This window comes from Lonchura striata, chromosome 8 (assembly GCF_046129695.1).
Source record: "Lonchura striata isolate bLonStr1 chromosome 8, bLonStr1.mat, whole genome shotgun sequence".
Classification (NCBI taxonomy): domain Eukaryota; kingdom Metazoa; phylum Chordata; class Aves; order Passeriformes; family Estrildidae; genus Lonchura; species Lonchura striata.
Genome location: NC_134610.1, coordinates 19,885,662 through 20,107,935, shown reverse-complemented (window position 1 = coordinate 20,107,935; position 222,274 = coordinate 19,885,662). Strand labels below are relative to the sequence as shown.

Here is a 222,274-nt window from a genome sequence, read left to right as displayed (position 1 = left end):
CGTCCCGGCCTTTCCCTGAGCATGGTGCGAGACTCGAATGAGCCGGGCGGGGTTCGTGTGAATTGTAGCTTAGCAACACCCCCTGTCCCCCGCTCCGCCGTGCTGAGGGTCTGATGTGACCCGCTGGCTCAGTCCGTGGTTCCCGCGGCTCGCCCCGCTCCTCCCCGCCAGAGGGTGGCAGAGGCACGGGTACCGCTGAAGGGGAACACCTGGATGCCTGTGACTTACCCTTAGATTACGATTTTATACCAGACATCCCTTTGCTAAAACCAGAAACATTAAGATAACGAGCTTTTCATACCCCTGACAACCCCATGTCTGCGTTACTCTATCCCACACCCTGAATATGCTTAGCCAACATTTTATGGTTGTGACCACGGTGCTGTATTTCAGCATGTCACGGTAGCTATGCAGATGCCTAAATCAAACCCTTCTCAAAAAGATGCCACATAAGGGGCTGGGAGGAATCCGCAATAAGAAGAGAGGAGGGGAAACAGTCTGATGGAGCCAGAGAATTTCATCTTATGCAGTAGATGCTAGGCAGTGCAATGAGCATCAGGGCTGTGTCCTTTCTGAAGGACTCGAGGCAAAAGCAAAAACTTACAAGCCCGTTTGGTAAAGGAAACCATCCGACAGACAGTATTAAGTAGCCAAGACAACTGCTTTGTCAAGCACACTTGCTCTCTAGGAACTGGACATATAACAAAAACACCGACAGCACAAAGGCCAGTTTTTAAACATAGCTTTACAGATATTAATGGCCCTAGCTAACATGACCTTTTCTCGTATCTAGACTATCATTTTAAAGCTGGTTTCAACCAATTGAGCAAGACAATTGCTCAGTGCAGAGTGGAAGTAATAATAATATAACTGTAACTAATAGTCTTTATAATGTAAACAAACGTTCAAAGGAAGTAATGGCAGGACTGCAATACAAAAAGTCAACGAACGACCACACAAAGAACCCCTAAGCCATCAGTCACTTTGAGGCACGACCCGGCTGGGTGTATTCCCGACACACAAATTTTTCCTTTCCTTCTGGCTTTCCAGAAGCGCGTGTGTCCGGAGTAAACAGACATGGTTTAACATAGATATTTACATCCTCGTAGAATCTGAGACCCGCACTTTCCAGCACCTCGAGGAGCCCGGCGCTCCCGGCTCTCCGCTCAGCACCTCGGACAGCGGCCGCTCCGGCCCGGCCGCGCAGCCCCGGCAGGGTGAGCGGCGCGCTCGGGGGCGCGGGCTGCAGCCTCGCACGGCCCGGGCGGTGTGCGGAGCGCTCGCTGCCTCCCGGCCGTGCAGGAGCACGCCGAGAGCGAGCCCCACGGGCCCGGCCCCGCTCCCCGCCTCTCGGCCCCTCTGGGTGGCGCTGCCTCTCAAGCCCAGACGCTCCGCAAAGCCCTGCGCAGACGCCCGGCCGCGGCTGCGGCTGCTCCGAGCCCGCGCTCACCACGGTCTATTCGTCCTGGCCCCGGCGGCGGCAAGGGAAAAGCAGCAAACCCTGGGGCTCCGCGCGTCCCTCCCTCGCTCATCTACAGCGTGGCTGTACAGCACGCCTGGAAACGCTTGCTAATTTTCATTTGCAACGGACCTGCTTGAAAAACCGACCTAAACCCGAACTACTCCAGCTCAGCGACTTCATTCAGAACTCGCCACAACCATTGAAATCTTTGAAACATCCTTGCCAGGTGTACACGCCCAGGCTCGGGCACTCAGAGATGTGCCGCTTTCACCGAGAGAGTTCAAAGTCTTCCCCTCCAGCTGTGCTCCTCCAGCAATCTGCTCTTTTCTCCTTGCACGTGACTGTCCCTTCCCTGAGTCTACTGCTCCAGTGCACTCTAGGCACAGGTTAGAGAGAATATCTTCGTAGCTGGGGATCCAGAAGACTTTGGCTTTGCTTTGAATCCAGATGTTTACTGATGATGTGAAACACGCAGAAAAAACCATTGATGCGTGGTATCAGCAAGACAGTAGGATGAAGATATGTAATTCCCTTAGCTGAAGCCTGTAAGCAGCACATCAACTAGAACTCACTTTAAATAGCCAGGCCTGGGGTATTTCTTGAATTCACCTCCATCCACAAACGGCACATGCTAAAATATGAATCCTGAATACCCTGAGTGTGCAAAGGAATGAACGTGATGCAATAAATATATTTAGCAACAAAGACTACTCAATAATTATATAGTTTTTATAGATGTGGACATATAAACAATGACTGTCAAGCAGGAAAAAAAACCCCACTATTTGTATTGCAACCTGTAGATTTGAATAGTCACTGTGTTTGGAGCTGCATACAATATTTTAAGAGAGATGAGCACCTCCTGCCTACACGGTAAGGAGGTCACAATATAGATAGATGACAATGGAGAGGCAAATAGAGAAAAATCCCAGTGCCCTAACGCTTCTTATTTCTTCATATTCTGAACTATAGTCATGTTATATATGCATTTATCTGCAGGCAGAAAACAAATTTGACTTCTGGTGATTATTATTATTATTGTGGGGGGTTCCCTCCATGAATTCTCTGTGTTGCCTTTTAATTGCCATTTTGTGTGGATTACGAATATTTTAGCAGGCTGGGATTAGGCAAATTCTTTCTTTGAAACTGTATACAACAGTAAGTACAGAGAACATCTGTGGTGTTTCTGGACCTGAGGGTTTGTATTTTTGTCTTTGCAGCCTGTGAGGTTTTCTTTTTCTTTTTAGTAATACAGCTATAATTTTTAATCCAGTACATTATTACAAATTATATTTATTGCATTCAGTATCTCTTTCTTTTCCTACAATTCCTGGTATACAAAAATGTCTACCTTACCTGTATCTTACATAAAATGGAATCATTTAAATAATAAATTTCATTAACTCTTGACATAGAAAAATTGGAAAATTGTTCAAAATTAAGTTTTTCAAAACTTTTGTGGCTATCATCTTTGGTACTTAAAAATACAGATAATAAATTCCTGTATATCTGTAATGAAAAAAAATGAACATGCCAAGAGAAAAAATAACAAATTAGTGCTCCGATTATTTGGATTACTTGGCCCTGTCCAGAAAATTCTACAAATGGAAATTTGGTGAAGACTGTGGATTTATACTCCTATGCTACAGATAACTTTTGCTGTTCTCTATAACTTGACAAAAACTAATAGAAGATGAATGATGTGTTTGCTTTGGGTTTATGAACAGTCAGTACTGATGTACCCAACTGGCCCATATTTAAGGATCATGTACATCACTCGAATTTCAAAGACAGCTCAATATGAACTGCCAGACAGAACATTCAGCACTGCTGTGATGAAGGGCATTTAGAAAAGTCTAATCTGAAGCACATTGTTTTACATACTTTGTGGCTTCTTGTTTCAGGATGTCCCCTTCCTGATCCATGCTGGCATGTCTTGTTGTCCATTTTGATCTGCTTCATCTGAAAAACATCCCAAAGAACAACCCACATCCTGAAACAATAGCAGTGGAAAATCCCAACTCCCAATACCCCCAAGCAAACATAGAAAGAAAGAGAGTTCCCTTACTTCCAAGCTGTAACAAAATAAAACCTTTTTTATCTAGATGGATCAAACAAATTACTTAAGTTAGGTAACTGTGATTGCAACTTGAAAGAGTAACACAAGTGATAGTACACCAGTAAGTGTACACTCTCTACCAGTTTTAGGAGGTTGCAATTTACCCTGTGTCTGAAAGGAAATTTATTTCCCACCTCCCCCAGTAACCCTGTAGAGCCCAAACAGCTAATGCCTGGATATTTTTCCCCTTATGATATTATAATTGATACATATCACTGAATTATATATTTTATCCCAGAGGAGGGCATTAGTTTACAATGAGAACATTCAGCAGTTTCAGGAATGCTGCTGCAGAAGATTGGAGAGTCAAACTGCACAATCTCAGAACAAATTTGGAGAGCTGGATTCTGGGATTTTTTAACACACGATTGTTTAAATTAAGCATATTTCACAAATAATCCTCAAGAAACAAAAAGCATGGGCTTTTCTGTTAGTTTAAAAAAAACACTTCTCAGTTAATAACTGAGTTTCAGGTATTGGCTTTGCAAGTCTCAAAAGTTTTTGGGATCATTAGAGTTGTGATTTTAGCTAGGATTTTTTGTTTTGGTTGGTTGTTTTGGGTTTTTGTTTCTTTTGGTTTTGGTTTTTGTTTATTTAGTTTTATTTTTTCCCCCTTTCCCCTCCTCTTTCCTCTGTGGTGGATAAGTCAGGTTTTGTCCTGGATAAGTCAGTTAGTTTGCCCTGGATAGCCATCAGTACTGGTGAAATAGCAGATTTCCCGCAGCACTGCATTTGAAACCCTTCCTTCCTCTGGTTTCTTTTTAGCTACAACATTACAGAAACAGAAATAAAAATAGTTTCCAAAATGGAAGGTTAAGTGCACCTGATTGAAATACAGAATTTAAACAAAGCACCAATACTTACATTTTTTAACACAGGGCAATCAAAGCACAGAAACACAAACAGAATGGTAGGAACAGCTACAAAGATGGATAACAGGCACACTGCACTCTGAAAAGTAGAGTGATATTTGCTTGTCTACCAAGACATGTTGGTCCACCAGAAAAAAACAGATGGACAGGTAAGAAAAAAAATCCTTTCTCTCTGTTAGACTGAGTAGTTAATCTTCCCTATTTCAAATGGATTTCACTAGCATTTTTACAACTAACAGATTCCTATTTGGAGGTAATAGAAATGTGCATGAACTTTAAGCAAAGCAATCATTAGTTACACGGGCTTCTCTATTCAGTACAAGTATGGAAGATTATGAAAATATTGAGGGGCATTTTTAAGGACAAAACCACTTCTCCCAGATTAAGAGATAGGTAATTCAAATTGGAGACATCTCCCAGACAGAAAAATCAGATTAGAGTTTTTACAGACACATATTCCAATCTATTTATGCAATAAAATCTTGTCTCCTTTGGCCTTTCAAAACTTCTGTGCAAGCACACACTTACCTAATGCTCTTGACTCCTGTTAATGGTATTCTGATAGTTGCACTTGAAGAATACAACCACAGGAAAAAACAGAGCTGCTGTCATCTGGAACAACATTAACTCAGCACTAGAACAAGAAACAGAACTTAGCCACGTTGAATGTTGTTGAGTAGCGATGGGATTAAATTATTTTAAGTTACAGAAGGTGAAAAAGAAGGCTTATTATTAAGAAGTAGTGTCTTTTTATAACTAGGATTGCTAAAGTGAGACTTCATTGGTCTCAAAGTAAAAACCTTTCACACTACTGGTGATCCATGAATAGCACACTGTGGTAGAACGTATCTATAAACAACATGAACAGAAAGAGAGATAATAATTGTTTAAATTCTTTCTCTCCAAGTTTCCCAGGCCTGAAGCCTGGGAGAATCCTTTGTTCTCTCTTTGGCTGAACTGAGAGCCTCCACAATGCTATCTTTAACAGTTTAGCCATAACAAAATTTTAAAAGCGAATACACAGGAGATAAAGTACAGCACTGCTCTGAGCAGTGAATCAAGTATAACTTCTCTCTTCGTAATCTTAAAGGATACTTAATATTTGCTAGGGTTTAAAGGAACTGTCTGGGAAGGGATTCAGGAGAGTACAACGGGTCATGCTCTGGTTTCCAACCGCTCTGTTCTCCCCAGGACAGGTAGCAAGGCTACTTGCATTCCTCTGCAGCTAGAGAGAGAGCACCAACGACAGAACACCAGCCTGGGACTAGTCGTGCCACACAGAAAACTTTACAAATGTTCCACTGGCTTCCTCCTTCAGAGAAAATTCTGTTACAGAGGCTTTAGGGATCTGAAGAACTGCAAGAATGAACAACACATTGCTTTTCTAGAATGTTAAAGAGCCCAGAATTTCCTTTTCCAGAATCTAAGATGTTAGACATAGAATATGGCTTGTGTATTGGTGTAAATTAGCCCTAAATGTCATCAGATATTAACATAACCACTGCTTTCTACAGGCTGTAGAAAATGCTGCAACAGACTTCAGCTGCAGTAAGCAGAACTGCATTCTGGTTACTGGTTTTTAAAATGTTGAAAAAAACCACTTAGTGAGTGAATAAACTCTTCCTAAAATACAGCAGGGGATCCAGGTAGATGAAGGATAACTTCTGAGAAATTTAAGAAATTCTTGTTCAAGTAAATGCATTACAGATTCATCTGCTATTTTAAAATGTTTTTTTGTCAACAGTCAGTTTAAAAATGCATATTTTAAACAACCAGCCAGCCAGCCAGCTAACAAACTGAGCTCAAAAGATGCAAAATCCTTTCAAAAACCATTCGACACCGAACAATCATCCTTAATTTTCACTTTGCATTAATTCTCTACAGAAGAACAAGAACACACTGGTAATGACAGGGACTCCAGGAATGACCTGAGATGCCACTGGGATACCGAGATATTGTACCTTGGACCAAGATAAAGTACTGGAGACCTGCAAAGGCACTTCTGCAACATAGGAAGATCTCTTCAAGTAATTCATCTCCAAACCTGTGATTTCATGCTCCTTATGATGCTGGGGTTAAACAAAGAAACAGACCCCTGTTAAGAGGCACAAGTTTTTGATCAGCACTCTCTGTCATGTTTATCCTATTATTCCTGCATCAGGAATTACTGAAAGGAAAATAACACAACACAGAGATATTGCTTTGGCTAAAGGCAGGAAGAAACCCATGGAAATTCTTTTTATGAGCACACCTATCTAAGCATAAGAAGATTAACCTATTATTTCTCCAAGACTTATAAATTTCATTAAATATCATTTAGACACATAATTGATAAACAGAGATTTTTCTTACGCTAAGGTAAAAGAAAGATACACAACTTAAAATGATAGCATTAAATGGTTACTATACAGCTCTAAATACTAATACCAGGCCCTAGAATTTCTGCAGTGAAAAGCAATACTAAATTTTAATGTACTCATGTGTTAAATGAAATATGTTTGTTGTATATTTTCTTCTGCCTACCCCAGAACAGCACGTTAGCTGTGTTTGGTTTTCATTACTTAACTTTATTGAATGTGGTTACACTCAGTCCAATTCTCCACCCCCATATAACTGCAGGTTTTGTACAGTAAAATTATTAATATATTTTTAAAAAACCCTGTAAATAAAGTAGGAATTGGGTACAAGCCTTATCTGCAGTAGCATGCCTCAAAGTACTTTTCCACCACCTTAAAACCAGAGAGTAGCACTATCTATCAAGTTAGATGCATACCTTTTCACAGAGATCCCAGCCAATATATATCCAAACTTCTAAAAAGATTTTAACTCATCTATTTCTTTCTGCATTGTAACATGGTTCACTTAGTCCTCACCATGTGGACACCAACTGATTTGAGGCAATACATATGGCAGGCATCCCACATAGATGTCTGCATTAAAAATGGAAAAGATATTAGTATAAAATGTAAACCATCTTGAGTTTATATATATGATCTATTATTGAGATACTCTACTAAAGGGGAATTTGACTCTTAAGAGCATATCAGAATAATTTTCAAGTTTTAATGCCAGACCAGAAAAATAAGCATATTTATAAAGTAAGAAGAATGACTCCCAGCCCATATTTTTTTTCCTGTCATTAGTAAAAGAATTCATATGAATTCACTTAGTTTTTCAGAAAATTGTTTTCTGTTAGGAAAAAAATGCAAATTCAAAACCAAACAATAGGAGATGAATGCTGTGGACACTAAAATGATATCAGTAATTCAGGAATCACAACTGCAAAGAGGTTGATAATTTTTACTCCTTTCAATTTAATTCCACTTCTCTCTGGAAAGTAGCTGGTAACTTATTGCTTATCCATATCTAGAAAACAATCCTTTTGTCCTTTCTAAAGCCTAGCTGTGTCCAGAGAAACAAATAAATATCTGTGGTAAATTTGCCCAAAGAATCTGTATTATAATCTCTTATGCAGATCAAGCTCCTCAGGAGTGTAAATTCAAACCTTCCCAGTTGATTATAAATATTTCATACCACAGTGGCAGCTACTACTGTAGTTCATACCATTTCAGTCTATAAGTTTCATAAATGTTAACAATAAATTAATATTAAATTGGTACAAGTCACAATCTTATCAGTTATGTAGATTTTCTGATCAATTTTAGTATTGGCACTTATTCAACAGTGCTGCTTGGTTTTTCTCCAAATCTAGACAAGAGACTCTCATTGAAGCTATGTATTTTTATAAAGATGTCAGGCAAGGCTTTTCAGCTAAAATACTCTTAAGAGCCATATAATTAATGTCAAGGCTACAAAAATCACAAGAATTTTCAGCAAGCAGTGTTTTTAAGACAACATTTCTGCCACTCAAAACTACAACATTGTTTTGCAGATTACAGAGTTTTATACAATCATGCTGTTTTTCCCTTGTTCAAGTAATACAAAGGAATAGATGAAGTCCAATACTCCTAAAATACTGTTTTGCTCAACTTATGATCTGTGTCACAGTTTCCATTTAACTTGTTGGTCCAACAGAAAAACACTTTATCAATTACTTCTGCATACATCAAGTTTCCATGTGTCATCAAGTTAGAAAACATGGTAATTTTTACAGTTATATGTTTGAAAATACTGCAGGGACTACAAAAATTCTAAGATCTGTTATTAATTTTACTAAAGAATACTGAAATGTCTAATAATAATTATGAGTGTACTTCAAAAGTGTATGTTGAAGATTGTTGGAGAATCAAAATCATCATTCAAATACCACTATCTCCACATTAATTTTCTTCATCATTACTATTTGAACAGCTAGGGTTTTATTGTTTTGTTATTTCTGCTTTAATCACTTGTTTCTGCATCATCGTCACTCTCCCCACTGACGAATTTCTGTGCTTCTTCTGCCATAAAAACACACACAGCTCAACAAAGATCTAAAATTAGCACAGCTGGTCACAAGAAAATAATTTCTTTATGGGGAAACATTGGGCCATCAAGCCACCTTGCTGCTCCTGTTTCCTGTAGCTACACAGTGGCAAGAGAATGGAACCCTGCCCCACGTATCTTTATCCTAAACTGATCCAGGAAGCCTTGATCACAAATGAGCAGTGCTAGCTAAAGTCAATATGCGAGAGAAAAAAATACACATCTAAACCAGGTTTGGAAGTATTCAAAGATGGATTAAGGTGATATCTGCAATCCTTTCCTTCTCATTACCTCTTTCTCATATAACAGAATTCAAAGGTACTTCTTGAGGTTAATATCCTTCAGACTAACATTCATTTCATAGTAAATGTGGCTTATATTTTGGCACAGTTCAGTCACAGGTAACGTCTCAGAGGACCCTCAGAATGACTTCTGTGAATAAGGGGAAGTTTAAAATTGCTTTCCTTTACTGACTTTTACATATTCTCTGCTGAAAATTTCCTGCTAGAAGAGTTTTCTTCAGCATTTGTCTTCTGCTTCAGTGCAGGGTGAGCTTAATCACAGTGAGGTTTTTATTGATGCATTAGTTTATATTATACTGAGACAGTTGATGTGAACTCACATGGGCTACTTGCTCTGAATTTAGAAGACTTTCTAAATTTGTTGGATTTCTGACCTTTTCCTTTCTCTCTTAATGTACTGTAAAATTAATACATGCAACTGAACATCAACAAGTGAAGAATGTCTAATCTGACATTTTATAGGCCAAGGCAGAATATTTAAGACATAGAAACCCCAGACATAATAGAAGTATTTTATCAATCACTAGCTTTTAAAATACCAAGTCAGGTTCCTGTTAGTACAATAATTCTCATTGCGAAAGGCAAGACTGTATAAAAAATATTGTAGTTGAGATTCTCAAACTTACCTACCACCTTTTCTTCAACAAGTGGAAAAAACTGCTTGGACTTAGTATTTTCTGGTTCATAAATCAGAACTGCAGGCTGACAACATAATACACTACAAACATGTATGATGACAAAATAAACAGAAAAAAAAAACCAAACAGAGATAAATCTGCCTCTTATGGTTCATAAAAATGTAAATCATGTAAACCAATGAAAAACTTTACAAGTACACAGATCAGAAATGGATGTTCATAGCCTGAAGAATATCATGCTCTTGGGTAATATCATAATTTTGAGTAAGTGATTGCAATGCAATGCAAAAAAGGCATCAATAATTTTAGGATTAGGATAGAAAGCTGACAAATTACTTTAAAGAGCAGTAAGATGATAAAGATCTTAAATAAAGTTTGTACTTATGATATAATGACCATATAAATCAAGAAAAACAGACATAGAAAATTCAGACACCAGGTTAAACCTGAGAGAATTTCCACAATAGCAAAATATGAAAATCTTGTATTATTTTGTATACCACTTGCACATATGCACTATGAAGTGAGCAAAACCAGTATCAAAAATCTCACAGAGAGGGATAATTTTGAAGGTGAAAAGTGGCCTAATTACATCCTTCAAGATTCTGTTAGACAATGGTTGTGCAATTGTATTTTTTCACAAGCTAACACTAATTTTGTTAGTTTTGTTATAGCAAAGTGACAGTATTTTGGGTTTTGCCATCCTACCTCCTCTTATCCATCTTTCTTCTCTAGTGCATTTTCTACAAAAACCAGCTGCAGTAGTTGAAATGAAGGCTCCCTTCCCTATCCTAATAAACAATGCATGCAGGAGCTTGTGTGACCAGATAATGATCAGGGAGCCAGTAGAAATCAGCTGAAATCACTTGGAGGTAACAACAGCAACAGAGATCAAAGAATAAAATACCAAAGCCAACCATTAAATTAATTGACAGCAATCAGGCAGGCAAAAGAGAAACTATTATAACTCTGATAAGCATGTATTTAGGGCCTCCAAATTTGTGCTGCTTCACAAACATAGCAAAACATATAAATATATTTCACATCAGGACTTGTCACTGGGAAATCATAGGAATAACTGACACAATGTAAAATGGACATTTCTCACTATAAACGAAAATCATGTGCAAATCTAGGTCTGTGAATGAAAAGCTGTCTAAACAACCTGGTCTAGTGAAAGGTGTTCCCTACCAATGGCAGACAGATTGAAACCGGATGATCTTTAAGGTCCCTCCAAACTACGACTATCCTAGATTCTATTGTATTATTCCACATTTCATACACCTCTTTTCAAAATTACCAGAATCTGAGTCAGCATTTGCTATGCATACAAGTGCAGAAATTCTGGAAATTAGGTCTCAGTACACTGCCTATATTGAAATTTCCCTTACACTGTGACTCCCCAGGAGGAGCAGACCCTTACAATGAAGGAGCATTCTGATGCAGTGAAGTAACAGGACATATACATATATGACTTCAAGATCAGAAGAATAAAAAAAACCACAGAGTACCTGGTTTATACTTGACATGCCCATAGATTTCTCTTAACCTTATAAGAATTTTAGCTCCAGTGCTTAAGTTTTTCAAGTTGCAAAGGAAATACAATTCAGAAGTCCACACTGATATACTTTCTGTTGTTGCTGGGGCACAGAATGGTCTCTGGAGAAACACTTTCACAAATGTTTTTTCAACTACTGGTTCTAATTGTAATGAATTTTAACATTCTACACAAAACAAAGGCATGTAATATTTATTTATCTATACATTCACCTATAGTTAAAACAGAAATATAAAAACAGATTTAAGGACAAGTCACAGAACATGAAGATGTTGAGTTCCCATAATGTAGCTTACCCAATAATATGTTTTATTTGATCTAAATTAAAATGCTGCCAAGTGAACCACAGGTTAAACAGTTCATCCATGCATTTCCAGTCTTTCAAAATTAATTGGGTGACAAATTGTTGTATTATTGAGCACTAATTGCTTAAAAAAAGCATGTAATAGATCAGCTGCAAAACTGAAGTCATATTACCATGGTAGTGCTTAAGCTGCCACTTCTGAAAAGCAAATTCAAAACAGTTATTTCACATTTTGGCTCATCTGACAGAATTTTGTTCCTCAAATCGAATGTTTCTTTGACTTGAAGCTTATGGTGAATTTTTTTAAAGTTTCACTTAAAATGTACACTATCAAATTTTTCAACATCATGCTTTGTTCAGTTTCCATTATTAAGTAATGCATATTTTACAGCAAATAGTATTATAAAAGTTAAAAATTGTTAAATAATTTATCTTTTGGCCCCTAAACGCATAATTTTTCATCTTGTTTGTTTGGTTCCAAAATAGACAGTAACTTTAAAAAGCATTAATTTTATATTCATGGTATTACTTAAATTCTGAGGTAGTGAAAATTTTCACCAGTTTCAACACAAATTCACGTAAGGATAGCCTGAAATTTTGGAATTACTCAGTTAAGTGCACAAATATGCAAAGCAATGGAATGCAAAATATCATACAATAACCTATTGCTACAAAGAAGGTGTATATTATATTCTGGCCCAAGCTGATGCTTACCTTGTTGGTCTCTGTCCTTTTTAAACAACTGTCTCTAGTAGAAAATGAAACAACAAAACAAAACAAAAGACCAACCATGTCTTTTTCTTTACAGCAGACCATCAGAATTTGCCTGAACAGACACTGAACAAATAGCACATCCTTTTTTATTTATAGAAGTCTTGGGACAGTACATTTTTTACTTCAGTTACTGAAACAATTTATTCATACTGACTTCAACAAAGAAAAAAAATCCAACAAACAAAAAGAAAGGAAATCAGTGAGGACTTGAACAAGGTTTCCTTTCCTACAAATTCTTGAGGTGAGTTGCTTTGCTGGGGTCTCCATCACTATTATAAGTCATCTATCCAGCAAAACACTCATATACAGCTCATGATCTACCTGATCATGTAAACACCCACAGTTTGTTCTTACATCCTATTGAGATCACTAAAACATACAGGTGTGCTTAAATGAATTTTTCTGGGGATTCTTCAGCAAGCAAACCCCATGAATGCAACAATTATGCTCTTTAGCATTTAAGATTTTCTAGAATTTGTGATTATAATTTTTGATGACCTTGCTTTTCCACTGTTACTAAACCCTCACCACTACAGGTTGTTTTTGTAGTCCTAGCAGATCATCACAACAAAGCAACATGGAACAAACATGCAGAGATTTTTAAAATGTGTCTTATGTCTACTCTTCATCATTAGAGAAGCAAAAAATAAAGCTTCTATTTTTAATAGCCAGACATCTTACTCTAGAGCAATTTTAAACTCTTATTTGGTATGTCTTATTAAAATAACATTTAAGATTTACCAGTTATTTCACCCCTTGCATAAAATAGGCACCTTGGCCCCACCCCTTGGATAACAGGAGTTAAAAAACTTACCTGGGAGCCAATAGCCAGGATAGAGCCCCTCCTGATTCACTGAACTAGTGCTGGCATTCAAGGAGAGCAAGCTGGAACAAGATAGCTCAAGAAACTCAAGAGTGAAGCTGTAAGCCATGCAGCCCCTTTTCCTCTGTCTAGCAGATGTCAAACCATGATTAAGAAGGGTTATTTGACATTATATGACTGTACAATAGTGAAGTTCTTCAGCATGAGGAGCAACAACAGTATCTAGAATTGTATATCCAGAAAGGAGTGTGAATTCCAAGAGATGTATTGCACTTTCAAAAGTACCTAACCTAAAAATGCTCTGCAGTAGCTACAAAAACTTACATTTTTTCCTCAACTGTAGCTACAGCATGACCTCCATAACTACATAAAATCAAAATTTGAATGTAGAAGTTGGAATAAAAAAGCTTACATTTTGACACATCACAAAAATTATGCCCAGTGCAGTAAGTACCATACTTAACCTACTTTGCCCTTCAGAATGTGCACTATTTATTATAATTCTAACTTAGTCTACTGGGTGGATTGCTCCTTTTTTTATCCACTAGGCGCGATCAAATCAGTGCAATAGAAGAACTGCTGATGCATGAAATGATAGGTCAATGTAACCTTGCCATGGAGTAATATCCCTGCAAATCACTGTAAACAAATAAAACAATTCATTTTTATTTGCTGTAGGTATTAGGCAAGGCATAAATTATCAAAATCTAATGCAGGAATATTTTAACTGCAAATATAATAAATTCCTCCATATTACTATACAAAACCCTCATTTAAATACCACCTTAACACACAACATGGGGGAAAAGCTTTTACAAATAAATTGTAGTTTCAGTCAGACTACCATCTACCACTGGACTTTCCCAAATCAATATAACCAATGGCCTTTGAACAATGAAAGCTTTCTAAAAGCTTTTGTCATCAGGTGGCTTTCTTTTCTTGCCTTGTCAGTTACAGATGTCTTTGGAGTATGTTCATCTAAACAACTGGCACAGTACATTTAACATAATTTTTACATATATATGTTCTCTTATTTGCTATTTTTATTTCTCATTTTAATTAGTTTATAAAAATAAAGTTAGAATTGCATTCTTGGAATTTTGATGTACTTAAAAATAAATTTGTCTATGGGATGATTCATGATCATATAAGAAAATACTTTGGAAGGCAAGTGTAAAGATGGTAAAGAACTACCACCCCAGTGGTCACATGCTAAGACATCATCCTATATAACATACTGGAAACATTAATGCATTATATTATTCTTAACAGCATAAGATGTTCTATATGAACCTCTGCTGTGCAGTGCTATTAATAAAAAATTAACCTTTTAGAATAAACTGCCTATATGTCTGTGTAAGCATTTATAGAGACTATGGTTGGTAAGTACAACTCACAGAAGATTACAAGGCAGGTGTTGTAATTCTCAGAGTACATGCTCATAATGGTTTTATGTAGCAACAGTAAAATGTGATGTAAACAAAATTAAAATGGTACTGGCTACTCCAATCTTGAATGGTTTGTTATATGTGACTACTGTATAGAGAACAAATTACATATACTACTTAGAATTTAATGTGTACTGAACTTTTAAGGTGGGTGGGTTTTATTTTCTTTCCTAAAACATCCTCAGGAAAAAGTGTTCAACTTTACAAACAAGCATGGAGAAACTATTTTAAATGTTAGGGACTAGTGAATGGGAAAAAATAGACATGGTCTAACATAAATAAATAGTGCAAAGTCATTCAAAAGTCTGAAATGCAATATTTGTAGTTATACATTTAACATGAGAAAGAGGTGTTGGAATGAGGTCTTGAAAAATTTTCATTTTTTATTTGGGACATGAGTGGGAACACGTGTGTTATCATGATAGATATCTCAAGTAGAATACTCTTGTCAGAGCAATTTTCCAGCAAGTGGATATGTCAGCTCATTATAAACCCCACATACTACACTACAATGTCATTATGAATTTTAAGCAGGGTCTGCCTGGCCACACAAAAGACTAGATACAAATATTAATGATATTTCTTTAAAAACTGATTAAAAAGTCAAAATAAAATCATTAGGTAGTAAAATGTGTTACTAATGCTACCATAGCAAACATACTTTCCAACATTTTAATAACAGACTTAGAAACTAGAAACCCTTACTAAAAGTACTGCCACATTATTTGTAGTGATAGATACTTCATAAGAAAATACAACTGGAATTATCTATTCTGGCACTCCAAACCCCTGAAAAATAAAATTAAACATAAATAAATAATTTAAAAACAAGTTTCACAAGCATATCCACATAAAATCTAGTAGAGATCTGAAGGTTCCTATAAACAGAATCAGCTGTTTATCCTTTAATCTTAGGCTGAAAGGGTCTGTGACACAGTAGTCATATGTCAAATAACCCCTAGGAACATTAAACAAAAAGATCTGCAACTTTTCTGGTTAGTCTTAAGGATACATTCATTTTTCCTATAGCATACAAATGAGAAGTTCAGAAGCTCAATAACAAAAAGCAGAATTCCTGAACACACAGTAGTTGCTCATCCTTGAAAGTAACAGACCAACATCTCCCTGCTCTCCTTGCCAGTACTGGCATTTATAAATGTTTTCCCCTTGCTGCTCTCTCACTTTGAAGCAGCTAAAGCAAGCTGTATTTTGTTGCTGGGTTTTGGTCTCCCCTCACAGAAGGCACACAGCTGTCAGGAAGACACTAGGTTTTATGTTTGAATTCCACTGCAGGGCCAGACCCTGCTCCCTTAAAAGTCAGAGAAAGTTATTCCTTTAAGTTAATGAGGAGCAGAAAGAGGTCTTGAGTAGCAAGTTTCTTCAGTATTGTGTGTATTTATAGAAACATATAAAGGTTTGGATTGAAAGGGACATTAAAGATTATCTAGTTCCAAACCCTCTGCCATTAGCAGAGACATTTTTCCCCTAGACCAGGTAATTCAAAGCCTTGAACACTTCCAGCGATGGTGCAGCCACAACTTCTCTGCGCAAACAGTTCCACTGCTTCACCACCCTCACAGTAAAGAATTTATTCCTAATATCTGATCTAAACCTACTCTCTTTTAGTTTGAACATATTACCTCTAGTCCCATCCCTCCTTGGCCTTGCAGAAGTTCCTCTCCATCTCTCTATAGGCCTCCTTGGGTACTGGAAGGTGCTCCAGGCAGAACAGCTCCAACTCTCTCAGCCCTTCCTCATAGGAGAGGTGCTCCAGCCCTCTGATCATCCTTGTGGCCCCAAAGGTTCACTTCATTCTCATGTTGGAGGCCCACAGCTGGACATGGTGCTCCAGGTGGGGAGCAGAGGGGATTTCAGCGGGGTGAAATACCAGGCAGGAAACAATGCTGCTGCCCGAGGAAATGGCTGAACTTCAGATACCTCATCAACACTCCGGGTGTGATCCTACTCACTCTTCTGACAACAGAGAGAAGAGGCCACTGAAATAACCATGGCATTGCTGCTCAGGTGACTAGCAGGTTTCTTAGTGCAACTCTGCCGATACTTAAGGGCTGCCCCAAGAGCTGGCAGCACCACCACACAGCTGCTGCTGCTTCAACCCTCACCTTATTCTCACCTGCTTTTACTTTTTGTAACTTGGGCACTGATGAGACTCAGTGTTCCCTCCTGCTCCTCCAGGCAGTTTATTTTACAGTCAGCTCATACTAGCTAGATCTGGTTAAAAGATACTTTGCATGGGCTAATTCAAGAGTAGGAACAAAACAGATGAAGGAAAGAAAAAAAGAAGACCAGTAATTATTTGACCTCACCTAAGGAGCACAGAGTCCAAATATTTGACCATGCCTCTTGCAACAAATATATACCTCCTGAAGCATTCAGGAAACGTGACAGATCTTGTATATTGGATTGAGAATCTATATATCAGACAATAACAATGTGTTACTAAATTTATCCTGGAAAAATAAATTATCAGAAGGCTATCACCTTTCAGATGTTACCGTCTTAAATAATTTCATGTTTTTGTATGATGTAATAAAGGGAAAAAATAGAAGTCAAGACTGCTTGTCTAATCATGTCTTATATTTTAAATTAAATCAGCTTTCATACTATACAGGCATATAACAAAAAAAACCCAAAGCCAGAAAACCTTATATTTCAACCCGCTCCTTTAACTCCAAAGTCGTCCGCTAATGAGTGTAAAGCTTCTCTGGAATTCACATAACCTGCTTCAGAGACATTTCATAGCCCAGGGACAGGCTGTGGGGACAGAGCTCTGTGTGGTAATGCTGTTGCAAATCTGACCCTTAGAAAAAATTAACTATAACAATGCCAAAGCTTATCCCACCGCAGTGAAAGATGAACAAGCCATGTTACAGAAATAAAGGCCAGGAGTCTTGAGGGCCACGAGAATTTAAAAGAAAATAAAAGAAAAATCAAATTAAAGCAAACCTATCAAGCCACTATACCAAAAACGTTAGGTATCAACAACTGGACCTATAACTCTGTGAAATCATTTCCAAGTTGCCGCAAAAAAGTCTGAAATATGTCCAGCGTTCCTGTGGGATTTATTTCCTCAAGTCCCCGCAGCTACCACGGGCGGCAGAGCAGAACGGCGCCCGTGCAGCGGGGCGAGCCCGCCGCTCATCGCCAGGCGCACCGCCGGCCTGGCCCCGGGCGCGGCGGCCGCGCCGGCAGCGACAGCCGCGGCAGCCGCCCCGCGGGGCGCAGCGAGCCGGGCCCGGCGCTGCCCGGCCGCGGGGTCCCGCCGTGCTCCGGGCGGGAAGGGCCGGCCTGCGAGCCGCTGCAGGGCGGTGCCTGTGCGCTGGGAACGGCCTGGAAAACGGGATTCTGTGCCTTTCTCAGTTTTAAGGGGCATTCAAGCAACATTGAAACGGTTATAATGTCATCATAGCTGCTCAAACAACTCTCAAAGGATGTTGAGACTCACAAAGTGTAAAGCCAGTCATAATGGAATGAGACAAATGTGTGATGGATCGGCCAGTCTGTGACCATTGAACACAACAAACAAAATGCGATTCCACCTCAGGAAGTTTCTGAAGCACTGTTCCCCAGAAGCTGAGAGGCTGTGCCAAGGGAAGTATCTGGTTTATATATGCCTCGTTTTTAATTCATTTTCCATAGCATCTGTTACCGGAAAACAGTCTCCTAGGTTAAACAGACCTTTGGTCTGGCTCATGGTAGCTGTGCATCTCCCTTATGTTTACCATTTCCCCTAAGAAAATCATTTCAAGCAACTCCACTCCCGTTTGCTAAGGGAAGCTGCATGTAGCAGGGGCTCATCCTGCATTCAGGGACTCGATTATGTGGGTCACACCAGGGGCATGTGCAGCTCTGCAGTTTCCTTATGGCCTTAAACACATGCTCCCCCAAAGGCACCAAAATGATTTTAAACAGATGTAGGTGGAATATTGTTAGGTCTTCCCTGAGAGCATTACAGAGGAGTGGGAAAAATACTCTGATCCCAGAAATATGAATCAGAGCCCCTCTGTCAAAAGTTAGGAAAAAGCTGAGATTTGGTGGAGAGGTACTAATAAGAGCCTAATTACTCATGCCTGAGAGCTGAAGGTGGGAAGATGTGATCTTAACCACACTCGTCTGTTGTCACAAAAACTTAGGGGCTTTAGCTGTGTAACCTATCACTGGGCAGGTCTTCAGGGCTGATTCAATCATTTAGTGAACTTTTTTGACTGAAGTGTTGCTTATTGCAGTCTAGTTCAAAGTGAATTTCTAATGACTTATTTTAAATGAAAATAAGCTTGGTAAAAGTCAAAATGCAAAAAAGTGTGACTTTACATGCACAAATGTTAGAATTTATTTGTAGAATTCACATTGTAAAAAAAATCCTTGGTAATAATCATCATTAATATAGCTCTAAATGCATCTCACACTAAGAGGCATTAGTGATGTATTCAGATAATTTTGCTAGGATTAATAGAGGATTGGCTTTCTGGTCAGCAAATAAAAAGATGTTGCAGCTTTCTAAGAACAAGTACCCCTTTGTGTCAGCCAAACTGCTGAAGAAAAATATTTTCCTTTTAAAAATTCTTATTCTGAGACTGGATTGTAACCCATGTATAAGAAGCCTCTATACATGGAAAAGGAGAAGAGAAAGTCAAGTGAGCCATAGTTTGTCTCTGACTGATGTAAGACTTCATGGCTTAACTGAAGAGAAGAACATCTCCTGCAGGCAAGAACTCAGATGAGACTATTTTATGCTTTTGATTTACCTTTTTGAATAAATGATGACAGAGAAAAGTGGTTATCACTACAAAAAATGCTGTGGAATCAGCAGCAAATCAAGATATTTGGCTGCTTTGATTGAGGTTATCACATGGCATTGAGATGGTAGGAACTCGGTCATTTCTGCAGCAAGTTTCATGCAAGAATGTGCTTACTGTTTTTGAGATCAAGAGCAAAATAGGACATATTAATGATGGTATATTACATATTTAATTTTAAAGGGGTGAGGCGCACCTGTAATTGGAGGTAATTTTAGTTGAATCATTGGATCTTAGGTTCTGTTTTAAAAAAGGTGCTTTGTTGTATACTGTGTTTTTCTTTTACACCTTTTAAATAGGAAAGAATGTTTTCTGAACTGGCAGAGGCTCTGCTGTGATCTGTAGTCTAGCCTTGGGAGCAGGGTAAGGATGGTGGCACCCAAAGAAGGACTTGTGCAGAGACAAACAAGTCCTTACCCAGAGGCCATGGGCAATTGCAGCCGTTCCCATGAAGGGTAAAGCTCCTGTTGTCAAAGGACCCAGCCAGCTCAGGGCAAACCATCATGCCCCAGTGCATCACACCTGCTCAGGTGGCCCATGCCCCTGTAGGGCACATCAACAGTGAAGCTGTTTCTGGACCTTGTGCAGAGAAAGTAAATTCCATGGGTTCACACTCTATGCTGTCTTGCAGCTCTGTACAAGAACCATGGGGAATCCAAACCTACATCATCATTCTAATTGTTTTTACCATCATCTAAGTTTTTAATCTTTGATAGTGTGTGTATCTTAATTAGGAGCTGGTTCTCAAGTGTATTGAAAAGCAACCAAACAAACCAAATAATTGTGTAATTCTAATAGATCATTCTGGGTATTGGAAGCATCTAATTGCTGTAGCTAATTAAAATCGGCTTGAACTTTTCCTTCTCCTTGTCCTTTGTTGAACATACTCACTAAGTGTCAGAGGTTCTAGCAACTAGATCAGAATCTAGATCTCAGTATTATATCTGACACTTGACACTTACTTTAAATTAAGTCTAGGATGAACGAATGCATATAATAAAAAGACAAAGGAGATTCTAATGTACTTAGGCAATTTATAAGGAATTAGTTTAATGTAACATACTATTCTGCTTTACTGGCTGTTTAATATTTGATATTTCTTAGCAGATTAAAACTGTGGTTCTAATGAGAAAAATAATTGAATGATAAATCTAGAAGGTAATTCCCACATTTTAGTCTCAGTGATTACAGTACTTTGCAATCATTTTATTTAGCTTAGGAAACTTTCATCTTCATGCGTAGTGAGGCAGAAATATTTCAAGTTTTGTGGACAGGGGAGAGAGCAAACTCCACAAATGCAATGTAACAGCTGCACAGTGGAACACCCTGCAGAAAACTTTGGAGTTGTACCACAAACTCTCCTGAGTTGTATAAGGGAACTGAGGAAAGTGAAGCTGTTAGAGGCTTCTAAAAAATTCTTGGGTCTTATGCTTCCTCTTTCCATCTAGGATGTGAGGGGAACCCAAACTCCTTACTAGCATTGAGAGTTGTGAGGGCAAGCAAAGGTTTGTTTTCTCCCTCACCCTCCTCTTTGAAAGAAGCACAATGATCTTCAGATCCATGAAGGTCTTCTTCCCCCTCTTATGAGAAAAAACTTTAAACAAGCCCTTCCCTCTTATGAGAAAAAACTCATTTCCTTGTAGATTGCCAGAATATGCTAAATATATTTAGTGTTTCTGTTTGTATAGTCATGATCCCACTGGGGTAGCAGAGTTACAATTCCAGTGTTCATATGCAGTTTTAAAATGTTACAGAGAACATGCTTCCCCTAAAAAGATTGCTCATCTCCAACCTAAGTATTAGGTTTGCTCTCTCTAACTTATGTATTCAACCACCACACACAGCTTTGATTACAGTATTTTGCAAGTAGCTTCTCAGTGTCATTATACAATTTATTTAAGTATTTTATTAAGAAGTTCAGCCATAGCCTTAGGCCTCATGTAGGCACATAAGAAGATTTGGTAAATATTTTGGAAAATATACAAGTGTAATCTTTGCCAGCTTAAAACTCATTCAGTTCTTTCAGAGCAAATTAATAGTAAGAAGTCAGTGGAGCCACACTGATGAAGGGTCAGGTAATGCTGTGAGGAATGGGCTTCCTATATTAGGCTACTAAGGTGCACAAGCGATGTTTTAGAACATGTAAAGCAAGCAGATGTCAAGTGTTTGGCTGTTTGCAGAATTAAACAAGAGCAAAGCACTACCACTATTCCTGCTCAGAAGAAAAGCTAATTATTTAGATGTGAGGGGAAGAAATGAAGCTGTTTTCACACTCCTTTGGGATTAATATATGATAGCTGAGACCACCTGACATTCTCAGGCTGTGTTATCTTTCCTGTCTAATCTTTAATGAGTGAATAGTGTGCATTTTCCTTTCTCTTCTTCACATGTGGATTCTAGACCTGTGGAGAAATACGGGTGAATGTGGCAGTGTGACTGACATCTCCTTTCCATACAGATGAGAGATCTGCATGTGGAGATCACAGGCACACCATCTGATCCTGAAAAAAAGCATGTGGGATATGACCCTAAGTGAAGATATGGGCTTTGGCTAATAAAACTTCTTTTAACCTGCTTTATAATTAGAGCCTGTTTTGGAAGTGTGCTCTGTTATGTCTGGTTCCTATTAAAAAGGAAAATGAAAAATGTTTTCAAGTAGTACACAGGGTAATACTGGAATACTGTTTAAACAGCCAGTACTGTTATAAGAACAGGAACTTACAGATAATAGGAATATATTGTTTTTGCAGACACTACCTTTTAAAAATGCAAAAACATAGATACACATGATTGTTTTTGATAAAGCTATTGACTTTGGTATTTGCAAATTGACACATTTAAGCTGTGAAAAATATCAGTTTATGGCATTTGAATATTATTTTTCATTTTTAATATGAGTATCCTAAAAAAAAGTGGGTTTATTTTTCATTTTCCCCCTTGTGGTTCATCATTCCTCTATACTAAATGTTATGGTGACATAATATATTCAGTCATGGTAAGGGCCTATAATTGAGAGACAACATAAAATTAAAAATGTAAAAAAAATTCCACTTTATGATGGCACAGGTTGAGAGGTTGAAATTAGGATGTTGTCTAAAGTGAGTTACTTGCTCATTACTGGCATTAATGGCCACGACTGATACTCCAGAGAATGCAGATTGAGATGAACTGCCTTAGTACAAGGCTTCTTTAAAAGTGCCTTGGCAACTATGTGCACAGAGATATAAATTCACCCTATTTATGAACTTCTGAGAGGTCTGCTAAATTCACTGAATATCACTGAACAGTGGAAGGTATATTTCTTCTAAGAGCTTCAAGACAGGAGCACTGTAGAATCTGAATTTATACAGACACTGTACAAGGCCTCTGCACCTTTAAAGAGTGCACTTAAATCGTTCAGTGAATAGCAACTCAGTTTGTACCTCAGTACAAACTTGCCATTCTTCAGGTCTTGGCCACTAAGTTCAGTACATTGCAGCACAGAATGCACCCCACAGGCACCTGAAGAGGAGATGGAGACCTACTACGTATCTACATGGCCCTGCATGCCCTTGAGTGGATGTCCATAACCTTTCCCAGGAGCGTGCAGGCTTTGCACACTGCCCCAGGCCAGCTCCTGCTGACATGGCTACGCAATGATGTAATCACCAGGCCTGAGTCAGGGACACGATGGGATTTTGTGTGTCCTTAAGTAAATGTGTAACATAAAAGATATTAAGAGATGATGAGAAGAAATACAGCAGTGATGTCCAACAGGGTAAAAACCAAATCTCACTATCTATAATCTCCTACTGACCTGTCAGAGTCAGAAGGTCAAAAATACATGCTTGTTTTCTTTGATTTTCATTATCCATACTGAAACACCTACATGACTTCAAATCATTTTGGAGTAAATATTAACAAGGAATAAAACCCATAAAGTTATTTAAAAGACCCTTTGGATTACATGCACTTCTATTTCTTCAATCAGCCTAGGGCCTTGGATCCTTCTTCTCTATGTGGCATACCAACACTTACCTGACAAGGGTGAGCCGTGCTGGGTGCTGCACATTTCCAGGTCCTCAGTAGCTTGGACAATATTTAAATACAAAGTTATTGAAGATACCTGCTAGGCAATCTCTTTGAAGGAAAGTTCAGTAGTCTTGAAGATTTAGGGATCCTCTTTGATAAAAAGTTGTTTTTAAAAGTTTGGCAGGAAAATCTAATAGGTCTTTGAGCTGATGCTATCGTGTTAGAGTGGCAGACCCCACATCTTTACCACAGAATTCACAAGAATCTCATAAAAATTGTGAATAATTCCAAAAACTGTAACAGAGGAAAAACAAAGTTCTATGGAAACTATCAAATCTGACAACAAGCTGGACATTATACTTCTGTTTCTTACTGCTCAGTATGAGAATAGGCTGACAAGATCCACGAAATGTTACAAGACTCATTTAAAAGGGTTCAGTAATCGTGCGACTACTTGCACAGACACAAACTTGACCCATTTATGAACTTCTGAGTGGTGTCCTGAGTCATTGAATATCACCAAACAGTAAAATTCATCTTTCATCTAAGAGTTTCAAGACAGCAGCATATTATATTCCCTATTTCTTCAGTATTCAGCACTATTACTAGCTATGTGAATTTACCAAGTGAGTAGTTAAATTGTAGTTACTTTAAAATGCAATCTAACAAAATCTGCAAAGAATTGAAGATTAAGTATTTCTTTCAAAAATTACACCCTTAATTTAATATGGAAGGAAGAATTACACTATGATTGTTTTAGAAAGTACATCTCCCAATATAGTTTAAAAAAACTTTCTATTTTTCTATAATAGTAGTTGAGGAGGTAGGAAACATAATTTTATAAATTTATTAGATTATTGCAATGAAAATCTGGTCAGTCAGGATCAAAAGGGCAATCCTGCAACCTCCTCCCAGGTGAAAGTCTTATTCTATTTGACCTTTAACTAAAATTAATTTGATTAACAACATATTAAAAAAACCCAAACTATCTGAAAAACAATGTTGATTAGTTGTGAATTTTTTTTAATGTTCTCTGGTTAAAGACCAAATCTCAACCTTCTTTACTATATCCCATTTTTTTGTTGATGCTAATTTATTTGAATTAAATACCAGATGAATTGGTTTATACGATATGTCTATTATAGCTATGACATTTAAGTTTTAAAATTAGGAAATGAATTGACCTTGAGCAGCATATGTACTCAAAATTTATAATTAAGAAGAATATTAATAAATTAATTTTATAAAATGAACAGCTGTTCTAGTTGATTGGAAACAGCTAAAAGTATAAAATGTGTTTTGTGAATGCAAAATTAAAAGTTAATTTTATTATGGAGTGCAATTTGGCAACTAGAAATAAATTCTTGAGATGTAAGCAATATATTTTTGTAATGCTCTACCTATACATCAGAAAGGTCACATGTATATTTAAATACCATATTACTAAAAAAGTTTAATTATTTCAATTGAAAAGCTATCATATGATTTAGCTATTTACAGATGAGTATCAAACAGCTATGATGCATGTATACTTCCTTTTCCGAATGAACTATTTAAAAGCTTTACAAAGAAATAGTTTTATTAAATATTTTTTATATTATAAACTGTTAATTTCACTTACCTAAGTAAGTCTCCTAAGTCCCTAATTTTCTAACTTTTTTTTTTTTTGTGTGTGTGTGTGTTTTTATGCGATTCTTAGAGATTAAGGTTTTCATTAGCATTTGATGCTATGGGTTTTCACTTAAATACATCTCTCACTCATGACAGGCTTTTAACTAATATTGACTATGTATTTTAAGCTGTGCACTTTCGAGCTTTAATGCAGTCATTACACATATATACAAGGTGCATAGGCTGCAACACAACACCAATGTGGTGGGTTTTTTGTTTTGTTTTGTTTGTTTGTTTGTTTGCTGTTTTGGTTTTTGTTAGTTTGGTTTTGTGAATCAGATACCGCCACCCCTTTGAAATGGTACTGACATTGCTGGGCTACTGTATTTTGCTTCAAACCCAAATTATTTGCAGGCTCATACTTCAGTGAGTGGCAAAACTTCTAGTATTTCAGTACAAGCTGAGTTTTGTGGAAGCAATAAGAACCCAAAATAGTCTGCTAGACCACACAACAAAGATGCTTGGCAAATTCAGCATGTCTTCAAACTGGAGAAAAATCTTTCCATAAGGGTCCAGCTTAGAAATCACCACATCTGCCATTATCAGGCCACTTTCTGCTAGTTACATCTGCTCTAAGATGAAGGGGTCTCTTGCTCTTAGGCTAAACTTGCCCCAGAAATCATCCAAGGCATTGCTTCAGCTCACACTAACACTTCCTCTTGGCACTCACTCAGCAAGAAAGGCCATCGCCATGTGGGAATTATTCTATCCTGTAAGAGACCTCTCCTACTCTGGCATACTGTTGTTTTTCCTGTACTGCTACCAACAAAAGCACTTTCCACTACTCTCCATTTTAAGTAGTTTTGATCCACACACAGAATTGAAAGACTATTTAGTGAAACAAACCCTCTTTTAAAGCAATCTGAAATTCTCTAACTCTACATTCTTAATGTAACTTAATAGCAAAGAAAGGAACCAGATTGCCACTCACTGTGTGCCATGAAACCTTTTAAAAAGTAAGAAATACTTGCACAAACACATTTCAAAATTACAGAAACACTGTATTTCCTGAAGAAATATTTCAGTCCTACATCAGCAGTAAACGGGATGCACTTTTGTCTCAAAGATTTTTTACTAAGGACTTCTGGATCAGGTCCATTGTTTATTTCTTGCCTTGCTGTCACTCCATCTGGAACACTAAAGACATCTTCTACTTAATATCCCTCAACCACACACTTTTGACACCTGAATTTTGGCAAAGGAATGATAACTAATGAAGCTAAACATATTCCTCTCAATGTTTTCTAAAACATGACAGTTTATAGAAGATTGTTCAGTAGAAAAGAAGACAGCCACTTGGTTATTAATTCTGTAAGTTGACCCTAAGAATATGGTGTGGGAAATTAATTCAGAATAATAAACATTAAAATATTGTTAACAACACGTACCATGGTAACTGTCCATTAATTTCTCATTACTTCAGATTCAAGAGTATCTGAAGTAATCTTGGTGGTATTTGACATACATACAAACACATTTGTTTTACATGTCCTGTCATTACAAATGTTTATCAAGTTGTGTTTTTTCTTGATTCAGAAGTCTATGGCAAAGTGTATCTCTACCAACATAGTTGTGCCAAAGCTTGCTTGAAAACTACCACCAGAGGATCTCACCTGAAGCTGAACAGTTCCAGATTAGTCCTGGTGAAGTTTTGAAGGCACTTTTTATTTCACTGTCTCATTAGGTAATCAGAAAATAAAGCTGATGTTGCAAAAATATAAGGAGCAAATAAAGAGTATTGTCAATGTTAGAATGCAAAATTAAGCAAATCACTCATCAGGATGCTCAGTTTGTTTGGCAACATAGATTCCAATTAAAAAAATAAATAGGGATCTCGCTGCAGTAAGAGAAGTTATTATTTTAAAAGAAATATGCCTATACTTATGTAATGCCCAGTGAGAGATAAGGAACCTTAAAGGCTGTCACTATCTACGAGGTACTTCTAAACAGTTTTGTGCCAAGTGTCTTCCCCTTTGCAGGACACTGACTGCCATTTTGTTGTACTGGCAGTGTAACATGCATCTCAACCCCTAAATTCTGCAGTTCTACAGGAAGTTAACATTCGGGAGGCATGTTTTAGCTCTATTGTGCCACAGAGAGCCGAGGCTGGGAGTGGCTGTTTGGGACTGGCCCTGTGGCCTGGACCTCTCTGAGAAGAGGCACCACTAACACTGACTGCCCACTTCTGCACCAATGTATATCCTAGTCTGTAGAACTTGACCTGTATGTTCATTCCCAGCACTGGCATTGGCAGCATGCATTTCTCTATTTTCTCTCCTTCATGTGTAGGAAACAAAATATTGAAAATAACTTTAAAAACCTAAACCCGAACCCAACCCACCAACCAATGCCAACAGGCACCCCCGTCCGAAGCAGCTGCCGGGATTTTAAAGGTGTTTACCATGAGCGGCTCTCAGGTCCCCGCGCACTGAGCCCCGCTCGCCGCCGCCATGGAGCCGGAGCCGGCCCGCCGCCTCAGCGAGAAATGGCGGGAAGGCGGCGGCCGCGCGCCGGGGAAGGATCAAACGAGAGCGACGCGGCGGGACCGTCCCTGCTGACCCCGGTGTGAACGTGTTTATTTCACGCTGCGGTCGCGGGTCGCTTTACAGAAACATCTCATGCTAGACGCCGCGCGGGGTCGAAGAACGGAGGGGAACACGTGTATTCAAACTTAACTATTAAATAACCTGTACACAAAACTCCAGTCTGTTACCCTGAAAGCACGAGGGCCGAGCCCCAGCACGGCCACACCGACGCTGCCACCTCATCCCCAGGCGTCTCTAAGCCTCGACCCCCGCGGCCGGACTGGGCCGGCCCCGCTCGTGCCCCAGCGCCCGGGTCTCCTCCTCGGCCGCGCTCCAGGCCGGGCCGGGCGCCTGTCTCTTAGCGGCCCTGGGGCCCCATGAGCGTCCAGTCCCGGGCCTGAGGGTCCGCGGAGGCAGCCCCCGGCCGGGGTACTGCTCGCCGTGCCCGGCCAGAGTCCGAGCGCCGGCCGCCCTCTCCCTGCAGCTGCCGCCCTGCCCCGGCGGAGAAACGCCCCCCGCCTGGGTCCAGCCGCGGCTCGGCTCGGCCCGCAGAGACAGCAGCCGCCGGCTGTCCCGGCGGTCACAGGTCGCGGCTGTCCTCCCGCTTGACGCCGTCCGCCACAGCCTTCAGCTTCTTGTTCTGATGGGTCTTGACGTGCTTGGCCAGGTGGTCGCTGCGCATGAAGCGCTTCCCGCACTCGGGGCAGACGAAGCGCTTCTCGCCCGTGTGAGTCCGCAGGTGCCGCTGCAGCTCGTCGGAGCGGGTGAAGCTCTTCCCGCAGAAGAGCCAGTTGCAGACGAAGGGCCGCTCGCCCGTGTGCCAGCGCAGGTGCGCCTTCAGGTGCGAGGTCTTGCCGTACACCTTGCCGCAGCCGGGGATGTGGCAGATGTGCTGCTTTTTCTTGCCCGGCTCCGTCTCAGGGGCGCTGCCCGCGGCCGACTGGCAGTTGGGGCAGCGGCAGCGGCGGCACCTCCTGGCCGTGGCCGCCAGGGGAGACTTGGTCTGCAGCAGGGCGGCGATCTGCGTCTGGTACTGAGCGAAGTCCGAGTGCCCCAGCACTAGGCTCCGCGGCAGCGCCGCCGCTGCGGGGAAGCGGTGGCCGCAGCCGCCCGGGGCGCTGGCCTGCTGGATGCTCCACCAGGGGATGTCCTCGGGCGGCGGGTTGGGCGACAGTTGCCGGCAGGGCTGGGCGGGCGGAAGCAGGTTGGAGTACCCGGGCGGCAGGGCGGCCTGGGCGGCGTAGGGGACGTAGGCGGGCGGGCAGCTGGACGGCAGGGCGGCCATGGAGGAGGGCAGCATCTTGACAGGGGAGAACTCGTAGGGATAGGAGGGGTCCGCCGGGGGGGTGAGGGGCAGTTCGTGAGAACCTCCGAAGGAGGGTTGCAGGTGGTTCTTCTGAGGGGTCAACCCCAAGCTGGGATGCGGCGGCGGCAGCCCTCCTGGGGAGTGCGCTGGCATCTCGCCGCTCCACGGATGGAAGATCCTAGAGGGGGATCCCAGCGTCGGGTCGTAGGAGACCGGCAGGAAATCCGAGGGCGCCGCGCCCGGCTGCCCGATCCGGCTACAAGTAGCGGCGAGAAGAGCCAGGGGCGAGTGCTTGGCCAAGTCTGGGGAGGCGCTGGGGGTGCGGTCCTGCGCAGGAACGGGAGGGAGGGGAGGAGGGAAGGAGGGAAGAGAGCGCGTTACTCGCCGCCCGCAGATACCGGCCTGCGAGAAACTTCCCGCACCACTGCCCGTGCGCGGCTGGGGCCGGCCCGCCGCTCCCCGCACAGCTGGTAAACTTTCCGAAAACAATGCGCACCCAGAGGGCAGGACGTGCCCGGCCCTCCCGCCCCGCCCAGACACCGGTTCCGCCTGCGGTCAGTGCCGCCGGCCCTGCCGCCGTCCTGGGCCGGGGAAGCAGCCGCTGTGGGCAGGGAGCCCCCGCGCCCTCCACACCTCTTGCCACGGAGCACTGCCTGGGATGAGTAACGGGCTGCTGGCGGGAGAGGGAAGTTACAAGCCCGAGAAGCCCGAGCCCGGCCTCCTACCACCGCGGGGGTCCCCACCTACCTCTCCGGGTCGCCCGCCGGGGAAAGCCCCGGGAGGGAAGCGGCTGACGCCAGCGGCCCCCGCGCAACGCGGGTCACAACCGGTGCAGTTCGAGCAACACCGGGTGCGAGTACTGACCTGAAGGAAAGCTTGGAGGGAGTCGTTCCGGAGGACAGCCACCGCGGCCATAGCTACTGCGCCCGGGGCGAAGGGAAGGCGCCGGGGCACTGCCGAGGCATGAGGACACCGAGGGGAAGACGAGAAGCTGCCCAGTTTCCTTCTCTCTCCCCCTCTCTCTCCCTTTCCTTCTGATCTCTTCGCCTCCGTGCGCGTCCCACCCCCCCGCGCTGCGCGATCTCCGCGGACTGTCTGACTGCGCCAGGATCACCTCCAAGAATTTGATAAGGACTTTGCCGGGCCGCCAACCAGTCAGAGGGAAGATTTATGGCTTTGAAGTTTGCCGCTACCCAATCATCAAAGAATAGCGGCTCTTTCAGAAGCGAAAGCAAATCCTTTGAATCCACAAAGCTCCTATGGTGTGTTTGTTGGTCTGGATAAAAGAACTGATTATTAGGGGGGATGGGAAGGGAGGAGATAAAGGCGGGACAATTAATGAAGTAATCACTATGTGGGAAATGTATATACACAAATAATTGGATTTTCTTGATCAAAGGACCCCTTACCGCCTAGAGACCCTCGCGTTGGATGTGCAAGACACTGGATCCCCCCTCCTTTTTTTTTTTTTTTTTTCAATTAAATTTGTGGCAGAGCCCTAAAGTGACAACGCGTCTTTGTTATCGCTCGAGGAATCTGCCTCCGGATTCCTCTGATAGTGTTTAAAGACTGAAGGTAACATAACACAGCGAGTTCACCTGGTCGGGGCTAGTCGATCCCAGCCGTAAAACTTCCCTGGAGTAATTGTCGGTGGTTCCTTCCCGCTCCCTCCCTCCGCCCGCCCTTCCCCCGAGGCTGAGGGGTATGCCCTCGATATGACTCGGCAAATAACCGCGCATTTTCTCCTCTGGTAGCTGGATTTGTTTCACTTCGCTCAGCCGGCATTGCCCCCTTGTTACCGGGAGCCCCCGCCTGGCGCGGGGCCAGGCCAGGCGCCCAGCCGGGCCCGGGGAGGAGCGGTAGGCTGCCACGAGCAGCAAGCGTTCTCTCAGACAGACACACCGACAAACCGGGCAGCCGGGAAACAGAGAGGAAAAGTTTCCTCTTCCCTGGCGGGAGCCGGCTGTAAGAGATATAATTTCTTTAAATTAAGACCGGAGTCTCTCTTGGCGGGCCTGCCGAGCCAGCCTGTCTTGCGCTGGCGGGGAGCGGACATCGCAGTGGCTCCTCGGGAGCACGAACGCTGCTACCGCGTCTCTGCTTCCCCTGCTCTCACCTCCTGCCCCAAAGACAAAGTCGGCCCCAAGCGCTTTGTTACTTCATCCCGCACTTTTCGGCCTCTGCCTATACATCTCTATACGCATGTGTATATGAAGGATCTAACCTGCCTTGCGTTCGACCATGTGTGAGGCTATTGACCCTCTAACCAGCGCCAGGCACATCTGGGTCACAGCTTGCCGTCCCCGTCGGCTGCTGAGCTCAGTGGGCTGCAGAGCTGGCGGGCCCCCTCACATGTGCCGCCCAGCAAGGGGCAGGCGGGGCCCCGCGCCTCTCCGCGGGCCCGCTCAGCTCCGCGCTCCGCCGGGGGCCCTGGAAACGCGCTCCTCTCCTCCCCGCTTCCCCATCTGCTCCGAGGCCATCGCAAACGCCGGCCTGTTTGGCCAGGTACCAAACCAGGACGTTCATCTCCGTCTTGAGGAGGTGGGGGCAGATGCCGGCTGGCTCTGGTCCTCCGGAGCTGTTTGCACAGGTAACTCGATCCTCCCCGCAGTCGCTGGGTTCAATTGTATTCGCACCGCCACTGAAGTCCCTTTAAACGCCAGCACACAGAGATCTTTATCTGCCTTTCCTGTGGAAACAATCACTGTCCGCTCAAAGACTTTCAAGAGTTGTAGGGCTTGAATTAGATCGGTTTCTTTGAAGGGATTAAAGTGCCAAGTCCTCTCCCACGGCTCCATATTGAGTCCTGGGGAGAAATAAAAGCTCTATCCATGTAACACTACGCAGCAGTCGTATCAAGCTCTTCCCGTGTGCCAGGTAACTGCTTACCAGGCTGGCCACAGGAAGACATGAGTCCCGCACCCAGCACTTTTACCACGCACTGATGCATCGAGGCAAGGTTCGCCGCTGCTGCAGAACCCCGCGGCCCGGCAGCAGCTCCCGCCAGGGTGTGAGGTTGCGGGCGATAGAGCTCCCCATCCGCCTGCACGGGTGCGGGGCTCACGGGGTTCGGCACCTCCATCCACCAGACACGAACCCCTCCCAGTACCGCCGATGAGCGATCCGCCGGGGGCTGCGCCACGTCAACACGGGACGTGGCGGCTACCGGGGAACCGCAGCGAGCCCCGGCCGACAGCGCGGCTGGGAGGACACGCACACAGGCATTGCCCCGCGCACCCCCGCCCGCAGCCGTCGGGTGCCCCCGCTCACTGCCAAGCTCCAGCCGCGCCACTACAGCCGCATCGGGGCGGGAGCGCACTTGTTGTCCCCTCGAGTCTAAGCTGTAGCTGGGGCAGCCTGAGCAGAGGGAGAACCCCACGTGGGGAGCCCGACCCGCACGTCTGCTTCCCGGAAGAGCAATAACTCACTAGACAAACGAAACGGCGTTGTCCCTAAACCTCTGTATCTTCAAACTTATGTCAAGTCCAGACATATGAGAGATACCCTATTTAACCCCTACCTCGATTTTTAAAAATTCGTTTTACCTAGTAATTACCAGATGAATACTCAGAACAATGTTTCTAAAGGAAATGAGAGGGGATAGGTAGATCAGGAGACACTGATACCCCAAGGTTCCCTCCATTCTCTAAAGCACGCCATTTCCCCAGGTATCTCGACGAATCAAAATGTTTTGTCAAGTTGCAAAAGAGTTAGTGGAAAACTGGGTAAATTTCTATACAGCTGCCACACTACAAATGATATAAATCTGCATCCAAGAAAGTACATTACCTAAAAATCGAGAATAAATTCTCATTTCTGGAAGAAACCAACGGGCTGAAAAATGAAACGTTGCAGTCATAATTTTCTGTACAAATAATTAGTGTTCAAACTCGGAGCATTTCAGTCTCCTGAAATGTATTCTTAATGAAGTGATGTTCAGAGCTGTCATTAAAAATGCAGGGCTGGAAGATCAAAGTACAATATTTATTTTAGAAATTTGTTTCAGTTATCAGGAGATACAGGTATCAAGGCCGAGTGTCAATTCAGTTACACAAAGCACGATTTCCCTGAGAAATGGGCTGCCGCTACGTTCTAGCGTAAAGCAAAGAGACACCAGCGATGAGTCGCAGCGCGGGAGGAGGCGCGGCGCCGGGGGGTTGGGAGCTGCTCCCGGTGGCGCAGCCGGGCCAGGGGCCACTCGGACAGTGGCGCTGGAAACAGCCCTGCGTGGAGGTTTGGCCCGCAGACCAAGGGGCCGGTCCCGACCGGCGGGGCTGTAGGGGCCGGAGCAGCTCTCGGGCCCACCAGGGAGGCAGCGGCAGCGCCGTCGACGCCGTGGGGAGCACGGCGGCCCGGAATGCAAAGAGCCAGAGCCTGAATTGCTCTAGCCGCGGGGATGAGGCGCAAGGGGCTCCCAGAGCCCCGCTGCCTCCATGGGACCCTGCCTGCTACGGCAACGCCCCCGGGGCCAGAGGGGCTCAGGCGGCACTGGGCTGGATGGCTACTGTCGATTTAAACACGGTAGATGTAAATCACCAGTCACCATCACTGCTTCTTAGATACGAGTCTTAAAAATCAGGATTTTTCAGATTCAGGTATCCCGGAGTGGCAGGGCTCTGTGGACCTTGGTTTGAATGCAGGTAGCATCCCTGGAGTAACAGCTGATTGCTTGCCAGTGGTACTCTCCATGGTTTCTGCTGTGCCTCTGACTTCAGGACCCCAAGTACCTCATCCTGGAGCCTACCCCAAAGCCTGTCCCAGTGACACCTCACACATGGCCATCAGCCAGTTCGGCCGTGGCCAGTTCCTCTTATGACATTCACAGTCCCTCCAAAGTAATTTGCAGTCACCTGCCATGACCCCCCCCCAGTCCCTCCTGTGGTCACTCTGGTTCCTCATCTCTTCCAGCACAGTCATGAACAACCCTGGAAGCCTGGATGGGCTCTGGCCACCTGCCTGTCCACAGCTTGGGGTTCCTGGGTTGCTTTTCATGAAATAGGAATTGTGACAAAGAATCAAAGACAGTATAATTTTAAAGTGAACAGCTGCATTAACATTCATCCAAGCCTCCTAGTCAAGCTGTCCATAAGAGGTGGCAAAATTTAAACCTGAAAAAGCTTTAATAAGCTTGCTCCAGAAGGCAGTGTCTTCACACCACCCCTCATTTTTTTTTCTGGTTTAAAGACGTACTAACAGACACCGCCCATCCACAACAGCAAGAAGTTTCACCAGAAGGTAAATTACCCTAGGTATACAGCTTCAAGCATCTGTGGATACACTGCCAACAGTTCTGAGTTATATGCCATTAATACTATTTTTATTTACTTCAGCATATTCACATTTTTGCAGTACACAAGATGACTGGCATAAGAAGAGGAATAACCAGTTCACACAGTGTAATTTGGACATCAGTAGATGAAAATAAAAAACATTAAAAACTGCTATAGTATCTCTTGATTCTTTTCTGTGCTTGAAGGAAAACCACAAAATCCTAGACAAGATTGGCACATGTTAAGGCATATTTAGCATTAAAGGCTTGCCTCAACATTTCCCACTGTGTGGATTTGACAAAGATTAATAGAGGATTTCCCAAACTTTTGAAAGCTGAGCTGCCCTTTATGAGAAGTAGAACAAATTTTATGCCTCACAAACCTGTTGTCAAAATTTTAAATATCGTCATGTATTCATCTTCTGCTCCATCCTTGGCTGGTCCTTTGTGACTCTTCCTCCTGTCTTGGGGAACACTGGTGAACATTTTTGGATCTACTTACTTCCCTTGCTTCCATATTTAAAAAAAAAAAACAGTCTCTTAATAATAACAATATTGAAAGTGTTATTCTTGGCTCTACTTGGAATGCGTGGGACACTTAGTTCAAGATGATAATTTCAAATTCTCTGGAAATGCTTTCTGCCTCTGGCATACATGGCTGCATTTTTGTCACAGCTCTAACAGCTAGAAATGGACTTCTACAAAATAGAAAGCAAGCTAAGACTCTGGTGAGCAGCTGAAAATGATCTGCTGTGTGCATCCTGCTTTTTCTCTCCTTTGGGGAAACACTAGGTAAAAAAAGCCTCTGTATTTTTGATGGGATGCATTTGTTTGGGGAAGACTGGATGGGAACTTGTAATTTTATGACTACAGATACATATAGCTGTTATTTTTTTACATTGCAATTAGTATAGAATGAAAAGATAATTAAATTGTTATTTGCTTCCTCAACTACAGAAAGTATATTATCTAAAAATTTGGTCTCATGATAAGTAATTTTAGTTACTTAGTATATTTATTGACAAATTAAACAGCTGTCTGTGTCTATACTGTGTTAGAACTGGAAACAGCACTAAGTTTATCCAGAAAGATCATTGTTTAATATACACATAAATACTGGATGATCACATGGTTGCCACATTGCTATTGATTTGGCTGAGTGGATTAATCCAACACTGTAAAAATACACCTGTTATTTAATGAACTCAGCATTATTTAACAGCATTATTTAAATGCTGTAATTTTAGAACGTTTTGGTAGAGAACAGTAAGTATGTTCTAATGGCAGTATTTTTCAATATTTCAAGAAGCACTTTTGAAATAACCCACTCTTCAAGGACTACTGAACAAGAATGTATAAAAGTGTCCATAATCTTTATCATAAAAGGCAAGTGCTTCAACAACTCCACTTTAGCTGAGGGAAAAAAATAGAGATATGAAGAAAAAGCCTAATAGTTGCATTGTGAGGGTCAAAACAGGGACACAAGATATGGTATATGACTGGCATTAAAGGTGTCTCCAGAAAGAGATACTGTCCTCACACTATGGGAGAGATTCTGAAGACCCTCTCTGTATAACGCCTTCAAGGTAGGTTTTTCCACTTGTACATAGATACTAGTGAAAGGCAGCCTATAAAATATGACATAGGTGAGTAACCCCCAACAGGGGGAGAGTTTTTGAACAGGACCTAGAAAAACTAGATTTCTAAATTGAGGTGTTTGTTTTTTTAAAATGCCAATCTTCTTGATTGCCACCAGAAGTTCAGGATCCTGTGAAAGATTGGGGAAAACTTAAAATTACAATTCTGAAATGACTTATCTCTCCCTACCTGAACACTGCTCTCATAGACTGGCAGAAAAGTGTTTTCAGGAAAGCAGTGTACAGTGTGTTTCTGTGTCATTTCAGAAACTGATGCCTTAAGTGGTACAGAATAATACATAGTTAAATGCATAAATTACATGAACTACCCACATATAAATTTCTCTCCCTCCAATTCTCAAAATTAAAATACCATCAATAAAATTATTTAAAGTGTATTTCAAATACACAATATTTTTTATTATGCTTTCCATCTTCACATAGCTATAAAAAGGTGAAGTCATTCTAACTACACTTATATGCCCCTACAGCCCTGCTGGTCGGGACCGGCCCCTTGGTCTGCGGGCCAAAGCTCCATGCAGGGCTGTGTTTTCAGCACCACTGTCTGAGTCAGCTAACCCCCCTTCTTTGCAAGGGGAACGACCCTTGCCATACACAACTGCTCCAGGCTTGAAAAGAGAAGCTCCTTGCCTCAGATCAGCACATAGATTATGAGGCTGCTCCTCACCAAACGCTTAAACAACTCACCCCAGCTCAGCTGAAACCTCAGGAGTACTGGCTGAGGCATGTACCTTCTGCTGGCTGGCTAGCCATGCCAATCAAAGCAAACAACTCTAATCTGGGATAAATCACATTTCACTTCAGTCTCCAATCAGCTCCTATTGCTCAGGGACAAACAACTTGACCAGCTGTTTGAGAACCCAGGACAAGATGAGGAGAAAGGATAGTCACCTCAAAGATGAGTGTGTCAGCATAGCCATGACTCATGAACCAGTCTAATGAACAGTAGAATTTTTCTCACACTTCTGGACTCTGAGACAGTGGGAGAGAAAAGATAAGATCTTCAAATGGTTACTTTTTTTGGCTTTTCTCCCTCAGTAAATCTCACATTCCTATTTTCTTATTACATGAGGAAAACTCTCATATTCTACTAGCATTGAGCTGAGAGAATCACGTATTACATATGAAAGAAAGAAGAGTACATGGCAAAACACAGATACTGCAACAAAGTGGAAGTGTATTAGTCTAAATTACTTAATTCTTATGCCTGGAAATAAGAATGAGACTACAATGCTGCAGTGCTGTCACTCCAATGCCCAAATGATACAGAAATCTGCAACTGAAAACCACTGACTGCTTCTTAGGAGGTCGCACTAAACCACAAAGAACTATTTTCCAAATTTTTTGTCTTAAAAAGAAGCTTGGAGAAAAATCCAAATGCCAAGTCATGCAATTTAATCTGTAATCAGACTAACTTTATAAAATGCTGCCAGTCTTATCAATGCACAAGAGTATGGGGCGGAAAAATAATGTTCTGTCAAGATTCTTACAGAAGGCAGTGGAGTAGATGCCCAAAAAAACTGAATTGGGCTCATGATTTACTACTTTTTTCTACTTCCATTGCTACACATGCTAAGTGTACTTGGCACACTGAATGATTCAAAAAGAAGCTGCTCTGTAGTGCCAATGATTCTCTTTAATGAGATACAGTTATCAGTTGATTTATGAATTTCTGCTGCCTGTTCTCATTAAGGGTAAGATAATTTGCATTCTAGAAGTAACACTGTTTACAAGAGAACACAGTAATCAAAATCCCTCTAAATCAAGTTTTAGAAACATACACAGTAAGGCTAGAGGTAGTTCTAGTAATGTGCATAACTTTGTCCATTAAACTCTATTGCAAAGACTCAAGAGAAGGTGTTGCATCTCCAGTTTTATCTAGCTTTCCAAATTAGTATAGCATTCATCTCAGGAATTTAATATGGGAAGGGACAAAATGAACTTTCTGCTTGAGCCCTCTGATACCCTAGTGACCTCCTCCTCCTGGGAGATCTATGCTGTTAATTTAGATACCATATGCCTCACTGGTCATCAGTTCAACTGCTGCTCTCTGTGTTGCAGCTTTCACAGGATCTTGATCACACTGCCTATAAAACTAATAATTTCCTCTACCTACTGTTGCCTACCAGTCAGACAAACTCCAGCTGATCAGTATTTTCTTATAAATACTTAGAAATAGCACAATCTAGTCCACTTTGTTCTTTCTTTTGGTATATGCTTGTCCACTATTATTTAGACACTATTTGCAGTGCTCCAAAGTAAAACATCAACAACTGGAAGACAGCAGAGGAGGAATGCAGGAAAAACAGAACTACAACTACACAGACTCTGAACTAACACTGGTCAGATGTCTGAATGTAAGCCAGCATTTTGGGAGGGGTCAGAAGCAAAAGCCTAACTGTCTAGGTGGAGAGAAAAGGGAAAAGGTAACCTCCAAGCAGACAGCACATCAGTGCTGAGACTGACTACAGAAGCTAAGAATGAGCATGGAATTACACATGTTAATGCTGGCGACACTGATTATGAGAATACCAAGATGAATGGAGCAGCTCAGCCTGAGCAATTGATTGAAGCTGTTTTCATCTCTGTGGGGTGTTCTTCAACACTTCGCTCTATGCAGCCATATACAGCTACCTCTGACACTCAACTCATACATACATTCAACCTAGATAAGATGTGGAAACTTCATCTCCCCTTCCTTGCTCTCTCCTGCCACCAGCCAGAAAAGCAACTACACTGTTTCTTCTTTTTGTAAACTGTCAACTTGCCAAGTTTACCAGTGACAAGGTAAGGATATACCAGCCAGGTGTGAGAGGAATATTGAGGATATTTTTCTGAGTAACAGGAGTGCAGCTGCCGAGCTGGGTGGAAACATAGAAATAGGATCAACAAGCAAAATCTTTTGACAGTCCTGAGAAAGAAGGTGGTCAAACTGCAGTGAGTGTACTGGGAGGAGCTTTAGTCACTTTGAGCACATCATCTTTAAAGCAGTTATCTTCACAACTCCTCTATAAAGATGTACCATGTTATTATATCTCTTTTATCAGAGGCAACACAGGGGATCACATACCTTGTTCTATGTCATATATTAACCCTACTGAAGAGCAGGGAGTTGGACTGATGAGCAGAGGCACACAACTTGGAACCAAATAATACGAAGCTGCAACTTATTTTCCTTGCAAAATCTAAACTCTTTTCTACAGCACTCCCATCCCCCTGATTTTACATCAGTCTCTTCTGACACTTGTACACTCTTAGCAACTTTTGAATTATGAGCAGCTGTTGATCTTTCAGACAGAGTGAAACCCACATAACCTTGAACATGCAGAGGGGCAACAATAAGACTGTGGAGGTAATGAAGAGACAAACATACAGCCTATGCAAATAAAGCTGTGTGAGCCAACACACCCATGGACACCCATATTTCTGCTCTTCCTGGTGAACAGTGATGACAGCATATAAGTAAAAAACCAGAGCCCAATATATTTGCTTTACAAAGACAAAATACACATTAGGTGGGCCATACTTACCAACCAGGTGTGCTTCTATAACTATAACGCTGAACATACTGAGCAGAAATTACTAGATACTTACTTACTTTTACAGCCCATCCTTTCTCTGCTTTAGCAAACTCTTCACTACAGGATTCTATCCAAGACACAAGTTTCACTTACAATCATCAAAACAACCACTCTCAGTGACGATGACCTCCCCTGCAGACAGATCAGCAAGCTTTGCTCCTGAAACAGCTTTGGGAATTAAGTAACGCTATTATCTATATTTTCTTGATCTCACATGTGGGAGCAGTTAGAAGAGATAATTTTTGTCCACCTCAAGTAGACCCTCTTTCTATGCCAATTTTCTTTTCCCCTCAGTAAGTGTTCCACCAACTTTTTCCAGTGAATCCTTGTACTATTGTATATGATCAAACATAGTGAATCTGATGCTCTGCAATGAGACACAAACATACAACTTTATTGCTGGATCTGCTAAGTTTTGGGACACTGTTTTTTCCCTTACCAGCAACTCATTGATCCGTGTTTGGCTGGTTCCCTGTAGCAGTCTTACAGGCATTATTTATGAGGTAACCAGCTTGTTCACATAATGGAAGTCTGGAGAGTACAAAACAGGAATAGAAGTTTAGGCTATTTTTTACTCTTGACTATTCAGAAGAATTTAGAGGATATGGACAATTATCTATGTCTACCCCTTGTTCAGCACCCTTCCTTGATGTCCAAAATTCAATCCAGGTTTTGTTGTTGTCCTTTACTAATATACACTGCTATACAAAGAGCTAATGAAGATCATAGGATACTGAGAAAAGTTTGTGTTCCTGCCTCTCAAGAGTGCATGCAAGCTACTGGTAAACATAAACTACTGATTAATTATTTTGTCAAAACCAAAACCAGTGTGATTTTAATGAAAGTACCCAGGTTTAGTCTGGCTGAGCAGACAGATTATGTATTTAATTGTAAAAGGGCTGTAAATATCTGACATCTTTACATACGGAGAAAACAATAGTATCTATATTTAGATATTTGAGAGAAGCAAGGGTTTTTACAAGATTGAGCTGGAAAAATCAAAGTGATATATTTTGATCATTGGGTATTTTTCTGATCTCTCTTGCTCTGCTTAATTTGAAGGTGAAAAATATATGTTAGAAATATCCATCTCTGTGCAATTTGTCTAAAGGAGCAAATAATTTCTTGCAATATAATGAACCCCAGTAAAAGGAGAAAACTGTTATTTTTAGACTACATTCTTCTCATGATGAAGAAAAGAAAGAAAACAATCTCCTCAGCTGAAAGATTACCACTATTTTTGCTTCAATATGCTTACAAAAATGATGGATAAATCAAAGAAAAGATATTTCCATCCCACCATCTAGTAGCATATTTATAGAGAGACACCTGGAGAAACATTTGCTGATAATATGTACTATACGTCACTTATGATTTTTATCACCTGCTTGGTAGTCTATCTTTCTGAAGTCAAAACTACTAAATTTCTAGCATACTGAGCAACTACTATTTAAAAAAATTAATAATTCCAGATTTTTTTTTCTTATGCTGACATTTTCTGCAACTTTATGACAGAAAATAATTTTTCCAAAGCTTACAGTAAAAGATAAGATAATGATTATAAAATAATCCTTTAAAAACTTGATACTGATGAAGTACTGCATGCCTAGGAAAAAAATGTTTTACTTTGAACCATCAAAAATGGAAGATTTTTTTTTCCTGATCTTTGAAAGAGGAACCAGGTCTCAAGATACAGATTGCAGTATTACAGCAACTTCCCATTGTAGAAAAGGCAGGAATTTTATACCTGGATAATTTATTTTTACTTTTCTAATTTGAATTACTAGTCCATTTGTAATTATGTTCTAAACAAACCAATTTGCAGTTGCAGTAACTATACCACTTGCCTTCTTAAGAAGCTTCTAAAGCATCTTAAAGTGGTTTTCTATTATAGGTATTACATACATTTTAAGACACTCTGCAACATGATTTAATGCTTTATTACAGCATATGATGAGAAAAATCTTCAAAATTTACTAAAGGTTGCCTTTACCATGAAACCTAATGATTCATGTATTTTTTCTTCTTGTCTCATGTAGCTTCCTCTCGTCTAAGTCTCTCTCATAGAAGTTTTTCTATTCCATTGTTCCCAAGTCCATTAATTCCCTTATGAAAGACCATTAATACATCTCTCCTCATGCCCATCCTTTGAAAGTCCTCTTCCAAGTGTCACCCAGAAATTGGATACAACAAAGATTAACACTGTAGGAAGCCACAAGGTGAAACAAGCAAGCTTTGCTCTCTCAGAAACAACAAATCATGTGCTCTCCATTTGGTTCCATGCAGCAGTTGGAAGAAGCATGAAGCTGGCACATTATCACTGCACTGTGGCAGAGACAATGAAGAATCCTGCTCTACTTCTTTTAACACAAAGGAAGAGAGAAAGAAAAACCATGACCATGTTTACTGCATGTTGTGATTGAGCAGAAATGGCAACAGAAATTTCAGCAGGAAATACTGAAATTTCCCAAGATAATACTTTACAGTTCTCAGAGTATTGTCCATAGCTCAAAAATACCTTAAAAGAAAGAAAAGTAGCCTTTAATGCAGTTGAATCAATACCTGTCATAAACACTGTATTTCCTTTGAAAGTTTGTATCACTTCTAGCCTGTCAGCAACATTTTCAAGTACTATGTGGATGGACTTCTCTTATAATCAAAGGAAGGAAATACTTAGATTCTCAGAACTACCATGTGCAAATTAAAAAAAAAAAAATAAAAAGTAAACTATAAACAGAACAGTAACTGGAATTTCTTTCTGCAAGCACTATACTGAGTTACTAATGAATTTCTAATAGAGAAAACTCTTTCAAACTGCTTATACCTAGTGATTTAACCTTCTTCAAACATACTGTTGCACAGGGAGTCCAGAATATTGCCCTTTTTACCTCCTATTTTCTCCACAATTTGCAGATATACTCTAAAAAACCATTAGGAATTTCCAGCTTAAGTGTAAAACTGTGCAGATCTAGGTTCAACAAAGGTAGCCATCTCTAACAATCTCAGCAAACACAACACAGCTGACAGCTGAATGTTACCAAAAGGGCCTCAGAAACAGGGCTTAACAATTTTAAGATCACAAGTTCTCCACCAACACTTGAGCCACAGAAGAATGCTCATTAGCTGTTATAAAATTGGTAGAGTTTTGTGTTTCAGTGGAGAGCCTGAAAGGTATATAAAAGCAGATGCACACCAACACATCAGAAGTAGTATAAATTCTTGAATTTAAATAATCTGCACTCTTTTCTTCCTGTTGATAATATGAAATCATGCTTTTGGTTAAAAGCATTTTTTGCTCTATGTTTAATCATGTTCATATTGCTTTCTGTTTAGCCCCCACTAGTCGCTTTACATAGCATTCAGAATGATTTTATATTGCGAAGAAAAAAACCATTCTGTAGCTAGCCAGAGTTGTTTTGTCCCACTCTTGTTTTCTTTAATCTTTTGTTTGGTGCACGAAAAGATGCTAACATTTTTGTACTATCTTAACTGTAGTGATCTGGGAGCAAAGCAAATGAGATTTGGTAGATATGTTTCTGTTGTCATTATTAAACCTCATATGCTTTGCTATGTAGGCAACATGTTTTATTTCTCTTAACCTGAAAGAGGTTTCTGTCTTATTGTTGCAATTTATTAAGGGCAAACAATCTAGGGCTTATAATAGGCCTGTAGGCAGAACAAAGCCCTTGTCAAATGGAAGGGTTGGCTGCTCAGCTGGGTAGCATGTAAATGTGCAAAAAGAACTGTTCTGTTCAAAGACACTAGATATGCTTTTTAAATAAAACATCTCATATAATTGAGAGTTGCCATTTAAGTGTTGTGTTGGAAATGTTAATTTAAAAATATTAATTTAATTTAATAAATACAGTTGCACTAATTTTTTTTTTTGTAAACTCTCAAATAAAATCCCACATATCACTAAGACTTTTATTAGAGGCTCAAAATATATGTTCCTCAAACAGCAGTTTATTGTCATTTTGTAACACTGTGTTATGCAAGTTCAGTAACTACTGTACTCACCTAGGCAGTGTAAACCTAGTCTTATCCAAAAGGTATTTTTCATTTTTAATATAGCAAATCACCCTGCCTGTTTCTTTAACATAGTATAATGTTTCAAAAAGTAAGGCAGTTTCTCATTCTACAGTTCATTTAAAATTTCTCATTATGTGCCTCTTTGCAAGAGCTGAAATTAATATGACAGATAAAGATAATAACATAATAGGCATTTTTTAAATGCACTGGTTCACTTGGGCACAAGCAGTTTTTTTTTTCTTTCTCTTCTGTTGAAATGTATAATCAGGACAGTATCATCAATTAGATTTTTCACTTTAACTTTCCATAATGTTTCCAGACTTCTCTATTTGGCAAAGACAGTTGGGACAGATTTCTTTATTTTTTCCTCTGGCCTAAAACTCAAAACCCCCCACTTTCCAAACTGTTACCACCGAAGAGTTTATTAAATGGCTGAAAAAGACAGCTGGTCCCACCATCTGTTAAAAATTTTCAGGGGCCAAATGAAACAGGTTACACCTTTAGCCATGCCAAGTCTTCCAATACCCCCTCCCTCTCACAGCCTGTGGAGGGCTAATCTGAATTTCACGCTCTGATTTTGCTATTGCTAATGTCTGAGCTTCTTATGTGTGCTTCTTGTAGTTGCTTATATTAGTTCTCTAGCAGTATCAAAAGCTCCCCTCTCCTTTCAACCTAGCTCATTTGCAATCAACGGAATCCTGGGTCTGCGGTCTCCTTTACAATAAGATACTGTACCTTGAAGGAAATCCACAGAGAACCTAATATCTTACTTTTTTGGAGCAACAGAGAAAACCAGGAGTACATTTCTGTTGTTTTGCAGCCACTTTTCTATAAATGCTAATGGAAGTAATTCAGATGTGCCAACAAAGACAGAATCTGCAACACACTGCAGGTGTGAGGGGGCTGAAACAAAAGGGATGCTAACCCTAATGGTATTTCTTGTCATTAACAATTCTTTGATGTTCATACTCGAGGCTCTCTTTTATCTTGCAGTTTTTCAGCCATCTTTGTTAACATGCAGTGCAACTAAACCTTTTTTTCCTTAACCTTTAAAGACATCTGCAAAATGTTTATGCTAAGTTAGTTTCCACAGCATCTATCTTTAACACACATTGAAGTAAAATGAGATAAAGCTTGCAAGGTTATTACTAAAACATCAGTAAGTTCCTATCATTAAGTGAAAGGAACAGATCAATAAAAAGAAGCTCTTAATGTTACTTTAATAAGGATGAGTTTCTTGTAACAGGACTGGGGATTAACTTCAGTGTAACAGAAGCAGTGTTTATAATATAGCAGCTATGTTGATAAGAACCAGTTTGTTTTACTTATACTCATTAAAAAGAATTAAAAATATCTGTAAGTTCCCATATGAAAGAAGCATATCACAATATAATATATTTAAAGACATTCTGATTTTCCAGAAGGGATTTCTCTACCACTAAGTGGGCAGTGGCATTCAGTCAAGGATCTGTAGGTGGAGATTCTCCACATCCATCTGTCTTTCCATGACTTACAGATGGAAAAACACTGTTGTCTTTTAAAATGTTCAACTCAGTAGGATGACAGTAAAATGAAATGAACAATCAAAGCACACAAGATGCCAATCTGAGCTAATGCACAGCACTACTAGCAAACCCAGCATTTTGCTCTCATCCCATCGGTCATGTCCTGTTAGATCACATCCTATTTTATCATGGTCTGTTGCATTATTGTTGTAGCATGCTGGAATGTTAAATGAGCAACCTAATCAATCAATATCAATTTCTAATTGGAACACAGCTCTAAATCTGTACTAAGTTGAAGATGCCAGAGATTGCAACACAAGATAACAAAACTTAACAGTTTTATGAAGCCTCACATTTTGTTTTTCTTTCAAAACTTCATTTCTAACAGGTCAATTTAATCAAATGAATCAAGTCTGTGTCTGCATTAAGTACAGCACTTACCTTTGAATTTGGATGTAAACTTCCATCAAACTAATCCTACAGAACAAAAACGGAGTGCTCATTCCAGGGATAGTAGAAATTACAAAACTAAAAATTTCTGTTTGAAAGACTTTGCAATCTCAGTAAGAGCCATTTTGTCACAGAATTATTTACATAATCTCTCCAGTTGTGCAACTGTGTTAATTTATTGCTTATAACAGGGAGCAGCAGCAAAACCAAAAATCACTAAATAAATAATGTGGAACAATTTTGTGGGATTACCTCCTGTCCATTCCTTTCCCTTTGCTAGGGGCCCCAGTGTGGTTTCTCCACATCACCATTTCTCAGCTGTACTGTGATGCTGTACTCCAGAACCCAGCTTTCTGGGGGTCATTTCCACCAGAACCTCAAGATTCTGTTACCCCTGTCCTGGCCTCAACCATCTCCACCAGTGCATTAGACAGTGTGGGACCCCCAGTTCTACTGTTCCAGTTTTAGACAGATCTTTGTCAGAGACTTGCCATGATCAGTAGCACAATGATTTTTGGAAACACTTGTGACAGGCCAGCCTGCCTCCCAGCACTGAACTCCAGTCCACCCAATGGATGACATCCACTCTTTATTGTGGCGTTATTACTTCAGTCAGAGATTGGATGAGATTTTCACTGGTAATGGGTTAGAAATTGAGGCTTGGATATTTTGCAGAAAAAAGCACACATGTTGATCTACCTACTTGCCATCTCCATTTGCCAAGTATATTATAAAATCCTAGTTAAATTATTGAAAAAATAGTATCTCTCTGCAATTTAAGTAAAAAATAAGCCTGCAAAACAAAAGAAAGGGACTTACCTATTACTGGTCTGATCAATAATATGTAATCTGGTTTCTGAAAACATTACTCCAAGATATGCTTTTCACTTACCTGTTTCTGTGTCCTTTAGCATCACAGCATAAGTACTACAATTAACAGTTCCATCATTACAAAATGTATGTATTTACTGTTCTGGCTGACCTTGGATTTATAGACATAATAAAATAATATCCAATAACTCTTGGCAAAACTATTAAGATGAGTTAGGCATCAGCCTGTGTATTTAAAGACACAGGCTCTACTACTATGAATCATCAACGTTCTCCTTTATTTGTTCCAATGTTCATGGCAAAGGAGACACAAAGCCTCTCACTGAGTTCTGTAATCTTTAGCTCTGACCCAGAGGGCTGTTCCCTAGCCTTTGGTTTTCATAGCATCCTGTGCTACTTTTGTCAGTTTGGGAGAACTGCTCTGTTGTCAAGCAGAAACGTTTCTGTTAAGAATACATTCTGCTACAACTCCTCCTAGGGTGAGTACTGTTAAAGACAAGGTGTGTTATCTAAACGTATTTCTAGTGTTAACAACAAAACTGACATTACTTCTCACATTTTGTTGTCAGAGTTAAAAGCAGGGTGGTTAAGTTTAGTATGGGCCATGTCTCACACATATATTGGTACTAAAACCATTTACCCATTTCTCATAGGAGGATATTTTTGTACCATATGGCTTGATTTTCAATTGTATGCACTATATTTAGCTGGTTAACCTGAAGACATTTAAAAATGCCAGTTTGGCTGTCTCTCCAAATTATCTTTCTGTTTTGAGGCAATAAAAAATGAATGAGAAATAAGAGTATGGTAGACTTGAGTTATTTATCTCATTGTTAACTATTTTACAACAAAAAAGCAATTTTCCTTTATAATTGCAAATTTTGGAACAGAAGGGTATAAACATTCAATTACAATTTTTTTTAAAGGTGAAATTTTAACAGTGGGACTTAAATCCCATTTTCACATCAATTTTTTGTTTGGTGTAAAACAGATAGTAGCACCCAATTTCACATAATTTATAGCCACATTTTATAAGCTTCTAAGTAACAACAAGTCCTTGGATAGTCTGACAGGGGCCACTTAAAAGACCTTCAACGGACAAAAGACCTTTCCACAACTCTTACAGTGTATGGGTGAGGGAGGTCATGTTGAGGGCAAATTTAAGATGGTTGCAATTTACTCCTATTCTAAGGTCCCTTTATGTTACTAAAGTGATGTAAATGTTTAAGTCAGAAGCACATTTAAAATTACCAAATGAAAGGGGCTAATCTCCAAAAGCTCCCTGCCCGATTTTTTTTTTTTTTTTGGCAGAGAGACAAGTTTTTAAGCTGCCATAACTGAAAGGCTGAAATTGTCCTTAGCAAGAGCCAGTTTCTAGTGCCATTAAGATCTACAGAAGAAATCTACTGAAATCCCTTGTTGAGCTTCATCCTTTTCTCTTCCATCTGCTGAAAACTGTTTAATATATTACACACTGTCTAAGAAATTTTCTTCTTCCTAACAGGATTTAAACACTTTACTTTTATAAATTATTAAGAACAGGATATGTTATGAACTATTAAGCAAAATACATTACTATTTTAAGAAAATATACATGAAAGGAAATAAATCAGAACAATGCTTCAATGTTGCGAAAGCCAAATGAGAAAATCTAAGCAATTCTTGTTGATATACTTCCACTGACCAGGATTATCACACTGACATACCTCCTGTTTCAAACACAAATCAATCAACTCAAACACACACTTCTGTTAATATGATAACAGAGGTTCAACTCTTTGGTCAGTCTTAGTGTGACTGCCTGGCTCTACAGCAAGGCTTTTCATAATCAAAAGGTATACCTTGTGCTCTAAAATCAGGATGAGAGAAGACCACCTCAAAGGATCATCTGCTGAGGATGAAGTGCAAACAAATAAGGAAAGGGAGTAAGTTATAAAAGAATAAAATCCACAGACTTACTTCATGCACAGTGTTTAGCTAAGAAGCAACAAGAATGAAAACATACTACTCAATAGTAACTTTTAGGTAGCAAATTCAGTATTAAACTATTAGTGACATTAATATGAAAAAGTACAGCAGATATAGATAGTGACATTGTATGCAACAAAGAAAATACTGTATTCTACCCTTTCCATGCAATTAAAGACTTCTTAAAATCTCTTTGAAGTCCATTTCTGATGGCTGTGATTGATATGAGCTTAACAACTGGAAGAGAAGAAAGGAAGAAACCTAAGGGATGTGCTTGGAGAGTTTTTGCATTTTGCCTGTACTTTATTCTTTAATGTTCTGAAGCTGCTCTTGTTAACTAGAGTCCCCATTCAGCAAAGCACTTAATCACATGCCAAAATTTCATTTATTTCAATGGAACTTCGGCTTTGGATCAAGTGCTTCACTGAATTATATATAATTTTTCACTTTCCCTTACTTCTTTATGAACTTAATTACTCAGAGTAATGTATTACTCTGTGTAAGGTAAACTGTTGGTTTTAGGCAGGTGACACAATATCTGGAAACATCACTGTAATTTAATTAAAATAATTGATAAACTCTTAACTATGCACAATGACGTGAATTGCAGTAATCATAAAGTTTCATTTTCCTTAATAGTTTTCAAAAAGGAAGGACAGAATGAGAAGGCATCAATATTGCTACAACTCTGTGATCAATGCCAATGGAAGAGTAGAACATGTAATTTGACTGTTTAAAAAGAATCTTATTTTCCATTCAGATGTTACAAATTAACTGAAAACTTACTAATTGCATAGGAAAAGTTACATAATTTTGATGAATTATCATAACATACTCATTCTTGTTACATTTTGACAAAATGTAAAGAAACTGATCTGTACACATGCATTCATATTAGTTGCTATTTTTATTTGTGCTGCATTTTTAAATGTCATTAATTCATCTGTAGCTATTCACCAATTATTTGTTGTTCAAGGAGTTCCTAAATTTCAAAAGCTCTTAAGTGCCTTTAAAATGTACCTACCTAGTTGCACGTCAGAGGAGAATAAGGAGTGAACTGAAAGACTTCAGTGTCTGTCAGGATTATAACTTCCAGCTTCAACCTTCTCTTGTATTTTGGGTGAAGTATGACTGAAGAATTATTCTTCCTGGAATCCTTTGCTCATCCTCATCTGTCCTGCCTAACTTAATTTCTCTGCTTGTTAGGAGAAACAAAACTTTTGCGGAACTATCTATTTCATTACCTTTTTTTCTTTTGAACCCTGTTCTAGCTTAGGGATATTGTGACTGATTCGGGTCTCATTTCTCATGCTACCTTTCCTTGTCCTGTAGTCAAAAAGACAATGCCAGTGAATATTGATACTAAGAAATTATATAGCTTAAGGAAAAGGTGGAAGGTGCATCTTCAATAGGAAGATCTATTAGCATAGATCAGGGTAAACTCATTGGAACAGAGATAAAAACAAGGATCATAACTAGGTCTGTAAAATACACGGTCAGATTTAATCAGTATACTTTGTCAAAAAAGAAAAAAAAGAGTAGTTTGGAGCAAATGTGTAAGGCAGTAAATGTGAACATTTTTTTTCTAAAAGTGACAGGAGCTTGTCTGGAAAAGAAAAAAAGAATGGTCACAGGTCAAAATGGTATTTCTGCACCAGAAATAAAAGAGTAAGGTGAAATAGTCAGCTCCTGCCATGGAAACAGTAACTGTCAAAGAATCTCAGTATTCCGTAGAAAGTCACATACTGTTATCAGTAAGGATTTTCAAATAAAGTGAAAAGCAAGTAGAAGAATTTGCAGGTGACTTTTCCCGCCTTGCTACATACAAGAGGGCTGTGGAAATGTAGGAGTCATCAGAGCCCAGACATATAGCTTAAGGAATAAATTAAATATTTGCATGGATAACAAGAATAACTAGTCATAAAGATGGTTTCAGTCACAAGGACTAGATGAAGCATTGTGCAAAACATTAGCCTTAAAATGGTTTTACTTCTTATATTTGAAATAATTCCTTGAGTTAGACTTACAGTAAACACATACTCCAGAAGAAAACTATTTGCAAGGTAGACTGAGACACAATTATATTTTAAATTATTTTACTCTGTACATTTTTCTAGTGCTAAAAGCCATACACAGCAGAGAAAGTTATAAAGGACAATGTTTAATATCAGTCTAATACAAAACATTTTCACTATAACCTCAAATTAAAATTTTTAGTACAGTGTTCTTTTAATCTAGTTCTGTTCCTTAATCTTACTTTTCACACAGCTCTACTAGCAGTTGTGCCAGCACAACAGAAGGGATGGCACAGGGTGGGAACAGCAGCCAGGGGAGGGGAAGGCAGGAAAGAAGGGGTCAGAATTGGATAAACTAACCTTGCTGCTAAAGAAACGCGTCCATTACCAACATCAACACATACAGGTAGTGTTGCTCCCCTTTACTGCAATTGTTTACAGAAATACAGCTAAATGAGACAGTGTACAGCTGCAAACCCAGGACTAAATCAGTGAACTAAAGCAACTAGCTAACATGGTATTTTTAATATATTATATGAACACACATAAACAAAGTTAACTGGAAGAGCTTATCAGCAGGAAAATACTCTTACCAGTATTAGTCAATAGAATGAGTGAGGTTCAGCTTTGAGCAAAAGACACATCTCTTGTAGGAGGAGATGAAGAGCTGAGAAAACTGTCATCTTCAGGGGTAGATTCAACAGCTGACAATGATTCATAATACTCATCCTCTCCATCCAGTACCTTGATTTGGCTTGAAAATAAACAAACAACACTCCTTGAGTTAAACACTGTCAGTATCTCCAGAAATAGAAACTACTCTGTGGATGTAAAAATGAAAATCCCTACTCTAAGAATGGAAAAAAAAAAAAAAAAGATGGGACGATTTGAGAAAGATACAGCTTTTATACATATTCCAACTGCTATTACATTTTATATTCTGAATGGTTCTAAGGATCTGGGAAATGCAATATCATCTTTCAGTTTGGGAGTATAGAATGATAGAACAACTACTTACACCAAATGGGCATTTAATTTGAGCAATGTGGTTTTTTTGTCTGTGTATGTTCCACAAGTAGGGTATGATTTTGGTATCGTATTTCAGATGATGGTTTGCTATGAATATGAGCCAAAGACTACATAATCCAATTTTGGGAAAAGCCCTATTGACAGCAAGGGGCTTTCATTTGTCTGTGATGTATGATGAGCACTGCAGCTTGATGCTAGTGTTTTTATTCCCAGAATACAAAGTTTTTTAAACTAGGGGAGAGAAAAGAAACCAAATCTTGCACAGTTTTGCAAAAAGTTGGACTTTAGCTTGACTCAAAGACCTCTTGGTCATAAAGTTACATTCAGATGTTTAATAAAAACTGGAGGAAAAAATACAGAAGGCTCTGGTAAATTTTTGGACTAAATGTGTCTGTAAGCACCCATCAGTTCTCTCTGATGCATGTGATCAGGCAAGGAATATGCTGGCAATTGCATAGGAGCCAGCCTAGCTCATTCTACCTATACCAGGAGGTAACTGCTCATGTAGCAATGGGAACTGACTCAGTTCAACAGGGAAGGAGCAGTTCCCTTCTGTGCAGAGTGGCCTCTCTGTCAGCTCCTCACATGTGCTCCCCCAGGAAGAAAAGAGGCCCACTGTGAGTGTGCTGCTGTGGGGCTGGCAGGGCTTCTGGCACTGTTCTAGGTCACAGGCCTTCAGTCCTAACACCCTTCATCTGGCACCTTTCACTAGTGTGAAATACGCTTCAAAATATGAACAATGCTATTCTTTTGGTAGTAATAGCATACAGAAAGAGCTGGGGAGCATATTTTGTAAGAATCAGTTCTAGTGTCTGCAGACAGCACTACATGCAAGTTTTACATTTCCTACTGCAGAAAATGTCCAGTGTCAATGCACAGAAATATGTTAATTGTTTATTTTTAGAAACCTCTCTAGAAAGTTTTGCATATTCTGTAATATCACAAAGGACTTCTTCTGTTTACAGTTGCTTAGAACTAAGAAGATAGATATTTACCCAAGTTTTCTTGGCTTCCTCTTGCTCCCTTGATATTCTAGAGTTCCCTGTGGAGAGGGCCAAGAACATACAGTCAAAGCAAAGCAGCAAGTCGTTAATTTTTAATTCAAAGTGATTTTGTGTTGAATGCAAGCAGATGCTGATAATATCAGAAGTCACAGCATAATTTTTTTGATCAAAGGGCTCAAGTGAGCCTGATGAAGCATGCATCTTGCTCGTCTTTGATAAACCACATCAATTATTCACCGTGAAGGCAGACATCCTGACATGAAAGCAACAGATAAAGAGCATAAGCACATGTTCAAGACGAGAGCAGAAGAACGTGGGGGTGGGGCTGGAGGGGCTGAAACAGGTATTAATAACAGAATTATTAACTGGAAACAAAGCCAGTAAAACAGCTTTATTGCCACTTTGAACTCACATTTAACTGGTTATAGTACATGTTATCCTCAGGGCTATTCAGCATTTTGGGCTGCTGACATCGTCGACGAGGTGTTCTCAGCTTCTGTTCAAGACAGTTTTCTGAACCTACAGTAAGATAACACAATTTAGTTTTAAGCTGTGCCAGGTGCTGTGAACGTCTTAGCACATTTTAGTCTGTAAACAGTCTTTTCTTCTGTCCTATTTGGTCCTGGATTTATTAGCAAGTCTGTTCTATTCAAAGTAAGCAGACAGAAACTTGGGAATCTGTTTTCTCTTTTGAAACTTAGCTCAAATGCAAGTTTTTATGCAGAAACTTAATTTTCACTTTTGAACATTTTTTATTCTTCTGTGTATCTTGATCACACAGTTCCTTATTCCTTTCACACTTTTCCTTAATATTGTCTGTTATCTAAGCAGGAAATGAGGTATATTGTGACTAGCTAGGAACGTATCATTCAGCAGCAACAAAATAGTTTTTCTACAGTAGACAGTAATAAAGTCTCTTGACTGATGTGACTGTCTATTATCATCATTTTCTTTATATAAAAAGGCTACCTTCTTGACATGGCTCTCCGTTTAATCAGATTAAATGAATCAGTTCGGAATTACACTTTCTTCATATAATTTGTGATGTGCTGTAAAGTAACAGTTGCTTAAAGTCATCTGGAAAGCAGAATTTAAAGATGAAGGAAGTATTTCAGAAGGGTTTCTGAAAAGAACTATCAGCTTGCTAAGTTTTGAGTTTTTTTTGTTTTGGTTTTTTTTTTTTTTTTTTTGGTTTTTTTTTGGGGGGGGGGAGGCCGTGTGTGGTTTGGTTGTTTGGGTTTTTTATGGGTTTTTTTTAGTATTATGGAGAAGAGACATTATGGTGTGCTATATTCTATTTACCAGGTATTCTCCATGGTACATACTTTGGATTACAAGGTAACTATTTTCATAAAGCTGGTAAGTTACTACAAGATGCTGTAGGAGTAAGGAAAGGTGATTTACTTTTCAGATAATTGTCCCAATGCCTTTGACTTTTCTCATATCTCCCTGTTAAAATTATTTTAGAGACAGGATGAATAAAGACAGGGTTTGGCAGCACTGAAGCAAAAATATACATCTTATACATTTGCATTCCATACTGCACAAGGAACTTGCTCCTATACAAAAGAACAGCACAAAGATCTAGTAGCATGAGTTCCTTTAAACACTTCAAAACCGAAGTTAATATGGCTTTTGCAGATGCAGGGCTCTAATCTGACAAATCAATTGACAAGATCTGGCCTTAAGGAGCAGGTAACATTACAGAGGAGGTTTATTATGCACTCAGGCTTATAGTTTGTACCTGCAGTCTGAATGAGGTAGAGGAGATGTTTGAACTTTGGCCTTTTCAGCCAAAAGACTGTTCTGAGAGATTTTTTCTCTTTCACTTTCTTCCTCTCAACAATAAAATTTTAAAAATATGATTTTCCTCTCAGTGTGCAACTGCAGTGTCTGCATGGGAGAGGAGCACTTGTTCCATTCCATCATAACACCTGGGGGGGGATGGTGGGTTAAATGACCACCAGGGAACTGACTGCAGAGCTGGGTCTAAAATTCAAACCCAGTTTTATAGAGAAAGGTTGTATTTATCCAGTAATAAAAAAACCTTTTAAAATAATACACTTAAGCTGCTTGCTAATTTAATATCTAATGCTTCAATACTTTATACTTTCAAGTTAAGTAAACCTTTTTATTTCTGCTAAAGAGATTGTGATGGCTGAGCCAGAACCTTTGCTACTTGCCGATATTGTATACAAACAGACAAGGCAGAAGCTGTACCAGAAAATACTTCTGAGGAAATTGGGCGCCTAAATAATATCTGGTTTTTTGAAAGGTTTTTTTACTATGATTCAGATAGGATATAAATGCAATTTTGTTCTCTCTGAAGTCTGAAAATGTTGCAGAAACCTGTCATAACTACATTCTAGCCTCTCTGCTCTGAAAGTTTGACTCAAATTGATCTTAGAGCTTCCTCCCTCAGGACAGCAGGGTCTTCAGTTTTTGTATGCAATATTTTCAGTCACAAGGCCAGCTGAGTTTTTTCTTACAGCAATGTAGTTTTTGAATACCTCTGTATAATTTTTTTAGCCTAGAAAGAGGCTGGTATGAAGTCAGGTACTCACTGCTCTGCATAATTTCACATACCTCTCTGCAGCTTGTCAGAAGTAAAAACACAGCACACAAATATTTAGAAATTTTTAGACAGTACAATAATGCGATAGGGTAGGATGTTTTTCCGTTCCCCTAAGTGCACTTGAGGCCTTCACACGTTTTCTTTTTCAAAACACACATATACATAAGCTGTTTTTAAAATGTATTTCATTCATTAGGATTCTGAGTCACTAATATTTTTGCTCTACCTTTTTATCCTGACACTTAATTATTTCTGTGTATCCTATGGGTGGTCTACAGCTTGTGTTCTCCAAAGGAAATACCCTTTCAGTGGTCCCATTTGTCTTAGTTGCACACTACATGAACAGTACAAAATCTGGTAACATTTATCATGAACTACCATATCTGGAGAAAATAGTATTAACATGTGCTCAACACTCAGCAGCTGAATAGGCATTTTAAATTCTGTTCTAAAATACTTTGCTTTGATGACAAACTTGAAGCCACCAATAAGAAAAAAGTAACTTGTAAATTAATAGCAATAGTAGCAGCACCACTATAATTAACAAGGTATTGTCTATACTGCACAGAAATTGTGCCAAGTCCCTCTGGCATGTCCAGGCTCCTTAGTTTCCTACAGATTTAGAAACCAGATGAGAGAGTAAGCACATGCACTTTCTTCAGGTTGTCCTTTAGCACCACTTTTTAAAAAAGAGATCAGACCCCCTTTTGTCTGGAAGAAAACCTTTTATTGAAACTCTGAGCACGGAAATTCCTTAGGTTACAATTTCTTATTTGATAAATCACTTACTGCAGTGCAGGAATAACAGAGAGTAGGCAAAATACTTTCTGCCAAGTACACTACGTCAGCTGATCTAAGTGTAGGGTAGCTGAGGTTCTGAGCATCCTCGCCTCACTTGAGCTCAGAGAGGCTGGCACATGGGTGAGCAGGCCCATGTGGATGCTTCCCTAAACACACCACAAAGCTGATGTAGCTTACAGTGATGGGAAATAGAAACTGGCTATTGGGTCAATCTATTGGAGTAGAAAGTATTTATAAGTAAAGAAACTGATGGTGTTACTGTTTAGACTTTCATTACCACTGTTGGTCATCCTTTTTATTTCTTTGATACATAAGAGCCCAAGCCAAAAAAACAAAAAAAAAAGACTTGCAGAGCTCAGACAGATTAAAAAGATATATTTTTTCAAGTAAATGTGAAGTCAAACATTTGAGATGAATTTTTATGAACTGGGAATTACATAGCTGGAAAGCAGTGTCTCCAGGAGAGACTTGGGAACTACAGATACTCAGCTGAATATGAAATAGACTGGTTGTAAAGAAGGGAAGACTACTCAACAGAAACAGAAAAAACAGTTTTATTGTTGTGTATGGAATTATTTTAATATGGATGCAATAAGGGGCAGAATGTTTTGAGAATAGGAACAATTTGATCTCTGAAAAATCTGCCATATGTCAAGAAGTATAAGAAGATTGTTCTACTTCATTATTTTCAAAAGAAGGTGAAGAGGTGATCTGAAGCAAGTGTAAGGGTTTTTCACATTCAAAACCAAAAGTCTAGATTAACTAATGGTTAGAAGTAGAAGAAAATTTTAGACCAGAAATACAGCACAGACTGAAAGAAATCAATTGGGAGGAAAAAATATTTAGCAGTATGATGGAAATGCAGGTTGAAACTAGACACTTTTAGAAAAGGCATGTTTTGACTTAAGCAAAAACTATTGAAGATGTGATAGAGAGCACATCTATTTTAACAATAATTCATTTCGCTAATGTGATTTTTATCAGAAGTCTCAGTCTGCAGAAGATCTATATTGATCTTTTAAATTCTGGGATTAGTTTCTGAATTTTCACATGATTCTTCTTTGCTTTCGTATGGCTGAAATGGAAATACTTTTCTTCAGTTAGCCATTATATCCATTATACTGATATTTTAAAGTGCTATCTCTTGGCTTGGAGATAATTAGCACATTTCTTTTATCGTATTTAGAAGATTTTTCTGTTTAAAAATCCATCCTTTCCATAAGTGTGCAAAGGACTCTTTCAGAAATGCAGTAACTGCCAAGCAGTAAGATTTAACAAAAGACTTCAACCTGCTCTTTAGCACTGACACATGGACTTTTGCATCTCGGATTTGGGTCCTGACCAATACTTTTAAAACAGTAATGCCAAAAATGTATTTTTCTAATGACTTCCCATGTGGCAGATGACTCCACTTGATACTCAGTAAAGATCTCATCTTAGATGTCTTCATGGTCCTGATTTTCTTAGTATTGAAAGCATGAGCACCAGGCAGCCATGTCAGAGGAACACAATCATCAGATTTTGCTTGCTGAAATGAAGTTAGGGTCTCTGTAAACTCTTAATGACTAAACTCTTGCTTCAAAAACCTCTTGATGCAGACAATCTTGCCAAACATTGCTAATTTTTCCTATATGGATAATTCTGCACAGAAATTAACTGCATTTGGAACTCGTAAAATAAACTTATGTGAATCAGATTGTTTTAAGGGTAGTGCAGCACACCTGGGGCTCTAAACACTGGTTGACATCTTACTTTTTTTTGCAAGGAATGCATACAAGAGTTCTTTGCCAATGTGTCAGTGCTCCAAAGAGGCTGTGTTGCCAATTCCCTTTCTGAAGGGACTTCATCCACCACAACACATATTGAAGAGTGGAGCTGAGCACACTCATTTTCCATCTGAAGCCATTTACCCAAGCAAGTTTGGGAGGGGTTAGTCTTCTTGTCTGCTCTAGGTGAACACAAACCTGGTATCACAGGAAGGGTAGTTTTTTCCTAATTTCTCAAACAAGGAGATTTAGAGTATGAAAAGGGGCAGTTTGTCAAAGTTAAGGTAATGGGGCCATTTAAAGAATCATATATATTATTAACAGAGTAAGCAAATAAAGTAGAGAAATCAGTATGACAAGAAAAATAGTAAGCATGTAGCTGATTTCCAATCTATAATATCAGATGAAACATGAAAGTGCAACCCTTAATTATAAGCAAATATTAGCACAGACTCATGGGATCTCATCATAACATCTCAAGGTCTACATTCATGAAAATTTAAGCAATGTTTAAAATCATGTTAATTTGTTCTTTGTTTGTTTCTTTTCCTGCCAGTCTAATTTATTCCAAAAGACTTTGGTTCTCAAGCCTGGATATATTGATCATGCCTATGTAAAGCATTGTTATAGCCTGGGGAGAAGACTTTTGTGGAAAAAACTTGTCTTTGTTCTCCTTTGATAATTTATATGTATTTTGATGTTTTCAAGTTTCCAGTTTTGAATCATTTTTCAGGACAGCAAGTTCACTTTCCCTCTTGAAGTCTTAGGCAGATGCACAAATGACCTCACAGACAACGATAATATAAATCCTCCTCCTGGACTGGATGCAAATGGATAATTATGTGCATCATGTTGACTTCAAGGAACAGCTACATTTTCCTGTGTGCCATGCCAGTCTGTTCAAGGAGAGGACTCAAGGGGCTAATGATTCTGGTCCCACTCATATCAGTGTTAAATGGGATTGACTGAACATCACTTACACAGTAAAAACTACTGCAAATTAACTAAACTTCATGATTTTCATTATTTCAGCTTTATTTTTAAAAAGAGTGATTTACAAAGGGCACACAATGCTATTTGGCTATGAGTGCGCATACAAATGTATTTTCCTTCCTTTTCTATCTCCATGATTCTCCACCATTTGCACAAATTTTTATCATACCTTAAGAGCAAAACAGGAATAAAATGGGAGTAAAATGAAAACTGTGCCTGGGAAGCAGAGTGAATACTCCAGCAGTTAGTCCCCACCGAGCTCCTGCTGCGTTTGCCTGCTATACTCAATCCTGTTAGTGCAGAACTATCCTGCATATCTCTCTATTAAGCTGCAGTTAGTGTGACTTTAGTATGAGCACACATTAAAAGACACCTGGCCCACATCACAGGGTATTTGTACATTGCCTGTTAATGCTACCAACTATAAAATTATCAGAAACAAGGACAGGATAACAGGTCTAATAGGCTTCACTAAACACATACTGAAATCTGTAGTTTCACTTGGAAATAATGAACTTACCCTGTCTGTGCAACATACTATAAACTCAATTATATTATGGTAGTTCTGCAAAAATGCTGGAGACTGATAGAAAATAAACACATGGTCTCTCCAAGATTTTAATCTCAGTACAGGCAAAACCACACCAAGAGACAACAACAGAGTGAGAACAAAGAGCAAGACTCCTTGGTGACTTGAGTAATAAGGTATGTCTTCATTATGTTAGTTTCCCTTCTGAAGTTAGTAAGAGGGAAAAGAGAAAACTATAGGAAAGAGGAAAAAGACAAAAAAAAAAAAAAAAGATTAAGTAAGGTACTCAGAAACTGAGGAAAAGAAGAAAAGGGAATAAAAACCATTAAAGTGCAGCAGTAGAACCTATGTTCTGGCATCAGAAGATTAATCTAATAATATCAGGAGCCTGGAGTCATATTGACATAATACTAATTAACAACTGTAATTCTCTCCAGAGTATTTCATACTTACCCACCAGCTTCAGATGTCCGCAAATGTTCAATAAGGCCATCTATTCTGTTGATATAATGACATCAAGTATGATGGGAACCATTCCTGCCACCAAATTCCCTTGGTCCCTTCCTGTACTTAAGAGTGTCCAGGAATATTTATAGGAGCTGGCACTTTTCATGCTGCTAGTGACAAGCAAGCATGGAAAGAACAATAAATCAGATGTGCTTTGAGGAGTTACAAGATCTCAGCCCTTGCTAACTCACAAAATACCTTAGTGAATCTTCACCTAAGTGTTGCTAATGAAAAGTATGCTACCTACTTTTAAAAATATTTATATTAATGCTTATATTAATATTATATAATATTATAATTATAAATTATAATATTTATATTAATGCTTAGAAAGAATTATTAATCCTTAGCAACTCCAGTGTACTTAAAACTCTTACCTGGATTCATTATATAAGAATAATAGATTAGACTTAATAATTTTCAGTGTGAAGTGCTTGGTAGTCTACAGATCAAATGTAGTTATCCAGTTCACTGAACACACAGAATCTAAAGGAGTAAAAAACCCTATAGAAAGATATAAAACAAAACAAAACCAAGCTCCACTATCACCTTGGATCCCCCACATAATTGTGGTGAACTAGAATTCTGTTTATCCAGATGGAGTGTGCTCACAGTGCCAAGAGCCATAGACTGCTAGGGAAATTAGTGTAGCCCCTTTGATGTCATGTGCATCCCAGAATCTGTAACAACTGCTGAATCTGTGAGCATATCCTTTTGTTTATAACCCTAAACAGAACCATTTGAAGACACACACTGAAAGAACTTGTAACAGAAGCAATGCATTTTCTCCCACCCAGTGATTCATTACGTACAGCTTCATTTTGGATACTGCAGTTATGTGCAAAGCCATATGCTTCAGATTATAAAGCACACTAAGCAAATCAGAAGTTTTTCAAGATGGTATGTAAAGGCTGATTTTGCATCTGTTTGTTGCCAATGACCCAGATGACACTGTAATTAGAACAACAAATATTTTATGTGAAATCAATCATTTAGCTGTCTCTGAACCCTGAGACAATGGCTTTTAGATACACTTTGTTGGGAAACAAGATCCATAAATAGTCAGAATCTTGGCTTTTGCTTGTTTTTTTCTTTCCAGCACAGTTCTGATCCTTCTGTATTTGTCAGTTCTTTCAGTTTCTATTGTGAGTGATTTGACTGTAGAGGAAAAAAGGCAGAGCTTAAACAAAGCATACCAAGAACTGAACTACAGTGACTAACACAGGTAAGATTCAAACCTGTCAGCAAACAGCATGCTTCTACAAGTATAGTCCTGAAGATGTCTTCCTATGTGTTGAATATAAAGAAACCCTTATAAGCCCTGCGCATAATAACATCTAATAGCAGGTTCCAGTAGGTTCCTCCAGCGTAGCAAATAGTCAAAGTCAAAGAGGACTTTTTTACACAAATACAGGGTAAAAAAAATCATGCCAAACCATCTCAATGGCAGAAACTACTTCTGGACAATGCAGAAAACTTAACTGATTGTTATTTTTCTTTCCTTCCTCAAGCTTGACGCAAGGTGGTTGTGGAAGTTTTTGGTTAATTAATAAAATCATGGCCTAGGTTGGAAGGAACATTAAAGATCATCTGGTTTCAACCCCCCTGATATGGGTAAGGACATCTTCCAAGTTGCTCAGAGCTCCATCCAGCCTGGCCTTGAACACTTCCACAGATGAGGCATCTACAAATTCTCTGGGCAACCTATTCCAGTGTCTCACCAGCCTCAAAATAAAGAATTTCTTCCTAATATCTAATCTAAACCTATTCTCTTTCAGTTTGAAGCCATTCCCTTTGTCCTGACACTACATTTCCTTGTGAAAAGTTCCTCTCCATTTTTCTTGTGAGCCCTCTTTTTAGATACTGAAGACTGCAATTAGGTAATTCCAAAGCCACCTTTTCTCCAGGCTGAACAACCCTAATTGTCTCATCTTTTCTTCATTGGAGTGGTGCTCCATCCTTATAGTCAACTTGATGGCCCTCCTCTGAACTTGGACCAACATACTGATGCCTTTCCTGTGCTCATAAATCCAGAGCTGGATGCAGCATTCCAGGTGGGGTCTCACAAGAGCAGAGTAGAGGTGCAGAATCACCTCCCATGATCTGCTGGCCATGCTGCTGAGGATGCATCCCACAATACAGCTGGCTGGTGATCTTTTCAGAAGAGATGGTTACTGATGAAAACCAGGTCATTCTGGGTGTGCTGGAATTACTACATATCATAGCCTATTTCCTAGTTCTAGAAGACCTGGCTAATACAATAGCCACCAGGTGATAAAAAATACATCTCTTACATTATCATGTGAGCTACGTGATCTCTCTCTCTATTTGAACAGCGTTGTATGATCACTACAAGTTAATGAAGAACTTCACAGCAGAAAAGCCTACCAAGAGCAATTAAATATAAAGAGATCACTTCCTGATCAAGACATCCCTGAGCCACAAACTGTGTTGGGCTGGAGAGTGTTCTGGGCAACTATCTCTATTTGCCCTACTTTTATACTATACCCTAGGCTTTTCCTCTTGGTTACTGTGAGAAAGAGAAAATTAGGATAAATAGACTTGGATGGGACTGGAAATGTTCTTTTTTATGTGTAGGTGGGTTTTTCTGTTTGTTGATTTTGTGTGTGTGTGTGCATAAGGTTGCTAATATTCAAATGACCAGGAAAGAGATCAACTTAAAACAAATACATTCAAGCAGATCAAATCCCTAAGAGGCACCTGAAATGGAGGCTAAGGTAACTTCTCACAAGGAAAATATCAGATTCTTCACTGTAAAGGTATTTCAAGATCAACTTCAACTGTTTATGGCAGGAAAGTTGTATTTCATTTGCCCCTTTGCTAGCAGTGCACCAGATCAGAGTTTCTGGAAGCTGAAGCTGAAATTCTATGCAAAGATGAAGACAAAGGAAAGCCAGTAGTTCTTTAGTTTACTGCACATGCCCCATTTTCACTTCTCTATGAGTTTTTATCTGAGGTACTAGTCCTAAAGTAGAGACACCTACCCTAGGGACATCTACACAGGCATCGTGCACTCAGAGGTTTGCCACAATGCAAGCTTGTCTCTTCAGCATCGTGCTATGGTTGGGACTCAGACTGTTGATATAGTTTATTTATTTAGTGAAGTTAAAGAAAATAGAACTAGAAAAACTCTCATGTGAATGTTTTGTCCTTCCAGGTCTTCCAAAGTAAAACCATACACCATGTCAGAGGTATGAGAAACTGCTCAGAAACAAAAAGCTTTCCAAAAAATTCTCACAAACACAACATAAACAATGAAGCAACTCATTATACTTCTGCACAAGTAGATGGCAGCTATTTCTTCAAAGAAGAATTAGGATGATGATTTAGTCAATATGATTAAATAAATAGCCTTGGCAACTTTAAAATACAAATCCTAAATAACATGACAGTATCGTAAATTTTAGAGACAGTCTCCAAAACACATTTGGAGCTACTAATACACAAGGTTTCAAACTGCAGATTATGGATCTTAAGAGCTGCATCTCACGTGCTAATATGCTTCAGAAAACTCACTGGGCACTTGGCACTGGTTCATCTTTTGGATGCTAAGTAAAGGAAAGCATATGGGGAAAAAGATGAAACAAACATGAAAAGTAAACAGTGAGATTAACTTCCAAAAACAGTCAAAGCATTCAGTGCATTAAAGAAGAGCAACAAATCACAAATACCTTCTTAGTACTACTTCTGTACAGAGCCAACTACTCAATTTGCCAAAAATGCATCGTACAATTGTGAGGAGTTAGTCTGTGCGATCAAAAGTAGGGCAAGAGGCAATCTGTAAGTTCATACTCTATTAAGATGTGGTTCATAATGGTCTGTGTTTCAGAGTTGCTGTTGTAGCATATAGCCTGGATACATTTAAAGGTAATCCCTCACCTTCTTCCAAACTGTAATAATAGCATTTTTTTATCCCATGCCCTCAGAGATTAAGCCACTTGATTGACTTTGAATTCCGGACACACAGGAAATTTGTATTAATTTAGCATAATGATGAGGCGCAATAAAGGCTCTGTGGAACCACAACAGCACAGTCTCTAAGGTTTTGTTCGTTACAGAAACACAATTTGCATATCTAAAGGCTTGAAACCATGGGTCCATATTGATACAACTAGTATCTCAAATTTGAGTGTAGCAGATTCAGCATATATTTCAAAGAATAAATGGTACAAGCCCAAGATAAAACTCTCAGTAGATTTCTTCATTAAGAAAGAAGGTCTTTTTCTGAATTCAAGGTAGTTGGCAGCAGTAACTTTTAAAGGAGGTATGAAAGCAAACTTGACTGAAGCATGTAAAAATACGATAAGTTAGATATTTGCTTCTCTGGTGTTGCTACAGTACATTGGTGTGGCATTTGTAAATGTTGGAAGTAAAGGAGGTATCTTGACTAGACAAAGGAAACTAATGCTGCTGACCTAAGTTCTACAGCAATCAATTTCTTTAAGGGGTTGTTATGTGCTACTGAGACCCTCAATTAGTGACAGTTCAGAAGTGATCTACATATCAAACTCAGCCCACTAAATTCTGAAGGAATATTTTGAAAGAAAAACTGAAGAAGCATAAACAAACTTCTCAGTCAATGACAGATTTTGAAAAATAAGCAGGATTAGAAAAAAACCTTCAGGCTTTAAAGATGTCTGTTAACCCGTGAAAGGGCATTTAGGTTTGTTTTTTGTACTACTTCCAAATCCAAATCAAAACCTTTTATTGACAACTCACACTATGAATCTAGTGGAATAATGCTAGACACATATAAAAATAAAGGCTCATAATTTTCAGTGTTGCAGTCCCTTATCTTTCATCCTGAAGTAGTGGATGGGAGTGTCCAGTACTACCAAAGTAAATTCAGAAAATGTAGAAGAGATCTTTAAAGCAAAGTGAGGGAGGTCTGCAAAGAATTCCAACCCTGGGATCTCAGTAATAATATAGTAAATTTTAGCAACACTACCTGTAGTATGAGTTTGAGGAGTGCAAAGCACACAGAATATGTATAATTTTCATCCAGTCTTTCCTAAATGCTTCTAAAGAAAATTTTGGTGAAGATTTCAGCTCATGGGGGCAGAAGAAGATGTACACATATGCGTACATATACAAATAAAGTAAGTTGACCTGCTGGTATTATAGTGACTTGCTTATGTGACAGTATGTTGTTTTGTTCTAAAAACACTGTCCTTGACAGGGCACAGTTCACTGTATTATAGTCCCATCTGAACACAATCTTTGTACTTGAGTGTACTTTATAAAAATGCTAAATGCTATGGAATTAGTTAGATTCTTTATTTCGCTCATAAATAAATGAGCGAATGTGACTAATTCAAGTGACTTTGATGACATTTTATTCCTCAGAACGTGATGAACTCTTTTAGAAAAATAAGCATCGATTTCAAGGTTCAAACTGAGGCACTGGAAAAGGCTGATATTTAAACCATTACAGCTTACCCCTTCTAGAAAAGGCTTCTCTATGGTGTGTTACTGCAGGTATGAAGAATTTCATGTCACTCCAGAAAATACAGGTTAAGTGATTTCTGGAATTTTTTTGTGGAGTTGATTTTGATATGTTTTGATATTACTACAGATATATGATTTTTTCTCAACCCCTTTCTTACAAGTTTATACTAGATTCTTGGCTGCTATTGAATATTCCTATATTTCTATATTCCTATAGAGCAGCTTGTGATATAACATCAAAATCTGTTTGTGTCCTGATTCTATACTTGGGTCTGTGGGTATTGCAGAGTATGCAAAGTTGTGAATTAACACTTTATTAATTACTGTGCACTAATTCCTTGTGTGAATGACCTACAAAGGACCATACAGAATTACAACATGAACAAACCGGTGCATTGCAAGTGTACCTATTGCCACAGAATGCCACTTCTGATTTCTCTCTTTTGGATAGCCAGGAAGTATGGCCATATTAACATACTCTCTTCCATAACATATCCTACTTCTCAGTAGGACTAATTAGCTTAGGCACGGCACTGCACTCATCCAGCTATTCTGCCTCCGGGTCTGATTCACATCTAGCTGGAACAGCTTTGTGAAACACGGGTATGTGTTGAGTTGCTATATCATAAATTTATATTAGGCTTACACTTTACTAACTTTCCCATGGAGACAAAACCCAAAAATCAGCTTTACCCTTGCGAACACAGTCATCAGAGTCTCCTACATCAGTAATACCATAAAAATAATTAAAATATCCTGGCCCCAGCAGGATGGGTCATACTGAAAACAGTAACATGGGTGCACTCCTTCACTACTAGAACTAGTTCCTCTGAAGTCAGCCCCAACATTAGCCATATGAATACAAGGGGAAAATTGGAACATATCAGAAAAGTACCTTGATATTAACTCGGCTTAGAGAAATAAGATTAAAACAAAAATGTGCAACAGAATTTTAAGTCCAGTCTTTAGAAAGGACCGGCTTAATCCCATTATTAAAGAACACCATGAAGTAAAAGGCTATAGGAACAGAGAAATATACATTTCTCTTCACTCATAGAAGATACAGTAAATTTTTAAAGTTCATCACTCAGTCTATCTACACAATACTCAAATTAACTCATGAAGCAGTCATAAATCAGACATAACTGAGAACCATATACTTTCTACCAACCCACAATAATATGTAAGAGTACTTAAGGCTAACCTTTGATGAAAAATTCTTATGCTAGGTTCTTCAATAAAACAAATGTAAGAATAACTTCTGCTTTCATGGAGAGTATGAATCAATGTGTAACTGCTCATCATTGTCTAAATTAAATGAATATGAGACTGTTGGCTGGACAAAAGCAAATTGAAGATAATCAACAAAATTTACATTTTCAAATAATGTACAAACCACATAAATTATTTCAAAGAGACACACAAAACTATTCAGTTTTGATAGAAATTTAAATTATAACATAGAAAAAAGGAAAGAAACATGACTTGTGGACACTAAGTTACAATTTACTGTTTGCTTTCACAAGGTACAGCAGCAGAAAATTATCTCCCTCTTGTCACACATTTCATTTTTGATTAGGTCATTTTGCATTATTAGTAACTTCAAAATGCAGACACAAAAATAAGAGGTCCCAAAGATATTTTTTTCTTCTCTGAAGATGGAAATTAATAGAAGAACACTATCTATAACATCACATATGGGAAAACAAGGTTTTTGGTTTTTACTGCAAACTCATTCATGCTAGCAGTCTATATGAAGTCAATGTGTTATCCCACTGCATAATGATGGATCATGTGAGGTCTTATGAGATGGCACCAATATTCTTTAAAATATGTTATTTTTAGTGATTTATCCCTTTTTCTTACCCTCAACCAATAACACGTTTTCCCAAAACAAATTACTGTTCTCCCACCATTTTTTTTAGTATTGTTCACAATATTATTTATAAAGAACCATAAATCCTTATTTTTATTTGTAAAATGCATAGGATTAGGACTTGATCTGGGAAGTTTGTGCATAGATACAAAATATATTAGGTACCTGTTTTGGCATATGAAGTCTTAGATTTACAAATTTTGTGTATTTATTTTTCAGAAAGTTACGAGGTTTCAACATAAACCTTTGCTGAGTAGGATGTGGGCAGACTGGCTACAGAGCTGCTGTGTGGCCTGTCAGGAGGAGGTGCCTGTACCATCTGACAGTGTCAGCAAAGGGCCAATGTCTTCATTACACTTGTCCTCTCTCCTCCAAGGCTGCAGACAGCCAGGACTAGGATAACCGTTTGAACACACACAGAATGTGAGGGATGAATTTCCCAGTAATCTCTGCTGAAGTATTAAATTCTGATGTCTAATGATGACATTCTAAACATTATCATTACTTATTTCACTGCAGCTCAACGCACAGAGAGGAAGAGAGAGTAATTGCTACTATGAAGAGCTCCACGATATATTGCTTGTCTTTTACAAGAAACAACAGCAGCTTGTGTCACTGTTCAAGAAAGACTTGAGTGTCCAGACACTAACTGGGAACTTGGGCTCACCAAAAGAAGGCTGAGCTCATCAGAGTTCAGTGAAACACCAAGGTAAGAGAGGGTCCAAGGAGATCATGGAACTGAGGGAGCACAGATGATTACCTTTTCTAGTTTTGTTTCTGGAATGAAAATAGTCAGAAGCAAATGTTTCATGTCCTATCATGTATCACACCACTAAAGAGGCAACAAAATTTGTCCTTCATGTAGAAACAAAAGGACAAAATAAAAAATCTTGCCTGCAATTGGGTTTTTCTTATAATTTTAAAGAATTTATGGCAAACCTGTGAGTAAGAGGTACTCTGCTGCTGCCAAAGTGTAACTACGATGGCACCCAAACATAATTCTAACATCTAATAAAAATAGAACTTTGGCAATTTAACTTAGAACATCAGAAGAATATGCTTATTGCCCACACTCAATGAGGGGAAAAAAGTCAATCATGTCACAAAAATTGACTATATTTTGGATTCTGGTTTTGGTTTTTTTTTTTTTAATGGTATCAAAAGATGTCATTTGAAGATGAGAAACTGTTGATCTAGCACACAAAGTCAATAAAATGATCTCACTACACTTCCCAGTGTGCCTAAGGAGTTTTATCTTTAAAACTAGCCTAGAACGTAGTTGTCTAAGTTCCAAATGGCATTTAATGGATGAAAATGCCTAAAGATTTCTGAAAGGTGTTCCTAGATTTTGGCCACTAGCATTCTGCAGCAAGATAATTTAAATCTTCTTTCAATTCTGAGAACTCAAGATCACAGTCCTCCTTACTTCTAAAGAGGAGGAACTTTCACCTATGTGGAAGGAAAGGGAAGCATCCCAATAAAAACCATAAAGCACAGCCATTGATGGGCCCTATTCAGGAAGTGCCACGACCGACAACTGTAGAGTGTTTAAACTGAGTTAGAAGTTAATGAGGCTTGTTTTTTATCAATTCGTTCCCTCACTAATACTGGAATTTTAGGGCAACAGAAACTTTTTTTTTTTTTTGTGAATTCAGGTCAACTAACAGTTTCAGCTGAAATAACATGAAAAAACTTCAGAGATGTTGAAAGAATTCATTCTGGCATCTCAAAAAACAAAACATTTTGATTTTGTCACAAGGGGACTCCCTTCCCAAAACAGAGGAGGTAGTGCTGCCACCCCTGATACCCAAAAACTCAGTGATTAAGCCATGTTCTTAGATTGTGAAAGATGTAACTTCAAGCACCTCTTTTAAGTGATTTGGTACAGGGACCTGAACCCAAACATCTTGGTTCTCAGGAGAGCAGTCTTACTGCTGGGTTAGAAAATATTCTTAGGTAGGTTTCTCTCAGCCTCATTTGTTGAAAGTGCCCTATTTTACATAAAGTAGTTAAATATTCAGTCAAACAGAGATTGAAAGCCAGGTGCTGGCCTCCTTTTTCTCTGACTGCTCAAATTACCAAGATCTCAAGTCATTCACATGCTCTCTGTTTCTGTGGCCTACTTACTATTTAATATACATTCCACTGAATGGAGAAAGTGGAGGAGAAAATACTTCCTTCTCTGAACTTCTGTATTGGCCTTGGGCATAGCCCAGACCAGTGAGAATATGGGTTGGTGAAAGTTTTGAGCCCTACCTTTGGAAGGATAGTAGTATGGAAGGTAAGAAATGATCACTTCATAACACATAGAGTAGATAAAAAATAAAGTAGTGTAATGACAAGAAATAGTATTACTTAAAGGAGAAAGAAGTGAGACATCTGCATCTATTTGTATCCAATGTTTATCCCTATTGGCACAATTAATAAAAGCTGTGCATAAATCACATAAAGTTCATTAAATCCACTGGCTCAGGCTGCTGACTAATTGGTAAATACACACTCAATAAAAATGTAAAATGTATGCCAACTCCACATTGTAAAGCTGTTTTCTAGTTAAGAAGTCTCTGCTTCTCTGCGGCTTTTTCAACAGAGCTTGCTTTTCACAGTTCTTGATCTTAGGGAAACAATAATGCCCAGAACAGTGCCAAAAGGCCTTAGAACAGGAAAACAAAAAGCAACTCTATCAAGTTTACAGAGACCAAGAAGTTTACGATCCCCTGCCTAGGGCAATTTTCTAATTCACCCAAGAATTTAAGGTCTGCTGATGCCTGCTCTGTACAATTCAGCAGACTACTTAAGGCACTTCAACTCTTTTATGAATGTGGCCTTCAGCACTTGCTTCTGCAATGTTGCCCTCATGTAGTCCCACATGAAGCTATCACTGCCCAGCAAAACTTTACCTCTTTTAAATTGAGCAATTCTGATAAATTAAAGGTCTGAGAACTATGTAGGCCTGCGCAGACAGGCAACTGAACACTACCAGAATTAGACACAAACAAAAACAAATTATAAAAAACATGACAAGTATGAAAGTGCCTGAGGCTGGAGAAGGTCACAGAAACCATCTCTACTCATTTGGACAGGATGAAGAATTTGTGCACTACAGAGCATTCTCCTTTTCAGAAGAGGTCAGCACCCAGCCAGTCACAGATTTTTATAGATAGGGAGCTCAGCAAAAGGTTTTAGTATTTACAATACCTGTGCAAAAATCCATGGGAAGCCTTAAATGAAGGGTCTTTTGCTACCATCACTGAAGACTCTGTGGACAGCCTTCCTGACATCAAACCCAGATATAGAGAAGCTTTGGGAGCTAGCCCAGTGCTTTGACTAGGGCTGACCTCAAGTTTTCTGTATTTACATTTTTTCCAAAACACGATTTAGAACAGATGTCACTGGACACCAGAGCTCTTCTCCAAGGCTGGAGTAGAAAATAACAGGAAAAGAGGGAGATAAAGACCAGCTCAATTTACATTACATGAGAAAACTGATCTGCATGGCAAAGAGAGGGCAGAATCCACATATCTCCAATTTTAGTTTAATTAGACTCACAATCAAACATCACTGTTGGTTTCTCTCTATTAAGGGTAAAGCAAAAGGCTTAGTTTGATTTTGAACAACCTTATAAACAAGTGGAATAGTTTGGTTTAGGACCATCTCTGTATTCTCTATTTCTGCCATTGACTTTGGCAGTGCCTGAACAACATACTAAAAGCACTTGCCTCAAACCACACTTATGGAGTGCATGTCTGAGACAAAGGATGAAATAATGTTGAAAAACAGTATTATGAAACTGATACAGATTTAATAGTGGCTAAATAAAATAAATGGGAATATGAAACCCCCTTCTCTAGACAATGTGTGGTGAAATAATCTGTTTGCAATGGAGGGAAAAGCTCAAAAAGAAACATTTGGAAACAATACAAATGACATATGGTCCCATATGTTGAATCTATAATGCTTCCTAATTCCTACAGGGTAAAATTCACCCTTCTCCTGAACAAATTCCAAGTAATTGAGATTTGCTTGAGAGGAATGTAGGAAGGATTAGAATCTTCCCTCCATACACAGACAAGAGAAGACTATGAAGCAGCTTCACTGCAGTTGCCATTTTACCCATGGCTTGAAGCAGCACCAATAATGTTTTTTGATCCTTTTCTAGGTAATTATAATTGCTGATCCATAGGCTCATCCTCATCTCTTCTCCTTGGTTGAGTCTGTTCAGGGTATGCTTTCTCTGTAGGGTGCTCCATGGTAAAGCAGGCATGTGTTCAGCTTTCTGAATCATACTAGGACAGCAGTACAGCTGGAGTTGCTTTACAAGTTTTATATATAACAAGCTGCATGTTGGTGCTGATAAGGCATCCTCGGGGCAATTATGCTCTGAGCAGTTTTTGGTGATGCCTTTACAGCCCTTAGGTTTTTGAGATACAGGATTTCCACTCATAATGCCTGGTCCTATGCTGTTCACCACTCCCTGGATGAGGGAGTGAACAAGGAAAAAGCCTGCAAAATATGGCAACAGGTTTTATACTCTTAGCAAATAGATTTTGCAAGTGTGCTGAACACAACTGGTTAAACATCTATCCAGCAATGAAAGCATCTCATGTCCAAATGCTCTGAATTAAACTGTGATACAATAATTATTATTGGAATTTTGTCATATGTTGAGTGGCTGCACTACTCAGGATTGAGTAGGTAACTGCCTAGGTGAACAAATTACTGGAGATAGTTAAGCAGTCACAGTTGTGTTGACTCCTCACAGCTCTGGAAAACCAGGCTGCCTAGAGCTAAGGTATTCACTTGCAGTTTTCATATATGGGTGTAACTTCACACTGCAATACCTCTGTTTGCACATGAAAGGAAAACTTTTTTCACAACCCTTTTTCTTACAATAAGAATCTTTGGGTTGTTCTAAACTTCAGATGCTTCAAAAATGGAATATATTGCTATTTGCCTGGTCATTAAAGTGAAGCTCAATGTCCCTTTTAAAGGTCATTTGTTTATTAAATTGATTAATTTTTGCCATCTCTAGTCTGCTTCAGGTGCTAGTAATTAGTTGTATTAATTGATCTATTTTGTTTGTATACAAATAGTCTTGAAATTATATGTTATTAAATGCTATGCATTAGTATTCTTGTTCACACTCCTTTAAAATGTGTGTTCAATACCATGCCATCCTCAGCCTGCTAGGAAAATACATCTTTGCCTTTTGTTTTTGTGTTTAATCCAATTTTGGTGGTAGTAACAGGAATTACCTGCAAACATTGGAGGGAGTAACACTGCAGCAATTGGCATTTCCACTGAAAAATGACCTATGATATGATGCCTAGCTTTTTCAGTTCAGCTGAAGACCATCAACAGAGAGGGATATTCAAAAGGTATATTCATGACTGGTATCAGAGAAAGATAAAAAAATTGTAACAGATATGAAATGAGATCAATCAAGTCACTAAAAAACTTCATTTAGCTGATATCCTGCTGTGAAACAAGAATAAAGGCAGGAAAGCCATTGTCCCTGATTCGGTTGGTTGAGGGAACTGGGCAATATGCTGAAATCAAACCAAAATTTTTCATTTAATTTTCCTTTAACTATGATTAAATAAAGCACAGGCTTATTATTTACTGCATTCATCACAGATACCTTTGTTCTTCACTTCATAAGTCAAAGCTTGCTTTAAGAGAAGTTTCTAGGGAATCATAGCATGGTTAGGGCTGGAAGTGACCTTGAAGATTGAATTCCAACCCCTCTGCCATGGGCAGGGACATCTGCTACATGAGGCTGCAAAAAGTGCCATCCAACCTAGCCTTGATCAGTTCCAGAGATGGAACATCCACAGCTTCTCTGGGCGTGCTGATGTTCTTAAGCATTACATCCTTCACAAACCTATAAACCTAAACATACAGAGGCATCTTGTAATGCCTAGGCACAAGATGAGAAGGTTGAAGAAATTGCAGACTGCTTCTCTGAGCTGCTCTGTAAACTGGCAGCATGTGACACCTAGGAAAGACATCTTCCAGCATCAGACACCAGCTACAATATCTTGTCCACGTCGCAGGATAGCACCTAAACCTCAAGAACACTTCAACTCAATATTCAAAATCTCTTTTATGCTCAGAGATTAATGAAAAGCATCTCAGACTATGGTTTGCACACATTGACTTCTACAAATGATCAGTAATACTGGTATCACACACATAACTACCAGTTAGGAGTCACAGTCTTCGGAAGCCTTTTTTCTCAAAGGCAGCAAAATCCACATGTGTCTGTACTGAGAACCAGAAAAGGTGCAAAAATGGCCAATAAAATGACAGTGTGTCCTGCAAAAGATCTGGCTGAGTACAGAAAAAATGGCTGTGTCACACTTTGAATGAGTTTCTGTTTTTGAGTATTATCTGAGTTGACTGAGATGCTGCTTTGTTACCTTAGTGACACAGCTGCCCAGCTCAATAGTGCTGTCCCAATGACACTGATCCACAGCAAATACTAGAGCCTAGCATTCAGACCTGTTACACAACCCAGGCTTGCAGAAGGAATTTCTACTACACAGAGGTGCTGGAGCTGTTGGAGACTGCCCTTGTCTTGCAACTACATTGAAAACCACAGCCCGTAGGCAACACAGACACCATCCTAAAGAAGTAGTGCGTGCTCTAGCTTTAGCATATTTTCAATCCAGCTCTACTCATTTGGGCTCATCTCCAAGTAGAAGTCCATGAGAATATACATATATTTTTTTTTTTCTGGAATACAGTTATAAAGCTATCATAAATACAGAAGAGGATATGATGAGGATAAGGACTTCTGATTTCTGAGTTGCCCCCTGAAAGAAGCAGAGATCTTTTAAATCCATAGGCAGGGATTAGGAAGTACTTTGTTTCTCCAGCTGGAGGGTGGCTAAGAATTATCCAGATAAAAACTACAAAAGACAAGGAAGGATGTAAAGAAAGCTTTTAGGTTCAGAACCACAATAAACGCTAAGAATAAACTGCCCAGTAAATTTCTAGAGGTCACTAAGCCAACCTTAATGCAGATCCAAGATGAGTTTTATTATCTGATAGATACACAGCCAGCAGTACATTCTAAATATATCCACAGGTACTACACTATAGGAATGAAAAATCTCCCCTCTTAGGGAAATCATCTTGTCTTAAAGGGAAAAGATGATTACCCAATCATCATTTTCTCTTCCCCAGCTCTCAAAAGAGCAATGAAGGCATGGCCACTAGAAACCATTTCAAAGTCTAAACCACAACGGGGCTGAGGAGGGAATGGTATGGGGAGGGAAGAATATACCTATCTGTATATTTATTTCCAAAACTACTCATTGTGCCACTTGCTTACTTCTCTTTGGTTCTTGTCTCTGCTTGTAAAACTGGTTGCCTGTTTATTTGGTGTCTACAACACCTTTGTCAGAATGTGAATTGGCATCAGCAATGTGTCAGCCTGTGCCAGTGACAAGTGATGCTGGTCAGTCTCCCCCCACTGTAATGTTTACATTATTATTTTTTTTTATGTGAACTTGACACTATCTGCATTAACCCATCACCAATACTCATAAAGTAATCTCTCTTCTTTAATATTTGGAAATACTTAAAGAGTTTCAGGAAAGTATTTTCATGGAATATTTGATATAAAAAATGCTCCAAGGTAGATATATTTTTTTTGGTTAATATTTCAAAATTGCTTCAGGACTGAATGAACCATGTAATAATATACTTCTGTATTTTAATTTTCCAGCTGGAAAATGAAAATGTATTCAATATTAAAAAGGTACTTTAGAAAATACACATAAACAGTGTAAAAACAGTACCTGGGCAATTCTGCAGGAAAGTGAGCAGAAGAAAACCCACACCTGGGATACAAGGCCCTGTAGCCACTCAGCAGTCCACAAAACAACTTCAGTGAGCTTAACCACATCCTTCCTTCCCAGGGAGACCATGACTCAGAAGGCACAGAGCCAATGCACTCTTGCCAGATATTTGAAATTCTGAATGAGAAAAAAAAAGCATTAACTCACCCAGGACAAAACTCAGCTTCTTCTAGAAGGACCCAGGCTGGTACCTTTGTGAAATCCTCCTTAGACTGACTGCAAAGAAGGGGCACAGTGTGCAATTACTGCATCTACCTAATATTTCCTGGAAAAGGACAAGAAGCACATGGGTCTATAGCCCCACTTATCATCTGTCGGATTGGCAAAATTGGCTTTATATACATGCAGCTGGGAATGCTTTACAGCACACTCCTTCACATCCTTTCTCTAGTTGACTGCATTTTTCTTTCTACTTCAAACTGCCTCTTGGATTAAGAGGACAGTTCTTGGACAACTTTGCTCCATGCATACATGGAACAACTGGTACATGCTTGATGTGTGGCTGTACCATTTTCTTTAGTATGGTGTAGCACTTTCAAAGTGGATGGAAGGTTGCAGAAGAATTGGGATTTGTTGATCTGCTGACAAAACAACTTTGCCCTGACCACTGTGATCTCGCTGAAGGGAACACAGCAGCAATACTGGAGGCTTATGGAATCTGCAGAGTGTCTTACTGCCTTCTACAGTAGAATCACTGCCACCTCTAAGCAGAAAAAAGCCCACTGATCAGAGCCCATTTTCTCAAATGAAATGTGGAGGGCAAGATTTGCTATATAGTGATATGTAACTACTTGCTGTAGTTATATAGAAACACATAGGAACCACAGACCTAGAGGAAAGAATTAAGAGTTTGAGTAATACACAAGAGTAAGCAAGATTCAACGTTTCTCCACTCTGACAGGCTCAGCTGTGTCTCAGACAGCTTTGGTGTACATGTATTCTTCAAGGCACAAATAAAATAAAATCATTCCAATTATTCTCAGGTCTTTTTCAGCCTGCTACAGCAAATGATAAAATTTATTGTTTCACTTACAAGACTCTGCAGTACCAGCAAAACTTGTTATAACCTCTCCCTGTTTATTTTTCTCATATTTCAAAGGAAATTTTTCGCTACAAGCTAACTCTTCTGTTAAGAGTATACCCTATTTATAACAAAGACTTAATAGAGAACTGAAGGTCTACAGTCTTAGAACTAATGAAGCTCTAAATGTATCTCCATGATACATACCTGTCTAGCTATGGATGATTTGTCTGTGTGGAGTGTTAGGTTGGCATTGCACTAAAGCTTCTAACTATAGTGCAACCAGTAACAGTTTTTCTGAGTACTTGCTACTTTGCCAGGAGCACACATCCCAAGCTATTTCCACCTATAAATTCCATAACAGTGAAAGACAGAAGTTTAGTCTAGCACAAAGACATAGAAAACTGATGGCTCATCTTGACCACTCTTGTCTGAGGTTTTCTTCGAAGAAGATGACATTTTCTTCATCAACTGCTACAATCTGCACATAAGACTTGATCAAAATCCAGCAGGGCTCTCATGAATTAGCTACTTTAGAGCCTAGACATGTAAGCTTATGCATTAGAAAACACTGGTATTTCAGCTTCTTGGATAATGAAAGGGAATTTCCATATTAAAAGCTGGTAGTAAAGCTGATGGCAGTTTTCAGTTTTAGAACCAAATGAGATACTTCGAAAGAAAGGGATACCCCAGTGACACTGTGAAGTACTATGCAAACAGAATTTGGCTCAGCATATGAGATCAGTCTCAGTTAGAATCAGGGCTTGAAAAAAATTCTTAATTTTTTTAAGAATCAGATCTTAACTTTGCATTGACTTCTTTTTCATCTGCATGCAAGATTTTAAAAATAGGACTGGTGTTTCCTTTAATTAGTATTTGATACAGTATTAATATTCCTATTTATCTTTTACATGCCATATGGATTAAATTCTCATTACTTTTGATCTTAATACTTTTAAAATATGTAAATCAGCAGACAGACACTCTCTTTAAAGCAGTGTTTGCACACCACATCTATTATTGCCTTGGGCAAAAGGAAAATATCTGCGTTACTGAAATTCCAGAATTGTGAGGAAATCTTGAAAAATCAGATATTAAACTGATCAATCTGGATGAATTATATAATGACCACATAAACTGCAGTTGTTTAGATTCAGCTGTACCTAAAATTGACATTAAAAGTGACAAAAGACAATTAAAGAACATGTACTTAAAAGAGATCAATGAATTTTATTTCTGTAAGGAGAAGAATGTTTTCACAGGTTGAGCTAATTCCAGATGCACTGCCTTAGAAGAATGCTATAGTGTTTTAAAAAAACTCACCTTTAATGTAAGACATTAAAAACACAGTGATTTATTTTCAGGTTTACAGAAGATACTGTTATCTTAATTAATCTATTGTTTTTCCGACACCATAACACACTGCTGATGAATAGACTTGCATTTGTATGTATTTCCATTTGTCTGAACGTTATGGTTAAGCAGAAAGGAGAAACTTATGGGACTTATCAATACAGAAAAAGGGCAAACAGGATACATGAGACTGGCTGCTGTTCACACTGTAAGTAATCTCCAGTGATATGGGAAGCATTTGGATTTAGAGTTGAATGAATATATGTATTAGTCTGAAAACAAAAGTCTAGCCGATCATTTTACATTTGTTCTTCCTATAATATATAATATTTTTAGCTAGCCCTGTCAAATTTCTCTGTCTACATTATACTGCTGAAGTGTATGCTGAGAGTTTTCAGAATAAATTAAGCAAATGTAGTTGTGGAAACCAGACCATACTCAGTACTGCCATGCTCTGAGAGGTGGAGGGAGGATGCTGCAACCACACTGCCTGCCACAGAGCATGTGTACAGTGCCTGTGTAAGGTATCCATTCCCTACCTTTCAGCCCTTAAAAGTCTGTGTCTATTGAGAAATACCACATGGACATTGGTTGGAAAAAAAAAAAATGCTCCTCAGTACCAGAAAAATCAGAAAAGGCATTTTGGGGAAATTGGGCACAGCAGGGTCCATTTAGTTCCTCTTATTTTTATCTTTTTCTGATCTCATCCAAAATCCACTGGGACCTTCTCCAATTGTCTTGACTGAGCGCTAAGTACAGGCCAGAAACCTGACAGCCTAATGTATTTAGCACTTTACTTCTATTTTGGTTATTTTAGGAATCTACAGGACAAAATATTGGTGCTTATTCAAATGCATCTAAGAGCACACATCACTCCTCCTTAAATTGAATCATGAGGCCATGCTTGGCAGGGTTCATTCCAAATGAAAACCTGAGCCTGAGCTCTTTAATTCTACGGTACAACGGTTGTGTATAAACCATGACTTCCCTGGGTGCACACCAAGCAGAAGGTCCATAGCAATAAAGGCACTGAAAGTTTAAAGAAAAAAAAAATTGACCCTTCCTCTGAACAAGTCTAGTTTAAGTTATAGTCTATACTAGCAAATGCTACTAATGCATTTATTTCTTGACATCATCTGGACTGGCAAAAGTCCTCAGCCAGAAATATGGGGTTTTTTTGGACCAGAACAACTCAATCCATTTGGCAAACTGCTTTAAGAACTTTGCTATGATGCATCTCTTTCCAGAAAGGAAATTTGTTGTCATACATCTGCAGTACAGTTACAGTTTCAAAGTCTTCTAACTGCAGATACAGCCTAACTTGCTAGTTCAATGCAGACTTCTTTTTTCAAAGGCCATCTTGCAAAAGACTACACTAAAAATACAACATTTTCCACATAAATCTGTAGGCCATAGTCAAACACGTATACCAAGAACAAGACACATCAGAGTTCTTAAATTTGCAGAAGTCTGATAAGCACCACAAATATTATTTTGAAAATTTCTATGCAACTAAATTAAAATGTTTTCCCACAGTTACTTGCAAAGGCATAATTAGTAAGGTCTTAGTAATTGAAGCAGCAACTGTATATCCCCAACTGTGTTTAGAGTAACTAGGTAACAGAATGTCTTAGAAGTAATTTAAATTTCCCCTTTAAGTGCCTTAATGACACTGTAGGGGACAATGCAGCACTAAGTTATTACAGTTTAAATGCTTTATGTACTTAAATTACAATTACTGTTCATTACTGTTCCACAGCATAGATATATATTTGTCTTAAACAAGAAACTTATCAAATAGGAAAGTCTGTCCACAGCCATGCTATATTGTCTATACTGTTCAACCCATTTGCTTTTCAAGTTGTACTATAAACATCTAATTCTAAGCAGTTACTTAGAACTCAGATTTCAATCTTTTTCTTTTTAATTTGAGTGGTCTTACTTAGGCAATAATTGTTACAATACTAAACAAGATGTGTGGACATTCATGCCACACCTGGAAGTACTGGGACCTTTGTGATGAACCTCTGCTTCTGACTGCTGCATTTGTTATATGCAGAACAAGGAGATGTTGCACAGAAGCCTGTGAAATTCTATGTTAATAAATCAAGGATCTCTTGGCTACTGAACTCACAGCTCTGTTCTCTAGTTAGTTCACAAGTATTTCATATCAAAGGGATGCAAATGTGAAGGTTTAGAAATAAAGGAGTAGCTCTTTCAAATTTGAAGCTAAATAAAAAGTCTGACAAGCGATACCATTTACAATCTGTATCACTTTCACCCAGTCTCCTCTCTTGAAACTCAAGCACAACACTACACATGGGACTCCACTTTCACCTCTGCTTCAGGTAGCAGACTTACTTTGCTCAATGATATAGCATCTACAGAAACTGCATTACAGTATTTCATGGAAGTGACCCAATTAAAATAAATTCAAACAGCTATTACAAGCAAAACCTTCCTCACCTTCCTTTTTTTTTCATCACTAGAATGTGGAAACCTTCTGCCTCCTTCACTGCAATCCCATGATGCATGACACATTCACATAAATATAACCTTGGAATTCCACTGAAAACAACTTCATCCTAAAGTCAACCACTTCCTCATCTCCTTTGTGAAATTATATACCCACATTGAAGCACCAAGGGCACAGTGATAGAATATAAACTACTTTCATGGGCCATACAAGAGAGAGGATAGCTCTCAAAAGTGCTCACCTTCCTAACCTATCACAGGCCACACATTGACATGAGAAGAAGCCACAAGCAGGATATCATGTTAACCACATCTATTATTTTAAAACAGCCGAATTGTTTTAGATTAACGATGATTTCTTTTCCTGTGCCCTAGTGAAAATGAATTCTTGTTTCAGTTCTAGATCACTCCTGGCAAGTCAGCTGGAAATATGCAGAACACAATGTACACCACACTCTAGCACACTGCTGCCTTCCTGCTCTGAGCTTTGTCATCAGCTTACATGAAAACAAGCATAGGACCATCCCTCTAAAACTTGTTTTGTTCAGTACGTTTTTGTTTCACATGATCCTTCAGGGGAAAAAATATGGTCAAAAATCCAGCCACAATTCAAAATGTTTATATAAAACACACTTTGAGCTCAAATCTGTGGGAGTAATATTTTTAAATGCTTGTGTTTTTTGTTTCTGATTTGCTGTTCTTACTCAATGTTCCAGTATTGGTATGAACAAAGCCAGACAAAACCCCAAGCATTAGTTTAACAAATGCAATCCAGATACAATGGGCTAGATGCACAGACCAGCCACGTTTGTTCATGGTGTAGCATGAAGATGGCACGATGATGCTGAGCATAATAGGCCAAATTTGCCCTGAGGCCTCTTCAGAGAAGAACAACCCTAGCACAGAGGGCCTGCTCACTGCATGGCCCCTTTTTTTGTTCCTACTTGTCCCAGGATAGGAATCATTCTAAGGCAGGGCAGCACAAACCTGAACAAAACACACCAGGATAAAGGGCTGCAGTTTCTGAAAAATAATCTTTCTCCCATATCCTCTAGTCTTTCCCATTTTCAGATGTTGAACTGGAGCAACCTCTGCAGATAGGAGGACATCTTCCTCTGCTGTACCTTTTCAGAGGTTATGAGAGACATTTGTCCTGCATCAACCCAGCACTTGCAATTTTCCAGTTGACTCGCAAAGGACATGGTAAACACAACTCTTACTCCTTTACAGTTAAATTCAGCTGTCTTACAGAGCATATGTATTTCATGAGTTTGGCTTTTTTCTGACTACAGTAAAGCAACTACAAATCTAAAACCAGACAATGGCGCTCTTATTCCTGGAATTTCTTATTTGCAGAATTTGACAATATTGAGGGAATATGTATGTCATCTGCCACTAATTTTATTTCATTTTTTAACAGAGCGTAAAGAAAGAACATAAGAACACAAATAAAGGTGTTGTTTTTTTTTTTTTTTTTCCAGTAAGTCTTTTTTTTTTTGCATTATTACTTCACTAGCTAAAGGCTTTACCCAGAGATTAATCTGGGACACACTCATTCAGCAACAAGGAATAAAAGATCTTGATAACCCACTGGTAAAGGCTGACCTTAAATATTGATCCTAAATTGTCAACTCAAATAATAAATGTGCTTCTGGTTCTCAGAAACAATTACCAATAGAAGTGAAAGCTGTTACATTTAAATAATTATGTCCAGAAAGCAAGGTACATCCACATCCTCTGCTGTGGATGATCCTGCATAATCACAAGACATCAGGAAGCTACCACAAGAAGCTCTAGAAGAGTGTGAACTTGTTTTAAAGCTCATGTCAACATTCCATTATATTTGGAAAGATAGATAAGATGCAGAAAGCCATAGAATCATAGAAAGCTTGGTCTGGAAGGATTTTTAAAATCATCTAGTTATAATCTTTGGCCATGTGCAGGGATGTCACCCATCAGACCAGATTGCTCAGGGCTCTGTGCAACCTGACCTTGAACACTTCCAGGCATAGGACACCAAAAACTTCTCTGGGCAGACTATTCAGTGTCTCACCACAATCTGAGTAAAGAACTTTCTAACTTCTAATCTAAATCTATCCTCTTTTAGTTAAAATGGTTCCCCCTTCTCTTACTGCTATCTGCCCATGCAAAAAGTTGCTCTCCCTCTTTTTCCCAAGCTCCCTTAAAGTACTGGTAGGCTGCAATGAGGCTTCCCTGAAGCCTCTTTTCAGGATGAATAACCCCAGCTCTCCCAGACTGCCTTAGTAGAAGAGGTGTTCCTGCCCTCTCACCATCTTTATGGCCACCTATGGACTCCAGCATGTCCATGACTTTCCTGTGCTGAGGACCCCAGAGCTGAACACAGCACTCTGGGTGGGGCCTCATGAGAGCGGAGTAGAAGAAAAAAATCCCCTTCCTTGACCTGCTGGTCACTCTTCTTTTGATGGAGCCATGCCTTCTGGGCTGCAAGTACACACTGTTGGCTGATGTTCAGCTATTCATCCATGAGAACCCTCAAGTCCTTCTCATAGGTTAAGAGTCATAAAGTCATAGGTTTAATCATAGGTCATGAAGTCACAGATTAATGAATTTAGGCCTGACACTAAACATCATTAAATTAAAAAATATAAAACTTTTGCTTAGGTCCAACACTGAATATGGAGATGGGCACAAGCAGAGGAATTAAAAATAACATTATGAAATAAACCTGAAACTGTCTTCAGTCCTTGTCTGCAAAGACAAAAACATCATGGTCATACAGTTGCAATGGATGTGATAGTGCAATACAGAATGTAAGACTGTAAACCCTAGAAATCCAGCAGGGGTAATCTCAATTCCTCCTGTCTCAGTTAACTTCTGGAATCCAGTTTTAAGGCAGAATTAATTGTGTAACTCACTGTACTATCTGGAGAACTGTATTCTACCTTGTCTCTTCTCCTGATCAGATGATAGATATTTACATCCTTTGTTACCTTTTTTTTTGTTTGGTTGGTTTGGTTAGCTTCCAAAACAGAAAATAAAAAGGGTCACTGAAGAAAAGGTTGTTCTTACAAAAAGGAAGATTTACCTTATTTCATCTGGTCTCTTTATTTTTATTTTATTTTATTTCTTTATGTTCCTAAGCATAACAAAAAACGATGTTGCTAATGATATAAAGCACTGCGAACTGTGATGCAATAATATGGGCAGTACATCAAAAGGAAATTGTTGGTAAGTGTTGCCATTCAAAAAGATGTTGCGTTTTAAAACAGAACGAACTGTAATTCTCCTTTCAAATGCTCTAAACTAGAATTACACTTTTCTCTGAAAAACTAGATAGGAGTAAAAAAATGCCATGGAAAACAGCAGGACACTTACCAAGGCTACCAAGCCTTCTGTTCTTACTGAAATTGAACGGTATATTTTTCATTTTTCATACCATTTGCTTCTTTCTCTATTGTGCTTGTCTGCACAGGTTTTCTTCTTTGATGGCATATTCCCTCTTCACTCCACTTCTGGCTTGGTTTTAATTCTATGATGTCTGTCCATGTCTGTCACACATTTTCCCTACATGTGAAGTTCTGCATGGTTTAATCCACCATGGTCAGCATTTTCTGCCTTACTGTTATAATCACTTTCAAAAAAAAGATTAGATTGGTTCCTCTTTTTTTCTCTCTTTTTTTTTTCTCCTAGCAAGTCACACCACAAGTGACTACAATTCCACAAACAAGTTACAGAATTTAAGGAGAAAATTGGCAGATGCTTTCTGCCTTTGCATATTTATTCTGTGGGTGGGACAAGAAGAAAGAGTTCTGTGAATTAACAGTGATTTTCTTCAATTTGTGGCAATGATTAGTTTGTGTGGCATGCTACTACCATGTAGGCAATCTGATTTTGAAAGCGCTAGGTTGTAAGTTGCTTATGATGATGAAAGACAATAATGAAAATCCTACTTAATTTGCAATGCCCTGAGACATGTCTGCCTATGGCTATCTGATGACTATGTTCTTCCCAGGGAATGTTTTAAAGTAGACTACAGATTACAAATAAGAGTACCTATATATAGTCATGCAAAATTTAATTTTTCTAAAGCAGTTAAGCTCCTTTGGATATGAAGCTGAGGAATTTACCCTTCTTTCCCCCTAAATCAATGATCAAAAGACACAAAGTGTGAGCCTGGATATGCAGTCAGAAAACTGATATATACTATAAACTTGAATTTACAGCTGTTCTGAATACCATTGCAAGGGGAAATCCTTGTGAGGAGATTAAGAACTTCCAATTTATCAGTTTCTTATGAATGAAATATTAATTGGAAGCACATGGACAACAAAGAGATGAAAGAAATTTATATCACTTAGTCTCAAAGTCTGATGAGCAAAATATGAGGGATTAGACCAAAGTGGAATCTTGTTCCTGTGCCCTTTTGGGACATTAGACGAGACAGTATGCAGACCTGAATTCTCCTGTCTTGGAAAACAAATCAACAGGTCAAAGATTTTTGTTACACAAATACCCCTATAAGCAATTTTTAACTATACCAACTAGTTGTTCTTAGTTTTTGAAACTCTACCTATGCTGCTGCTAAAATTAGCTCTTGTTTTTTTTTTTAGAGTTGCAGAAAACTTACTTGTTGCTTTGTTTTTTTCTTTTCTTTCCAAATAAGCCCTTTAAAACTGACAAGTTTGCTGTTATTCATTTGATAGTCATGCTCTTTATCGTGACTAAGAATATGCAGTAAAAAACAGCATTAAAAGAATGTAGAAAAAACGATTGCACCAGTTTGCTGCCGGGCATTTTGGTGTTTGCAAATCCCAGAACTGCAAAAAGAGGCTGGAACAATGTATTATTTTGACTGTGATTTTTGTGTGTTTGCAGGCGGCAACATTAACACATTGGTGAGACAAAGTCCCAAGAACAGCACTGCACTCACAAAGCCACAGACAAAGAATCGAAGACGCTCTTCCTGGGACAAAAAGTACCTGCAACTGAAGGTAAAGAGCTGGCACAACTTTCCAATTTTTTAGTACTAGGCAATCACACTCATAATTTATATTTGATTCCCAATAAAGTGTAAGACAATCAGATGAAGAAGGACCTATTAAAGCTGATTAAATCTTCATGGGTATTCTTATTGCTATTCAGCTTGTTAGTCATGTCTGAATTCTCCCTGTCAGACTTAGCCTGGTAGGGCAGACCAACCTGACAAGCAAGAGGCAATACTTAGTAATTACATAGTTGTGCTTCTTGCCTTCTCACTTTGTTCATTGCCTATGTTTTCATATATACAAGGCAGGACTAACCTTAAGGACAAAGAAAAGGTACTGAGGTATTTTTAGGAAAGTAAATATTAGAATTCATAAAACCCTTGTTTTATACATGTTGTGTTACGATTCAGATATGCTTGTTGCCTGCCTGACCACACAGATGAAAGCAGCTCCTGATTTTCCCAGTGGTATTAGTAACAATACTTCCTGTGATTTTGCTACTCTGACCTTCCCTTGGGGGAAAGGTGTTATAAGCCAGGAAGGTGTGGGTGTAGCACTATTTTTCTGCTGTACTGCCAACTCTTGAGCACAACAACTTTTTCCTGTAATTATCTCCATAAGCAAGGAAGATCCTCAAGAAAGATTATCCTTGCCTGGGGTCAGAAAAGAGCTCTGGAAGCTCACAATTACTGCAACGAGCTAGTATTGGCTATCACTTTACTCTGCCTAATCATTAGAATCATCTGAGGTTATCCATGAGATAGCTGAAATACAAAATACTTCTAGTGAGTAGAGAGAAGTAATGATGGACAGCCAAGTAATAGAATCATTGTCATGAGCAGAGCTAATGAGTAAGTCATGTGAGGCATTTTTTTTTCCACCCAAATGCCTCAGAACCAGTTAATGATTTAGTGAACGGAATACCTATTTATCAAACTGTATCTATGAGTAACTTGTAGTATCTATATCTTCACATATGTGGTTGCAAACATTTTGTCCTCGGTATCTATCCTTTACTTGTCAGAGATATTTCAGTTTGTTTTTTTTTTAATTTGCATTGATTAACCATGCATTTTACATGCCATGGTTTGGGTTTCTGCTGAGCTGTATATGATTTTCAGCAGCTAACCACAATCTACTAGAATAATAACTCAAATTTAGAACAGAGGAAAAAAAAATCCAAACCCTTATAAAATACATTAGAATTTAATTCATTATGGTACTTTTTGAACTATCTCACACACTTCATGTAACATTCTCCAACATCACATTAATTATGTTACTGTTTTACTAGCATGTTATCTCTTCACAGTATCTATGAAGAACAACAAAAATTATCTGTGAAAGCATGCAATATCTTCTAGAAAGATGTGAAATTCAGCTATTACTACTCAGTGTGGGGAATTCAATAGAGTGAATTCAGATTTTTAAATACCAGCAAACACTGAGAAATTGTTTGGCAACATACAGCTAGCAGATTAAATCATAGCTCTATAAAACCAAACTATTAACAGTCTTAGACTTTTTCTTACAAAATACCCAGAAATAAAGAAATTATCTAAAATTTTCTGATGTGAGAAAAAGTTTAAAAATTCTGCAAATTGGGAATAAAAACCATCATGAAAATATTATTATACTTATTTTCACTGCATTTTACACTAAAAAAGTTTACTTAAAAAAATGGTGTGGCTTTTTTTAGAAACAGAAGAATAATGAATTAGGAGCAACACTATATGCCAGAGTACATCAGTCATCTGAGATATGCTGCTGATTTAGACCACTAGTAACTGTGACAAAGTAACAAAAATAAGACTGATAGGGAATACTTAAAAGAATTTTCAAACAATAACAACAGGACAGTGAAGTGCTGCATGACAAAAAACAACTACTCATAAAGATACAACCAAAAGAAGTGTTCAAACAAATCTGTATGTTGTGAATAGAAAATGAAGACAAAGAGCAGGGAAACAGCAGCTTAGATCAGGATATTACAGGTTAAGAGGAGAAATTGAACCCCTATTAAAACCTACAGGGTTTTGGCACAGCATTATCATATACTTATTTAATTCCATTAAATTTCTTGGATTTCTTACTATATTTTTTGATATTTCAATGGGAGAGTTCTGCAATCCATTTTTATCACAATGCAGTCATTACAAGCTGAATTTTCAACTTGTTTTATATAGAACAAGTACTGAGTTGTCTCTGGAGAACTCTATTGCAATTTATCTCTGCAGTTTACTTGCATCTTATTTTATCTCTCACCTCTGATACTAATCAGTCATGGCTGCAGGTCAAATCTTTTCGCATTGGAAGCAATCACAATAACGAATCCAGAAGTAAACCAGCCTATAATGAAATTCACTGCCTAGGGCTAAACATAGAGCTAACATGTGTTTAACAAATCAAAGCTTGTATTTATCACTTGCCACTGTTTGTGTCTTTGCCTGTTGGAGGGGAAAAAAACAATTAAGAAGCTGTGCAGTAAAGAAAGATTTATGAACAGCCAATTTCTATTCAGATTTGTTGGTCTGATACTTTGGCAAAATTCAGGCTGCATATCATGCCATTACAGAGTAGCAAAAGATTTAACAGAAGCCATTGATGAGTGAATCAGTTCAGAATGCAAACAGCATCACTGCAAGTCTCAGCTGAAAAATTTACACAAGGCCAAGAAAAGTGCAACTGATGTTATGTATGTTTACAGTTATATTTTCTAAATTCACACTAATTTATATGGTTAAGAACTGAAATCCTGAAAATGAGTTACTGTTTCTCAGCCTAATGGCTAATGAAGCTGAAAGGCTCCAGAAATTCCAGAAAGTGAAAATTCAGGATTTCCACTGGGTGGGAGGTGATGATTCTTCCTGGGGGCTCCTGCAGGGTCCCACCATGTGTATTGCAATGCACAGTACCAGCCTCACCAGAAGTGTCCATCTACATAACCATGCAGCCTCGCAAACCTAGAAAGGTGAATATCCTTTCCTATAATGATAGAAACACAATCACAGAATCAACTAGGTTGGAAAAGACCTCTGAGATTGAGTCCAGCCTATGCCTGAACACCACCTTGTCAATAGACCATAGCACTGAGTGCCACGTTCAGTCTCTGGGGACAGTAACTCCACCACTTCTCTGGGCAGTCCATTCCAATGTTTAATCACTCTTGCTCTGAAGAAATTCTTCTTAATGTCCAACATAAACCTTTGCTGGCACAGCTTAAAACTATGACCTCTTATCCTGTTGCTGGTTTCCTGGGAGAAGAGGCTGACTTCCACCTGGCTACACCCTCCTTCCAGTGAGTTGTAGAGACTGATAAGGTCTCCCTGAGCCTCCTCTTCTCCAAGCTAAACACCCCCAGCTCTCTCAGCTGCTCCTCACAGGACTCGCTCTCCACACCCTTCACCAGCTTCACTGCCCCTCTCTGGACCTGCTCCAGCGCCTCAATGTCCTTTCTGAACTGAGGGGCCCAGAACTGGACACGGCACTCGAGGTGTGGCCTCACCAGTGCTGAGTACAGGGGGACAGCCATTGTCCTGGCCTTGTTGGCCACACTATTCCTGATACAGGCCGGGATGCCCCTGGCTTTCCTGGCCACCTGGGCACACACTGGTTCTTGTTCAGCTGCTGTCTACCATCACCCCCAAGCCCTTTCCCACTGGCCACTTTCCAGCACTCTGTCCCCAGCCTGTAGCACTGCATGGGGCTGTTGTGGCCAGTTTGTAGGACCCAGCAGTTGGTCATGTTGAACTTCATGCTCATCGAGCCAGCCTGTCCAGGTCCTTCTGCAGGGCCTTCCTGCCCTCCAGCAGATTGACACTCTGACCAAACTTGGTGTTGTCTGCAAATCTGCTCATGGTAGACTCCATCTCCTCTTCTAGATCACCAGTAAAGATATTAAACAGGACTGGATCCAACACTTATCCCTGGGGGACACCACTAGTGACCAGACACAAAGTGGGTGCAGCACCAGTCTCCATCACTCTCTTAACAATAATTACTGCTTTGAGACATGGCCTTACTACCTGCTTATTTTCTTAAGAGAGATCGTAAAAAGTATTTTCTTATGCGGAATTTTACTTATACATTTGCAAGATAAAATGAATTATCTGGAAACATGATTTCCATTTACTAAGCCCAAAGCATTTATCCCAGGTGTGATGAGATCAGTAATCCAGTGACATTCTTTTAGGAAAAAATAAGAAGAAGCCACTTTTTATCCTGCACATGCCCAGTCAGATTTTGGTTCAAAAACCACAGAACACTAGTAGAATATTTTCACTGGAAATTCATTATACAACATACCACATCAGCAACTTCTCTGTTGGAGCCTTCAGCTGCAACATGGCTAATAGTAATTTGTCTGTTACAGTGTGGTATGTTGTAGGAGAATACTACGGAGATCTCACGGGCCTCACACAGAGCTACAGCATAGTCAACACAATCTGATCATAATATATAACACTAATGTGGCCTTCTTAGAGTTCCTTGTAATGCTTAAACTGTCCTGGGATCATGCTATTTTATTTGCAAAACAATGACCAACTCAAACCTGACCCACTCAGAAAAATCACCTGGAACAAAACCAAATATTTTGCCCCAAACTCCCCTAAATCCCAGATATGAAGAAAAATTTTCATGTATTTTTTTTTTATAACCAAGAGACACGATTCTGCTCACTGTTATGATTTTACTGACTACAGTCAAGTTTTTCACTATTTGTATTCCCTCAGTGTAAGATTAGTCTCAGTGGAGAGCTTAAAAATGATGAAATGAAACTCCTGCTTAAACAACCAAAAGTAATTCTAGATAGATTACAAATTTTTTCCTTTAAATTCCTGAATGATAGGATTCTGAAAGGAATGGCATTATGTGTCAATATCATCCCATCTGCCAGTCACAAGTAGTTGAAAGTCCATGCAGTATTTCACACTACATCATGTAGCAGTGGCTTTTACTTAGGAAGGAAGTTTTGTTACAATGAAATCAAACAGGAAGCTGAGTTACACAAACAGCTGAACGGCTTGAATTCATCTCTCTCTACTTGCACAAAGTCAAGTGGCATCTTTCATTACAAGGCACACAGATCTTGATACCACATTTTGTGTGAGATACTGCCTGTTCTTTACTATACCTACTGCATTGGGATATTGCATTTCTGTGAATCCAAGGATAAAAACTGCCCCTCCAAGTAACTGCTGATTATTGCTTTGCCATAGCCGTTAACTTTTTTCAAAAAATGTAAAAATAGGAATAAATGAGACCAGAGTTAAAACTCTACTACATTTATCTACCATGTAGTGTAACATGCTTCTCTACATTTAAGCACCTTTCCCTTGAAAGTACAAGACATTGAATCAAGACTTTAGATTGAGGCAGTTTAAAAGTATTTTCAATAATAAAGTCTGCCACAAAGAACACTGTACTCTGAAGCAAAGATCAAACATCCAAGCCACTATTCTTTTTGGCTTGGGTATTTTAACAGGATCATGCTTCTTAGCATTAAAGTTGGAACACTTACTTAAAACTGGAGTTAAATCTCAACTTCTAATGAAGTCATCATTATTTTACATTTCTTGTTTAGGGTGATGAACCTGTAATTATCATCTGTGTGATGACAACCACAGAGTAACATTTTGAAAAGAATGTCTCCCATGCCCACAATGCCCCTACTAAAACTTGTCCACAGTGAGCAAGGTGGGCAGCAGCCTTCCTCCTCATCAAGCAGTAACTTGATATATTTAATTATATGCTTGTCCTCCATCACTGCAAAACCCAGTGACTTCATACATTTCTCCAAAGCCAGCAAAGCTACATTCACCAAATCCCATTTTATGATTGGTTTACCAGAAAGGAAGAGAAAAAATTATCAAAATAAAAAAAAATACTTATTGCAAGAAAAACATTAAAAATGGGTCACTGACTAATGGGACTCCAGCTTGAAACATGCCAAGCCCTAATTTCCACTAGTTTTGAAAATAGAAAACGTTAAAGAATCTAAAATCAAAGACTTTAATGAAATGGACTATTCAATGCCTCTGACTGTGGATGTAGACAACACTGAAGACTATACTTCCAGATCTCACAGAATCCTGGCAAATTTCTCTACTTTTCACAAAGTTTCAGCATTGCAATGTGGGTTGCAAGGTATAAACTGAACATATCCATAAGTCGCATTGTTCTCCCACAAGCGAATGTCCACGGCCAGAGACTATTTGTGTATTTTCTCACTTGTTCAAAATATTGTGCTAAGCATAAAAAATTACATCATTGTTTGGTCAATGCAGAGCTTTGATATTAGCTTTCCTTTTGCAAATATATTTCCTTTGCATCTCAGAAAATCTGTCACATTTACCTTTGAAGCAAAGTTACATTGGTCAATTCCCTATGAAGCACTCTTCATTAATATTTTCAAACATTCTCACTATCTATCTCATCCATGGGAATACCACTACTTGGCCTCTGGAGATTATATTATTTTGATTCCTTCAGTACTATATTGTGACTAGAATAATTAACTTCTGGCTTAATTGTTACTAATGACTGGACTCTCTGCCCTAGCATGGTGTCACAGCAGAAACACTGGAGGGAATTCTCAGCACTGTTACTGGTCTTGCCCCAGTGCTCTGGCAGAGCGCAGGGGAATGTCTTCCACTCTGCGCAGTGTAAAACCAGCCCCTGTGACTCTATAGAACCACAGCACATGCATGCACTTGCTGTGCTTGCGGTTTGGCCATACTGCTCCATCTTTCTATGAACTAGTGAGAAGGCTTTTGATGTGAAAAAGAGGTTTTTGTCTCTGTATTAAATACAGAATATAGATAGTCTTGGCATGATTTTTGTGGAAATTTCCTTCTCTATTCTTCCTTTGTCAATCTGTTATTAAGAACAGGCAGCCTGTGCTATTAGACAGCCAGACAACAAGATATGGGAGAATAGACTGCCAAATTAATACAAAAACACGCAAACTCATATCAACCACTTTGTCCTTTTGTGTTCTGCCCCTCTTGACTGAACTAAACCCTCACCTACTAAGACCTCAAGACAAATGAGCAGCCTGTCCTTCCTTTTGTGCTTAAGAATGCACACAGACTTCCTGCTTAAGCAAACACCAACACTGCTTCATAACTGGTCATGGACCAGTGCAGAAATCTGTCACATTCCCTTCCCCATTGCCCTTTGTATTTCAGGTCCAAGCATCACCAAGCTGGCAGACTAGTGTTGTCTGTAATGTAACTTCCAGAGAATTAAAAATCAGTCTCTAACATTGCAGAAAAATGTTTCACTATGAAAAATAACAGTCTCTGCATTGTTTGGACTACCTAGCGGGCAGCTTTTTAGTGTGAATAGCAGCTTATGTAGTATCACCCGAAATTGTAAAGCTCATACATTTTTATATGTGCTTTCTTGTTCCAAAGAGACATTTCCTATTTCACTTGGTTTTCACAGTAGGTGTAAAAATACTACCTGCTTAAAAGTGTACTTCATACATTAGGGCTGAATACAGACTGAGCACCAGGTGAAAGCATCTGCATCTCTGTATGCAAGCTGCGCTTTTAAAAGCACTCAAAGAGGTTACTATTCTTCACCAGGTTTACTTCCCTAATAGTTACTCACTGAAGTGTGATTTATATGATCATCTATCTGAATATTTTCATGCTTAACTAGCAAATTCCTTACTTATCTGTATTTGCATGCTTATTCATTTAAATATAGATGTCTCTTCAATAGTTAGGATCAATGTTGCATTTATCTCCTCTTCAAATTTTGTTCTTTTATCATTTCATATTTTTGAAGACACTCCAAACTACCAGGTAATGGTTCTGAATTGTGTTTGCTAAGGGTGTAATTCTGCCAGTTTTACTCTTATTGTTTTACCTCAGATACAAGATCTTTGATTTCAAGGAGACCAGTTGCAAGATAACAACATACAATATGCAGTGAGAGTAAAGATGATGGATTTGGGCCCTGACTGCTTCCCCCAAGAGGATTTGCTGCAATGAAGATATTTCTGTTTGACAGGTTTATTGTTTAACATGCAATAATTTAAGATAGCAATGCAAACTTCCCCTGCAGTTCCACACTACGGATTCAAAACCCATATGGACTGAAATGCATGAAGAGGGAAGAATGGATTTCTCAATCTGCTCTGTTTATATACTATTCTCTTTTTAGCATGGAAAGCACGTTATGCCAGTTTAAAAGAGGAAAAACATTCAATTAACAGAACAAAGTCCCTATAAATACCTATCTTCTTACCCTTACATTGTAAATTGTTTTACCGAACTCTGTAAAATTTAAACATATAAACTGCAGGATTAGGGCTTAATTATTCAGATAAATATTTGTAGATTTACAAGATGAAAGGTGTCCCATTAAATAAATAAATAGTAATGTTAATTAATAGCACAACATTATAAACAACTAATTTTCAGTATTAATCTGGAAATTAATTTCCTATCATATACATTTTGGCTCTGATTACAGATATCATATTATCAACCTACTTAATCTTAAACTGTGAAAGTTATTCTTACAGTCTAGTAATAAAGTCTGCATTCATGGATTTGCAAAGATAAGATCATTATAAAACTCATGATAAGAGAAAAGTATTCCGATAGGTAATGATTTCCTGGAATATCCAAAGATAAAACAGGTAAAATTCAAAAAATGTCAAAATGTTTTATTTTAAGTTTTTAAACTCTTGCTGAACATGGCAAAAGTAACATAACAGCAAATAAAAGAAAAAAATTGCACTGCATAAATTGTAGAATTATTGCAATGTTCCCATGTTGCTGATTGAAACTTTGTGTATGTGAACAAACTAGGTGTCTTTCATTCTGCCCAACGTGGGAGATTTCATTACCGTCTTAGACTTCTGAGGTTGGAAGGCAAAGAAAAGCTGAAGCTCTTGAAGGTAGATTTGATTTCATTAAAAGGGTATTTTGAGATTAGCAATGACATTTTTAACAGAAGGTGTATTTTAAAAATCATTTTACTTTTGCCTCTGTAATGCAGATACTTAAGGACTCTTTCATATTTCCAGAGTGAAAATGTAGAAGTGTAGAAGTGTAGAAGAAAGTTTTTCTGTTATGTTTCCTGCCTTTCAAAGGATTGTTAAATGATCTCATCAATATATAAAGCAAATTACATGTTGGCAACATATAGCTTATAAGCAGTATATAAAATATCTCTGCTACTTTATTATTTCTTACCTCCTTTTTTACAGGATGTTAAGAGACTTGAGAACTGATGGTCTGCAACTGTCTGGGATTGGCTAATTGATTGTGAATCATTAGTTTCAAATGAATGTTTTAGAATAAATGGAGAAGCAGAAATCTCATCCAAATTATTCTGGAATAAAGAATGCTGGTTTAGGCACAAAGAAATGTATTGATTTCACTTGCTTATGGTAACTTACAGCTGTGATCTCATAGAGAGCAACTTGCTATTTTTGAAGGCTCTCTGCAACATCTAATGCTAGATTTAAGTAACACAAGATTCTTGTGGCTTTCAGCAACACTGACTTAGCACCCATGTCACAAACATTTGTTTACTTTTTTCCATTTAACTTATTTATCCCTTTTCCTCACGCAGTTAAATCATAGCATGCACTGTATGCTGATTTGCTCTCATAGTTAATTTGTATCTTTAGAAAAAGCTATAGGAAGGTATTAATCTGCTTAACATTTCTAAGTACATCATCCAAGGGATTTTGTTTTTTTAATCTTACATATGCTCAGCAGAGTTACTGGCAAAAACTGTACATTTTCTCCATTTCATCCTTTCAACATCAAATGGTAAGCAGCAAAAATTGGATCAGACTTCAAAGACTATGCTGTGCTCCAAGTCACAGAGCGACTCCTCCATTTCACATATTGAATTCGAGCAGGATATCAAAGTGCTACCAAAGAACCTCAGGTCCTTACTAAAAAAGAGTCTCTAACATCTGTAGAAAGTGAAGTGCACAGACAAATCACCTCAGGGAGCAGCTAGCATTTATTCTCAGCAGCAAATTTCCAGCTTTTTGATTCTCTTATTCACTGTACCTCCCTGTCTCTCTACAGAACTAAAGTTCTTAGCAAGCAGGCTTTTGTCTCAAAGACTTCAAAACATCACTAACGGTTTCATGTTCCGATGGTTATGCCAAGCAGACATGAACACATTGCAGAACTGTAGACTCAGGAATTTGAAGTTATAAGGGGATGTTGTTTTAGAATATAAACTTAGTACTACCTTTTTAGTTTGTTTGTCAAGAAAATCAGGCACCATGGGAGAAGACTGGTTACTGGTTTGTTGCCTAAAAGCAAAGAAAAAGAAAAAAATTAGTTTAAATACTGTAATTTCTTCACTCTTACAAAAGGTTTACTGGCATACACACTTTTTTTGTTGATTTTCCCTTTTCTCCCTTCCCCAATTTCTAAATATGCACATACAACCAATTCAGAAAAAAAACCAGAGCAGTCCCATTTCTAAGAAAGTGCACACTGTTAAAACACAGCAACAGGTTATGAGCAATGAATTTGTCATTAAAAATGTGTGTGTCTGTGCAGATGTGTAAAATTATTTTATGAGAATTAAACAAAATTGAAGTAATGTATTAATTTGCTAAGATTTTACATTAAATATTTTTTCCCAGGGCTATGAACAGCTATTTTCAGAGAATTCAAACTTAGACACTCAAAATTTGATGGATGAGGAAGAAGTGAAACACATGTGAGTTAAGGACAGAGCAAGAAGTAAGATGTCTTACATTCTTTGTCTATATCTGTTACTATTTTACCATCACATTATGTCACAATAAAAATATTAAAGGTCAACTCCTACTTCATTAATGCTGATTGAAGTAACATAAAAACCTTCTGCTGGCCATGATCCTTGTTGTCAGGCCTTTGAAGTCAATGGATTTCTTCAACAGTAAAGTCCACTCAGACAGAACTTGTTTCAGAATCTTCAGCTATGCAATACCAAAAAAGATGCTACCAATTTCATTTAGTGGATCAAAAAAAATGAGGTTAATAGAAATTATTTGGTGTGCTCATGGTCCTCAAACTGGGATTAAAACAAAGAATTTTTCATTGTTAAAAGAATGAAGTTCATGAACATGGTAAATGTTCATATTTTCTGTAATGTTTCAATTTCATGAGGGAACTTTGGACTTGCATGTCAGGTAAGGGGAATTTAAGTCCCCCTTTATTCTTTGACATAAAGAAAGAGAAGAAAAACATTATTCCTAAAATGTGAATTGAATTTAGACTTGTGTTTTCCTTGGAGGAAATGAAGGGATCCATTTTAGAAATGCATTATCATTTAGTACTGGCACACTTCTTAAAGTGGAAAGTATAACATACGTCTAGGACTGTATTTTACACTGCATTTATGCATACACTATATTATCTGTAAAGTTTTTTATTACTATATATCTTGTATATATATTATTTAGATAATAATTTATTTAGTGGCACTGGTTAGACAACCTGCCACTTTCCCCTAAAATTTCCTCAAGCATTTGTTGAGATTATGCACTCCCCTTTTCCCCAGTATTTCTGAAAATAAGTCAAATACAAGGTAAAAATGATGAATAATTCTCAAATATCACTGTGGTGGATGTCAAAATCAAAAATTTCTGTCAGATCAGTATGTTGCAAATGGCCTACAATGCCAAAACCAGACTGAATCATCATATAAATTTAAATATTCAGATTCTGTAGTGGTTTGGATCTGGATCTAAATAAGCAGCATAAAAATAATCTCTGTCTTCTTCTAAAAAAATACACAACTGTCCCACAGCTAGAACCTTATATAATTGTTTAAAGCACAAAGGTAAAAATCAGCAACTCCCCTTCTGTACAAATTAAGCTAGCAAAAATCAGCCTCTGGAATTTGGAAGCCCCTAAACCCCAACTCTCTGTCAGGATGCCAGTGATGCTTTGTTTCTGATTAAAACAATCCTAATTTGGGTTGTATTTGCCACAAGGGAGCCCAACCTTCCACAGAATTACTGCTGCTACCAGAAGTATGCACTTGATTACTAGCTGCTACTCCTGAGCTTTTCATTGCACTTTTCTTCCCTTGTCCTGACAAGATGGGGAATGGCAGAGCAGCTTGGTGGACACCTGGCAGCCAGGCAAGGTCAACCCACCACAAAATCACACTGGCAGGGAATACTTCTGAAAACATGATATCAGCTGCAGATCTGGGTTCATGGGCCTGGTTTCAGTCAGGAACTCACCAATTTGCTGCTGACTGTTTAGCTACTGAGCTATATAATATGCCTCATTCTTCACATACAGACTGTCTATAAATCACTCCATTAGCAAGAAACATTGGAAAAAGAAGAAATATTGATTCTTAAGGTCTGTCTGCACATCTGTATAGTGTATAGACTCACTATCCTTTGCACTGAAAGCAGTTGAACCATAGCAACATAAATCTAGTAATGGAGATTAACTTATGTTGGAGAAAATATATCTAGTTTTGGAGTTACTCTGTCCATTATGAGTAATGGCACTTTAACTTTCATTATTTAAATGAGACACTACTAGTTATTCTACTAGAAATAATACCGTTCATTTTGCAAAAGCAGTATTTTATTGAATTGAACTAATTCAATCCTTCCAGTATGGGTAGATGAAATTTTCCAAAGGGATGAGAAGAAGGGAAAAAACACTAAAAAATTGTGCCCAAATTCTCATTTACACATTTAAAAATCCTTAGTAACTAAACTTAGGAACAGTAAAGTAATTAAAAGCTCGAGTGACATCAGAATCAGGCCTGTCGATTCTACTGCACACCACAAGGATTGCAGATTTCCTATCTCCATCACAAGCAATAATCTCAATATTTGTTATGATTAAAAATAGGAAAGTGAAGCTATTAAAGGAAACCAGAATGTCTTTATACCAGTTTTTCTTGTGGAAAGAAATGAAAATTCATATTCAAAAGATGCCTTATACAAGAAATTGCAATGTGATCTTGACAGAAACTGAAATCACCCAAGGAGGAAGTATGGGAAGGGTGTAATGGAATAAATCACCAAGACCCAGTGGCATTCTTCTGAAGATCCTGAAAAAAAATAGGTTTAAAATGTAGAGATGCAACCCTTTCAATCAAGAATAGAAACACATCAACATAGTGATTATTTTTCTTTTCCTTTTAATCAAAAGAATTCTTGGAATGTTTTGTTGTTGACTGACAGAGTGAGCCTCACTTTAGTGAGAAGAAGCCTGCAGATCAAGTAAAGAAACCACAGAAGAAGACAGAAGATCTTTTATATGAAACAGGAGACTTAACATCAAACCAGTTCCTAAATTAATTTGTGTTCATGTGACTGAAATAATGTTTAATCTCTCAGTGATACACAGAATACTGTGGTTATGTGCTAATCCACCAGTGCCCATGCAGGTAAATCCACATTGCTTGCTATTTCAATGGGCCTCCAGCTGTAGCAAACCGTTGAGAAATGAACCCCACTCATTTTTCAGGCACAGTGACAATGCTATTGCAAATAAAGCAGACACATGGAGAATTCCTCTAGATCAATTTCTATACTTACTCCCTGGTGGCACTACGATGCTATAAAAGCTGGCTTGCAATGCCAAACCCATTGGCACAGAAATATTACAGTTCAAGAAATCACTGTGTGTTTACAAAACATTAAAATTTTTTGACAAATCATAAGTCACCCCCCATTTTCAGAGAAAAATCAGCTACACCTATTTTTTTTTTCCATATATTTGCTTAACCTGATTTTAAAGACCTGCAGTGATGAAGCTGTCACAACTCTCCAAGGTAATCTACACAGGGTTTAACTCAACTTACCATTAGAAAGCTTTTCTTGACGTCTAACCTAACATTCTTGTGTTGCAATGCAAGCCCATTATTTCTCTCTTGATTCTCAACAGAATCAAGAGTTTTGTTTTCACATCAGCCTTTCATGACTGGAGAAATGATACCATATGAGCCTTAGTTTTTCATCTTTCTTAGACACCATCCTTTACCATGGTTTATAGAGAAATGTGATAATTTTTGCTGCCTATGGACTTTTCTTCAAGGGCAGTCTCTAATATACTACCTTAACCAAATCTTGACAGTGATGAGAAAATGTAATGATGCACATGTGAGTTGATGCATCCTCACTGCTAATGTACACTCCCAGTGTAAACTTTGGAGCACTATTGACTTTCATATTGCAGTTCATTACATTTCATGTAACTGTTTCTAATTTCAATCCTACCTTCTCAAGCCCTTGTACTACCACTTAATACTTACACAAATTTAGTAATCAGATTCTGCTTAATCAGTCAAGTCATTAGAGAGCAGAAATAGACTCATTTCTAGAACTTTGACTTTTACATGCATACTTCCTGTAGAAAATAAAAATGCGGATAATTATTCTTTGTCTATAATTTTTTAAACATGTAAATTAGTGTGCCTGCGTAGCTTTGTACAGACTCTCTTATATAATCTTGATTCTGTAAGGCTTGTGTGAATGTCATTACTGAAAATAAGGGTTTTGAAAACCTAAGCTGACCAAAGCCTGGACATAATACAAAACAGGTAACAAGAGAAAGATACAGGGAAAAAAAAATCAAATTAACTCAGTTCAGGAGTATGAACTGGTGTCGATGTCCGGTATCCTCTACTCTTAACACACAGAGCTCCAAAAGAAACCAAGGAGCAAGGGATACTCACTGACACACAATTATAGTCACAGACCCAACTGATGTGTAACAAAGTCACTATGTGAAAACAATGCCTTTTTCTATACAACACAGTATGATGATCACATACATGTAACTATCTTATACTGTGATGTTTAGCAGTCATTGAGCTATAGTACAGTGAGCTAGAGGAAAGTAATTAACCATACAGTAAGTGTTTTCCTGGGGAAGTATAAAATCAGTATTACTTAACACAATTTTCATTTGGGAAGGAAATGGAAAAGATGATGATGGTGGAACATGCAGGTTACAGATACTTTGATGAGATTCTAAAGGGATTTAAAGATATTTAAGAATGACAGCTCTGACTGAACAAGAAGATGAACAAGGTAGCATAGATTAAGGTCCTTAGTCATTGAACTGTAGATTAGCTTGCTAAGAAAGAATATTTATGAAAAATATATTCACTAGAGATCTGTCAATCTAAAAAGTTCAAATCACATGATGTTTTAGAAAATTACTTCTCACTTCTCCATATATTATTCCTAATTAGCTCAAAAGATCCCTAATACTAACCTGAAATTTTAGCTAGGCAATTGCAAAATGCAGCATTTTTGATTTCTGCAATGATCAATTGCAAAATGGAGGCAGACGTTAAGTAAGGTCGGTGTCCGTGCTCTCCTTGTGAAAGAGGAAACCCCATCACATTCCTCCTTCCTCTGCTGTCTATTCAGCTCTGTACAGAATGGTAAATCTGCAATTCAGCTGTTGTAAAAATGGCTCAGAAAGGTTTCCACTTTCCTCATTTGAACCATGTTTTATTTGTCTTGATCATGTTTGACTTTAAAATAACTGCCCCTTTTAAGGCTTGATTGTGGTTCAGTTCCTTGATGCCACATAGGTCTGCAGCTTCCTCTCAGTGGCTGATGATATCAAAAAAAGGCTTGGCAAGTGTTTCATACATGCATGGTTTTTGGGGAATAATTAAAACTTTGTGTCAGCTTCCCAGGTGCACAATTATTCTCAGGATCCTGTTTCAGCAGGAGTCACAGACACTTCCACAGCTTTGTGGAACTGAATGGAAAAATATTTTTTCAATGAGACAAAGCCCTGCTAATATTTACATTATCTATTTTTACTCCAATCAGAGTATATTTGCCAACTCTCAATTAATCCTTAGTACCTGTGACATCAGCTTTGCATTTGATAACCAAGTCGAGCATATAAATGCATGAAACATTTTAACATGTAATGCTAAATGAACAAATGTGTGCATTTAATTAGAAAGCCATGTCATTTATCAGCTTCATTGTGCTTATGTCCTGCATTCACTGACTGAGGAGCATGAACTAGGTGTAGAGATTCAATTTCTTCTATGGAATTAATTTTTATTAAGTGCTCATTTCTTCTGAACACTTTGAAATTCATGACTTAGTAAAACTGAGTGCTTTATGTATAACACTATAACTCAGCTTTTACACAGATCTTTAAAAGAGCAGCAGGTTGCCATACATTTAACTGCAAAGTTATACTCCTCTGCATACAACAAGAAATGAAAAGTTCATTTCTCATTTTTCAGAACTACCAGTTAAGGGAAAAAATGAAAAGGAAATAAAAATAAACCAAATTAATATAAATTAAAGAAAATGAAGAGAAAATAGAACTTTATTTTCTTTATTTTTGTTTCACAGTACGTGAAGCCACACTGAGGCTGCCTTCTCTAGGATCAGATTACCACCTACTATGTTAGGCATCTGCACCTTTCTGTTTCCTACAAGCCTCCTGTATGACTGAACAGCCATGTGCTTAAAACAACAGCCCAGTTACAACTACATGAAAAAGTGACGCTTGATTTATGGCAACTAAGTTACTGGATTTAGTCCCAGGATTCTGAAACCACTGGAACCTGAGGCCATTGCTAAGAAATGCATGGGATTAGGCAAATATTGTGCAGTTTTTGTTTGGGATAAATTAAGAACTGCCAGCAGTAATGGCAGTTTCCCAACTCCAGGCAAAAGATGAATTTATTTATCTATCTGACTGTAAACTGCAACCAGGACTGGGTGCAAGACCTGAATTGCCAATGTATTTTACACAGACATCGTCAAGTCAGATATCTAAATGCATTTAGACACTGATTTCAATGTAAATTTGGTGGCTAAATGTCTTTAAAGGCATTTGTGCTACAACACAAGAGCCTAAATTCACCTCAACAGTAAACAAACCATAAAATCTCTGTGAGTCTCAAAAGATGTACAATTAAGCCAAGTTGTACCAAATCTAAATAAATTTGTTTGGTGAGTAACAAAGAGTTCCAGAGATATTTTAATGCAAAAAATAGAAGAGAACCATTCCTATACATGAAATAAGTGAATAAAAAAATTAAAGAGGCTCTGTGCCTCCAAACATGAAAGCCTATGAAAAAGCCTATTTACATTGTAAATAATTATAATTCTGGATGCCAAAGAAAACTGACAGTAGACATCTTATTAGCTCTTGCTTTCAACCATTAGTGCAGACTGGAGAACAAATGAACAGGTGATCATCAACAGTCCTAAAGAGATCACAAGACACACACACCTTAAAGATTTAAAGAAACAGAAGGTGCTGCCTGCACATGAAGGGAATCATAAATTAGAATCTCAATCCCCAGTGAGCAGTCAAACAACCCCAAAACAGAGCTACGATGGTAAAATGCAATGGCTTGTTCTTCACCCTGAAAATCATTACAAAAACTATTTATTTATTTATTTAGTCCTTGTCCAATGGTCTGAATCTTTTTCTTGCTGAAATAGAATACTTGATTCAAGGGAAAGATGGTGGAGCACCAATAACCTGCAAGAATGCAAGTGGTTACAGCTGAACAAAGTTCTAGGGCACATACCAGAATTAGTAAGGAAGTTACCAAAACTCACTGCTATGAGCATACATGGAAAAAGAAATAACTGTTAACTTCTCCAGAATGGCTTCAGTAGGAGCGATCTTGTAACTCTCAGTCACTGAAACTAATGAAAGGGATTAGTCCTGGAAATGCAGCCACCCATCCTAGAACAATGTTGGTGAGTCAAATATAACAGATCCCTTTTGCCTTTCATACCTAAGGAAGTGTCACAGGAAGACCTGTCTGGAGTGAATCCATTACTTAAAGTGGTAAAATACTCTTCTCTTCAAGAAAGAGAGCACCATCATGGTTTACAGCATTCCTAAGCTTTTTGTCAGTGACAGAAAGTGTCCATCTGCTCTTGACAGCTCTTTTCCCTGTCTCATTGCTGGTCTGCATGGAGGTTTTTAGGCACAAAAGGGTAACGTTCTACTCTTGAACATTTAATAACATGCACTGCAGTGAATGCTGAAATGCTGATCACCTGCAATCTAGAGTATTCTGGGTACTTAGAAAAAGTGCACAAAAAAAGGAGAGCAACCCATAGCAAATGAAACATTTCCATCAATTGGGAGATCACTGAGATGACTAAGCTGGAGAACTTGCTAACCTACAGTAGGTGGTCAGAATATGGCAGATTTTTCTAAAAACTGGCTGAATCATGATGACAAATCTGCTCCTTTCAGACCTTATTGTGTGAGGAAGTAATTTTGTTAAGAATAGATACCAAAAAAAGGATTCAACTTACCAGTCTTCTTCACAGCCAAAATCAGAAGTAGAGCAGCTGCTTGTAAGCTGATGATCTGCTACACACTCCATGCTGGTTTTCAATTTTGTGTAGTTTTTACGAACAATATATCCTCTAAAAGCTAAAAAACATAGTTTTGAATCAGAAATATTCTGGAGAAGCTGAAACTGGCTCTGCAGCACAGACCTGAATGTTCCGAGCTTTTACTGAATTAGTGTACAAGAACAGTTAGCACTCCACAAGAGTGACTCCAATGTTTGCAAAGTTACCAACACCTGGAAATTCTACGGGGCCTTACACTCTCACTGTTGACCACTTGGCACAGTGCAGGCAAGGAAAACAGGCCTCAAACAGAGAATGTGTCGAATTTAAAAATTAATTAAACTCAGAATGTATTAAAATAAAATCACACCCAAAACAACTTCTTTAATCACAACTTCCCTTTGAGGCAGTCATAATTTAACAGAATCAGAAGCTTTACTTTCTTTTATTGTGGGACAGTGGGGTACAGAGCCAGGGACAGATATATTCAGTTAGTCTTTTCCTATTTTTTAAATTAACTGTAACCATGATAAAACATTTAAAATACCTCTCATAAAATCAGGGGAAAATGTATAGACATTAGAATTTATACAATTTCTAAAAAAAACAAACAAAAAAAACCAACCAGAAAAAAATCATAGTGGAATGATATGGTAAATAAAATGAAAATTAATAACATTTTGAGACTATCTACATCCTTTATTTCCACAGATTGTCTCTTGGTTTGGGTACCTGAATACTATAACTATTTCTATATTTTTGTCTTGAATTTTTTACACCTGTGAGCAGTAACAAATCTCCAGCACAAACCACAGATAGCGATGCATACTGCACTTAGGACAAAGAACTAAAGAGGCTGCAATATACACTTGAACTCAAAAAAATTAAAATTTTCTTTTGTAGGGTTTATTTCAAGCATTATTTTAAGTACAAATACTGAAGGGGAGAAAGGACTGAATAATGAAAAAGTAAATACAGTACCAGTGCCATTGTTTCAGTATACAACAAGAAGTTGCTGAATAAGGCTGAGGGTTGTGAGAGAAAGGAGCTGTGTCCATCTTAGTCCAGCAGGACTGCAGTTCTAACAGTGAGATGGTAAGTAAAAGAATAGTGAACTGAGCTGAGGAAATACGATTTTTAAAAAAATATTTCCTGTCTAGGAAAAGCTTTTACACACACTAAATGCATGCAAACCAGAGTAATTCTGAAAATAAAATACCCAAAGGAGAAGAGCAGCCCTCCCATTGGGGTCCAGGATTACATATTACAGGCACAGATAGACACAGAAATAAGGTCTAAGGCAACCTCATGTAGGATCAGGATCAGCATTGTAGATCACTGAAGGAAATTGGGAGGCAGGACAAATACTGAACAAATTGAGGAACAGAGAAATTGATTAGAAGATTAACAAGGTTTTTCTGAATCTCACATTTCTGATTTTTATGAAAGCACTGAGGTTTCTGGGATAAGAAGCAACAAAAATTGCCTTTTAATGAGAGGTTATGAAAATAAACAGTCATTCACTTTACAGAAGGCATGACAGAAGTTTGGCCTGCTGAGGTGTTGAACCAAATACAGAGCTTAGGTATCCTGAGGCTTGAGGAATTTTCCACCCTTAATAATCAGACTAGGAAAGTCTGCCTATCTGATAGAGATGAGGCAAGCTCTCACTTGTCCCATATGAACAGGCTTCCAATCTTTAACTATCCCCTACTGACCAGACAAGAATCCTACTCTGCTATCAGCAGCAGAGACAGCTGGCCAGCAGGCACCTCTCTGCAGCTGAAACATGCTGCATGTCAATCAGTCAATGAACTACTATAAGGAAGCACTGAAATAAATGAACTGATAAGATAAATTTCAGTTTTATCTTTAGTAGTTTTTCAGTTTTTAATACTTCTTTGCATGTGTGTCTATAAAATCAACCCTGATATTTGCTGTGATTTTATATTTAAATATTGTTTTTCTTTTATCACAGACTCTTACTAATGTCAGGATAACCATTTGGGTCTTTGCCCCATCCACTGTAAAAATCTGCTATAGCTGACTTAAACATAGTTTTTGCCCTATCTTCTGTTTTCATAGGTATTTTAAAAATCAATTCCTCTTCAACATAACCTTCCCACAAGATGGTTTCTAACTTTCTTCCAATTACCTTGAATCTGAAAGGTAAATAGCTGTATTTTTCCTACTTTTGACTCCTGGAACAGCAGAAGTACAGGGTAAACAAACTTCTTTGAGTCTCATAAGCTTCATCAAGCACTAGTAGGACTGCATCTTTTCAATATTTATTAACAGGCTCTCTAATGTTTCAAAAGAAATACATATGCAGAGAATTCTACTGGGGGAGTCTAAGAGGCTGGGAAGCTGCTCCATCACAGCAATTTGCATTACTGACTGGTGCTGGTTTTGACACTAAGCACTTGGCTCAAAGAGTGTGAAATTAGCAGACTCATGTTGCTACTGCTCCATGAACAATCACTGCATCATTGAAGAAGAATGATTACCAGCTGTCACCTCATTTTCACCTTATTCAGTCTATATTCCAAACTTTCCAGCAACAGTAGCTTTAATCCTGATCTTTACATAGCCAAAGATTACAGGATCTGACAAGCAACATAGGAACTGAACTTAATTTTAACACTTCTATTAGTAACTTGGTGTTAAATGCTTTATGTGCCACAAATTAGGATATGAATTTTTACTTATTGTACTGATCATTTCTCACACAAAGAGAGTTTTCTGTCAGTTTCAGCACCTAGCAAACCAAGAATCTATTTACCTCAGGGAGTCTGAAATTTGATATCTTGCAGTTACAAACTTTTAAGGTCTTAAGGTCTAAATACCAAGGCAAAATTCACTACACACACACTATTGCATAATTCCAGATAGTGAAAGTCCAGGCATTTGCCTTCTGATTCCCATAGGAAATATATAATTACAGAGCAAATTGTGAAGCACAGTATAAAAAGATCAAAGCTAAACAATCACAGGTCTATGAGAGAACTATAAAGAAAGGAGATGAAGTAGTTTTAAAACAGTAGAAGGATTAATTCTAGTCATTGAAAAATCATGTGAAACAGACTTTTTCTACACAGACACATTTTTATTCTGTCATATCACCTAAAATAGCAAGTAACAGCAACTCAGAAGTGAAAGTTCATGCTTGCTAAAGAGAAGGTAGTTGATTTCCTAGGAACAGCACATCACTTTCTTAATTTGTCTAGCTAAAAGAGCATTCAGAAACTTAACTAACAGCATCTGAGAGAAATTAGAGCCCATGAATGTGATTATTCATTCCATGCCAAATTAATTTTAATGAGCAGTAGAAGGCATAGAGTCACATCTTTTATTGGGTGCCATGAATACTTCCCTCTTTCACCTCTCTAGATGGATATTGAGTGATGCATGTTTAATAGAAAAAAAACCTCCTAAGTTCTCCAGCAGAAGTATTATGAGAAGGAAGTTATGAATTCTCATGTAGAAGCAGTAACTATCAGCAACAAACACTGACTATTAGCAAGACTCACTAAGGCTGTCATCAGGTCTGGTGTCACTGATGCACATCAACACCTGGACATAGAATTCACAGAATCACAGAACGTGCTGAGTTGGAAGTGACCAACAAGGATCATCAAGTCCAACTCCTGGCCCTGCACAGGACCCTTCTCGAGAGTCACACCATGTGCCTGAGAGCATTGTCCAAACGCTTCTTGAACCGTGTCAGGCTTGGTGCTGTGACCACCATGCATCACAGTCTCTGATCTTGCGACTTGGTCAAATAAAAAAGTGAAGATGATTATGGCAGTATCAGCAAGGAAAATGAAGAGATTTTATTGTATATTGTCCCTTCTTGATTTTAGCATGAAATCCAGTAAGAATAGCCTCCATTTTTTCTCCTCAAAATCAGAAGAAACATTGAACATTGACATAGCTTAGCTCAGAGAGGGGGATGGAATATAAACCCCCATAGTTTAAAATTATAGGACCTTCTCAGTTTTCTAAAATGGCCTTTAATGGTTACTAGAGACATACTAAACATGAAGCATAACTGGATGCCATAAGCAAGTACAGGACACAAAGAGATGGAAGAGTAAAGTTAACCAAAGCTGTGCAGCCTGTACAAACTAGTGTTTACCATGACTGTGAAATTAAGATAATATGATAAATCAGTTCAGCTGCCATTAGGAGAAACATGTCTTCAGCGTTTTTTACACTGACAATGTAGTTAAAAGAAAGAAAACTACTGATTACAAAAAAGAAAAACAGATCTGCTATTTAGAGGTCATTTTCAAGAAAATTTTAAAACATTTTTAGATATATTTATGAAGTGCTTAGAAGTTTTTGGAACATTTTACTCATGTAATTCTTAGAGCTATACAATGGTATTAGCTGAGTGCATGTACACACACAGCAATACAAATAGATGAATAAATACAGGAATAAATATGCAAAAATATTTCCTTGTCTTCTACTGAAACTAACACTATATTTTTGCTGCTGAAAGTCCCACAGGCAATGTCTTTATTAAAATCTTACATTTATTATAAAGGTAAACCAGTAAATTGCAATTGTCTCTGTCCTTCTTTTTTATTAAAAAGGAATAAATTTTGTCAGAAGTACATGTTAGAGAGATGTAAGCAACACTGCAATATAAACAATCTGCAGAAGTTACAGAAGGAAAGCAGTTTACAAGGGGATACTTCCTTCTGAACATCCATCATTTCTTACTTAAGAAAAGGAGGCGAAATCTAGAGTTCTTGATAAAGAATTTTCTAATAGAGTATGACATATGGTGAGTGTGCGAGCACGTGTTGGAGGAGGAGATGGTGGCTCAGTGGATTAGTCATTTGCTCACCTCTGGAAGCATAGTTTAACTCAGTCTTGACCAGAGCTGCACAGTATATTCCAGATGGCTAAAGTGGACCTAATTAAAATGAATTCAGTGATGTCACCTCAGATCTAAATGAATTGCATACACCACTCATTTGGCATTTTGGCAATGTCAGTTCACAAATAAAATAACCAGACTAAAATCCTCCCTTAAGTCTTTGGGACAAGTCACACTGCATGGAAATACATGCTATCATAACTAGAAAACATACTTTCATAATTGTATTATCTGTTGCTTTAAATTCTAATTATTCTAAAATAAACATTTAATGAGACTTGCATGTGAGGTAAATCAATGAAGCAACATTTCAATCAGATGATTCAGTGGATATACACTGATTTAAACCAGCTGTGAATATGGCAAAATAATTTTAAAAAAATCTTTGATAATATATTTTTCCCTCTCATATAGATGTGAATTGAAACATTGCAAATTACAATTACAAAGAAATATTCAGAAATACAAAGTATTGTCAACTCAAACACTTAACACAAAATCATTCTTTACCATTTGTTTCTAAGTTAAAAAGTAGCATTTTCTAATCTTCAGTTTGAGAAAGTGTGACTGGAAGTATGAGGAAAGACCTTGTTATTCCTGTGTACCATTTTAGCCATTAGTCTATTAACATCTGTATATTCTGAGAACCTGAGATGCAAATATGCTGAAGTAGGGTAGCTTTTTCTTCCCCATTTAATTTAAATTCACTAATATTTTGTCTCCTAGTGAGGGTTTTCCCCATCTGAAAGAATGACTATTTTCTTGTAATATAATACACTTATTATAATAATTTTATCCTCATGTATATTGTGAGGTTTGTTTTTTTTCTAAGTTTGTTTTTTCTTCCAACATTTCTTCAATGGATAGTGAACTGCTGGGCCCACAGAGATCTCCAGACCACCAGCTCATGTATTTGAAAGGCATCTGTTTATTTTTAAAATGCAAATGCAGCCTACCTCAAAGACTGACTCGCAAAAAATGAACAATCTGAACAAGTCAAGAGGTTTCCAATCAGGAGCTGTGTTCCTCCTTTTTATCAGTCTATGATCACTTGCTGTCAAAACCACTTAAACAATATCCTGGAACCTGAATGAAGTCCCCCCACAATTAAAATGAGCAGGATAATCCTGCAAGAATTATTCAGGCAAATCATTTTTCACACAGTTTAAAGTAATGATAAGGTCATTTACAAAAGAAATCAGCGCCTTTGAAATGCTGACTTGTAGACAGAGGACTGCCTGGAGGAGGGCCATAGATAACAGTGAAGACTGGCCTCCTAACACTACCCTTGCAGTCTTTGGAACTGATTCTGATGAGGAGAAGGCCCAATAAGGTTAATACCCCTACTTTGATCTCTGTCAAAGCGTACCAGCAAGAATTAATTTACATTTCAGATGAAAAAGGTTGACAGCATGAAAAGGCATCTTGTTTCTGGTATGTGAATGTGCTGTAATAGATCGGGAATTCTGAAAGGAAGTTCTGAGGAAGCTAAAGGGATAAGCTGAGCGGCTGCTTTTATTGGGAAAGAGATGAAAGGAAAACAAATTTCAATATGCGCTGTTCTGTAGAAACATGTAAGCCAAATGCTTCCTAAATTCCAAGGCCTGCATGAGTGGGGCAGGGGGGAGGGAAAGGAGAGGGAAGTACATATAGTTTAATTATATGGTTTTGCTAATGTGGATGACGAATGCAAACAATTTATCTCAGTGCCTGAAATGGCTCTTAAAAAAAAACTGCAAAGGTGACTGTACTCCATTTTACTAGAAAGCTGCCTTGAACTACACCCACACTGTAAGATGTGCAGAGAAGGGAGAGATTTCGAGTACCTTTTGTCTCCATGTCACTAGGCACTTGGACTGTGTAATGTTATGTAAACAATGCAAAAACTGTCAGTGTATTTTAAAACCTGGAAGATGGCCATGATTAGCAAGCATAAGCTTTGATTTGAAACACAGAATAATTAGCATATTGAGAAGAGAAGACACAAGAAATAATTTCAAATAAGAAGTCCTAAATATAGGTTTCCAAAGGCAGACATAAAAGTGTTGAGGATTATTATTATTATTATTGTTGTTGTTGTTGTTGCTACTGCTATTATTATTCCCATTCTACTAGAGTACCAAAGACAGGAGGAGAAGCCAGCCTAATTATACACAAAGGTTCACTGTCACTCTTAACCCTGTAGTCCTTAATGTTTATTCACCGAGGCTGATCACTGAAACAGTCAAGTGCCAGGTTACAAAAAAAACCACTGTGTGTGTTGAAGAGAAGAGTACTAACAACATTTCTCCAGTATTAGGTCCAGAGGGTTCAACTGTCCCAGTTCACTCCCACTGCCTTTGCTCTGCCATGTTTCACACAGTATTTAAAAGATGGCAGGAAGCAACAGAGCTCTGAATCTCTCCCATGTGTGCTAACAGCAGACCACCTCAGTATCTTCCTCTAAAGAGGTAGAAAACTGTCTGATAAAACTTAAGGCAGAATGTCCCCTGCAATCTCCAAGTAATAATGGTACACACAAGCTTCCTATTGTACCTGAGGTAACTCTCATCTTAAGGAGCTGGTAATAGTGAGATAGTCATGGGTTAACAATTTCACTTTCCTTTCTTCAACAAAAGACCGCTGTAATCAAAGTCCAGGTATGTATATACTTGCAAAGGTAGCCAATACTCCAGGAAATAGTGGCGGGGGTTGGGGGGATACTTTAAGATCTACTCTCTGTGCTATCATGAAAACACTGAAAATGACAACATAAAGGAGAGGAAGAATGAGAGAGAGGAGTACTTGTGCAAGCCTTCAGTGCTTTTTGCTAACAGGAAAAAATTTCTTCCATTTAATAGAATATACTGCATTTAACCCTAGAGCTTCATGATTTTACATAACAGTACATAAGCAAAGCTACAAATTATTGTTTGATCCTAATGATATTATTTTCCTTTTGGTAACTAGAATGGTATTCTGTTTTCTCCTGAAAGTCTCAGCAACACTTAATTTCAGAGTAGCAAACTAGACTACACCAAAATGAATTAATTTACTGGAAATGGTTTAAGAACAAGTAAAAGAATATTACAACAAATATTCTTCATATTGATTTCAGACTGTAAGATACAGAACAAGAGGTGATAAAGCTTAAGGAATTGTAACACAGGAAACTGGTAGAAGTGGTATCTTGGTTTATCTGTAAACACATTAGCTACAGTTGTTTTTTATCAGTCACAATCTTTGAACCTGCAGTTGGACATGGAAGGTGTACTGCACTGCATCATATGGAGGCTGCTTCATATTGGCAGCATCTGAAAACACCATTGAGTTCACAGCATACACAACGCTGCTTCTTAGATTTCTGTGCCATATGGTACTCTGCTCTTTACTAGAGACCTACACAGCCCTATGGGCCTGTTCCTCCAATAATCTCTTTAAAGTTTATTCAAATTCATATTGATATGGCTGCAAAGGAGTCTGGCAGATTGTCAAAAGATTGGTCAAAGCTGGCAAACCCAGCAAGCAGTCAAAACAAAAACATGGCAATCTGCCAAGATCAGTGGTCCAAACAAAGACAGAGAAATGCACGTCTAGTGTCTTCTATCCACACTTTTAGCCAAGAACTAACCTAACAGCTTTTAATTATTATATTTTGCTTCCAGATAAATCCTTATAAAAGGTCCAAAGTCCATGATACCTGTCACTGACATCATTTGACACTGAAGCAAAAATAATCAGAAGTAATATTTTTGACAGCTTTTATTTGGACTTCACTTTATTTTTGGCTATAGACACTGATACATGCAAAATCACCCACAGAAAAATAGGTGTTAGCAATTGAAATACTGTTTTAATTACCTGCCTGAATATGTATAGCAGCATCAGTTCTTCTGTTCCTTATTTCCTTGTACTTCCTGCGAGCTTCATATCCTCTCCAGGCTAAAAATAAAAAAACATGTGCTGGAAATTACATTTATTTAAGGAATTGCTACAGAGTCTACAGGGTCAGAGATGTGCTGCAACTTTCATTTCTCCTGCCATAACTACTTCAGCCCCCACCCCCAATAGCTCTTCCCCACCCACTCACATGTTGAACTCTGCGTTCATGACTGCAGTATTCACATCCTCACAACTTCAAACACCACTTCACTCATTCAAATTTTAATTGCATGTGCTCACTGATATCCTAGCCCCCAAAAAAGGGTGTGTCATCATTCCTGCTCACACAGTTCCCCAAATCACTACAAGGAAACCTGCTAAATTACTGATGATCAGCCTCTCAGGCCCATTTTTTGTTGTATGTCTTCAATTCTGGTACACAGGCAGGAACATGTGCTACTGCATTTCAATTATGCGCTGCATATTATTATAGACATACCTAACAATATTTTTATTTTGTGCACAGGCATCACATTCAAAAGATTAAAATATTTAAATAAAGACATTCCTAAATGTTGACACTTTAGAAGTAAATCAGTAATATCTTCATCAATGAGCTGACGAGAAAACACATCCAGTCATTTAGATTTCATAGTAAACCATAATTAATAAATTAACAATGTACATGCAACTTAACTGATTGAAATACAAAGACACTTAGTAAAACAGGGAATATGATAGTTTACCTGACTGTATTGTAATAGCACTATTTTCTCTTTTATCTTTTACTTTCTTGTACCTCCTTGCTCCGAGCCATCCCTTGATATAGGCTTGCATGACCACCACCCTCCCTATAACTTCTCGCAGGAACAAATTTAACTGCTCTATATGGTAATACTTAAGGAATACCTGTAGTGGAACAACAACAAATCAAAACAACAAAAAAAAATCACTATTACAATCAGTATTATAACCTGTTCCATTTTGCCTTCTCATTAGTCCTCCAGCAGGCCTATTGAAGGGTGTAAATTGCTGAGAAAACTAGAAAAAATACTGATTGTACATAGCATCGCAATCTTTTGAATCAATTATTTGCTCTTGTGTACTTGTGGAACTTCTTTATTCCACTGATAATAACCACCCCACTGCTAACCATAAGATTAACTTAGTTGCTTAGAGCATGGTGCTAGTAACACCAAGGTTGGGGTTCAATCCTTGTATGGGCCATTCACTTAGGAGCTGAACTTGATGATCCTTGTGGTCCCTTCCAACTCAGAATATTCTGTGATCCTGTGAAAAGAAATCCCATATTTATCCCCTTTAAAAAGTAGATTGGACAGTAATATTTTTACAGATATGAACAATTTTGAAAAAATGACCTTTCTTGTCAGTGGAAACACAAATCTTGGGTTGAATTTGGTTTTAGACATAGTATTGTCTAAAAGCATTCTCCCTAAGGAGGCAAGTCCTATGGGTGCTTACATACATTTTATCTGGATCTTGGGCAAGAAAATTCTCACAGTTTTTCCTTTGTTTAATGTAAAACAACTCAAAGTGCTGTATAACATCCTTTTAAAAGAAGCCATTCACTCCATTTTAAACCATCAACAAAGGATTTTGACAGAGCCAGGAGGAGCTTACCTGAAACTCCATGAATGGATAATGGTACCAGCCAGGCTCATATGATGGGTCAAATTGTGACATTCAAATTGCAACAGCTGTGTCATTATTAAGAAAAATGGGAAACTTCAGGAAGTCATTACAACAGCAGGCACTGACAGAGGTACTGTTTGTATCAAGGCAGCCATGTGCTGAATGCACTTTGGGGAGGTACCCAATGTACCCCTCCTCTTGCAGCGCTAACTAAGCTGGCTTGGAAGGGCACTTCCATAACCTGGGAAGCTAAGTGGAGCAAATTATTTCCTTTTTTGTTCATTCATGCAGTACTTTCTGAACCACTATTAGACGTGATTTATAAAAGTATACTATCCGTGAGAAAATGTTAGCACCCTATACCTTGGTTTTCCCAAGAATCCAGTTGTCAAGTTTAGATTTCTCCAAAATGGCAAGACAGTTTTCTCTGCTACCAAGGGGAGTCTCATGTGCCTTGAATGCAAGGTAGTAATACCTGCAAAATAGTAAAGAAATAATTGAATTGACAACCAATATATACTTCCACTGTTTTTTGCTAGCTCCAAACTTTATCTGTAGAATTAATAGGCCAAATTCTTCATTATACTCATACATACTTCATGACAACTGTGTCTTCACAAATCATGACATAGCTGTCATAAATAGATATTTGAACATATAAATTATCAGGATAAACAATTAATTGGAATTATTATGATCAATTTTATGAGTCTGGAGCAGATCCATACTAAACAATATTGTCTTTTCTTTTTTTTCCTATGTTCCTTTGCAAAGAGTAGCTCCTAACAGTTATGCTAAATAACATATAGCTAATGAAAAAGGGATACAAACATGTTTGAAATTATTTAAGAACCAGTCCCTTCCTACCTATAAGCCATTTTGCATTTAGGAAGACTGGTTTTATAATATTTAAGTAAACCTACTAGCAGACAATTACGTTAACTAACAGCTAGAACATGTGCCAGTTAGTTTACAAATTTAAGGTTATTTTAGCACAAGTACACTTGTGCCACCTCAGCTCTCACTTATTAGCTGCCATGTGTTGTCTTGGTATTAAGTTATATTTCTAAAGGCGCTACTCTATTTACATTAGGATTGAGAGGAACTAGCAGGTTGAGCAAACCATTCTACTAATTATTAGCATGGGGAAGAGCCACCAGATGTTCTTTAAAACATGAACCGAAGAATGTGATCAGTGAATCTCAAAGACAGATTCCTCTGTAGCCACACAGAGTCAAGAAAATATCCCACCTTATACTGAAGAAAATATGGAGAAGCAATTAGAAAATTGAGAATTTTGCAACACTTTCTTTTAATTTTTTTAAGTCAGAAGAGTATGCTTTTCAATTATTAGTTCCAGTTAATCTCTATATATTAGCTCCAGTTGTCACAAGAAAGAAAAAACCCACTAAAACAGTCAGTTAAGATCAAACAGGAACAAAATGACATCTGAAGTGAGAAGTACTGGAATATGTTCTGGACCAGACACATAGATATTCACCAACTGGAGACACTGCTAACCTAACTCTGCATATTGATAGCAGATTATGCATTAGTGAGTTCCTTTTAATGTAGTGACTTTCTCAACAACATGACATTGCAAATTCTTTAGCCAAGTCTTTCAAAATATCAACCCATGACTATTAGTAGGTTTGGAGAGATATGGTGTATTCAAAAGAAGAAAGTACATTTCCTCCACCTTATTACTGAAGTTAATGATGCCAATTTTTACAAAACAAAAAAAGTTAATGATGCCAGTACTGAGTTGCACTAATAAAACTCAGATTTAAAATATATGTATCACAAATATTTTTTGATGTCACACAATTTCAACAGATAGCTGACAAATAGATGGGGGCAGTTATATTCATACTAAATTGCTGTTTGCTTCAAAAGCCAGTTCAGATAGCCTTGTGAGTTACACATGAGAGGGAGGGAGGGAGGGAAGGAAGGCAGGCAGGAAGGAAGGAAGGAAGGAAGGCAGGAAGGGAGGGACACTGGTTGTTCATGTATCTTTTAAGAAATGTTATTGATGGGAATTGTAAAACCATGGAATAATTTTTAGATAGCACTGATGCAATAAAATATTCAAGGGAAATCTCATAATTCTCATCTTACCATTGGCATTCCATTTACTGAAAAGTTGACTTATTTGTGACAAATATCTGAATAACAAGTATTTTGAACTGTGTTATTTACCTGCCTGACCACAACATTTTGTTAATGACAAATTTCATTATCTGTCAAAGATAGTACCCTCTCCAATTGCTCTTTCATGATCTAGAATGTAGTTCTTTTGGTGCTCCAAAAAAACCCATAAATAAAACAATGATTATTGTTCTTATCAAATCCTATTTTAAAAAATGTTTTTATAAATTTAAACATATCTATAGTCTAAGAAAACAAGCTATTCAGAATGACAAGAACTTTACAAATCATGGGAGTAACTATGTGGGAATAACTACAGTTTCTGTATGTAAACATATTGTCACCCAATATTTATTAAAAACTTTCTCTAAATGTGATTTTCCAAACATTTTGATTGATCTAACTACGGCACAGAAGACACCTTATACCTGGTTAAATATATTTACTGTGGCTTTCCAGTTATGTCACAGAATCACTGAATTGTGAGTTGGAAGACACCCACAAGGATGATGAAGTCCAACTCTTGGCCTTGCACAGAACATCCACAAGAATCACACCATGTGCCCCAAAGCATTGGTAAATGCTTCTTGTATTGTCTGGATTGGTGCTGTGACCATTTCCAGAGGGAGCCTATTCCAGTGTCCAGCCACCCTCTGGTGAAGAAACTTTTCCTGATACCTAACCTAAGCCTCCCCTGGCACAACTTCAGGCCATTCCCCCATGAAAAGTAAGGTAGAAATGACTGTACTCATCAGAAACAAAGACTACCAATATGAGACTGGCTATTTATTTTAAAATATTTCTCCTCCAGAACTCCTTTTGTAGTGTGCATTCTGCACCATATAAGGTCTCTAAATCTGTGTTCCAAAGCTCAAATCCATGTGTTTTGTGAGTGCTTTTAAGTAAACACTTTGGTTTAGTACCTGTTTTCATGACTGAATCACATAACTACAGACATCCAAGTAGTTTGACATGATGTGCTCTGGATAATTGTATGGCAGAAGAGCATGTGCCACACAGGGTCATCTGTTTGTTTTATCTAATTAAAAATCTTTGTACAGCAATGGGCCCTATGGAAAATTTTGGAGGAAGGTAAAATGTTTCACCTTTATGTATCTGGCAAAAACATGCAAATATTGTATATAGTGAAATGGCAGAGAATACACCTGAAAAAAAGCTTTGGGATATATACAACTGTTCTTTTTGATTTACTGGTCTAATTTCATCTCTGTCATACTTACATAAATCTACTGGGCAGAGATCACAGAGTGACCTCTACTTGCAACTATCACCAAGCAACCAGAAACTTATTTTCTGAAAAGTAGGGCTAGAAATCAACTTTGCTTTCAGATGAGATGAAAATTTCACAACTCTACCTTTTAATTTCCATATTTGCACTCGTTATTTCAGCACAAAATATAGTAGCCAGGAATATTTCAGTGTTTTACATTAAACCAATACTTTTACTGTAATTTTAAAATATGTATTTTATGATTCTTCATGTGCTATTTCATAAACATACACATATTTGTGTAAAAATATATCCTTTTCCTGGGTTATACATTCTGCTTGAAAATTTCCTACACCTGGCACACACTCATCTACATGTTTCCTAAAAGTACTTGACTAATCGCAATTTCAGTAGCAGTCAGACTAAGTAAGAGGGAAGTAACTTCCCCTCAGAAGAACTGATTTCTCAAACCTGATGAAACTCTGGAATTCTGCATTTCTTAACTAATAGTTTTTACTATGCAACACATACTATTCTTCATGGATGAGAATACTATTTCAGAAAAAACTAACATTAAAATGTAATTAACTGTACTTGCTAGTCATTAGAAATAAACCAACATTTTTTAAAATTTGAATTTAACCTCAGAATGTAAAGTAAGGTAAAATGCTAAAGATACCCAAGTATGCTAAGATATGGAAAATTTCAGAAAGATGCTATGCATTAACTATCTGATTAGGGACCAGGCATTTTAGTGTTGGTGGTTTAAGATTAAATAAACTGACTGTAAATAAATGGTTCCATTTCCCACCCCTCCCTAAAGTCTAAACTGTGGAACTGTTCCATAAAATGCATTTAAACAGCACCATTAACTACTATACCAGTGTCTCTTATTGAAGTTCCCTTCACATTCCAGACTTAAAGGCAGCATCAATTCTACATAATTAACTCAAAACAGTAATGACTAACCTTTTTTCTTAAAACAAGTCTTGCTACTAAAATGTAATGGCCTGAGGTGGATAATGGATAATTATATGTGAAAAGCATGAGGTGCAAAACCCCTTTCTAGTCAGATCACAAGCAACAGCAGAAAGATTTTCAACATCACAAGATTATTTGTTCCATCTCAGCTCTGGAACTGGAAATTTAAAAAAAAATTAGATTTTATTTTTTTTAGAACTACAAGATCTGCAAAATTACTTCCAATTTTTTTTTTTTTACTTGTATTGGTTGTATTTCATCTCTTTCTGAAACTTTCAAATCTGAATTCACAAAAATAATTACATTTGACTCCATATTAAGAGTATAAATAAAAACCATAAATAAAAACAATACAACATCTAAGATACTACTGAAATTTAGTAACAGATATCTAGCACTTATGCTGTAAATCACCTGAGAAATACAGAATCATAGAAATACTCTAAGAAAAGTATAATTTGGTGCAATGTGGATATACTATTCATAAGCAGCCAGCAGACTTTCTGCTCCTAATGTTTTCATATAATCTCCATCCTGCAACCACTTACCAGTGTTTTGTGAATGGGAAACATCTAGAAAGTATATATGGAAGTTACAGTAGTTCACCATATTTAAAGTGTATGGGAACATTCTATAGATCTGGTGAAATCTTAAAGCCACTGAAACAAATAAACATTTCCATAGATAATAGTAAAATCAAGATACCAGGCAAAGTTAAAATTTTGTTTACAGACACCACTTATGAATTTTGATATAATGCAGGTTTACTGTTAAAAGTAGGCTTGTATTAAAAATGCATCATTTTAAAAGAAAACACTTTTTCTCTGCAGCAAGTCTATTGACTTCTAATTTGATTCAGTGCTTCCCTGATTTTGCATAATAAGCAAGTGTATCAAATTTTTGGTGTTAGAAGAAAGCACTTACTGAGGTTATATGCTTTACAGGATTTGTAATGTTTGACCAGTTTTAATTCCTAGCTCTACTCCATGCAAAATGTGACTTATTAAGGCCAATGAGACTTTATGTGGTCATGAGAAATGTAACACTGGTGGTTTAGAAACTATGTATACCATGTGTACTAACAGTGACCTTATACAAATTTGTCCTGAGAGATTGAAAAAGCAGAACCATCCTCACTGGGATCACTGTTGCAGTAATAGCACTGGTATTGCCATGATTGAACGAGCAGAGTAACATCATCTGACTACTGTGGAATAGGTAATGCTTATAGTAAAAGTTTACCCTGCATCTTAATGCAGTACAAAAACTTTAATGTCTAACGTAAACAGGCAGGAAAGAAAAAAGACAATCCTTACATGAAACTTGTGCAAGTTCTCAACACATTCCTATGAGCTGACGAAGCAATACAAGCATGACAGCATTTAGCACCACTGGCTACCGAGTCCCTTATCTTTCAACCCACTGCACAGAATATGCAATATAAAAGGAGGATCCAGCTGGAGAATATGTGATGAGGACATACCTGCACACCAGATCATGACATGTGAAGCTCCAGGGGCACTCAGCAAGGAGTGTTCCTTCCAGTGGGACCTTAAGTGCAGGCCCCCATGAGAAAGCACAACTCCCTTAAACTGCTACGCAGTGCACGGTCATCACATGACCCCACATTTCAGGCACACCTGGTTGACTGATCAACTTAATAACCTGTACCTAAAATCTGAGATTCCAGCCTGCAAGATGGGCCATGTTGCTTCACAGCAAATGTAAGACAGATGCATGATGTCATGGGGTGCAAGACAGGGCCAAGGGAGACAAAGTGTCTAAGACTTGACAGGAATACAGTGTTTACAGGGACTGCAGATTACATTTTTCCAACTTTAAGTAAAAGAATATGTATATTTATATACATAAAACAGATGGTAATATACTTGGCTGAAGAAACGTTGTGTGAATGAGTTACAATTAAGCCCTCTTCTCACCATCTGTTTTTTAACCCAATAAATTACATCCAGGATTGCAAATAATCTGCTCTACATGAAAACAGAAGACAGTAAAGAGTAACATTAGTGGAGCTTTATCTTTTGTTTACCTCCCTGATAAACTCTGAATGGGTCTGTTCCCTGCCTTTGATTGTTTTGTCCGCATATTTCCTGCTAAGAGTTTACAAAACAGCATTATTCAACAGGCAGATAAGAAGCACACCTATTTGTTTAATAACATCAAGGGAGAAAAAATGCTGGCTCATCCATTTTGTTGTTCAGTTGCTCAAAAGGATCAAAATACCAATTAACTTGCTGGCTTAAAAAAATCTTTGATATCCTTATATTTACTGACATTTTGAAACTCTTCTTCATACTTGCCTAATGTCTTTTTGATTATGAACAAAGAAGTGACAATCTGTTTAGCATTTGACCTGTTTTCTCAAACATTTTTATGTATTCAACTACTTAGTTCCTAAAAACACTTGACTAGTCATAGATGTATGTTGAGGAAAAATGTTTCTTGTTCCACTGATAACTTTATAAAGTATCATTTGATTTTATTTGCATGAGCAAAAGAGAATAGAATTTCTTTTAAAATAAAGTATGAGCTGAACAAAGGAGCAGGAACATCTCCTCTCCTGCCCTTGCTTATATTCTGAATTCAGAAGTCTTTTTTGCTGTTGTGGAAATTGCTAAATCCACTCCCCTCTCCTTCCCTTTCTGTGTTGACTTTCTTTCCTTAACAAATTACATCAAGTTGGACTAAAAACTTGGGGAGTAATTGACAAGATGTTAACCACAACTTGCTCTTATCTGCAGAAATGGAAAGCTACAGTCAATGCTGGTTTTATTACCTTTCATTTTCAAGGTTGTTCACAAATTCAGTGCATTTTTGAATGAAAAGGATCTCCTGATAAGAAAAGGCTTAATTTCCTCTCAATTTACACTAATTCCTCTGGAGTTAATCTTAGTTCACTTACATGTAAATTGAATAAAAGTTGAGGTTAATAATTCTGCTTTCAGCCGCTTCAGGATGCTGCAAAGATACATTAATGATTACAAAAATTAATCTGTTCAATGTGCTCTAGAATGGTGTGACCTTACTAAAATTAGTAAGGTCACAAAAGACCAAGTGACATCAGCTGCTCCACATATGGCTCCCCTTCAAGGCCCTTCACCATCTTTGTTGTACTTGGATGCTTCTTTATAGTTTTAATGCTTCTGTATGGTTTTATTGTGGTGGCCAAAACTGCATGTAATATCCAAGGTGAGGCTGTTCCAGAGTGGAACAGAGCAGAGGGGACAATCCCTCCCTTGCCTGCCTGGCCATGCTGTGCCTGTGCCCCCAGGACATGCTTGGCCCTCCTGGCTGCCAGGACACTGCTGACTCACGTCCAACTCACCAATGACCAGGTGACCAGGACCCCCAGGTCCCTCTCTGTGGCACTGCTCTCCAGCACCTCATTCCCCAGTCTGTCTATACATCCAGGGCTGCCCAATCCCAGGTGCAGAACATGGCACTTTCCCTTGCTGAACTTTATATGGTTGGTGTTGTCCAGCCCTCTAATTTGTTGAGGTCTCTCTGCAGTCCCTTCCTGACTTCAAGGAGTCAACAGCTCCTCCCAGTTTTGTATCATCTGTGAACTTGCTTAGCATCACTTCCAGCCTGCATCCAAGCCATTTATGAGGACACTGAGGAGCACATGGCTGAGGATGGAATCCTATGGGACCCCATGAGTGACTGGACACGAGTCTGATGTCACCCCATTCACTACAACCCTTTTGTGCCCAAACTGTGAGTCAGGTGCTCCCCCATTACAATAATTTATCCAGCTATGTGCTGGGCATTTTGTCCTGAAGAATCTTGTGAGAGACAGCATCAACAGCTTTACTGAAATCCAAGAAGATGACATCAACTGGCTTCCCTGGGTCAGCTAGGTGGGTTACTTTGCCATAAAAGGAAATCAGGTTTGATAAGCAAGACTTTTCTCTCATGAAGCTGAGCTAGCTATGACCAGTGACTGCCTTGTCTTTCAGGTGTTTTTCAATACCTCCCAGAATAATTTTCTCCCTGACTTTATCAGGCACTGAAGTAAGACTAATGACTTGCTTTCAGTAGATTCATTAATTCCATATTGTCTGGATAAGCAACCTCCACTTAAAAAAATATCATACCATGGTTGATCAAGCCATTCACTACTTGTTCCTACTGTTGCCTAAATGGTTAATGGTAGTGCTTCTGCTCATTGTTGAATTGCCAGCCCTACACACTGAAAACCAGTAAATACTATATAAACACACATTCAAAATGTAGAGGAAACCATAATTATCATGAAGCTATATTGCCATCATAAAGATAATAGCATTTCCTGAATAAAATTTATAACTTTTTGAGATTGAGAATATGTATTAAAGCCAGTAAGAGCAGCCATGAGAAGGGTTAGGGTGAGCAGAGATCTGATTATAAGTCACGATATCTCTAAGATAAATTACTCTGCAAAGCTAAATCGGAAACTTTTATATCTGTTCATTCTTAAACGTGCACATTCTTCATATGATGGCTGAAGGTTACTAACCTTCCAAAATCCTTGAATTATCAGAGCAGGATGCATAATTTCCACTTGTTGCCTCTACAGAGAGAACCATGGGGATAGGCTTGCTGTGTTGCAATGTTCACTGTGGGTTTCACGCTGTTTCCCGTTAGAGATCAGATATCTCTTGAAGTCTTTATTTCTCAAAGTCCCTGTCCTCATTAGATATTCAGACCACACATCTACGAACAACATTTGTACAACTTTCTGTACTTAAACATAGAATATACCTTACTGAATAGAATATTAGAAAAACAGCCCTATTATACAAGTCTTACCTTTTTACAAACTCCTCAAAGAGGATGCGATGAGAATATCCTTTTTGACGTATTTTGACAGTCTCCAGAATTCCAGTGTATCGTAGCTGCAGCAGAACTCTCTCATGAGAAAACATCAGTGCTTCTCGATCATCGTTAGGTTTAATGCAGCGGATGAAGTGAGGCTGTCCAACAACCATTTTGGATAAAAGATCCATGAGGGAATACTAGAGAGGAAAATAAAGAAGATACACATACTTGACTAAAAACTGCAATGGAATGACATAAGCAGGAGATTAATATTTGTAAATAGTTTGTAATGCTTGATTATATATATATATGTAATGTTAATCTCCATTGCCTTTTTATTAACTTTTAAGATTTCAGCTGAACATGGAACCTATTAAAAATTTTTAGTTGTAAAAAAAATTGAAATATTCTGAATCTGATTTCTTCCTTCTTACACCTTTCTCTTCTCCTTATATGACATTTCCATCGTTGAAGAATGTTCATTAAAAAAAGAAAGTTGAACACTGTCCTAACTATAATTCTACTGTAGACACATTTGATTGACCAACAGAAATGCAAGCTTTACCATGAAACAATCACTGAAATTCACAACAAATGAATTTTTGAACCCAGGAAAGGGTTGCAAGAAGTCATGCATTCAGTGCTCCGTCTACAGAGAAAACTAGATGTATCTTTAACATTTCAGACACATCTCTTTTACATTATTTTTTCAGAATCACTGAGAATATAAAGTGCACAGTCTCCCTAGAAACCTATTCAACTGTTATATTATCATGAGTACTCATAAAGTTCTTAGCATCTAACATAAATCTTGCCACTGAAATGTAGGTCCATTGCTTCTTTTCCTATCCACCCTAGATACACAAAGCAATTCACTCCGTTTCATTTTAAACTAAAATATGTTTGATCAGAGCATATATATTTTTTTCCATTGACTCCTCTGAATACTGATACTCCTGCTGTATACTCACCTCATTAAGGTGTTGTACAACAGGTATGTGTTGTCAACTATGTTCAATCTCATATAACCGTACATGTCTCAAAATCACATACAATTCCAAGCTGATTGTTGTCGCCCTGCTGCAGGTTGCACGTGTATTACAGTCTACTTTCACACTCACTTCCCCATTATACTTTTTCTTTTTACAGTTCCTATAGAGCTGGAATTTGTGTGGTTCTGTGCAAGAGCACTCTAAGTGCACACCTGTATGACAAGTTGGAATGTCAGTGTCCTTGCACTCCCCACACTGGGGCAACATCTCAGTATACAACAGCTTCCTCTATTCCCTTCCTTACACTATTCTACAAAACTAATTAATCAGGTATTCCTACGCAGCTTGAAGCTTTGACTCACATTGGTTTGCACAACTCTGTGAACGTCCCTATTCTGCATGGCACAAATTCAGCCCAAGAGCCAACTGCTGAAAACTTTTCCATTTTGCAATAATTGCAAGAAAAAAACAGTAACCAAGAGTCTTGGACTTGCACTTTCTTGACTCCTAAGCTTCCAGTTCCAATATTTTAGATCAAAATGTGCATTACCTCAGACAGAATTACTGCTGATAAAATGGCAACCTGTATGATTTACAACAGCACTTCCAAAAGATGTATTGTTTTTTACTTATTAGCATAAATGAAAAATCTTAATCTTTAAAGGTACGTATGCCTCAGCTTGTGCAAAAATATGAAGACTTTAGTGATAGCATCTATTTGCACAAAATTGGTGTTCTCTTTATAATGAGACCTGCTCTAGACCTCTAGAATTCTAGACAGAAAATAGTCTAAGCTCTAGATTCTGTTATCAATGTACTCAGTGAAATAACAAAAATACAAGTATGACAAAACAAAGAAAAAAGAAAAAAAAATTATGAATCAACAGAGGCTTTGTAACAGAATAAAAAAGTTCTCTGATATTGCTCTTTGATCTTACTAATCCACAAATATTTTACATATATCTATCAGTCTTATCAAAATGCTTGTTTTCATTTTAATTTTTGTACCCTAAAATAGGAAGCCATAGTTTGCCGCTTCATGTTAGTTGTTTCCTCAGGATGCCGCATAACCTCCATTGTGTCAACCTGGAAGACAAAACTCTGATGGTTAGGACTGTTTCAGAAACACTGCAGACCCACCCCACCTTGCCTACGAAAGCTGGGTTCAGTTTTTGTTATAGTCATTCCTTCAGGTGTGAGTACTTCAGAATACTTTATCAGAGATCGCAAGGCCAGCTTCTAACAGATGCAGGACACACACTGATTTTGGAGAGGTCTCTAAGCATTTTGAATTTTTTTTCATTGTGTAAGAGCATTATAAATTTATGATAGTATAGTACTCAGCCAGTGAAACAGCTGTCAAGTTGCAATACTTTAGGAACTGATTTCTAAAAAGTATTCCTTTTATTGCCACAACAATGAACTCCAACAGGACTTGTATCTGTAAGAAGAGTTATCATATTTGTAATAGCCAGGAAGTAAATTGAACTGTGTCATTTTGCTCATGTATGGATATATACTGTAGGATAATGAGTGGTAAACAAAGGGTAGTCTCAGAATATGTAAGTCTGTTCCCTTCTCCTACTATGGTTACTATTAATTACTTTATATTGCCATTTTGATGCCAAGAATCTCAGCAATCTTATCCTGCTGAACTGCCACAGCATACCACTTTTTCAGCATTGCAGAAGGGTTATTTTTAGAGGATATACATGGACAATGAACATACTGCTCCTTATAGATTTTAGTTATATTGTTAGTACAGATGTTCTTATAAAAATGAAACCAGAATTTCTGAATGAGTCTAACTGTGGTTATCCATGACAAGCAGATTGTGTTGCTATATTACAGGTCAACAAAATTAAAGAAAATTAACCAGCATCCTGTTTGCATGGAGCATTAACAGCATTTTAGCATTCACTTACTTTGTGGCAGTTTACCATCTGCTCTGACCAGGTGGCATTTGTATAAACCAGATAATGCTGTTGTCAGCACCTGTGCTACACTTCCCAGACTTTGCTCCATACAATCATTTCTAACACTGACTTAAGAATACTCTTCTAGACACTAAAATAATTGCTGAAAGATTACAGTTCTCAATAAAGTAACTGAGACTCTTACCTTCAGGAGGTATTTAGGAGACTGCATGCAAAATAGAAAGGAAATGAAGCGCTAAGTAATAATAGATAAATGGATTTTGTGTTGAGGAAGAAATCAAAAGAAATTTAGTGAGGTCAAGATTCAGAACACAGATGGCACAAATGAAGACAAAGTTCAATAGGGTTGACCATAAAAATTTCAATATATTTATGTAATCTGTGATGTTCTGACCCAGAGTGGCATACATGCACTGGTATACATTAAAAGTAAGAATAAAAAAAGAGAGATGCAGTTTGTAAACAGAACACTCTGAAATATATTGCAGGAAAAATGCCTTATCTGCACAGGTAACATCAAACATCTTAAGAGGTTATGTGATAAAGTAAATACCAATGAACTAATCAAAACAGCAGGCATGCCCGTGGGGAAGGATATGGGAATGTTTCAAGATTATCTTGGAAAGTTTCTGAGGATTGTTATCTAAATTTCTAGTAAATGCCAGATAGAAGACAAAAGTTGTAACAGTGAGCACTGACAGTAAGTTCAGAATAACTGGTAATATTTAATGTTAAAAGACACACAATTTAATTATAAATAAGATCAAATAAAGAACAAGAGCAAATAGTTTGAACACTGATCTATGCCCAAATGTCAGTGAATATGGGGGTCTAAATAGGATTCTTCTCTGTCTAGAAAAGCAGAGACTTGGTGATATTGTTGATTGACCACTCACAGCCTCATATATTCATATCTCATATATCTGCTGATCAATAAAGGTCAGTATCATCTCCTTTTCACAGGTGCTTATTTTCACCAAAACGGTAGAATCTTACTATCTTGGAACTGCCACTCTGTCAAATATGGTCTACCAACAAGCTGCTGGGCTCAAAAGAGTTTTGTTTTGGTTTGAGGTTTTTTTGGGGCAGCAAAGGGAATGAATGCACAGAAAGACAGATGGTCAGAAACACTCACAAAGGAGATGTAAAACAATTTTTCTCAGAAAATTAGGCTGAAAGCAGTATTGTTAGATTTCTCTTCCTATGAATGAAGTTGTAAATTCAGATCTGTGCAGTATGTAAAAACTAGAATCCATTTCCAAATCTTTTTGACAAGGAACATTTGAAGTTTTCTTTATAAAAAATCTCATAGACCCTGAAGCTGAAGGGATTTTATTATAATACTTTTAAAGAAGTTTTGTCTCTCATTAATGTACAACACTGCTTGTCTATGAAGTCACACAATTTTATGGTAGGGCAACAACATCACGTACAACAGACAATAGGCTTTCTCACAACTGGCTTGCTACAAAGTGACAGAACATAAAAAGAATGTCATGATATAAGAATGTCATGGCACCTCATATTTTACATCACCAACTTCTCTTTTCAAACAAAAATGAAGATATTTCAACTATTAAATCACATTTTTACATGACAGCCATAGCAACCTACAATATGAATTCATATAATTACAACTGTAATGGAAAACAGCCTGACCTACAGAAGTCAACCTGTTTCATCACTAAAAAGATTCCTTCAAATAGTTTTGAAACAATATTAAAATAATGATTTATGACATCATGTCACCTTATGAAGTCACTCGAAATTATGACTTTTCACATATTGACCACACCTGCTGCTAGCATGGTAGAAAAATCCTATAAAACCAAAGTTAAGCAAAAATCTCTCTTAAATTAAGTAATGATAAAAAAACTTCCAAATTCCAAACAAAATTATTACATTTGGATTTCCTAAACTGAATTTTAAAATAATAATTTAAAATATGTTTCCTGAAGTTGTTTATATTAGGTATTTTACAAAATTCTAATAAAGTTTTTTAATCTAAAAAGTATTTAAATTAACATTTTCTGAATAGTGTTGCCCTTCTGCATGTCTTTTCTTTTAGCTCCTTTTAAAAATTTTGAAGAATGAGTAAAGCTCACTTAAACAGTACTTCTTTAACAGACTGTGTTTAATAAAGCTCTAGAAGTGAACTGCTCTATTTCAATCCTGCTGTATTAATAAAATGCGTGCTTAGAAAGCTTGTGCTGAATATAGCTGGATGTAGAAGACAATGTGTATGCAACACAAGAAAATTGGAAAGGCCACCCTTCATCAAAGTATTTACACCAGACGGGAAATAATAGTCTGAAATCCACATCTGTATTTGCAGGTACATATAGACATCTGGATGACATAAATCACCATACTGATGTTTGAGCATGAGCTCCAAATACTAGAAGATAACAAGAAGAAATAGAAACCCCAAAACATAACATTTTGTAGACTTTTGAACCGTTGCTGTTACCACTCTTGTTTTAGAAACGTATTACTGTTTGCCTTGAAAAAAAACCAAACCCCTATACCTTAACTAAGCTAACTATAACAAGTACCACTTAGGAAGCAGGGGTGTACATACCATCAGCTTCAAGGACAACATGTTTCCGTACAAATTAAGTGTAATCAGTTATAATCCTACTAATTGCCATAAAATTATCCCATCTTTTTGCAGTTATACCACATACTTTCATTGCAAAATTCAGCAGCATTTAAATTCTACAGTTTTTTTACAGAATAGTGGTTTTGCTGAGTAATTTTTTTTCCGGTTATCTACCAGTCACAAACATCTCCTGGTTTTTCACTTCCAAGTTGAATAAAAAAATAAATGGATTTTTAAAATTATTTTGCCTTTCATACTATTAAATACATAGTCAAATTTTACCTAATAAGACCTCTTTCTAGGTCAAAATTGTCTGAGGAAAACCTTGACCCCTTTGAAATAAAGAGGACTATTGATACTGATGCAACAGATTCCACTCCAAAGGTTTAAAGATTAATCAATAGTAAATTGATTCTTCATTGAATTCTACAACAGGTTCATCACTAAAACTGGAAGCCATGCTCCAAGACAAGGTACATGTTACTGGTAGTAAAGGCAGACTCTTATCTGGTAAGAACCTCACTCTATACCCACACCAGCTAAGTATTGTGTACATACCCTCACTGCAGTATTTTATAAACAACTGCCTGTCCTCAAAGGGAACACTACTGACCTTGATACGCCCAGCACTGAGCTGTGGAGGCAGAGACCGAGATGCTGCTGTCACTCTGGCTCTTGCTTGTGCCAAATTACCTGTTCAAAAAGAAAGAAATTCATACTGCAAAAACTATTCAAGAAGCTTAGAAGGGAAATTTTTTTACTGTGTAAAATCACTTTGTACAATAAAATACTAAAAATAGCAGACACCACCACACTTCTTCCACACCCCTCTCATTACCAGTTGTGCCTGCAGAACATTCAGCACAGGCATGACAGAGTGCAGTGTTGATTTAGAGGGGAGGAAAAAGTCAGTGATAAGGTGGTATGTCACTGACCTTAGCTACTGAGCTGATGAAAACAACGACAGCACAAAGGCATACAGCTCAATCACTAGTAATCAATTTCTCTGTGACTCATTGAGATTTCAAAGAGCAAAAAGACTACAGAATCAATCTTGTTTCTATGAAATCACATGGATCCTCAAGTGTTAAGACAGTATTTTAAACTCACAAACTAACGAGAGAGATGAGAAAATGTTAAGACAGCACCATTTTTTGACCTTCTGACATATAATTCTCAATCTCACTATAACTCCGGGTTTTTAAAGACAGACTCAATTTCCCTGGCAAAAATACATCATGGTGTCAAGCAAAAGACTAGTGCCTTTTTAAAAATATAAGATATGACATGTCCTAAACTTTTTCTTCTGTACTTGTAGAAAGCCAAAGTCATCACAAAAGAGCTTTTCAAAATAAAGCCTAGGAGAAGAGAGAGGAAGTGATATCGGACTTGCATATGCAAGACACTCTGTATATTTCAAAGTTTTAGCAAGTCTAGCACAAGATGTCCAAATGTTTTCTCTGGCTATATCTTCAGAGGCTAAACTGTGATTAATAGCATTGAAAGAACCCTTTGAAGCAGGATTGGTGACATCAAAGCCCTAATCCATGGGTGGCAGGATTTTTATAATGAGTGGGAAGCATTTTAACACATTTCAAAGGATTTACAGCATGAATAAACAATAGGCCTCTGCAGATGTACCACACACCTTTCAGAACCAGAACACATAAATAAGTGTCTATTTTAATTTAAATGTAAATAAAGTGTTAACACTTCTTTCAGATGCTAAATGACTTGTTTGCATCAACTACAGTGTTTAGCTGTTAGCTTTACAGAAAGGCAGTAACTCTAAACAGTCTTCAGAGTTTTCCTAAACTGTGCATTACATAACTAGTAAGGAGGCACGATGGGAAAAACGAAAATCAAGAACACCAAATCGCCTGTAAAGAAACCCAAATGATGGTAATAATTCCTTAAGAGAGAAGAGCAAATCCAGTGTCCACTGTAACACTGAAAGGAACTTTTGCTCTTACTTTCCTCTGAATAAGAAAAATACCAAACCCCCAAAAATAATCTGGAGGCCAGCACTCAAACACAGCACTCTTCATTCCAACATTCTGAATTCATTTAAAGAAGCATTTATCTTCTAAGCTGCTGGCACTGGTATTGACCTAATACTGCAAACCTGGCATGTTATTTCCAGATCTAACATCATATGTTCCCTGACAGTTTAAATCATGGTCAGAACACAAGGTATGTCCACTATATTGGAAGGGGCTTTAGGCTATTATACTGTGCATGTTATATTATATTGTGTATGAGAACCACAACTGTTTGGGAAATCTTGAATATCGATGCACATGCATGGTACATACTGTAAATACATGTATCTCTCAGAAGTTAAAATGAGGACTTCAATGAACAAGTAGATGGTGAAATAATTTTTCTCCCAGTTGCAATTTTGCTACTTTTGTATGTTAGAAATTACTCTTTTGGGACTTTTTTGGCTAAAATAGCTTGGAAAGTTTGTTTTTGGCAAAGTTTCAGATTAGCAAGTCTAAAGCTTAAAAGCCTTACACTGAAGAACTGATAACACATGATAAAAGAGGAGAGCTGGGAGAAGAAAGGACTTTGAATCAGACTGTTTAAAATTACTAAAATTTTGTTTCATTTTGTAACAACTTAAAAAACTCTAATAATGAAATAAAATTTAGAATGGTTCTACAGCTACTCAAGGTTCACCACACTCACTGCTGGCATTAGATTTCTAGGGTTTATAATTAATAACCCTGAGTTCTGCCTTAGTTCCTCATGCAAAACTAAAACTAAACATTTCTGATCTGGTAAGCCAAGCAAATAAATAAACCTTTTAATTAATCACAATAAAAAATAACGAACAAAAACCAACAAAACAAAACAAAACCCCAAGGAAAAAAAAAAAAACCCAAAGTGTTCAGTGTCCACCTAAAAAAAGAAACGCTTTACCTATCATGCCTTTGTTCAGTAGTTACTTCCTTCTAGGAATGGATTCTTACCAGTGCTTATTTCATGTGTCAAGTGAATTTCTATGCAATTACTTGTAGCATTACATTGGATCCATGGAAAAAATATTACTAGGATTTTCTTTTTCAGCTGAAACACAAAATGATACTTCAATAAAAATTTCTGAATTACTTATCTCGTGTAGCTCATGCTCAGGAAAAATAACTACCAATCTTTAACATATCTAACCCATTAAAACTAATGAACAGAATTAATGTGGTTTGAAAATTAGTCTACATAATAAGAAATGTTTCACCCAGGGTGTTCACAGTCAGTAAAATTTGGTACCCATCCCTGCATTTGATTTTCATTTACAAAGTAATGTATACCTTAACACATCAAAAATAATTAAATGTTAATCCACTTTGTGGAAAGCATCCATATTTAAAGAACAAATATTTATAGATAATAACATGGGTAGCTCAAACTGTCGTGGGTTCCTTGAAAGGTTAAACTGGTGAAAGGGTGAAAGATTGCACTGTGCTTTTTAGAAATCCAGCTTCACACCAATTATATAGTCAAAACTTTAGACAAAATACAAATTACATCCCTGCAGACCAAATGCTACCTACATTAAATCCAAGTAATATAAAATCCTCTCAAAATTGTCTTATGTTTTGGGGATTTTGGTTTGGTTTTTTGTTTTTTGGTGGTTTGTTTTTGTTTTGTTTTGTTGGGTTTTTTTTTTTTGGTTTTTTTTTTTTGGTCTGTTTGTTTTGGGTTTTTTTTGAAGGAGGGGAAAGAAAGTTAATGGTTAAAGTTAGGATTAATCTTTTAAGCATGTCCATGTTTAATTTTACTCACATGCACTTCAGTTCAATAGGACTGCTCATCTGAACAATTAAGGCTCCTACCTATGCACCTGGCTCAGAGACTAAGGTCTCTGGGATTCATTGTAACAATGGAGGAGTCAGTCAGACCTAATGTTTCTCTTTTTTTCATCAGTTCAATAAAGTTAAGAATTAAGTTAAAGCATTCTCTTTAATGATTTAAGAAGTTTTAGACATTAAAGTTTGTGAAATGGTCTTAAGAGTTTTCAAGAGAAAAAGAAGTAGCAGCACAAAATCTATGTGCTCCCTGGCTAAGCTCAGTGCCAATGCTCAGAAAACCTCCCTTTGTCTTGAAGCCATTTAGAAGATCTCACATCTCTGCAAAAATTTTCTTCACTGATGCCTCATTTCAGCTAGGTGAGAAAGACCATATTATCAAAGAACAGCATCTCTTCTATTGTGCAAAATCAAGCAGGAGCAGTTTGAAAGTCTTTACATCACACACAAAAAAGAAATGTGTTTTTTTTTTCTTTTTCAAGTTGAACTTTGCAAGTGGTCTCCAGATCTCAAAAAGGACTAGTCAGCATTTCTGACTGCTCATTTGCATTCTTGGTAGTTACTCACTGCGCGATCTGGCTGAATTAATGATTTGTCCGGCTGGTGACTTTATGTACTAATTAGGAAAAGTACACACTCTGGCTGGATGTTCTGATGTTACCTATGGTTTGTGCTTCATTTATTCTTAGGTGATGGGTTCTGTAAGCAGTACCAAGCAAATATTAGCAATATCAGCACTGTATTTATAATCTCATTTTGGTTATGCCTGCAATAGATCACTCCTCCCAAAGTAAGAGCATGCCAGGTAAGAAATATGTTAAGCTTTGAAACAATGTTCGGTTTGTGAAGTGCAAATGACTTACCAAGAAAAAGCCTAATGAAAATGTCACCTTACTGTACATGTTGTACCAGGGATATTACCATTATATAGAGGGCCAGAAAAAGCTCTTTCCTTACTCTCATATATTATATTTTAATAATTTCTTTCATGCTTCTAGTTCAGATAGAGAGGGGTTACTACAAACACTATTTAGATACAGTATAATATGGTCAGAAATGCTACAATGCATTCATATTTCATTGATGTTACTTCTAATCACAGCTAAGCACTCACACTTCAGAAGAGGTACAGGGCCAGACAATGTCTTTGACATACACAGACTCTTCTCTGTCTTTCCTTCCAGTACATTTTATCTGGCCAAAGGAAGTCGACTGCTTATCTCCATAATGCATTTTTATCTTCTGCTACTGTAAGACTAAGCTTTTAGCTCAACTACAAATGAATACATGTACTTTTTTTATTGGGTACTAATTTGAATCTGTCTATCAAAACTCTGTTCTTTTGAGTCATTGAGAGTCATTGAAGTAATTTAAGCTAATCTTGTGCAATAAAAAAGCTAAGAATCCAATTTTCTCATATACTACACATTTTACACAAGAATGTATTTATAAAAATACTGTCTTGTAGAGCACAACTACCAATACATATAGATCTCAACTACTTCTTCTTCTCAAAAGACAATTACTTTACTTTCTATTAAAAATAAACCAAATAAATAGTGTTTCCAAAATCAGATACATATTACCAAACAGAATCTAATCAACATAAAAGCTTAGTAATAGTGAAGCCACCTGGGAATAATCTAATTGTGAATATTTGCTTCAGGAGAAAAAATATGAATGCTTTTGGTGCAGATTATTTGAAATGAAAAATCTATAATGAACTGAGGAATTCTGATACTGATTCTCAATTAGATGAAGGATTTCTTTAGTCTTTTTAGCATGAAGTAGACACCAATCATATTTACAGATAACTAAAAACTTTACATTGCTAGACTGGGATTGGAGAACCTGAGTATAAGCTCAGTGCTGTTATGCTTTCTGTTGCATACGTTGCAGGCACTTCACTGGTCACTTCCCGATTACGAAGGAACACACTGGCAAATACACAGCACCATGTCTAGAGCAACAAAGAAAACTTTGCTTGTAAACATCAACACTGCCATGTTATTGTTTTAATTTTAGTAAGCTTCTTGTAGAATGGAAGGGAACAGAGACACTGACAGCAGCTGAGACAAAATGAAAGTCAAACTGCCTACTGTATTCCGTACATATCTACATACATAGTATCTACACATAATATAGATCTGTGGCGTATGATGTCAGTAAGAAAGGTCTTAACTTTTATCCTTACCTACTAAAGAAGAACAAATTATGGTACTAATTAAACTAGTTCATAGTGCTGCCCAAGGTATTTTTCTAACATAACCTTGAGTACTAACTGCTGCTTTAAGCAACATGCCAAATTTTCAAGCTAAACTGAACCAAATGTTTATTCATCTACTAGACTAGGAGTATGTTCACAGAAATACAGACCTTTCTGAATTATCATGGACACAGTATGTGGTCATAGGACATTACAAGCAAACCTTACGTGATTCTCATAGTCCTAGGACATAACCAAACTTACAGACAGTAGGCAAAACACATATGGTATAGCCTGACAACATGATAAAGTTCCTGGGCACAGGTCAAGGGATGATCATGTGATTCTAGAAAACAGAGTGGCAGAGCAGGGACTAGACTGCTATCTGGCCACAGCCAGGAGGGCATAGGTTGGGCATCTCTGTCCAGACACAGGACTAAGGATAGGAGTGGCACACTAAGTACAGTGAGTGCTAACTATATGAAGCTGCACCTAGACAAAAATAGAAAACACTTTAAAAATTTGGAAAAAGTTCTTGTATAAACAATACTGAGATTTTCTACTGCTTCATGTTCACCATTTTCTTTAGTTAGGTCTGTAACCTGGCTAGCTGGAGACCCAAACCAACAGGTTGGCTGAAAAGAGGCTGGGCACAGCCTGATCCAGTCAGCCTTCCAGCTGCTGCATTACGGAACCAATGGGCTCTGCTTTTTATGATTTATATGTTGTCAGAAGACATGGGCCATTTCTTTCAGACATGGTCCTTAGCAATTTCCTTACATATCTCTTGTAGTGTACAGTTTGATGCTATTGTATGTAATCAGCTCAGTACAACAAACCTTGAATTCTCTGGGGAACAGCAGACAGGACAGAACACTGCTGTTGTCAGGACAGTACCTCTCCATCAATACAAGGTTTTCTGCTGCTCCAGCACATTGCCCAGTTATCTGTACCACATCTCTGAGATTAGAAAAAAAAAACTACAGAAGTGAATTTTCTGTGAAACTTTATTGTTGAGGAATTCTTCACTGATTTTAAGCATTGGTCAAAATAACCTTGTCCTACTTACATCTACTCAGGCTGGACAAGTTTATTTTTTCTTCCAGAGGTATGTGGAAGAATAATTCTAAAACCATATACAGGCTGGAAATAGTTACCCTATGCTCTGATTCAGCTCTAGTCTCACTCACTGTTTTATGTAGTTGATATATTTTCTCTTGCACATTATGCAAGAAATTTCCCCCTCAAATCATATATGCTTTTCTGGATAAAGTATGATTATAAAGAACATGATAGTTATCTCATTGTTCTATCTATAAAGCTTCATAGTGCTCAGTTTAACTTGAGGCCAAAGTACAAAGTAAGTTTCTACAACAACAATAAATAAACAGGAAATCCGGGAGAAGTCAAGAACTGTGATTTCTAGCCCTTTGCTTGTATATCCAGAGTATGTTAATTCTCCATACAATGTTTAAAACTTTTAAAGTATATATTCAATCACTCAGGACCTGCTGCTGAATCTGCTCCATACATACAGTCTGGTCAAAATCCTACTAAATCCAGTGAAGATTCCCAGTGAATTCAGTGACAAAAATTCAGGTGTAATGATGCAATGGAAAACAAATGGAAAAAAATTATGGAACATTTTCTCTGACCTCACTATCACTATCACTATCCTCAGTCATCAAGATCCTAAGTCTAGACAGGCTAAAAAACTGTGTCAAAGCTTCAAGGCAAGAACTGTGTTTTTAAAAGTGTTAATTTAAAATGAAACAAGGTTACATAACTTTTATAAAAGTCCCAGACCTTCCCATTTCTGAAATCTAGGCATTATTGATGCTGACAGCTAATTTAATCAAGTCTCAAAGACTTCTCAACTGAACCACTGCTCCCCTAGATGTCAGCACTTCTGTGTATTATCACAGTTGAAACAAAATCAGTTACTTCTGTGGTAAAGCAAAACATTAATTATATTTGTATCTCCACTCTTAATGAAATAAATACTCATTCATACAAATATTCACAAACACATTTTCTTTGTCACACACTGTGACCTCCATCCAGGCAGCTCAATCAACTACTCCTGCATCAAGACAAGTCAGGTTGGAATATGGAAGACAAAGTCAAATAATAATAGATAATGCTGGTTCAGTAAAGTTCTGGCCTTTACAGCTTGCTGTAAGGTGAAGGAATAAAGAAAAATGATAAAACTACAAAACCATAGTAAGACTGCATGAAATACTCTGAAATTAATATACAAGCTCTAGCATAGAGATTTATTTTCCACCCACTACATTCATCCTTTAGATATATTAATCCCTTAATGCAATTATTTTGAAGGAGTGGGAAATATAAGCACACTCTTTGTTAAGGACACACTAAAAAACATCATGCAAATTCATATGAGTAAGATTATCTGAATATTCAAGAAATGTATCTGCTCTGAAAACTCACTAGGAAATTTAAAAATAATGCTCTTCTAGGATTTGATCTTCAGAGCTACTGAATGCTTCCAATGACATACTGAGCATCTGTGACACAGTCTGACCTTACAGCACACAGTGCCTATCGAAACTGTCAAGTAAACTACTCATTTAAACAATGGTATAATGTTCTCTGAATATTTCCCTATTTAAATTCTTTATATGGTGAACAGTGAAATCCTACAGTCTACTAATTAATATTAAAAACAAAAACATCTTTTATGTGATGTATTTTTTGTTTCCTCAATATCAATAGATTTTGAATTTAATTAGTATACAATGCGATGCTAAGATTAACTACTATACACTACTGGGAAATCATGTTCATTATACAATTGAGAAGTTAGGCCAGAAACATGAAAATTGGGTAAGGTATCTCTTCTGAGAAAAAGGTAAAGAAAAACTATTCTCAAGATTTGTTTTAGAGAGGTTAATCTATTATAAATTGAATCAGTAAATTAATTAAGATCTATTCTAAAATGTGTCCAAAAAAATCTATGCCCTCTTGCTCATTTTCAGTACAATATAATCTGTGAAGTCTCAGATTAAAAAGCAGCATAATTCTGTTTGGGTAACACCCTTTACCATATATTATTGTGGTAAATCTAATTTGACAATTCTCAGCTGTTGCGCTTACTGCCATGTGCAATTCCAGAGATTCACTGACACTATTTATAGGGAGTTATTCTCAACTGTAAATAATTGTTATGCTTTATATAATGCTTTAGCAGGACTGAGACCTTAACTTTGATCTGATAGATGGCCCTGTTTCTAGATGAGTTCCATTTTTATGGCTTTTTCAGAGCATGTTTTGGATCCTATTGCTAACAAGTTTTATGAATATCTGTACTGCATTTGTCCTATGATGCAAAACCTTAGGACATGAAGAAAAATAAACATTGAGCTGTAAAATGTTCAAGTGCACAACTCTAAAAAGTAATTCATCACTTTACCTCCCAAAATCAGTTAAGCTACCATTAATTGAGTTCACTGATATCCCACATCTGCAACCCAGTAAAGTTCATGACTGTTATGCTGCACAGCTGTGCTTTAAAACCTCTCTTTGCATACAACTCACTGGCAGCAGAGCAAAAACTATTTTTGCGTTTTTAACATAAAGACCAGTTAGAAGTATGAAAGCCTCCATGTCCTGAGTGAAATACACAGCTTCTATTAACTTTACCAAAATTCTTACAAAACATAAATTCTGATTAATTTTTAAGTAGAGATACTGTAATTACAATGACTTTGTTTCCAATTCATTTGACTTAAGAGTGCCTGATCTCATAAAAGTACCATTGTAAGATTTTATTGTGGAATAAATAAGTAAAATTAAAATGTATTTGAGCCTTTGGTTCTATTGTGAGGTATGGAATTAAGAGGAAAAAATACACTAAACCCAAATGGAAGCATGCGGCATTTCAGTGAATGACACACACCAAATGAAGAGACCTACATCTATTTGTTGCTAGAGGAAGGGCCTGTGCTCAATAGGAGTGCACAGTGACAAACATGACAGCTCAGACCTACTAGGTTCTACTGAAAACAGTTGCAAAGCACCTCTGATTTCAACTTGCCAAGATTACACTCCATGTATCTCTTTCCTTCAGTTTCTGACTCATCATGGGGAATCACATGCTATCACAGTTACACACAAGTTAAAGATAGTACTCAGTTACACACAAGTTGCACACAAGTTAAAGACAATGTTCTTGTCACCAAGAAGTGGTGAAAAGCAGTTCTCTAAAGCGATTTTGCAAAAGGCCATAGTTCTCTTGTTCTTTAGTGTGCATCAAGCTAACCTAAAACATTTTTTTCACATTCTCTCTTAGTACATGGTCCATTAGTTGTTTATTTTTGTTTGGTTTAGTAAACAAATATACACTATTTATAATTATTTTTTATCAAATGTTTGTAATCAAGATTAGAGACTCAAAGGCAGAAAGAACACAGACTAAAAAAATCAATATTGAGGAGGGGAAATGACCTTTAGACAGGTGAATTATAAACAGCTCATGTCTGGAAAAAAATTCTACTTTGGCCAAAAATATTACCTTGTTAGAACATGACTAGCCAAACCCTTCATCCTAGCTGTGAAAACTCTCATCCCAAATCTCTTCAATGAAGAATTATATTTATGCTTAAATATACAGACACCACATACAAGGAGTGTTTTTAAGCAATGATATATTGATACTCCATTACCCTAATCTGTGAGTAATACCGAATGCTATTAAAATTATTAGATATGATGTTACTGTAGTATGTCTTCTCTGGCTTGTATTTTTTCTGTTGCTTATATTTCTTCTCTGTAGCCAAGCAAAACCCCTATTGATCCTCAGAGCGAGGACAAGGATGTTTTGCAGTATCTCTACTCTTCTGGTGGGAAGGTTGGAGGATTTGCCTTTTCTCTCCCTGCAGAAGATAACTTGGTCAAAGTTCTAAATCTGTGAGTCATGGCAAGGACAAAAGTCTGCAGAGATTGTTTCAAAAGTTGAAGATCTTGTTATGATGCAGCTTTTCTAAGAAGATAAAAACCTTGCAGACTCAAAAACCCCCAGGGGTGCTTTGCCCAAGTAATACAACAGTACCACCCCTTATTAGTGATTCTGCAAAAATTATCGAGTATTAGGACAGTGAGCAAAATGGTCTGACTCCTCAATGGTGAATGTACCAAGGCTGTCCTTAATTTTTCCAACAAAAATCCTCTATTCAGGACTCTATTTTCTACTTCATGTGATTCCTCTTCTCTCTAATACTTTAGCAGCAACAGTTATAATCTAAACCCAGAGACAATCAGAAACATATTCTATCTAAATGGGAAAGTGCATATTCATCTACAGTAGTGGCAGCACAAGAAGCTGTGTCTATAGAAAAACGTGACATGGAAGCACGTGGGAGAACTATTAGGTTAAATCAGAATACATTCATTCAATTTTGAAGTATAAAGGCCCTAGAAAGTGCAGATTTCAAAACACACTAAACATTACTAGATTTCCACTGAAAGATTACAAAACAAGCTGTATATGCTACAAAATTAGTTCTAGAATGTTTAAATTCCAATGTCTCATATGACAGTGTCTCATATGTCTCATAGCTGCATACTCTATTAATGATAAATTACTATTACAGATGCATTTTTAATGTCCTGCTGTTAATTTCTGGCCCTTTAAACTGCACAGACTGCTACCGTGAAATAGAAGCATTTGTTGAGAGGGGATAAGTGTACTTGATAAATTACAAGGATTAATATGTTCTTAAATTAGTAAAAGAATGTAGCTATTTAGTATATATTTTCTTTATGCTGCTCAGTTTTTGACAGGGGAAGATATGACAGTTATATAAATATACTTCAAACAGAGGATCATGTCAGGGTGGGAAAGGCATCTTTTTGTTCTTATTGGTATTTAAAGAACTACATTTTCAGTCCTAGTCAGACCCACGATTCCAGTCTCGCATTCCCTCACGCCTCTGGGATAGCACCACCCAGTGGATGCGACACGTATGGGAGACCGCTGTTTGGCAAAACCCACCTACACTGCACATTCCAGAGATAGCTGCCAGTAGATGTGAGAATGTGCTGCCACTCATCTTCAAACAGAACACCACACATACTGTCAGAAAGGCCATTTCAAGCCAGGGTTAAAAGAGAAAGACAGAATATGGCTTCCATGTAAATTACTAACTTTTGCATTAGTCAGTAATTGACCAAAAGTTGTACCAATATTATGAAACTTAATCTGTATTTTTTCTGCTTTTCTTTAGGAATGAAGCACATGTTGAGTGGAGGGAAGAGGGCTGAGAAACAGGGACAGAGTACAATGGGACACATACACGTTCACTATTCTTCTGTTTACAAATGCATCTTTGTAGAAAGTTAAAAGAATAGCATTATCTTTCTTCACTGAGCAGACAAAGTAGCATTGCCAGCAATGCCTTCTGCTCTCAGCCAGACCTTTCATTTATCTTGCAAGCTGCCAAAACTAAACCTGGCAACAATCTGATTTTAGAACACAGAGGCCCCAACACAAGATGTGAATGTCAATTATATCAGACAGCTGGAAAAAAAGAGCAAAATCACAAAGGCTTTTTAAAAATAAAAATTACATAAGAGCTTTAAGCTGTTCTTATAACATCATGCACATGCACTATGATTTTTTCATCAGGATGTCCTGTACCAACTTGACAAATACCGAAAACACTTAACTTGCTGTGTGCTCTTCACAGAAAGGAAAATGGAGGGAGAAAGCATTCAGTTAATGTGAATAGGAAACAAGAATGTAAGAGACCTAAAAAAATTAGGTGAAATACACCAGCATGGTAACTGTACATTAACTGCAATGAGCAGTATCTCGTACTGAACCTTCTATGCATCTCAGGCAAAATACTCAAGATGAGTGCTGCTGCTACTGAAAATAACTCTATAAAGCCAGAAAAAGATGAATTTGTATGAAGGCATTAGCATTCTGATTTAAAAATAGCAATAAAATAAAAAGTATATTTGCAATAATTTGGACTGGTAACAGGACAAAGAACCCAAATGGTTTCATTCTGACAATAGCTCTAAGGTATAAAGCAGCTTGTCAAGAGGGGTGTGGAGGCACATTTGACCATGTGTGCGCTTTCTTTCTTGCTTTGCTTGATCAGAATCTCTTTTATCAATTTAACACAGACTCAAATGTAGAGTAGTTATAGACAGAAAGATCCTTTGCTCCCCACTTGGGCACAAACCAATCCTCCATCATAAACTATACTCTTTTCCATCTAAACTCCTTACAGCTAAAAGGAGAAGCAGATTCCACACTGGATCCCCACTTCTCAGGGACCTCTCAAAGTATAATTTGAGGCGAGGTAGTCGAAAGCCTTTCAATTACAGGAAAAATTACTCTGTAACAGAAATCTATCCTCTGTAGTATATAAACAAAACAGATATTATGATATCAATTTTACATGTATAAAAACAGCTCAATGTAATTTTTCCCCCATATGTTCTTTTTCTATACAGAAATGTCAAGAGAGGTTATATGCATCACCAGATGCTACAAATGGGTTACTGACAAGAAATTCAAGGCAGAGAGCTGCTGCACAGGCATAGAGTTGCACCTACAGCCAATATACAAAAAACCTATGCTGCATTATCTAATGCATCTACCAAGTATTTCTACCTAAACATACAACCTCATCTCCATATGTTAGCTCACAATAATTTTGCAATCTAGTACAATCCATTGTATTTAGATTTAGTATTACATATTTTTCCCACCCATTATGAAAGCGACGCTTTAAAAGTATCGAGAGAAGTATTCATTTGCTGGCTTGTTTGCATGGATACTGTAGAACTATCATTTGCATATGGTACTGGCATTCTGGCACCTATCTATGGAGTAATCAAACTTCATCTTGCTGTTTTATTTAGATACAGATCTGGCACTTTCATGTAAGTCAAAGTCTACAAGCTTTATATCAACAGAATCACTTCTAGCCTGTTAGTATATGGCTTTTGCAATTTTTAGGATACTATGTATTATATCAGTGCTTCTAAATAGTAGGATATTGCCTCCAAAACACCTTGATCTATATCACATGATTTATGAACTGTAAGTCATGGTACACAAGAATCTACCAACTGAGTACTGATCTTAATAAAGGACTAAGAACTAGAAACTCCCATATTTTTATCCTGCTCTGAGAATGAGCTCTTGCCTTACACATCTGATAATCCCCCTTTCTCTGGAGTCAGGGAAGAATCTTGCTGCACAAGATTCATGACAATAAATGAAATCTTAAAATCAGAGAAAAAACACTCTGGAAAGGAGATACGATAAAATTATTGAAAAAAAATGTCCAGAATCAAGTAAGAGTTTGAGAGGAACAGGCCGCTGAAGAAGTTGCAATGTTAGCAAAGCTGTGCAGAACATACCTGTTTTTGTTAATGGGCTAGAGAACAGCTGCTGAAGAAGCTTGTTCTCTGAAGTTCGTAAGACCACCACTATGTCAGCAGGAAGAGTGTCTCTGTTCTTCTCAAGGAATGCAGAGGCATCATATAATACCTAGTGTGGGAAAACAGAATCAGAAATTTTGACAAAAAGGGTTACTCAACGCCACAACATTCTTTAGAACATGAACACTCAGGATGACCAAGTACACAGCCAGCTTGGTCTGAAAAGCAAATGAATTACCTGCAAAGGTCTTAAAAGTGAACTAGAGCAGTGTGTTCAGAATGAAAACTGGCTATATAAATGCTATTGCATATCAAATTGGGTTAAATGGCTTAAATCCTGTTGTGCTATGCTTGGCCATGCCATTGCATGATGCAATACAACAAAGATACTTCATTAAAGCTTCAGTTGATCATTTACTTGTGATGTAAGAAATGGTTCTCAGGTGGTCACTTTCTGCATCAAACCTGTGATCTATAAGTAGACCTGATGGAGGAACAGTAGTAAGTTGGACACACTGTAGGTAATCAGCTTCTCATGGCACTGAAAATTGTATTAGGACAACAAAACATTCCTCTATTTCAATTATTTTAACCATTTCCAATAGAAATTAATGCCTGGATATTTGTATTAATATAAGAATTGGTTAATTTTTCATGTTGTTTAATTGCAATGATTTCCAGAGCTGTTTTATTATCACTAGCAATATTCCACTCTAGTCCAATTTCCCTGGAGTCCATTAATCATTAATTTACACAGAAATTGAATGTTCTCTGGCAATAGAAAACTGGCCAGTATTGTTTTTTGTACCATGTGGGTACAAAAAATTAACTAAAACTATGTGAATTTTAATAATTATTCTTAACAATACAGCCTGACCGAAGTTACTAGAATACATCTTAAAATTCTGGAGTTTTATAATGATCCAGAGGTGAGACTTAATTGCTAACTATATAAAACATGGCTATTTTGATTTTGTCTGTGAACAAATATTAGGTCCTGAGCAAGCAAAGCACATGTTATGGTGAAAACTGGACTGTTACTCCCCATATAAAATAATACGTGAATGTGAATCTCTGAGAACAAAAGGTACAAAGTTCAAGAAATCACCTCTACTAGCAAGTCCCAGTCTTTCCAATGCACTCTATAGGATTTCAAGTTCTGTTACACATACTGGTTTTCATTGCTTTTCATGCATATACTTTGCATGACACTCTGCAAGACAGTCACACAGCACTAGTGTGGCATTCACATGCTGTTACTAAGCACACAGCCTGCCCTGGCTCCATAGAGTCCCTCCTTTCAGTTGACTGTAGTACTGGCATTTCTGAGGCCAGGTTTCTTGCAGAAAAAAGATGCTTACTGTCTACAGAATCTGTGTAAGAATCCCAAGGATAGGCTCTGAAATGGACTGCTACACATGAAAGTTCCACTGTAGAGTCTGTGCTTGCATAAACTTTATCATTTTTTCTATTAAAATGAGGGGAAAAAACCATAAAACAGAAACTCTGGATAAAAACAAGTGATGACCATACCACTATTACTTGAACTAAGTAAAAATCACATGACCTTACCTTTCCAGCATAGTGCTGAATTCCAAATGACAGTTCCACTCCTTTTGGTCTCCAAAAGTATTTACATCGTAAGTTATCTTCAAACTTATCTAGACATTGAGAAAAGATGTTGATTTAAGTGACGGAATGATTAGCTACAATCTTCATCCTAATTAGCTTGCTAAATTGCTGCTCAAGAAGTCAGAACTGCTATAAATTCATATTATCAGATTGCCCAGAAATACCAAGCTGTCACATCTGAATGGAACAGTTCATTTTAAACTAGCCCAATAAGACTGTCTTTAAAAATCACTGTTTGTGGATGCCTTTGTACATGGAAAAATATTAAGTAGGAAGACCTAATGAGAAGATGTGGTGATTTCTCATATTTTGCAATGAATTTAATTATGTATATGCAGGGTTTGGGAAGAGTTTATTTTTATACATATATGCATTCAAAACTGTGCATATATCACAGTCACTTAAATGCCTGCTATTTGTATTTTCTCTGTCTTCCTTTCTGCATTCATTTAGTTTTATGCATCAGGTTTTAAGGACGTGTTTATGTGCTCAATCTGGAACTGTACCTTTGGACTTCTACAGAAAAACAGAAGCTTCTCTATAAAATCTCTTCTAAGGAGACCTTCTGTTTCCTGTGATTACCCCTAAAGAGCTGACAGAAGAAGGAACACAGGTTTCTAAGAAAAATGTCTTTTATGCCCTGTGATATTGTGTAGGCTCTTTAATATTTTGTAATGAAATTGGTGCTGTCTGTCCAACACTAAGGGCCCAGGTAGCAATTCCTGCTGAGCCAAGGAAACAACCCTGGAAAGAAGCAGGATCCAAAGGAACCCATGTTAGTAAGAACTAGTGTTTACACTGTGAAACTTGCTTTAGTATAACAGCAATTTATCTGAACAAGCAACTAGAGACCTGAGACCAGAATCAATTGAGAACATTCTCTATCATGCAGTGTATGTCAGAAAATATTATCAAAATATTTTTTCTAGTGTTAGAATACATTAATATTTTTGTTAGGTTTTTCATTCTATTACCACTTAGTCTATTACCACTTAATCAATTGAGCTTATTTAAAGCAAAAACAACTAAGTTTGGAATTTCTAGAGGCTGGGATGGAGTTGCCACTTTGCTGTCTGCCTGAGGGATCCTGCTGTGCTGTGTACGGATCAGCAGAAAGGCCGATCAGCACTGGACAAAGGGAAGTACCGCTGGAAGCAGAAGTTCAGTATTCACTCTTAACTGATTTACACAACCCTATATAGAGAGGCAGACAACTTTAGCACACAAAGAAGAAGTGCTGGAGGTCCACCCTGGAGCGTGCCCGCCTGTGCCGTTGCAGCGGCCGCTCCGAGTTCCCGCCGCAGCCGCCTCCCCGCCCAGCCCGCCGCCATCGCCCGTGAGGGAGACGCGGCCGAGCCCGCGCCACAGCGCCCCCTGCCGGGCCGGGGCAGGCAGCGCCCCTGCCGGCCGTGCCCGGAACTGCACCGAAGGGAAGCGCCCGCGGCCCCTGGGCCGGGCCGGGCCGGGCTGGGCTGGGCCGGGCCGGGTTCGCTTTGCTTTGGTGCTGCTGCCATTGCTGTTGGTTGCTTGTCTTGTTAAATACATCTACATGTGTATATATATTAATAAAGAACTATTACTCCTTTCCCCATATCTTTGCCTGAAAGCCCCTTTTAATTTCAAAGTTATAATAATAATTCAAAGAGTAAGAGGTCATATTTTCTATTCCAAAGGAGGTCCCTGCCTTCCTTGGCAGACACCTGTGTCTCAAACCAAGACAAGGAGCAGAATGAAACCACAGTACTCATTCTGTCTGTGACCTGAATTCTAGTTTCAGCTCAGCCTAGTCTGTACATGTGTTGTGCAATTTAACTGGAAATTGATGTTTCTCTTGAACAGTTTGGGTCTCTGCAGCACATTCCATTGAAGGAAATTGAACTCTGTTTCATATCACAGGGGAAAATGCAGCTCTAGTAAATAAACCACAACAAAACAGCTTTAAACATGGCATGTGCTGCATATTTAAAACTGGCACCAAAATTTGTCAAAATATATGTAAAATATGCATGAAGAAAAGGAAATACTCAGCCAGATTGCACACCAGAAATAGCACACGCTTCCTATTTCTTATGAGATAATCTGGAGTCAAGTAATATTTTCTAATTGAATAAGCATAGGCCTAGGAGCCTGGGAGGTCTAAATTTTACTTTCAACACTAACATACATGGACAAGACACAGGATATTTCCTTGTAACATGGAGAAAACAATAAACTCTTGCCACCTGATACTTATGACAACTTTTCCAATTTGAAAAGGATAGAAAACATGTAAACAGAGAAAAATGATGAAACACAATGAAAAATATACTTAGATTATCAAATGAAATGACAGAGCCTCAGGATAACTAGGGTGGGAAAATTCAAGTAAAGGTGACACTGCACTTATATTTGTCATTTCCCAGATCTTTCCCAGAGTTTTACTTGCACATACCAACTAAAGTTAGGTCTGTTGCCTGAGGAAATCGACTTTCTTCATCTAGCAGAGACAGGAGACCCATGGGTTTCTGAAGGAACATATCTAGAAGTGGACGGTTGTCCTCATACTCCACTGTAGTGGCATCAATTCCCTCACTCTGGTATTCCATCTACAAAAGTCACCAGCACAGTTTTAATACCAAAACAGTAAAAGCAACAGCATCATCAGGGCATTTATGGTGTACAGCAATGCTCTATAGGTCTCAACCACATTATTTATAAAATGTCAACAGAACTATGTTATTATCTCACATTTAAATCACATACTCATTTTTTAAAGTACTCCTGAATATTATTATAATGTAGGACACCTGATTCAGCTAGACCTCAACAGAGTTGAATTTACCTGCTCCAGTGCAAAGATATGCTGATTGAAATAAAACTGGATCTGTTCATTAGCAATATTTATGCACAGTTGTTCAAAAGAATTTCTTGCGAAGTTCTCAAATCCAAATATATCTAGTATTCCAACATTCATCCCACTTTCAGCACTGCTGCATGTGAAGATACAAACAAAATTCATTATGGGCAACACCAAGTTAAAATAAAAATAAACTTGCTAACTAATATTGCATAACTGATTCACTCTGCTGCAAAAATAAAGGAAGAAAAGTGTATCTGAACCTAAGACAACTTGTGCATTTGTTCAGCATTGCTAAGAGTTCTGTTTTCCACTTGCTTCTTGCAAATATCCATGAAGAAGGCAGGAAAATCATAGGTATAGAGTAGCAGACACTTAGCAGCCATATTGAAACAGGGGGTTTCAGTAGGCAGATCCCAAATAAAATCTACTGTCTGCTCCTCCAGGCAGCAGGTGTCAAGGTTTAATGGTACATTTTTGCTACACTCATTCAGAAGGGTAATTACCAAATCTGCTGCTACAAGCTACACTGTTAAAAGTCCATGTGCTAACTCAAGCACACTCAGTCACTGCCAGAACTGCATGTGAAATGGATGAGAATATGTCTATATGACATAGTGAAGTAGCAAGCAGAGATCTCAGATCAGAGGCACTTTCATATCACCTGAGAGGTTCCCCTGTTTCTAAAATGTCTACAGCTTCTTCAAATGATCAAACCAGCCAGATCAGTGCCTGGCAATGAAATTGTAAGGGTGCGCAATATAATGTTTCTGTAATAATAAAAAATAAAAGAATACTCACATCTGAAATAGCACAACAATAATCTGAAACTTGATTACTTCCTTACAAAAGCAGGGGGACTGTAAGGACTATATACCAATTTTTTTCAGTGTACTTCAATTATTTATCAGACTCTTGTACGATTTTCACGTTCACTACATAGGAAGCACCTTTCAAAAAAATTGTACAGCACTTCAACCACCCAATTTCCATTGACTTCAGTAGCTAAATTCTATTCAGCTCTTTGAAAATGATGGGCTTAATGTCCTGGAAACAGGATTCAGTATCACAGCATGAAAGGCATTTTCATGCCTTAGCCAAAATAAACACAGCACTTTTTCTGCAAAATCAGAAATATACAAATGGATTAACCCATCAGACGTATGCACAGTAAGTACACATGATTCAGTGATGTGTGACTTGCCATATATTTTTATCTGGCTGAAGCAGTGTATTAATACGATTCACGATCCAGCTGAAGAGCCGGCCATAAAGTGCTTTTGACATGGCATCCCGCACGTCCGCTGCTTTGTCCACGGTGTTCGTCCGGATAATTGTCTCACCCCGTGTTACAACACAATGGGAGGTTAGGGCTTCTTGAAGTTCTTCTGACCCAATGCTTAGTAGTGCAGCAGCTAAAAGACAGTGGAAAAAGACACAGAATTGTGATTATGCAGTTGAAATCACCAGCATTGACCAACTGCTACCATGAGCTAGAGCCTATCACGAATAGAGTCAAATTGCATATACAGAACTGACAATGTTAAAAAGTATATACCATTATCTAAGGCTTCTGGGTTAGGAACCTCACTTTTATCTGTTTGGTGCTGTGAAGAAATAGCAGCAAACTCAATATTTCCAGTATTTAAGATTCCAGTCAGTATTCTGTACACCGAATACACTTCCTATAAAAGATGACAAGAAGCATTTTTAAGGAATTCAGTTAGATACACACATCATATTTAGGCTATGAAAGAAAAACATGGGCACTGGAATGGATATTAAAGCTTGTAGCTTTCTCTGAGACCAAGTTCTACAAGTTCAAGTAAGCTTCTATTTACACAAGAAATAGTGTGACAGAATTGCTGGAGTACTAACTGGGACTTCAGTCTGGTCTTGCCTTCTGAGTGGGGGGTTATGCTTTCACAGTTCACTTCTGTCATAGCAGAGATTTTGTGGCTCACAAAATTTTGTACATCCACAAAATCAAAGGGCAGTACTGGAGGTGGTTTTCCTAAATAAGGTCAATAATGGTTTAGCAACTGAATCTCTTACCTCATCAGTAAATCCTATAATTCTAAAACAATGCTGAATTGCTTCAAATTGTCTTCCATAGGAATCTTTAGTAACAATATCATGCATTACTCTTCCAGTTTCATTATCAATATATCTAAACAGAGTGGGAGAAAGAAGGCATCACACTACCACATATGTCAATACAAGCTTCAGTGACTTAAATGCAAGCACCACAGTAACTGGAAAGAACATTTATCTCAATAACTTTCAATTATATAGTTTGATGCTAATTCATAACAAGCTTTTGTTTCTGTTGCATTAACATCTGCATTATTTTTTGTTAATATCAAATAATGTTACCAACATTTCACACACATCCCTTCACCCAGTACAAATCAGATGCACTGAAAGTACAACATAAATTAAAAACCTCGAAACCATATTCTGGGTTGTTCCTGAACCTGAAGCATTATGGTAAGAAATCATAAGGAGGGTTGTCTGCATTTGAAAGTATGACGAAATATCTAATGAGCTTGGTTTGTCCTCCTTCTGTTCTAATAGTTCAACTTCTCAAACAAATGCAAATAATTTAATGCCTTAGTGTCCATAGTCTTCCCACCTTGGGAGGATTAAAAAAGATCCTTAAGGAATGGAGAAGGATTAAGACAGATTTGAAGGCATCATATTGAAAGCAAGTGCTGATCAATGGCTAATTACAATGAGCAGTTAAAACAAGTAAGCAATAGTTACCTAGGAGGCTTTTTATCAGGAAGTCTATATTCAGAAAGTTTCTTCTGATGATAAAGACCAGCATAAATATAATAAAATATATGGAAATTTTTTTCTCCCCTGAAAAAAAAAGTATCCTTTTAAAGCAACTGTGTTTATCCTTGTGGCATCTTGTACAATGAATATAAAAGTAGTTCTCATAATGAGCTCACTGAAGCAAGGTAGCAAATATCCCACTTGTTTTAGTAGCATAGGATTAGCAGCTGTGAAACACAGAAAACCCAGTGAACACAACATTTCCCCAAAGAATTAAGTGGCTCTGGCTTCTACTCCAAAAGAACAGGACTATTCTTATTGTCATAGCACTGGTACTGGTATTTTAGCAGAAGACAGAAAAATATCTAAACCACAGAATTTTTGATAATTAAATCAAATCAAACAACTACATAAATGCTATAGAACAGACAATTAATATACCTACACAGCCTGTTTTATGACCCTTGATTTTTCAAGTAGATATTCAGAAATCTTTGCCCCCATTACAGCTCCTGTAGGTGTAAACATCATTTCCAGATATTTTCCAAAGCGACTTGAGTTGTCATTGATGGCAGTGCAGGCATTTCCAAATGCTTCAACCAGAGGATTCACCTGAAGAATTTTCTCACGCAAAGCACGGTTATTGGCCTTGACAGAAGAGATACAAATCAGAAGGATAATTAAAAGAATATAATGCTTACCCCCAGTCAAATTTTTGCTCCAGAAGAATTGTATGGAATAAGGTACTGTGCTGACCTTTCTATTTATACAATAAGAGGTCCAACAAACTGATATAATCTCCCACAGGTAGCAAAATACAGATTCTTCTTTCTCTGCAATTGTTCCACCTTTGACTTGTTTTATAATTAGTTAAGAATACCAAAACCACAGTGGACTAAAGATGCCTACTTAGGGTTAAGCTGACATGGTTAATTTTCCAATTATTTTGTGTTAATATCATTACTCATAACATTTAAATGTGTAAAAGCTTCTAAGATTAGAACCACAGTAATATTTTTCTTTCTTTATTGTATAAATAATGTTATATGTGATAAACACTGTACATACCTACAGGTACTGAACACATAATTTAGCACCTTCTCTTTAAAAAACTATTGACTGGCTTGGTGTGACTCACACTCTTGCATCTTAAGTCAATACTCTCACATGCATGATTACTATGTCCCTAAATCAAGTATGAAAATTCACATGAACAGCTTTAAGTATTAAAGATTAAATAAAGTGAACACTGGGGTAAGGTTGGGAGGATTTCTTAATAATTTTATGTAATTGGCTAGGAAATACCTTTCCCAAGAAGGTCAAATGTTGGACGATCAGATGGGCACTTTCTGTTTTTCCAGCACCACTTTCCCCACTGATGATAATGCACTGAACACACAAAAAAAATATTTAAGTGCATAGCTAACCATATGGTTGTTTTCTGCTATTACTACTCCTACCCATTATTTCATGTTTAGTACCAAAATTATAGAATACTTTAAGGGTCAACTCCCTTTTGAAAGGAGAGATCAGCAAAGGCTCACTGCAGTAATTTATTCCCTATATTACTAAAATGCATCTTGCAATGCCTGATCCCAAGGTGCATGTGTGAAGCAGTGACTGAATTTTGAAGAGCTAGAACACATAAACAAGTGACCATGTCTGAGCTCACTGCATTGACTTCATATGAATTAACCTGAATCACAGGGTATAGCTGTTTTTGACACACTGACCAAAAGATTGTTTTGAAAAACAATCTTAAATAATAGGTCCTGTATAGAGAGGCTATTCTGTAGGTGATGCTGATATTCAAGCCAGAACAGCAAACAAGCATATAAGCATTTCAGAAAAAGTGCATCTGATCACTGGGTGATTCTGAGAGGACATATCCACCTCCTTCCTGTGTCAGCAGTCCTTAACTCATAGTATTTTATAGGCTCTTCAAAAAGCTTCCAGACTCAAGACACTACTTAGAATGGTCTAAATAATTTTCCTTCTCTCTGCTGTTATGCTTTATGGGCAAAGTGGAAGTTGAAAACCAGTTCTCACCTGAACACTGAAGAATGCATCATAGAAAGTTTGAATTCTAACAGCATTTATTATTTACCCTTTTTTCCCCATGTATTCTACAGACCACCAGTACAAACATTATTCTACTTAAGGCACATTATCAACTCTCATATAATTAAAATATCAACATTGAGTACTTGCATAGATTCACAGGTTTTTATGCAAACATCCAAAAACTATTGGCATAATACTGTGAATACACAAGATTCTTGTCTGGGAAAAGATACAAGGTCCTAAAATACTTGATGCAATGCCCCTTCATATAGAACTGAGCTTTGCAAAAAGGTTTGAAAGATGCAGCAGTTATCTGGTGGTACCTTGTGGTGCCTGACAGCAGGTACAGGGACCAGCTCTATGTAATGTATGCAATATGACATTTGCAGCTCATTTATTTACTTCCTGACAGTTATTTTTGCTCCAGGAAATAGTATTACAGCAGTTACACTACCCAACTGTCCTAGGGTGACCAATATTTTTCCTCAGATAACAAATTCTCACATAAGTTACTCTAACATGAGTACTTGTCTTTTTTAGTGCCTCCGTCAGAGAACATGTAAGTCACTAAATAAGTATTAAACATCTCCCAGACCAGTGTACTTTCACATAATCAGTAAAACTCCTGTTTTCTTCCTCTTCAATATCCCTTTCATTTGTCTTATTTTTTGGCATTTTCTGATTTCAGGCTTTTTATTATTTTATTCTGGTTTTGTGACTTTAAGAGAATGCTTTCTGTTAATTATTATGTGATGTGTAAGGTAAAATCAGGAGGATTTTATGAACAAAAATAATTATCAGCCTTCAATATTCATGTACACACAGTACATCAAATTAGAAAGAGTATGAAGTTATAATCTTAAGAATGTAGTAAAATCTTCTACAACATGGTATTTTGTTTTCATTAAAATCACTGCTGTATAATTGGATTTGTGTCCTTACTACATTTATAATAGAACCATACTTGCTTTATTTTACTAAAAATTTTGCTAATGGTTCTTATTTTTTGTGACTTAGCATCTTTTTGCAATAGAAAAGTAGTTCAAACTCTGTTAATCTGCAATGGCATTGAGAACCCTCTATTTAACACAAGTATAAATTATTGAGATACCTAAGACAGACCTAGATTCAGAATATGCAGCAATACTTTGCTGCTGGAGTCAACAGCCAGGACATCATAGGTGTCCAGGAAACTATATTGGTCAGGTACCTCCATCATCTTATTTGACTTTTCAGTCCCTTTCATATCACTATGTCCTCCTTAGAACTCCCAAATCTGACCAGATCTCTAATCTGGTTTTGCTGATTTAGGAATAAAAGGCTTAAAGAAAAAATTTCCCAAAATACAGTATAACAGAACATTATTCACAGCCCTGTAGCACAGTGGCAGTATGATTAATACAAAAGCTAAACCAAAAGGAACAGATCCTTACCTGATCCTTGCTGAATGTAACCATGCTTTGGTAGGCAGCATCTGCAGAGGCAAATATGTGGGGGGGATTTGATGAACGCTTCACACCATGGTAAAGCTTGGAGAACTAAATTCAAAGAAATATACAGAATACTTAAAATACACAACTTAGCTACGTAATTAAGAACTGAGAAGAAGACAGTAACTATCATCTGTTCAACAGAAAAGTTGCCTGTTATACCACAGAACTTCCACTGAATCACCTGGAATGGGAGTGGTAATTCTTGGCACGGCTTAGTTTGCAGAACACAAATTACAACACCGAGAACGCACTCTGATGTTTTCCACACAAGACAATGAAGAGAACTGTATCACAAGGAAGAGAATTTCAAACACAAGCCTTCAATCAAGGAAACAACCAGTTCATACAAAAGAAACTTACAGTCATTCTGAATTCTGGCCCCCTATCTGAAGCCCTGATTTTGGCATCCATGAAGACTAAATTGTTTCTAGCTCCACCTCTCCTCCCATTTGTAAGAAATTAAACTGGCCTTTATGCTTACAGTATTTGATTAATTCGGTTCTTTTAAGGCAGAGCTGATGGCCCAGGACATATAATAAGTCTCAGTCAGAGCAACTCTTTGGCAAGCAAAAACCTCAGCATGAGAAGGTTCATATAACCATCATCTGTTTCCAAGAAGAAAGCCCTAAATGCTAGACAAGAGGCACAGCTGTGCCCAGGGTAATCTCTGTTCCTCCTTTGGAATTGTGCCTCCAAGAAGTGAATAAAATAAAATGAACCCAAATTTAACAAACAAAACAAAACAAAACAAAATTTTAGCTGTACTGTTCTGGAAAAAGAAAAGGCTGAGGTTTACTTTGTGCTCCCAACTTCCAGCATCACTTAAGTATTTTAGCTGGTGGTGTTAATCTAAAATGTAAATCAACTTCCATCTTCAGTTTGGAATCTCTCTTACCTGGGGAGAATAAATGCTGAGATTCTGGAAGGGGTTCAAGGCTATTAAAATGTCTCCAACGTAAGTATAAATCTGTAAGTCAGCATAACGTTTTTGCAGCTGATGGATAATTGTTTCCTGAGAAGATTACAGAAAGTTTGATAGTTATACAGTATTTTCCATTTAGGAAGATTTTTGTAAATATACTGAGAACATTGTTGAAGAAATACTTATTGTAAGTGTTTCTAATTATATTTTAAATGCCAACCCCACAAAATAAAATATTTTCCAAATTCTTTCTAATGTCATAAAACTAAGTTAAATGGCCACTCCTACACTCCTAATTGCAAATTAGAATATTTTCTTATATCAGCCTGAGAAGTAAATTGTCTGAAGAGAAAATGGTGGTAACATGTTATTGCTGCACTTCACAGTACATGTCCATTTAAATTTTTTCATTTGGCCATGAAACAAGGATAATCATTTTTCAAGGATTAAATTTTAAGTAGTGGTAAAAGATTGTTTAAACAGCACACTAGCTCAATTTAGTATTATGTATTTTTCTTGCTGGTGTGTAATTAAAGGCTTATCAACACAAAAATGTATAGATACTCTAAAATAGGTGATACAGTGAAATATGAAATTGATAGTTTTATCATTTTTTAGTCAGACGCAGTAGATAATACATTATCCTATTTAAATAGATTATTTTAGAAAAAAAATCACTTAAATCTACATCTTTATGACTAAACTTTGTATTTTAGGAAACTCACAAAAACAATTTAAACTAGCATCACTCATAATTAAGTTTTTCCACATAATAGTATTCACTGCTACTACTTTTATGCAACTATATAAATTAACAAAGTGAGTGCAGCAGATCAGTCATATGAGAACTCTTTTGCCTTGGAGGAACAAAAGATTGCAAGAAGGAAATATTCTCATTCTGCTAAGAGATACCTAAAAAGCAGAAACAGGCAAGAACGTGAAGAACAGTTGTCAGAAGCTGCTACTCAGACAATACAGTACCTCATTGAGAACTTCTAGATTTACCAGATCGTCATCTAGAGAGGACTTGTCAGCTCTGTCCACTTGGTAAGGTCTTCTAGTATGTATTCGTTCATGCCTGGAAGTTGTTAGTAGAGCACCAGTGTTATGCAAGTGTATTAGAGACAGCAAACACTAAGATGCAAAGGGAAGTCATGGGGGAATGTTTTTCTCATGTAGAAACACAGACATGCTCTCTGAAATGAGGAATTTTGCTTGTGGTATCCTTTTATAAAAGCAATAGATCAGCTTGCTGTCCGGTGTACTACTTGTTTTCTCTTTCACAATATATAACCCTATCTATTTATCAATGTTCAGCAAAAATTTACTACTTACAGACTTACTACTCCTCACTCACACTCAGTAAACTAAAAATTCCTCCTCTTTTCCCCTCCCTCCTTGCTCTAAGTTAATAAACTACCACTCAGTTTAATTAAATGCTACCCCCACATGCTCAGCCACAGTACTGTCATCTAAAGAAGATACAAGAAGTAGGAAGTAGGATAAAATCCTACTGTTACCTCGGTGTATGCCAAAGTGCCTCCTCAGATGACCCTAGATGTGGCCCAAAACAACATTTTTGAACCACAGCTGCCATCAGACTCTAAATTGTATGGGGATGTTCAGTCGGCTTGTCTCCAGAGATTTAAGCCACACAACATGCAGCAGAGACAAACTGTCACATAACCCCTTTATAATCAGATTATACTGGAGGAATCTTTGAAAATGTGGTATATATGTTTTTAAACAACACATCACATTGAAATGGGAACAAATTAAGAGGCTGTAACATGTCTTCCACAGAGGGTGTGAAATATGAATGCTGTAAGCACAACTAGGCTTTTCTTTACAACAAACATAATCAAAGCATAGTAGAAGGACACCCACCGAGATACAGTCTGCATCCTGCTGAGTAACATTTAGCATTGATCCTCAATGACAGTCCTTGACAGTCTGTTTTTGCATTGGTTGCCATGTAGAAAGTAAGAGCCACATAATCAAGCATCCCAAGACAAGGCTAAATACTATACCAAGCAGTAACAGAACAGCACTGTAACTTGGCAGGAAACCCTTGCTTATCTATAATGTTCAAGGTTAATATGAAGATGTAGCAGTTTCTTTAATCATATCTTATATGCTCTTGGAATCCTTTTTGAGGCATTTGCATTTTTCCTCTTTATGTAGACTTCTATATTTCAAGCTAATCAGATTTCATTGAGTAAAGAGAATGTTTTCATATCCAAGAACTATTACATCATCAGAAGAATTATTGCAAGGAAAGCCTCTAATAAAAAGGAAGGAGAAGAGTGTTAGCCATGAATACAGCTTCCCCGATAATCATGAATCACATTAAATGATAATTTTTCTTTGTCTATTTTTATTCATTTTCTTCATTTCCTTTTGGTTCCTCAATGAGTCCTAGAAAACACTAATGGTTTATTTGAATTGTAACTAAATAAAACCATGCAAACTGTTGTGTCAGCTAGGAAATAAAAGAGTGGAAAGACAGCAGGTTTTACTGACAGTCCCACTACATTTCCACAGACAATAGCTTGATGCTGTATGTATGAAGCAATGAAAGGAGGACACAAGAAGATAAACAAGAAGCTATGAAAGCAAAATTGTTATAGTGGGTATTACTTCCTGTGGGCAGCATGGTGACCATTTGAATTTGTTGAAAATTCCACTCAATTAAATCTCCCGTTTTCTGGTATTTGATTAGGTATTGGGTTGTGGGTTTGTTTTGGGTTGTTTTTGTTGTTGTTGTTGGGTTTTTTTTTGTTGTTTTTTTTTTTTTTTTTTTTTAGTCAGCATATGCAAAAACATTACACTTTACTGACAAGCCAGATCCTCAAAGGAGTAAGAATGCATGATGTACTTCTACGGTTTTTAAGTGTTGTTTCCCTTTCAAACCAGAATTCAAGCTCTTATTTTACTGTATAGAAAAATACTGTTGTAAATAATGTAAATACTTTAGAGATAGGAGCACCCTTCAGTCTACAAATAAAGGAAATATTTTAACAGTTGCTTTATTTCATGAAGCTGTAACTAACAAAACAATGGCTAGACATTTTAGCTAACATAACTCATCTGTGATGCTTTTTCTTCCTGGAGCAAAACATCATAGTCATAATACTAAATTGCAACAAACTACAAGTAGGGACACATCTATCAGAGGTGCAAGGAGGAGGGGGAAGAGGGCACATTCAAACCTAAGCATGTCTAATTGAAGAATGGCTTTGTAAACTAATCTGTTATCTGATTGTGTATTAAACGCCTGCTGTTTGTTCACCTTAAATGAATCATTTTTTTAATTGGAAAGGGTCCCTTTTAAGCATATGTAAATAAATAAGGAAACTGGTCTTAGTTAAAGTAAGTAAAACATATATACCTTTGTGCAAATATTTTCCAGCACTTAACTCCTTTTCCTAAGTACATGATTAAGAGGATATTAGGAGCATAACATCACATTAGCTTCAAATCTCCTGCTGGCCTCATCAGTTTTCTACTGACCCTATGTCCTCCAGTGCATCGACAGAGTAGGAAGGAAAAATACAGGCAGTAACCTTTAATTATTTCCACAATTTTACATTAGACATACAATCTGCTTTTAAAACATATATTACAAATTCTTAAAAAGCAGAAGGAAACACTCTTAATTGGAGAAATAACTGTCAGTATATTTTCTGCATAAACAGTAGAATTGTCAGCCATTTCTTTCAATTCCCCTTCCTTTCTGGCAACATATAAAAAGTTCAAACTCTAAGCAAAAGGGAAATCAAAGATGTTATGTTATTGTCCCTAAGTTTCCAGTAATTTTCAGAAACAATCCCTGCAAGATGCAGTCTCTTCACAAAACAAAACAACTGCCATAAAGAGAGCAAATGGCCAGTCACTCAAGGTACCTAACTTTCTTATAGCATCACAGGTTGGTTTGGGTCAGAAGAGACCTGAAGAGCACCATTAGACTGATTCCAGAAATCTAGTGATGAGCACTGCCTGTTCTATGCTCTGAAGCACCCCCCTGTTACCATTTTACAGGCAGGAATAGCTGGAAGGGGCAGTTTTCTTGGATTTTGTAGGAGGAGCAAAAGGCAAGAAGCATTTCTCCCTTGAGAGAACCATTTCATGAAAAGACAGGAAGCATTCATTTGTTCTAGTGGTGGTAAAGGTACAGTTTGAAAGAAAGTAACCAGTTATAGTGATAGGAGTGCACTGTAAATAGCTATACACTCCTATATCCTGCTATCAAGGGATGGGGAAAGAAAAGCTAGATGGACCACACTGCCGTCTAGATCAAAAAGTCATTTTGCTGGCAGGTCCAACCTAAGCAACAAAGCAACACAGACCAAGAATTTTTGCCTTCATTGGGAAGCTTCTTTTCTAACCTATCTCTCCTCCACCCCTAACATCTTTAGAGCCTTCTAAGTGGCCTTTACTTTGGCCTCTTGGCGCAGTTAAGCATTTATCTTTGCAGTTTGTTTGTTTCTAGGATTCACAAAGGTACAATGGTTTCTGTATTTGGTCTTTAGATTATTGCCAATTTTAAAATTAATTCCTGAGATCGACAAGAAAAATACTCAACACAATGAGAAAGAAAAAAGGGGAAAGTGTGGTACTGCCACACAGAGATACACAGCCTATTTCCCATGCATTGCAAAGATTAATTTTGCTCCTTTACATCAAATTTCAGCGTGAAGTAATTTGTTGAAGCAAGGTCATAATAGAGACACCGACACAGCCTTAATTAGAATATAAATGCTACAGATATATAGATATATTTTACAATCTCCAGTAAAAAAACATGCACAATATTCAGAACAGGCTCACTTTTGGGGGCCACAGGAGCTTTAAGTTTTAAAAAATTATATTAAGAGGGAGAAAAAGGAGTTTTAAACTCATTTGCCTAATATTCATAAAGAAGAAGGCTGAAGAATTGCCTTAAATTACATTGTGTATAGCATCGGAGAACTATTTCTGGTTCTGTTTCTGTTATTATTTCTGAGTCCAAAGAAAATTAATGGCTGGATGCAATCAAGTTCCTTGCTGTTAATTGCTTTCAAATCTAAATGTGAGCTGGCAGAGAAGCTTGATATCTGGTAATAAGAATTACTTCCTTGGATGGACTGCTGCTGTAATCCAGCTGGTTCATGAGAAGGGGGAAGCTGCCAAGACATGGTACTGTCATTCTATCGGATGAGTTAGCCTGAATATTCCTGCCCTTCTCAAACTATTAAATGCTCTTTTTTTTTTTTTTTAATATTTTCTATTTTTTTCCCCAGGCTTCTTCAAGTTTGATTCTTACTGATGTGCAGATTTGCTTTTTATCCTTCAAAATGTAAGGTTTCACAAGTGTCTGTTCCCCATTACAGAAACAAACTTCTAAATAGTGACCAGCAGTAGCACACTGACCCAGCATCATCCAAGCCCGCAAAGTTCAGTAATCTGAACTCCTTATTAATAGTCTACCTTAAACTTGCTTAAAATCATATTCATGCAAGTGTTGAAGCTTTTTCATTCTTTTAAAAACCAAACTCAGAGTTTAGTAGAATTTTTCTGATTCCTATGAAGAAGTCTATTTACAGACATGAGCATAAGATACTTCTTCTGTAGGAAAACATCCAAGAGAAGAATGAGCCATGTCTGGAGCTGGCCTCTTCAAACCTGCTGATACCTGGGAAGCTGCCACTTTGAACCATAAAACCCAAACTATTCAATGCTTGATCAACTTTAACTTTCAAACATCAAATCATTATAAAACTTTTACATTGGGAGTTAGGTTAATAACATTAGGTTATAGAGGAAATACAGAAGACTGTTCTTTCTCAACTTCAACTCCAGTGATATTTGATAGACAGAGCTAACTAAATAAATGTAGATGTCAACTGGTGATTAGCAAATATATTTATTAATTCAAAATTAATATACATTTATCTACTGCAGTTCATACAGGTGTTCCACATTATCTCCTCTGAAGGAACAGCCAAAAGACACACAGAAACCCACAATATCTAAAATTTTGAAAGACATCTTTAAAGAATATTACCAAGAGCAATATTTTTAGAATGCATTCTGTGAAAACTCTTCTTCCCTGTCTCCAGTTCTAAGCTTTTAATCAGGTATTTTCCTCTCTGATGTTCTGCTTCCCCACCACAGTAAAAAGGCAGCTAATAGATCTGTTACTACACTTTAATTTCTCCATCTCATGTGCTATTATGACATTTTTTTTTTAGATTTTCTCCTATGCATTATTCTGGATAGAGCAGTCTGTTATTTTAAGACTGAGCACAAGTAGATAATGTCTAAATTGTGGTACATTCAAATGGGAGAAGAAAAAATCAGAACATTTTAATTTCATTCCCTTTTGCTGATGGGCAGTACTTTTCAAGGCCTTCAGTTAAAGATTTAAAATTCTACAGTTTTCCAGTAGTTTACTCACAAGCCATGAAGTATTTTTTTTTTTAATGGAATAAAATGGAAAATTTACTTTTTTTTAAATAAAGTTTTCCTAAAGGACACGAGATTTTATCATCATAATCTATGCAAGGAAGATCTGGGACAATAGACAGAATACCAGGGTTCCAAATGAGTTTCCCTTTTAAATGTCTGCATGACAAGCTCTGTTATATTTTGAAACATTATCTATGGACTTAGTACAATTCCTAGCTTAAAAGGCTTTGAAAGTTTTTACATCTGTTTTTCAACTTTTTCTGAAGCAGCTGCTGGCTTTGCCAGCTTGAGATAAAGTCCTGACAAGGACAAAAATATGGGGAAAATATTTGATGTTTATAAACACCAGAGAATATACTCACTTTTTGCAGTGCATTTTGCCAGTGTAGGCAGCACAAAGAGTAATTTAAAATTTAGCAGTATTAGGAAACACACTAAATCTCTTTTGACTTTCTCCTAAAGCAGGCTGGTTATCAGCCTGTATGTTGGAATCTCTTCTACTATGAATCAAAAAAGCAACCAACCACACTAATAAGTTCAAGAGATCAAAAGGTGTATTTGGAAAGTGAGCAGCTCTCTCATAACCTCCCTTAATGGATTATCAAACACACTCAAACATCATTTAACAAAAATATAATCTCCACAAAGAAAATGTTTACTGTTAAACGAGAATTAATAATAGCCATAATTTGTAACATATCTTTGCCTAGAGCCTTCCCAAAGTGTTCCCCAGGCTCTAGTGCAGGAAGAATGAAAATAAAAATGGCTAGAGCCCCAGGCATTGTACATGTTTCTCTTCATTACAGGTTTACAGCAAACTAACAGTACAGTACAGTAAGGCTTTACAGAACAAGATTCTTGCCTCAGCAATCTGCAATCTCTTTTTCATAGGTATAATATATTAAGTAAAACTATTAATAGCCATTTCATGAGTGAAAGGAACAGAGAAATATTGAGGGCAAGTGATAGAACAGATATTACATAGCAAATCAGAGTGAGAATGAGGAACAGAACACAATCTCTACTATATTTTTGTATTAAATTCAGGAGGTGCCTAAACATTCTTGGTATTTTAATGACAAGCAATCGAATGAATCTTCACCTTGAGGAACCTATCCCTGAAATATAGCAAGTTTTTGGTAAGATTGATTTGTGCATCCTTTTTTACTTAGAGAATACATTATTAATCATACTCAGACACACTGAAGCTATCAACATTCAATTATTATTTTTGAAATAAAAACATTTTTATAGTTCTGCTTATAATTCCTGACAAATGTTTGTTTGTTCTGTTGGCACACCTTGCTGTAACGTAGATTCCGTCTCTTTTCCTCTGTTCTCCAATTTTATGCTAGATGAGGCACTAGTCTTTAGGAATGAATGGTATTTCTTGTTCTCACAATGTTACTATGCATAAGGACACTATGTGAACAACCATCTTACAGTATTTGTGCGAATAAAGAAGTGGGAAAGTAAAAAAAAAAAAAAAAAAAAAAAGAAGGAAAAATAGGAAAAAACTGAGTGAGACCCTGTGATTTTAAGAAATGCTTCCTGCCCAGAGACAGCTACATATTGATAGGAATAAGACTGCTGTGACTCCCAAGATGACCTAGAAATCAGTATCCATGTGCTAAAAAGGAATTTTCTGTTTGAATTTAGAATAGATGGGGAAGAAAAATTCAGCATGGCTAGAATGAATACATGTGAAGCAATGTTCTGATGTACTAACCTTTATTTTTCAGGGATTGAAGAACGTTTATAAAAATAGAACTAGTGGACTACTTAACACTGAATAAATTTCTTAGAATTAAACTTCATATAGTTGTTACTATGTCAAAGCTGTTAATGGAAAGTTCATTGATGCTAATTAGCAATTATGCTTTGGTATTGTTAGAAAACAAACACGGTTAACTGATAGCTTATAAAAGGTATATGGATAAGAAAGATAATACCCAGAGCTCATCTTTATACACTTGTGACATTAGACTTTCTCACCAAGTTCTTCCTCACAAGAGTATAAGACACATGCAACGCAAGAGTAGAGAGCTAATGCTGAAATGCCAAAACACAGAATTTCAATGTAAAAGATGCCAACAGATGAAAAAAAGAATCTTCTTCCTCATTACAAATGTGTAAAAAAGGGTTATTCTGGATGGGTTTTCTTAAAACAACTATTTGCATAAGGATTGAAGATATCTGCACTTCACCTATGAAAATAATTTAGGGAAAAACATAAAGAGTAGTTTCAAAGAGTATAATTTTCAATAAAAAGGCAGGATGAATTGTTAACGTTATTTTTAATTTTAAAAGTGGTCTTTCACCAGCATAAACATTTTCGTTAATAATTTTTAACCTAAAGGAAATCAGAATATAAAATTCTCTAGTAAGTTGCTTGATGGAAAAGTAACAACAGTATGTTCATCAGCACCAAACTGATGATAGCAACAAATGTGTGTTAACAGACTTCTTTGAGCTCAAGGTCAATAAAGAACCCCTTCAGTTCAGAGGTCTGAAGAAATGTACTGAAACTAAACCTAGGTATACTGCACACAAAGCTGACTAAAGAAGAATGAAAAATGAATGAAAGAAACTAAAATAAGGTGTGCTTCAGTCTGTGACTCCAGAGGCTAACCCAGATCCTACCAAAAGGGGCTAGCCTGTTTCTTTCTTTCTTTCTACTACTCTCCTGCTTATTTCTGGCCATGGGAAACTTTCCCTCCTTCACTTCAGCTGTATTGCCTGAGGCACCTCTCTGCAATCACTACCAGAGTAGAAAGTTATCTGTGTTTCTGCTGGCTTAGTTTTTTTCTCTCACTGTAGAAGTTCAAGATCAGGAGGTTTTTGACAATCCCTGAAGCTGCAATAAAAACAGCATCATGAGTTTCTTCCTGGGAGTTGAGGGAAAATGAAAGAAGCCAGTTCTCTCCTATTCACTAGCAGTGCACTGCTAGGTCAGCTCTCCATGTCTGTCCTTCACAGGCTCAAAGTGGTTAGTAGCAACTTTCAAGTCTGCAGGCTTGCTCTCAGGCACTATGACCTGAAGTGATGTACCAAAATAGGCAAAACTGGCATGGCTCCACTGGAAGGAGAATCCTATTTAAAACCCTACAGGCGCTGAGTCAGTACAGAATCAAAAGACACAAATCCAAAGCACCATCCTGGAAGATTTTCATATGAGACAAAACACCTCCTGATCAGCTGTCATCACCAGTGACTCCCTGAGGTCCCTCAAAGAAGAACTGCTGTTAACACAACTATACTGATGATTTACCAGTCTCTGGAAATGTTCAGCCTCTGCTCTTGAGAACATTTTCTTTTACTTATCTTTTAAATGATTGTTTTGTACTGTTGCTCTACTCCTAAAAATGAGAGTCTATTTTTCTTTATTTCTGAACACCAGGAAGTTAATGTACATCTCATTGTGCCTGTCATGGGCACATCAATAAACAGAAAAAACATGCACTGTATTCAATGTTGCAACAGAGAAGTTTTACCTAACAAGGATTTCAACTGGCCATATTTACTTTGAAGTGGTGACTATACATTCAGATGACTTCTACAGATCATTACAAATAAATGCCAGTAAATTTTTTATAATACCATCTGGTATTGTAAAAATACCATGTTCTTCTGCATGTCAAATTTTGTATTGAAAATTATGTTGTAGATGCATTACAGAGGTTTTAAAGGCTTTTAATGGGTAAAAATTTTTCTAGAGGGTACAATATCCCTATAATAGAGCCAAGTTTTTTACTGTTATGAGGCTATGTCAATACTCTTGGGAAAATTATAATTAGATGCTGTTAGTGGTTGTTTTTTTTGTAATAACTGTCTGGCCCACAGACAATATTTTGCAGGGATGCACTTTCACTATCTCATTAAATTTGTACCAATTTGATCAAACTTAAAATCTTTAGAATATCATAATGAACAATAAGTTGTAGGTTTCAGAGGTACACAATAAGTAGATTTTTGTCCTCACTGAGCATGCTCTCAACCCCAATCACAGTGGGCTGGTGCTTCACAGAAGAAGTAAGGATACCATAGTATAATGCTAAAACAATCAGAAATATTTTTGTTCTAAAATAAAATATTTAAGCTGGGCTAGGCAGTGACAGGACAGACAAGGAGTCAAACTCCCTTAAATGAGCACTGATTCATACTAGAGTGCTGGGAAGCAAAATCCTTCTCACAGTCCAGTCATGTCTAAGGTGCAGTAGCTTGTCTGTCACAGCATACCCAGTTAATACATAAAAAGGCTTGAGGAAAGAAATGCTGTTGTGGTCTTGGTTCTTTGTCACTCCACATTATGGAGCTCAATCCCAGAAGAATGTATTGGAATACCATGACAAATCCATTTCAGAGCTCCTCTTAGCATCATTTCACTCTGTCTATATGTGCAATCAGGTCAACAGCTGGAAAAATTGTTATACCTCTTGGGCCAGTCATGCCATAGCTGTCGGCAATGTGATCTGTGAGGTGTTATATGGGGAAGGAATCTTAGGAAACTGGATAAAGTAGTAACTTCTACTGTAATGCTGGCATAACTCCCACCACAGTGAGCATTTCCAGGTATGTTTTCCCAGAAAACAAACAAAGAAACCGACAAGAACAAACACACACACACCCTACAAAACCAAACAAACAAAAATTCACCACCCACACAAGTCATCTTCACTTTGAAACTACACTTAACAGCCATTTCCTTATTTTAACTTGTATACTCTTGTTTGGGCCTTTAGCATTTCAGCTACAGAGATTTATGGCATGCAAGTATATACATGTTTGTGACTTCTGAATCATAACATCTAATTTACTTCATCAACATTAGAAGGTGGTTATTTATAATAATGGGCCAGAGCTTATCTAACCTCTAGTATTTCACATTACAGAATGATTGCTAGGCTTGGGACAGTATGTTCATTAGCATTTAATTCTCTTTTGAAACAGTGAAATTCTGCCACCCTCTGGACAACAACTAAACTAAGACACATTTACAGTCAGCCCCAAAAGATGCCACTTCTGCTGATAAACATGCACTGCTTTTTAAGCACAGTTTAAAATTAATTACCAGGCTGAATGAAAAAATAGAAGTTACTATTAAACTATAGGCAAAACAACTACTTTCAGTACTGAACAGCCTTCTTACTAATAGGATTTAATCAAACAGCAAACTTCAAAATTTTCTGTTCTTAACTTTTTCTAGTAGTCATTTGAATGCTCACAGTTGTATTTTTAAAGATCTGTTAACAAAGTATGATACAATGTTTTGTGCCAACATTTATTTCCACAAATCAGAACATTCTGGAATTATCAATGCCCTTCCGATTGAGCGAAATGAGAACAAGTATAGAACAGAGTTCAGTGGGGAAAGAAAGGCAAAGAAAGTTGCATTATGGCTGATCAAAGTAGCTTCAAAAAGTATCAAAGGGACAACACAATTCTTACATTCACCTGGCAAACAGCACTTGTTGCTAATAGTACTGGCATTCGACACATTAATATGATCATTTGAAACAGTAAAAGTCACATTCAAAGTTTCAATTTGTGATTCCAGTATAAGTGTGGGGAAGGAGGGCTGTAGCATAGATGCTGCTACATACAGTACCTTGTACAGTACCTTATTTTGGCTGTGGAGCCCAGCTGCTGTTGTTCTTGGATGAGCTCAGCCAGCTGTTTTTGTAAAGACATATCTTTACCGTGTACTTGTTTAATAAACGGATGTTCCAAAAGATGGGTGACTGAAGGGCGCTTCTCAAAATCCTTGATTAGACACCTGTGACAGAGAAATAGGGGTCTCAGACAACTATGTTATCATTACAGCATGCATTGAGTCAACTTACTGTGTGGCTGTTCTCTTTTCACAAATTTGAATTCCTCAATATGTAACAAAACTCTTCCATACTGCAATAAATCTGGCATAAAATACTCAGCTAAATGAATGCATTCTATAATAACACTCCTATAAAGGCTAAAAATTCAAACTTATTTAATATTTCTTTTTAACTGTAACTAGATAAAAGGAAAAAAATTACATTGTATCCTATAAAAGCTGTACAGTTAATATACATAAAAATTAAGATGAATATACAATACTTAATTCACTTTCATTTTCTATCTATTCTCTGATGAGATTTTGACTACGGATTGTAGGATACAGCCTATTGAAAATCACAACTGAAACCTGTGGCACAACACTAATCAGAAGGATTTGGTACACAGCTTTGTTTTTAAAATGAATGTTACAGGAAGATATTCTATACCACAATGATGAGTGTTAGCATAAGAATTATAGAAAATTCTGCAAACCTGCATAATTCAGTCTGGAAGAGAAAGGAATCAGTCAGAATGAAATGCTAGCCACAGTACCAAAGTTCTTTCTGTGAACTAATGCAGTACAGGTGAATTAGTAATGAGTAAAAAAATACATCCTATTAAACCAGCATAAAACAAAGTACCATACTAATTTATATAATCGAGATTTAAGTTTGGAAAAGCCATCACTCAAGCTGAATTATTTTATGCATCATAAAGATGAAATAATACCATTCAAACAGAAGAATGATCCAACAGGATAAGACTGTTTTCAAGTATCCTCTAATTAATAATATTAAATCATTCTATTCCTCTTGCTCAAATAATAATGATATTGACATTATTTGAGAATGTGGAAAAAAATGTGCTGCAATTCAGTATACACCTCCCTTGTAGTATCTATAATTTTAGCAAATTATAACTCAAGACTAATTTATTTGATGAGATGCATATTACATACTTTACAATTTCCTTTCATATTTGCTGAATAAGTATCTAAGTTTGGCCTTCCATGGCCAAATAACACAAATCAAGGCTATAACTTTAGCCAAAAGTGCAGTGAAACTTGAATACCTTCTAGAATTCATATTCTAGTAATAAAAGTAACAATGTACAAAATTTAAACAACATTACAAAAAAATCATACATATTAATTGATTTCAAATACTACCAAACACATTAGCAAGTTATAAAGTTTAGCCTCACCTCAAAGACTTTACTGAAGACTAAAGTCTGGTCTTAAAATGATCCTGAAATATCTCTGAACATAACTTTAATACTTTAGGTTCTTGAAAGTCATTTTGCTAACCTCTTCTGTTTATCTAGTCCAGAAAAGATAGTCTGTAAAATGTGTTACCAGTCTTGGAATTATTTTGGTGACTTGCTATAGGCTAGAACTGTAGCCTCCTGATAGAAACACTAATGCAACACAAACTGCTTTGTCTCCATCCCTCTGAGCGCTGGGCTATAAATACCAGTCCTTCCCCTCCAGGAAAAGATCCATCATTAGCCTTGAACAGGTTCTGACAATCTCCCCTGCCCCTTTTCTTTTTTGTAATTTGGGAGTTTTAAAAGCGAATACTACACCCACACAGACAATACAATCCATGCCAATCCTGTTTAAATTCATGTTTCCTGAGAAAAAGGAAAAAAGCATTTGAAAAGAAAGACATTAATCAGGCAGACAGAAGAAAAGACAACAAAACAATAAGTGCTATGAATTATACAAATTCACAGATTTCTGGCAAGTATCTGAAGTGGAGATTTCAGTCTGAAAAGCTCATGCACTCATGATTTTTACCATTCTATCAAGAATTCCAACTTTACATTATTTATGTTTTATTGTTAATAAATAAATGTTCTTGTTAAATTTGATTTCATCTCGAGTTTTTCAGTACTATAACTGAATCCAATTGAATCTACATCATAGGATCATGGATAGTTTGTGCTGGAAGGGATCTTTCAAGGTCATGTAGTTCAAACCCCCTGCAATTCAAGGGACATGAACTATATCAAGTTGCTCAGAACCCCGTTCTACTTGACCTTGACTGTTTCCAGGCATGAGCATCTACCAACCTCCGTCAGTGTTTCACCTCAACACAAAAAGCATCCTTCTGATAGTTAGTCTGAATTCACTCTCTTTTTGTTTAAAACCGTTATCTCTTGTCCTATCACAAAAGGCACTTGCTTTTCAGATAACAATACTAGAATTTAAATGGATTATCTTCAAAAAATTACAGTTCCAGGCAGAGTATCCTGTGTTTATCACAAGTGTGAAGAACACACAAACCTTAGACCTGGTGGCATGTAGTTATTACTAAGAATTCTCTGAGCTCTGAACAATGCACCCACAAAGACACTCTACAGACAGGATACAGAAGTTGCATGAGAATTTTTCTATATACATCCTCTAGATGAGATATCAAAATGTCCAGAATGCTCCACTCATTGTGGAAGCTCAACAAGAAGAGACATTTTGGAGAAAAAAGTTCTTAGCTTCTCTCTAGCATGCCTGAAATGCGAGCTTTTTAGGTCTGGCAGATGTTTTAATGAGCAGAGGTAAATTCTGTGAAGGAGGTAGTTTTAGAGATCTTTCGGATTATTTTTGCTTCTGTGCATAATCCTGCCAATCCCCCACTGACCATTCACTTTGTGTGCATGCTTTCCATTTGCAACAATCAATGTTTATCTATTGTTTCGTCTAAATGCAACCTTCATCCTCTGGCAGTAGGATATTGCTGCAGTCTGTGCTCACATAGGATTTAGCTTGAAACACAACCAAAACTTTGTTAAATTGCAGGATGACTAAGTTAATGACACAAGACACATCAACATGATTCTGTGATCAAACTGTCTCTGTTCCAAGCTCAGACAGAGCACACCTCCTATTGTGCCAAGTTTGTGCCTGCATCAGAAGAACAGAGTCCTTTTAGAAGGTTAACGAGATGACACAACAAAGCAGAGAGCTAATAACAGCTGTGCAAGGATGAGGGAGAGCTGCTTAAATTCATGTCTGTAACTTCATGTGTGAGCACTTCAGCTTCAGGGAAAAGACTAACAGGAGAATGAACATTTCCACTGGAGTTGGTTTAATCTATCAAGTCAAATGGCAAGTTCCCAGCACTTTCTAGCAAGTTCCTAGCACTCATGTCACAAAAAACACAGCAGTAGAAAGAGCAGGCCATAGGGAATTGAAGTGTATGAGGCAAACAGCCTCCTTTGCCTCTAAACAGCGCAAGTTTTGACACAGTCACTTCTAGAAATTACCCCTTACTATGTTTCAAATGCAGAAAACAGCTTGCAGCTTAGTCACTGTAGGTATTGAGGGTTTAGTCTGTACTCAAATATTCAGCAACAATTTGGTGTCTCACCAGGCTTGCTGTGAGACAATGTAGGATGGAAAGCTGTCATGTGACACTGAAAACATAGCCCTTATGTTTCTCAGCGCATATTCCTTTGTCCTTATTCCTCTCTGTGTAGAAAAGGCCTATTGACATTCTGCTTCTACACACTGTCAGTTTATCTGTGTTGCTTCTAGTGCTACATGAATGCCTGCTGCTGCTGCTGTTCTTAGTCAACATCACCTGTAAAATAAAAATTCTTGGGCCACCACCTAAGTGCTAATGAAAAATGATGCATTAGACTGTTGGTGTCACCGCAGGTGTTCAGTAAGGTGTCATCATCCTACTGGAAGCAGTATTAACACTATAATGCTCTTCAGAAAAAAAACCAAATATAGAATATCAGATCTTAAAATGCTAAAGCCTGCACCAAGGTGAGAATTATCACGTTTTCTACTGACCTGCACTCTGACATAGAATTATAATGTGTGGAAAAGTTAACTATATGAGTGTCTGAGCTCAAACTTGCCAGTAAATTCAGGAAGAAGATGTATCTAACATATATGCCAGAAAAAAAAAGAAATCAAGAAGTAATAAACATTCAATATAAACCTTCAATAATGTCAGCATTTGAAACAGTACAGAAACAAAAAAAGCTTTTACAATTTCCCTCACCACAAAATATTCTGAAATCAGTGTGTGCATTTTAGAAGTGAGATACAAAACAAAAAACCCTATTAATGAAGGATTTGTTTCTGAGGAAAAAAGAAAACTAAAACATCTTCAGCTTCTCATCTGAGCATTCATTTAAGACCAGTTTGGACAGTTAGCTCAGGCACTGTCAAACATCAACCATACTGCAATTATTCATAAAACCAGTAAATGTGCTGCACCTGCAAAATCAGCCAAATTGTTTGGCCCGTGGAAATTAAAAAAAAAAAAAAAAAAGATAAAAGAAAAAGGTGGTGCATTAGTTTGAATGGAGAAAATTGACTAGCAAATCTACTACAAGATGGGTTTCAAATGAGGCATGATGAAAGAATCACATTTAGTCCACTATTTTTTGGATCTAAAATAATAGAAAGGTTAAGTAAGTAGAGATTGAAAAAGAAATAAAAATTGTATGTTTGCCTTGATAGAAGTCAATCTATTATCCAACTGGAAATTCTAGTATCTTCCATCACGCTTTCTTAGCAGAAAATTAATTCTCAGAATTCATTAGCGTCACTACATTAAACATAGGTCGCAGCCATTTGCTGCAATCTCACAGCCAGGCTCCTAAGCACCATTTCCATTCTGCCACAATTACAGGCAAAGATGAAGCATTTATTAGCAGAGGATAAGAGCAGCCTCCCATCCACACAGGCCCATCTGAGACAGCCTCTAAAAATTCACTGGCTGCTTGCACTCGGATGATAACATTGTTGGAATTGCTGGGTCTCAACAATGTAAACAGCCATTTCACAAGTAGCGAATCAGATGGCTGAAAAGGAGAGATACTTATCAGCATTCATGAGCTAATATTTACTAATGAATAAATGGAAAGAAACAGATTTCATAAGAACTGCAGAGGTGGTCTAAGTATTCTGTGTGTTCAGAAAGAGAAAAATAATTACTAACGTCACTCACTATTGCAGCCAAATCTAAATAGAGCAGCAGCAGTTCTTTCTTTCAGAAATTCTCTCTCATTTGATCTATTATGATCTATTTGACCCCAAGTACTTTCTTTAAAAAGAAAGAAATCAAGCAGCTGCAACTCTCATATCTTAGTTACATTATGATTTATTGCCAGTATTTTGGGTTTTTTTTCAATTATTACATTTTTGTAAATGCTACATTTTCTGATTATTTATCTGCTAGAAGCATATTGCCGAAAGTAATTTTGTCTCATAACCCAAATATCCAACCAGACACCAAGTTACTATTTAATATCTACATGCAAAGAAGAGGTTAATATTTGGAAGCAATTATGATTGTGTATTAGAGCTGGGGAATTCACACAACAGCCTCTGGGTGACAGTAATATAAAGTCCCTTTGCTGTTCAACTGTTAGCTAAAGTCCTCACTGCACTCCTCTGGTCCCTATCTCCCTGCCACCCCCTGCCTCATCAGGATGCTTTCACCTGCTCATCACTTGCTCCTTTACAGCTCTAGACCCTTCTCCCCTGCCCTCCACATATTTCACTCCTTACACAAGTACCTGCTGTCTAGCAGTGAGGAATCTTTCCAGGACTCTGCCATTAGGATTAAAGAACTTTCCAGGGTCTTGAACCAGGCTCTAGGTCATCCAGAGATGCTAAGATCCTCTCGTCCTAGTCCCAGAAAATAGTTACCAGACTGCTCTCAAAGATAGAGATGTTCTAGAGTGGTTCAGCTGAGGTTCTAGAGTGGAAATTTCCCAGAGGAAGAAGAGAAAGAGTAAGGTCATATCCTCCTGAAAGGAAAGATCATTCTCTCCTAAGCAGGGAGAATGAGGTGTCTAGGTTCTGAGACATTTTTTACTCCACATACTTACCTCATTACTTACATCATAAGCTTGCTTCATGATGCAAGATTAATGAAATCAAGACCATGACTCCCCCTGCTTAGAGAAACGGAAGGACAGACACTGACAAGCAGGATCATCTATGACCACACACTAGGACAGAAACTTTCAAGGAAGGAAAAATAACAATCTCTGAGATTTTTTTAGGTTAAAATGCTCAGTAACTAAGTGTTCCTTCTACCTTCGAAGCACATGTAGCTGTGGCAGGCACTGGTCAGTAACATGCACCCGAGAGGTAGAAAAGCCATTTCATTAAATACCTCTGTAATAACATGCAGGAATGTGTCTGCTTCTTTGAAACTTCCCTGCTTCCCACTTGCAGGCCTGACCAGCCCCCACTGCTGCAGGTCACTAGTTTGCAAAAGTGAACTAAAAAACTTCGACAGCTTTGCCAACAGCATTTTTGTTTTCAGTCCTAATTCAGCAGAACTCACAGGATAGAAATAACCTTCTCTTCAGGACTATATATAGCTGTCCCTTTGCAAAAAGTGCTGGGCACTAGGGATATGTGTGTAGGTTAAATAGGTCTCCTGTCTTGCATGGCACCCCATGATAAATAATAAGGATTTTACTGTTCATTCTGTTACAATCAGATATCAGGATGAAAGACTGAATTTAAGACAAAGAACTCAATTATCACATGCTTGGCATAAATTCTCATGGTCAGAATGCATTTATAACATTATTGATCTGCCTTTTGGTAGGAAATGCTGTAAATTACTAATCCTCCCTAAGAATGAGACAAATACTCAAACACTGAAATGTCACCATCACCTATTTTCTCAATAAATCTTCTTTCAGTTCGACATCAACACCATACAGTTTAATTTAGAGCACATATCTGAAACATAACAAAGATTCTATCACACTGAAATTGTAAAATTAGGTGTAATAAATACTTTTACCTCTTCTAAATCTTCAAAACTTACAGTAGGTTTCCCAGTCTTATTTGGGTTGAGTAAGCATTAAAATTTATTTTGACTCATATACATGGTTTATAGAACAAACAACAGAAACTCGATGGAGTCGCACCTCTTGCAGCTCTTTAGCATGGGCCTGACAGCTGCTCATGTTGAAATCTTTGAAATTTTAACAGTGACAACAAAAATACAATCAGAACCACTCTAGGGAGCATCTCAAAAACACCAAATAAATTTATTTATTGCATGATGGAATTTATGAATAGCCTTTCACCAGGAATGGGTCTGCTCTTTCTTTGATCTCTCCTTGAAGGCCCAGAAAAACAAAAACCTTTCAGAACCTTGTACAACTGAAGCTTTTTATTAGATACAGTATGTTTTGTATGTATAACAGATATCCTCCATTTGGTACCTATCTCACTTTTACACTACAGCATGCAGCTGATTTGAGGCAGGATTTTTACTACAAATACTGATTAGAAAGTTGAAGATAACTGTATCCATTGTATATGTCCATTCCTCTGTATAAATACATGTGTTTCATGCAATGCTCAAAAGTGGCAGAGATCTTTTGTCAGGTACTATAATTTAGTATTTCAAGTTTACCTGTAGACAGATTCTGAGAGTCTACATCAATGAATAAAATGATAAAATGTACAGATTTGCTGATAACCTTACACATCGCAATCTGTATCTTTTTGACATTTGCAAACCTCTGCCTTCACAGACACTGTGAAATTAATAAGTTATGTCAAATGGATATCATGTCCTCAGTGAAAGAAATGTAAAATATTCTTGATGTAGCATGAACCGAATGTCACTAAACAATTGCTTAGATTGTGAAAAAACTTCATCTGCATTCAGAGAAGTTAAATATAAATGGACCACTTAAAACCTCTATAATCTAGATGATCTATTAAGTGAATAACTCTGAATGTAGACTCATCAACATGAAATTCAGCTTGCTAAGCCATGTTTAAATTAAGTTCAAAAAACGAGTTTATCAGGACAAAAAATTATCTTTGTACTGTATTTGCAATGTCATTGCTAAAAGTTACATTCTGATGATAATTGTGACCATAAATCCTTAAGTTCACATTTTGACTTTATTACTTCCTGAATTTCTTAATTCTTTAATTTCCTCCAGCTCAAGAATGACTAATTAATTTGAAGAACTATAATAGCTCATCATTGGTTAAATAAATTTAAAAGGAGAATGTCTGTCTCTGGAGATACCACTACTAATTTTAATTTAAATTACCATTTTGTGATGTAATGTAAATAAAAGTTATTGCATTCCTCTGCTACAAGAACATATTAACTCTCCTATTTATCCCTCAAGATCAGTCAAGCTTTAAAGAGCCACAAAAATGATTTTTCAGTGCTGTGGTAGTTTACATGGTCTTACAGAAAAGGTAAAAATCCTATTGATATGTAGATAAAATAAAGGTAATTAATTATTTCTTACATGATGACTGGAGAGCAAAATTTTCATACACAATCACAGTAGTATAGATGAATACACATACATATAACTTTATTGACCTTATGTCAATAAAGTATGTATGTGCTGCCTGTATCTCATAGATACCAAATACAAAATTAGGCTGTTGCCAGAAATGAGAGCTGAAATTTTGTCTTTGTATTTTTAAAAACAAAATATCTAACTCAGATTCACTATCTTCATTGTAAAAATACTTATGGGAACAACACATTACAGTCTTCATCTCAAGTCAAGGTCAACAGAGCTTGGAATGGAAACATAGATTCCCCAAGCTAAAAACCATCTTGACACTCTCAGTTCAGATTTTGTAAACATTGCATTTGACTAAAATGCTGCTGCAAAATCTTAATCTCTTGGGGTAATAGTATCATAGTTAAAAATATAGACTTCATTCCTGAAAAATATATGATCACTGTTTTAGCAGCTTAAAGATTTACCAACAATGAAACTTCCAGCACAACAATGTTGTAAATCACTGTAATATGTCAGAGACCACTTATAAAAAAATGTCTCTTGAGACAATGGCATTTCAAGGGATAGCAAAATGGAGTGAAAAAAAGCTACAGTGACCAGATTTCGCGATCTTGGCATAAACAAAATTATTCCATAAACCAAACTGAAATCAAAAGCTTAGCCAAACTACATGCTCAGTTTTGGTCAGTACACAGGTCTGGCCTGCAACTTGAACAGATAAGCTTGTTATGCAAATGATGTTAGCATCAAGAAGGTGGTAGATAATGAAATTATTCAAAAGCTAACCACTCATCACAAGGGTGACAGAAACATCAGGCAAGGTCCTAACATATGGATAAAAGGCAGTATGGAATTTATACAATCACTGCTTTTAATTTATCATAACTAGGCTGTCACAAGGCAGGCATCAACAAATGCATAACTAATGCATATAAATGAGCCAATTATCAGTAATGGCTAAAAGGTTTGCAGTTGTATGATCCAATGCTTCATTATCTAAATTTTTCTAGAAAATCCACTAATGTAAATCTAAGCCTCCATAAAAACATCTTGTAACTTCTGTACTGTAACAACATTACTAACACATGCCCAAGAATAGAACAATGTCAGAGAGAATGCAATTTCAGTATTCTCTTAAAGGCAGCTATAACATTGGGTATTTATTATAATTGTTGCATTTCTCCATGTTAAGAGAACTGTGCATGAGCATATTTCCTTACTTGATTGTGCACATCACTGCAAAAATGAAAAGCAAGACTTGAGAACCTGCAAAAGTTGATGATGAGGAAGTAATTAAGCAAAAGTAAATAATAATCCATATTATTAAGAAGATATTATTTCAATATATAAAAAACTCAAAGGAGAAGATTAAAAACAAGTTTAGCTATAAAGTATTAACAACTGACTTGTTTTATGAACAGTGCATGTTGAACTAAATGACTGAACAAATGCTAAGAAATGTTTCACTGAGTTTTTTGTATCGTTGTAAAGCTCAGCAAGGACTTCTAAAAGGGGAGACAGCAAGAAAGAAAAACTTATGTAACCATGCTGAAGGTTAATGCACAATGTTCCTGACACAGGAATGTAATCTTATTTACCAGGTGCAGTGACTTTCTAAAGCACAAGTGGAATATAATCCATTAGTGCTGGTCTCCCAGAATACAGACTACAGCCTTTAAATACAATGCAACCAATGTTTTTTTATAACAGAATGAAATTTATCCACCACTTGGTGACCCTTGTACTTAAACATGAATCTGCCATAGATCCCAATGTACCCTGCTGTGTAAACAAGGACATGCATTATGGAGAATCAGAGCTTGGATCAACCTGCTCTAGAGGATGTACTTCTGCTACCTACACTGAAGAGACTGAGTTACAGTGCAGCAATAACAATAAGGTCCTTCCTCTGTAGATCAAACATTACACTGTATCTCACCTTCATGTCTCATTAAAGATCAGCATAGTAAATAACTATTTTTCACAGATTACTAATAGAATTTGCATTAGCGTTTTTATTTTCAACTTCTAAAATGGAAAGATATTACTACACAACTAGTTGAAAAAAGTATCAGTTAGGGATATTGTGCTCTATAAGTAATAAGATACACCAAGGAACAGAACAGATTCAAAATGCATATGTGCATACTTACAAACCTATCTTGAAAAGCCAGCTCTGAAAAGTGATGCTATAATAGTGCTCCCCACATTACACAATTTTGACTGTAATCAGTTTCAACGCAATACTGAAGAATACTAAAAATCACTCATAAAACTTGCAGTAAGATTTTTGAATACAATGCTAGCAGCTACTAAACTATCATCTCCTAGTGTCACTGTAAAAAGAAAAAAGTAAAGCAAAAGCATATTTTAGTTTGATGATAGCTGCATTCATCATGCTCTCCATACTATTGGTGCTCAATTAAATATATATATATATCACCTATATATATATACAACTTACTGAACCTTACTAAAGTGGTAAAAGGGCAATTATTTTCTTTCTTATCTTTCAAATTCTTATTTTAAATTGACCAGCAGTCATTTTAACTAATCCTATTTTCTCCTCAACAAAATTTCAATGGAAAACCATCAAGGAAATCAGGTATATTTTATAAGCCTGTTCCAGGTCCATCAAAATCAAGATACACTCAAATGAAGAAAATTACATAAGAAGATCAAACTGTCTGTAAACTGTAAACTGTGCTGTAAAGCTTTTGAAAAGTGAAACATGGCCTAGAGTCTATAAAAAGAAAACTGTAGTAAAAAACATGCAAAAGCAGTAACTCCATAAGAAAATCTCAGATTGGCAGACATATGTCTTGCTGAATAAGCTGTTTTTAAAAGGAAAAAAAAACTCACTGTGAAATGAAATGGTTGAATCCTCTGCACCATTTTTCAGGATGTAGCAAAGTAGGTGGAGGGTTTCTGGAAAAAAAAAAAAAAAAAGAGTTTTAAAATGATAATGTTATCAAAGATGCTCTTGGTTTCCAGGGAGAAAATGATACTTGAGAAAGTAACAGTAAAATTGTCTGTTCTTGCTGTTGCTTATTCACTGGCAGCTCTCTTTTCTTGTCCTTCTCCTTTTATGTCAATACCTTTGAAGCTGGCAGTCAGTACATCTCACAGTGTACTTCCCAACATGTCTTTCAATTCAGCTTGACTTAAAATGCAATATTAACCTAGCCATCAAACTACTTTAACCCTTTGCCCAAGATCACTTATTCTGATCAAAACTTTTAAAGTATGGATAAGAAAAACATGTAGGATTTTTAGTCTGGGTTTCAATCTCTATTCAGTTTGGATGACACTCTATACTCTGGAACTGTTAAAAAATAGATGCTATTTTTAAACTGACATCTAGCAGACAATATTTTTATATTAAATAGTAAGACAACCCTTGTAAAAATAATTTTTCAACTCTGGTACATTCCATGGTAGTTGACATAAAATTCCTTTCCCTCCTGATTTTTACTGTTACAATTTAATTACATAAACATACAAAGCAAGACCTATAGGCCATATTAAGTGAACTAAATTTTAAGAAGCTCAAATCTAGAAGGACCAATTTACAGCAGGAACTGTTCATGTTATGTTATATTGTTATGTTATCCTCCAGAGGTTTCCTCTGCATCTTAAAATATGATAAGTACTGAAGCCTAATTTAACTTTTTAAGATTAAACTTACAGAGATGTTTTATGAAAACTTAATGATTTATCTTTTGCTGCATTTGAGGGTCACATATTACTGAACTGGCAGGGAAAAACAATCACAGTAAGACTTCTTCTACAACAGAAACACACAATAATATTGTGGATTATATCACAAGCCACATAATTTATACTGTGGCCACATTACACAGAATAACACTGCTTGGAAACATCTTACAAAACAAAACGGAAAACAGCATAAGCAACATAAATAAGTGCTGATTTTCTCAGTAGTCACAAGTTTTTTCATGCATATTCATTGAAGAATGAGTTCCATTGAACAATTACTCTAAAAAATACAAGCAAATTGGTTTGAAAAAAAATAGCAATGTGGCTTTGTAATAGATGGACCATTTTGTTCATCTGCATTTTTTCAAAACAAATTCAGCCAATAAATTATATTGCAGGATGACAAGTTTGTTGAAATTATTATCTTATTAACTTTTTCTTTTGCTTCCGAAGACTAAGGGAATACACTTTATTTCATGAAGAAATACAGAATGTTTGAGATGTGTATTACTTAGCAAAGTTATTGTTACAGAAAAAAAGATATGATTGGTTATTTTAAATGACAATAACATTTCATGGCTTTCTCCCCTCTACCAGGCTCATATGTTTATGCACATCACAGAACCTGATTTTTTTTCAAGCATTAAAAAAAAAAAAAAAAAAAAAGAAGACAACTATTTCTAGGTATACTTCTAGGAAAAAAAATCCTGTATCAGAGAAAGGTAAACTTTAAAAATATCTTTGTCTATAATAAAAACTTTACCAGTCTTGATATCCCATATATGTGACCACTGCAAATAGCTTTAAGAAACAGCTGCTGGGGTTAGTGTATGTTTCAGTATTTATATTGCAGGAGTGGTACTTTATCAGACATTTTTGATTCTGATGAATAACCAGCTTCTATTATGCTGGGAAGTACAGTGTATTTCCTTCTAGAATTATACTAGCACTACTGAATATTTACAGTGAAGTCTTGAATTTCATTGCAAAGTAATCTGCTCTTTCAAAAGCTCAATTACTATTAATTAAATTGTCAGTTTTGTCTTTTCTATTCACAGTGTTCCAAAATGTTTCCCAGATGGTAAAAATGGTCTGACAAAAAGAATATGGTTTGGAGGCTTTGTTAACAATCTCACAAGGAACTTTCTGAAAAAAGATGCAGAGATAGTTCACATTAGTTGCAGATGTTATGATGGAAATAGGTGGGATTTCATCATGGAAGAACAGACCAGCAGAGCACATGTCATTCAGGAAATACAGCTTGTCATTTGCAGGTTAATGATTAATGGAGAAAGCCATCTTTTCAACCATACAGAACATGTTTTATCTAACGAATTACTAAACAACTAAGCTCTCACTGATAGCTACTCTCTTTGGCTAACCCCAAATCAATACAACCAAGGAAGTAGTTACTACAGATGTTATCCTGTGCTTGATAATTTTGTATTTGTTGGTAGAAGATACTATGTTATTCTTAGTGCTTTTGTAGCAAAATCATTCACCTGTGTACTTAGACAACTATAAATTGATATTTCAAGTACCCCATCTGCAAAATTAAGCTGATAAACAAAACTAGAACCTTAATTCATTAGCATCTGCAAATTACATTGGTTTCTCTTGGTGAAAAACATTACCTTAAATACAAAATAAAAAATCAGTCCATCTTTTTCTGGCATCATGTGAATGATTTCCAGAAAGAGGAATAAGACGATCAGCTTCCTACCTTCACTCTGCCCGAAACACTTGCATAGCAGAAAACACCACTGCTTCCATGGCACCTCTGGAGGAGCACTTCTGCAGTAAAGACTCTTAAGTTCTAGGGTAATAGGAAAAGGCAGAAATGCAAAGGTAACTCTGAACTTTTTTCATAAGTACACCTGGTCTTTTGCAGTTTGAAATTAATAATCCATTAAGATACCTGTAATTCATATCCTGAGTCATATTTCAGTAAAGAGAAAAGGTAAAACAACTAACATGCATCATCAGATGCTAAACCACAGAGAAACACTTGCCTGACCACTTCAGCTCAAGGATCAAACTAGGGCCATTTTGGATTCCAGACTGCGTTAATTCCATTATATGGAGTTTTGTGGCTTTTGTGTACTTGCATCAGCCAACATCATTGCATTTCACCAACACCTGACTATTTCTGCAGCACTCAAAACACATTCATAGAAAAACTGAAAACCTACCTCTTGTTAACTTGCTGACATAACTGAATCTACTTTTTTAATATAAAATTAGAACACTCTGCATGCGATCTTTCAATCATCTTTGTCACATGTACAAGAAGCTGAAGCACAATATAGTCTTATGTTCTGTTATATTTGATGGAAATGGTGAGAAGTAGATAGGAATACTATTGGGGAAAAGAGCTATAATTGGGTTTGCCTTTTGAAAATGTCCTCTTTTGATGCAAGATGAGTAATCAACCATTTATTTCCCAACTTTGTCTTTTTTCCTTTAGTTCTTTCCTAAATTCCTAATTAGTCACAGAACTACATGCTCTATTTCCTTACGCAAACACGCTGCCCTTGTGAGTAGTTTTTCTATCTTGCATTCAGTGCTTTCCACAGTCCCATTAATGCTGTTTCTCACTGGGAGTTTTGCTTCAGCAAAGAATGCAGGGTTGAGACTGTACAAGACACCCATACAGGAGAACAGTGCTCCTTCTAAGGACAAGAAGACATTAGCAAGCTTATCAAGCAAGAACTGCTGCTGAATTCTGACTGATACACAAACAGCTGTATGCTAAAAATATTTTAATCTATACAGCTTTAAGTGTTCCAATCATTCAAACTGCCTCCAAAGACACTGCCTCCAAAGTCACAGCTGGTGAGGCAAAATTGGTCATTTTACCACAGTAAGGCAAACGATGCAGTCCAGTGAGCACCACTCATCCTTTACAGGTTAAACTGTGAACCTAATTACAGATCACGGATAATAGATATTTGTTGGTAATGAGAAAATAAATATTTCCATTTATGATAAAATTTAAAAACTGAAAACACATTTACTATTTTTTAAAGTATTTCAGTAAACATATACATTTTGCCAACAGAAATCACGACAGTGCCTCCAATTACCAAACTGTAACTGATCAACCCACCACATTGTTTCTAATGAGAAATTAGCAGATGAACAACCAACACCTGTCACCATGTACGGGCTCTGACAATCGCCACCCCTCACAAGCATGCTGTGAACTATTCTTCCAGCAAACTGAAGAGACAGTTCTGTTGACAGTTTCCTAGGTTTATACACAGCTAATTTTTACATAAAAATACACTTTTCAGGTATATTTCAAAACACTAAGTGAAACAGCCAAGGAAAAAGGACAAATTCAACCATACATAATAATATTTCCTTCCAAAATAAAAATAATTATGTTTATTAAAATACATGAATAATTGACAATAAATAATACCATATAAATTCTCATACAAGTTTAAAGTCCTGCTGCTCCAGAGCAGGACTCTCCACCTTGGGTAATCCTCCAAAAATAACCAGGTAATTCTCAAAAGGGCCCAGAAGATTTCCTGGTTTGTGGCCCATTCAAATTAATAAGAGGTGTTCACTGATCTGAAAAAAAAATTCAGACCCTAAACACTCTCCTATTCATCTGTCTCCTACTATAGTCCACTGAAGTTCAACTGACTTCCATTAATATATTTCACCAAAGTCCATTCAGCAGGAAGCAGTGTAATCAGCTTTGTGAAGTTACAATAGAAACTGTAGAAACTTGCAGAAGTGGACACTCAGTACAAAATCATCCCTGTATATAGAGAGAGGCCTTTGAAGTTGCTTTTTATGTCAGTGGAAAGATATCACCAATCTGAATGCTGTTACACAGAGCCTCCATGGTTGGGAACCACAGCAGCAAGATCAGAAAGAACACAGGATTTACAGCAAAACCAGAAGCTATATTAGAAGCATGGGACTGCAGCAAAAATAGCTCCACGCCTAATGCAACTGTCTGCCAATTGAGTTGATGTAAAGGATTCCAAAGGCAATTGAACATCCTCAAAATGCCAAGAATTCTGCAAGTCTTGAAAGTATCAGGCAGGCACCAGCCTCCCTTAAGTCTTCTTAACTAGACCTGCAAGCATTGCATTCCCATGCCTATACAGACAACAAGGCATAAACTGTACCTTAAGACTGTACATACCAAACCAGAGCATATGAGACAACTGGAAAAGGTAGTAGCTACTTACAGCATCTTTCGTTTCTTAGGTCTCAGCACAATTACATTAAACTCTCTTGGGCAAGAGAAGAGACTAATGCTAAATCATAGTACTCCAACTACATATAATCATAGAATACTGAGTTCAAAGGGACCCATCAGGATCATTGAGTCCAACTCCTGGCCCTACACAGGACATCCCCAAGAATTACACCACATACCTGAAAATATTGTCTAGATGCTTCTTGAACTCTGTTAGGCTTGCTGCTGTAACCACTTCCCTGGGAACCTGTTGCACTGCTCAATCATCCTCTGGGTGAAAAACCTTTTTCTGATATCCAACCTAAACCTCCCCTGACTCAGCTTCACATAATTTTCTCTGGTCCTGTCACTGGTCATGAGAGTGAAGAGATCGGTACTTGCCCCTCCCCAACCCCCTGTTACCAATGCTGAAGGCTGCACTGTGGTCTCCCCTCAGCCTGCAGACCTCTGTCCTGGCTAGGAGATATACAAGAGACTCCCATGATGGGAGTCTCTTGTATGTCTGCATTATTTATTTGTCCCTTGATTCTTATCTAGACGCTCTCAAATGTGCCATTGCCAAGTGTAAGCTCCAAATATTCTATCCTTTCCATTATGTACAATGCCACCCCAATTCCCATCTCTTCCTACTTGCCTATTCCTCCTTAAGAGCCTGTAACCATCCAACAGAACACTCCAGTCAGAGGACTCATCCCACCAGGTTTCAATTATGCCAGTGACATCAAATCTCTAGGACTGGGCCAAAGCTTCGAGCTCTTGTTTGCTCCTTCTGCTGTGTGCACTAGTCTAGGAACATTTCAGGTGTTGTACTTTGTAGCCAACATCTTATGAAGCAGATTGAGGGATCCTATGATTACTCATTTTTTCAAGTTTTGGCACACTGTCCCATTACTCATCACTGGTATTTTCCTTTGGTATGGCTGGTATTTTCCTTTTCCCTCTTTCAAGCTACAGTTTAGTCAATGAGTTCTTGCTAGCTCTTTTCTTCCTTTTCTCCCTCCCTTTTCTCTGAGGACTTTTTCTTCTGTAAATATATAATTCAAAAGTGTTAACATATAACTTCAATAATCTCTCTTCCAAAGCCATATATCTATTCAAATAATGTGTAAGCACCTTAATTCTAGCAAGGCTATGCTGCTTTAAACCAAGACCAAAATCTACTTAGGGAAAAGAATTGGTTAAATCCAAGTAGAACACAAGACATTGCTGCCTCATTACTGAAAGAAAAATATTCTTCTTGCTTAAGTATTTTACTATCTTTTAATTACAGAAACAGAATTATCTGATACTGCCTCTTAACTGGAATTTTCCATAGGCTATACACAGTTAGAGAAGTCTGGACTTAATCCAATAGCATATGAGGAATTTATATTGAATGGAAAGTTAAACAGACTGCAGGATTCTAATTACCTGGAAAGGTCAGGGGTAGTAATGCATTTTTTTGCCTTTGGGTTTTTGGTGGGGTTTTTTTGTTTGCTTTTGTTTGTTTTTGGTTTTTTTGGTAATACAGGCTTCTGATCCAGTAAAAACCAAACTGGATACCTGTTTTCCCTCTCTCAGAAGAGAATGATGGCTATGTAATCTATAAGACATAAATACACATTTGCTTCTTTTTGCTTATGTTTTTACATGACTATTAATTTTGCTGCTACTGGGTAGGTGACTTAGATTAACAATGAAATATGGACTCAGCTGCGAAACAAATTCAAACCCACCAATGAACAAAATACCAACTAGCTCTTTAAAGCACACTTAAATCAAGATTTATTCACAAGTTTCATGATTATAATAATTCATCAGGCAGAAAAATAATGAGCAAAAATAAAAGGTAAAAGGTAGTCCCAGAATTATGCACAATCTCCTTCTGACTGTTTCACTTCATGCATTGTCGAAAGAGAGGTGCTTCAGGAAGACTATAAAGAGTCTGTCAAGGCTTTCTAAGAAACCTCCATCCATGAACAATCTATGATTCAAAATAGTATGTACTGATAAACACCACCTTTGAAGTAATGAGTATGGACATAAAAAATGTGCTAAGCACACTAATTATCTTGAAGGTCAAATAATAACCTTCAGAAAATGTATTAAACCAAATCTCAGTTATGTAATTTTTTAGTCCATACAGATAGAAAATGTATGAAAAAATATTGCAAAGTGTTCTGCTTGGGAACATCTGGATTATCTTTGACTTTTTCCCTTGAACATTGCAATTCACAGGCCACTGGTTTCAGTCAGATTTGGCATCTGCAAGGTTTTATTAGCCTTTTTCAGAACATGACAAGGCATCATTTATTTCTGTCATTTATTCTACAGTTTCCACTTTCAGTTTCTGGCTTCACTGAGACAGAAACAAGTGTTTTCATTTCAGAAATATTTTTGGATGGAGGGAAAAACATACAGCTTTGCATTCCAATGGTCAACCTTCCAAGCAAAAATTCAGCATAATTGACTTATAATTATGCTTTGTTATCTCATTTATTCACAGAAGTTTCAGAGAGTTAAAGAGGCACAAGCAAATTAAGAGCAATTGAAACAGGGGAAGTAATAGTAGTTTTTATTTATAACCAGTTCTCATCTTTAGTGAAATGAAGTATTTTGCTTTTCTATTAAAATCATTGCTCTGTGAATTTGCAAAGCAGGAGAATGTCAGTTGCCAAAGAAATGAAAATAGGACAGCAATACTTCTGTGCCTGACTGAAATACATATGGTGGTGTCTAGACACCACACTTCTGTAGCTGGAATATTAAAATACTGCAATTACACAGCATATTTATAGAAATTTATGGGTAAGTAAAATACCTTCTTACATCTGGAAGTGAAAAACCCACAGATAAATTCCTAAGGACAATTATCAATTGTGTGTGTTTCACACTCCCACTGTACATTAGCCTGTTTAAGAGGCCTGAGTAGGATACCTGCCTGAAAGCACTGCCCAGTGAAGCACATCCACTCTTGGAAAGCTAAAAGTTGGCTCAATAAAGACACAGAGGAATGCTACAAACTGTTTCTTTTAACCATAGGAAGATTGCCAAAGGAAGAACAAGACCATTTGGAGTCTGACAAGGAACAGTGCACCACAGTCCTGTGTTCCTGCTGAGATCTCACTCTGCTCAGGAGGGCAAAGCAGAGCAAAAGCCCTATCATTACATAGGGACTCTTATTTTCAAAGAGGAAGGCACCTTCTTATCCTTCCATTTCACAAAGGTGAGCATTTTCTTAGTTGAGGCTCTACAGAAGTTGAGGCTTAGTTGAGGCTCTACAAATAAACCTAACAGTAACCCCATAAAAGAAGTTTATTGCAACATAATTGATGTGGCTGGTACTGAACATGCAATTCAATCACTACACTCAGCAAAAGTAAGCACTTAAACCCTGCACTTTCAAAGGAAGTAAGGCTCTTTTAATGTTATATCTCAAACTTTAATAATGTTTTTTGACTTATTATTGTATGAACTGGTATGATTCTGATAGCTCTGCCAGTCTAGTTCAAAAATAAACACTTGCAGAAGGAATGGTGGCCATTAGTTAATGGTGGCGTATTTCCAATGGACCATTAGGAGGATCATAATAAATATTCTGAAGCAATAAACTGAATAAATGCTGAAACCTAAAGAAATGTACAACATGTGTAAGAGTACAATTTTTTAAAAAAAGGAATTATCATTTAAGGTAATATGTCTTCTGAGCAAGATGACTGTATGTGGAATGAAATTTATTTGTTCCCTCTCCTATTCCATCCAATAAGCTTTATTCTAAAATAGTTAAATTTTTGTCTGTTTAAAAAAACCCCGACCTGTATGGTTTATGAATACCTGTACATGATAACTGGGGTGAAGTGTAATAAACATAGTATGAGAAACATGAAAAATGTATTTATTACCAAAAAGGACCTATGACTACAATTAAAATAAACTCTCTCTTAGGCAGAACTAAATTAAAATAATACAGTAAGACTGCATCCCAATAAACCTGTAAAGACACTAATATAAAACTCATGTGTTCCTTGAAACAGATGGATAGGCCATGGAAAGTATCTTGGGGAAAATATTGACTCATGTAAGCTAGGGAATCTAGGAAAGGATAAAGGCAGCTAAACCACATTGAAGGTAAGAACCCCTAATGATGAACATAATATGTAGCAAAACAATTAGTGATGCAATAATAGACCAAAGAAACTGCTACAGAGCTGTTAAAAACATCTATTAAAATATCTATTAAATCATCATGGAACACATGAAGATCAAGAGGGGTGATTTTTTTCTTTTAATGCAAAATTTAACCATCACCTCATGCTGAATATTCTATGGTAAGCTCTGTAAAGAAGGATCTCCTGGATAAGTTTAAAAATGCAGAGAAAATGAAGAACTGAAAGAAGCAATGGTAAATGACAGACATAGGACAAGGGAGCATTTTGAAGATGGGAAGCAGCTCCTTGGCAAAAGGAAAAAGACAATGCCAAGATTGGGAAAAATACCAAAACACTAACAAAGTGAGAAGAGCAAAAACTAAAAATGAGGGACAAAAAAGATGAAAAAGATAAACAAACCAAAATCCCCAAAGGCAAAACTAGGAGAAGTAAAAATACATCTACAATAAAAATAGAGGGTATAATATGGAACACAATCCTTTCTTCCTCAATTTTCTCTCAGTAATTAATTATGAGTAACTAAGGTGATTACATACTTTTTATTATGGCATGAGCACTCAATTTTAAATAACACATAGGATGGCTAAACAAGGAAGAAAATTATACTTCCATCAACTCAGATCTCTGGTTTGGTTGCAATGTAAGACTTTTTCTGTTCTTTTTGTGTCTCCAAGACAGTTCAAGCCTGCTCTAAAATTCTGACATGTTTGTGAGCTGGCAACAGATCAACTTACCCAATGAATCTAACTTACTGCAATTCAAAACATCTTTATCCAGTACTTGTATTAATATGTGAACAGTCTGATAAGAGGGAATCTGATATAACTATACTGGGAATGAAGAAACGTAGCAGTTACATTTTAGCTAATTTAACCAAACTAAACTGCATAAAGCTAATCACTTTAATCAGCCAAGTAGAAAAATGAAAGATGTTACAACTATTTTTTTCCTATGCTTTCAGAGACTGTGATGCTGGATGCCAAAGCAGAGATACCAACTCACTCAAAAGGAGAAATGTTCCTTTCTCCTGTCACTGTCCAAGCTACTGAAGAAAGGTTTGCTCAGAAAGAAAAGCAGGTGTTCCCTTTCCAAGAGCTGCTTTGTTGTGTGTTCTGTTTTCACAGACATACCTTTTTTTTTTTTTTTAATAAACACAGATCTCATTCATGGCACCTCAACATTCATTTGCCAAGTAGATTAAAATGCCAGTCTTCAAAATCTTAGATATATACTTTATATTTTAGAGATCTTAGAGATAAGCAGGGCCATGTTCAAGTTACCTCTAACTTTTTTTTGGATACACTATAAAAATGTTGACAGTTTTTCAATAAAGCAAATATAGACCTCTGAAAAAATAATTATACATACGTTGGAAAATTCACTTGGTTTTGGTAGAGTTTTACCAGCTTTTTTTCACTCTTCAAACCTTTCATACCTTTATATGTGTATGTTTTCAATGCAAATTTTTGAGGGTTACTAACAACCCTAGAAAAATTAGTCCAGTAATTGTTTATTCAGACTGGCTAAGTAAGTAAACTATCCTGTTTACTACTTAAATTCCTCCTAAAACCCCTATATGGATGAAGTGGACATTTTTTCCCCACAGCACAGACTAACATAGGCTGGAAAGGACCTCAGAAGGTCTCTATTCCAACCTCCTGCTCAAAACAGGATCATCTGAATTCAGCTTGGGTTTCTCAAGGCTTTATTTTCTCAGGTCTTCACACTTCAAATTAATTTTCAGTCAATTTTCAGTACGGACTCTTCAGTTATCATGGAAGTCAGCACTTTGAAACCCAGGCCTTGAGCATGGATATTGCTTTGTGTCCCTACACTCCCAAGATCACAATTAGCCATTCATAAATACTGAACCTTAGCCCAGAACCAGCTTACAGGCCATTGCACCAGGCCTTCATCATTATTTACCACTTTCCCCTTCCTCTACTTTCTTTCTCCACTCCCTGCTTGCTATTTCTTCAAGCAGCACTGTAACATTTACCAACCTAGTATTGCAAAGTCATTTAATCTGACTACATTCCAGCTTGTTCATATGTAAAATGTGGCCTCTCTGCAGAGAATGCACTATCTAGAATCTTGCCTGGGAGTCTCTCCTTGGCCTCATGACAGTTACGGAAACTTGCACCTCCTGCAGGACCTCTTGGGAGAAGTTGCAGTACAACAGAAATCTAAACGACATTTCATGATCATGAAATAAACCCACTGAAATCATTATTACTCCCTGAATGCTGGAGTTATAAAGATTTATGACCAATGCCTACTCCAATAAATATTTCTTTAAAAATTTTATGTCTTCTAACTTATGACTATATCTCTGACAGGAAAGAAATATAAGCCACTAATTATTAATAGTAAACGTGCAGATATATGTAGAGCATTATTACTGCACTAATCATGAGTAATTATTAAAGATACTGCATAAAATCTTAACATTAATCAAACTGATAACTGCAACAAGCAAATCAATACCTTTCAAAGCCCAGCTCCTTTTCACCAAATATGTTTGCAAATAGTGTAAATACTTTTTATTGCCTATTTCTGAAAATTACTTTAGAGAGCAAAGCACATAGGCATTTGGTGACTTTCTATTACCAAAAAATAACCAACACACATTCATTACAATCCTAAGGATAATTACAGTCTTGCTAGAATGTGGCTGGTATCTAAAAAGTTCACTTTCAATTTCTTCTGCTTCTATCAGCCAGTGAATTAATTCCTTTATAAATATGAACATCAATATTCTATTTTGAATAGAAAAAAAGGTGTCAGTTTTTCAACTACATCCCACGAAAGTCTCTGGAACTGTGAAATGTACAAGGTGTCTTATTCATCCTGCAACACCAAACTATGTGAAGAGATTATCTTTTGTTCATACAAAAATCTAATTTAATTTACTTGGCTCAATTCATTATAAATTATGTGGGCTACTGAACTCCAATATTAAACATAGGCTATAAAGTCTATTTTGGAACCCCAAAAGGCTAACGGCATGTAATGAATTTTCACTTCTTTAGGACTGCACTACAAACTAAAACAGAATTTTATTACTTTCCTTCAAACATTAAGCTCTAACTTATATTTCCAAGGCACAAGTACAGCAAGTTGCCTGCATACCAATGGCCCTGCAAAACCACCTGTTAAATGCACAAAAATTCAACATAACACAAGTGTGTGTTTTGCATGGACAGCAATCTAGGGATAGACACATGTGAAAAAAAGATGCTTGACAAGGTAAGACATTGCAAGGAAAATATTAAAGTTGTATGAATGAAAATTTATAGAACTGATATGACTTTCAACCAAGATAGTGTTCCAGACTTCAAAAAAAAGCAACTTTTCTGCAATCTCCTCTTTTTCCTCTGTGTGACTGACAGATAAGCTTTATCACCATTTCATATAAAATACCTCTCACTAAAATTTAGTCACACACACAAGAGACTGTATGGTCTGAGTAATCTGCCTGTCAGCATTATGGCTCTGACACCACATAATTTTCAGAAAACAATTAAAAAGGGGAGTACAGGTTTTCTACCATGCAACAAAACTCGAATTCAAGCATCACCTTTTCCAAATCCACTGCTAAAAACCAAACACCACTCTGGACTAAGCATGAAGATGGCTAGCATGTGGCACAACCACGAGGTAAGGTAGGCTGACAATGGATGTTTAACAGCCAGGAAGTCTAAGGGAATTACTCATCCAGTATTTTCCTTTGGCAGTACTGAATACAAGTCTCTTGTGAAATTAAGACTTTAATGCAGAGTTCCCCTCAAGGAAATCTGGTGTGAGAACATTGTGTGTCCTCCATTGTGGGTAAATCCCACGCCCAAAAATAACATTGTGCTATTTGCAGCCTTTATGTGAAATTGCAGTACTTGGTATTTGGGGGACACAAAAAGAAATCAATAAGGAAATAAATTTTCCTTCTTTACAGTATTTAGAGAATTTAGCACAGTGACCAAGGCTTTATTTGCCTGCAGCTGTTTCATATAAAAAAAAAAGGGGGGCACAAAAGAAAAAAAAACCCAAACAAACACAGGAGTTTACACAGTTTAAGATCTGAAGGATCGTTTTAAAAGGGATGCAGAATGCAATTTTAACAAACCCTAAGTAGTCTGCTTCATGAATGTTCACTTAATACCAGACCACAACATTCTTAAAATTTCAAGCAGGGAAACCTGCTCTGGTTACCTTGGTGATAAACTGAAGACAAAATAGCACATAATTGTTGCTGATGTCACTGCTCCCAGTTGTTTCCAAGGTTACAGAGTACCTCAAATAATTGTGATGTTTCATTTCTAGACTGTATTTGAAGCCCATTTTCTGTTCCCAGTAAATTGTTTAGTACTGCAGGTAATCTATCTAAACCTTATCTATTAAGCATCAGAAGCCTCTCAGCAACCTCTGGTAATGATGTAGGCTTATATGTTGAAAATACAGCTATCTAGTTGTTTACTGAGCAACTTGACTCCTAGACTACCTTAATTATTTTTATCCTGTGAATCTATCTCTATATTAATCAATCATAAAAAATACCTGAATATTAAATGTCTCAGGACAAAGCAGTATTCTATGTGAGCTATATACCTAGGAAGCTATTCCCTGGGGTAAATGGTGGAAAATTGGTTGTAACTGTTGTGAGATTTTCTCACAATCTTCAAACTCATTTTAAATGCAGAGCACAAGTACTTTGCTGCACTAGAAATAAAAAGCAGCCAAGCTACATTTTCTCCATTGCAACCTCCAGTTTACTGTGCACCATAGCATGAATCTCTTTAAAAATCAGCATGTACTCTGTGTAAGGATTATGCTGACAGTATTACTGCCAAAAGACAACTACAGACAATGTTGTTATCTACTATAGTTCTGTCAAGAAACAGGGAGCAGTTTTGAAAGTTCACTAAAACCAACATAATTTTAATCTACAATAATAAAAGCAAGACTTGGTAGGTCAGCTCTATCCCCTAAATCTACCTGAAACATATTTCAAATCCTGACTTCTGAAGGAGACAATACTAGATGTCCATCTCCCACCTCTCCTCCTGCTGGATGTGCCTTTCATCACATGACTGCTCTCAGACTGCAAGGCTTGACCTTGTCAGCAAGAAATTTTCCACTAGAGCAAAACAAAATGGCATTCACAGTATCTTAGCAGTCTGTTATTACTTATGCAATGGATTTTGAAAAGTAATAATTTACTTTAGAAACTGGATGACTAAAAGAGTTTATGTGCATTTAATGCACAAAATTAACTGCATATGGAGTCACTGAAAACATCTGTCAGGCATCTCAGCTTCTACCTAGGGTTCAGAGACAGTTGAGAGAAGCATGGAGAGTAACACAGAGCATCAGAAGTGATTCTTTTTTATTTGCTGAGAAAATGGTTGAGAGCTTAGCATGTTTATTTTCACAATTATTTGAGTTTCCTGATGAATTCATTTCAGCTCCATACATTTTAGCTCTTCTGTGTTCTAACAACAACTATACTGGCAGGAAACATTTTGTAAAACAGTCTGTTTTAAATAAGCACCAAAGAATATACCTATAAAACAGTACCCTTCTATTCATGAGAAAGCTAGCTGGAGGAGAGACTCTTAATGAATCAAAAATCAGAAACATACTGTGCAGGCAAAGCCCTCCTTAACAGATAAAACAGTAAATGCTTACAACAGACTATTCAACAGCAAGCCACAGAGCACAAATTAGTTGCCGAAATTAGGCTATAAATACATATGAACAAAGAATGCATTTGCAAAATCAAATTCTACCTGCAAATTACTTACAAAAAGGAAGAGAAAGACAAAATCAATAAGAAACAGGCAGTTGTAGATAAGTTATGTGATAACTGAACAGTTAAAGGAAGGAAAGGAGGGAAATTGCGCCAAGATTATTTAATTTTAGAGCTAATTCCATATTGTCTTATGTAATATATAAAAATACTTATAATATTCTACCACTTTATCAAATATATTAAAATGTCATAAGGTAAATGGAAAACAGATCCCATTTTGCTATGATACAGCTGCTAACTGGATACACTTCAATTTCTAAATCTACTGCCAGACTTAAAAGCCCAGTTATAGATGCATACTTAGTACAGTCTTAGAAATAGCTCTCTGCTTTTTAAATAAAGATGATATAATGAAGGTAAAAGTACTACAAGGTACTCATTACTCTGTTAAACCCTGGCACAGATCTATTTGAATCTGATATTCAAAATTTGACTTTTTATCAATTCATATACCTGTTAGGAATTAATTAGCAATGAATAAGACCTGTACATCCTTTTAAGGGCCGAGCCTTTGCCCTGAAGTCTTTTGGCACTGTTTCATACTCTGAGACACTGACAGTAACAACACTAAAATACTTAATCCTCTTTGCACAAAACCGTTTCCCCATGGACTTAACACATGTACTGCCAAATCACACAAACACCTACATCCACCACTAGAGGTGTAGTGCAGGGGTAAAAATGGTCTAAGTCCCACTCAACATCTTCAATAATGATGAGGTAGAGTGCACCCTCAGCAAGTTTGCTCATGTTCCCACCTGTGAGGAATGGCTGATACACCACAGGGCTGTGCTGCCATCCAAAGGGAAGGAACCTCAACAGGCTGGAGATACAGCAAACAGGAGACTCAGAAGTTCAGCAAAAGCAGTGCAGGGCCCTGGACCAGTATTTTCTGGGGGCTGACCACCAGGAAAGCAGCCTTGCACCAGAGGAACTGGGGGTTCCAGTGGACACTGGGGTGAACATGAGCCAGCTCTGTGCCCCTGTGGTAACGAAGGCTGGTGGAACTCAGGGCTGCTTTAGGAGGGCTGTGGCTGAGACAGGTGACCCTTCCTTTCTACCAGCCCTGCTGAGGCCACATGTGGAGCACTCTGTCCAGTTCTGGCCTCCCCAGTATCAGAGAGGCACAAAGCTACTGGAGACAGTGCAGCAAGCAGTCACTGAGATTGACTGATTTTAAATCATGGAGCACCTCTCACATGAGGAAAGATTGGGACAGGCAGGATGGTTTAGCACATAAAAGAGAAAGCTCAAAATGGGTATTGGCAATGTAGATATACATGAAGGGAGAGCATAAAGAAAACTGAGGCAGGCTCTTTTCAGTGGTGCCCAGTGACAGCACAAGAGTCAATGTGCACACACTGAAACACGGAAGGTTCAACCTGAACATCAGGATATATTTTTTCACTGTAAGGGTGACTGAGAACTGACAGAGGTTGCCCAGACAAGTTGTGGAGTCTCCATTCTAACAGATACTCAAAGCTGCACGGACACTGTCCTGGGCAATCTGCTGCAGATAACTCAGGCTGAGCAGCACAGTTGAACAAAATGACCTGGAGACATCTCTTCCAACCTCAACCATCCTGTGATTCTATGGAAGAAAATACAGCCAAGCACACACACTTTCTGACATTTTAAAAAACATATCAATGCTTCACTTACTGTGAAAGCAGTGATCCTGAACTCTTTGGAAAAAAAATAAACACAGGATGGAGATTTAAAGCATTGTAACAGAAATAAACCACAAAGTGCTTCTTGGAAATTCCACTAGCTAGCCAACAACAAATCTGGGGATTTAAATAATTTTGAAAATCTAGTCATATTCACTGGTGCAAGATTGTATGACAAGTTTCTAACCTCCTGAAGAATTAGTAGTGGTCATTCCAAAGCCTAGTCACAGACCCATTTGTTTTTTCACCTAGAGATAGACTTGAATTGCTTGCTATTCATACACCAACTAAGGAGAATCCCAAGGACATGTAGTTCTGCTCACTAAATGTAACATGTCACCTTACATTTTTATTATTTGGAATTTTCTATAAAAATACAATCACAAAATAATGGGAATACAATGTATTAGACAATAAAATATTGTTTAAAAATCAGCTTATTCCTCAGACAATTAAACATAGCTTTTACAGACACCACAATGCCCTACCTATAACCATAGGCAGAATCTAGTCTTCTGAAGTAGTTTAGTCACATTGTTGTAACTGCACTTCACATTCCTATTCAGAAATAAACAACATTATGCTCTGAAATTTCTATTCCTGATATCAAATTATTTACCATAAGACTATTTTCAGCATGACTTTAATTACTTTAAACACTTCATATTAAGTAACTTCATATTTAAAACTTCATGTTAATTAAATGTGTTAATTCTTTTGGATTTTGTTTTAAAAAAGCAACCAACTCTCAGCTATATTGTCCTACAACACATACTTGTGTTTCTTTACCATTCCAAGCAACAGCAGTAGAAGTGTACACTACATTATATATGAGGATCATGTCAACACCAATGCAGATGGCAAAATTACAGAAAAGTTGGAATATGAGAGGTTGCAATACGAAAGGCTGTGTTAGATCAGATGGATGAAACTACCTGCAGTACATCAGATGACTCACATGTACACAGCAAAGCAAGGTGAAGGGCTGTCCCACAGTCACTCTAACTACTGAAATTATATTCTATTGTCTATTCTCTCTCTTGACATGATCATAACTTAAAAACAACAGTAATTGAGAAATCCTGAAGAATTTCAGAGTTTATTTACCAACCTAAAAGGTGAATGTATGGTGGCACAAAGAGTAAGAAGATACTGCCTATGTACAAACTACCATGAAGTTGCAATGAGGTAGGAGGTGGTTTGATCCTGCTGGGTGCAGGTCAGCTGCTGAAGCAGTCAAGCCATCAGTAAATTCTAAGTCTCAACACAGTACAACACTGGTTAAGAAGTGCACCATTCGATGACTACTCACAAGCTTAACTCCATTCCACTCCTGGCTATTTAACCCGAATTAATGAAGCATCACAATAATTTTAAATGAAATTTCACTTAATTCTCAGATTTTGTGAGTTAGAAAATCAAACAGCCACTTCTTATCACCAACCAATTTTAAAACAGGTGCCTTCCACTGCTCTCAGAAAAAAGCTTGAGTGATAGATGTGAGTGGAGAATTTGGTTTAATTCCTGTTAGTGTCGGCTGTCAGTGTAACCTAGAAAAATTGCTCTTTACCATGTCTCTGTAAAAAAGACTTTATTATATAAAGAGACAAATCCTGAAAAGCAGGATCTTTGCAACATGATCTGAAATCCTCACTTTACACTGGTACATACATCTCACCCACCCTTTCCAGACTAGAATATGCCATCTTTATCTCCTCTTTGCCACACTATTTTTTATAGTTGTTACTTTTCAAAATTTCAAATAATTGCCAGTGATTTGTCATGATGCCCTAAGACATAGTACTGAGATGATGTAACATATCTCACAAGATAACATAGTTTGGAGAATTTATGGACCCATTTTAATTTAAAAAGCTTAGGTGTAATGATACTTGAGAATATTTCATTTTGTAATATTTTTGCCAAAACCGACACACCTAAGTAGTGACAGCAGATGGAAGAGGTTAAAAGTATCAACTCCCAAATTACCAACTTTGCTAGGCCACCTTCCTTTCATAATTTAGACCCTTCTGTTGAAGATTTGAAAATATATTCTAGGCAGATGACATGTTAACAGAATAATTTCATGGTTCAGTGTCTTTGCAGTATGATTTATCTCTTATCTCTAGGCACTGGAGGTCCCTTTTCAGGAGATTTATTGGTTAGATCCAAGAATCCATTTTGATGAGAGACAATTGGAGCATTATTGCAAAACAGACCCTTAACATTTGCTCTAAGATAATGCCTTCTTCTCATTAGCAGTTTTAAGAAAAGTCCCATGCATGTGCTATCACAACTGTTTCTAAGATACTGCACCTCCATACACCAAAATGTTCATGAAAGAAAGAGTTTTTTTATATTTGCATTAGTCCAGAAACTTGTATCCCCTGCTCTTCGAAATCTACATAAGATACATAGAAATAAAGTCCAGAGTCTAATGAAGCATCTGACATAAAAATTAACTAGTATTTTCTTTTTCACTCTACTTTTGCTATCAGATATTTGCTGCAGATAAATTTTGTAGGACAAGAAAAGTTTAACCACAGAAAGTTGCTTAAACATCTGGCTCACAGCTCAGGCCATATTATCAATAGTATGAAGTTAATACTTAGACACCTTAAGAAAAATCTTGTGTTTTCAAAAACACTTAGCACGCAGCATCTCCTGTTGTGAAACACTAGTCAGGCTTTGAGGGAAGTGCAGCACAGTGGGATCACCTTTTTTCTTATGCCCAAGTTGAAGTACTTGGTGATTTCTGAGGGTTCACTGTCCTCTAGAAATAAGATGTTTTGTTGAGATAAATTCAGTCCCCAATCACATTTTATGTTGCTTGACCCAGTGATAGAAAATCTGAATTTAAATGGGCATAGGAGACCTCCTCTTCCCACAATGCCATGTAACACATCTTGGGACTCTATGGTGCATGCACAGGTGTGCTCCTCTGCCAGCCTCTGAGTTATTCAATCTGGAAATTAGTCCATCCCTGGTCCAAGTTACATAATGCAGACGTGAATCTGGAGGCAGTTAAATCTAACAGAAGTCCTTGACTTGAGTTCTATACAAGATATCTCCAAAGATCTTGGGGGGTATGCAACTGTTCTGGCTGCCACTACAAAATTATGAATCCAGTGGTTGATTCAAATCCTATAAAGTCAAAGTAAAGACTCATTGATTTAAATTATACACATTTAAGACTGAAGTCTAGCTCTGCTGCTCACTAGGATGAAACTCAATGCCAAAGCTGAAAGCACAATTGACTCTCACTAGAAAAAAAGCCAATGACTAAACTGACATAGCAACTTGAATATTTGAGAATGGAAGAAGCCTACAGAAACACACAGAGACATTTCTTTATCTAGTTTTGGGTAATTTTGCCATTACTAACATTTTAAAATATTCATGAGAACAGATTAATAAAGAGTGTTTGATAACAAAACTTGAAAACCACTGCAAAGTTTTCTGCTAATGTAAAGAAACTAGCATCACAGACAACAGACCAGACTAGTACACAGAAGACATTATAAATAGAAAGATATGGATCAACTGGAGTCAAGAAGTAAGCAAACAAGGAACTAATTCTTGATTAGAATTTCAGACTTTCAGTCTGAGAGCCTCAATGCTCATGTTGAAAAGGCTGTTAAAAATCTGTGAATTTCAGCCTAGTTACCAGGAACTGCTCCTAGAATTCTTCTGAACTGTCAAGCTACTCTAAGAGGGGAATGTACCTTTCTGTCATATTTGCTATCCCTCTGAACTGATTCCAAACAAGTACCAGGAGAGAAGTTCTGTCTCCTATACTCCAGGTGCTTACACCATCCAGCACTCATCATAGTTCACTTCATCTAATAAGAATGCATAGTTAGAAGCAGCAGGACTATAGCTCATACAATGCACAGCATGGGAAAATATCTTGACTTAAAAACTGATACTATTCTATTTGGTGAATGTACACATTATTTGATTAATCAGATAGATAATTCACCTTTGTTTTGCTATGTCATACAGAGATGCAACAGCACATAGAGAAATATGTAATCTGTAGACAGAAATCAAAGACTCTACATGCCCTATTTTTCTGTATCTTCCTATTGCTTGCTCTTACTTTTGGTATCACTTCTGTCCTCTTAAAACTGTTTTGAGCAGTGATAAAATTTTTAGATATTGTTTTAGTAATCTGAAGCCTCCCTTGCCTTAACTGCTCAGACACTCATGAAAAGGCAACAAGATCAACTGCTGCTTCAGTATGAATAATTTTGGAAAGAGTGGTGGTAGTTCATGTCTGAGCTGGGGAGGAGATAACTGTATGAGCCAGAATCCAGCACAACTGCATCTGCATATAAATAGACTTAATCAGAAATGCAAATTGCAATCAAACAAAATTTTAAAGGCCCATGATAACTGTGTAGATAACAAAGGTCAAATACTTGTATTGCTGAAGGTTTTAAACTGTTAAGTCCGTGGTGATTCTTCATTAGCCAAAATGTGGAAAAGACTGGTACATGCCAGTCTAATCAATCATGGACAATTTCTATATCTCTTCTATTATTACAGCTGGTCTGTTGCTAAACCCTATTTTACACTGACAATCTCAACTTATTCAGGAAGACTCAATGAAATGAAAACAAATGAAATCAAATATAGACAGTATGAAATAATACAGCTAATTTACATGAATATATATAGAAAGAATTTTATATCCCTTTTCCATATCTAATCTAATTCATATTGGACTGTCCACGGATGACAATCCAAATCTTCACAATTTAACATCCTCAGGTAAATGAAGAAATAAATTATGGCTACAGTTTGCTGCAATTGCCAGACTGCTTCATAGCACTGTCAAAACTGTATGTTTTTCTTTAACAGTAAAACAAGGCTAAGACTCTAGGGGAATAATATTTGAAAACATTATTTATCAGTTACAAATGTTGGATTCTCCATTTGAAATAAACGTTTTCATCAGTAGTAGGTAAAGAAAAGTTTTGTTGGAAGGAGGGTACCAGGATATTATGATTTTATATTCTAAGGTAAGAATAAAAAAAATAAGTTTTTATAATTTCAAGTTCTATATAAAAATTATTGTAGAAGACAGACTGAAAAAATAATCTTTAACATTACAGATTTTTATTTTCTTTCTGTAGAAGAGATTCTTAGTATTTTAAGCACAAACATTAGCCAAATAGTTCTCCTTTGAGTAGACTGCCTTTGAACAAACTAGTGAGTGAAGAGAGCCATCTAGTGCCATACCTCGGAATTTTAAAAAGTGTTTTCACGGGATGCATGTCAAATAAAGGAGGGTCTCCATCCCCCAATTCAATAGCTGTTATTCCCAAGGACCATACATCACATCGAGCATCATATGAGTAGTCATACTGTTGTTCACAAGCTATGACCTATCAGAAGAGAAGCAGAGAAACGAACACTTAAATCTAATTTACAACTTGTGTCATCCAATATAGCATGAAAGCATTTTTTTGAGTCATATCTAAAATGCTATGTAGCTATCAAATCCATATCATTTTTGCCTGTATACACCAGACAGAAGAAACACCACAAAAAGGTAACATCAAATTAGAACGTCTCTTATGATTGCTTTCATTGAAAACAATATATATTTTTTAAAAATACATAAAGCTCCATGGGACGCTTCAAATATCTGTACAAAGAACATCAATAACAAATTCTTTTTTTGAAAGAATGACTTACAAAGAACTTTTATAATAGCAGAGAACCCTATTGATGTTATTCTTATTAACTTCTATGACTATTCATGAGGATAGACCAATTTGCACAGCTGGTTTTTAGATAAGGCTATTCCATCAGTAATTTCTGCCCTTTCTTGTTTGTTTTCTGTTTTGTTTTGCATTTACTGCATTTGAGTAGTTTAAAAAAAATCTTAGATAACATACCATTTACCTTGTCTAAGAAAATTGGAAGTGAGCAGGAATCTCTCCTTGGATATCAGAACTCTTTTACATCACAGACATAATGTACAATTCCAGCCAACTCACTGATCACATTCTATACACTAACTATTCATGTCAGCTGAATCTAAATGTGAGATTCAAACGAAGTTTAAATTTAGCCCTTATCTTTACACAGGGATGAGACAAAAATTGCAGCTTCACTGCATTTTATTACGATTTGGAATTGTGTCTCAACTTTTGTCTTCCGAAATCTCACCAATTAAACAATTACTTTAAAATAATTTCTTGGATCCCTGCATATTACTAGTATAAACTTCCATGTTTTTTCTCACAGTTTTTAAAGTATCTTTAATAATTTGTACTTAAGATAAAAATAACATGTCCTAGGGTAGCTGTACCTATGTTCTAGAAGAGATTTTATTTTTTTTTTAACTTCTTTATTATTTCTCAATTCCTGTGTTAGGGCTTCAGTTTGGAACACTTTGAACAGATTGCAACATGCAAGTCAGCAACACAAGTAGGTGCTGGCAGAGAGTCACTTGTTATAAAAAAACCTTTCCTGGAGAAGCTGCTGATTCCATCCCAACCTCTTAGTTACTTTCTCCATAAACTGCACCTAACAAAGGCATTCCTGACTCTGGTAGTGATTCTATCCAACATGCCCATAGAAATCACCCATCTCTTATTTGGGACCCATGACCCCACTGTAGTGCACTCATCATTTATTTTATCAGAAATTGGGGTGTTGAACACAGTTAAAATAATATTGAAATGTTCGGGGCTGGAGGAGGTTTGCATTAAAGTTGCACATCAGTTAATTCCTTTTCTCTTCGTAGAGCAAATCAGCCAAGAAAAATGAAGATGCTTCCAAATTTCTTATCAATATTTTGACAAGTGTTGAGATCACTCTTTCTCCTCAATTTTTTCAGTCAGTATGCCAGAGAAAGGGGAAAAATTAAAGTAAGCACCACAAAAGAGGATTCTGAGATTTTTTCTTCAACTTGAAGACACAGAGCTTTGTTAGTTAATCCAGTGTTTTTCAAAATTGTCAGACAAGGATCATTTCTCCATCTCCCTTTTCTTCAACAGAATGTCTTAAATAAAAGCTCTGGAATAACTTTCAGTTCTTCAAAATGTTCACTATAGCCTTGATCTCGTCATGGAGATCACTATATCTCATGAAATATGGACAGTAGACAGCTTCTACACAGCTCAAACAGAGTGCTTTAAAACACACCCATTTCAGAGGCCTTTATGATAATATAATTTTCTTTTATCATTTATGAGAGAAAAGTCAAATGCAAAAATTTGAAAAGTCAGTGGAGAGATCCATCAGAGATACTTAATATATTCTTACGATGCTATCATTGGCATTTTGCTCAGAGATTGAAGAGGAAGCTTATATTTGTTGTTTATTTTGGGGTTTTCTATACAGTTTCCCAAATAATTTGTATATTCAATAAAACTTCCTCAAAAAACATCATCCAAGTTGACTTCCAAGTCATGACCACATCCATATGTGGCTAACTTTATGCACTGCGCTCTCCTTCCTTTTTTAACACATGAAAAATATTTATCTGTTTAGTATAAAATCTGTTAAAGCCCATTTCCTGGAGGTGAATACCTTGGAAGTTGCTTGGGTTCTCATAAGTGTACTGAGTCCTTTGCAAATACTTGTCTATTTGCTCTCAAATTCTATGATGCAGAGGAACACATTTTCATTTTCAAAAGAAGGAAAAGAAGGACCTGTTCAAGGTCACACTGGCCTTCATCAGCAATGCCACACACATAGCTGGTGTTCCACATTCAAAGATATTATGATTTTTCCCTAGAAGCACATCACAACTGCTTCTAACTACAGGACAATGACAAACTTTGCTCTGTATCTTGGTTTTATGAAGTTTAACAAACTACACTAATAAGTCTTAGAGCTTTTTTCATCTTTACAGTGTATTACTACCAAAGAGAAAGGAATGAATAACAGATCTTTGTGTCTTCTGCTCCACACCTAACAGATACACCTCCAGTATGTGGCAGTATAATGACACTATGGCCATTCTAACCAAGGGGAATTAGACACCATTAGATTCTCCTCCATTCTATTATAGAGGCTATGGTGATTATTTTAGAAAAAATATTCCCCTATATATAAATTCTTTTTTTAAAAGACATTCAGCCAGTGGACCATATGAACCAGTATATTTTAGATCATCAGCTTGACAATAGTGAGATTAGCCTCACAGAAAATATACAAAATTAACTACTGTCTTCACCCAGTGTGCAGAATGTACATGCATCACTTTGTTTTTTTTGGTTTGAAATGAGTATTCAATTTCTGTGGAACTTATTATTAGAATCTTGCCTTGGAGAAATACAGATGTGTCTAATTTCAATTTTTAAAACAAGAATCAAATTTGTCAGTTTTTTCCTTGATGAAAGGCATGCATCAGCAGTTTGCTTTATGTGCTGGCTAGTAGAGAACACTCTCTTGCAATGTGAAGAAGAGAATGCTCTTTAAGTCACAGTTTACAAGCCAGCCAAGTCCTTGGGAATGCCCCAGTCCTGTATTGCCTTGAAAACTATGCTACTCCCTGCAGAGCAAAAATCCCTAAAAGCCAAAAACAAAAGGGGCTATTGACTTACTCTTTTTTATATTCCTGTCTCTATCAGGAACTGAGAGACGCTTTTTTTTCTTTTAATATCTCTACTTTTCATTGGAGTTTCAGAGCCGAGAGTACCACTCAGCACTGCTGAGGTCTGCTCTGCCTAGTGGGGTATGAAGGCAGAGAGCCCAGAAGACATGATCTGAAACTGAAGAACATGTCTTTTCCTTTCTCTTCCTTGTGCAAAGACAGCACATTTGTACCAATTTTATATCCAGCAAAATCCTGCCCTGCTTGTAAAAGTGAAACAGAAGACGTAGTTTGCTTTGCTGCTAACATTATGTTCATGGCAAAGCCTCAGGGGGTGATGTAGCTAAGCTTGAGATTTGCTAGTAAACATCACAGGAATAAACACCAAGTCTTTCACTTTAGCATGAGCTGGCTGCATGCACACAGTGGCCTAGGTTGCTAAGGAAACAGGCTGTCATCTTTTTTTTAGTTGTATTTTCATCACAATTTCATGCCCGGTCATACTGCTGTAGGTTGAAAAGCATTCAAACACCAGACAGAGAAACAGAAAGTGTGATGGTAGTTGTCAACACTAATTGTGCTGAGGGTCACACTGGTACAGAATAGGGGAGATAGGGAATTCACAGGTCTAGAAAAATGGGACATAAACAAATCAGTCACACTAAGTAGAGGGAATTTAGAGAAGTCGGTGCCCAGGCATTCTGTGTGATTTATAAGTTGTACAAAACCACAAAAAATCAGAGACACACAAGATGACTTATATCTTGACAAGAAAACTGTATATTCAATTATATAATTCTGCCCGTTCTGAAATCAATATTAAATATTTCTCTGAACTTCAGCAAGTGCAGTAGCAGATAAAAGGTGGATTCATGAGAACGAAAACAGTTAATACAGAGAATTACCTATGATTTGGACAGTGGTCATACTGACTCGCACAGAGAGAGGAAGCTATACACAAGTTTAGGTGAAGCAAAATACATCAAACCATTTTAAGTTTACCCAGAATTATTACAAGTGAACTTACTTTCCCTTTGCCTCAGTAAATACAGTGTCTGTACAAAGCAGAGCTGCAAGCATAGGCTACAGCAGTGCAGATGTGCTACCTGGAGAGGACGGCTGCACAATTAGCGCTGCTGACCCGCAGGAAGAGCAGGAAGGAGCCTGGAGTTAGCAAGGCTGCAGCTGCTGGGTGAGGTGGTGCTGGGCTCAGCTGACAGAGCCAGCTAAGCAGCTTATGTGGTGTGTGAGCACTGCTGAGAAGCACCGTGCATGGAAAATTAATGTGGCACAAAGTTGTTACCCTTGCTGCAAGAAAAACAAGATTGCCAGCTGTGCCAGTCAAGTGAAAACAGCAAACTGAACTTCTGGGCTCCATCTGACACTACACAACCCAACTTCATTTGTTTACATTGGAAATGTAACATTAAATATTCCTCTAATTCTTGTGTACCAAAACCAAAAAAGGCTTTAATGATAGCACATAGCAGCACTGGGGATACTGAATTAGACAAACCAAAGTGATACTTATCTATCTCTACGTCTCCATTACTTCCTCTTTCCCTCTTTTCCTTCTACTCTTCAAGCACATTCATATACTGAATAAAAAGCAATTTTCTGATTAAAATTGGTTCCATATTCCTGCATTTTCTTATTTGGATTTCAGTTCCCTATTTTGTACCATCCAAATCCTTCCAAGTGCCTAATCTGGTGACTTTGCCCAGAACAGTTCTATCTCCCTTCTAGTTCACCTTACACAGCAGTTTTCCTTTTCTGTTCCTTTTTTTAGAAAAGTTGGCAAGCAAAGAGAATCTGAATTATCACCATTTTATTTTGGATTATGTTTCTCATGGAGAGGAATATGGTGGGTGCTTCTGCTTTTCCATAATGTATCAGAAAATTATTTCGTTGTTATAAATGTTCCCAAAAATAAATAGTAAATAACATTCAGAATGTCCTATAAGTAATTATCACAATTAATACTGATTTATTGTAAATTAATTATATGTCAAGCAGTCAAATTTTACCAGCCGTGAGTAATCAATTTTTATTTTTAAGTCACCCAAGGGAAATATTCCTGGGACTTTTAGACTGCTCTGGCAACAGGCTACATTTGTAGGGAAAAGTAGTATCTTTTATTGTACAAAATGATATAAAAGGAAAAACAGACAGGTTTTCAAGCACACAAATCTTGCCATGACTATCATGATTTGTTTCATGATACCATGAAACTATCACAAACTCAATACTACACATAATAATACAATTGACACATTTTGCTTCTGATCCACAGATGTACTCCTGACTAGTCAGTATATATACTATACACCTCACACAGATTTTCAAATGGCCTTTCATAAAGAAAGCAAAAACCAAGAGCTGCTCCTCCTCCACCCTCCTAACTAAACATATTTCATGTAGGCAACTCAGTGCAGACCCACATGGTATTGAACCGATTTTCTCTGATGTTTTGGGCTTGTTTTGATTTGTCTTTTAAATCTTTAAACACCCTACATGAAAGCTTTACAACCCCTCCATAGCTGTTGAAACAAACAGAAGCAACTGCTGCACAGCCTGTCAACAAGACTACGGCTATGTCATCAATGCTACTGGCAATGCTCCCTGAGGTTTCCTCCAGCTGCCATGGACTTTTCCACTTGCCATGCTAGCCCAGGTGGAGGTCAGCTCTCCTGGAGGCAAAGGAAGAGAGGATGCATTCTGCTAGACTCTGTATTTGAGGGAGAGCTCTCTGGTGCTATCCGCTGTGTTCCCTGCCTCTCTTGTATGTAACGTCCTTTAAAGTTTGAAACCTCTGTATTCCATTTCAGCCTTTTAAATCCATTGCTTTCATTATGGACTTTAAGCAACTCAATATAACTCCTTACTACAGCAGTTTGTTAAAGCTTCAGCTTAAGAGTTACAGAAAAAGAAGAAGGCAGGGGGAAAACCAGGACAGTAAAGGTAATTTCATTCATTTCTTTAAAAAAATAAAAATCTGTATTCAGAAAAATAAATTTTTTCTAATCATCTGTCAGGTCTCAGAAGGTGGCATCTCAGAGCCACAGGCAGTTCAACCATGTGCATCCATTTAGAGACTTAATTCTATTCCACGTTCTGCTGTAAGTTCTTAAGCAAATCACTTCACTTCTGTGTCCCTCAGTTCATCCATGCAGTCTTGCCCTATCTATTTAGAGCAACTGCTCCCACTCTTCCCCCCATGCCCTCCCACACTTACACTTGCGTAGTTCCTCTCTGGCATGTCTATAGCTAGTTCCACATCAAGCACAGCACTGCACTCAAATGCAGTGCTGCATTTCAAAAGGACAGCTAGTATTTCCTAAAAATAATTGCCAGTACACTGCAGTGACCCAGCACCTTAACCTTCTGAAAAACAGGATGCAATTTCATAATGTTTGTCAAGAGGGAAATTCCTTTTCACCCTAGGCTTAATACAGTATCACCCATGTGGCAAATTATGTAATGCTACTTACCTTCAACTTTAACATTTATTTATTGCATTTATTATTTTTACCCTTTAAATGTGTGGAATTTTCAAATATTTCACTGTTGATTAGTCATGATGTCAGAGACACAAAAGTTCTACAAAAGCAGCAGCAGATTTGTTTCTATCAGTTAAGTTTTACTCTGAGGACAGTTGTTTGGGGATTTTTTTTGTAAATTATGCTTTCCATCTTATGTACTGTAATTTGCAAGGTAAAAAGACTGTAAAAATTGAAAAACTGTAATAAGAGCTAATTTAATAATCTATCTCTTATCATTAGCTATACAAGATTTGTTATTATACGTTCATGGAAGATATTAAAATATTTTTAACACTTTCCTTATTAGATTATTATTGTGATAATAATCTTTATTATCACAAAATAAGCATACTTTTCCACTGTACAGCTGTTTTTAAATGGCTTTCAGGCAGAAAAGTAAGTGTATATCCATGTATATCCATTCTTGAAATCTATATCGTATTTATACTAGGTGGTGGATTCCTACAGTGCATTATAAAATTCCTTGCTTAGGTGGCAGTTAAAAGTATAGTGAAAATGTGCATATGCAAAAAGCTAATTTTAGCAAATTGACCTTGAATCTCTTGATGTAAGCAAAGGTCTGACAAAGAGAATAGGCTGAAATACAACAAGATGAGACTACACTAAATTGCTTCATGGGAATGTATCACTGTACCTGTTTAGAATTAATTAAAAACATGAAAAGAAAGATGGAGATGGACTTTTTACAAGAGTATATAGTGACAGAATAAGAGGGAATGGATTCAAACAGAGAGAGTTTAGATTAGATTTAAGAAAAATGGATTCAAACTGAGAGAGAGTTTAGATTAGATTTAGAGTAGGTTTAGATTAGATATTAGGGAAAAAAATCTTTACTGTGAGGGTAGTAAGGCACTGGAACAGGTTGCCCACAGAAGCTGTGGATGACATATCCCTGGAAGTGGCAGGGAGGTCAGGTTGGATGGGGCTCTGAGCAACCTAGTCAAGTGGAAGGTGTCCCTTCCTAGGGCAGGGGACTTGGAAATAGATGATCTTTAAGGTCCCATCCAACCAGACCCATGATTCTATGATTCAATAAACCCAGGTTAGTGATGGGATTATCTTTTCTATGCTGTTTTCCCAATTCAGTATTTAAACTACACATCAAATGTATTTACAATTAAAGGAATTTTTTTCCCAAATTCTAAGACATGAATACAGCCCTTATTGTAAAAAAAATTGCCTTCAGCAGAAAATTTGATGTGAGGTTTTGCAAAATTGTATTTTTCCTTTGTATATTTTTAAACTACCTTAATGCAAGTTACTGATTGGAGTGCTTTTTTACTAGCTAGTTTTGTTAATTTTTTCATTAGATTATGCAGATACACAACTTCGTACTGAAACAATGCAAATATTATTCATTGTTTCAGGATTAGACTTACACACAGACACATGATCAGATTTAAAGTTTAAAAAGAAGACAAAGGAACAGTGGGAAAAGGCAGACAATTTAAGCTATTCATCTACTGTTCTAACACTCTGGAAATTTACTCTGATCCTCAGATGTACTGAATTTTATCCCAGGAGAAAGCCTTGATTCAGCAGGAGAAAGGGAAACTGTATCTGGGGCAATCTTACTGATCATTATTTCCTCCTGCCAGCATGGTAACAAATAGTCAAACCACAGAGTTGAAACAGCTTTAAATAATACTGTGACATCTGAAATATCTCTGAAAATTGGAAAAGAGACCCAAGATTTTACCTCTGGTTAACTCTTTATTAGAGAATTCATATATCTTTACCACAATATCACAGCCTTTCCTACTCATGTGTCATATGTCATATTTCCACACCTAATTGTTCAAAGGATCAACTATGTTTTAATTATATTCCTTTAAAATATAAGTATACAGTTACCAGTATCATTTTTAGGAGTTATCAGCAAAATATAACACTATACTCCTTGCAGTTTTAAATTATCTTCAGCATCTCTCCAGTTCTTTCTGACTTCAAGTATCTTTTTCTATTTCCATTCTTAAAACTACATTTGGGCCAAACAAGTACATATAGCTGAATATGGAGTACATCATCTTGAGTGTTATCACATGGCATACATAGGACAACTAAGGGATCCTACCCAGCCAGCAGGAAGGGCAGGTCCTGCCTGATGCGCCTGACCTTCTTTTTTAGCTAAGTGGTCTGCCTAGTGGGTGAGGGAAAAGATATGGATATTGTTTACCTGGACTTGATAGTCCTTTGACACAATCTCCCACAGCACACTCGTGGAAAAGCTGGCAGCACACGGCTTGGACAGGGGCATTCTTCACGGGGGTAAGAACTGCCTGGATGGCCAGCCCAGAGAGTGGCGGTGAATGGTGATGCATCCAGTGGGTGTCTGGTCACTAGTGGTGTCCTCCAGGGATCAGTGCTGGGCCTAGTCCTGTTTAATATCTTTACTGATAATCTAAATAAGGGGATTGAGCATGTAGCATACAGGATGGCGGCAGAGTTACTGGAAAGTGGCCCAGTGGGAAAAGATGTGGGGGTGTTGGTCAACAGCTGCTTAACATGAGCTAGTGTGTGCCCAGGTGGCCAAGAAATCCAATGGCATCCTGGCCTGTATCAGGAATAGCGTGGCCAACAAGGCCAGGACAATGGCTGTCCCCCTGTACTCAGCACTGGTGAGGCCACACCTCGAGTGTTGTGTCCAGTTCTGGGCCCCTCAGTTCAGAAAGGACATTGAGGCGCTGGAGCAGGTCCAGAGAGGGGCAGTGAAGCTGGTGAAGGGTGTGGAGAGCGAGTCCTGTGAGGAGCAGCTGAGAGAGCTGGGGGTGTTAGCCTGGAGGAGGCCCATCGCTCTCTACAACTTGCTGGGAGGAGGGTGTAGCCAGGTGGGGGTCAGCCTCTTTCCAATGCAATCTGATCCAGGACAAGAGGTCATAGTCTTAAGCTGTGTCAGGGATGGTTTAGGTTGGACATTAAGAATTTCTTCACAGCAAGGGTGATTAAACATAAACATTAAACATGGACTGCCTGGGTGGTGGAGGCACAATACCCAGAAGTGCTTAAGGAAAGACTGCATGTGGCACTCAGCACCCTGGTCTGGTTGACATACACTGGACTCAGTGATCTCAGAAGCCTTTTCCACCTACTTCACCCTGTGATAGTCTGAATTTGTTTCAAGAGTCAAGTTTTCAGCTAGATCATGATAATCTAATCATATGTGTGGAAAAAGAAATCTGCAATTCTATTTGAAATAGGTTTTGTTCAGTTGTGCAATGGAAGTTGAAAATAAGACATGTTAATGCTTAGAACCACAGATGTAAAGGCAGTTCAGTACAAAAGCTTCACATCTGATTCATTCTGCTAGCACATTAACACAATTTATTCCAGCACAATAGAAGCAGAGTTTAGGTAACTTAAGTGTTTGATAACAGGCAGCTTTAAACACACTAACACTATTCTGCCTTATTTATCTTTTATTGGTATGTTTGTATTCAGTGTTTCAGTTTCTGAGAGTCTACATTTTTAAGTGTGAAAAAATATTAATTACGTTAAACAACAATTATTCGTTTTCAGTGAGTCTACTTTAAAGCTGCTCTCAAACTGATTTATCCTTGTCATGTTCTCTGTTACTTCCTCACAGCCTAATTTTTACCTGCATTTTCATTTTTCAGCAAAATTTTTGTGAATCACAAGCTCTGCTCAAACCAAATGCTCAAGGACAGATGTTTTTTGTCCTGATCCTGCTAATCAAGCCTCAGAGTCATCAGGAAAAAAAGGAGCCAAGATGCTTGAGTCACTCATTAATATTAAGCAATTAAGCTGCTACTTTGAATGCTGCCAGAACATTGAGTTGAACACCTTCCTTACACTACCCTCAGCCACTACTGTTTTCCCATGAGCTTCTGCTATTTCAAGTACCATCCTATATAATCCCTTTGAAATGTTTTGCAAATCTAATCTTAAAATGTGGTTTTCTTCATTTTATAGAGAATTCGTGACCCAGGCTGATCTAGTGATTCCAGTTTCCAGTGTATTTGTCCCCTGCTTATATCCAGTTATTCCTATCTGTCAGCTTGAAACATCCTGCATCATTCTTCTCCAGATTTTATTTTCCTGGGGTTTACACTGGAAAATATTTCCTGTCAGCTTTATTCTACTTTGAAACACTACTGTAATCTCTTCCTCCAAGGCAAGCTTCTTCATCTTCCCTCTTTACTCCCCTTTCAGATGAAATCCATCCTTCTCACTGCCAGATGAGATCCCATGACTACCTTAGGCATTGACCAAGGTGTACCTGTGTTTCACATGTAGATAAAATCCAATTGAAAAAAAAAATAAAGCCTTCATGCTTTTTATTCCTCTGTTTAGTAACAATTCATTCCTGTTCAGTTATTTTATGATATTTTGGGGTTTGAAATAAATTCTATCCTATGTCAAAAACCTTTAGGCAGAAAGATTTTTTGTAAATGAGTGTAAAAAATTAAGCACCTTTCTAATGTTCAATGATCTCACCACAATCTCATCTAGAAAACACTCTTCCTAATAAACTGTTACCCAAGCACACCTTCTATCTTATTGCAGTCCTAATCTTCCACCTTTCACATAAAAATCTGGGTGCATATTTTAAAAATACCAGAAAGATTTCCCCAATAATAAAGTAAATTGCATCCTGCACATCACTTCAAACCTGTCATTTCTATGAGCAACTGCAGTGACTTGAGCAAACATGTTATGCCACCTGTCATTTAAAAGCCATTTCAACAACGACATTATGGATATCTAAGCACCTTACAGCTGTTTTGCAGATTGGCACACCTATGAAGCCTGGCATGTCTCACATAGGCATGTAAATGTAATATGGGTTACCATGGTTATGGTACTGGGTTGGTTCTTTCAACAGATCTTTTCAAAACAGGAAGAATTCAAAGCTACACCAGGGTTCCTGTTTGACATGCCATGTACATAACATACCTTCAATACATGTGTGCTGTTCTTTCAGGTCAAAATTTTTAAGATCAAAATATCTGCTTATCTCTTTGGCTTTCTGCCATGAGAATAAATACCTTCAACATGGCAGGGAAAATAAATCTGGTGTAATTACTGCCCTTGATGGCAATTATTCAAGCAAAACAGTACCATAAAAATAACCTTTTATAATCCATGTTCAATAAAATCTTTCATGTTATGTCCATTATTATCTAGAGAAGTATAGAGGTCTGAATTTAGAAATATCTCCAATCAAGGTGATTCCAAAAATAATGCTTTTACTGTGGTTTCTAAGGTATCTTGTGTCTCCTTTGTGATGTAAACTGGTTGTTATGGAGATGGTGAAATATCAACCATTCTTTGTGAGACTGAGCAAGATCAATTTTAGACTCCTTACAGCAGCGTAGTTTCTCTGTTCAGCTATAATCAGCCTTCCTTAGCAACAAAAATACATGCATAAAGATTATGTAATGTTTTAAAACAAATGTTTGCACAATACTTTTAACTCTTCAACCTACAGAAATAGATCTGTGTGCATTTGTAATAGATAAATTCCATCCCTAATTCCCCAAAACTCATATGGCCTTTAACAGAAAAGAGGCTTATACTGTTAAAAGGCTGAACAACTTACAAACAGACAATTCTTGTTTCAATCCTTGTTTTTAAATTTCATAATTCATATTTTTCAGAAGTACTTTGTGTTCCTTAAAGCAGGGAGTGCAAAGAGTCATATCATTCAGCCCATAGTCTGGTAAAGCACAAACCTTTGTTCAACAGTGTGTTAAAACTTTTTAGAGCTTCATGAAACAGAAGGCAAAGGATTACGTCTGGATAGCAGTACGTAAAATTATGTAAGATACTTCAAAATGAGCTAAGCTACCTGTATATTATTTTTATCAATTTTTAAATCTATACTAGCCCATGTGTCTAAGCTTAAATGTCCCCAGTTAATGATTAATGACACATAGGTCAGTTCAGGGTTTTGCAGTGTGCAAGACTATAGCAAGACTGGAAAAAAGGAATTCCTCCTTCTCCCCGTATTCTGTATTTACATCATGGATGAGCACCCCAAAACATACAATATTTGACTGGAAAGTCATAGCATTCTTAGGACCCTCAGTTATTTGTAGATTTGCTGCAATTTTATAGAAACACTACAGAGAAGAAAATAATGATTATTAGAAATCCATTTTGTATACTCTAATAGTATATTACTTTTACTGAACAGAGGACAAGTTGTAAAGCAGAAACACAGCCATAACGGTGGCAAGAAAAGATCTCTTCCTACTATGGGGAAGTGGCAACAAAGTGCGTATTGCTATGAATGGAGACAAGCCAGACAGGCCCATTTGCCTACCTCAGGTGCCATCCAAAAGGGTGTTCCCACTGAGGTGTTTCTACGAAGCCGTGTGCTGGTAAGCTGGGCTGAAACACCTGCAACAAAACAGATCAAAGAAACTTGGCTTCAAATTCATTGTCATTTTGGTAACTTTATTTCAAGTATCTGGAAAACAAACCCCAAACCTGTGAGCACAGCTGAAGAGTGCCTGGCCAAAGTAGGTGCAAATTATTTGTTTGATTGATTTCAGCTTGCTGTTTTCTTCAGAGTTTCTCAGAGATTTTTTTTTTTTTTTTGGTGAATGACTCGCAGTTTGAAGCACTTTTATTCAAACTCAAAAATTCCATTGTCACATAAATATCCCAGATTTCTTTCTGCTGTTTTTGTAAGTATAAATAGGAATGACTAAAATTACAACTTGACTTTAAATTTCTGTTTCAGAAATGTACTGCTGGAACATCACAGGCCAGGAATTCGCTCACTAGCATACTTGCAGATGCCCCTGTTCAACAAAACACACACCTGCTTATATCCCTAATGAGAAAAGCTCAGAAGCTCAAGCTCACACTGCAGCTTGTACTTAGGGAATTAAACACATACTTAAAACAAAACATTAGCTTCAGAGCTTTGCTGACTGGCGTTGGACTACTGAGGCACAACTGAAAAAAAAAACCCAAAAGAATGAACTAGAGTGCAATCAAACAATGTTAACAAATCACAATGAACTTTGACAGCAAATCTTCTGTGCTCTGGTCAACATATAATTGAATAAGTTCAGTTCAGTAGCCTTCCAATGAGGTGACACAAAGCCAATATTGACTTAGAAATATATTTTGCTTTAATATTTTTTAAACACAAAAGCCACAGTGGTTTGCTCTTTTGGCATTACCCAGACACAAAAATGAGCAGAAATACGTATAATGCACATTTACTGCTGCCAATAAATAAAAAAAATTATTTATTGGCAGCAGAGATTCATAAGTTAAAATAGTTTGATTTCTGATTCCAACATTCAATTTTATATTTGTTTTAAATTTTTCAGTGTAATTGCAAGCCTTCAGTGATTTTGCGAGTCATGCTGGGAAACAGTTAATGGCTAGGACATACAAGAAGTCTCTGTTCGTTTCACTGTGATCTCTCTTCAGCCACCCTAATTCACAGCTGCTATCTAGGGATATTCCAAAACAGTACAGAACACTGAAGAGCTGAGAGAGGGTGGGCATGAGCATAAATGAATAAGTTGCCGACATTTTAGGTCAATTTACTGTGGCCATCATTTATTCAAATATATTATGCTGTTGACAGCAGTTGAGGGAAGAAATCTGTGTTATGTTGAAAAAACAAGCTGTAAAGTCATCCAGTAAAGAAAAGCCTCAATTAAAGGTATCTGTGTAACCCTCTCTGTGACCTAATATCCATATGTACAACCTTGAATATGAAATAGCTTTTTTAAAATCAAGATTCTGCCTCATTCTCTCGACTGAATGGATAACATTCACCGAATAGGTCACAATTTAATATTTTTAACCCCACTGATTTGAATTCTCATTTCTTATTTAGTATATCCAATCCTATACGAAATTCAAAATTATTTTCTTTTTCTTTTGACATATTTCCTTCCCCACACACCAAGAAACAAATCTACTTTACATTCCCACAAAATGGCAGAGGATTATTAGTTCCAGGGATTAACCTAAAAATATCCAAAGCATCCAGTGTGTTTGGGTACTTAATCTGAGATCTTTCAGTTGTCAGGCACTCCATAAGCCTCAAGTACAGCTACAATGGATCTCAGCTGCCGTTCAAGAGCACACAGTTCTGCAAAGCAGGACAAGATGTTTCAGACTGGCTATAGGGAAAATGAGGAACTGAGTTTGATGTAAGTGACCCTCCAGCATCACAGATAAACACAAGCAGAAGCAAGAATAATCTCCAATTTTATGTCATTCAACTCCCTCAACTGGAGTCCCTTCTCTTCCTGAATTCCTTGCAATTTCACTATCTGCCTTCTATTTTCTGCAAAAAAAAAAGGAGACAAAACAGTTCTACAAACAATATCACCTGTGACTCAGTCCCAAATCATTCCCAGAGACCATTCTGTGGCTATAGCAGTGGACTTAGGTAAAATAGCAACTTAATAAAAGCTTGGTGCCTGATACTTCTTTAGACAGAAAGCCCATAGATATATGGGTATTTTTTGGCATTTCCTGACTGTTAAGCAGCAGGGAACACTTAAGATTTAAGTCTCTTTTTTTTTCCTGAGCCTGTCATATTTGTTGTGATTTTCTAGTGCTACTGTTACAAAGTAACAAAAGTTACAAAGTAAGTAAAACCCCTGAAACCTAAATATGGAATCAGAGAGACCCAAGGGACACCAGAAAGATTGAAGTCTCAGTTTCCTTGAATGTGTCACTTGGGGTTGGAGCACACTGGTCTGTCTTAGAGGCCTTTAATACATCTGATAAAAACATTACGCTTTGGGGAGAAAAGCCAACTTTTCCCCTAATGGAGTAAAAACACAGATCAGACTGCCAAAACTCCCCCAAATGAGAAGGGATCTTCCTCTCTTCTATTAGGTCAGCGACTCACTCCAAGTTTTGTTTCAGGTGTATTTTAATTGCTGCCTTTACAATTCAAAATAATGAAATTTTGTCCCTAGAAGATACTAAGGAATCTCTTATGCAACAACTTACTTTAGCATCTTCAATACATATGTGTATTAAATTTATAATACCATAATATCACCAATATACAATTTTCTTTCCACTGCATACATGTAATAATTTAAGGTTTTTAAAAAATATTTGCAGATTTTTTTTACGTATTCTACCTACTCTCATTTTGTGAACATTTTTATTTACCTTCATGCACTACTAAACAAACATATCATTCATACACTATTTTCAGATGATTACCTTACACATTATATGGTTTCATTAATAAATCATATTACTAATGATCTGTTTCTGTTACTTTTAATAAATTGTCCACTGCCTTGCATACGTATATGAGGGACAAAAGCATTTTTTTTCTACTGCATGTTCAAAGGAATAAAATTTGAACTGACTTTAAACCTATTGCCAAGTGCCATTCTACTATCCTCCCTCTCTTTCTCTCTCTTGTTTCTTATGACATATCCAGACTGGCAATGCCCAAGTCTAAGAGCAATAATCACAAATTAAATGGATGTTGAGTTTTGGACCCAAGGGACTATTTTACCTTCTGCTCAGAGAGGAAAAAATATGCTTAAGGCTATCAAAAGCCATCTCAGAAAGAATGTTTCCTTTTCATATGCAAAAGACAGAATATCTGAATTTAAATTAGGAGGACAACTGCCCTGAAACTGACATTTCTTCTGAAATGCAAAAGAGCTTTGTAAATAAAATGCTAGGTTGAGAATTTTAATAATTATTGAATTAAGTTTAAGCTTTTGAAAATTAAAACTCTACTACTGATTTCAAGTTAGAATTTTTATTCTTGCTGTAATCAGATTCCTTTTGCATTTTTCCTTCTTAAAATAAGTCTGAGTATGCTTCTGAAAAAGTCTCACCGTGGCATTCTGCCTTCCCAGGGGAAAGTAAACAGAGCCTTTGGCTAAACTGCATATCAAGAAAACAAAGGGGAAGTGGTCATTACCAAAATCAACGAGCTTGACTCCACCTTCTGTTGTCAGGAGAATGTTGTTCCCTTTCACATCACGATGAATGATCCGGTTATTGTGTAAATGCTGAAGGCCCTATATACCAGCAGTAACAAAACAAAAATAAGTTTATTCCCTTATTTAAAAACAATTACCCTGCTATTAGTGAATGTAATGAGGAAAATCTGCAAACTCTACAGAAACAGCTGTCCACCAGATTATATACCTTTATACAACCCCTGCTGTTATAACAGACCATCTAATATTGTTCACATTACCTCACTCTATAAATGGAAAATGAGTGTATGCAATAAGTGAATTGCACCCTCTGCTGTCATTCCAAGCCTAATGAACATCCTTACCAAGAGAGCACCATACAAGATGTATGAGATGATAGCTTCATCCAATCTTCGGCCACACTTCAGCAGGCCTTTGACAAGCTCTGTGACAGAACCTCCATTGCACAGCTGGAAAGGGGGAGTTGTGCAGAGGGAAAAAAAGCAAGACAAGTTCTCAGTTACTCAATATACTTGTTTGGGCTATAAACACCTACCATGCAAAACTGTGCTACAACACATGTCTGGAACAACAGACCTCATTTTATTGGCAATGCTAATATAAATCACAGCAGCCTGAGTAAAGGGAGAGAAGAGAAAACTGAAAATTATAAAATGTAACAAAAAAGATAAAAATAATATGAACAGGACTGCATTTCAGTGTTAAAAGAGGATTCATAAATCCAATTTACATTATTTGAGTATTTTCACAATACACGCATTGTCTTTTTGAAAAAAAAATCCTTCTATGCATAGCCCAGACAGAAAAGATTGATGCTCTTGATAACTGGGAAGCAACAAATTAGTCATTTTAAACTTTCACTTCATCAGTGCTCCTGATGGCATGCAATATAAAATAGACAGAAGCCATATCTCTATACTCAGATTTGATGCCATATACTGTCAACAGCAGAAAAACATTCTAATCCAGAGAAGCAGCTTCTTGCAACCATTTGCATCTTGAAAGATTTGCATCTTTCAAATGGCTTTTATGAAAAACTGTGTATCAATTCAACCACTGATTTCTGTTATATGCCAATACTTGCCTTATTACTAACTTCTCCTTGCATCAAAAAAAATTGCACTAGACTAGAAATTTGAGTTAATGGAAAAGGACCTTGAAGCAAAATTTAATCATTTAAAGCATTGATAAGTTCTGTAGGAATTTGACTTTATTTTTTAATTTGTTAGCAGGGAATATTTTTCTTATCTTTCATAAATTTGTAGGAGCATTCAGGTCAATATCAATTATCAAATGTATTTACATGGAACTACAAGTTTTTCTTCCCATGGTTAACCATTTGCTGACAAGACTAAGCTAAAGTTTTCTTTGTATTGCTTTCATAGCATGAAATGTTCTGTTTGGACAGACTATACTAAATCTATCTCTAGCCCACAGATAAAATATTTTAAAGTATGCCTTAAGTCAAAAAAAAAAAAACCCAAGCTGGTTGCAACTGAAAAATAATACAGACTGACAGCTGTTTGGTAGGATATGGTAAATGAATGCCTGACTCAAAAATATATCCCACAAACACTACTGCAGCTCTCTGTGATGCTATTCTTGAAACTCAGCAAAGACCTCGAACAAAATGAATTTGGAATCTTCATTACCACCTTTTACCCAATGGTAATACTTTAATAGTTGGAGAGATGTACATTTATACGAAAAAGTTGAGAAGTTTGCTTTACAGTTTTCCAAGACTTGCATGATCATAAAAATACTTAAGGCGTTCACTTTTGCCACCCTTCCTCATCACAAGCATTTATCAAAGTAAGGTCCTGTTTGTAGTGAGTAAACATGGCAAAACTATGCCTAAAGGGAAAAAAAAGCCCACCTTTTTATTACAAATTTTGGAAGTCACACATCAAATACATGTATTTCATCAAAGACTCAGGGATGAAAGTCTGAATACTTTGTATATTCCCTTTTACTGAAAATGAGTAATTAATTTATAATATCACAAGTTACTGCTATGCATGCATAAATCTATAAATTGCTGTAAATTCCAAGGCAAGGAATACTTTGGGTTGTCCAATAAATTTTTCCATATATTGAAATTTTTAATTGTATCAAATTTCTTCCAAACTTTGGATTATGTGCACCAAAAGCCATTTGAAATGCACATACTTAATTGATAAAGTACATACACATACATCTTTGCTGCATCCCTGCCCCAGACCACTGTCCCAGATATCCTCAGCCCCGGCTAGCTCTCCTGTGGGGTTTTGGAGAGTGTTTAGTGGGTTCTGGGGTCACTGCTGATTCCAACGGTGAATAGACGAGGAGAGGCACTTGTTGGGGCAAAAAAACTCCGCTGTTTACTGAGATCCTGCGGACCCAACAGCAAGCAAAGGAGGCCAGCCAACAAGAACAACTGAGAGCTGCTGGCAACATGTTATATAGGGAGAGGGAGGGGAACCGATCAGCCAGTGGGGAAACACAAAGAGTGTCTCTTGTGGGGATTGACATGTGTGGGATCCAGTGAGGGATGGACAGGGGCGGGGCCCAGGCCCTCATCCAATCACTCGGATGGAAGCTTCCAGAGGTAGGGAAGGGACACCGAGTGACGGACAAGGCACCTGGAGGGGACGGGACACCGAGTGACGGACAAGGCACCTGGAGGGGACAGGGGAATGACTCAACATGGTCTGGGATGACTGACACACGAGGGAAGGCGGGAAACTCAGGGAGAAACCAATACAGTATGGGAGTACACTGGAACAAACCATGACAGAATGAAAACGTAATAAAACATATAAAAACGCAATTCCACACATCTTATTCAAATTCTACATTCAGTTTTATTTCAGAGTATATGATGACTTTGTTCCATAAAATTCTCTCATTTGGCACTTAATGAATCTTTAAAGACAAGACTCTATTAAAAAAGCACAGAGGAAACCAAGCCCAAACTCAACACAAAGACAGCATGCATACAAAAAAACCAACACCAAATCAAAAATACTAAGGTCACTTTTCAGCAGTTACTGAACTTTGAGAGGAAATACATTTAAAAGTTATCATTCAAGCTACATACTGCTCCAGTACATCTAAGTTAGATGTTCTCTTGGGATTCCAGAACTTGTAGTGGAAATAAAGACTCCCTATTCTGATTCTAGTCATCATTCAAGAATGGGGAGTTCAATTTTTAAAACAATCAATAATTAAAAAGTTAATCCTAGCTTTTACCATTCTAGTTATGAAAGAAATGAATGCTTGAATGATTTGTTACTGCTCATCAGAGCAGTAACTGCCTGTGCAGAGTTCTGCATCAATTAAGCCTAGAAAGAAATCCTCATTTTACAACCACCTTTGGCAGTCACTTAACTTTGGTGGAAACAAGACCACCAAAATACATTTGACATTGTAAGAGTACTGATTGGCACTGAACAAGAAAAGTGAATAGAAGGCATTTCTGTTGCTAGGTTTCCAACAACAAGCAGCCTCTAGTTTAAAATTACTATAAAGCAGACTTTCCCATTACACTTTCTCCGTTCACTTTTGCAGTAAGCAGCTTATTTGTTAACTGCCCTCCATGCCACTACTTCATTATCTTTTGCCTTCCCCTCAAATGCTTGAGTTCTCCAAAAAGTTTAAATAAATGTCTTATCTAATGTTTCCTCTAACAAGAAAAAAAAATTAAAAAGAGCTGCTTATTTCGGAGGCAGAATGTAGCAATTCAAACAGAAATTAAATGCAAGATCATTTCCTATCAAACAAATTTTGAAGTTTGGATGTGATTTTCAACAGCAGGCTACAACATATCATCTATCAGAAAATCATGAAAGCCTGTGACTTTTTTAGCAATAACAAACAAATATCCAACCACATATGCTAAGGTAAGATGTAATATTGTCAAAATGTTTTTACCTCAAGTACTAGCCAGAGCTGTCCTCCCACATATTGATCTGCTTTGTAAAACATCCCATAAAATCTAACAACGTTAGGATGATTGGGAAGAAACTGCAAAATATTATATTCAGCTTCAATTTCTTCATCTACATCCTAAGTAAAAAACACAAACATACAGAACATATAAAGACAGTGACTCTAAATAAAGCAAGAACAAACTCTCACAGATAAAAAGAACTAATTTTTTCTTTGTTTGTACTTTTAAATAGTTTTATTTTAATGCAGCTGAAAGCACAATATACTGGACATTTAATGCATATAGAATTGTCCCACTTGTGCTCTTCTTACACACAGAAAAGCGAAACCTGTGTAAATCACACAGTTGTTCTTCAAGAATTCTTTCAGTACACAATATACATAACAAGAAAATTAAAAATTATACTTAACTCTGCTCTGTTGTCTAAGTGAGAAATTTAACCTGTTTTATCTGTTTTAAATCATGCATGTTTTTAACATGTGAGCTAATGTAAACACATGAACCTTTGACTTATTCCTTTTTCTATGGTCACCAGATAGGACTAAACAGAGAACCATTTCACTAAGTCTCAAAGGGGCCATCAATAAAACCAAATACATTCTTGTGACCAAATATATACATCAGAAAGAATGAAAGACAAAACAATCACCTGTGAAAATAAGAAAAGGTTACTAGGTATTTGTTAATGAAAGAATTCTGTGACAATTACAGAATAATGTTTATACCAGCACACAGACCACAACTCAGAACAGTGCTTAAGTGCTCAAACTTTCCTCATTTCTGCACAGACTTGGCTATTAGAAAATTTAAGCCTGTGCCTTCTTCAGATCCATCCATACAAGAGAAAACCATTATTAATTTCAGTAGTCATTGATGACAAAAAAATAACATTTTTTAGTAAATATTTTAGCCCAGCTGTCATAATCAAATTCCAGCTTGATCCAGCCTGAACCAGTAAAATTTTCCATTGAAAACTAGGGCCTTGGTTCTCATGGGAAGCTAGGCATTTAATATCCACTAAAACCAGAGCTGGCACGGAACTACCTCTGAGGATCTGGGATGCGCGCTTCTCTTTTTATCTTAATTATTGCCTCACATTTTTATCTGCTTATAAAAAGTAACTCTAAAATATCCTAAAATTCACAGTGTTTATATGATGGGAAAAGTAATTATTTAGGGAGTACACAGAATAAAAAAAGAACGTTACGTTTAACAGCATCTTGTATTTTCCCTGCTACAGCAGGGCCTATGAGGAATGCCTCTGTGCCTTCTCATAATTTGCATGCTCCAAGCAAAGATAACTGAATTTGTAGCAGAAGAATTACATAGACCTAAAACAGAAACTAGGCAAACACTGTCCTCAAATAAGATGATGAAATTCTAAGTTGTCATTCAGTTGCTGGTACTTAACCCCTTCTCTAAATGCATTCTGTAAAATTGCTTCCTTCTGGATGTTCTCAATATCTTACACATTTGATTTACATTTCAACTCCAAGAATTCTTTTAAATTAGCATTGAAGTTACAGTTTAAGATTTTTTTTACTTACACTGACAGGATCCAGAATCTTTACTGCTGCCAAGCTTCCATCTTTCTTATTAGCAACCTTATAGACTTTACCATAAGTGCCTTTCCCAATAGTCTCTATAATTTCCCAGGTATCTGAGGGATCAGCTAATGATTCTAGTCCAATCATACTGGAATTATATTGAAACAATCCATACAATGGCTTCCTGGAAAATAAAGCAGATACGCATACAGTGGGAAGCCCTAAGTAACTTGGTACTAAAGAAGGCATTTTATGATAAAGAAATCAAATATTGTCCTAATTAAAGAAGAAATACAGATGGACTCACAAAAGAAAACCAGACAGGAATGTAAGATCACTCGATGGAAAGAAAACACTGGAGACTGCTTCTCTTTCCTTACTTTAGTGTATTATTTGCTTCAAACATTGTCCGA

The 222,274-nt window shown here is 37.3% G+C and overlaps 2 protein-coding genes across 3 annotated transcripts; both read right to left on the bottom strand.

Moving 5' to 3' along the window:
* Nucleotides 1-28,329: 28,329 nt before the first annotated feature.
* SP5 (Sp5 transcription factor) lies at nt 28,330-30,170 on the bottom strand. Its single transcript, XM_021534788.2, has 2 exons — nt 29,920-30,170; nt 28,330-29,382 (listed from the first exon to the last, which is right to left on the bottom strand). Exons 1-2 carry the CDS (start codon nt 29,968-29,970, stop codon nt 28,330-28,332), a joined length of 1,104 nt encoding a protein of 367 aa, XP_021390463.1. The 5' UTR covers nt 29,971-30,170.
* A 20,160-nt stretch (nt 30,171-50,330) lies between these two features.
* MYO3B (myosin IIIB) lies at nt 50,331-222,040 on the bottom strand. Of its 2 annotated transcripts, XM_031505414.2 has the most exons (34): nt 221,862-222,040; nt 220,296-220,430; nt 216,728-216,832; nt 216,362-216,461; nt 212,744-212,820; nt 199,582-199,727; nt 177,625-177,690; nt 166,286-166,441; nt 155,197-155,293; nt 154,189-154,305; nt 153,234-153,338; nt 151,042-151,125; nt 150,182-150,384; nt 149,722-149,820; nt 149,011-149,125; nt 148,514-148,640; nt 148,160-148,370; nt 146,941-147,088; nt 146,551-146,704; nt 144,060-144,148; nt 142,467-142,596; nt 128,662-128,741; nt 125,631-125,651; nt 124,518-124,595; nt 122,509-122,714; nt 113,700-113,811; nt 112,430-112,592; nt 111,663-111,743; nt 102,890-103,010; nt 94,834-94,897; nt 93,813-93,951; nt 52,810-52,916; nt 52,389-52,435; nt 50,331-51,118 (listed from the first exon to the last, which is right to left on the bottom strand). In XM_031505414.2, exons 1-34 carry the CDS (start codon nt 222,006-222,008, stop codon nt 50,986-50,988), a joined length of 3,963 nt encoding a protein of 1,320 aa, XP_031361274.2. In that variant the 5' UTR covers nt 222,009-222,040; the 3' UTR covers nt 50,331-50,985. The 2 variants fall into 2 exon arrangements, with proteins under 2 accessions (XP_031361274.2, XP_077641165.1); XM_077785039.1 differs by lacking the exon at nt 125,631-125,651.
* Between the last annotated feature and the right edge of the window lie 234 nt (nt 222,041-222,274).

Excerpts from the sequence above, each read along its gene's own strand:
- SP5 (XM_021534788.2), bottom strand. The coding sequence starts at position 29,970 with ATGGCCGCGGTGGCTGTCCTCCGGAACGACTCCCTCCAAGCTTTCCTT. Across the intron at positions 29,383-29,919 it reads CCCTCCAAGCTTTCCTTCAG|GACCGCACCCCCAGCGCCTC; the intron begins GTCAGTACTCGC and ends GTTCCTGCGCAG.
- MYO3B (XM_031505414.2), bottom strand. The coding sequence starts at position 222,008 with ATGATTGGACTAGAATCATTAGCTGATCCCTCAGATACCTGGGAAATT. Across the intron at positions 149,821-150,181 it reads AGGGTCATAAAACAGGCTGT|GGGAGAAAAAAATTTCCATA; the intron begins GTAGGTATATTA and ends TTTTTTTTTCAG. Across the intron at positions 94,898-102,889 it reads TTTGGCTGTGAAGAAGACTG|GCAACAAACCAGTAACCAGT; the intron begins GTAAGTTGAATC and ends CTTTGCTTTTAG.